The sequence below is a fragment of the Artemia sp. Qi Xiang Cuo genome, chromosome 9 (genome assembly GCF_049724085.1).
Source record: "Artemia sp. Qi Xiang Cuo chromosome 9, ASM4972408v1, whole genome shotgun sequence".
NCBI classification, from domain to species: domain Eukaryota; kingdom Metazoa; phylum Arthropoda; class Branchiopoda; order Anostraca; family Artemiidae; genus Artemia; species Artemia sp. Qi Xiang Cuo.
The window spans coordinates 56,852,497-57,117,559 of NC_142802.1; the positions used below are offsets into that span (position 1 = coordinate 56,852,497).

The 265,063-nt window shown below is 35.5% G+C and overlaps 4 protein-coding genes across 5 annotated transcripts in view; 3 read left to right on the top strand and 1 right to left on the bottom strand.

Annotated features, from left to right (window-relative positions):
• The window catches only part of su(r) (dihydropyrimidine dehydrogenase su(r)), a 73,167-nt gene extending 43,391 nt beyond the window's left edge, over window positions 1–29,776 (top strand). The window contains exons 7-14 of the mRNA XM_089094751.1: window positions 3,955–4,119; window positions 5,573–5,725; window positions 8,781–8,901; window positions 11,090–11,352; window positions 19,698–19,874; window positions 23,148–23,372; window positions 26,668–26,825; window positions 29,207–29,776. Coding sequence (XP_088950877.1) covers window positions 3,955–4,119; window positions 5,573–5,725; window positions 8,781–8,901; window positions 11,090–11,352; window positions 19,698–19,874; window positions 23,148–23,372; window positions 26,668–26,825; window positions 29,207–29,303 — 1,359 coding nt within the window. The 3' untranslated portion in view covers window positions 29,304–29,776. The remainder of the gene's footprint in view (window positions 1–3,954; window positions 4,120–5,572; window positions 5,726–8,780; window positions 8,902–11,089; window positions 11,353–19,697; window positions 19,875–23,147; window positions 23,373–26,667; window positions 26,826–29,206) is intronic.
• Window positions 29,777–39,768: 9,992 nt separating this feature from the next.
• Window positions 39,769–40,602, top strand: LOC148948853 (uncharacterized). Its single transcript, XM_089095037.1, has one exon. It carries the CDS (start codon window positions 39,769–39,771, stop codon window positions 40,600–40,602), a length of 834 nt encoding a protein of 277 aa, XP_088951163.1.
• A 3,616-nt stretch (window positions 40,603–44,218) lies between these two features.
• On the bottom strand, window positions 44,219–74,047 carry LOC148948854 (uncharacterized). The gene is made up of 3 exons (XM_089094109.1): window positions 73,953–74,047; window positions 49,385–49,484; window positions 44,219–44,885 (listed from the first exon to the last, which is right to left on the bottom strand). The coding sequence occupies exons 2-3, from the start codon at window positions 49,479–49,481 to the stop codon at window positions 44,548–44,550; spliced, it is 435 nt and encodes a 144-aa protein (XP_088950235.1). The 5' UTR covers window positions 49,482–49,484; window positions 73,953–74,047; the 3' UTR covers window positions 44,219–44,547.
• A 4,810-nt stretch (window positions 74,048–78,857) lies between these two features.
• LOC148948855 (putative E3 ubiquitin-protein ligase RNF144A-A) lies at window positions 78,858–233,163 on the top strand. 2 transcript variants are annotated; one of them, XM_089094753.1, is made up of 6 exons: window positions 78,858–78,971; window positions 87,493–88,104; window positions 162,511–162,676; window positions 187,546–187,796; window positions 210,107–210,196; window positions 231,522–233,163. In XM_089094753.1, exons 2-6 carry the CDS (start codon window positions 87,550–87,552, stop codon window positions 231,774–231,776), a joined length of 1,317 nt encoding a protein of 438 aa, XP_088950879.1. In that variant the 5' UTR covers window positions 78,858–78,971; window positions 87,493–87,549; the 3' UTR covers window positions 231,777–233,163. The 2 variants fall into 2 exon arrangements, with proteins under 2 accessions (XP_088950879.1, XP_088950880.1); XM_089094754.1 differs by lacking the exon at window positions 78,858–78,971 and adding an exon at window positions 82,289–82,356.
• Window positions 233,164–265,063: the final 31,900 nt, after the last annotated feature.

Below are 265,063 nucleotides of genomic sequence, written 5' to 3' on the forward strand. Positions count from 1 at the left end.
TCCATGGCTATTATGGACGGGATTTTGGCTGTGGAAATGGCATGGCGTTACCAATGCTGCGAAATACATTGTATCAGTTTTGGGGCTAAAACTGTGCCCCCAGAGATTGCTTTGTACCAGCTGAACAGAAGGTTAAAGATTTTCCATGGCAAGAAGAAAATTTTCGGTAAACTAAAACTTGAACAAATATTGGAGTCACAAAGGAGCAATAAAACCAAAATGTACCGGAAACTTTTCATTGCACCAGGAAATTTCCAAATGTACCGCATTGTATCAGGAGTTCGAAATTGTACCAAAGCGGTACAACTGTACTGCATTGTCAACGCTGCTATAGAGACTTTCAGACTCCTCCTGCTGAATAAGCTATTACTGACCAACCCATAATATACATAATAGATAATTTAACGACAAAACTTTTAATCATAGTTAACTATGGGCTGCCCAAAGGTAAAAATGCGTATATACATGAAACAGTATATACAGCTCAGTTAGACGAATTGAATGGTATATGCAAGAGTATCCAAATAAAACACCCTGCAAAGATTTTTCTGGCAAAAACACGTATCCGTAGCATTTTGGCCCATTTGCCAAAGGTTGAAAAATTTACATTTGGCAGTGTCAGCGAACTTTGGCATGTATTTTAATTGCATAATTGTAAAGAATACTATCTAATTCCAATCCTAACAAATTTTCACTTCAATCCTGGGTCTAGTGTGGTGAAATAGGTGGCAAAAGTGCCACACAACTTAAGAAACTTTGAAGACGATTTTCTCGGAATAATGAAAAGTATATATACGTGTTTTTACTTTTGGACGGCCAAGCTGAGACTAGGCAAAATTGAATTTATTCTTTAAACTTGATTGTTTACTTTCTATTTTACTAAAGCTGAAGTTGTGCTCCCTGTGTAGACTCAAAAGCAACAATACAGAGACAAAGTTCAAAGAAAAAAAAGAGAAGGAATAGGTATGGGAAGGAGAATACGGACAATGGAAGGAAAAGATTTCGTTCTGTGTTTAATAAAAGGATGTTTAAAAGTAAAGGGTATGTTTTTTTTAATAACCCGTGGTTAGTTTTCAAAAGAATCTTCAGCGTAAAAATTTGCAACTTATAAATATTTGCATATTTCTTCGAAATGAGCAGTCTAAAACATATAACCTTACTGACTTGTTCATAGCTAAGATGCATATATGATTTTACCTGTACTTGATGAAAAAAAAAAATCATTTTACTTTGGTGCTGATAACGGACGAATATATAAACATTACAGAACGGACGAATATATTTACAGAACGGACGAATATATAAACATTAGCATTGAAGTGAGCCTTTAAGAAAATTTCTACGAGTTCCAGTGTCTCGCTAGTGTCAGAAAGAAAATGAATGCACTTCAGTGAAACTTAGGTTCAAATATGATTTTCTTTATTATAAGATGGATAAATGTACAGAAAGTCCGCTAAAATTCAAATTTTCTTTTAACAATTTTTTTAATCAAAAATAATTTTCATTTTGACGTAAATAAATTTTTACATAAAAAAAAAATGTGAAAAAATACCGCCTCCCGCGAAAAAAAAAAATCCTGGATACGACCCTGTGGATGCGAAAGCGATTTGCGACCAATCTGTCCACTGCAGCTAGAATGTCTTATTGAAAGCCAGCAAATGTCAGTAAAATTGTTAAGCTCCTCTAAGGAATCTAACAGCCATTAGTAAATTTTACTACTAATTAGTAGATAAGGACAGCGTATAAACAGGAAGCTTTTAATAATTTAAATAAAATCCGTTTGACTGTAAAAAAACACATTTGTCAACTACAAGTTTTTATCAGGCTAAGACTTCAGAAAAAGACAATTTTTTGGGCAACGCTTTTGGATTTATTCTTGGGGGTTATCCAATCAATCTTGGGAGACGAAATCCCCTTCTTAGGGATTTCCCCAAGAGACTCTGCAATCACAGATCTATTTATGTATAAGCTACTCCGATCAAACACATAATTAGGCTGTTGAAAGGAGTCATGAGGTGACTGATGGAGTCATGACTCATTGATAGTCATGATTCATGATTTTGAAGTCATGATCATTGAAGTAATGATTCATGATTCATGAGGAGTCATGATTCATTTTTTTACCTACTGTAAGGAGTAGCAACACTGAAAGCATGAGAAATTACGAGCTTATATTTAAAACTTCTTTGACTAATCTACAATGCAAAATCAAGTTTTTCTTAGTCTTACCTAAATAATTTCAATCCAAAAAAAATTACACTTCCTCAAGCGCAGTATTTTCGAGCGAAGCACAAAGCAAACTGCACATCTCCACACAATGATTGCTTTCGTCGGGCGACACGAAATTTGCTTTTGGAATGAATTCTTTTCGTCGGGTGACAAAAAATTTGGATTCCAAATAAAAATTTTGGCTCTCATCAGAGCCATCTCTTACTATTTCGTCAAAGTAGAAGAATTTTGAACTATTCAGAAATAAGTGTTTTGGAACCGCATAACTTACGCCAGGCCTATACTATTCTTAGTGTTTCTAGCAGAATATCAGGAGTCTGAACCTCGATGTCAACATAATTTTGGGTGTTTTAAATATAGACAAAAGGTAGATGAACGTCCATTTGAACAACTTTTTGATGAGCGACCAATTTGATGCTTGGGTCCGTCTTTCTTCATTTCCTTCCTAATCTCTTTTTATGAATAGTGCATGTTAAAATCAAGCTTAGTCTAGTCTTAACAATCGATGTTTATGAAAGGTTTTTGTAATCAATGTTTTTTGTATACGATGTTAATCACGATTTCTGGTGATTACTTATTCGTTTTAACCCTATGATTGTTTAATAGATATTGTTTATTAGGCACTGTCACACTGTCTTCCAATATGCAGTACCATTATTAAAAATGTTTTCCGAGTAGCTTATACCTGACCCCCTCTAGCCTGACCCCCTCTTTTTAAATTGAAGGATTTGTCAGTTGAACATGTCTGTATTACATAACTATTTATCTGTGGTTTTTAATATTCTATGATGCCAGGCTTCTCGTAAACTTCTCATTCTCTGGAATGTGGTAAATTTTTAGCCAGATATAAACACCCAACAACATGAAGGATTTACCGTGTCTCCCAACAGTGACCAATTAAAAATCCATTTGGATTTCGTTCCTACAATCTCAGACTTAAGGTTTGAAGTTATTAAAATGTAAAACAAAAGAATTAACTTCCTCAAAAGCATTTGATGGCGCATAGGATGCTGAAAGGTTATTGTCGCTGCTTTAGTTACTGGGTCTTTTTATATGGACAGGTAGCAAACTTGTCACCCAGCCCTGTGGCAGTGGGAATCAACCCCGATCCCCATTTTGTCAAGCAGAGCATCGATCCACTATGCTACCACAGGTTAATCAAAATGCTGTCTTTTCATTTAAGTGTTAAGTTTGTCTTTAAGATTGTTCCTTGTTAGGAGACGGGGCTTACGAATGAAAAACCAATTCGAATTTTTTATTCAACTGCAATCGTGCTAAGATTGCATCTGCTCCCTTTTTTTCTTTTTGGCTTTTGTGCTTGTTTTCTCTTGTTTCTATTCTCTTTCTCTTATGTTATAATTCTTATTTTCTCTTTTTTTGTTTTATTCTTATCTGAAGGTGTTTGCGTTGCTTAGTATAACACACCAGTTGCTCAAAGTGTTAAGCCGACACATCGAACTCTGCTCTCCCTTGACTGGAGCCAAGGCCGTATCCAGGTGGGGGGCTAGGGGTTTTGACCCCCCCCCCCTTGAGATGTTTGTCCGGCTCGTAAAAACGTAACAAAAAACATATAACCAAATTTTCTATGCGTTTTTGAACTTATTTTTGTAACCCCCCCCCCTCTCACCGAAAATAAATCCTGGATACGGCCATGGCTGTAGCTGTTGTTTCGTTGTCATTATTCATATTAACAAATATTTACCTGACTGATTATGTGTTTTCTAGGATTTGGTGACAAACGTTTCGCCCCGTATCGTCCGTGGCTCGACAACCAGTCACAACTATGGACCTGGACAAGGAGCATTTCTGAATATTGAACTTATCTCGGAAAAAACAAAAGCTTATTGGCTAAAATCAGTAACTGAGCTGAAATCTGACTTCCCAAAGCATGTAAGGATTTTTGTTTATTCATTCTATTGCGAAGTTTGTACCACCAGCGATAGTAATTATAATATCGTATGAAATTATTACAGCTCCTCTTGAGAGAACGGTCCAATTAAAAGTTGATTTTCCTTGATAATTTAACATAAAAGACAATAAAATTTTTCTTATTGAATCAAATTTTTAATTTGCTTTTATTATTTAATTGTTTAGTTAATTCAATCTTATTAAATTATTTTAATTAGATTAGATTTCCTTTGATAAAGTTAACCTAAATCATTAACAAAATTTATTTAAAGTAATTGAACTATCTTAAAGACTAGTGTTTTGGCACTTTATGGCCTTCATTCTTGCCCCCCGGTTGAGGGGAATGCTCTTATTGAAGTATAGTAATCCGACTATTGGTCTAGTCTCTTTAACGAGATAAGACTTAGCTTGGAATAATACAATAATTCTGTTTACATTACTGTACTTCCCAACATAGTAATATACCCCGTAGTATACCGGAAGTGTAAACTAATTTGGTAATTTTGGTACCAGCAAGCCTTCTTGTCACTTCAACTCTGGCAAGTATCATATTGAGAGCTTCTCAAGAGGAAGGGGGACGTTTCAAAATAGCTTTGATGTGATCCAGGTGATTTGGTTAAAGGTACACAAAAGTTGACAGCCCTGCAATTCGATTTTGTAAATACGCCTAGTGCAGCTATATTAGTCTTAATAATGACGCAAAAAGAGAAATCGATATATATGGTGATGATTTTGTCTAACTCGAATATAAAAGCGACACTAGCTCAACTGAAACAAAGCAATTTCAATTAAAACAAACCAGTGTTATGTATATATTCCAGCTATATGTACACTTCTTGGGGTTAAACTTAATCATATGATTCCAGTAGGCCTACGTGACGTTGAAAATCTCTCTCAAAGGAAACCCTCATAAAGGTTATATTTCAAACCACGATTTTTTTCAAACTTTTCTTTATTAGTTTTAAAATTTAGAATATCACAAGAAGTTCCCGAAAAAATATGAAAAAAACGGGGGGTGGAAGAATTTAAATTACATGTTTGAAGTCAGTGCGAAAAGTTCTGTTAAAATCTAATATTTGGCGTATTCGACGGTACAAGGAACGGCATAGAATTGCATCAAAAACAATAATATTCCCCTTTGTCGGTCCGTCTTTCTCCAGATTACAACAGCTTGCGTGAGAAAAATCCCAAAAAACTTTTCTGTTGTTATCTCTCTCTTTTTTCTCTCTTTTTCTCCTTCTCTCACTTTTTCTATTGCCTATTTTTGGCGTTTTCAGTGCTGCCACTTTCAACTAGTGACTGCCTAAAGATGCCCAAAGGCCATCATGTTTGCTTCTTATAAGCTTAGAAGAGTCCTCTTCTTGTAAAATATGAGCCTTGATCCCTAGAGTTTGTAATTTTCTCATTCATGATAATTGTTTTTTCCTTTTGTTAGATCGTCATTGCAAGCATTATGTGTTCTTTTGATGAAAATGACTGGAAGACACTGGCAAAAGAAGCAGAAGATGCTGGGTCAGATGCACTAGAACTGAATCTGAGTTGTCCCCATGGAATGGGTGAAAAGGGAATGGGACTCGCTTGTGGACAGGTGACTCATATTGAATCTTCTTTTCTTTGGACGCTCTGAGAGTATCTGAGAGCATTTTTAAATGACACATTTTCAAAGTGTGAACAGGGTTGTATATTGAGCTTCAATCTTAAACTCTTAAAAAATGTAAGGAAACGCTGCGTCTGAGAACACTTGGCAACTATCATTTTTTTTCTTTTTTAAAGCTTAGGAAGAATACCACCTCAAAATTCTTAGATGCAAGTAATTCTACATGCAAAAGAACATCCTGGAATAGGATGAAAAGAGGTCGTAAGAAAAGATTAGATGAAATTTACTTTTCTGGAAGGATGTTACTAATAAATCAGTGAGCAAAATCGTAGTAACGTTTCATGACATAGTAACGTTTCATAACTACAGCAACTATTACTACTAATAACTCACTGCAGCACCAAGCTAACTGAAACCAACACAACTGTCCACGCTCCTTCTCCGTCCTAATCTATTCAAAACATCCCTCTTCGTAATAATTCAATATTTAATAGTGAAAACTGATATGGGTGGTGTGCCAAAAGGGAGTAAGCCACCTCTCCCCTTCCTACGTTGGTCAGAAGCTTCTCTGTAGAAAAAGCGGGTATAGACGTGCTTATTCTCCTGTTTGGAAAACAGGAAAATAATTATGCTAATAATAATGCTAAAAGGGATAATAATAATGCTAAATAATAATGGTAAAAGGGAGTAAACTACCTCTCCCCCTTTTAGATTGGTCAGAAGCTTCTCTGTAGAAAATGCGGGTATAAACGCGTTTATTTTCCTGTTTGGAAAACAGGAAAATAATAATGCTAAAAGGGATAATAATAACGCCAAATAATAATGGTAAAAGGGAGTAAACCCCCTCTCCCCCTCCTAGATTGGTCAGAAGCTTTTCTGTAGAAAATACGGGTATAAACGTGTTTATTTTCCTGTTTGGACTATCGTCCTCCAGAAAAAATCATCGGATACCCCCCCCCCTTATCATTTTTAGATTGAATTGCCTGTTTTTCACAGGTTAACTACAAAAAATAAAGCTATGTATATTTTATAGAAACCTGAAGGATGGTAGCAGTGTTCTCCTTTTTATATTTTTATAAGTTTACAGTTTTAGTTTAAATCAAGCTCAGTGTATGTTAAAATTGCGCTTTGAGTTGATATCTACTGTATCCTTGTCCTGACTATAAGTGAACAAGTCTTCCTAAAAGATATATTTTCTAACGAGAAACAAATATCCTTCAATAAATACAATGAACTAGTCTCCAAAAGGACCCCATGACCTGTAACGCCTCTCTATCTTTCTATATCTATCTATCTTTCCATCCTCTATATATATTTATATCTATCTATCTTTACATCCTCTATATATACCTATCTTATATATATCTTTCCATCCTCTATATATATCTATCTTTCCATCCTCAATCCTATAGTTTGATTATACCAAACTATTCATTAGCCCTATCTTATTTCAAATGTTATTTCTTTTGTAACCTATTCCGTGGTGGTTACTGTACAGTTTTCTACCGTAGTCTCAAACAAGACAAAGAAGAAATCGTGGATAACAGTGCTTGTAGAATATATTTTAACTTCTGAAGAAATAATTGGGGTAAACTTCAAAGCTAAAATCTACGTCTCGATAAATGTTAGGGTACACTATTGGAAGGTGAAGTCATTAAATGAAGTTCGACAGGATGTAATGACAGGTCCAAATAATAACGGTACCTGTATATACTTTACCTAGAACTTTCCGCATTGGTAATGTGTTCTACAAAAAACAAATGTATAATTGCTTAGAAGGTTTGCTTCAGAAATCACCACCTTATATATGGGGGTAATATTAGAAATTACTACCTTATATATATATGGTAATATATAGCCTAAAGAGTGAAGTGTCTGAATAGTGTGGGTTAGAGGAGGAGCTCTCGCAGCTGTGTTTGTCTCTTGTGGTTGTGTACTGCAATGGGTTGTCAGTAATAGTTGTAGACTATCATTATTTTTGCTGTCCTTGAAAAAAAACTCACAAAAAACGTAAATAGATAAGGTTTTAAAAAGCTTGAAAGAAAGTTAAATAAATTAGGAATAATATAAAGAATATTTGCTTTGAGACAATAAAATTAACTGTAGTTTATTCAAAGTGAAAATAGAAATAAAAAGATACATTTATTCTACTTGAGTTATGTGTAGATATTTCTACATTTTAGACTACCTTATTTATGGTTTACAATGCCTTAATAACTTTTCTTTTTAAACTACTCAGTTCTATAGATAAACTTATGCACGATTTTGTACAATTACCATCGTGTCTAAGACAAAAGTATGCATTTGACATTTTTTCGAAAGGGTTGTGTTTCTCTTTCGAGTCCTCTCAAAAACAACAAAAGAAAAAAGATTCTTCACAATAATTGATCACACACAGGCCCTCGAATCAAACATTCAGTTCCTGGGCCTTTTTTTACAGAAACGGGAGAAAGCCTGTCACCCAGCCTTATGTCAGCAGGATTTTCCCCCGGTCCCATTTGACCAAGTAGAGAATCAGTCCACCGTGCTTCCACGAGGTTTCCGAGTCCTGTAACGCGTGTTTATCTAATAGCATTTGATAAGACATATTTACTTCAAAGAAGGCAGGGTAGATCAACCAACTTTCGGTAATACGGTGTGTTGCGGTGCTTCCGTGTCATCTAACCAGTACTAATCAACCGATACAATTTAAAGAGAATAAGTACCTTATAGGAGGCAGTGTAGACCAGCTAACTTGCGGGAAAAGCAGTGAGCCCTCAGGGCCTCTAACTCAAGAATTACGGATTTTGTTTGCTGTATATGAAGATTAAGCCATGCTGTTCTATAATACACTATCGTTTCTACTAATATTTGCTGCTCCAACCCTAAAAGAAATTGTTTTCCCAAAAAGCAACAAAAGCTTTTTCCCGTGTAAAATTTAAAAATGCTATCTTTTTTAAGTAAAAAAGGAATAGTTACATTCTCGACTGAGTAAAATGCTAATTATATGGCTTTAACCAAAAACAAGCATTAAATAAAGAAGTTTTATTGATCCATATTTTTTTAGGATCCCTATTTGGTAGAGAATATTTGCAAGTGGGTTCGTTCAACAGTCAAGATACCTTTCTTCGCCAAACTGACTCCGAATGTTACGAACATTGTTGACATTGCAAAAGCAGCTTATCAAGGTTTGATAAATCGCATTTTTTTTATATTTATGCTTAAATCGTTTATAGTTTTCAAAAATGTAAAAAAAAGTATTTTATAAGATGTAAAAATTTTATAAAATGTAAAAAAAATTATTTATATTAGATGTAAAAAAATAATGTTTGCGCAGGTTCGTTCTTCTTTTGGTGCCCCCGATAATTGGCCTTATTTTGATAATCGGCCTAATTGGATAATTGGCCTGACTAACAGATGATCCCAAATGACATCTAACCACATGGGGACTTGCTTAAAAAAGTTTCTCAAGTGGACAAGGTGACAAAATATTCTGGTATATAGGTTATAGATTAAAGCTTTTGATTTAGCACGCGATGTAGATAAACAAAAATTTAAAGAGACAACAGATTGCTAAAGTCGAATCGAAGGCTCCCTATTGTCAAAATAAATTTTAAAAGTTCAAATAAAATAAATAAAGAAGAAAAGAATTACAATTTAGAGCAGAAAATGGACAACAGCCATGTTGCTTAGAAATAATCATAAAAATATATCGCTTAAATATAGTAATTCCCCCCTCCCTCTCCCTCATCTCCAAGTTTTACCAGCAAGGCATGTATTGTTCACCTTGTTTCAAGTAGAATCCTGTAAGGATTTTCAATCTGAATTACGAAGTTGGCTTTCTGCTCCTTTCATTCCCTCCCCCCATATCTCCTACCCATATATCTCCTACCCCATATATCTCCTACCATCAGCTTGTTAGAGGAAACTAAGACATCTTGCATTTAACCTGAACCCGAATCGTTCAAGGATATATCATCTGTTTTATTTTAGGATCAAAGGGGGTGTGTGGCCCCTCTGCAGCCCCCTCCTTCCTCACTACTACCGACTTCTTGGGAAAAGAACCGTCATGCGCCACCTCAAACTTTGGGACATAATTTTTTCAACCCGTATGTTGATAAGCACGAAGTGGCCACGTAGTGCCACTGATAAGCCAAAGTGGCCACCCCGACCGCTGACTTCTCAATCAAAAAGTGAACAGGTATTTGATCTTCTTATTGGCTTGAAACCTGTGGGGAAAATACCTTGAGCCAATGGGACATGAGATTGATGATTTTCATATATGCACACCTATTCTTCCACCTTCGAACGAAAAGGTTCATATTTGCTTGAAACTGAGGTGACAAATATATAGATCCAAGGGGACAGAGAGAATTAAATATTATGTGCATGCCACTTCCAAGTCCTACCTATCTTCTGTATTTTGGTCCACGAGCTAGCAAGCTTCAAGTTTGAAAAGTTGAAGATTACCTTAGCTATGACACTTCATAGCCTGCTTTGATGGCTTATACCGTTGATGTCGCCGGTATAACATTTGTTGCAGAGTTCCCTTAGGTTTTGGCACCCGTCTACTCTATGTCAAGCGAATCATAGCACTTTTGATGATTGGCCAATTCCCTGTCCAGCAACCAGAGAAGACTAGCACAACTATCTGGTGAACGGTCTCATACAGATCAGCCAAACATTTCCTAACTTTTGTCCACCTCTGCTATAGTTAATCAGCCGTTGGTTTTGGAGCTTCTTTGCCTCTCATATCGGTCTAAGCTGTTCCTTGGTTGCCTGTGGGCATCCTTATAATAGAATCTCCTTATGATTGTACGGTAAGATTGGAAGAGTAAAAGGATCTTAAATATTCTACCACCGCCCCACCCCCCAAAGCCAATAATTTTGGTTTTTGATTGACAAGTTTTTTAACGTTTTATTAATTTTGGTTACTATAGACCGTGGTTCGTTCTTTTCTAAGTTGCTGACAGAATCTTGCTTTTGCTGAGGACAGGGTAAAGAATTTAATACTACTTGAATTAAAAGAAAAACGAACAAAAATTAATTTTATAAACGTTTTCAAAAAAGATAGATTAGAAAAGTAAAGAGTAACGTCAAACGAACAGAAATAAAGTCATGCAATGATTCAAGCTTAAAATGATCAGACATTGCTATAACTGAATAAATGAAACCCAAACTAAATAGAAATTAAATGAACAATCGAGTCAAACTTAAAATTAGCAAAAATTTCCGCAAATAAGATTTGGGCTGTCTCCCCCTTAATCCCTCTGAAAGCTAAGTTTATTTGTGCCTTGCCAAAACAAAAAGAAATCGGAGAGTTTTTTTTTATTTACTAAATTAAAGTATTTTTATTCTTGATATTTTTTATCATAGGAGGGGCTGATGGTGTGACTGCCACAAATACCGTTTCCGGCCTGGTGACAGTCAAAGCAGATAGCACATCATGGCCCGCAGTGGGTAAAGACAAACGAACCACTTATGGTGGAGTATCTGGCAACGCCATTCGACCGATTGCTTTGCGTGCAGTTTCAGCTATTGCCAAGGCATTACCTGGTTTCCCAATTCTAGCAACAGGAGGTATTGATTCAGCAGATGCAGGATTACAGTTTCTTCAGTGTGGTGCGAGTGTATTACAGGTATTTACTTTTGTAAACAACTTTAATAAGCTGAGAGATGGCTGTAAACACTGTGAAAGAAAAGTAAAAACGCTACCCAGCGTAATACGAAATTCCAAAAACAGAAGGGTACTTGTGTGGTATGCCCCCTACCTAATATTCTTCTAATATGTTTCTCTGACGCTCAATCCTAATGAATGAATGAATGAATTTTATTAATAACCTGTCTTACAATAAACAGAAAAAGACAGAGCACAAACTAGAAAAGAAAGAAAAAGCAAAAACTGGCAAGAAAAACAAATACAAACAGAAAGAACTACATAATAACACAACTATTTGAGAAGGTGGGCCCACTCGTGATCCAGGAGCTCTAGTTTTTTCACGTAATTCTGAATTACCTCCTCCACGGCACTCAGAGGCTCGACAATTCCATATTTCACAGCAATATGGCAGTTTCTAACAAAAGGCGGCACTTGAAGAAGATATCGGGCATACTTGAAAAACACCGACCTTATGTCATTCTTGTTTCGTGCACTCAGGAGCTTCCGAAAAAGGAGACAGGTACAAGACATGAGGCAAAGCAACTGCATTATAAAGACGAGCCAAATATTTACGGCTTGAATTGCGACGGCTAGTGACAACACCCGCATAGGCAATGCGCACTTTTTTAGAAAGGTGTTCAATAAGCAAAGACTGCGTTTCTCGAAGATTACGACCAATCGGGAGGCCAAGGTACGTAATGTGACTAGACGGTGTTACGGTAATTCCACCAAGTCTGACTGTAGCATTATCTTCAGGGCAATTAAAGAACAAAACAGCAGACTTTTCTACATTAAACTGCAAACAAATATCAGCATAACTTTTCAAGACGCAAGAAATCATTTTCTAATGAAGAAAGGAACCAAGACAGATTTAAAAGATCATCTGCAAAACCCAGAAGTGACAAGTCAATATGCTTGCAAATCTAACTCGGAGAGATAACCTGTTGTGCATCATTAACACTGTAATTATACAAAGTAGGAGACGTTATAGCCCCTTGCTTAATTCCCTTGTGTACGGATATCTTCCCACTAAGTTCACCATCTTGCAAACGAACACGAAGCTTGAGGTTCCTATACATATCACGTAGTGACCTTACAATAGAAGAACGCACGCCTCACTTACACAGCTCAACGAAAATCTGGGCATGAATCCCAGAGTCAAAAGCTCTCCTGACATCATACGGACCTAAGATCAAAGTTTCTCGCGAGAGATGGGCATCAAGCAATATGTTAGCAAGAAGATAAAGTACATGGGTGCACCCAAGGCCTTTTCGAAAACCAAACTGGTGTGGAGGCATCTCACACTTATCATAAATCTCATCAAACAAAACAATCTCGAATAGTTTACAAAATACTGAAGATATCGTTACTGGCCGATACGGAGAAGGAAATATACAAAAGTAAGACACACATATAATACTTTAGAAATGAATTTGGGCTACATATTTGCACATTGTGGGGGGGGGGCTAAATTATGGCGGTTCTGCATGCCTAATGTATTAAGTATAGCTGTTCTCCATATCATGTAATAAGAATTGTTTTCTAATTTCACACCGTGCAAAAATTTTATCCCCCCCTCCGTCGCCCTGTTGTGCAAATATATAGCCCAAATTATATATTTTCCATCTATTGTGTCACTTCTCTATGTCTTGCTTTATGCTAAGATGAAAGAAACTAACGAAATAAACCGCTTCTATAATGCGTCAATGAATGAACAACTTGAGCGGTAGGGTGTTTATCACACAAGTAGGCTAACAACAGAAGGTCTCGAAATAATATAATACACTACGACTACTACTGCTACTAGCACTACTAACTCATTGTAGCACCAAGCCACCTAAGGTCAGCATAGCTGTCCATGCTTCTCCTCCACCCCAATCAATTCAAAGCTTTATTTTTTAGCCCCCCTTCCCATTAAGTACAAGTTTCCTGTGAATGCTTGACCATTGTCATTGCCGTAGCTTCCAATATTCTAATCTTAGTTCGCAGACCCATATCCTCATTCTTCAAAACTTCTTTCATCCGTGAAAAAACTCTGTTTGGTTTAAAATATTCTACTTTTTACACATTCACTACATCCACTATCTTCACTGATAATACTACCCAGGTAAGTAAAGGAATCCAACTGATCGATTTTCTCATTGCCCTAACCTTTTCGTTCTCAGTTATCCCTAGTCTTAGGCATTTTGACACTCATTTCAAGCCCTTTTTTGCAACCTGAACTCTCAAAACCTCCATAAAATCATTCATTTTATCTAAAGCACTCAAAACATCTGTATAATCTAATTTTAGGAGTTTCGCCCTTCTATTTGATGCCGTATTCTTTCATAGTCTTTGTCGTGCTCCTGGGGACAAAGGTCATCAACATAATCTATATAATCAGAAACAGGACACAACCCTGTTTAACTCTTAATTCCACTCCAAAGCGACTATTTGCCTTAATTTCTACCTTAACCGCCGCAATATTATTCTCATACGTAGCCATAATCATTTAAATGTACCTACATGGTATACCCTGCAAGAGTAGAATCTTCACTAAAGCTTTCCATCAGCTGGATCAAATGAGGTTTCATTGTCTATAAAGCTGAGGACTAAAGTGGTCTGATGATTCAAACACTTTTCAATTATAATCTGAGAGTTAAAAATTAGTGAATGTCTCCTCTCCCCTTCCTGAAAGCACACTGATCTTCTCTCAGAACTTTAGTTAAGTCTAAAAAATATCACCATACCAAGTAAATTGATTCGTACAGAAATCCAGCTAGAGCCTCTGTACTTATTTCATCCGCTCTTATCACCTTTCTTAAATAGGGCTTTAATTAAAGTATTTTTAAAATCACTTGGTACTTCCCTTTTTTTCAAAGACTGTGTGTATAATCTTCATTGTCTTAAATGTAACTTCGTAACCTCCAAAAACTCACTTACCATGCCCAGGGCAGATCGAGGATTATTTTTAGGGGGGGGGGGTGATGCTGAGGACTAAAGTGGGCTGATGATTCAAACACTTTTCAATTATAATCGGAGAGTTAAAAATTAGTGAATGTCTCCTCTCCCCTTCCTGAAAGCACACTGATCTTCTCTCAAAACTTTAGTTAAGTCTAAAAAATATCACCATACCAAGTAAATTGATTCGTACAGAAATCCAGCTAAAGCCTCTGTACTTATTTCATCCGCTCTTATCACCTTTCTTAAATAGGGTTTTAATTAAAGTCTTCTTAAAATCACTTGGTACTTCCCTTTTTTTCAAAGACTGTGTGTATAATCTTCATTGTCTTAAATGTAACTTCGTAACCTCCAAAAACTCACTTACCACGCCCAGGGCAGATCGAGTATTATTTTTAGGGGGGGGGGGGGTAAAATAGGTTGATCCGATAAGCTTGCGCTATGAGCAAGTTTAATTAACGCAAACTTGTGTTAATTAAGTAAATTACACTATTTTAGACTACGTTAGGGGGGGCCTCGCCCCCCTCTGGATCCGCCACTGTACCACGCTGTCAACCCCCTGAGATCATGTTATTTTAATCCTTTTAGCACTGTGTTAAATAAAAAAGAACAAGTTTTTTCAACTGAAAGTAAGGGGCAATATTAAGACTTAAAACGAACAGAAATTAGTACGTATATGAGGGGTTCACCCCCTTGCTAATACCTCGCACTTTACGTTAAAGTTTGAATTTTGTCCCAAATCTTTAAGAATGACTCCTGAATCACACAGGCCTTTTAATTAGAATAAATAGCTCTTTTAAAAGTACAAAAAAAAACTTTAGCGTACGAGGTACTAACGAGGGGGCGAACCCACTCATATACATAGTAATTCCTATTCGTTTTAAGTTTTAATGTTGCTCCTTACTTTCAGTTGAAAAAACTTGTTTTTTATTTATTAAATTTCTGATCATTTTTTAAACAACGCTGGGAAATCTAGCACCCCCTTCATGGAAATTCTCTTCTCCCATGACAAATTCCTCCATAGAAAGATCCTCCCACGTAACCTAATCCCCCAAGCCCCCGCTCCCACCAGGAAAAATCCCCCATGAAAACGTCTGTATACTTCCCAATAACATTAAGAATAAGTTTAAAGCAGGTTATGTTAAAATTGGTCCAAATCGCGGCCGACATTCTCGTAAGGCATTGGCTAAACTCTATTCTACGTATTGTAACCATTCCATTCTTTTTCTATCAGGTTTGCACACATTTTTTAATACTAATGATATTCAGGATATTAGAGCTTTGTATTTCCGTTATTGTAAACATTTTTTGTATTTGCCTCGTTGGTATAGAAACCGTAAGATTATTCGAATGTTTAATGCAACTGATATATTGACGTCATATAACAAGTTGGACTCCAAGTTAAAAGATGAGGCCTGCAAGCGGTTGGTTCCTTTTCATCCTCTTGTGCGATTGTTTTGATTTGTATTTGTAGTTTTTATATTGATATTGTTTTGCATGTGTTTTGTTTTTGTATGTCTTTACTTTTTATTTTCTTTTGTTACTCCACTTTTTTATAATTGTTAGTGGGCCAAAAATAAATTATTATTAATTATTATAACCAATACTATATGTAAACAATGCGCATCATAACTTGCAGCCCTTCCACTGGAGATCGTGGGGGATTAAGTCATCCTCAAAGACATAGTTATTAGATTTTTCGATTATGCTGAACAAAATGGCTATCTCAAAATTTTGATCCGGTGACTTTGAGAAAAAATGAGCGTTGGAGGAGGTCTAGTTGCCTGCAAATTTTTGAGTCACTTAAAAAGGGCACTAGAACTTTTAATTTCCGTTCGAGTGAGCCCTGATAATCTAGGAGACTCACTACTAAAATCAGCCTGTTTTTTTTAGTTTTTTTTTTTTTTTTTTTTTTTTTGCAGCAAAAGCGTAAATTTGTAAATATTAGCAAAGAAATTAAATTAAACAGCTGTAGCAAAGAAAGTTGAGATGAAATAAAAAACTGAACCTGGGAATTAAGAATTAGTAGATAAAGAAGCCGCTTCTTTTTAAATCGCTGAAGATAGACAGGAGGGGCAGTCTTTTGAATCTAAGGAGGAGGAAGCAGTGGCTGATTGTTGAAGCAAAAACAATTGTGTCGAGCAAACAAATACCTACTTCAGAACAAATACCTTCCTCAGAAGAGCCGTTTAATATCGGATTAGATTGTTAAGTTAATTAAACAGTTCGTGGTAACGAACTGTAAGTAAGGAGCGACCTGGCTTAATAGTAACCAAAACTCTAAAAAAAAGGAATTTTGATATCAATAGATACATTAAAAGAATCATATTTTTATGCTGATTTCAAATATATAAGTTTCATTAAGTTTAGTTTAGTACCCATCGCTAAAGTTTGACTCTTTCTCACAACTCTATTTTTTAGACAATAAAAAACTTTAGGTAAAGAGCGAGGCGTTGAGGGGGGGGGGCAGTCCCCATCAAATACAGAATAATTTATCTTCGTTTTAAGTTTTAATGTCGCTCCTTACTTTCAGTTAAAAAAAACTTTTTTTTTATTGAATTTTAGCTGAAGGTTCCAATGAAATTCAGTGTAGTGCAACCACTACAGGGTACACTCAGGGTACAACACTCAGGGTACAACATGATGTGCATGTCACATTTACCTCTGGCGTTGGGATGATAAGGTAGTTTTCAGTGATGTATGTGGTACAATTACTAAGTTTGATGTTTTAGGTCTCATCTTCCCAAAAGTTGGTCGCACCTGGGTTCAGAGGGGTGTGGCACATTTATTTACAAACATTCGCGAAAATGGATACAAAATCCTTTACCTCTCTGCACGGCCCATCTGCCAAGCTCAAATAACTCTCAGATGCTTGAAACAAGGGGATTTCACCGTTCCTGACGGACCTATACTGCTTAACCCTACTACTTTGACAAACGTTTTACATAGAGAGGTGATTGAAAGGAACCCGGAAGAATTTAAAATTGCTTGCGTAAAAGATATACAAAGCCTTTTTCCAAGTGATAGAAATCCTTTCTATGCCGGGTATGGAAATACTCAATTATATTTGGGCATATAATGCAATAGGTATCAAAGAGCAAAGAATATTGACGATAAACCCAAAAAAAGAGCTCAAGCGAAAGGTGGCCCATACCTTTTATTCTTCCCTTCAACCTACGTTAACCAGAGCACTCTGATAGACCTTATTTTCCCATCTGTTTGGCAGGCCAACTCATTTGACCATGCAAGTGCGGAATTTTTTCGGTTCAACTTTTGGAAGGAGCCTATCCCAGAATTAAATGAAGAAACTCTTGAAGCAGTCAGTGCTGGCAAGAAATAAGTTTATCTAGTACCGTTGACGTCATATTCTAAGTTACATTATGTTCTTTTCGTGATTTTATTCAAGCAAGGTTTTACTGTGTAATTATGTGCTTTAGATGGCTGGGTAAGCCTCTGACTGACAAAATTAAAGCAGCTTATGTTAATTTTCCGTATTGTTAATGAAAGACATTTTGTATTTATCTTTCCACGCTGTATCGGTTCGTTAAGTCTGAAAAGCTCTTCTTTCTAATGTGTTCTGATTAGAGTTCAGTTTCGACAATAATTGTCAATCTAGGGTGGGGGGTTGTTCGTTCGGGGATTTATCGTTCGGAGGGAGACTGTGCTTATCCAAAACCCTTGAAATTCTGATAAACCCAAAACATGTTACTTATACTGAAATTCAGTATAAGTAAAAATTTTTGGTTTATCAGAATTTCAAGGGTGGTAGGACACTTGGTAGGACAGCTAGTGGCTGGACAGGGATTAAAATTTGCAGTTGTAGCCCTAACTAGTGTCTACATCTCTCAGGGACACCGTGAAAATGTTTCAACCAGTATTCAGTTTCTTACAATGGACTTTCTGATTTGTCTAGACAACGCTAAGTGACGTTGCTGTTTTTTCGAAGCAGCCTTGAATTTTTTCTCCTATTAGTTTCCCATACCCTTTTGCTTGGGGTCTTAGACTTAGACTCTTCATACCCTTTAGACTTGGATGTGGACGTTGCTTTAAAGAACAATCATAGATTTTGCCAATTTCTATCGTTATCTATTGAAATAAAGTCACAAATAAATGTATATGAATGTTGTCAGTAACTATACAAGTCACATCAGAAAATGGCCTGTCTACAAGTCAGACCCCTTTGTAGGAATTTACGGATTCAAACGGAAAAAATAGGCAAATAAAAAGCCACAAAAAAGGTCCGGAGCTTTTGGGTCTTAACAGAGCCAAAAGTCTCACACACAAAAACGTCTTTTGGAAGAAGGAAAATCTTATTAAATTTTCGAATCAGATTTGCTCTGTTACGACGAAGGGGAGGAGCGCTTCAGCTCTTTTTTTTTAGTTTTATTCATTTATCTGCTCATTTCTGTATTCGACTTTCAATTTTTCGTGATTTTTGAGCTTGAAATCCATACCTAAACACGGATTCTGGCCAGTTGTATACGTAGGAATGTCAATATAGCTTGACTTTTGTTTGAACACTGCTATAAAGAGGAATTATTAAATTTTCCGATTTTTCCTTTTTTAAACTAATGCCCTATATCACAGAAAAACTTCTTGGTTGTGTTTTGTGTCTCTCAATTTTTGCCCGATATTCCAATTTGATTTAAGTTAAACATTGGTACAACGGGTGTCTCAGCAATTGAAATAAACCTCATCGGGATACAGGTTTGCACCTATCTCTATCATCTATCTCTTTGTACAGGTTTACAGCTGTCATAAAGGAAGAAAAACGAGCAAAAATACGAATAACTTTTATTCGTTAGTATCCATCGATGGCGGTTCAATTTTGAATTTCTTTTCAAATTGCGGATATTGGTGAAAGACTCACTTTTATTGTTGTTAGGTATTTGATTTTAATTCTTAAAATTTTTTGGCTTTTATTGATTTTTATTCATATTTTAATTTTTTGGTTTTTTTCATTGCTTTTTTTCACATTCACATTGACTTTCCGCGTTTTATTTGTTGGTTTGTTCTTCGGCACTTGCACTGATTATATTTTTTCGTTTCGCGTTGAAGAAGAGAGGCGTTTGTCCCCTCGAAATATTCCCTTTGTTGTGTTTTTTAGTATTTTCATTTGGCCTTTAAAAACCCCATTTTTGCTCGTTTTTCTTTACTTATGTTATGTCAAGCCAATGTGGTTTAAGAAATTATCTTTGCAGCTATCTCTATCATCTATCTCTTTTTCCACATTTCTATCAGTATCTCTATCTTCTATATCTTTTTATAGGTTTGCAGCTAACTCTATCATCTAATCTCTTTTTACAGGTTTGCAACTATCTCTCTCTATGATCTATTTCCTTTTACAGGTTTGCAGCTATCGCTATCATCTATCTCTTTTTACAGGTTTGCAGCTCAGTGCAGAATCAAGATTTCACCGTAATCAGTGACTATATTACCGGACTGAAAGCTCTGGTCTACCTCAAGTCCTTAGACTTACCGGAGTGGGATGGCCAATCACCTCCTACTCCAAGACATCAGAAAGGAAAGCCAGTACCGAAAATTTTCGATGTTATTGACAAGGTACGGAAGATATGCTAACAGACGTTGAAAGCTTAATTCAAAAGCGTGTATACTATTCATAGATGGCGTGGTGGGGTGGACATTTAGAAAAAAAAATCAGAATAGACTAGAAATATACCATTCAAGGTTTTAGCATCAATTTGTATAATACTATATAGGTGCTGGTAAATGTATGTGCAGCTATTTGAGCATATAAATAAATAGCCTATAAATTATCATTTTGAGATGGGAAGGAGGAGAAAAAAAGGACAAATATCAGTAATCAAATACAGTATTAAACGGTAGATTAAAAAAGATAAGTGTTTTTATTGAAAAGGGTAATATTGGGGATATTGGTAATATTGGGGAATAATGAAAAAATCAGAATAGACTAGAAATATACTATTCAAGGTTTTAGCCTCAATTTGTATAATACTATATAGGCGCTGGTAAATGTATGTGCAGATATTTGAGCATATAAATAAATAGCCTATAAGTTATCATTTTGAGGTGGGAAGGAGGAGGAAAAAAAGGACAAATATCAGTAATCAAATACAGTATTAAACGGTAGATTAATAAAGATAAGTGTTTTTCTTGAAAAGGGTAATATTGGGGATATTGGTAATATTGAGGAATAATAAAATAAATAACAACAATAAAAAAAATTAAATTTGACAATATGACTAACTAGCGTGAGTTGGTTTTTCATGGTGGAGGGGTTCAATCCCCTCCTCCTCTAAAGCGTACATTAATTATTACTTACTCTCTAAAGATGACTTCATTGCTATACCATTTACCCCAGACTTGCGACATGACATTTAAAAATGTTTGTAGGATATAATTAATCAATTCATAGGATTTTGCTAGTAATTTCAATTTGCTAATATTGTCAGGTTATAACAATACTGTTTGAAAACATTTTTATCCTCTGTCTTTGACTGTCAAAGTTTTTGAACAGTTTTGCCCTCGATAATTACCCAGCAAAAATCCTATGCCCTTTGTCCTTTCCATGAGCTGAAAATTAATTTGCCCTTTCCATGAGCTGAAAATTAATTTGCCCTTTCCATAAGCTTTTTAACCGCAACAAAGTTTTTTTTTACATTTTAACTGCTTTGAAAATAACTACAGTCGTGAATTGTAACCTTACTTGCACAAAAGGAGGGTGGAAAATCCACATTTACTTATATCAGTGAAATAAACCTATTTTTGGACTATTGGAGCCAGACATTTGAGCCTCAAAAAGGATTTTGACAAGTACACCAAGAAATAATTAGCCCATAAAACCACTGACGGATCCAGGGGGACTCCTCTCCCTCCCCTAAGATTGTTCTCGTGCCTTCATTCCGTGTTTTTTTTTCTGGTTTTCACTCTTTTTTAAAATAAATTTGACATTTTGGTCAATTATTGGTGTCCTTGTCACATTGCCCCCCCCCCCCCGCCCAAGACTTAGCTTTAGATCCTCCTTTGCCTAAAACTTCTTCTTAGCACCTTCCGAAATGCTGAGACTCTAGAGCCTTAAATTAGTATATCTTCTCCTATATTTCCCTACTAATTTCATGAAGAGAAATCAGTCGCAGTACTGTAGTTGATATCCCTTTTTTATAAAAATTAATGTCTAAAATAATTTTCACATGTATTATTATAGTCCCCTGACAACAGTCCTTTTCATTATGCTAGTAACGTCGACGCTTGGACCATTGAATGTAAGCAAAAGTGTCTTGTTTGACTAATGTCTTGTCTGAAAAATCAAGTTGAACCCTCCATTTATGTCCTCCTCCACAGGATTCTATTCAGAATAAGCAAGCTTTATATTCGTAGCCAAAAATCATACACATTCTTTAGTCGATTTTTACAGCTGATCAAGCCAGCTTTTTTTTATTTATTTTTTTAGATAGGTAGGTGATTTATTTTTTGCAGAACCACAAAGGGAAAATAGAATGAACTGATCTCATTATTTCAAGGTCTTGCTTGAGCTGACCTAAAGTTCCACGAAGTGGGCTTAAGGAATTTTTTCAAGAATAAATCCTCAAAATTTTACAAAAAAAAAACTAATTCCCTGTAAATTTTATATACACAAATCTTTTCAAGCGCTTTGTGTTTTTATTGCCGAATTTTCTTTATACATTTTTTAACTAATTGTGCGTTAAAAGAATAAAATGAGGTTATAATGAATTTTGCCAAAATTGTAACGGACGGGGTTAGAAACGTATAATGTAATAGCAGCTCTACTTTTCCCAAAAAATTGATTTCAGAAAATCAGTGTGCCAATCTTGAATTAGCTGTGATAGTTATATAGGTCTTATATGAAATTTTTCCCCAAACTGAGACTTACAGTCAACATAGGTACCTTTGCGCCATCCTCTGTGTTTAGTTGTGTTTTTTCCCATACATCCACTTCTGGTACAATAAAATTCCAATGTGCCTTAGCACCCCCCTCAAAATCAAAATTTCTTGTTTTCCAGTTCTGTCGATATAGAGGCAAAAGGCTGCCCAGTTTCCGCCATCTATTGCGCATATCAAAATACTTCTCATTCTGCCACGAGTTGTACCGTCACATAGTTTGTTTTTTCGCAAAATGTATTATATTCCCTTTGTGTCTGCAGAGATAGTTTTCAATTGGAACTTCTGATGTCAAAATTGTCTTTGTCGTGTCTTGAATGCTTTTAATTTAATACGCTGGATAGCTTCAAGCTATTACTTCTATTACCACTGCTAAAATCTCAGTGCAGCACCAAAGCGTCTGAGGCCAACACACCCGCGCCCCCTTCTTCTCTACACCAATCTATTTAAAGCTTCACACTTTACCCCCTTCCATAAAATTCCAATTTCCTTCAAATCATTTTTAATGACCTCTTGCCTCCCCATTTGGGACGACCTGCTTTTTTTTACCTCAGGGGGTGGCCAAAAAGGGCAATCTCCCTTGAATGTCACTGAAAATCCACTTTAAAAAAATAAAAGTAAAAAAAACATATTTTTCAGTTTTCCCAACCTCCTGTAGAATTTATGTCGCGTAACATAAAGCTTTTATAATTGCCGCCCCCAAAATTCTCTGGAATATTGTGGGCTTAATTGCACCTCTTCAGCTTTTATTATTCAGAACATTTTATGGCAGAAAAAACTATGGCTTATTGGTCAAATGTAATGATGCCGAGATAAGGAAAGGCAGAAACAGTGTTTCAAAAACAAAATGTGTGATGTCGCAAAAAGCTTGTTGTGTGTGTGAAACTTTCTTGGTTATTTGGTAGAACAATTCCCGAATTCTTTTAGCCCTCTTCTCTCAATTTTTTTTTCTAGCATTTGCCAAGTTTTGGACCCTACCAGCATGAACGGGAGAGACAAGTTGCAGAAGCCAAAACAAAGGAAGACATTCTAGAGGCCATAATTGAAAAAGCCAGACCTGGCCATACGACAAAGGGTCCCATACCAGCTATTAAAGATCTTATAGCTCAAGCAATTGATAAAATTGGACCATACAAGGATTTGAATAATAAGGAGCAAGTTGTCGCACTTATAGATGAGGTAAAATTAAACAAACAGATTTTTCAATGACAATACCAAAAAAAAAGAATTTTTCAATAAAAATTCCAAAAAATATATTCAAAGGGGCCTCCTTGTTCCTCCTCCCTTATGACGGCACTAAAGCAACCTTTTTAACTAATGAAATGGTTTGAGTAAAAAAATGAACGAAGCCAGTCATGAGGCAAGGCCGTATCCAAGATTTTTTTTTCGGAGGGGTTTTAACAAAAAAAAAAAATTCGGGGGGGGGGGCTACAGAAAAAACTCAAAAAACTCGTACAAAATTTGTTTATATCCATTTTTGTTACGTTTTTACAACTCGGACAAACATTTGGAGTGGGGGTTCTAACCCCCCTTACCCCCATTCTGGGTACGGCCTTGTATTGAGGTTATAATAGGTTAATGGTAATAGGTAATTGAATGTAGAGGAAATTTTAGTTCTGAAAGTAAATTTAATTGCTACAGTTAAAATGATTGTAACTTGTTAAGTCGCAATCCAAGTACTAATGAAAACCGTGTATGGCTAAAACACGTGTCTTGGAAATTTGTACGTTTGTCTAAAGGAGAAAGTACATATAGTCGTGACGAGTCTTGTATTTTCAAAGTTTTAAGAGAGTGTTAATATGCGATTTTTAAGCTTTTCAAAGTTTTTTTTAATGGTTTAATTAAGTAAAACAAAGATGAAAAATAACAGCGTCTAGCTATCAATTTTTCTTAAGTTGGGTTCCAGAAACCACCTATCATTAATCATATTTAATGATTGGTTTTTAACTTCGTCCTAAAATGGCTCGTAATAAGTAAAAGAGTTCTTAGTTCTTTCTGTACTTATTATGCAAGCAATCGATTTTTTTTTTATCTGGTGTCTTGGAGCGCAATTACTCATTATTTTTTTACATATATTTTAATTTTTTTTTATGTTATTTAATTATGATGTATATTATTTATGTTGTACATATTATATTGTGTATATAATTATTATTTACGTATTATTGGTATTTAATTATTTTAATAGTTAATTATTATTGATAATGATAATTTTCTTCTGGAGCGCCTTCTCTATTTTGAAACTTTTTAAATTCTTATTAATAATTAGTTAATAAGATCGTGTCACGTGATCTTCAGGAACCATTTTGTCTGAATCTTTGCTGGATAAAGCAGCTAAACCTCTAAAGATAAAGCAGCTGCACCTTTACAGATATTTAGAGTGAATCAAGTCCTATTTAGACGGATTATGAGAAGCACAATAGTTAAAGGCAGGTCTTAAATAAATAAAAAAATTGTAGGAGTAAAGTTTTCCTTGCATAGTTTCAGGTTTGTACATACGGTTTCCTTTAGAAACAAGTTCCATCAAATTGTCTTGTGGTGGTGTAGTGGGTTTTGATCTTCACTTGGTAAGTAATACAGATTCCAGAGCCTGAACTCAGCCATCCCACCACACTGGAGGACCGACGCAAGGGCCTTAGTAGTTAAGAAGCGCTGTTATTCCGATACCATATTGTGCTATATTATACTTTCCACCAAAATTCTGCATTTATACATAGTATAATACAATATTTTTTTTTCGTGTGTGTAGCCTTATCATGCCGTCGTTTGTTCCTGATCAAAACTTATTGCTTAGATATTCCACAATTTATTTTTTAAATTTCAATGATTTTTACTAAGATTAACTGTATATATTTATTAACCTTTGCTAAGCAGTGGCAATTGAGAAATTACTAAACTTAGAGATTTTGGTAAAATAAAATATTTTTACCCAGGCACGGACTTTTCAATTGATATGGGAGAGAGGGATGGTGGAATAACACAATATTTTTTCTGGTGCGACCGTTACCGCAAAGTGTACTGAAGAATGCGAGTTCATGCGACTGTACAGTAACGATTTTTTTACAGCACTCAATAATGTTTAGATACCACAGTAAAGTGTTTCAAACACTCATTCGTAATTGAGATTAAGAAAAAGCCACTCTGCAGCCATTGGTGGGGGTAGGGAGAGGGGTGTTAAATTCAGAAAAAAGTGGAAAATATTTTTTTGATTTTCGACATGACGATATGATAGCTTAATAACAAAATATGCCATGAATATTTGAAGCTTCGATTATATACATAAATTAAACCAATTACAATTATTTGTTAAACCAATAAGAGTTCAGTTCGAAATTAAGCTCTGAGTTTAAGGATATGATAGATGGGAGATGGCACGTCGGGCAATAGACATAAAAGAAAAAAACATAATATAAACTGTTTTGTGAGAACAAGTGGAAAATAATTTGGCATTCTGTCCCAAAATTATAATTTCCTTTCCTTCCTCCCTCCAAAAAGAATCCCTTAAATGTTATAACTCAACATCCAAGTCGTGAGATGAAACACGGTATACTTACCAACTACGTATGAAAATCCCAACCTTTTAATGAAATCCTGACTGCATGCAATATCTGTAATGAGCAGCGTTGCCAACACTTTGAAATAAACTGCACCAGTTTGAAATTGTATTGCAAGAGATTAATTTGTCCCATCTAAACAGCAGGTTAAATATTTGCGATAACAAGAATAAAATTTTCGATAAATTCAAACTTGAACAGATATCAGAGTAAAAAAAAAGAAAGAAAAACCAAAATTGACCGGAAAATTTGCATTCAACCAAAAATTTTTCAAATGTACTGCATTGTGCTAGGACCTCTAAAACGCGACACAATTAGTACAATTGCACCGTGTTGGCAACACTGGTAATGAGATACGACTGCGTGTCTTTGAGACAAAACTAAAACAAAAAAAAACGCTTGTTTTTCTTTGATCTTGACTTATCTGATCTTCGCTATCAGGGAAAACTTTTCTGCTATCTGCTCTATAGCGTCACGTCCTAGCTTTCAGATTAGCTATTCGCTGTGTGCAACTCACCGGCGCTCTAAAAGTGTAAAGTAAGATATGTTTTTTTTTTACCTATTGAAGAAATGGCCAGTAAAACTTCGACATATATAATATTTATATATTATATAATGCATGTCTTTGAGTGTTATTATAATATTTAGATATAGCTATAAATATAGATATTGAGCCTCAAATGTATACTGAGAAGATAGTTGTGTTGTACATACAAAATAGGGTGTAAAACTTGTGCCATTGTAAAACAAAAAGGTAAGGGATACGGCTTCACAGGCTTCACATACAGGGATACAGGCTTCACAGTACAAAGCGGTTGTGGTGATGATCCTTCAGACTAGAATTTCTAAAGCATCGTCGTTTGAGCTTTACAGGCAAAGGTTTTTTATAACTATTTGTAACTATGTAACTTCTTATTTAGGAAATGTGCATCAACTGTGGGAAGTGTTACATGACCTGTAATGATTCTGGCTACCAGGCAATCGTATTTGATCCCAAAACCCATCTTCCTAGAGTTACCAAGGACTGCACTGGGTGCACACTATGCGCCTCAGTCTGCCCAATCATTGACTGCATAAGGTATATTGTTATTTTTTTTTTTTTTTTTTTTTTTTTTTTTTTTTTTTTTTTTAATAACGATGCTTTTTTATTTTTGGTTTAAACCCATATTTTGGATTTTGCAAACTATGTATAGAGTATGTAGGGTATTTAGTAATTTTAGAGTATCAGATTACTAGAGAATATCGGAATTTTCATCGGAACTTTTCTTCGAATATCGGAACTTTCGTCTTGAAATCAGGATTTCCAGTATTATTTTTCAAAAATTTCCGAGAGATACGAAAATTTTTCTTAGATTGTCGAAGAGATAATATGAAGTTCTATTGCTATTCAAAGCTATATGATTTCTAAAAATTTCAGCTGGGAAGCTAGGGCATTTTAATTCGGTAAAGCGTAGGGGAATTAGCAGAATAAAATCTTCAAAATCGAAAAAGTCACTGAAGAAATTTTCTAGAAGATTTTGATCTCTTAGAAGATCAGGATCTCTATATCGATGTTGGAAAAAAAGTGTGCGTTGTCTAGAAGAAAAAGTTACTAAGATGTCCAGGAGATCGATGCGCAATGACAGCTTTAGAAATTGTTTCTTAATGCACTGTTCATTTTCGAGTGTAAAAGAGTAGGCCTTGTCGCCTTGTCGCCATGTCGCCTTGCTTACTTTTTATGGCATTAAAAACCTAAAATATAGTAAGCATAAAATTTAAGATTAAACAAAAAACAGAATTTCTATGTTTCGAAATCAGAATTTACGGTAGTGTTTCCCAAATATTTATAAGAGATACGGAAATTTTGCTCAGGTTTCCGAAAAGTTAGTATGAAGTTCCATTAGCACTGAGGGTTATTATAATTCTAAAAAGTTTAGCTTTGAAGCTAGGACATTTCAGTTTGACAAAATGTAGGGATTTCACAAAATCAAAACTCCAAAATAGAGAAAGTTGCGAAAGAATTTTAATAGTAGAAAACCAATGTCAACTCCTGTTCATGAAAGATCAGGATATGTCCATTCGCATTCGAAAAAAATCTATCTTGCCTAGAAAAAAAAGTTGTCTCTTGGAGGAGAAATACTTACAGAATTATTTCCAAGAAATCAAGAATAGTTACAGAATGTTGTTCTCTGATTCTCAGAGACACTATTTAATGTTATGGTGGAGTGCGACATTAAATTGTTGTGTTCAGTTTACTCTTTCCAGGTAGAATAGTTAGTTTTACATCGCGTGTCTTTTCGCTAAAATAAAATTTTGATTTTGTATCTCTTACCACTTTTGAGCTACTTGCCATAGACCACGAGAGAAAAGAACAGTTCCAAACATGGGCTTAGGCAGCATATTGTCTAGGGGGGGGGGGCAGTCGATTATGTGATGAAGGGGGAGATGAAGTTATGTCGGCATAGGCATGCGTAGCTTCGTGCCTAGGGGAGGGGGCAGCCACTTCTATGATGAAGGGCGGGGGGGGGGGAGCTGAAGTTATATTGGCAGTTCACACTACCTTACATTGCCAGCAAAGTCTATCATACTTATGAAATCCTAATTAGTAAGTAATCACCAAAAATTATAAATCATCAATATGCTTCATCATTAATCTCCTTGGATTACAGCTAAATCTTTCCAAGATATTATGGATGATTGCTTCTTGTTCGAATTGAGTAAATTTGTTTGAATAAAGTTTTGTTTATTTCCAGTTTTTTCAACCGTCTATCTTTTATCAACTGCTTTTCCAACCATCTGTTTTTTCAGCCATACTTAATGTAAATTTGAAAGTTTAGGGGGGCAGCTGCCCTCCCTGCCTCCCCTCCCTACGCCCATGTTTCCAAAGGCAGTAATTTTGCTCTACAACATAACGAAACTGATCAAGGTTACACTGAGTATTTGTAGGTATTTGTACTATAAAAGCTACTGCACTCCCAAGTGGTGTATACAAAGCTTCGTTTTAGGGATGAATGAGATCAAACATCTCAGGTGGGAAGAATTCAAACCTCAGCAGAAAGATAAAAATCCTCCTTTGCCTCCTCCGATGCTCAAACGAAGCTGCATGCTTGGGCCATTTTAAATCGACTGACCAGCACGAACAGATAAATTTGCCTCTACCACATGACGGCTGGTACAAACATGAAGCAAAAGTAAAGAAGATCTCATGTAAGCTATTAAACTGTCGGTTGATAAAGAACACCAAAGACTTGAACGTTCTTGGACGTTCCAGTTGAAGGACGGACCAGGACGGACCACCAGTTGAAGAACAAGGACTATGAATTAAAAACAAAATATTTAACAATACGCATTTCTTTAAACGATAAGATTTTTCAACCTGGTTTATTGAAATACAATACATCTTGCCCCTCAAATCACCTTAGATGTGTATTTCCTCTTCAAAACAAGTTTTCAACTACTAATGCAATAAATATATTTCAGGATGGTGCCAAGAGAAGACCCATACATACCGAAGAGAGGCATCCCTGTAGCAAATGGATATTCAGGAGAGAACTATACGCCTCATGCAGTTGTGTAACATGCATTGAGCTCACTTATTACTGTGCAAAGAAATCCCGAAAATGATAGTGTTGTATGAAGTTGAACAAAGCCGTATCCAGGATTTTTTCGGGAGGGGGGATAGGGGATACAAGACGACTTTTAGAAACGCATCAAAATTTGTTTATATGTATATTTTGTTACGTTTTTCAAGTTTGAAAAATATTTCTGGAGGGGAGGTAACCCCCCCCCCCCCCTTGGTCCGGCCTTGAGTTGAACGTATGGTTATGAAAATTTTAGCATAAAATTTAGATTAGCTTAGTGGGTATCGGAAGAAATAAATGTAAAATTGACCAAACTTGGCCTCCTTATCTACAGGGTCTCAAATACTATGAGATTCGTTGATTAAAGGTACATTTTATGATTACTGCCTCTTGTAATTTTAATGTAATTTTAAGTGTATGATGTAATAGACTGTTTTAGTCTAATAAAGTAATTTCAGTCATAGGTCAATTAATGATTGCACGTCGACTTGAAATAGGGCAGTGCGTCCTTTTCAGACAGGTAATTTTGGTTTCTTGATTCAACATATCCCTAAATGTAAAAAGGACATAACAGAACTGTGGCACAACATACGCCTCTTAAATTTTTCGATGAGCCAAAAGACCTTAATGTAAAGCTTTGACCTTTAATCTGTTTTTGACCTTTAATCTCTAAACAGACAGCATAAAGACTGGATATTTCGGTAACGAAACGTTCAGATGATGTACTACCCAAATATTAAAATACGCATTTACTTGTGGTCACCAGCGTATCTTCCTACCTTAATCCAGCTATCAAAATAAAAAAATTTCGTCAGCATACAGGTCAATATATTTTAGGCAGCCTTCTATATTTTAACTTTTTTCAACCAATAAAGTTCTATCCCACAAAATCTGTCCTGTTTAATAAATAAAAGTTGAGCGACCGCTTTGGTAGCTCCGTTTTTGCAAAATTTTTAGGGAAGTTCCCGAAAATTCAAGGATATTGGAGCCACTGAACGGATCACAACTGATGAGCCAAAAGTAATGAATGAGAGAGGCGATACCGAACTCTCAGCTATCATTCTTGGGAGATATCTGAAAGTTTTTAAGTGGCCACGGAATTCCTGTGTTGTTTTAAAATCACTTTCCTGTGAATAGGCTGCGCATTGGCAGAGTGAATCTGGCACTTTGATGATAAATCATATCAGTCCAGTTTTTATTAAAAAAAAAAGATCACTGTTATAAATTACTGCACCCCCTACATTGAGCGCCCCTAGGACTGGGCCTAGTGGACCTATTGGTTAATCCAGCCCTGTTCATATTCACTTAACCAGTGTTCACATATTCCTTGTTATTTCCTCAGTTCTTCAGCCTTGATCAACATACAGCTGATAAACCTGTCAACGACAGCATTTTCTTGTAATTCTACAACAATAACAATATATTTTTTTTCGTCAACATAAAGGTCAATATATTTTAGGCCGCCTTTTTCACCAGTATAAGTTCCATTGTGATAATAATTCTTGATATTTCATCTCGGATCATTCTCATGTCTTCTAGTTTTACAATCTTTACGGCAGCTTTTCTTCCGTTGTATTTCCTTTCACTTGGAAGGAGGACAAATCCATTTCGTCATTGTCCTAGCACTGTCTTGCTCAAGCAGTATTCATCATTAAACATCTCCACGCTAGTCTTTACACTCTTTACTAAGTTGCAGCTGCTCCTGGAAACATAGTTTACGTTGGATAGTTGTTGTCACGTCTCTTCCAACAGAATATATCTGTGCTTTATTTTCATTCATCATTATGGCTTAGACAATTTTACCATGCCTTGTTTTATCAGCAGTTTTGATTCACTCATCATCTTGTATAATTTTTCAAGGCGTTATATATACCAAAAACTTCTTTTCCAGCTATGCACCATGAATTATTTTTTTTTATACCCTTTGCACAAACTCCTTTAAATTATCTTGCATATCTAGCATAGACTATAACCTATGGTTGTGACGCCATTCATCACCTTGTATACGAAAATGTTCGTTTTTCGAAAGATTTATTTTAATCAATTCTTTTAATTACATAAGGCACTAGATGTAGCAAATTTCTTTAAAATGAGCCATTAAGCAGCTCTCTGTGATATTCCAGTGCCTCGCTAGCTGTGAAGACAAAAAAAAAAAAAAAAAAAAAAAAAAAAAAAAAAAAAAACAGAAAAAAGATGCTGTCGATCCAAAATTTCCAGGTTGTTCTTGTTCTTCAAGTCAATATGGTTTCCTTGGTTTTCATGCCAAGGGACTGTAAGTTTCCATCTTAGGGTTTGCTGACAAAGTGGTTCTAATGTTGTACTTTGTATTTCGATTTAACACCATTTTTAGAACATTTTAGGCACGTGTTCCTCTCTTACTAGGTTGCAGCTACCGCTGCAACCACGATAGTTTCACGTCATTTGTAGTTGTGTCTTAGCATTATTTTACTTTGTTTTAAGAACGATTGTAGTTTTACTCAGAATTTCTTGAATATAATTTTGGAAACTGCTCAAACATTTTGCTCTATTTGAGAATTTGAATTACAGTACTCAAAAAACAGATAACTATATCTCAATTACTGTTCTTAAGTAAAAAAAAAAAAATAAGGCATTTGAACAAGTTCATTAATCTTTACGAAAAAAAATATAAATGAAAGACTATGATATTTTTAAGGATTCTCTTCAAATTGTTCTCTGGCCACCAATTGGAAATAAATTCGCAGCAAAAGTTTGTGATTCAGACACACTACAACGTCTAGTAAGTGCTATCTACATAATAATCTACAGCATATCTACAGTATATAAACATTCTACAGTAATAAGCTATCTACAGTATATAAACATTCTCAAGATAATTTCTTCTGTCATTTAGAGACGCGCAACTCAAAGAAGGTTCGATAGAACATAACTATCATTAAGGAAACTTGAAACATCAACTGGAGATCATTACGTGATGAAACTACATCCCTTGCCACAGGCTGCGTTGATCCAGCAAACCTCTGCTCAAGAGGCACGCTCTCAATCACGGTACTGTGCCAGGGTTAGGAATAATTTGATTTTTCTACAAATCTGTTCACATACTTTTGATAAAGGGATCTTTGACACTTAAATGAAGTCCTTTTGAATAACATTACAGAAAGACTATGTTATTATTATATGTTATTGTACCAGTATTTAGTTCTATATGTAAATTTAACAAGACACATTTCTTCAAAGATAATTAGACACAGGAAAAAGCCTATTGCTCTTTCACAGTTGGACTAGTAAAAGACAAGCCACTGGAAATCAGGCAGTGAAGAGTCAAAATAGCGCCATGTCCCGGAGAAAAAAAATATCCAAAAGATACTTGTTACATCATCTGTTATGGTACGACCTCATTAAGTACTGACGATACTGATGGAATTATAAAAACCATCATGATATGGATTTTACTTTTTACGCAAATACTTTCTAGAGGAGTTTGGGTAAAAGCGATAATACTAAAATAACATATAATTACTAAATTTGTGTTTTTTTAATTTGTATTTTTAAAAGCATTGTATAAAGCCCTAATCTGAAAATTCTTTTGTATGCTCAAATTCTGTAGAAATTATAAATTACTGTCCCATATTTTTGTCCTTATCCAAAAGTTACCAAATAGAAGTCAAACTGTCACCTCAACATGCTGTCTCACGCTAACCTATCTTTTTCAAGCTTGAGAACTATATAAAAAAAAATTAACAGTTATGGTCTGCGGACCATTTGAAGTAAACAGGAAGTCTTGTTAAGGATTATTACCCCTAAAAAAATGATCTATTGTTATCCCTAATCACCAAAAGGATTATTTAACTAAGCTTTAACAGTGAGTTGCATAGTGAAATAAGCGCTCACAGAAAAATAACTTGTCAAGAAATATCAACTTTAGATGAAACACCCTACAAAGGTGTGTTCCGCTCGGCGGAACACACCTTTGTAGGTTAAAAGCTAATAACGCATATTATAGCGTTTTTAGCTTTTATAATAAAAAGCTAAAAACGCATATTGAAAAAAAACTGCTTAATGAGAAAAAATCGCCATATGACAGTGATTCAGGAATGGTAACTATTTTTTTCCTTCACCTTAAAAATAGAAGTTGATAACGAAAAGAAAACTAGGTGATTTTGAAAAAAAACTAAAAACCCTTGAAACTAATGTCTGACTGAAACGAAAACTTCACCATTGGAACCAACATGGTCAAAAACCAATTTCTTTGAGCTTTATTTTCGTTTTTCCCTTGTTGTGATGCTCGCTTTTGCTTGTTGTCTAACTGAAGATTTTTTTTGTGGTTCAATTTTTGTTTTTGATCCGTTGTGATTCTTGTTAGCAATTAAATAAAAAAAAACAAGTTTTTCAAACTGAAAGTAAGGAGCGACATTAAAACGAACAGAAATTATTCCGTATATGAAAGGGCTGTCCCCTCCTCAACGTCTCGCTCTTTACGCTAAAGTTTTTTATTGTTTTAAAAAATAAAGTTGTGAGACAAGTCAAACTTCAGCGTAAAGAGCGAGGCGTTGAGGGGGGGACAACCCCTTTCATATACGGAATAATTTCTTTTCGTCTTAAGTTTTAATGTCGCTCCTCACTTTCAGTTAAAAAAACTTATTATTTTTATTTAATTTCTGATCGTTTTTTAGTTAATGCAGCTTTTATTTTGGCTCACCGTCATTGAATAAGTAAACAAAATTGAAACCTATGTAATAGGGTTTTCTGATACGCTGAATCTGGCGGTGTGATTTTCATTAAAATACTAAACTTAATAAAATTTATATATTTAGAATCAGCATTATAAGCCCATTTTTCTTATACATTTATTGACATCAAAATTCCGTTTTTGAAAGTTTCGATTACTATTGAGCCGTATCGCTTGTTTTTTTTTTTTTTTTTTTTTTATTACGTATATGAGGGGGTTCTCCCCTTAGTCAATACCACGCTCTTTACGTTAAAAGTTAAAAAAAAATTAATTCTCAAACCCCGGAATCACAAAGACCGTTTAATTAGAATAGATAGCTCTGTTGAAAGGACTAAAAAAAACTGTAGCGTAAAGAGTGATGTATTGACTTGGGGGAGAACCCCCTCATAAACATTATGATTTCTTTTCGTTTTAAGTTCTAATGTTGCTTCCTACTTGCAGTTGAAAAAACATGTTTTTTTTTATTTAATTTCTCATCGTTTTTTAAATAATGCTTGGAAATCCGCCCCCCCCCCTCATAGAAGTTTCCCTTACCCCAAAGAAACATCCTCTACGGAAAGATTCTCCCGAGTTAATTTCCGTTCCAATGAGCCCTCCTACGATATTCTAGGACCACTGGGTCAATACGATTACCCCTGGGGAAAAGAAATTAAAAAAAAACAAATAAACATGCATCCGTGATCTTTCTTCTGGCAAAAAATGCAAAATTCCACATTTTTGAAGACAGGAGATTGAAACCTCTGCAATAGGGTTTTTTGATACGTTGAACATGATGGTGTGATTTTCATTAAGGTGCTGTGATTTCTAAGGAGTCTTTCCCCCTTTTTCAAAAATCAGCCAAATTTTCTCAGGCGCGTAACTTTTGATGGGTAAGATTAAACTTGATGACTTATATATTTGAAATCAGAATTAAAATCTAATTCTTTTGATGTATCTATTGGTATCAAAATTCCGTTTTTAGAGTGTCGGTGACCATTGCGCCGGGTCGCTCCTTACTTACAGTTCGTTACCACGAACTGTTTGATAGTCTTCTAACCGCATATTTGTTTGTTCTTCATTTCCGTTCATTATTACCTGAGATGCCCTTTGCTTTAGCTGTTTAGATTAGTCTTATCGCGTTTGATAGTCCAGGTAGTAGCACGCCTTCTAGTCGCATTTTTATGCGATTTATTATCGTTCTTCACTATCTAAGACATATTTACCATATCCTTTACTTTAACTGTTCGGATTGGTTTCGTCACGTTTGACGGTCCAGGTTTTTCTTTTTCGGCAATTATAAATTTGCGTTTTTCGAGTCCTTCTCTTAGTCTTGTCACGCTTAATAGTCCAGGTGGTTGGACAGAATTTCTTCATCTTCCAACGACTTATCATTTCGAAAATTGTAAATTTGCGTTTTTCAGGTCGATCGTGATACTTTTAATAGGCTTGGAAAGCAAAAAGCTGTAAAAGCACCATCAATTAAAAACTTCAAATTTTTTCATGTAATACTCATTCTAGTTTTAACTTTATGGGAGTGCCAAAGCAGTAACTGCAGTTTATGTATAACAAGGATTGCGTTTTTTTTGCTATTGTTTTTATTGCCATGATTGGTTGAATTCTCGATTTCGGTTGTTTTCTAACCAAGGATTTTCTTGTGAATTATTTTTATGATTTACTTTATATAATTTACTTTATTTTATAGAATTATTTTTGCGATGAATTATTTTTTATAGAATATATTCTTGTCGTGATGCTCGTCGCTACATGTCTTCTAAGCTGATATTTCTTTGCGTTTCATTTCGTTCGTCATTGCCTTGCCCTTATTTTCCATATCATTTGTTTCAGCTGTTCGGATTGGTCTCGTCAAGTTTGATGGTTAAGTTTGTTTATATTCAGCAATTATGAACTTGTATTTTTAGGGTTGTCCTCATAACGCAATTTACAAGAAAAATGTTTTTCCCAGATTAAGGCTTTAAAACTAATTTTATCAAACTTGTGACCTATCTTCATTGCTTTTAAGACCAGGAAATCTCAGGCTGCCAATGTTTTAAAAACAAAATACTGAGTCATTTTCGAGACATAAAACATAATGCATGCACAATCGCTCGTTTAAAGAGAGTAGATAGATTTATCTACTAATCCTCAATGCCGCACCAGTTTTATTTTCAGCGGCTAATACCTGGACCAAAGGGGAAAATTGAAATTTTCGGCGCGCCCCCGATTTTTCTCCAGCGGTGCAGCGCCAGTTGACACCAATTTTTCCTATTAGGAAGGAGTTTCAAACCTATTCAAAACACCACAAGTGACATATCGTTCAAATAAAAACAAAACTCATTAATGTGTAGGATCAAGATTCTTTTTTTTCAGAATCTTTAATCTCTTGCTTTTCAACAAACGGTAGCGTTCAGTAGCTCTGTGTCCGTGTTTCCATGATACTTGTCATTGTATTCAATGAAACCCATTTTCAGTAACCATGTTTGATGTGCAATGGGCAGGGGGGTCCTGAGAAGCAGTGAGCGACATCAGCACAGGTTGCTACGTCTTTTATGTATTGTCATTATCTCAAGTTAAATTGTTCTTCTTGTAATTAAATTATTACCAAAAATATAATGGCTTTGTATTAGCTTGTTGTGAGATCGAATGTTCTGCAAAAGAACCATATTTTATTTTATTTCGCTTTTTCTGATGCAAATTATTACTACTATTACTAACAACTCACTGCAGCACCAAACCGCTTGAGGCGTACGGCTATGCACGCTCCTCTTCCATCCCAATCTATTCAAAGCCTGCATATTTACACCCTTCCAAGAAGTTCCCATTTCTATTACATCTTTCCTGACGACATCCTCCCACCCCATTCAGGGATGACCTGCTTTTTGCATGGCCCTAGATGGTTGGCCGACAAGGACGGTCTTTGGTATTCTGTCGTCCTTTATCTGCAGAGCGTGCCCTACTTTAAACTTAAGATCAAAAGAAATAGAAATCTACAATAACTCAATTCAAGACGAAATCTTGGAGGAGGCCCAATATGATAAGGGCACCAATGATCAAAATATCGGGTGGAGGTCAATGTGACAAAGGTGCCTATTATTAAAATAATAATTAATATTAAATAATTATAAATTAAAATAACATAAATTAAAATAAATAACAGAGTCAAACTCAAAACGAGCAGAAATTAATATGAGTAGGGTTCTAAAACCCTATGCTTTCTAAAATCCAGAATATAATTTGTACTCTACTGAACAAAATTTAAATGAATTTACTGAAAAAAAATGAACAGTGTCAGTTTAATATACATATGCATAGCATATAATCTTAATTCTTTAAAATCTTAATTATTTTGATTCTTAAGTTATAAAAATGAAAACATTTAAAAGTATTTTTTTTTAGTAAAGTACACATACTCAAAAGGATAATTTCCGGACCTTTCAACTACGTTCAGCAAAATGGTTATATCATAATGTGGATGGGAAGTGTTTAGAGGAATGATAGGTATGGGGGGCATCCGCCCTCCGATCGCTTTAAACTATTAATAAGAGCACTAGCCCTCTCAATTCCCAATTGATTGAGTCCTTTGAAGTTTCTACGACAACGCTGGCAAAGACCTAATTTCCAAAACTTTCAACTACGTTGAACAAAATGTCTATCTCAAAATTTTGATTGGATATGTTTGGGGAAATGGTAAGCTTGAGAAATGGTACAAAATGGTAGGCGTTAGTTGCCCTCCAATCACTTTCGACTGTTAAATAGGGCACGAGCGCTTTCAATTTCTAATCGAAGGAGCCCTTTTCGAAGTTTATACGACAACGCTTTCTATAAAACTTTGTATGTCCCCAGGGCATAAGATATAAGATATCTTACAACCCCTGCGCTGAGGACTGTGGGGGGAGTGCAATCCTTAAAGACATAATTTCCGGACTTTTTAACTACGTTTAACAAAATGGCTATCTCAAAATTTTTATTGGATGATTTTGAGGAAATGGTGGGCGTGGGAGGGGTGCAGATTTTCCTCGAATCACTTTTGGCTATTAAAAAGGGCACTAGGCCTTCGAAGTTTTTGAAGTTTCTATTACAACGCTCTATAAAAAACCTTATATGCCCCCAGGGCAAAACTTACAATCCTTGCCCTGAGAGGTGTGTGGAGGGAGGGGGTTGATCATCCTCACAGACATAATATCCAGAACTTTCAACTACGTGGAAAAAAATGGATATCTCAAAATTTTGATAGGATGTGTTTGGGGAAGTAGTGGGCTTGAACGGGAGGTTAGTTGCCGTTCAATCAGGTTCGACTAGCCTTTTAAAAAGGGCACAAGCCCTTTCAATTTCCAATTGAATGAGCTCATTTCTGAATTTTCTACGACAACATTTTCTGTAAAAACCTCATATACCCTCAGGGCATAACTTACAACCTTAGCCCTGAGGACTCTTGGGGGAGTGTCATCCTCAAAGACTTAATTTCCAGAACTTTTATCTACGTTGAACAAGATGGCTATCTCAAAATTTTGATTGGATATATTTGGGGAAATGGTGAGCGTGAGAAAGGGGCTAGTTGCCCTCCAATCACTTTCGACTATTAACAAGGGCAATAACCCTTTCAAATTCCAATCGATTGAGCCCTGTTTGAAGTCTATGAAAACGCTTTCTATGAAAACCTTATATGCCCCAGGGCATAACTTACAATGCTTCCCCTGAGGGGTTTGTCATCCTCAGAATCATAATTTCCAGAACTTTCAACTACGTTGAACAAAATGGCTATCTCAAAATTTTAAGTGAATTTGTCTGAAGAAATGGTGGGCGTGAGAGGGGGGTTAGTTGCTCTCCATTCACTTTCGACTATAAAAAAGGGCACTAGCCCTTTCAATTTCCTATAAAATGAGCTCTTTTTCAAGTTTCTACGACAAAACTTTCTATAAAAACCTTATATGCCACCAGGGTATAACTTACAACCCTTGCGCAGAGGGCTCTGAGGGGGTTGTCATCCTAAGAGACCTAATTTCCAGAACTTTTAACTACGTTGAATAAAAATGAATATCTCGAAATTTTGATTGAATGTGTTTGGGGAAATAGTGGGCGTGAGAGGGGGGTTAGTTGCCCTTTAATTACTTTCGACAATTAAAAAGGCCTGCACCTCTTGAAACCTTCAAATCGACGATACCTTTTGACGTTTTACGATCATATTTTCTGTAAAAACCTCATATGGCCCCAGGGCAGACCTTATACAAATCGCTCCGACGATTGTGGGGGGGTTGTCATCCTCAAAGATATAATATCCAGAACTTTCAACTACGTTGAAAAAAATTTCAAAGTTCTGATTGCATGTGTTTGGGAAAATGGTGGGCGCGTGATAGGGGGGTTAGTTGCCCTCCAATTACTTTCAACTATTAAAAAGCCCACTAGCCATTTAAATTTCCAATCGAATGAGCCCTTTCTGAAATTTCTACGACAACGCTTTCTATAAAAACCATATATTCCCCCAGGGCATAACTACAGCCCTTGCCCTGAGGGCTGTGGAGAGGGGGGTGATCATCCTTAAAGAGCTAATTTCCAAAACTTTCAACTACGTTGAACAAAATGGCTATCTAAAAATTTTGATTGTATGTGTTTGGGGGAAAGGTGGGCGTGAGAGGGGGGTTGTTTCCCCTCCAATCACTGTGCGTCCCACCACTGAGTCAAATATTTTTTCTTTCGGACGCTGGATCAGCCAACATGATTTCTCAGAAATCATAAATGAGTAGAATCTTGACAAGAAGACTCAGCTTTTCGAATCCGTCATGTACGGAAAATACAAGGAGCACTTGCCAACAAAAACAGTCTATAGATCTTATACTAACAGACCGTGGATCACACCTGAGATTAAATCCCTTATCAAACAGTGGAGCCATTTGCATGATTCTCGATTGCGCAACAAAGTCGTTGTTCTTTGTCGCACAGCCAGAAGAACTTACGCATCTAACCATCTTGATCCTACCCTATTCAGTAACAGCAAAAAATTGCATGACTCAGTGAAAAGGTTAATTGGTAAAACCCGTGATCTTCACTTAAAAATCCTGAAAGAGGACGGCACTTACGTAACAGCTACTGAGGTTAATGTTTTTTTTGCTGGTATTTGCACCACTTGCCCGAGTTTCTCACAAGAGGAACTAGCTGCAGTCCTTGACACTAGTGCACCTTGTGAACTTTCACGGCCGTCATTTGAGCCCCATCAAGTGTGCACAGAACTACTAAAGCTCAAACCTCGTAGCTCCTCACATCCTGGAGAAATCCCAGTGCGTCTCCTTCGTGGATTTGCGCCTTTCCTTGCTACCCCTCTCGCTAGTATCATCAACTTTTGCATAACACTCGGCAAATTTCCCATCCCCTGGAAAAAATCCTACATCAAAGTGATCCCTACGAAATCCCCGCCAAAATCATGCGATGACTTAAGGCCTATCTTGCTGACTCCCTGCATGGCCAAGGTAACAGAGACCTTCGTTGCAAGACTGCTGATGAGCGATATAGAACGCGATATGCGTCTGTATGACGACATTCTATCGTGGCTCGAGAAAGGGAAAAGCTTCGTAGACTTGGCCCTCGCTAATTACAGGAAAAGCCTTCGACCTCATTAAACACATTATCGCTCTCAATAACCTAAGTGAAATGGGTGCCAAAAGTGACATGCTCCGTCTAATCGTAGATTTTCTTTCCCAGCGGGGACAGTGCGTTTTTGCTCTTAGTGAAGACGATTCAGATTATGCGTTTCTCCCAATCCCTTACGGTGCCCCTCGGGGCACTAAACTAGCCAGAATTATTTTCTTCGATGTGATAAACTTCATCCTGCGTACTTTCAACGACAGATATAAATTTGGTGATGATCTCTCATTCTTACTCAAATACTTACTACAAGACCAACCCTTGACACGTTTATTGATCCTAGTATACCCATGGTTTTTCAGAATGAATATGAGCAAGCTTGCCTTGCCCCCAATAAGTAGAAGTACAAGGTGTTGTTTTTCAACCCTCTTAAATCGGACTTTCAGGAGCCCACTACCTTGTTGAAAACAGTTGGCAGTGAGAAAATTATGGGGGTAATTTTCTCCGTTGATTGCAATTTCGACTACCACGTAAGTGACCTTGTGAAAAAGGGTATGCAGCTGATTACCATGAAGCGGTTCGTTTTCAGTGTGAATTCCATGAAGCTAACCTTCAAGACTTATATCCTACCCATCATTGAATATGCGTGCCCAGTGTGAGGCCCTGGTTTACAGTTGAGTGCTGGGATGGGTCGAGACATTGAAGCTATCCAAATCCGGACTTGTAATATTAGGCTGGGTCAGGAATTTACTGTTTACGATAGTGTACTTAAGGTTCTTGGCCCCCAGTCACTTTTTTGAAGCCGTCAAACTGATCTTGCCGGTTACCTCAACACAGCTCTATAGTAGCCAACACAGAACCCTCCTACCCCCGCTACGTCCCGTATCCGGAGACAAAACAAGCTCAACCCAGTGACATGCCGTACGACTTGCTACCAGCATTCCTTCGTCCCCTTTTTTACAGACATGGTCAACAAATCCTAAGAAAAGTAATATGGTTTTATTCATTTCTTGTTGTCGTATTTGTTATTTAACTTTGTCGTATTTGTAAAAACCCTCGGTATTAGTGCTTTTAGCGCTAAAAAGATCAAGTTTAATAAAATATGTCTATGTCTACAATTCCCTTCACAGGCAAAGCTCGGTCTCCTAGTGCTGCCTGATAAAACTGATAACAATAAAAAAGAGAAAGGGATGATGCCGCTTATATGTGCACACAAAATTTCTGAATTGTGAGAAAAATATACATACTTTGTTTAAATTCACTTTATTCTATTCTTAGCAGACACTTCGTACAGCATGCTGATGCAAAGATAAATGTCACACAAGTAGCCAAGGGGTTGTGTGAAATGCGACCAATCTCAGTCATAATTCTTAGCACGTTGATGTTAGTTCTTTTTTTGGAGATGGTTAAAGGAAATAGTTAGAAAAGCGAAAATACCAGTAAAGTCAGAATGGTATTATATACAGAGGAAGTTCAACAGTTATGGGTTAGTAAGTGAATCCAAAACGTAAGGAATAGGACGTTATCAGCGCTTATTAGGCATTTGAATGACAAATAAGAGAATCGGAATTTCAATTAAATACTGGAAATAAAAAAAACAATTAAATGATTCCTGGAGCGGATCCCCCTATACCAAATTCCATGACCAAACTGCAACCGATTACGAATATCATCATATAAAGTACTAAGTTTTATTTTCTTTTTCATTCAGAAAATGATATTCTCTGTATATCTACCTTCTTATTCTTCAATGATTCCATTTCTGTCCTATTTGCAGACCTAGAAGGTGTATTCATATCCAATTTTGAAAGTTTTAAAACAAGACAATCTAATCTTGCACTGATAGATCTTAGGAATTAAAAGCATCTTGAATATCAGGGGAAAAAATTGACCTGAGAAAATGTACCGAAACAGGAAGCATAGAACATTTTTCAATTTTGCTATTAACTAGGTTCACACTTTTACTTGATGATAAGGTTTCAAAGGCAGTATATTTGGAAAAATATTAATATGGAACGTATTATGAAGCGTAATCGACCCCTATATTTTTGTTTTCCTTATGTTAAAAACGAGCACGGATTAATTAAAAAAAAATATGTGCTCAAAATTGCTCAAGATGACAAATTAACCTGAACGGCTAAAAAATAGACGATGGAACAAGAAACAGCAAAATGTTGCACAATGATATGTTCGATTAGAACACAAAGCAAAAATACAATGGAATGAAGGAACGTCTTAATTTAGTGTATGAAGTCTGTGAATTTAGTCTGTGAAAGATAAACAGGAAGGAGGAATTCAATCCATGCCAGAAATACTTATTTCAATTGAAATTGCTGATTTTTCACTGTAGAGTGAACAAGTGTTATTTCAGCATCTGCAAAGATGCAGAGAAATGACAAAATGAATTCACGACCGAATTTCTTAGCCACCCTGGGACGGAATGACGTTATTTTGGCGTCTCTGAAGTATAAAAAGGAAAGAGGAATCGCATTCAAGCCAGAAAAAAAGTAATGTGAGAGACTCCATATTCATGTACATTCAAATAGCAAAATTAAATAATTTTTCCTCAGAGGTGGTCAAGCCGTTTTTAGTATCTATGAGGTATGCAAAACTACAAAAGATGACAAATGACTCCAAACAGACAAGAAAAAGGCATAGAAGAGGGAATTGGTTATTAGTATCTATGACACGTGCGAAATTACACAAGATGACACTGAACAACTAAAGAAAAAGGCAACACCGAAAATCAAATTGAATTGCAAACGAAAATGTGACTTAAAACTAAAGAATAACACAATAATTATGCTATTGCGTAATTTAGACATTTCAGAAATTAGATAAAATAAGGAACGTGTTATTCTAGCGTTTATAGAGGATAAATAAGAAGGAAAAATTGAATTCACGCCAGAATTCCTCAATTCAACTGAGGGTATATTTCAAAGAGCATAAGCATTGGAATATTCCTGGTTGTTACTGAATTATATAACAACGCAATTAAAGCAAAATAGTAACGACTGAAGAAAAAGTAGGATAGAAGTTTTATATATATATATATATATATATATATATATATATATATATATATATATATATATATATATATATATATATATATATATATATATATATATATATATATATATATATATATATATATATATATATATATATATATATATATATATATATATATATATATATATATATATATATATATATAATCATTATCAGTTAAGACTGAAGATGAAACGACCCATTTAGGTGCGTAGTATAAAAATTAAAAACAATGAAAACAATATGCTAATCTGACAGCAGCCCAATGCAAGAAAATTTGCAATCAAAAGGCTAATCAGTCTTTTTAATAATGACCATTGAAGTTGAAAGCGCTTTGGAAGAATACGTGAAAAAATACATAACTCAATATTCTCAAGTGTATTAATTGCATTATTCTATACGCAGAATTCTACTTGTTTTGTCCACCTCTCTTAAATAGCTCCCCATTAGAACCAGAAATCATCAATTGCTTTATAAACACCAAACATAGATGTTCAAATTGACTTGGCCTAATTTCTTAAATTCTGCAAAGCAGAACAGATATCAGTCAAAAAAATTAATCATCTTTAATCGCTAATTATAATAATTAATCATTAGTATATAATAAAATAATATAATTATAGAATCACAAATATAATAACAAAATCATAAGCTAATCATTAATAATAATCAAAAAATGAATAATTAATTCTAGTAATGACGTGAAAAGCAATCTGAACCCATATATCCATGCATCATGAGTTTACTGAAAATAATGTTTATTTTTTCCATGATTGTAGTTTGTCAGTTTCTTACTGAAGGCTACAACAATTCTAGCTAAAAAGTGGATGACTGACAGAATTATCTAGACTTCTAGACTGACAGACTTCTAGAATTATCATACAAACCACTTGCCAGATTAATAACATATTTTCAATCATCAAGTCTCATCTTAAATCATTTAACCTTCCATTATTTAACATTCTGTCACCATCAGGATTCTCTAAAACCAGCAAAGCCATCAACTGATGAGTGCACAATATATTCAATTTCTTCCTTATAACAGAGACTCTAAATTCTTGACACGTGCATCTACTAATGTCATCTGTCAAAAATACTGGCCCTCCTCTACAGTGAATTTGATAGCCATGAGAAACGCTGTAGTAGCTTTTACGCGAACCAGGTAAGAAGCTGAACTTTTTCGAGTCGAATAAGGCTAAAGCATCAAGAAGGGTAGCACCAAGGAGGGCGTGAAGTAGCAAAAGCTCTGGCTGCGATGGCGTTACTAAAATGAAAAAAAACTTGTTTAATTAAAGTGTCCTTAAAAAAATAAGGTGAGTAATCCACTTAAAGGGAAAAAAAGAGTGCTTGTTCTTTCTACAGAATGGGCCATTCAAGAGGCAAATAAATTAAAGAAACGGTATGTATTTTTTAGTCTGTATTTTAGATTGTTTAAACTTTTATATTTGAAAGAATAATCAATAAAAAACATTAACCATCAAAACACCACAAAAAATGGCAAGCAAATTTGATAAGCCCATGCTGAAATACACTTTAGTATATTTTCTACGCTCAACCACACAAACAAATACCAAGAAATTTTGCACATTTTTCCGCTAAATAACAGGCAAATCAAAATCAAATCATGCACTATATATTCTATTCGAACCCCCTTCGCTGGTAATCACTTAATTTTCAGCTTTTCTAAATTCTTTTACTAAACATTTTAGGGAAGTTGGGCATACGTCCGTATATATACATAAATATATATATACATATATTTATATATATAAATATATATTATATATTTACTCCAGCGGATAGTTTCTCCCCCCCCCCCCCTAATGGAAAGTTTCTCTAGCGGAAAAATTTCCCTATGGAAAATTCCCTCCGCAGGATATCTCCTCATGGAAAAATCCTCCAGAGAATTACAACCCCGCCGAAAATTTCCCCCAGACGATCCTGACGATCTTCAGAACACTTGTGTATATGTAAAATTGAGTCACCAAAGGGAAAGTAAGACAAATAAAACGAATTTCGTATATGAATTCTAGAAAATTGCCCCCGTGTAAAATTTCCCCTGAAAAGTTTATCCCCAGAAACTTCCCGTAGAAAATTCTCCTCATCTCCCCAAAGAATGTATGCATACTTCCCAATGACAAATACTACATATAAACATTTGGGCAATTTTCATAACTTACAGTCCTTTCCGCGGGGGCTGCGAAGAGTCATGCCATCCTCAAAGACATAGTTTTGGATCTTTCAACTATGCTGAACATCATGGCTATCTCAAAATTATGACCGGACGATTTTAGGGGGAAAAGAGTGAGGGGAGGGCTAGCTGCCCTCCAATCTTCTTAGTCATAAAAAAAAACACTGGAATTTCTCATTTCCGTTCAAATAAGTCGGGTCCCGATCTTCTAAAACTATTAGTTCGAAATGATCACATCCAGGGAAGAACAGAGAACAAAATAAAATAACACGCATCCACAATCTTTCTTCTGGCAAAAAAATAAAAATTCTACATTTTTGCAGAAGGGGGCTTGAAACCTAGTGTGTAGTAGTGTTCTCTGATATGCTGTTTCCAATAAGATTCATTGCCTTTGAAGATGTGTTCACCTTTTTCAAAAATCAGGCAAATTTTCTCAGACTCGTAGCTTTTGATGGATAACATTAAACTTAATGAGTCTTATATATTTGGAAAATTATATATTTGTAACTCTATTCTATAAACTGAATAGTTTACTATGGGTATGGGTATGACAAATGCTACAAAACTGTAAGGAAAACTGCATCTATACTGCAAGGCATCAAGGAACGTTCATACATCAATCTTAAGAAGATGAAAACAGATGCATCTTGTTTAATAGCCATACCTTTCTTAAATTCAAATACTCCATTTCAACACCCCTTACTGGGTCTAAACTGGTTCAGAAGATTAATCTTCTTAAAATTTATATAAGTCAAGAAACGAAATGGGAAAGGAATGACAAATGAAAACTAAGAGAAGAAAGAAAATAACAAAATAAAAATAAAATAAAAAAGGTGAAAAAACGAGGATTTTGTCAGCCAGTGGCGAAACATGAAGAAGAAGAAATAAGCAAATATTTCGACAAGGACCTCCACCAAGTCGTCCTCAGTGCTAAACAAAAAAAAAAAAGAAGAAAAGAAAAAGAAACCAACGAAAATCGAACCTTTCGAAGTTTACTTCATAACGACAGAACAAAAACTCAAAAATCCTCGTTTTTCACCTTTTTTTTATTTTATTTTCTTTTTTTTATTTTATTTTTCATTTTTTTATTTTCTTTCCTCTCTTAGTTTTCATTTGTCATATATAACCAGTGTGGTCTTAGAATGCATTTACGGGAAATGAATGTCAATAAAATCATAAAACTACACAACCATTATCAATCAATCAATCAATCAATCATTTATTATCCACAACTACAAGACAATAAGTAGTACAAGTGGAGTATAAACATAATAATAAAAAAAAAAGAACATCTACAAACACAAGCAATTAAATTAAATAAAGAAAAGAACTGTAAAAGACCGTGGTCAGGGCCAATATTACAAAATGCATCTGCAGAAAGCTTTTTGTGTAGGTCACCGAGCTTTTGAGTTACATCCGTAACATAGAAATTTTTAACTAGATACCGATTTCTAGTCCATGGAGGCAGAGAAAGAAGAAATTTGCAAAATTTGAAATATGTAACTTTAATCTTTTTTAAATCCTTTAGCTTAAGAACAGAATGGACACCCGAAAAATACTTTCTATGTGGAAAAATAGCATCTATCCATGGTGCCTGTCTCTGCATATCCTCTATTGTTATCTTTATTGTAAGTACCTCGGAGTGGAGTAATACTGTCTGGCTTGACCCCATGAATCAGCTGGGCAATCTTGATAAAACTTTGTACAGAGCCATCGTTGTAATTTTTACGTTTCCTAAAGCGCTCTACCCTTACCTCATGGAATATAATAACCTTGAGATAGTTTTTAACAACTGTCCTAGTTAATTTTGGAAAATGTCAGGCATACCTTAGCATCAAAACTTACTTCCTTCTACGTTGAAACTAAAAATGCTTGAGAGACAAGTGCAGGGACGTCAATAGTGGGCATAGGGGGAACTTGCCTCGCCCCTATAATTTTCGGTACTTTCATTTAAAAATGACCTTTTTTATATTGCCATCAGTAAATTTATGGTAATGCAACAAAATTACCCCTTAGATTTTGACAAATATATGTCCCACCCCCTCTCCCTAGATTCCCATGATGTGGCACCCCTTGGTGAGTGGTATTCCTATTGCCAAAGCTAATCCTATTAAAGGGATGAAAAAAACGGTTTCAAACAGCCCAGTTTTTTAGTTTACCCTTTATTTACTTAGAATTGATTTTGCGGATTAAAACAGCCCCATTTTTTAGTTTACCCTTTATATAATTAGAATTGATTTCGCATGATTTTATGTTCTTGATTTTAGTATAAAAACCAAACATACTTTTTTTATGTATGCTTTTCATACGACAGGTTCTTTGGCTGGTAAATATATATTTAGCAGTTAAATACGAAAAGTGTACCTGAACGGCTATACCCAATTAAAGTGTAATTGAATGCAACCCTTTCCAGTTAACGCCTTGAAAAATTGCAACAAGATTCCGGGGGGGGGGGGGCTTAGCGTCATGAAGTTTTTTTCAAGAAATAAGTCACCATTAAAAATTGTAAAATAATTAAAAGAACTAAGTTATTATGCAATTTGAAGTCACTAACTATTTTTCAGAAAAAATTAGTGCTCTCTTTTAACTATGCTTTTCAGAAAAATAAAGAAGAATCAATGTTTTACTATATGAATGATTTTATACACATATATTTTACTTCTTCTTGTCCTTTTCATTTTATTAAATGTGTCTTGTAAATTCAGTGTTTAATTATTGACCTTTTTTTATTTATCATTATTTTTTCGAACAAACTTCAATGAACATGTGTCATTTAAACTATTTAGACCAAACTAATTGATGTCACTGTCGGAAAATGAACAAGCTCAACATCTAAAGTTATGACCTCCAGCAATTACTGTGAAGACGACAAGAGTAAATGAATTATTTTAGAAAAAAATAGAAACTTGAAACTTGAGAACTAGCATCTTCATTAGGTGCAGGGAAATTGATTAAACCAGTCACTAAATGACCTTAGAGAAATTTGCTCAAAATCTCAGCTTCACCAAAACTAATCTCCCTTACAAGGACAAATATATTCCCAGTATACCACTGAGTTCTATTTATTAAAGACACTCCCTTTTCAAGGTTTATTTTTTAATAAGCACATAAAATAAAAACTTAATGTGCTGTAGTCCTTTAACCATTTGAATCACTATACTTGATGCATCGATTTACTTTGTTGAAGTTGAAACTTCACTTGAAGTAACCAAAACATGACTCCTGAGAGAATAATTTTCCAAAGCACAGGGTTAAAAATGGATGTATAATTTTATAACTTATTCAGAAATAATATGAAAAATCTGTATATTTTCCACACTGCTAAACATAGATCTATCGTACATAAACATAAACATGCCAGGAGACGGTTCTGAAATTGGCTTAAATTTCTTTGAAGATGACCAGATTCTAGTCAGAACATTGCGAATAATAATAACAGTATTGCATATCAGGTCACAAAACATGCCTGTTGCTATGAAATGAGACCTAAAATAATCCATTTTTTCCTCTATGGTACTACAAAGCATCAGTACTGCTCATGACATCATCCTAAATTGATACAAATAACTTACATTCATTCTGTAGAATTCTAGGGTAGTCCAACTTCCTTATAAGGTCTGTAACTGTACTAATTAATTCCGTATGGTTAATTCTTTGAGAAATGTTCATTGTCTGCAAGAAAGAAACTCTGATGAGACTAAGTCACTTAGCAGGGTTGTAATTTGCTATCGGCAGGGGGCAACTGCCCCCACTAGACCCCAGCCCCCCTCTAGACAAAATTTTGCCCCCCCTCCTTCCAGCAGAAATGTAGTTTATGCAGAAACAAAATCTTGTCAAAACTGACATAACCCAGCATAATTCAAGCATCCAGAGAAACATGTCAAATTTCTTTAGTCGGCCTATATCTTTGTACCATATGGCTTATTTTTTTCATTCTTCACAGTCATTTTCACTTGATTTGGGGAAATTGGCTCCAATTTTGCCAACTGATTTGGGGAAATTGGCTTCAATTGGCTCCAACTTAACAATACCTTCCAGCATGGGCGTAGGCAGCATTAGGCAGAATATTGTCTAGGGGGGGGGGCAGTCGATAGTGCGATGGAGTTTTATCAACTGCTTTTTCCAAACCATCTGCTTTTTCAGCCATAGCTAATGTAAATTTGAAGGTCTAGGGTGGGGGGGGGGGGAGCTGCCCCACCTACCCCCCCCTACGCCCATGCCTTCCAATACCTCAATTTGGGCAGCAAATCCCTTCTTTAAAGTTTCATGCTTCTTTCTGAAGTAGTGAAAAATGTTATGATAGACTACAAAGAGGAAACCATTTCTTTCTGGGACAACTGCAGTCAAACTCAGGTGCAGCCGCTTTTAGTTTGGTCAAAACAATTTTGCAATGGGATTGACAAACGATGCAACTCCATTTTGGGTAAAATTAGTTTTTGTTTGGCTAGCTTCAAACTTTATATGGATAAGTTATAATATAGACTAACCACTTTTTGCAGAGACCTAGGTAAGGCATTTACCTATCATAAGCACTTGAGAAACTACAGGATTGGCACACTAGCCAGGAGGAAATGCACACCCCATTTAAAATGGCCGAGTTGATTAGTATGACAAAGTTTGTGTGTTGGCTAGTATGGCATGTGTCATAGTACCCAACTGATAATATGGCATGTACAATTTTTTGATGTGTACAATTATAAAGTAATATAAATACTTAGAACAATAATATATCAATAATATAAATGTATACAATACAAAAATAAATAATATATTAAATATAAAGATAATGTACATACAAATAATATATAAATAAGTAATATAACTACTTGTTTATGGAGATACACTCTGGACTTAGCTTGAGAAAACTGAAAGCTTGTAGTTTGGCACAAGCCACTAGCTTCAACAGGGAGAATGTAAGCTTCTTCTATGATAATCTTGAAAGGGTTCTTACAAAGTAAAAGTTTAGACAAGAAAACATTTATAATGTTGATGAGACATGTATGACAACTATCCATTTCCCACCAAATGTAATTGCAGAGAAGGGAATGAAACAACCGGGTCAGGTTACATCAGGAGAGCATGGAATTCTTGTCACTTTGATGGGCTGTGTGAGCATGCTGGGAACAGCTTAAGGAGAACAAGTGTCTTCTGATTTTAGACAACCACAAATGTAACATTTCACTCAAAACTCTCAACCTGGCAAGCTAGCATGGAATCGTATTCCTCACTTTTCCATCACATTGCAGTCATGAGCTGCAACCATTGGATATATTTCTCTATGGTCATTGAAGAGCTACTTCAACAATGCTATGGACTCATTGATGATGCATCACCCTGGAAAACCCATGATGATATATATGATATTGCTGAACTTGTTGGTACAGCATTTCCGAAAGCTTTTACTATGAGCAACATTGTGAGAGGTTTTGCCAAGCCAGGTATATTCCCATTTGCCAGAAATGCAATTCCTGATCATTATTTTTTGTCATCCTATGTTACTGATCATCCAGATCCAGAAGAAAAATAATACTCCAGTACTGCAAGCGGACAGCAGCACAACTAAGGATGATGTTGTCAGTTTACCGGAACCCAATCCTGCATGTCAGATGCTGCTTTGCTGGAGAAGCTCCACCCAATTCAGAAGGTTTGTTCTTGACTGGCTAGTAAGAACATCAGTAGTGTTGGGCGATATTTGATATCGATATTGATATATCGATATACTGGATCAAAAATCGATATCGAATATCGAAACATATTATCAAAACCGATATTTTTTAAGGGTCTCTAACCCCCTATATTCCCCGCGGAAAATCCACCACATGAAAATTCTGCAAATTTTCAGCATACATCTTTGAGATTCTTTGCAGGTTTGAATTCTTTCATCTATAATTGATTTTATTTATCCTTATCTTACATCTTACCCTGGCATCTATTTCGCAAGAATTCATTTCCGGCTCCCGAGTAAGCATGGACACTGTTTCTGTTTTCTGTTTCTGTTCTGTTTTTTAAAGTACCTGTTTCTGTTCCGTTCATGCAAAAAAACAGAAACAGAACAGAAATAGATTACCTGTTTTTTATTTACCTGTTCTGTTCTGTTTTTATAGTAGCTTTTCGTTCTGTTTCTGTTTTTTTTCTATCTGTTTTTCTTCTGTTTTTTATTTTATTTATGTGACTCGGGAATGAGATATTTGAGATTGTCGACTTGAGAAAATGGCGCTTTAAATCATAATTTGAGATTGTGATGAAGTGTGGTTACACCTCATGCGATTTTTAGAATTGGAACGTAAGTAAAATGATGGAACTTAGTCTGTCAAACATATCAAATTGGGCTGCTACTGTTTCCGCTAGGCAGAATTAGGGACTGGGAATCAGATGGTAGTAGGTATTTGCTTAAATGTTAGTGGTAGACGGTCTAGGAGGGCCCCGCTCCACCCTCCAAGATTTTCTCTGGCGCCCTCATTCCTCTTTTTCACTCTTTTTTTAGAATAAATTTGTCAATCTGGTCAATTATTGGCACCTTTTTCACATTGGGTCCCCCCAAGATTTTGCTCATTGGCGCCCTTCCCAGAGATTTCGCTCTAGATCTGCCCCTGAATATTAGTACGGTAAAGGTGCAGTTTAATTCCATTAAAACAACGATTATTGCTTACAGTACATTATTCCGTCAATTGAGCAGGAAAGTTGGACAGGCACTCTCCAGGAGAAGCAGGATACAAACAAAGCTTTAGAATTTGTGTCATAGCTTGAAATTCACTGTTGTATATTATTTTTTTATTATTATTATTAACAAATGGGTCACAAAAAAAACATACAAATTTCCATATAATGCTAACAAAACAAAACTGCATATAATACCAACAATATCAAAATAGGTCCCAACGCATATTAGCGTGTTTGGGATATCCCAAAAAAATGAACACTTCAACTACTTATACACTGATACACTTCCTCGTGGGAAATAAAACTCTCTGACTCCTCCTCCCCTCCCCCACCCCTACTAAACAAATAATCAACATTCTAAGGATAATACATTTTTTTACAGGGAAGTTAAAGGAATCCAACATTCATACTCTATGATTCATCATGTTTCCTTTCATATACCGACAATCACATCAATCAACACACAAGAAATTTTTTCTCTTAACATTCACAAGCATATACTCACTCCCATATCAATCACCTAATCCGTGTCTACAATACTAGTTTAAAAAAAATACATCGCAAAGAAGCACAAAATTCCTCAAGAACCTTCTTACCTTTTACTTCCGCCGGAAGCCTGTTCCATACTTCAGGACCAATATACCTAATAAAAAATTTAGATCTGGTAGTAAATGGAACCGGCGTTCTAACTAATTCAACATATAGAGAGAGATAACCGGATTTCCAGAGTTCATATTATATCTTATTTGATCTTCATTTCAAGTAATATGGTACTTAAGCATTATTTCTTAAGCATATTGTATATTACTCACTATTGGTATTATAGCTGGCGATACCAAAATGCTACCTGATAAATCAATCTAATATAATTTTGTATATTGAAAGTTGCTGATGCCACAACTGGTGTAAGACTATAAGAAACTTTAAAGATTAGTTGTTGTTGTCAGGCTAGATACTCACTTTTGACTCCCAAATCAATATTCCTAGTTTTATTGATATATGTTAGATAGGCTGTGAAGTGATAATTTGTGTCCGTTTTAGTTTCAACTTCGCTCTTTACTTTCCTCGGAAAACTTTATTTTTAAAAAAATTAATATTTGATAAGCCAGATACGAAACAGCTTATTTAAAATACAACTGGGGGCTTGAAAGCACTAACCTGGGGAAGCATCCAGCATCACACAAATAATTCAGACATCCTTTCTCTTCCTTTTTCTGCAATTTCCGGAAGTGAAGATACTTTTGCTGAAGAATCTGATTAAACTGAGGCAGTGTCTACGGAAGAGGGCGGCGAAACTGATGGAGAAGAACAGTGGGGAGCTGGGAGTCTGTCAGAAAACGAGGTTGCAGCCCAGGCTATACGATGACCTGTTAGAATTGCTCAAACACTGATAAACTGCGAAAATTATATAGAAAACTAGAAGTTTCCACTGTCCAGCATGGTAACTTTAAAAGATGTTGCAAAGAGATGTGTCCTTCGTTCTCATACCCCTCTTGACGTAAAAGTGCGATGGAATAGCACATTGGAAATAATTGAGTCTACAATAAAACCTAGGGAGCCTTGAAATAGTTTGTACATCTGACAAATGCGACAATTCTATTAGGATTCTCTGGCTTATATCTAATAGCTGGACTGTACTATAAGCTGATATTACCATACTTTGATTACTTTCAACCAATTACAATACTACTGTAATGATAAGTGCCTCTTCATATCCAACTGGCAGTCGAGCACTAATAATCTTAGGTGGGCTTGAGCTCTTTTGTAATACTAGAGCCGGCAAAAGTCCCGTTTTGAACACCTCAAAGAATTCATAATCATGGAATTAAAAAAGGATTGTATGACAAGCCTTCATTTTGAAATTAATCTTTTCCAAAAGGCAGCTTATCTGGATCCTTCAACATTTGAAAGGTTTTCACTTGGGGATTGTTCTCTGGTTTCTCAATCTTTGACACCATTATTATAAGACACATTAAGTAAGGGTGCAGAGACTGCAAGAGAGGCCACTCCAACTTGCCTTTGTACGCCTGAAGTCCTTGAGGCTAGGGTAGAGTCCGATGAGGAAAGCTGATTCCAGCCGTTTCGGATACAATAGGTTTCAAAATTGTTAGACGTTCCTGCAGTGTTAGCAACTCTGTTGTAAATGCCTTAGAATCTTTTGAGGAGAAACTGCTAGTCTATCTTTTAGAGTGTTGTGGAGTTTTCTCATGAGAAATTTCATCTTCATTAATTCATCTAAATACAGCAGGGCAAATCTATATAAATCAGGGTGGGGGAGTAAATTTTTCTTATATTACAACTTTGCAATATTGGTAGATCCAGATTTCCTGGGGGGAGGGGGAGTGGGCTCGGCTAAGAAATAAAATTAGTATTCTTGGATTGTGTAATTACAGTTAGTTATGATTGAGGGGGTCACCAAGGCCATACCAAGGATTTTTTCGGGGGGGGGGGGTTACACAAAAAACTCAAACACGCATAAAAAATTTGTTTATATCCATTTTTGTTACGTTTTTACGAGTCAGAAAAACATTTCGGGGGGAGGGGTTCAAACGCCCCTAACCCCGCTGGGTACAGCCTTAGGTGTCGCTACCCCTTCTCCATTGGGAATGGACCATGAAAACGTGCCTACATGATCAAAAGCATGTCCGCTCGTATTCTTAAAACCAAAGGTTAAAATAGTATCAATTTCTATGATAGAGCAAGTGCATGCATTGGAGAAAGTATTTTCTGTCGCAAAGCAACGAATATTTCAAAATAAGTTGTCAAAAATTACAACTGTCCTATATTTGCATCCCTTTGAAAACCTATTTAAGAGAAGAGAATACTTAAAGAAAGTATTATATAGCAAAGAGTGTAAGTTTCTTCGAAATTCAGAATTTGAGAAATTTCATTTAATTACTTATTTACTTAAGAATGAATTTGGTCGAGGGCCTAGAACAATACTTTCTAGCGCAAAGCACCGTAAAATATGCGAATTACCCTTAAACCATTAGTTTTTCTTTTGAAAAACTTTCACACAAATTGGATAGGAAATAATTAATCTTAAAAGGCTGCTTTAAGCCGTGAGGTAACGAAAAGGTTTTTATTGGCAGTAAGAAATGTCATTTTTCCCGTGTACTTTTCTTCTTTCAGATTTTTGTTTAAGACGGCTTCCAAACATCAGGATCGGGGGAGAGGAAAGCATGGTCTGGTGGGGAAAGCAGTCCCCATCCAAATCAACTACATGCTCTGCTTAAATACTAATGACTTTGAGCTGATTGCGTTATTTCAGGCTGAAAATTAATTTCTTTTCGAAATGTCTCAAGTAAATAGTATACATTTCCGGAAAATTTGAGTAGATGCTTTATAAATATAAAAATGAATGTTTAGAATGAAAAAATGGAAGAAAATTACCATAAAAAAATGATGGTGGTATTTGTGTGCACGAGTAGTTTTTCACCCCTTTATTAGAAAAAACTGCTCTTTTTTGTGGAAAAAATTATGCAATAGTACTAGGTTTTTTCAAAAGTGTTACCAACAGACAAAAGCGCTACCCGTGACAAGTGGCATTCCTGACAAAAAGTCTGAAAGAGAGAATGAGAGACTAAAAGGTTATTTTTTTCATATTGGAGACCCATTCATTTTATGGACTCAAACCGAGGAATCTTTCCGGAGCTGCCAGAAACCACTCTAAAGCCTTACTGTGTACTACTACTAGTATGTCGAGTAATTGTGCACTTTTGATTGCAGAATATTTCGCACGAAAGCAGTATGTACGGACAATATCATGACAATGGAAAAGCATAATTTTTAAACGATAAGCTTTAAGGCTTGAACACCTGATGTTTTAGTTAGATTTACGATAATAAGTCAAAACTTATCATTTAGTATTTTTTCTTTAATGTTTAGGTGTTCGAAAAACAGATGTTTAAACAGCTATTTTTTCAACAAAACAGCTGTTTTCTGTTTTTACCAAAAAACAGAACAGAAACAGAAACAGGTCTTCTGTTATTTTGATGACCTGTTCTGTTTCATTCAAGCCCTCTTTATTTTTTACTGTTTCTTCAGAAAAACAGAACAGTACCCACACTTACTCCCGAGTCAGATACGTGTGAATTATTACCAACTGAGGATGAAAAGTTCACACATGTTTCGTGCTTTGTACATACTCTAAATTTGATTGTGGGGGTGCTATTAATGATACTGCTGAGTTTTTGCCTCTCGTCCAAAAGGCTAGAAATATTGTCAGCTTTTTCAGACGTAGTGTTGTAGCTACCGACAAGTAGTGCCAGGTTCAAATCTCTATTGACAATGTTTGCACCAAAAAACTAAAACCTGATGTGAGCACTAGATGGAATTCCCTTCTCACTATGTTAAGTACTCTACAAGATTTGAAAGAGTCAGTAACAAGCTCACTTGCGCTTCTCGGTAAAGTGGACCTCATACTCACTGATAGTGAGTGGGGTGATATTTCAAATGTGATTGCAGTGCTTACACCTTTTGAAGAGGCAACTATTGAGCTGTCTTCTAAAAGCTATCCCCCATCTCAAAAGTCCTGCTTTCGTCTAAAAATTCGAGACGCCACCTCGTTCAGGTAGATTTTGTAGATTCTCAGATGTGGATGATGAGCTTCGAAAGGCTTTGCTGAATAAAATGCATTGTAGGTTTATAAGTCTTGGTCAAGTCACACCCGTCGCAATTGCCACATATCTTGACCCACGTTTCAAGAATATTTATACTTCACCTGACAATCTTCCACAAGTTGAGAGCAAAATTGCAAACGAGATAGATTTGACCTTGCTGGCTGCTGAATCTCGATCAGAATATAGAAGTACCATCGCAGTCCCTGCAATGCAGTCATATCAAAATCAAGCCAGTTTGTGGGGTTCACACGATGAAGTCCTTATAGTCAATGCAGGACATGCTTCGACAGCAGCCGAATACATCATGGCTCTGCAAATTTTCAATAGGGAGCCAACAGTTTCAAGAGAAACTTGTCCACTCAAGTGGTGGAAGTCTTGTGCTATGGGGTCCCAAAAAAACCTGTACAAAGTTGCAATTAAGTTCATGTCTCTGCCTGATACCAGTGTCCCTTCTGAAAGAGTATTTTCCAATGCTGGTCAGATAATCACTGAACAGCGGAACCGACTCTCAGGGAAAAACACTGACATGCTGATGTTTCTGAATAGCCAATAGTTTATTTTTCTCTTTTCCTTAGCCTGAATAATTCCAAATCTGGGTTTTTATTATATTCCTTTATGTAATCGAAACTTATTTTTATTGTTTGAATTTTGAAAAAAAAGAGTTATAAAAAATACCCTTTATTTACCATTTGGGTCACTGAACTTTGGCAAATGCATGAGATAGCAAAAAACTGATCCGAAATATCAATATCGATATATCGAATATCGAAAGTAAAAATATCTATATATCGATTAATCAAAATATCGCCCAACACTAAACATCAGGGCTTGCAAAAGCCTGAAGAGTCAAGGTATTGACTGAGACCACAGAGAAATTTCAACTTGAAACAGAGCTTGAGACAGAGAGGGCTCATAGGCAGACAAAAAAAAAGGATCTAAATCTAAAAAGGGAGAGAAACAAGCTCCAGCAAAAAGATTCCCAGCTGCATCAAAAGTCCTCTTTGACAAGGATTCTTCATCATTTGACCAGAGACTGAGCTTCAGCTAGATGATGATTCTGAACTTTAAGGAGAGGATATCATAGAACCTTCAATGGAAATCAAAGAGAATTGCTACATTGTAGCAAAGGTGTCTTCATTAAAGGGAAAAAGCAATTAAGTATTTTATTGCCCGAGTACTCTGTCTGTTTCAGTGAAGTGAAGATGGTGTCAGTGGTGGTGATTTAAGTGTAGAAGTGAAGTTCTTAAAGGACAACTGTGGCAGATTTGTAACCAGCGGTGTCTGCATCATTCATCAAAAGAAAGAATGCTGAGCTATTTCTGCCTGACACATTCATCAATGGCAGAACCAGCCACCTAGCAGAACAGCTATCTTTTCCTGTTGATCAGAGTGTCTACAACTTAGGATAGTCCACTATTGATTCCATGCTTTTTTATTCGGTTTTTGAGTGTAAAAAAAGATTTGTCATACTAGACCCAGTATGTGTCATACTACCTCCACTGGCGGGTAACATGACACACTGACCATGTTCAGAATTAAGCCAACTACTGAAAAACTGTGAGCAAGAAAAATCTGAATGATTCTACACGGGATGCAGGGGATAAAGATTCACAGTATATGCTATCAAAACTTTGGCAACAGACATAAACATTTCATGGAAATAAAAAAAAAAAATGTGCCATACTACCCAACTTTCCCCTATCTAGGCTCTCTTCTGAAATAGTTTCAGTGAGTGGCCTCTAGTCTTCTGCTGGGTGTCTAGTTGAAGATAAGATGGAATATTGTCACTGGCTAATGATCTTGTCTGCCCTTTGTCTTCTATAAGCTAGCAAAGGTAGCTTAGTTCCTTTAGTCTTGTAGGATAGTCAAGACTTTTGCACCCTTCTATACATTTTTTGGTCTTCCTTTGAATGAACTCAAGGGCAGTTACATCATCCTTATTCATAGGGGAAGCAACAGTCATACCATATTCTATGACAGGTCAAACTAGGGCTTTATACAGCATTACCATGGTCTGCAGAACTCTGGAGGAGATTGTCCTTTTTATTAACCCTAGGCTTTGTGCTGATTTACCAACAATCATTCTGGTATAGGATGTGAACTTCAACTTGTTATCTATAATAAGCTCAAGATCTTTTTCTTCAGTAGCAGCAGAAACAGGTTGAGGTTGTGCATTATTTGAATCAATATTGTAAACATGGCCAGGGTTAATTTTCCAAAAGTGGATAGTTCTGCACTTTTTGATATTCAGTTCAAGGCACCAACTCTCTGCCTGTTTAGAAAAAGAATTGATATCAGCTTGTAAGGTAGTTTCTGCACTTACTGGGCCAATAATGTTAGAATTGTCATCATAAAGACATAGTTTATTTTATAACTAAATGTGGGGCATCATTAATATGGATATTAAACAATGTTAACCTAAGTATATTATTTTGTGGAACCCCACTTATGATTGTTGTAATTTCTGAAAAGAAAGATTGGCCTCCATTACCATAGACCTTGACCCCTACCTTCCTATTTGTAAAGAAGGCCATTATTCAGCTTGTTGCAAATGAATTAATACCAATAGTATGTAGCTTTATTTTCAGTCTTCTGTCACACATTTTATAAGTTCAATTATGTATCCATAGGCATCTAGGAAGTTTGTTTCAGTTGATTTTATTTGTCTAAAGCTGGGGTGATTTGGTTGAGCAGCTAATTAGAATCAAGGTGCTTAATTACAGCTGAATTCACAAGATTTCCCAATACTTTACCCATGGCTGATGTTACACTAATTGGTCTGTAGTTCTCAGCAACATCTCTTTTACCCCCCTTGGGAATAGGTGTAATATGTACTAGTCTCTAATCATCTGGTACTACTGAGCTGTTCAGTGAACTATAGAATAGTTAGTTAGTGGCTCAGCTAAAACTGAGCATGCTTCCTTCAAAAGTCTAGGGAAAATGCCACCATGACCTGCTTACTTATTATGATCCAGCCTTTTCAACTGTCTATACACTAACTTAGAATCAAGTCTGAGGGCTTGCATAGTGTTATCAATTAGGTAATTTGGCTATATATTCTGCATTTACTTTTCTTTTCAAATTTCTGAGGTGATTTCTAGCTTGTTTAAACTTAGCAAATGGGGAAGACTTACATACCCCTAAGTATTATAGTTTCTAATATTAACTATAACAACACATTTCTACCTAAATTCCATTGGGTTATTATATGTAAAGCCTAAATAGGCTTAACCTAAAAGGCTATCAAGTAAGTGATCAAATTGGACTAGGGTGTTCTTAATAATAAGATCTCATGAAGTCATAATATATTGCAACACTGGCAGCATTTATTTTGCCATGTGCACTAGTAGTCAGTAATGGTCCTCAAGGAAGTGTTCCTAGGGCAACCAAGTTCAGCATCTACATTTGTCACTATCCGACATCCCTAAGCAACTCTTTAATGCTACAATGATGATTGCAAGCTCGTGGAACCTGCTGGCAATGAAGAGGTAGCTAATACTCTGCTGATAAGCAACTCATTCTTTACTTGAGCCCTACAACACTTTAAAATGCAATTTTTTGCGCTTAGGACAATAAAGTCCTTATCATGGCTAGCATATCAGGAACAACCAGTTCAAGGCAGTTGGTGAAGATAATGAGTTGGGGTTATTATTACTAGAGAGCTTAAACAATATAAGATGGACATTAAACCCCTTGAATGTGTCCAGAAAAGTCCTACTAAGGTTGTCCTCTCCCTTCAAGAAGTACCATATGAAGACCATCTTAAATTCCTGGTTCTGCCAATTTACACATACAGGAGGAAAAGCAGTCATATCTTCAAGATTTGCCATATTACATTAAATTACCTTAAATCACACTGTCCAGCAAAATAAGGAAAAATCCTGTAGAGTTGCTGGTCAGTGACAATGGGGAGCCATTGGTTCTGTGGTGTCCCACTCTGTTTTCCATGGGTTGGAGGACCAATTCTTATCAACGGCAATCTTGAATGCATCAACAGAGGGATCAGTGACAGCTGCATTGGGAAGACTGTTCCAGGGGTCAACTACTCTATTGAAGACCATCTTAAGGATCTGAAGTTACAAATTCATGCATACAGGAAGGAAAGGGGTGATTTATTCACACCATAAAAACTAATTAGTACCAATGATATTGGCCCTGTCTTCACCTCTCCTTTTGTCAACCACACCCAAAAACCAAATTTTTTCTGGTATCTAAGGGGAAGCCAACTTCTTTGTTATCTGAATGTCCCATTTGGAAGAGCCTCTCAGCTCCAATTCTCCAGAATCCTCCAGAAGCTTATTCAAGGCAAGTGTCAACAAGGATTGGGAAAAAACTGAATGAACTCTGAATTTGGTTCTAATCCCAACATACTGAAGAATATTTACCATACTGAAGTATGTATACCATACTGAAGTACCAAACATACTGACAGTAAAGCAAACCAAAGGAGAAATAATAATTTAAATTTCAAGTAGTTTTCAGTGCTTGCCTGTGGATTAAATCAAAGTCTTTCAAGTGCAATTTAAAAGTTAACTTCTAAATTATAATATAATACTCCTTCTGAGGTTTTAGAAGTCCATTGTTAAGTAGACAAAAGGTTTTTTAAGGAAATGCATCCTTCTGTATATTGATGTTGCCAAAATTCCAAGAGAGTTTCTGTTTCAAAGCCTGGATCTGGTGTAGAAAGGAGAGATTTTTTGCCCAGGAATATACCTAGATACCTTGCAAAACCCATTTCTGGCTACTTTGTTGTTGATCTGAAAGTTGTAATTCCAGTTATTCTTGGATTAAGAGTTTCAATTAGTCAAGTTCCAAAATGCCAGGAGCTCATCAGAACTGTTGTCACTACTCAAAATGGTCCCAATGCAGTAGTTTGCAGCTCCATAAAGTCCTGAAATTAGGGGTTCAAAACCATAGCTAGAACACAGTCATGTCCTGTGTTCTACAGAGATTGTTCACAGCTGTTCACAGAGATTGGTGCAGAAGGTCATGGGTCTCAGTTTGGGATGTGCCCAACAAGCTGGTTACTGATGATGTCACTATCATCAGTAATCAGCATCTATAAGATTTGTCCTATTGCTGGCAAACACAATTTAAGGTAATTTTAAGGTAAAACATACTTTAGGTAATTCACTTGAATTAGAAATAATAATGAACCTAGTCTTGATCCATATTGCATACCTAAATTTACCACTATATTGCTGTGTAACATGCCTAAGTTTGTCACAGTATTGCTCATTGGATTGTATCCTATGAAAATCCACTCATTTCTAAGATAGGATAGATAGAACTATTCCAGAACCTCTCCTTGAGCTCGGATGTTCTAATTTACCTAGTACAGTCCTTGATCCACAACGTCAAATGAATTTAATATCAATCAAAACAGCGGCTGACACAAGTCCCAAGTTGAGTGCTTAGTTAACAAATAAACTCAATGATGTCTTCAGCTTGAATATACTTCTATATAGCTTGAATATAGAATATAGCTTGAACATATCTTCAGTTGAATATACTGGCAAGAAACCTAACTGTTGTTTATTGAGGAATCCCTTTATTTCAAGAGAAGAGTAAAGTTCATTCTTCATGGGTTTTTCAAAGGCTTTGAATAACACCAAAAAAATAGAAATGGGCCAAGAGTTAGGCAGATATGTTGCACACCTACAATCAAACAAATACAGTCAAATATATTCATGGGCATAGGCAGCATCTTGTGTAGAGGGGGCGGCCACTTCTGTGATGGAGGGGGGAGGGATCTTACTAATACTTCCCGAGGTCCTTTGAATATAGGTCTTTAGAAACTAGTCATTCTATATTTCACTAAAACTCGGCCTTTAACATTTCCCATGTTCTACTTTTCCTGCAACAGTATAACATAAGAGACCCAACTTATGTCCAACTTCCAATTTCCAGAAAAAATAAACACCACAAAAGCGATTTGACACAAATCACATTATGGTTAGATAACATCTTCTTCTAAGAAATCAGTTCAAAAGTTTATAGGTGTGCAAAATTAAATATCTAAATTGGTATAGGGGAGGCCGGCCTATGCTTAGCCAAAGCAAACAGTTTCAATATAAGAACTTATGGTGCTTCTGGTGGATTATAAAAGCTCTGAATGATGGCAGTGTATGTTTTTAAAATGCCTGACCTTAATTAATGCTTTTACCAAAAACATCAGATTGGATCAGGTTTTATGGTGATTAACTCTGGAATTTTGTTCAATTTTATCTGAGAGCCTACGCCTAATTACGAATACTAGAAAACTCGCGTTGTAAACTCACATTGTATTCTCTTATTATTTGCCTGTTTTTGGCAGCTTCCGAGACGTGCCATCTTCACCAGTTTGCTGTTAGTATTTTTTCATCCTGTGGGATAGTGAACTCCCATGTTCGGCCACAATACCCAGGGTAAATTTGGCATGTCTTACCAAGGTGTCCAAAAGTGGGCTATGCTTGTAAAAGCTGTGTAAACAGCATACTTAAAGGTTGAAGGCAAGCTTAGAACCCAATACTGTGTTATTTCTGGCGTTGTTTAATCCTGTAATTTTTTTCTATTAAGTTTCATTCAAGATAGGATGCATTAAAATAAAGCAGAGGAGAAAAGAAAGAGAGATGACTGTAATGCAGAAGTAAATAATATGGCAGTTTTTCCTACCTTATCCTACAAGAAATTGGTGTAATTAATTTGAAGTATGATTATCCCTAGAGAAACGTTGAAAGACTACATAAAAAAAAAAGTTGAGAAGCTGAATATCCCTCTAAAAAGTCTGCACCTGAATTTCTTTACACCCTGCTATAACACATGATAAGTATTTACAGAGGAACAAGAAAAAAGACTAAAAACTTACTTGAAAACTATAGCTGATATGCTTTCGACTGTATTCCCCTAAAAGCGTGTAAATTTGCATACACTTATGCCATTACTAAGAGCATAAAAGTACCGGATGTACAAGCCTATGATGGACAACTGCTTTCAACTGTCACAGTGTAGGAGCTTTCTTTAACAACCTGGATTGAGGCCTATATAAACACATGTTCAGAGCACAAGACATTTGAAGTTTTGACGAATCAGGTCTGAAAAAATCCACAAGCCTGGTAAAATCATTGCACAGCGTGGCCAGAAGTAAGTAGGGAAGGTCACGTCAGCAGAAAGAGGTCAGTTGACCACGATTTGTGCTGGTGTTAATGTGTTGGGAACACAGTCCCTCCTCTACTTATTTCCCCACAAAAACAGAGTCCGGAAATTTTACTTAGGGGAGCTTTACCAGGAACCATCACGATCAGCTCAGAAAATACTTCTGGCTGGATGACTGCCTCTCATTCTTTGATTTACTTGCAGCATTTTATCAATCAAGTCAAACCCAAAAACCCAACAGGAAAAAAATATGAAAAAGTCAGAAGTGCTCACTGACATCCCCATGAAAGAATGCATTACTGCTAGGATAATAGCTCTATCCGCCAAAAAGCCTAGTCCTGGGACGGAAGAAAGTCAAACAAGTGAAAAGACTAAAAAGGGAAAGGCGTGTCTCTCGCAACAAGAGTTACAGATAGAGTGACAATTCTGACGTAGGTGAACATGTATACAACAACTCTTCAGACCCCAGCATAGACACCGGAGACAAGCCCCCTACCAGCAACTTCTAATTTGACACTGAGAAAGTCAAGGCTGGTGATTACATTCTGATTGAGCTGAAGAGCAAGAAAAGGAATTCTGTTCACAACATTATCATTATCAAAAAGTAGCAACTGAAGAACTTAAGGTCCACTTTTGGAAGAAGACTGGAGCAAGAGACTTTGCGCTAACTGACGAGATGGATAGTGTCTTAAAGACAGAAGTTGAAATAAAACTGTCACCACTAAAGGTAGAACACCAAGATTAGCGGAGCGGCTTACTTTTGGTGTTGATCAGTCAATGTATAATTTGAAATTAATACTATTTAGTTTTTTTTAAACCTTAATGAAATTCATTTTGTAGTTTTTTTATGCTGACCATATTTGTTCTTAATTTTATAGCCGAAAAACAAGCTTTAATGTTCCCCTGGTCACTTTTCTTTTTCTTTTGTCCGGTGGCCAAACATAAGCCACAGACGGCCGAACCAGTGCCGGGGTGGCCCAGGTTTGGCACTCTTGACCACTTGGATAGAGAGGCATCCAGGTCGAAAAATGGATGAGCATTTCTAATTGTCTGTTTCAAGGATGGTATTGAATGAGTTACTTTTGCTTTGGGATGCTCAGCAACTTCTTATCGCTTGAATCAATTCATGGAGAATTAAACAAGTCAAAATCAGCCGATCGTGGACCAGTCTCCTATCTATATATCGGACCGAAAATCAATATTAAAGATCGAAACGTAAATGTTGATATCGCAAACGATATTTGGAAATGTCTGTTTATTTCCAGCTTTTTTAACCATCTACCAGGTAACATTCAACAAAAATTTCAACATACGAAAAATTCTCGCTAATATCTATCGTTAATTTGAAGTTCTAGGGGGGGGGCAGCTGCCCCCCTGCCCCTCCCCTTCCCTACGCCCATGTTGACAAGAATAACATTACTACCCTACAATGATAATCCTCTCTTCTGGAAAAGGAAGATCGAAGTGCGAGTCGTTTTATAAAAAAGGAAAAAAAAGGAGACTGTTAGGTATGAAGCCTTTTTGAATCACTACTTTTTGTGGAGACTTTACAAGAACTTACACTGGCTTCAGCACCAAGCTGCAACGAAATACGAAAATTTTGCTTATTTTTTGAAAATCATATAAATCGTCTGTAGAAATATAATTACTTCCAGAAGGCCAAGGAAATTGATGGGTGATAAACTCTTAGAATTATTTTTTAGTGTGAAGTTCATTTTCAAAATAGAAGAGCCCATGTTTGATTGCTTGCTCTGCATGGCTTTAAAATTATTCAAAACTTTAAACCCAAACATGGGCGTAGGCACCATCTTGTGTAGGGGGGGGGGGGGGGCGGCCACTTCTGTGATGGAGGGGGAGGGATCTTACTAATACTTCCAGAGGTCCTTTGAATATAGGTCTTTAGAAACTAGTCATTCTATTATTTCACTGAAACCCGGCCTTTAACATTTTCCATGTTCTACTTTTCCTGCAACAGTATAACATAAGAGACCCACTATCCTACTTCCAATTTCCAGAAAACATAAACACCACAAAAGCAATTTGACACAAATCACATTATGGTTAGATAACAGCTTCTTGTTTAAGAATTCAACTCAAAAGTTTACAGTTGGGCAAAATTAAATGTTAAAATTGGTATAGGGCCCAAATCTATCAAAAGCAAACAGTTTCAATACAAAAACCTATGGGGCTTCTGGAGGATTGTAAACGTTCTGACAGATTGCAGTGTATTTTTTTAAAAAGTCTGACCTTAATTAATTCTTTTACCAAAAACTTCAGACTAGATCAGGTTTTATGGTGATAGACTCTGCAATTTTGTTCAATTTTGTCTGAAAGCCTACGCGTAATTACGAATACTAGAAAACTCGCGTTGTAAACTCACATTGTATTCTCCTATTATTTGCCTGTTTTTGGCAGCTTCCGAGACGTGCCATCTTCACCAGTTTGCTGTTAGTATTTTTTCATCCTGTGGGATAGTGAACTCCCATGTTCGGCCACAATACCCAGGGTAAATTCGGCATGCCGTACCAAAATATCCAAAAGTGGGTTATGCTTGTAAAAGCTGTGTAAACAGCATATTTTAAGGTTGAAGGCAAGCTCAATACCCAAAACTGTGTTTTTTCTGGCGTTGTTTAATCCTGTCAGAACAGTAGGTGAACTGAAGTTCTTTTTTTCTGTTAAGTTTCATTCAAGATAAAAGGATTAAAAGTAAAACAGAAGAGAAAAGAAAGAAAGGTGGCTGTGATAAAGAAGAAAATAAAATAGCAGTTTTTTCTGTCTTATTCTACAAGAAGTCAGTTGGATTCTCTGGAAGTACCATGGGTGTTATAACTAGATTGTTATACCTACAATTTGAGAGAAACTTTCCAGGAACAGTTGAATACTAAATTTCAGAATTTAAAATTTGATAATGTGGAAGACGGTTGGAATAATTTTAGAAAAATAATTTGTGAAGTTGCTGAAGGTGTATTAGGGAAAAAAAGCTAGAACTGCAGCTAAGGATATTAGTGAAAAAGCTTTATGTTTAATAGAAAGGAGAAAGGACTTGTACAAGAATTATCTGAGTGATAGATCACATGAAAACAAAAGAAATGTAAAGAAAGAGGAGAAAGCATTGAAATATGAATTAAGGAGGCGTGAAGTGGAGGCTATGGATAAAATTGCTGAGGATCTGGAAGATGCAGCTAGACGGCATAATTGTAAAATATTGTACTGGCACGTTAAAAAATTGAGAGGTAGTAGTCAATCTGGACTTGTCCCAGTTAAAGATAGGAATTGGGTGGCAATTAGCGATAAGGAAAAAGCTAAAGCGAGATGGGCCGAACATTTTGAGAACTTGCTTAACCAAGATAGAGTTGCAGTAAAAAATATAGAGGAAAATGAAAAAGTTTGTGATACCTTGGATGTAACGGAAGATTTGTTTTGTGAGGAGAAATTAGCAACAGTACTAAAAGGATTAAAGAATAATAAGGCTGCAGGTGCTGATTGGGTGGTAAATGAGTTTCTTAAATATGGTGGCTCTGAGGTTAGAAATAAGTTATTGAAGATTAAGAATATGATTTTTGAAAAAGGGGAAGTACCTAACGATTTTAGGAAAACCTTAATTAAGCCACTTTATAAGAAAGGTGATAAAAGTGAGTGTGGTAATTATTGAGGCATTAGTCTGGTCTCTGTAGGTAGCAAATTGCTTAGTAATATGATACTTTTTAGACTGAGAGATGCCGTAGACAAAGTTTTAAGAGAAGAGGAGTGCAGTTTTAGAAAAGGTAGAGGATGGGTTGACCAAACTTTCACTTTTAGGTTAATAATTGAGAAGTGCCTAAGTTTTCAAACACCTTTGGTCCTCAGTTTTATAGATTATGAGCAAGCGTTAGATTCTGTTGATAGAGGAGATTTAGTAAAGGTTTTATCCTTGTATGGTATAACAGACAAATACATTAAAGTGATTAGTGCTATGTACGAGAATAACTCTGCTGCGGTTAAGGTAGGAAATAAGATTAGCTGTTTTTGTATTAAATCAGGAGTTAAGCCGGGTTGTGTTCTATCTCCCTTTATAGGGATCATTTTGATGGACTTTGTCTTAAGGAGCAAAGTAAAGGCAATGGGAGACCACGGAATCAAATGGGGAGGAAAAAGTCTCCTGGACTTAGATTATGCTGATGATTTAAGCATCCCAGAAGAAAGTGTGAGCAAAATGAATGAAGTTTTAGAGGTTTTGCGAGTTCAGGGTGCTAGTATCGGTTCGAAAATTAATGTTAGGAAGACTAAGTCACTCAGGCTAGGAATAAGTGAAGATGAAAAGGGGACGTTGGGTAATGAAAAGATTGATCAGGTAGGCAGCTTCACTTACCTTGGTAATATTATTAGTAAAGATGGTTGGAGCAGTGAAGATAACCCAAGGCACAGGGTGTTTTTTCACAGTTAAAAAAAGTCTGGAAGAATAGGAAGATAAGTCTGCAAACCAAGATTAGAATATTAAAAGCTACAGTGATGACAGTGGTCAAATATGGCTCTGAAGCATGGACGCTCCAAAAAGCGGATGAAGATTTGCTAGATGTTTTCCAAAGAAATTGCTTAAGGAGTGTTCTGGGTACCCAGCTGACTGACCGTATTTCAGACAATAGGCTATATAAAAAATGTGGTTCAATACTGCTTTCTAGGTCTATAATGAAAGAATGGTTGAGGTGGTTAGTGCATATTATGTGGATGAAGGATGACAGATTGCCAAAGATTGTTCTTTTTGGCCAACCATCTAGGGCTAAACGGAAAGCAGGTCGTCCCCTTCTGGGGTGGGAGGACGTCATAAAGAAAGATTTAAAGGAAATGGGAACTTCATGGGCGGGTGTAAAAAGGGAGGCTTTGAATAGATTGGGGTGGAGGAGGAGCATACGTAGCTGTGTTGGCCTCAGGCGGCTTGGTGCTGCGATGAGTTGAGTGGTTGTTGTTGTTGTCCCTGGAGGAACACTGCAAGACTACATAAAAAAAAAGTTGAGAAGCTGAATATCCCTCTAAAAAAATTGGACCTGAATTTCCTTACACCCTGTTACAACCCATGATCAATATTTACAGAGGAACAAGCAAAAAGACTAAAAACTTACTTGAAAACGATAGCTTATATGCTTTCGACTGTATTCCCCTAGAAGCGTGTAAGTTTGCATACACTTACGCCATTATTAAGAGCATAAGAGTACCAGATAACAGAACTGCAAAGGTAGTGAAAACAGTGGAGGAATTACAGGTAAATATTGGTACCGTGGTTTTATAGATTGACTTAAAACTCTATCAGTAAGAACGTCAATAAGTACAAGCCTATGATGGACAACTGCTTTCAACTGTCACAGAGTAGGAGCTTTCTTTAACAACCTGGATTGAGGCCTATATAAACACATGTTCAGACCACAAGACATTGGAAGTTTTGACAAATCAGACCTGAAAAAATCCACAAGCCTGGTAAAAGCATTGCACAGCGAGGCCAGAAGTAAGTAGGGAAGGTCACGTCAGCAGAAAGAGGTCAGTTGACCACGATTTGTGCTGGTGTTAATGTGTTTGAAACACAGTCCCTTTAATGCTTCTTTTTACACAAAAACAGTCCCTGGAAACTTTGCTTAAGGGCGTATTAGCAGGAACCATCATAATCAGCTCAGAAAGTTCTTCTGGCTGGATGACTGCCTCTTATTTTTTGCTTTACTTGCAGCATTTTATCAATCAAGTCAAACCCAAAAAATCAACAGGAAAAAAATATGAAAAACTCAAAAGCGCTCACTGACACCCCTATGAAAGAATGCATTACTGCTATGATAAAAGCTGTATCTGCCAAAAAGCCCTAGTCCTGGAACAGAAGAAAGTCAGACAAGTGAAAAGACTAAAAAGCAAAAGGCGTGTCTCTGGCAACAAGAGTTACAGTTAGAGTGACGATTCTGACATAGATGATCCTGTATACAGCAACTTTTTAGACCCCAGTATAGACACTGAAGACAAGCCCCCTACCAGCAACTTCTAATTTGACACTGAGAAAGTCAAGGCTGGTGATTACATTCTGATTGAGCTGAAGAGCAAGAAAGGGAATTCTGTTCACAATGTTATCATTATCAAAAGTAGCAACTGAAGGACTTAAGGTCCTCTTTTGGAAGAAGACTGGGGCAAGAGACTTTGCACTAACTGACGTGATGAATAGTGTCTTAAAGACAGAAGTTGAAATAAAACTGCCACCACTGAAAGGTAGAACACCAAGATTAGCGGAGCGGCTTACTTTTGGTGTTGATCAGTCAATGTATAATTTGAAATTAATACTCTTTATTTTTTTTAAACCTTAATGAAATTCATTTTGTAGTTTTTTATGCTGACCATATTCTTCCTTAATTTTATAGCCAAAAAACAAGCTTTAATGTTCCCCTGGTAACTTTTCTTTTTCTTTTGTCTGGTGGCCAAACATAAGGCAGAGACGACAGAACCAGTACTGGGATGGCCCAGGTTTGGCACTCTTGACCACTTGGATAGAGGCATCCAGGTGGAAAAATTAATGAATGAATTTTATTAATAACCTGTCTTACAATAAACAGAAAAAGACAGAGCACGAACTAGAAAAGAAAGAAAAAGCAAAAACTGGCAAGAAAAACAAATACAAACAGAAAGAACTACATAATAACACATCTATTTGAGAAGGTGGGCCCACTCGTGATCCAGAAGCTCTAGTTTTTTTACATAACTCTGAATTACCTCCTCCACGGCACTCAGAGGCTCAACAATTCCATATTTTGCAGCAATATGGTGGTTTCTAACAAAAGGCAGCACTTGAAGAAGATATTGGGCATACTTGAAAAATACCGACCTTATGTCTTTCTTGTTTCGTGCACTCAGGAGCTTCCAAAAAGGAGACAGGTACAAGACATGAGGCAAAGCTACTGCATTATAAAGACGAGCCAAATATTTACGGCTTGAATTGCAACGGCTAGTGACAACACCTGCATAGGCAATGTGCACTTTTTTAGAAAGGTGTTCAATAAGCAAAGACTGGGTCTCTCAAAGATTACAACCAATCAGGAGGCCAAGGTACGTAATGTAACTAGATGGTGTTATGGTAATTCCACCAAGCCTGACTGTAGCATTATCTTCAGGACAATTAAAAAACAAAACAGCAGACTTTTCTACATTAAACTGCAAACCTAATTGTATTTCTAATTGTCTTTTTCAAGGATGGTATTGAATTCAACCTTAGTTGCTAGAAAATGTAATTTAAGGTAAAAGACTTGGTTAGGGTGGATGGATGTTGTAAGGAAAGATTTAAGGGAAATGGAAACTTCCTGGGAGGTTATAAAGAGGGAGGCCTTGGATACATTGGGCTGGTGGAGGAGCATGCATAGCTGTGTTGGCCTTGGACAGCTTGGTGCTGTGGTGAGTTGTTAGTAGTAGTAGCAGTTAGGAATATCTTGCCTCATTAGGGGAGAGATCTGGGATGTATAAATGAAGGTGGAATTTCCATATTTGGGATTAATGTCAGTCTAAAAGGTGTCCTCTAAAGGAGGGTGGCATCTTTGTCTATCCAGCCCTACTAGGGAAAATGTTTGGGGGGGGGGTAACAATAATTTACTGACTGGCTTGTCATTTTACCAACTGGTTTGGGTGATATTGCTATTAAGATTAGACCCACTTTATTTTTATGGACTGAGACTAATCTTCTTTCATTGATTTTCTGTCATTTGTTTCAATCAGTCTATTTAACTAATAAAAAAAATTCCCAGTCCATAGAAGATCAGTCTCAGTTTGAAAAAAGTAGAATGAGTTTCATAGTAGAATGATATATTAAAAAGTCATCTGTATGACTTTATTTATGTTTGCTCTATAATAGCAGGAGACATATAAAGTCATCTGTATGACTTTAATCATTATACTTTATAGTAGAACGATATATTAAAAAGTCATATGTATGACTTAATTTACGCTGCTCTGTACATAAAATCCTGTAGGCCTAGGCTATAAAAAGCCATCTGTATGACTTTTTGTTGTTTTCTCTATGTACTAGCAGGAGGTATAAAAAGTCATCTGTATGACTTTATTGAAGTTTGCTTTATAAAAGAAAGGCATAAAAAGTCATATGTAGGAGTAGGACTTTATTCATTTTTTCTCTATAATAGCATGAGTTATAGAAATCCATCTGTATGACTTTATTTATGTTTGTTCTATAATAGCAGGATACATAAAAAGTCATCTGTATGACTTTATTCATAATGCTCTATGGTAGAATGATATATTAAAGTCATCTGTATGACTTTATTTATGTTTTCTCTATAATAGCAGAAGACATAAAAAGACATCAGTCAATATCTACCAAATCATATTATTGAGTTAGGAATAAAGTGAATACACCATTCAATGCCTTTTTTTATGCTGATTACGAATATAATAAGCATGTCTATTGGAAATGAATTTCAGCCCCCCCCCCTATATAGGCTATACCTAACCCAACTAACCTAACCTGAATTGGCATATATAGGGGGGGGGGCTGAAATACATTTCGATAGGAATGCTTAGCCTATTATATTTGTAATCGGTATAAAAAAAGGCATCGAGTGGTGTATTCACTTTAGTCCTAACTTAATAATATGGTTTGGTAGATATTGACCAAGCCATCTGTATGACTTTATTCATTATGCTTTATAGTAGAATGATATATTAAAAAGTCATCTGTATGACTCTATTTAGGCTGCTCTATATACGAAATCATGTAGGCCTAGGCTATAAAAATCCATCTGTATGACTTTTTGTTGTTTTCTCTATGTATCAGCGGGGTAGGCTGATATAATTTTTTCTGTATGACATTTTAGTGGATCATATATGAAATAAGAAAACCAAAAAGTTTTCTGTATAACTTTATTCATACTTCTCTATAATAATTTGATGTTTAAAAAGTCATACAGAAGACTATATCATTCTCCATGTTTAAAGGAAACACAATATTGTCTTTTGTTTAACTTTATAGTACTTTCTATATAAAGGTAAATGACAATATTTGATGCTTAGAGTATAAATAACCAATGAATTTAATAGTCAAACATTGCTCACCCTGAAAAAATGAAGCATTTCTAACAGCAATAGGCTATAGTCCAGCTCAGTTAGTAAAATGACTATAGTCCAGTAAATTTTATAGTCCCCCCTTCCCTTCCTCCACCATAAAATGTTTTCTACTGATGCCTCTGGGGGAATTAAGGGTAAAGTTCTATGAAATCATATTATTGAGTTAGGACAAAAGTGAATACACCATTTAATGCCTTTTTTTATGCTGATTAAAAATATAATAAACATTTCTATTGGAAATGAATTTCCGCCCCCCCCCCCCTATATATGCCAATTCCGGGTTAGGTTAGGTATAGCCTATATAGGGGGGGGGGGGCTGAAATTCATTTCGGATAGAAATGCTTTATATTTGTAGCCTAATCAGCATTAAAAAAGGCATCAAATGGTGTATTCACTTTATTCCTAACTCAATAATATGATTTCGTAGAACTTTACCAAATTAAGAGCTATATTTATTTTTGTATCTTATTTTTATCCAATTTCTTGTCTTAGGCTAGGTTATCATAATTTTTGAAGAATTGTACCTAAGCCTTGTAAGTTAGCAGTAAGAGAAAATTTCGTATTTAGCTATTTAATATCAGTAAATTTAAAACCTTTCATCAAGGCTTTTTTTACAAATAAAAAAAAAACATAGGCCTATGCTAAAATGACATACTTTTCACTTTCAATTATCACTTTCAGCATGTTGCTAATTCAAATGGGGTGCCTTAATTACAAGTTACACGTAACTTTTTCTTAGCGAAACGACAGATAAAGCGGAAAAATGGCCGAAAGCATGTGAAAATTCTAATTGTATTTTCACGATAGAGTTTATCAGTTAGAAAATCAGTTAGAAAATCAGAAAGAGTTTATCAGTTAGTTTATCAGTTAGGATCAGAAATAAAAATGATGATAATATATTTCACAATTTCGTCAACCTATCTCTTGTCCGCTAAAGTTTTATAGCTCTATGGTGAACTCATTTAAGACTGTACTTGTACTTTGAGCACACCTTCTTAAACCGATGGGGATAGAAATTGAAACTTTAGCGTAAAGAGCAAGGGGTTGAGAAAGGGACAGTTTTCCTTATATAAAAATAATTTATTGTTATCTTGAAGTTTAATTTTACTTTTTTACTTTCATTTAAAAATCTTTTTTGACACTTAATTCCAGTCTTTTATTAATATCACACTCGGAGTTACCCTAAATGTGAAGAAAGCTACCGTAACCTCAGACTTGACTGTTTAGACAAAACTTTTAACTTTTGCAGGATATGCTTCCAGAAAAGGGGTTATTGAGTCTGTTTGTTTCTTAGAATAAAATATAAAAATATCATTGTCAAAAATAAAAAATCCGTAAAACAGGAGATTCCTTCCCCCTTCATTCTTTCCCACTTCATCCTTCGTTTGCCCATGAATACATTCTTATATATATATACATATATATATATATATATATATATATATATATATATATATATATATATATATATATATATATATATATATATATATATATATATATATATATATATATATATATATATATATATATATATATATATATATATATATATATATATATATATATATATATATATATATATATATATATATATATATATATATATATATATATATATATATATATATATATATATATATATATATAATTCTTCAACAGTCCTCTCTGTTCAATAGTCCTTATAATTTTTTTTCCATAACATCCTGTCCTTGTTCAGGCCAAAATTAACCTTAGGCCCATTTTTTACATCTAAGTTTAATATTTTTGTAGCAACCTTCAAGAACGGAAAACATTTTTGTAAAAGTTTGTCTTTCAAAATATTAACTTTGAGGGGAAGGGGTTTTAAAAATTTAGGATGAATTATTGGGTCATCGTTTCCACAATTATCAAGTTGAATTCTCCTAAAAGAAAAAGAAACTCTGTGGATGCCTCTAACGGCACGGAGTGTGCTAAGGAGCATAGAGGCTGATGCCCCTATGCTCCATAGGGGCAATGACAAATCTTCCTGTTTGAATTTCAATAAAAGTGCTGCATTTATTCCCCAAAATCAAATGAGATTAAAGAATACTTGTGCACCCCCCCCCCCCTACAGAAAAAAACTACTAATACAGTCATCTGAAGGCTCGTGGTATGCCGCAAAATTTTGGAAAGTCCACAGGCCCAATCAAGAAGTTAACGAATGTGCAAAGAAGAAGCGGGAACGAGATTAAACTTCTGAAATAAAATTACCAAGTCATTATTCAATTATATTCATTTATCACATCATTCATTCCTTATTCATAATTATATCCAATTATCATTATTCAATTATAAAATAAAATACTTGTATTTTTGTAATACAAGATTATCAAAGGTGTTGTTCTGAATGTTTCTGTTACGTAGTAATTATCTCCTGTTTGTTAAACTTCCATTTAAAGGAATCAACCAGGGGATAATATCTCTCAGGAGATCATTCTGACTTGAGAATATGTGTCTTACAAAGCTTTTCTTCAATTAATAATTGCAGGGTGTCACGTCTTAGAGATTATCTGACTACACTATATTTTTACGTATTTGTGTAATTGGCAGGAGAAACGGTAGTGGCTGAAGGCATTGCTCAACGGAGGAAAGGCGGTGGATGCATTTGTAGAAAACAGCAGCAGGTATCAAATTAAATTTCGTACTTGGTTGTGGTAAAGGCACCCTAATCATTGGACAAATCGCCCTTGAAGCTCTATTTTGGACCCTATGGGGTGGTATCACAGAATAATATAAGCTTTTGTAGAAATGAGAACCCATATTTCGTCATGATTTGTATGATTTATGATGTATGATTTGAACTGAGGGGTAGTAAAATTGAATGGTACGAGGTTCTTAGACCAAAAAATCGCAACCTGCTTTCTCATGCAAAATGGTTAGATCTAATCGAGATGTTTGCTCCAAGAGAGGTTTGAGGAGAAATGAATATCTAAAAAGCAAAGTCTGTCAGCCCTGTTGTTCACTGGTAGACATAAAGTTGGAATGTTGACACGAGACGTTTGATCAGGTGATTAGCAGCTCCTTAGTCTTTGACGATTAGAACCCCTATGTATTAGATTTGACCACCCGGCCTTCAGAGTATTTCTTTTTCTCAAGAAGATCTGATTACAGAGATAGGGAGAATTAATAATTGCAGGGTGTCACGTCTTAGAGATTATCTGACTACACTATGTTTTTACGTATTTGTGTAATTGGCTGGAGAAACGGTAGTGGCTGAAGGCATTGCTCAACGGAGGAAAGGCGGTGGATGCATTTGTAGAAAACAGCAGAAGGTATCAAATTAAATTTCGTACATGGTTGTGGTAAAGGCAGCCTAATGATTGGACAAATCGCCCTTGAAGCTCTATTTTGGACCCTATGGGGTGGTATCACAGAATAATATAAGCTTTTGTAGAAATGAGAACCCATATTTCGTCATGATTTGTATGATTTATGACGCATGATTTGAACTGAGAGGTAGTCAAATTGGATGGTACGAGGTTCTTATACCAAAAAATTGCAACCTGCTTTCTCATGCAAAATGGTTAGATCTAATCGAGATGTTTGCTCCAAGAGAGGTTTGAGGAGAAATGAATATCTAAAAAGCAAAGTCTGTCAGCCCTGTTGTTCACTGGTAGACATAAAGTTGGAATGTTGACACGAGACCTTTGATCAGTTGATTAGCAGCTCCTTAGTCTTTGACGATTAGAACCCCTATGTATTAGATTTGACCACCCGGCCTTCAGAGTATTTCTTTTTCTCAAGAAGATCTGATTACAGAGATAGGGAGGCTTATGTAGGGTCTTCAGGTTTACAAACAGCTGCACGGACCGTGGTAATGACAGCAAATATATCTATGAGTTTGATGAAATTGATCGTTGACCCCCCACCAAAAAGGGTGTGAAACCTAGGATACTATCCAAGGAAAACTCAGCCTGTCCTAGACTATCACTGGAAGTAAACTCACCGATCATTACACAGAGAGTAAGATTACTTTAAAAAAAACCAAGAGCCTCAGGTTTCGTGTGCTTGGAGTTTTATTAACCCACCCTTATGCCAGAGTCTATCAAAATGTTCTTTGATGGCAAAAGAAAGCACCCTATTATCATAAAGTTGGGTCAGAAGTCGAATACACTCCTGATGTTTGATATTCCGGTAGTTAAGTGTTGAGCGTTTCCATTGGAACCCACATTGCTTATCCCTAAGAAGGTCGTTTAACTCCATTTGTGTGTAAATCATTTTAATTGATTTTCCCTCATGAATCCTGTCAGTGTAAGAGCGGAAGCCTACAGGCCTTTTTGAACAAAAATAGGTAGTGTCGCTACCTTGCTTGGGGACAGAGACGACGTGGGAGGGGCTCTTCACCCTTGGGAAGGAAGCCGAGGGAAAGCAGAGCGGCAAGAGTGATGGCAGAGGCAATGTATTTCGGCACAGCGGTGGTTAAAGACAACACATGCTATGCTATGCGGACTGAATGATTTGGTCACATTAATGTACTATGGAGCATGCTGTGCTTCTGAAGTAGAATAATTGTCGTATTAATGGTGGGGTCTGTGCGGTGAGGGAATTTAGGTACTACCCTGCCATGCTCATAAAGACTTAAAAACGCAGTCGAGGTTTTAGCAGGAGCTCGAGCCATTGCGTAAGAATCTGGCATCATAATCTCGTCATTTCGGAAGGAGGGAATGGATATCCCATTTGACGGTGGCATTGCCTCCTCAACAACTCTCCAACAACACTTTGCACATGCGTTTTGGAGTTTGGTTGCAATTCTCCTTGCAATTTAGCGGGGATAAAAGGCCTACACTCTCCTTTTTCGAAATACCTGATACAGCTGCTACGGACAGATACGTTACAAATAGGAGAATATTATAAAGGAGGGCAACCATCGTCTTATATATAGAAATTAATACCCGTTTTAAGCCTTAACCGCTTGTCATTTGGTTTTGTAAATAAAAATGAGTTAACAGTCTTTTGCAATTTAGAATCCACTCTTTTCAGTATACATATTTCTGAATACACTCTACGCCTGTAAATATCAGTTTTTTTGGTCATAAGAAAATTATAGAGGAAACAAAAAATGAAAATTGATGATGACTTTGGATAAAATCCTCATAAATCAAAAGATTTGGCCAGGCCTGGGTTCTAGTACTGTGTTAATGTTCTCAGCTCCTTGGTATAAGCCATATCTAATGAAGTACAATATAATCTAATTAAGGAAATTTAGGAGAAGGTTAGTTTTTTTCAAGTCAAGGGGAAGGGCATTATGCTTAAGAAAAAGTTTACATTTAGCTAAAATTCTACTAGGGCCCTTCAAAAGGTATAATCCATTTAGTTTTGACAAGTTTAGGGGGAATATTTGGTTTTATCTCCTAGGGTTATTGCCGTTTTCTCAAAAACTACAGAAAAGATGAAAATTGGCCGAACAGGTCTCGAGCAAAGGTTAATAAAATGAAGCCAAGATTTCATTATCATGCCATCTAGTTTGCCCAATATTAGGCGTCTATGAATAGAAACCGTTATAAATAGGTAATGTTTCGATTTTACTCTTGATTTATTAGTTTTGCCATCCTCTCTTAGTCTTCAACAAGAAGTCTGTTAATAAGTCATGGAAAATGATTAGAAATATGGAGTAATGTGATATTGTAGACACATTTGCTGTTTCTGGACCTAGGTACTTTTATAACTTTTAGAATTTGATATGGTTTTCAAATTATTGTCGTCAATTGATTCAGGCCTGAATATTTACAAATCTGCGTTCTTTTCTTGCAGCTCTTCAAGTCAAGTCGAATAGTGTGGCCAAAACAATAATAATAAAGAAACAAATTGTGATGAATTTGGAAAATTGGAGCACTACTTAAGTCAAACTTATAGGAGCTCCACCTCGTCCCTGCCCATGGGACAATTATGTGTATGTGTTTACTAAATATAGCAATAGGATATTCGTTTCCAGAAGAAATTACTGTTTTCAGGCCAGAATTTACCAATTGGCCGGCTAGGCCCGGGCCTAGGGGCACACAATACCAGGGGGCGCAATCAGTTATCACTGACTGATTTTTTTCTTAACAAAACTGGACTGATGTGATTTATCGCCAGAGTCAGATGCGCTCTGCCGCTACGCCGCTTATTCACAGAAAAGTGATTTCAAAACAACGCAGGAATTCCGTGGCCACATATAAGCTGTCAGATATCTCCCAAGAATGGCAGCTGGGAGTTCGGTATCACATTTCTCTTTCATTACTTTTGTCTCGTCAATTGCGTTCTGTTCAGTGCTTCCACTATCTCTGAATTTTCGGATATTTCCCCGAAAATCTCGCAAAAACGGAGCAGCAAAACCCTTGGGCCTAGAAGCATCAAAACTTTAAATCCGGTCCTGACTGTTCTGGAAGGAAAAGGAAACAATCTAGGAGCCTGAAAAACGCTTTCCACGCTAAGTGTAAAATGTGGGCTGTGGATCTGTTCATGAAAGTCCTATGTATGTAGCATGAAATAGGGCTAATAGTTTTGTGTTTGGATCAATTCGTTAGATAAAAGATGAATACATTTCATAATGTGCTTTTCCCTTCAAATTGGTGGTGCGGTTCTATTAGCTGCAACCCACGCGAGAAGTCAAGTTTGGTTAATTCTAATGAAATAATTCAAAATATGAAGAAAATATAATAGTTTAGAAAATTTTTTTGGCTATATATTTGCACATTAGGGGGGGGGGGTAAAACATAGCATATATTAAATACATAACCTAACTTAGGAACCTTTTCTCCCCCTAAACCCCAATGCTTTAATATTTTACAAATCACTGTTTGCAATCTCGGCATAGGATTTCTCCGTTGAAAGAACCAGTTTGACTAATTTCTTTAGCATCTTCCCTATACAGTATATCGCGTGGGATGCAGCCAATAGAACAGTACCAAATGGATTTAACGGAAAACACGCAATACAATTCAACGTGTGGAAAGTCCACTGTGTATATGTTACCGTGAATGTCCAAAACCTGGTTAATGTCGACATTCACCGATGAATGTCCGAAACTCCTTTTTCTCTGCTTGGATTCAATTAGCTTTACGAGTTAGCTTTTTCAGTCTTATTCAAGGTATGATGGTAAAAGTTAAAGTTAGGTTAGAGTATGTTAGTCTGAGTTAGGCTGGGTTAAATTTGATTATAAATATTAGAATTGGATTAAAAACCTTACTTAACTAACCTAACCTGTCATCATCAAACCTTGCATTAAATTGAAAAAGTTGACTAGCAACGCTCACTAAATCCAAGGAGAAAAAAAAAGTCGACATTCACTGGTGAATGTCGACATTCAAGGTAACATATACAATTCGATGTATATTTGACCGTTGGGGGGGGGTAAAGTTTATTGGCAAGCCTTAAGGAATAATATTAGAAAGCATTTTAGAATGTTTTACAGTCTTTTGAGGATTTTATATTGTTTCTTTCTGGGGGGTGGTAATGTAGCATTAATACACTCTTTCTAAATATAGTATTCGCTGTCACCGCAAATTCAATGTCGAGCTCTAAAAAGGGTTTCAAAGTGTATGATGAGAATGGTTCAAAACAAAGAACTACACCATAAGGAGACATGTACCTTCATTCCCAGTTTGAAGGAAACACTAACGACAGAGTAGTACCGTTCGATTCCCCTTTCATCCTTTCAACACTCCTTTACATTTAAAATGTAATGGTTGTTTTGCTAGTCCCGCTGATACATTTGTGTCTCACCCCACCCCCTTCTAATGGGGTCAAGTTACCAGGAATAACCTTTTGCTTTTAATGAAACTTCACTTATCTGTTGGTTTGTACTATTATTTTTTAATAATTGTGTATATAGCCAAGGGTGAATCTCCAGAATTTTATTGAGGGGGAGGGGGGGCAAGTGGAGTTCATATTCACATAGTCAAGGGACATGGACTGTTTAACACTTTTTCCAAATTATTCACCCCCCCCCAAACAACGCCCTTGTATATAGCCTAGCGCTATATCAGATCCTATTATCAGACCTTCGACGAGATTGTCACGATAGCGGCCATTGCATTTTGAAATTGTTGAATGAGAAATCAAATGGTTTTACCCTTTTGTTGTTATACTGTTTTCTTCAAACTGGGAAGGAAGGTGCATAATTACACCCCTGCCACCGTAATTGTACCACAGCCTTTAATGGGGTCAATTATAACCCTAAGCTAAACACACAAGTTTGCTTATTTTCGGGGTTATCGTTTTGTTATTTATGGGAGCATTATTTTGTGTGCTTATTTCTCAACAACAGTTGTTCTATAATGCCAAGTAATGGTAATTTGAAAAAAAACAGCAACTTTTCTATATATCCTAGAGCTCTATTTTGCCCCATTAGGGGATAGAGAGCGTGGGACAAAATTGAAACAACGTTAATTATTTTGTTCACTAAGAGCATTGAAGAGGGAATCAAATTGACTTTTTTTTTATCTAGCATCCTAGTTCTACAAGCGAAACAAATTTGAATAGGGTCACTTTAAGGGTTCCCTTAGGGGGATCAAAATGGAGTTTGAGAAATTTCTGTAGATTCGTATAGTACTTCCAATAAGGCATTTTTAGGCCTGAATATCTTAAAAAAAATTATGTCACTTCAATAAAATAACAAAAATTGATAAAAGTAGAAAATTTCTGAAGAATGTGTAAAAGACCCACCAGCTTTCAGACCCACCTTCCGGGAAAAACAAACGGTGCCCATGTAATCTCCCATGGGAGAACGATCTAGGTTTAAATAAAATTACACCTTATTCCTAAGTAATGAACATGCTCCGGGGTATGACCCTTCATTACCTGTTTTGAGTTCAATCTACCCGCCTCTTTTTTAGCCAATGAAGTCTGTTTTGATGCCGCTATGTCATCGATCCATTGTTTCCATTTTAACCATGCGACTTGCACGTGGACTCTAAAGTTACGTCACCGGTAGCATCCCTTGCGCGGTTTCGGTTCAATTTCTCCGCTATGAAAACAGTTGTGTTTTCATTTTGAAACTTTTTAGCTAAGTGAAAACTGGAGAATGTTATTTAATTATTGAGTTCGAAATACTTCAGGTTAGAGTTCCTTTAATCGTCTGCCTGAAATTGTTTCTGAGGAATTGAGGCTACCCATTCTATTGCGAGAAAAATGGTTGTACGTATGTCACAGAGGGGAGGGGTATGATGGAGGATAGCAATCAGATAGGCCTATTAAAAAAAAGAAATATACTATATGATCCTCTAGGGGAGGGAGCTAGGCTAGCGTGTAACTGCGATGACAGTAGGCCTAATTGTGTTAAGGAGTATTGAATGGTAGGGCAAATGGTAAATTTTTACCAAATAATATTATTGACTTACGATAAAGTGAACATACCACTCGATGCCTTTTTTATGCTCTTTCCAAATATAATAATCATTTTTGTCGGGAATGAATTTGGTAAAGTTCTACGAAATCATATTATTGAGTTAGGACTAAAGTGAATACACCATTCAATGCCTTTTTTATGCTGATTACTAATATAATAAGCATTTCTATCGGAAATGAATTTCAGCCCCCCCTCCTTATATATGCCAATTCAGGGTTAGGTTAGGCTAGGTTAGGTATATATAGGGAGGGGGGCTGAAATTCATTTCTGATAGAAATGCTTATTATATTTGTAATCAGCATAAAAAAAGGCATCGAATGGTGTATTCACTTTAGTCCTAACTCAATAATATGATTTCGTAGAACTTTACCATGAATTTTACCCCCACCCTATATACCAATTCAGGGTATATATTTGCACATTAGGGGGTGGGGGTAAAGTTTAAATATACCTCCCATTTACATCAGAAATAAAATTTGCTTTGCTAGGAAAAACTTATCTAGAATTAAGCGAAAATTTTACAAAAGACCGCTGGGTAGGCTCTTTAATTCATTGTTTGGTCAGTTAAGGTCAGGGTTGCCACCACAACAATACCAAAAGCGGTGGCAACCCTGGTTAAGGTATGTATTGTATTATGAGTTTAGTTTGTTTTTTTTTTTTTTTAGTTTTTAGCAAGTTAGTTTTTTGTTCGTTTATTTCGTGTTATAGCTGATTGAGAATAGTATTGTCCTTTTGTAGTTCTTGTCTTTTTTTTTCTTTTCTCTTTTTATTTACTCCCCTAGCGTGTGATTTTGTATATAGAGGGTACAAATAAATTATTATTACACCGGTTATAGAAACAAAAGTAATGCCTACTAAACTGTATTCGGATACTTATTATAACGCAAAAACATCAGAGGTATTACATATATGAAGTTTTGACAAAACTATCCCCAGAAAGCAGGGGCGTAGCTCCTGCATTTTTATTTGAGGACAAGGGGAGTCAGGGGGAGAGAAAAGGGGCATGGGCTACATAATAATTTTGGTACTTCTGCCTTATAGCCACCACACTCAATTCTGTCGAAGAGTGAATTTTGGTTAATGCTAATGAAACGAAACAAAATATGATTAAAATATAATACTTTATCCACAAAATTATGAAAACTACAACAATGAATTATGGAAGGGGGGCCGTCCAGACCGCATTATATTAAATACGTAACCTAACCTAACCAAAATACCAACTAAATATTTAATTAAAATATAGCTACTATGTAGTTTCCCACCAAGCCGAAGCTAATATTGTCTGGTATAAAAACCATGAAAACTGGTTATTGCCTCATGTTCACCATACAAGATCTTGAGTGTGGTGGCTATAAAACAAAAGTACGACAATTTTTTCTCCAAATTGTTTGGGGGGCCCTCCCCCCTCCAAAGACGACACCACTGCCAGAAAGCAAAAACGGAAAACAGCGTTGTATTTGGTTCCTTGATTCAAGAGTGGGGGGGGGAGGAGGTCAACTTTGGAAAAAAATCAGTTCCATACATTGAATAGCCGAACCTTTGGGCGTATTTTTCAATTGCTCACATTTTAGGGGAGCCTGCTTATGTAATAAAAAAGATTTTACCGCTCTAAGAGATAAAACTAATATTTTTGTTTATCAAACAATGAATTTTTTTTTTACTCCAACATGTTAACTCGGGTAAAGCAATCAAAAAACGGGTAAAGCAAACAAAATTTTTTGAATATTTTTTTTTTGGGGGGGGGGGGGAGGGAGGGGGGAACAATGTAGCTAATATACATAAATTAGAATTGCCATCCCGTATTTTCATCTAAATTCATTCAGGATAGATCTATCGACTTTCAATAAAATGTTGGGTACTGTTCTATTAGCTGGGAGCCACGCGAGAAGTGAAGTTTGGTTAATACTAATGAAATAAAACAAAATAGGATGAAAATATAATATTTTAGAGACAAATTTCGGCTATATATTTACGCATTAGGGGGGTGAGGGGTAAAGCATAGCATATATTAAATACATAACCTAACCTAGATACTTTATATACCTAGGTACCTTATTTTAATATTGTAAACGCAGATCAGTGTTTGCAAACCTCGGCATGGGAAATCACCGTTGAAAAAACAGTTTGACTAGTTTCTTTAGCATCTTTCCTGTAGCCTACAATATATCGCGTGGATCCCAGCTAATGGAACAGTACCAAATGTTATAGACATTTCGCATTTAGTAACATTACTTCGCATTATTCAATGTCTTAGAACCAAGTAACTTAACCCGTTTGGTCGCTACTAAAGTTCAAAATACAACACTTACTTTCCACATTGGATTAGCTATGATGCAATTAAGGTTTAGGACTTTAGGGCTATATGCCTGTAGTTAAGGCACAGAAACTAAATGGTAGGCAAAAAACTTATAGGCAGATGAGAATCTGAGAAAAAGGGTAAATTTTTCGCAGTGCATATTATTGACTTACGAATAAAGTAAACATACCACTCGATTCCTTTTTTATGCTCTTTCCAAATATAATAATCATTTGGTACTTTCCCATTATATGGGCCTTTCTAAAGTCTCTTGAATTAATCCATCAAAAACGGGTTTTTCGTGACTGGTTTCCCTGTAAAGGCCCATATAATGAGAAAGTACCAATCATTTTTGTCAGCAATTAATTTTACCCCCACCCATATATATATATATATATATATATATATATATATATATATATATATATATATATATATATATATATATACATATATATATACCAATTCAGGGTATATATTTGCACATTAGGGGGGGGGGGGTAAATTTTAGGTAAATTTTTCGTTGTTCATATTATTGACTTACGAATAAAGTAAACATACCACTCAATGCCTTTTTTTATGCTCTTTCCAAATATAATAATAATTTTTGTCGGAAATGAATTTTACCCCCGCCCCTATATATACCAATTCAGGGTATATATTTGCACATTAGTGGGGGGGGGGTTAATTTTAGTTTTTCCTTGAGAGTATTTACAATAAGTATCCTTGTGGCTTTAATAGAACAGCCAAACGGAAGACCAAGATACTTAAGGGGCGACCATACTTGAAGCGACCTTCCTATCTCTCCCATAGTAAGCGTTTTGAGTTTGACTGACATTAATAGTTGAGGCAGTTAGGCGGTCTCAGTCTTTTCTAATAGAATAGAATCAGGTGAACATTTTGATTTAGCAAAATGCTAAAGCCGACACCTATTTTTCCTGAAATCCGAAAAAAACTCAAAAACCTATTTCGGGTTTGCCTGCAAGATCGCTGCAGTCAATATTGTCGTAATTGGTACTTAAAAATGCAGCGAAAAATATTCTATTGAAGCAGTTGCAGCATATTTTTATAAAAAAAAACACTTGCTGACTGCAGTCCCTTCGAATACTTTACATACCAACGTTTCAAATTGCTTATCACCCGACAAAGAGCCTAAAATACTTTGAATCAAACGGATGTGGGCGCATAAATTATCCTGGGGGGGTTAACGCTTCCTTTTGTTCAAAAGCAGTCAGTTGGACTTTGATTTAGTGAAGCTTTAGCTCTTGAAATGATTTATTTGGTGTGTATAATTTGAAAGCGTTAGCTTGAGAGTTGGACATTCGACAAATTGTGCGAATAAGTTGGATGTACTGGGAAAATGTAACTAATATTGAAAGCGTAAGGAACCCCTGGAAGTCGCCCTTTTCGAGTTTGTTTACTCAAGTCTGTGTGAAATCTGATACCTTTGTCTTTGAGCCTTTTTGCCGACCAGGAAAAGGGCTTGAATCAGCCAAAATGGCTTTGGACTGGCGTCCCCCCTTAAGTAAACCAGAGGCAGAGATTTCGGCAGGGCTAACTTGTTTGGTTGTTTGGAACCGAAAACGAGGAATTCAGTTTTTGAGGGGGCAACTGAAAGACCAATCTAATTTAATCTAGAATAAATAGTATTCACAGCAGTCTATAGTGCCTGAAGAGGAAAGGTGACACAGTGGCGGATCTAGAGCAAAATCTTGGAGAGGCCCAATGTGACACGGGTGCCAATGAGCAAAGTCTTTGGGGGGGGGGGGGACAGTGTGACAAAGGTGCCAAAATTGACAAATTTATTCTAAAAAAAAAGAGTAAAAGAAAAGGAAAAAACAAGGAATGAGGGCCCCAGAAAAAATCTTGGGGGTCCTGGATCGGCTACTGAGGTAACATGCATCTACTTTGTACTTCAACAATAATTTTAATATAAATTGCTTGTCACCCATCTCAAGATAGTAAGTTGTTGAAGGTGCAACGTAGGTTGTTAAACTTGTTCACATTACAGATAAAAATAAGACATTACTAATAAAATTTAAAACAGAAATTGGCTTGTATTTTGTGTTCGAAACTATTGGAAGATTATAACGTGCTTGTCTAAATCCTTGAGCATTGCATGGGTAAGGAGAACGCACATTTTCTCCTGCCCTCCCCTAGACTAAATTTACATTGGTGCAAAATTGTGTTATATTAACAAAATCAGGCACTTCAATAATGACTTGCCTCCTCCCCCAAAAAACGTCCTGCTGTCTAACAGGAGCGGGCATTTCTGTTTTAAACATTTTTCTTACCTTTTATTTGCTGTCTTAGGATGTTGAAAAAAAAATCTTTAATGATTTGTTGCCATTTTCATCTTCTATTTTTTTTCACAATATCTTTTAAGGTTGTTAGGGAAACTTGAAAGATTCTTACAGCCTTTCTCTCTGCACAAAACCATATAGGATTTCTAGAAAAAGATATCAAGTTGAAAACAGCGACAAAATTCTTAAAGGGTTTTGTCAAGCTCCTATGCCTCATAACTTAGCATTACTTTTTAATTTTTAGGAAGGAAACGTGTCATATTAGACTACCTTTGCTTGACGAATCGAAAAGGAAAAAAGTATGACAGATATCGACGTTTTAGCTGTTGCTTCTCCAACGAGCTCGGAACGTCGAAATCGTTTCACTTCCACAACTAAGTGCTGCACAATATCAACAATTGGCAAGCGAGTTTCGGATTCCCAATGCTATATAAAGAAAAAACTTAATGTAAATTTTATCCGTCGTTTCATCTCCAACTTACGTCGAACCCCGTCTTCCCCAGTTCGTCACGTCGAGTCCACACAGACAATAGTCACGAACTTAGAAAGTAGTCGACCGAATTCTCCTGGCTCCTGGCTTTGGGGCTCAGATCCCATCACTGGCCTGAGGATTGTTGAGTCTTCTGCCACGATTGTCACAGAAGTTGATATCGAAGCATCAGATGAGATTATTGAAGTGACACAAAGTGAACATTCAAACGGAAATGACGTGGAAGAAACGGGGAAGTTTGCTGACGAGAATTTAAGTGATGGAAGTGCTCAAAAAAAGAATGTTGTATGCAAGCTTTGCTTGGATGATGTCTTAGCGGCAGATATGTTGGAATTAGAAACCTGCAAGTGTGTCTATTGCATCGAGGTAAGTTTGTACTGTTCTATCATGTCTTAAAAATTTTTTTGGCTGTTAAACACTTGGCAATATTGTATGTAAATGATATTTGCCACTGTTTCTATATGAAACAGTTGACACTTCTTTTAATTGAATTGAACGATTACCTCTGTTTAGTTACTACTATTTATTTGTGTAATTAATACCACCTAAAGCGTCAGTTTTACTAGTAAGTCAGTGGTGGGTTTTCGACTGTGGTCTCGCGAGAGGGTAATATGGCAACAAAATTATAGGAATGGTTTAGCGTATAAACACAAATTAATAAAAAAAAACAATGTTTTTCCAAGGGAAGTAAAGAGCGAAGTTGAAACTTAAAACGGACAAAAATTATTGCTTCACAGCTTATCTAATATATATATCAATGAAATTAGTACGAATAAACCAACGAATTATGGTTCTCCGTCTTTCTCGATTTATAGAAAACTATCGTTGTACTGAAAATACAAAAATATTGCATTCAAAGCTGGAACATTGAGTTGGAAGTCAAAAGCGATTCCGTAACCCGAAAACATCGAATTAATCTATAAAGCTTTTCATAGTCTTACACCAGTTGTGACATCAGTGACTTTCCATATACAATTAAAATTATCTTTAAAACATAAGCGTAGAATTAAATATTTTTTTAATAACCGCAAAGTCATTGAACAGCATACAGATTATTGGATTGATTTATCAGGTAGCATTTTGGAATAATAGTCAATAGTGCTATAATATCAATAGTGAATAATAAACAATCTGAATAATAAATGTAAGAAATATGCTTTAGTATTACTTGAAATGAAGATCAAATAAGACAATATGAATTCTGAAAATATGGTTATTTGTCTCTATACAATAGTGAATTTCAAGCTATGATACAAATTCTAAAGCTAGTCTATAGTCCTAATCCTAATGCTATCAAGATGGCTTTACTTCGAACTTGTCTATACAAAGTAATCATGACATATCCTTTTTAAAACCAAAACGACAGCCAGGCATTGAAATGAGCCATCGTGCAGAAGTGATACCAAATTAAACGAGAAAAAAAAAATAAAGCGACAATTCTAAAATGAATTGTTATTTATCTTAAAAGGGATTGATCCTAAAAGGGATTAAATAAAAAAACAAGTTTTTTTTTAACTGAAAGTAAGGAGCGACATTAAAACTTAAAACGAACAGAACTTATTCCGTATGTGAAAGAGGCTGTCCCCTCCTCAACGCCTCGCTCTTTACGCTAAAGTTTTTCATTGTTTAAAAAAAATAGAGTTGTGAGAAAGTCAAACTTTTGCGTAAAGAGCGAGGCGTTGAGGAGGGAACAGCCCCTTTCATATACGGAATAATTTATGTTCGTTTTAAGTTTTAATGTCGCTCCTTACTTTCAGTTGAAAAAACTTGTTTTTTTTATTTAATTTTTGAACGTTTTTGAAAAAATGCAGGTTTTGATCTTGGCTCACCGTACATGAATAATTAAAACAAAATTTGCAAATTAATTTACTTTTATCTGGTTAAATGGCTTTCTCAAAACTTGTTTAATTTTATTTACGAACGTTTTTATTAGTAATAAATTTACGTAACTTACGAATTAACTTACGTAACGAACTTCTATATTCATATATTTTTAATACGTATATTTGGGGGTTCGCGCCCTAGTTAATACCTTGCTCTTTAAGCGAAAGTTCGAATTTTGTTCCAATTCTTTAAAAATGACCACTTAATCACAAAGGCCGTTCATTAGAATAAATAGCTCTTATGAAAGTACTAAAAAATCTTTGGCTTAAAGAGAGAGGTATTTACTAGGGGGTGAACCCAATAATATATGTAATATTTTCTGTTCGTTTAAAGTTTTGATGTTGCTGCTGTTGCAGTTGAAAAATTTGTTTTTTATATTTAATTTCTGATCTTTTTTTAAATAATGCTGGGAAGTCCGGCGTCCCCTTCATAGCAATTTCCCTTCCCCCATGAAAACCCTTCATAGAAAGATCCTCCCACATAACCCCCGACCCCCCCCCCCCACTACCAGGAAAAATCTCCCCTGAAAACGTCTGTATACTTCCCAATAACTAATACTATATATTAACATTGGGTAAAGTTAATGACTTTCAGCCCTCCCTCCGGGAACTTTGGGGGATTAAGTCATCCTAAAAGACATACTTATAATATTTTCGAACATGCTGAACAAAATGGCTATCTCAAAATTTTGATCGGGTGACTTTGGAAATAAAATAAGCGTGGGAGGGGGCCTAGTTGCCCTACATTTTTTCGGTCACTTAAAAAGGGCACTAGAACTTTTAGTTTCCATTCCAATGAGCCCTCCCACGATATTCTAGGACCACTGGGTCTATACGATCACCCCTGGGAAAAAAACAAATAAACACGCACCCGTGATCTTTCTTCTGGCAGAATATGTAAAATTCAACATTTTTGTAGATAGGACCTTGAAACCTCTGTAGTAGGATTCTCTGATACGCGGAATATGATGATGTGATTTTCATCAAGGTTCTACAATATTTAGGTGGTCATTCCCCCTTTTTTCGGATATTAGCCACATATTTTTAGGCTTGTAACTTTTGATTGGTAAGACTATACTTGATAAGACTTATATATTTTAAATCAGCATTAACATTTAATTCATTTGGTTTTTCTATTTGTATCAAAATATTGTTTTCTAGAGCTTTGGTTACCATTGAGCCGGGTCGCTCCTTACTTACAGTTCGTTACCACGATCTGTTTGATTGATAATAGTTTTATTCTGTAAAAAGTGTCCTTAATTGGTTATATTTTATTGTACCAAAACTCCTATATTATTTTGTGTTTTCAGTAAACCACTAGTTTTCTATAATCCTAGAAACACAGGGAAACATAATTAGTTAGTTTTTGTTTGTACTAGTTTGATTGATATATATTAGATAGGCTGTGAAGCAATAATTTTTGTCCGTTTTAAGTTTCAACTTCGCTCTTTACTTCCCTTGGAAAAACTTTGTTTTTTAGATTAATCTTTGCTTGTTTTTTATTCAAATTTAATGTAGAAACAACCCTGACATGATCTTTTTTTATTTATACGGAATAATTTCTGTTCGTTTTAAGTTTTAATGTCATTCCCTAGTTTCAGTTGAAAACTTATGAAGCTGTTTAAGGGGGCATTTAGAAGCTTATATTTATGCCTAATCACTTTTTATAAATTTGACTTGATAGCACATTCGCATAAAGTGCACTTTCTGTTTTTCCACCCATTCTTTTCAATTGAAAAAAAGTGCCTTTTTCAATGAAAGAACCAAAAAAAGGTGTTTTTCAAAACCTAGGCAAGAGCAAAAGATAAGGGGGCAAGGAAGTCCATTCCCGTCAATTACCGCCATTAGAATTAGCACACAGGCTTCATGGCAGAGTTAAGTTTGAAGGTTTAATTCAAAAGTGTTGATTTAATGATATAGCATAATTTTCGGTAGATTTTTAGTTGAAAAAGTTTTTAGTTTAAGTTAATTTGTTTTCGCAATAATCTTTTACTTTTAAGATGAGTAGAAGATCTACTCATCATGAAACATACACAGGGGGTTTGAAAGGGGGAGTATATATGAGGGGTTCTTATAAACCTCCAGTTAAGGGCTTTGGACCATAATTGTTGCAATGGTACCGTCTTATGCTTCCAAACTCTTCCAATTAAGAAGTAGGACCAAAAGGGCCGTTTTTCGTGCTATATGGCTGCTATAGATGGTACAATTGATGAAAATCACGTAGATATGAGTAACAGCTCTAAAATAAGTCTAACTCGGGATATGGTTGGGAGAATGAGTGCATCACATTTGCAAAAATAGTGGATTATCTAAAATATAATGATAAGAATGGACAAACCATAATTGAAAAAAAAATCCAAGGAGGAATCAAACGCATGATAATCTAATTTGAAGTCCAGCGCTATACTAAGAGAACCACGCCTCTAATAATCTAATTTAATATATTGGTGTTTGTAGGACTTAAATTGCGTTGCTTATTAAGGGGGCTGGAGGAGGAACATGCGGGAGGTGTTCTTGCAAACCTCGAGTTAAGGGTTTTGGATCATAATTATTACAATTATACCGTTTTATACTTTCAAGGTTTTCCACTTAAGAAGTGGCACCAAAAGTGTTGTTTTAAGTGTTATATCTCACTTATGAATTCTAGAATTGATAAAATCCCGTAGATATGAGCAAACGTTTTCAAATAAGCCATTAAACACCACTCTAAGAAGTTCTGGTATCCACTAGCCCCAGCTTTTCCACTTCAGACATGGCACAAAAAGTGCCGTTTTTAGTACTGTAAACCTCTCTTTAGTTCTTTATTTGTATGCCTTTTATACTGGCAGATGTAATGGTTTACGTAAATTCCAAAGATAGACGATAAACCTTGGTACATGGTCTTTATTAAATAACGTGAGAATACACATAGAGAAAATAAGGTAGCACAAGAACAACTAGCTACGACGAAGGCGAAATATGGACTGCCTTTAGAAATGAACCAATAATATAACTTTCCTAGAACGGAAGTTCCAGGCCTGGGAACGACCCCTTTCCCACGACTAGCTTTAGTCCCAAGAGCTCCCCCTGGACTGTTCTCGTTGACATATACATGGCCAAATCTCTAAGAAACGAGACACCAGATAAAACCTTCTCGAATTTATGTTCCAAATACTTTACAGATTCTCCCCCCTGTTTTAAGTTAAATTTCCCAAATTTGGCTTATCCCCTTCTCATTAAACCCTCAAAATTTAATTGAATTCAAAACATTCCCTTCCCAAATTAGTCACGTCTCGCATACTAACATTCTACAGCATGAACTAGTAAATAATTACATAATACAAACACTACACACTACTTCCATAAGTAAAAACTTACATAGTATAAATGAACCACACTAACAACCGTAGTCGGAAACTGGATATTTTAACACTTCACTTTACTAACACTTCTGTATACTTTAAAATAGACTTGTTCCCCATACCCCTGAATTTGATGAGGACAAGGAAAGTTGGGATTATGTATAAAGTTTGAATTAGGGCAAAAGGAATGACCGGGAAAGGCTAATTAATCCTGAAAATACCAGCGACAAATAAAATGAAATTGCAGAAACTCTAAAAATCATACCATGCTGCAATGACGTTAAGATATTATTCCCAATAAAATCCTCGGGGTTTTATTGCTATGGAGCGCCTCGGATTTGACCTATTTGTTTTTGCTCTACTAACTTGTGGTTCGACAAATGGCAGTACTACTGTTGATATCTCTACATAACTATTAGCGATACGCATTAAAACCATTCCGTGAGGCATCAACCTCATCCCACTAGACCTGCAAACCATCCCCCTTTTCCTGGGTCGCCAAGCTGCCCTGTGAGGCCTCAGTACTATCTCGCAGTGCAACACAAAAAAACATCCCGTGAGGCATCAGGACCATCCCACGGGACCTCAAAACCAGCTCCCTTTTCCTGGGCAGCCAAACCGCCCTGCGAGGAATCAGTACCATCTCGCAGTGCAACAAAAAAAAACCCATCCCATGAGGCATCAGTACCATCCCACGGGACGTCAAAACCAGCTCCCTTTTCCTGGGTAGCCAAACCGCCCTGCGAGGAATCAGTACCATCTCGCAGTGCAACAAAAAAAACCCATCCCGTGAGGCATCAGTACCATCCCACGGGACCTCAAAACCAGCTCCCTTTCCATGGGTAGCCAAACTGCCCTGCGAGGAATCAGTACCATCTCGCAGTGCCTTCTCATTATCATTGAGTCCAAATTTCACCCTCGTTAGCGCAGAAAGAAATTCATCAGAAAAAGAAGACGTGTCTTCTTTCCCCACTATCTGTTCTATCTGTTCATATTGTATTGCAACCTTATACGCATCACCTAAACAAAAAAAAATCTGCACTATTCTCTAACAAATACCGTTTGTAGGACGGTCTATCCCCTCCTTGAATAAATTAAGAGCAAATCTTCCAAGAACTACACCATCATCCCTGGCTTCTAAGGACACCCTACATGAGCTTCCGAAGTTTTGCATGCTTCTTAGAATAGATATTCCCTTTCATCCTTAAATTGAGCCACGCCTACAAACTCTGCAACCATTTTGCCTACTATTTTGTCTGGGGTATATACTACAAGTAATCCACCTTTTAAACTTGACAAATTTATAATCGTGGGATCCAGATTCCCAAAAAAGGAGCGAAACAAACCATGGGCCAAAAATGACGCAAAGTTTTTGAATCAGACCAATTTAACAACAACTGAAATTTTTGTACCTTTGCAACAAACTCAATTTTTGTAACTTTGTAACAAATTTTGTAACAAATTTAATTATTTTTCCACTTTCTGACTTTGTGAGTGGCGTTATTACTAAAAAAAAAGGGTCAATTAGCGATCCTATTACTTGGGACTGTTGAGGCTGTTCTATTTGAGGATTAGTTGGGGTAGTGCTCAGGGGAGTTGGAGGGTTTGTTGGGACCCATGTCTTGATCTTTTGAAGATAATCATAAAGTTCATCTTGATCGAAATCAGGATCATTTGAGTCAAATAAAAGAGGTGGAACTATGCCATTTATCCTTCACTGTCTTATAAAATCAAAAGCAACCTTTTTGTTATATCCAATTTGCACAAGATCAAGTATAGGAATAAAAACTGACATATTGAGATCAAAATTTGAAAAAGCAATTACTCTAAAAATTTAAATGTTGGTTTTAAACACCATTCTTTAATTACGGACGCTAGATTTTGGGCAATTAACTTCACTTTTAACAACAAGGGTCTAATAAAATTTACTGGGTTGGTTAACCGTGTTAAATCACTTACGAAAGGTCGTCTGTCTTACATCCAATTGCAGTTGGTCTCAATTAAATCACTAGCGTCAAATGGAGTCACAATTGAGAATTAATTTTCAATTATCGAATTCACAATGTTAAATTTTGTTTGGAAACTGTCAAATGTAGATCACACGTCGACTGTATAAAATCAGGTAAAAAACACACCAAACGTAGAATGGCTAAGTGAAGGTAGAAATCAACCGGAGACTCTCAGTTGTATAAATTTGAATTAGTAGGTAGAAGCTATCGCGAGGAAATCCATATTAGGCATTGTGTAACAGCCTATTTCAAAATGTTCATTTAAAAGAAAGTGTTTTTCAAGAAGGCGCTTTGAATAGAAGAAAGTTCAATAGCTCGTAACGTTTCGATATCTTATTAATCAGTCTTTTGCAGTATTTGCAGCTCAATATCATAGCAATTTTGGTAGCTGGCGAAATAACTCTTCAATATGTTGCCAGTATTTAGCGTAAGATGTCTTAAGTACTTATAACGGTCACTTAAATGTCACTTGGAGGTTTTCCCCTAGTGATATATGCTCCACTAGTTTTAACCGCTTGCCACCACTCTGTAAACCTCTCTTTATTTCTTTATTTGTATGCCTTTTATATTGGCAGATGTAATGGTTTACGTAAATTCCAAAGATCGACGATAAACGTTGGTACATGGTCTTTATTAAATAACGCGAGAATACACATAGAGAAAATAAGGTAGCACAAGAACAAATAGCTACGACGAAGGCGAACGATGGACTCCCTTTAGAAATGAACCAAGAATATAACTTTCCTGGAACGGAAGTTCCAGGCCTGGGAGCGACCCCTTTCCCACGACTAGCTTTAGTCCCAAGAGCTCCCCCTGGACTGTTCTCGTTGACATATACATGGCCAAATCTCTAAGAAACGAGACACCAGAAAAAGCCTTCTCGAATTATGTTCCAAATACTTTACAGTACAATTTATAGGAAGAACGTAAATATGAGCAATAATTTATATATGAACTATCAAAAATCTATCTACGATGTTCTGGTTGCCCGCTAGCCCCACTCCTTGAGAAATGGCATAAAGTGCCCTTTTTTGTGTTATACGGCACTTGCAGATCATGGAATTTATAAAAATAAATCGTTTGTGTGAAATAAATAGATTTTGAATGCGCTCTTAAGAATCTCTCTATAATTCTCAATCAGCCCGTTAGGCTTGGAAAAAAGAAGAAAAAACGACCGTTTTCAAGTTTTTTAGATTTAGTAACTATGTACGTGATTCGCTCTTTATTAGGTTGCAGCTAATGCTTCAACCATGACAAAGAGTTCATTGCGAATTATCCGGAGAAACTAGTTCATATTGAAATCTGTGAAGTCTAATAGACGTTTAGCTGGGGCACATGTGAGTAGAAGGCTATCTTATACTCCCACGCGACACCCCTGCTGCCACCTACAACTTTTTTTGCACACCAAATATGGGCATAGAGGCCCTAGGGGAGATGGATTTCTGAGAAATTGATTGCGTAATCAAAGTGTGTCAATGACATGGAGCACCTGTGCTGTCAGTCATTAATCAAATTGTTTCCGGGCAAAGTTTAATAGTGTCTGACAGATGACGTCAAGTTAATTAATGTCTGTGATGTATTTCCAAAGAGAATGTTTCCGAGGCAAAGTTTAGATCATACATGACAGCTGATGTCATTATTGATTGGCATGAAAGGGGAATTAATTTGTTGTTTCTAAGGGGAATTATTGATTTACGAAAGGGGAATTAATTTGCTGTTTCTAAAGAGAATCGTTTCTGAGTGAATGTTTTGATCTTAGCGTGCAAAAACGTTTCTTTGTAATTTCAAATGTGAAAGCACAGGGATGCCAAAAACAAAAGGAACTCACTGAAATTACTTTTAGGGATTATTTGGGCGAAACCGTTTTAGCCATTATAGGGAATTATTTCGGCGAAACAGTTAGAGACATTTTAAAAGATGATTTAAAAGATGATTTTAGAAGAGGATTTGAGGGTGAAACTCTGTGGTCGTTATAATACACAAGCTCCATTTGAACAGTGTTGTGAGGTCCTCTAACACAACCCAAAGGGTTCCAATCCCCCCACCCCATCCCCGATGGAAACCCCCGATCTCCAAAGGTTCCACGGGCTCCCCAAGGGCCTCCGGCGCCCCAAAGGCCCCCGAGCCACCAGTTTAATACTTTTTTAAGGCTTTATTATATCTTTTCAGAACAAATTATTATTATAGGGAATTATTTCGGCGAAACAGTTAGAGACATTTTAAAAGATGATTTAAAAGATGATTTTAGAAGAGAATTTGAGGGTAAAACTCTGTGGTCCTTATAATACACAAGTTGTATTTTAACAGTGTCGTGAGGTCCTCTACCCCAACCCCAAAGGCTCCTCATACCCCACCCCAACCCCGAAGGAAGCGCCCGTTCCCTAAAGGTCCCCCCAAGCTCCCAAAGGACCACCCGGCCCTCATGGGTTCCACAGACCCTCAAAGGCTCTCCCCGAGCCCCGTCTTTCGTTGATGTGTGTTGTCTGAAACTTATGATTTGGGATATGTAAATTACTACTTCAGACATTTTTGAGCTGGATTTCTTAGTCTTTCGTTGGTGTGTGTTGCCTGAAACCAATGATGTGGGATGGGTGGATTGCAATTTTTTACTTTTCTGAGCTGGATTTCTGAGCCGTTCATAGGTACGTGCTGTCAGAAAATTATGATTTGGGATGCTTAGTTTGCAAGTTGGACTTTTCAGAGCTAGGATTCTTAGTCTCTCATAGGAGTTTGTTGTCTGAAACCTCTATTTTGGGATGAATAGTTTGATATTTCAGGCTTTTCTGAGCTAATGTTTCCTAGTATTTACTAGGTGAATGTTGTCTGAAACCTATGATTTGGGATATGTAAATTACTATTTCGGACTTTTCTGAGCTAGGTTTCTTAGCCTTTCGTAGGTGTGTGTTGTCTGAAACTTATGATTTGGGAGGTGTAGTTTGCTTTTTGGACTTTTCAGGGCTAGGATTCTTAGTCACTAATAGGTGTTTGTTGTCTGAAACTTCGAGTTTGGGATTTGTAGTTTGCTTTTTGGACTTTTCAGAGCTAAGGTTTCTTAGTATTTCGTAGATGAATGTTGTCTGAAACTTATGATTTGGGATATGTAAATTACTATTTCGGGTTTTTCTGAGTTGGATTTCTTAGTCTTTCATAGGTGTGTGTTGTCTGAAACCTATGATTTGGGCTGAGTGGTTTGCTTTCTGGGCTTGTCTGATCTTAATTTTTTGGAAATTAGTAGGGGTGTGGGGTATGAAAACTAGGATGGTTGTTTTGTAGAGAGGTATTTCAGTCCCGTATTAGAGATGATTCGCATCATTCCCTAGGCAGTATCAGATTGAAACTTATGAGTTGGTAGGGGGATTTTACTATTTCAGTATTATTCTAGATTGGGTTTCAAAATCTTTCATAGTTGGTTATTGTCTGAAACCAAGAGTTTGGGGTGAATAGTTTTCTATTTTTGACTTTTCTGAGCTAGGTCTCTTAGCCTTTCGTAGGTGTGTGTTGTCTGAAACCTATGATTTGGGAATATGTAGTTTGCTATTTTTGACTTTTCCGAGCTGGATTTATTAGCCTTTCATAGGTGTGTGTTGTCTGAAACCTATGATTGGAATGAGCGGTTTGCCGTTTTTGTTTTTTACGAGGTAGTTTTCTTATCCTTTAATACGTATGTGTTTTAAAAAAATAAATATTCGAGAGGTGTAGTCTGATATTTGGAATTTTAAAAGCTAGTATTCTTAGTATGTCGTTGTCGTTTGTTTTCTTAAAATTCCAGTTTGAGGCGTGCAGTATCGCTATTTAAGTCTTTTCTGAGCTAAGGTTTCATAGTCTTTCATAGGTGAATGTTGTCTGAAACCTATGATTTGGGATATGTAAATTACTATTTCGAGCTTTTCTCAAAAACTTACACACGCACAAAAAAACTTACACAAAAAAACTTACACACACACAAAAAACTACAAACGCAAATAAAAACTTACACACACACACACAAAAACTTACACACACAAAAACTTTTACAGACACAAAAACTTACACACACAAAAAAACTTACACACACAAAAAAATTACACACACACACAAAAAATTACACACACACTAAAAAACTTACACACACACACACACACACACAAAAACTTACACCCACACAAAAACTTACACACACACACAAAAACTTACACACACAAAAACTTACTAACACACAAAAAATTACACACACACAAAAACTTACACACACACACAAAAACTTACACACACACACAAAAACTTACACACACAAACAAAATTACACACACACAAAAACTTACACACACACACAAAAACTTACCCACACACAAAACTACACACACACGAAATTAATCACCCACCAACACTTACAAAAACACAAAAACTTACAAACACACAAAATATAAAAACACACACAAACATACAAACAAAAAAATCAATACACACACACAAAAACTTATAAACACAACAAAAACTTACACACACACACAAAAACTATAAAAAAAAAACACACTTACACACAAAAACTAACCCACACACACACACAAACAAACTTACACAAACACACACAAAAAAAGTTACAAACCCAAAAAAACTTACGCACACACAGCAAGTATGTTAAAGCTAGCCATTTTCTTGCGAGAACACAAAAATCAGAACACACACACACAAAAAAACTTACACACACACAAAAACTTACACACACAAAATACTTACACACACAAAATACTTACACACACAAAAAAATTTACACACACACAAAAACTTACACACACACAAAAACTTAAACACACACAAAAACTTACACACACATAAAAACTTACACACAAACACAAAAAAACATATACACAAAAAAAAACACGCACACACACACAAAATCAACCAAAAACTAACACATACACACACACAAAAATTTACACACACACACACACAATTAGACAAAAAATTACGATATTTATGCACAGTTTCAACTAACTACGGCTAAGTATGTTAAAAGGCGAAGTATTTTTCTTGCGAGAACACAAACCATCAACGTGAACTCCGATTAACCATCACCAAAGTGTCACAATGCCGTCAGTGTGTCAACACCCCTCGGAAAATAGGGGGGTAAAGGTCAACTGCGAAGATATTTTGCCTACAGAAAAAAAATTGCTCATTGTTCCTTTAGTAGCCACGCAATTACACTAAAAATTATGATATTTATGCACAGTTTCAACTAACTACGGCTAAGTATGTTAAAGGCGAGCCATTTTCTTGCGAGAACACAAAATCAGAATACACAAACACAAAAACTTAAAAACATACAAAATACCATACACACTCTAAAAAAAATACACACACACACAAATTATTACAAACACACAAAAATTTACAAACAAACAAATTCTTACACACACACACAAAAACTTGTCCGAACACCCAATCTAACCCAAACAAAAAAAAATGACAAGAACAAAAAATAAAACACAAACACAAAACTCAAACACAAAAAAAAAAAAACACGCACAAAAAATCTAACACACACAAAAAAATTTACGCACACACACACAATTAGACAAAAAATTACGATATTTATGCACAGTTTCAACTAACTACGGCTAAGTATCTTAAAAGGCGAGGTATTTTTCTTGCGAGAACACTAGGGGGTAATGGTCAACTGCGAAGATATTTAGCCTAAGAAACTAGAATATGACATTACAACCCTTCGCTAATAACTAGTGAAAACCAAGAACTCAAACGCACATGAACTGCTGTTCGCCATTTACTACATTGCAACTACTGTTGAAACATGATAACTTGATAATCATTTCTTATTTTAACAATTCCTTACATACTTCCTTCAAACATAATCAACTCAGTCCTGGAGAATTTTGATATTGAACAATAAATTAAACAAATGAAAGAATTAATTTTTTAGAGTTAAAAAGTGCGTAGAGAAAAAAAGCGAATATAATGGTCGTTTAAAATTCCCCCCCCCCCAAACTAAAAAATTTCTGGGGGAACGTATTTTCTATGTTTTATTCTAAGTGAACGATCTTACCTTTTCAGGAGTGAGGAGTCGTTCACATTAGATTGGGAATAAAAGTCAAACTTATGCGCAGAGAGCGAGAAGTTTTAGTGTTGCTTCTTACTTCCAAGTGAAAACTTATTTTTTAATTTGTTGTTATACCATTTTTTAAAATTATGCCATAAATATCCGTTTGAATAGACCCTCACTTATCAGTTTAACTCGATTCGAGTACTGATTTGATTCGAACAGCAAACATTCTTTTTAGTCTTTAGACTTTTCAAGCATAATTCACTTGATTATGATATGTAATTTGTAGGACCGGTGGTCTTTTTCTTAAAAAACTTTCTCGTACAGCTAACCGTTGATTTTGCAATTGGAATAAAAAGCAAATTCTGTGTGGACGTACTAGCTACCACAGACCCAGAAGGGCTGAATTCACATTTTAGAGACAAAAAGTGAACACAAAAAAAGCAATATAATAGCAATTTAAAATCCCCCCCCCCCAAACTCAAATTTCTGGGGGGGACACATTTTCATTGTATTTTCAAAATTTTCCTTTGGGAAACACACCGAAAAATCATATTAAGGGCTAAATCTGTGAGTTTTTCACTGACAATTCCATTTTAGCCAAGCCATTATATACAAGGGAACATAGTTCATTATATTTTACATATTTTTTATTGGAAAACACACCAAAAGCTAATATTATTTGAACTTACATCAAACATTGGAGGGTATACACTTGAAGAACTATCCATTATTTTTGTATATTGTTCTATATTTCAGCCTATACTGATTCCTAAAACTTCCAAACTCTGAAATGGACTGAATTAACGGTTATCTATTTGCGAGAAGCGTACTAGGTCACGCTCTTAGAACAATAATTACCCTTCTATCTATCACTTAACACTCGCGGGAATTACCACATCACTCACGGGGAACGGATTCAAAACAATACTTCCTACATCATATAGTCGAATTGCGAGAGACGAGGCATGTTCAATGCAGATTAAAACCAGAATAGAAGAGAAACACATAAAAATAAGAAAAAAAGGGAATTGCAACCATTCATAGGCCGAAGCGCTAGTGCTACTTAAGTAAAGAACAATGTGGGCAAACTATATTGTTTTATGGTTTTTTCTACATAGCCGGCCACTTCGTATAGAAGGAGTCGTCACAGAAACTTTGAAAAGGGGCTCATTTGATTGGAAATTAAAGCGACTAATGCCCAATTCACAGGAGGGAGCATGAAAACTATGGTTTTTAACTATAATATGCAAGACTAGAAAGAAAAGTTTTTAGGAGTTGCCCCCTCCCCTTCCGCCTCAACCCTTGCGTTTGAAATCAACACACCCCCTGCCCCCAAACTCAAATTTTCCAGTGGATTTTAAAATCCCCCCCCCCAAACACAAAATTTCTAGGAACGTATTTTCCTCATATTTAAATATTTTCGTTGGAAATCCTGCATGCCGAAGCGCTGGTGCTACCTAAATAAAGAACGATGTGGGCACAATATGTTGTTTTTGGTTTTTTCTTCATAGCCAGGGCACTTCGTATAGAAGGAATCGTCACAGAAACTTTGAAAAGGGCTCATTTGATTGGAAATCAAAGTGGATAGTGACCAATTCTACAGGAGGGAGCGTGAAAACTATGGTTTTTAACTATTATAAGCAAGACTAGAAAGAAAAGTACTCAGGAGCCGGGCAGCACCTCACGTCCACCCTCACATCTGAAATCCCCCCCCTAAAATTGAAAATTTAGTATAAACTAGCCTGACCACACAAGTACACAATATTGCATAGAAATACCTAAACCATAGGTTAGGATAGGTCAGGTTAGGTTTGAAGTTAGGTTTCTCCAGGAGGGGGCGTGAAAACTGTGGTTTTTAACTATGATATACAAGACTAGAAAGAAAAGTCTTTAGGAGTGGGGCTGCACACCGCCTCAACCCTCACTCTTGAAATCCTCCCCCTAAAGTTGAAGTTTAGTCTAAACTAGCATAACCACAAAATTACACAATATTGCATAGAAATACCAAAACCATAGGTTAGGCTAGGTCAGGTTAGGTTTGAAGTTAGGTTTCTCCACGTTTAAGTTAGGCTAGATTAGGTTAGCTTGTCAAGAGCGCTCATGATAAGCTAATCTAACCTAACTTAAACGTAGAGAAACCTAACTTCTAACCTAACCTGACCTAGCCTAACCAATGGTTTTGGTATTTCTCTGCACTATTGTGTATTTTTGTGGTTATGCTAGTTTAGACTAAACTTCAACTTTAGGGGGGGATTTCAAGAGTGAGGGTTGACGCGGTTGGCAGCTCAACTCCTAAAGACTTTTCTTTCTAGTCTTGCATATCATAGTTAAAAACCATAGTTTTCACGCCCCCTCCTGTAGAAACCTAACTTCTAACCTAACTTGACCTAGCCTAACCTATGGTTTTGGTATTTCTATGCAATATCGTGTAATTTTGTGGTTAAGCTAGCTTAGACTAAACTTCAACTTTAGGGGGGGGGGATTTCAAGAGCGAGGGTTGAGGCGGTGTGCAGCCCCACTCCTAAAGACTTTTCTTTCTAGTCTTTTATATCATAGTTAAAAACCATAGTTTTCACGCCCCCTCCTGTAGAAACCTAACTTCTAACCTAACTTGACCTAGCCTAACCTATGGTTTTGGTATTTATATGCAATATCGTGTAATTTTGTGGTTAAGCTAGTTTAGACTAAACTTCAACTTTAGGGGGGGGATTTCAAGAGCGAGGGTTGAGGCGGTGGGCAGCCCCACTCTTAAAGACTTTTCTTTCTAGTCTTGCATATCATAGTTAAAAAACCATAGTTTTCACGCCCTCTCCTGTGAATTGGTCTCTATCCACTTTAATTTCCAATCAAATGAGCCCTTTTCAAAGTTTCTGTGATGACTCCTTCTATACGATGTGCCCGGTTATGTAAAAAATACCAAAAACAACATATTGCGCCCACACCGTTCTTTACTTAGGTAGCACCAGCGTTTCGTCATGCAGGTTTTCCAATGAAAATATTTAAATATGATGAAAATACGTTCCTAGAAATTTTGTGTTTGGGGGGGGGGGAATTTAAAATCTTCGGTAAAATTTGAGTTTGGGGGCTGAGGGTGTGGTGATTTCAAAAGCAAGGGTTGAGGCGGAAGGGGAGGGGGCAACTCCTAAAGACTTCTTTCTAGTCTTGCATATCATAGTTAAAAACCATAGTTTTCATGCTCCCTCCTGTGAATTGGGCATTAGTCGCTTTAATTTCCAATCAAATGAGCCCCTTTTCAAAGTTTCTGTGACGAGTCCTTCTATACGAAGTGCCCTGGCTATGAAGAAAAAACCAAAAACAACATATTGTGCCCACATCGTTCTTTACTTAGGTAGCACTAGCGCTTCGGCATATGATTGGTTGCAATTCCCTTTTTTCTTATTTTTATGTGTTTCTGTTCTTTTCTGGTTTTAATCTGCATTGAACATGCCTCGTCTCTCGCAATTAGACTATATGATGTAAGAAGTATTGTTTTGAATCCGTTCCCCGTGAGTGATGTGGTAATTCCCGCGAGTGTTAAGTGATAGATAGAAAGGTAATTATTGTTCTAAGAGCTTGACCTAGTACAATTCTCACAAATAGATAACCGTTAGGTCTGTATATTTCAGGGTTTTGAAGTATTAGGAATCAGTATAAGCTGAAATATAGAACAATATACGAAAATGATCGATAGTTGTTCAAGTGTACACCATCCATCGTTTGATTTAAGTTCAAATAATATTAGCTTTTGGTGTGTTTTCTAGCAGAATATAATAACAATATGATTAACTATGCTCAAGGATATAGGATTGATATTATAAAAGGAATGTTCAATGAAAACTTACAAAGGTTTCCCTTAAGGTGGTTGTTTGGTGTTTTTCTAAAAGGACAATACTCAAAACTAGAATAAAATGTCCCCCCCCCAGAAATTTTTGACGGTGGGGGGGGGGGATTTTAAATTGATTTTATAATGCTTTTTTTTGTGTGCACGTTGTTTCTCTAAAATATGACTTAAGCCCTTCTGGGTCTGTGGTTTCTAGTACGTCCACACAGAATTTGCTTTTTATTCCAATTGCAACATCAACGGTTAGCTGTACGACAAAGTTTTTTAAGAAAAAGACCACCGGTCCTACAAATTACATACCGTAATCAAGTGAATTATGCTTGGAAAGCTTGAAGACTGAAAATACTGTTTGCTGTTCAAATTAACTAAGTAGTTAAATTGAATTAAAATGATGAGAGTCGGGCTACTCACACTGACGTTTATGTCATAATTTGAAAAAATTTTATGCCATCAAGTCAAAAGATTAGTCTTAACTGTAAATTAAGAGACAACGCTAAAACTTCTTAGTCTCTGCGCATAAGTATTACTTTTATTCCCAATCCAGTTTGAACGAGTCCTCACTCCTGAAAAGGTAAGATCTTTCACTTAGAATAAAACCTTGAAAATACGTTCCCCCATAAATTTTTGAGTTTGGGGGGGGGGGAGATTTTAAACGACCAGGATATGTTATTTTTTTCTCTACACACTTTTTACCTCTAAAAATTGAGTTTTTTCATTTGTTTAATTTAGTGTTCAATATCAAATCTATCCAGGAATGAGTTTATTATGTTTGAAGTATGTATGCAAGGGATTGTTAAAATTAGAAATGATAATCAAGTTATCATGTTACAACAGCAGTTGCAATGTAGTAAATAGCGAACAGTAGTTCATCTGCGTTTGAGTTCTTGGTTTTCACTAGTTATTAGCGAAGGGTTGTAATATCATATTCTAGTTTCTTAGGCTAAATATCTTCGCAGTTGACCATTACCCCCTAGTGTTCTCGCAAGAAAAATACCTCGCCTTTTGAGATACTTAGCCATAGTTAGTTGAAACTGTGCATAAATATCGTAATTTTTTTGTCTAATTGTGTGTGTGTGCGTAAATTTTTGTGTGTGTGTAATTTTTTGTGTGCGTGTAAGTTTTTGTTTGTGTGTAAGTTTTTGTGTGTGTAAGTTTTTTGTGTGTGTGTGTGTGTGTGGGTTTTTGTGTGTGTAAGTTTTTTGTGTGTGTTTAAGGTTTTTTATGTCTGGGTAATTTTTTTTGTGTGTGTGAATTTATGTGTGTGTGTAAATTTTTGTGTGTGTGTAAGTTTTTTTGTGTGTGTGTTCTGATTTTGTGTTCTCGCAAGAAAACGGCTAGCCTTTAATATACTTTACCATAGTTAATGGAAACTGGGAATAACTATCGTAACTTTTAGCCTAATTTTGTTATTATTAAAGAAAAAATGAGAAATTTTTTTCTGTAGGCTAAATATCTTTACATTTTAGCTTTACCCCCCTATTTTCCGAGGGGTGTTGACAAACTGACGGCATTGTGACACTTTGGTAATGGTTAATCGGAGTTCACGTTGACGGTTTGTGTTCTCGCAAGAAAAATACCTCGTCTTTTAAGATACTTAGCCGTAGTTAGTTGAAACTGTGCATAAATATCGTAATTTTTTGTCTAATTGTGTGTGTGTGTGTGTATGTTTTTGTGTGTGTGTAAGTTTTTGTGTGTGTGTAAGTTTTTGTGTGTGTGTGTGTGTGTGAGTTTTTGTGTGTGTGTAAGTTTTTGTGTGTGTGTATGATTTTGTGTGTGTGTAAGTTTTTGTGTGTGTGTAAGTTTTTGTGTGTGTGTAAGTTTTTGTGTGTGTGTAATTTTTTGTGTGTGTGTAAGATGTTGTGTGTGTGTGTTCTGATTTTTGTGTTTTCGCAAGAAAATAGCTAGCCTTTAACATACTTAGCCGTTGTGTGTGTAAGTTTTTTTGGGTGTGTAAATTTTTGTTTGTGTGTAAGTTTGTGTGTTTGTGTGTGTGTGTAAGTTTTGTGTGTGTGTGGGTAAGTTTTTTTGTGTGTGTAAGTTTTTGTGTGTGTGTGTATGTTTTTTTTTGTGTGTGTAAGTTTTTGTGTGTGTAATTTTTTTGTGCGTGTGTGTGAGTTTTTGTGTGTGTAAGTTTGTAAGTTTTTGTGTGTTTGTAAATTTTTGTGTGTTTGTATTTTTTTGTGTGTGTGTGTTATTTTGTGTGTGTTTGTATTTTTTTGCGTTTGTTTTAATTTTTATGTGTGTGTGTAAGTTTTTTTTTGTGTGTAAGTTTTTTGTGTGTGTGTATGTTCTTGTGTGTGTGTGTGTAAGTTTTTGTGTGTGTGTAAGTTTTTGTGTGTTTGTAAGTTTAATCTTAATTTTCTGTTTTAATTTAATTTAAGTTTAATCTTAATTTTCTGACAACACATACCTATGAAAGGCTAAGAATCTAGCTCAGAAAAGACAAAAATAGCAAACCACTCATTCCAATCATAGGTTTCAGTCAACACACACCTATGAAAGGCTAATAAATCCAGCTCAGAAAAGTCAAAAATAGCAAACTACATATTCCCAAATCATAGGTTTCAGTCAACACACACCTACGAAAGGCTAAGAAACCTATCTCAGAAAAGTCCAAAATAGCAAACTATTCACCCCAAACTATTGGTTTCAGACAATATTCACCTATGAAATACTAGGAAACCTTAGCTCAGAAAAGCCTGAAATAGCAAACTACACATCCCAAATCATAATTTTCTGACAACAAATGCATAGGAAAGGATGATAAAGCTAGCTCAGAAAAGTCAAAAATAGCAAACTACAGATCCCAAATCATAGGTTTCAGTCAACACACACCTATGAAAGACTAAGAAATCCAACTCAGAAAAGCCCTAGATAGCAATTTACATATGCCAAATCATAAGTTTCAGACAACATTCATCTACGAAATACTAAGAAACCTTAGCTCTGAAAAGTCCAAAAAGCAAACTACAAATCCCAAACTCGAAGTTTCAGACAACAAACACCTATGAGTGACTAAGAATCGTAGCCCTGAAAAGTCCAAAAAGCAAACTACACCTCCCAAATCATAAGTTTCAGACAACACACACCTACGAAAGGCTAAGAAATCTAGCTCAGAAAGTCAAAAATAGCAATCCACCCATCCCAAATCATAGGTTTCAGACAACACACACCAACGAAAGACTAAGAAATCTAGCTTAGAAAAGTCCGAAATAGTAATTTACACATCCCAAATCATAAGTTTCAGACAACACACATCAACAAAAGACTGGGCTTGGGGAGAGCCTTTGAGGGTCTGTGGGACCCTTGAGGGTCGGGTGGTCCTTTGGGAGCTTGGGGGGACCTTTGGGGTCCGGGCGCTTCCTTCGGGGTTGGGGTGGGGTATGAGGAGCCTTTGGGGTTTGGGTAGAGGACCTCACGACACTGTTAAAATACAACTTGTGTATTATAATAACCACAGAGTTTTACCCTCAAATTCTCTTCTAAAATCATCTTTTAAATCACCTTTTAAAATGTCTCTAACTGTTTTGCCGAAATAATTCCCTAAAATAATAGTTTGTTCTGAAAAGATATAATAAAGCCTTAAAACAGTATTAAAATGGAGGCTCAGGAGCCTTTGGGGCGCCGGGGACCCTTTGGGAGCCCGGGGGACCTTTGAGGACCGGTGGCTTCCTTCGGGGTTGGGGTGGGGGGATCGGAACCCTTTGGGGTTGTGTTAGGGGACCTCACAACACTGTTCAAATGGAACTTGTGTATTATAACGACCACAGAGTTTCAACCTCAAATCCTCTTCTAAAATCATCTTTTAAATCATCTTTTAAAATATCTCTAACTGTTTTACCGAAATAATTCCCTATAATGACTGAAACAGTTTCGCCCAAATAATCCCTAAACGTAATTTCATTGAGTTCCTGTTGTTTTTAGCATCCCTGTGCTTTCACATTTGAAATTACAAAGAAACCTTTTCGCGCGCTAAGATCAAAACATTCGCTCGGAAACGATTCTCTTTAGAAACAATAAATTAATTCCCCTTTGGTAAATCAATAATTCCCCTTAGAAACAACAAATTAATTCCCCTTTCATGCCAATCAATCATGACATCATCTGTCATGTATGATCTAAACTTTGCCTCGGAAACATTCTCTTTGGAAATACATCAGACATTAATTAACTTGACGTCATCTGTCAGACACTATTAAACTTTGCCCGGAAACAATTTGATTAATGACTGTCAGCACAGGAGTTCCATGTCATTGACACACTTTGATTACGCAATCAATTTCTCAGAAATCCATCTCCCCTAGGGACTCTATGCCCATATTTGGTGTGCAAAAAAAGTTGTAGGTGGCAGCAGGGGTGTCGCGTGGGAGTATAAGATAGCCTTCTACTCATGTGGCCGGTACAGCCAGAACTTGACGAGCGTAAACTGCCACTTGCAGGATCTGATACTAGTACTGGACCTTGGGGTCCCACAGAATGCCGCAAATGGGCTTCTTCTTTGTATCTGCTGAAATAATTTGTTTTTATAAGGGAGAACAAACCTGCACCTTTACCATAGGGCTCCTGCTCCTGCCGATCAGCGGCGGCGTCAGCGCGCTGACGCAAGTTTGGCGGCGCGCCGCCGGTTTTTTTCGGCGGCGCGCCGCCGATTTTCGGCGCGGCTTCGGGGTCTACATTAAACATCTATCTACGATGTTGTGGGAGCCTACTAATGTTTCAGTAGCTTACTGGTGAGCCAACTATCTATAAAACTTCCTCCGGGGGTCGGTAGGGGGAGGGTACAGGAAGGGTTCTTGGAAACCTCCAGGTAAGGGTTCTGGGATATAACTATTACAATGGTACCTGTTTTGTACTTCGGAGCTTTTCCACTTACGAAGCGGCACCAAAAGTATTGTTTTCAGTGCTATATCGCACTTACTACTGGTAGAATTTATAAAAAAAAGCACGTTTATATGAGCAATAGCTTTCAAATGAGCCATGAAACATAACTCTTATAGGTTTAGCTAGCCAATTAGCCTCAGCTTTTCTGCTTGAGACACGAAACAAAAAGTGCTGTTTCTAGTGCCATTTGGAAATTTTAGATGGTGGAATTCAGGCCTATAGAAAGAACGTAGATATGAGCAATATCTTTTATATGAGCTATAAAAAATCTATCTACGATGTTATGGTAGCCTGCTAGCGCCACCACTTGAGAAATGGCAGAAAGTGTCCTCCTAGTGACATGTGACGCTTGCAGATGGCGGAGTTTATAAAAAGCACGTAGGTGTAAGAAATAGCTTTTGAATGAGTTAATAAGCATCTCTCTATGATGTTCTGGTGACCCACTAGGCATGGATAAAAAAAAACCAGAAAAAAGAGAACAGATCAGTGCTACTGGTGCAAAAAACTGATTTTCCTTGTTGTTCAAGGAGGGGGACTGTAATTTCCATGTATAAGATTTTCGACAATTCTCATTCCAATGTTGAACTTTTCATTTTGATCTGACGCCTTTTTGGAGGGGTTTCAGGCTTTTTTTGAAATCACCATAAATTTCTTTTTGCAATGAACTTTTACTTTTAAGACAAACCGAAATAATAGTTAATAATAATAATAATAATTTATTTATAACCCACTGCACAAACAATGTGAAAAATAGTGGAGTAAAGAGAAAAAGGAAAGAAAAATAAACACACACATCACTTAAAGTAAGATAAACAAATAAAAAGAAAATTCAGCGAAACAAACAAATGAGACCATGGTGAGGGGACAGTTTTTCATAGGTATTTGCAGACAGTTTTATATGTAAATCATGAAGTTTTTCATTCATATCAGGTGTGTTATACTTTTTGATAATACGGCGATTACGAAGTTACAACGGAAGATGTGACAAAAAATTCCAATACCAATAATAGCCTTTCCTTAATTTAGATAGGTCATTCTTCCTAAGCAAAATGTAAATACCTGAAATAGCATGGTCACAGAAAACAGAATACAGGGTTGCTATTCGGCCGGTTTTTTTGGTGCCACTTTGAGTGGCAAAATAGTGTCAATTTTGTATAAAAAGTGTCATTTTCCAAAAATTTGCCACTCGCGACTCGTCGCGTTGCTTGCGCTTATATCAACAAGCTTTTTAAATTGAAAATATTCGCCAATCCGCTTGGGATCATTCCCGCGTGGTTTCCCGCATCTTTAACTTCTCCAACATGAAATGTCGGATCTAATGCCATCTATCAACTATAAAAAAGAAATTTTAATTTTTCTTAGTCAGTGCTGATTTCCGGCTTTGCGCAGCACTTCCACTCTTGTCAACTTTCCAGCCCTCCTCCTGAAAACCCGCTAAAACACAAATGGTGCTTACTGTATAAAATGGGAACTCGTCCCGAAGAGTACTTTCTACTCTTTTTTTTCAAAAACTAGTGGAAAAACAATAAGACAGCTATATAATGTAATATATTTATCACAACCTGACTAGAATAAGTTTCACGAGAACTCTCGCCACTCCCAGTAAATTTTTCTTTACGATGTATCCAGGGCAAGGGCGGATCCAGGATTTTTTTTCGGGGGGGGGGGGTTACTAATTTTTGACTTTTTCGGGGGTTGTTTACTAATTTTTGACTCAGTTTTCGACTAATTATACTGATTTTTACCTAGGTTTTACTAATTTTTGACTTATTTTCGACTCGATAAAAAATTTCGGGGGGGGGGGTCAAACTGGGTACCCCCCCTGGATACGGCCTTGCTCCAGGGACTAGGGCATAGGAAGAGTCAACAAGAATTTTAAGATTGTAATTTTGCTAATAATTGCATAGGATTGAAGATAATGGAAGTTTTGGTATTAATTTTGTTTTTAGTATGATGGTCATGTATGAATATTCATTTGTCCATGGCCAAGAGTTCAAAGAAAAATATGAACAGAAATGTTAGAGCGCATTTTTGCGTCACTGGCCCAGTCACTGAAGAGGTCACTAAATATTCTTGTTGGACAACAGTGAGCTCATTGGATATTTTTGCGTTACTGAGTCGTTGTGTGATGTCACCAATAAGCTTTTCAGTCACTCGGCCTCAAGAGCTCCTGTTACGAAAATTAATAAGAGACGCGTAAATTTAAGCAGTCATTGGCCTAGTGACTAGTTAACACAGTTACAGCTACTAACATAGTGGCGCAAAAATACACTCTTCGCTTTTCTTGCTCTTTTATTCTTTGAATTGTAGTCAAACCTCAACTAATAAAACATAAAAATTAAATTCGGACCCACTCAAGAATTGCAAACTGCTTGACTGACTTATCGTCTATGAGCCAACAAATTATTGCAACAACACAAAATAGTTGAACTAAACAACTGAAAACAATTGAAGGCTTCTCCACCACATTTTTTTTGTAAAATAGTGCTACTTAGCAAAAAAGTACCACTTTTGCTAAAAAAAAAATGTCCTAATAGTGTCAGGTGTCCCAAAAAGTGTCATTTTTAAAAAAAAAGTGTCAAAAGTGACACTAAAGTGTCACCGGTGGCAACCCTGACAGAATACAGCGACACTAAAGCTTTGCGATTGTATTTCGACCGATTTGCAACAATAGGCCCGTTTTTTAGCACTAAGATCTTACATCTAAGATCTTACATCTTTCTTCAAAGATTATCGTTTTTCAACTCATCTTTGTTCTAAGATCTTACAGCTCACAGATGTTAGCAAAAAGTGTGAAGACCGCCACTGTTTTACCATATAGAACAATGATGAGAGAACTTTGATGATCTAATCATCATTGTTCTCAGACCGCTGATCAGAGCAGACTGATGAAAGACGTTTACACAAAAAATGCCAAAGATGTAAGATCTATGTTCAAAGATTTCACTTTTAAGCGTTTTCTGACAAAAGATGTAAGACCTTAGCACATTGATGAGTGAAAAAACAGGCCTAATCTTGGAATAGCCACATCTAATCTTGGTACATGCGTCCCTAACACTTGACTGGCGAAAACAAAACATATTATTACACAGAGTAATACCAAGCCAACGTAGGCTATCAACTGAACATATAGAAGCATAATTTCAATTCAAAGGAGATTTCGTAGCATTACCGTTGAAACAAAGATACTCGCACTTTTCAAAATTTAAATGAAGTCCAATATCTAAAAAACCTTTTCTCACATTATCCACCATTTTAGACATAGCAAATTTGCTCCTACTAATAATTAGGAAGTCATCCGCGTGAGTAATATACGATACATCAGATAAACAAAGAAAGCAAGTATCAGCTATCTTAGAGAGCACTATAGCAGTACAAAGTTTAAAAACATTAGGGGATAACCCGCCTCCTTGGCGTACTCCACATCGAACACGAACATCCTCTTGGACATTAACCCTGTTCATGGACATTAACCCCGTTACCATTCGTTAATCAGTGTCAGATGGCAATTTTTTCACTAGGCAGTTTTTTTCAAAATGCTTTTTTTAACTTTTAGTTACTATGGGCTGTGGCTTGCTCTTTACTAGGTTGCAGCTACCGCTGCAACCATGATACCAAACAGTCGAGAAGTTTACTGAATGTACGATCTGATCAAAACGATTTCAGAGCCACAAGGATAAATGACGGGCGACAGAATGCATTGGACTTGTATAATTTAGGCTATATATTTGCACGTTAGGAGGGTGAAATAAGGCTAGGTTGAATTAGGCTTTTAACCCTTTTCTGAGATTTATTTTACCCCCCCTCCCGTAATGTGCTAATATTTAGCTCAGATTTTATTATTGTATAAACTAAAGTATTATATTTTTATCTTGTTATGGCATCTTTCATTATGATTAACCTAACAGCCCTTCTTGAGTTTGTTTGCATAATGCATAAATACCAGTAATTTTTCTTCCAAGAGGGTGCAGAGTAATGCTACCAATTTTATGTGTGTTTTTAAGTTAATCGGTGATGGTGGAATTTATAGGAAGGGCGTTGAAAGGGCGTAATTGACATGGGGCATGGGGGAGGCAACTGCCCCCTTCAGACCCAAGTTTCCCGCCCCCCGACCTAATTTTGCCCCCAGCTGAAATTTCGTTTCTACAAAAAAAAAAAAATCTTGTCAAAACTAAGATAAGCCTTCATAATTCAGGCATTCAGAGAAACAGGTCAGTTATCTTTAGTATATCTTTGCCTCTATGGTAATATATGACTCATTTTTTCATTTTCACTTGATTTGGAAAAATTGGATCCAACTCCCTCCGTCCCACCTCAGGATTTTGACGAAATTACGCCACCCACGTAGATATGAGCAATATCTTTTATATGAGCTATTAAACATCTGTCTAGACACATGCGATACCAATACGTCCAATAACAATACGCTCACGCCGATACGCGGGATATAATTACGCCCGATACCGATACAGTGTGCAGCCCTTTCTCCAGAGAGTATGGAGGGTCGTATCATCACCAAAACCAAAGATATTTGACCTTTGAACTATGTTGAACAAAATGGCTATCTCAAAATTGTGATTGGATGACTTTGGGGGGAGGGTACCTTCAGGGAGGGGGGGGGGCTAGTTGCCCTCCAATATTCTTGGTTACTTCAAAAGGACACAATCAAATTTAATTTCCGTTTGAATGAGCTATTATACATCTCTCTGTGATGTTCTGGTCAGTGGTCACCCCCTAGCCCTGCTAAAAAAACGGGAGACGCATCAGTGCTACAACAAGGAAAAGTCATTTTCTTTGTTGTTCAAGGAGGGGGACTGTATTTTCTCTGTAAAAGGGTTTTCGACCATGGTGATTCCAATCGTACACTTTTCATTTTGATCTGACGTCATTTTCGAGGGGCTTCAGGCTTTTTTCGAAATCATCATAAATTTCTTCTCGCAATAAACTTTTACTTTTGAGACGAACCAAAATAATACTCACCATTCCTCACAATCAGTGTCAGATGGCAATGTTTCCACTGGGCAGTTTTTTCATAAACATGATTTTTGATTCTGACTCCCAACAGACTAATGAGACTTACTAAGGGGGCGGGGAGGGGGATTATAGGGGAAGGGTACCTTGCAAATCTCCAGTTAAGGGTTTTGGAACATAAATATTACAGTGGTACTGTTTTGTAGTTGTAAGCTTTTGAACTTAATAAACGGAACAAAAGTTACCGTTTTTTGCTATTTGGCATTTATGAACGACAAAACTGATTTAAATCACGTAGATATGAGCAATAGCTTTCAAATCAGATACTAAACATCTCTCTAAGAAACTCTGGCAGTCCATAGCCGCTAGCTTTTCCACTTGGGACATGGCATCAATAGTGTCATTTTAGTGTCATTTGGCAGTTGCAGGTGGTAGAAGTTATAAATAAAACGTAGATATTAGAAATAGCTTTAATGTGAGCTATTAAACATCTGTCTACGATGTTTCTGTAGCCCGCTAGCCCCACCCCTTGAGAAATGGCACATAATGTGCCATTTTGTGCCATATGGCACTTGCAGATGGTGTAATTTATAAAAAGCAAGTAGATGTGAGAAACAGCTTTCTAATGAGCCATTAAGCATATCTCTATGATGTTCTGGTAAACCTGGAAAAAAAAGGAGAAAAAAGGGAGACAGATCAGCACTACCCATACAAAAAAGTAATTTTTCTTGCTTTTTTACGGCTAGGAACTGTGATATCCCAGAATAAAGTTTTTAGCTGTTTTGATTCCAATGCAACATTTTGCATTTTGATTTAAAGTGATTTTGGAGGGATTCTAGACTTTTTTCGAAATCACGATAAATTTCTTTTCACAATTAACTTATATTTTTAACGGAAACTGAAACGATAGTTACCATTCCTAAATCAGTGTCAGATGGAATTTTTTTTTCACAAGGCAGTTTTTTTTTCTAAACGCGTTTTTTAACTTTTGGTTACTATGGGCCGTGGTTCGCTCTTTACTAGGTTGCAGCTGCCGCTGTAACCATGATTAAAGGTTTTAACGGACTGTAAAGAGCGAGCGAATTGGCGGGTGGGAGCTGAACAGTGTAGCTGGCGGATGCATTTGTGGCTTTAGACCTCCCCTGCCCAGAATATAGTGAAAGCACACAAAATATAGCCCATACTTCGGTTTTATTAATGGCTTAACAGACTTTTGAGCCCCCCCCCCCCTCTGTAAACAGAATATTGGTTGTACCTTTGATTAAACTTGAACTGTTGCTCATTTTACAACCTTAATGTCAGTTCAATTGATACCGTGGTACTTGTAATATATCCCGACCACACTCCGTTTTCTCTATATCTATTTGCGCTCTCGGAGATAATCAGCTTACCCTGAGCGAGATAAAATACAATGCAAGTATACTATAATGAAAAATGCTTGCTGGGCGGCCTGCTTTCACTAATTCTCTGTTGTAGTTTCCATAATTTTGTTACTAAAGTATTATATTTTCATCAAAATTAATCTAACTTCACTTCTTGAGTGTGGTCGGGATATCATACAAGTACCGATACCGTTAAAGTAAGCATAAGGACAATATGTAAGCATGGGCGCATGTAAACAAAGCTATTATGATCAAACCAATGGGACTGAGTCTCGATTTCCCGAATCTAGTCTTTCCGAATCCCCAGTGATTAATAGAGCTTATTGCGATAAGCTTATTTTTTAATATTAATTTTGGGAGGGGGGCTAAAACCTTCACCCCCTGAATACGGCCGCGAAATATATATATTTAACTGTTTTATCTGAGAATGAGTTTGTTTTGGTATATTTCGTTATGATTAACCTAACTTCACTTCTTGAGTGACGGGCTACATAATACATCGGACTTATATAATTTAGGCTATAGCCTATATTTGCACATTAGGGGGGGCGGAGGTAACAGTTCTTACTTTATAATATGCAGAATATTTGTAGCTAACACATTTTGCATGCAGTCCCGCTATACTCCTTCCCCCCCCCCACTGTGCAAATATACAGCCAAAATTTGTTTCTAAAGTAGGCCTATTATATTTACATCATATTTTTGTATATTTCATTAGGATTAACTTAACTTAACTTCTCGAGAGTGTACTGAATAATACACAATTAGGCCTACCGCGTATTTCTAGACCACCATAAAATCGATTCCTATTCTCAACTTTGAAGAGATGACCTAGTATTTTCCACGATAGGCAGAGTATTTTCCACGGGACTAATTATTTTGAAAAATTAGGCTGACAATCCTGGCCCTAGGAATATGGGTACTGGTGCATTATGCGGGCACCGCTTTAGATAAATGATTGCAAAGCCGTGGTTTCTCAATGAGTTACAATATTTAAACGATTGTTCTTTGGGGTTTAGGGGGGGGGGATGTATCCCCCACTAATGTGCAAATATATAGCCCAAATTTGTTTTTAAATTATTATATACTTATCCTATATTATTTTATTCCATTAGCATTAATCAAACTTGACTTCTTCGCGGTGCCCGCATAATGCACCAGTACCGAAATATGTTGAGATGTATAAACTTGATTACTATTAGTAGTTCAGAATATTCAGATTTCACATTCCAAATTTCTGGAGATGCATTTCGCTGCATAAATGATTATGATAACGAAATAGATTCCTCTCCTTCTTGTGCAGACGATGCAGAGGGGGAGCCCAGGTTCAGAGATCACGTACACCAGTTAACGCGCGCCGAGCGTCACCAGAGTAGTAAGAGTACAATTCGTTAAAACCCTACCCGCACACCTACGCTTGAGGCATGGATATGTGTTTAATTTTTCAATGCATTGTATGGTTACCTGGGTCATTTGCATAGAGGTACCATTTCTATAGATGGTATAGTAATTTGAAATATCGTATGGACTTTGATTGATGGTATGTACTTTGCGTACGCGCCCGTACCAGACAGGTTGGTTATAATCTGTTCTGCTTCAAGTTTTTTCTGGCATAATTAACTGAATTTCTATTTAATTACAAACAAGTTTTTTTTTAGGGTACATCCGTGTTGGAAAAACAGGTGTGTATTTTTTATAATCTAATTATTTTTTTTATATATTCAATTTTCAAATTAGATTCCTCAACAGTTTTGAATAGTTTATTGAACATAACACAACTGACATTTTTGTAAGCATTTACATAGAAAATGGATAATTCAAAGCAATTTCTGGTGAGTAAAAATTTTCTCATTATTATAATAAAAAAAAGAAATTATCTTATCATTAAGTTAAGGAATAAATTATTTCCTTAAAATAGAAATACGGGTAATTTTATAATTATAACTCATTTTTTTTATTGATCATAAAAAAATAAAAAATTATCCTTTTTGCTTTAAATTACGGCGGCGTTTTTTTTTTTTTATTTGTTTTTAGGTATTTTTTTTAAAAAACATACAGGCCAGTATTCATTTACGGTGTTTTTTTTATAATTATAATTTAAAATTTTTAGGTTTGTTTTTGAAAAAAAAAAGTGCTTAGATATATTGAAAAAAAAAAAAAAAATGTTTTAAAGTAATTTAAATGCCTAAAAAAAAATTAATTATTTTCAAAACCCAAAATGAATTTTTTTTAAAGGAAGTGGACACATGAACTACCCCCCCTTCTGAAAAGAAGACAAGATATATAGAAGCTATTTTAGTGCAAGCTACAACAACTTCAGTTATCGAATTCGATGCTAGAACTACACAAGACCAGCCAGTGCATTCGAATCTTTCAATGAATGGGACCTCTTACCACAGTGTTAGCTCCATGCCAGCTAGAAGGAACTTGAAAAGGGAGTGGACTGCTTTATATGCCTCAGCTCGGCCTGAAGATTCAGCTAGTGAAGATTGTGAGCTTAACCCCCCTCAATTTTTGACATGGAGTTCAGATATAGAAGTCCAGTCATAATTTGTAATTATATACATAAGTTCTTTTTTTTATATCCCTATTTTCAAAAAATAATGTAAATTTTCTCAGGGGATGATATTCTTTTTATTAAAAATTAAATTTTGTTTTATAAAAAATATTTAATTTTCTTTAATTAAAAAATTTTTCTTTTTTTTTTAACTTATTTAGTTAAAAGAATTTATATAAAAAAAAAAAAAAAAAAAAAACCATACCTATAAAATTAATACACAGATTAAATAAATGTATATAATACAAAATTTAAATTTAGACAAAAAAAACTAACAATTTGAAAAAAAAAAACGAAAGTGAAAAAAAATGATACTATAAAGTTAAATCGCACTGTTAGACTGTTATTTTCGCCCTAATGCATTTGTATACATAAGCTACCTTATCCGATATAACATAGCTTTTCAATCCGGCATGAAGTCTGAGTAGGGTCTTATGCAAATTGGACTTTAAATAGAAAGATGTATATATTCAATAATCAATTTATACGGGGGCAATTGTTTTTTTGATAATTTACAAATACGTCTGAGAAGAAATTTTAATAGAAATTTTTTGGATTAAGTCTTGTGTTATAAATTACTTTAAAAAAGGTTTTTTTTAACATACATAATGGTATTTGTGTTTTATGTCCAATGTTGTGTAATGCCGATACCCCCCCCCCCCTAACTCGCTAGTAGATCGATACTCCTCACACGAATTACGCTACCGTGGCAAACGTTGCCTCCGTGTTATAGGGGGAGGGGAGGGAGGGTTCTAAAAAAGGAGACTAAGAAATTTGACGTGGTGAGCTGGAGGTAGACCCGTGTTCTTCTCTCTTACAATCAGTTATTCAACACAGGTCAACTTCAAACACATCAGGTGATAAAAGAGACATGAAAATAAGGATTATTGAGAAAGTAGCATCATCAACCACTGACATATGGGGTTTATACTTTTAAAAAATACAAAGTTCAATATTCGAACCTAGCTTCAGCAAGGGATTAGGTTAGTAGTTGTGACAAATTAGATATATTGGGCATGTGCCCCCCTAAAATTGAAAAAAATACCTTTTATTGTCATTTATAATAAATAAAAATTAAATATTAGAATATAGCGCATGAAGTATCTGCTGATATTAGTGAGGAGAATTTAGAGATAATGATCAAGTAAAAACATTGTATTAAAAAAGAACTTTTTTTTGGCTTTTATAAATATAAAAAAATAAAAAGTTCTTAATTATACGAGAGATTAAGACTGCGCGTAGTTGATTCGTGGCGACAATTTAGATATAAGGAGCAAGCGCCCCCCCCCTATTATATAATAATTAACTTTTTTAGTATTTTTAAATTTTAAAAAATACAAAGAAAATAATTATAACATAGAGTAAGCAGTTGCTTATTTTTTTTTTTATTGAACTTTATATAAACGGACAAAGTGCCCCCCCTAAAATTGAAAAAAAAAAAACCTTCTTTTGTAATTTTAAAAAAAAAAGAATAAAAAGTTAATTTTTAGAAGATATATTAATATTTAGCTTATGATATGATTGGGTAAACATTATATCTTATGATCACTTGCCCCCTATTTTTGAAAATATACCTTTTTGTGGGATTTTTAAAGAAGATATATTAATACTTATATTATAGATCCAGAGTGAGCGTATTTTAGTAGGTGTTACACATGAGATAGAAGTATAACGTGCAACCTATTTTTTACAAATTAGTTGTTGTGGAATTTATAAAATTAAAAAATACAAAGAAAATAATTCGAAGCTAGATCCATCAGGTGATTTTTATAGGAGAGTGGAAAAATGATATATATTTATCACTAGCCCCCCTATTTATTGAAAAAATACCTAATTTAATAATTTATACTAAAAAAATATAAATAGAAAAATATTTTTGAAAAAAAAAATACCTTGTGTTTTAAAGGCGAAATAAATAATTAAAAATTTTAACAATTATATTATATATACAGAAGTGGATGGTTATTGTAGATGTTACAAGTTTTATAGTTTTGGCTATTGTACAATAATTTCTAATAAATAACTTTTTGTGGCAGTTTTAATTAAACAAAATACATGTTTAGATTCTATCGAAAGCTGAAGCGTCTGAGAGTTGTGTTTACAAGTGAGATATCATGATAAAGTGCCACCTATATATTAAAAATACCAAATTGGTGACTGTAGAATGAATCGATTTAAAAAGATAAAGATTAGAATATAGCTCCAGCATGAGATTTTGATATTATATTTGAAACGATATATATAATGAGGACTTGCCCAAAATTTTTTTAAATTTTTAATTAGTTGGGAATTTATAAATTTAAAAAATAACGCTTATTCTATATCTAAATCATGAGATTATTAGATTAGTTGTTAACTGTTAGATCCAAGGATCAATTTCCATATATTTTCGAAAAATACCTTTTTGTGCCATTTATAATATACAAAAATAAAAATTTCAATATTAGAATCTATCTTCAGCAGGAGCTTTAAAAAAAAAATATATTTTTTAACATGTTCAGTTGACATTATGAAAGACATAAGGCAATGTAACTTTTTTTTTCTTCTTCTTTTAATTGTTAAGGTTGTGATGCTGTTTGTAGTGTGACAATAAATATGATAAATTGACAAAAGTTTATTAACTTTAAAAAAATTTACATAAAAAATAAAACTTTTTTTTTTCTACATATTAAAAATATAGTACCACCACCAGCGAAAGAAGGGTGTGATGGGGCACCTACATTCACATAATCAAGTCTCACTCCGCCCACGGAGTTCAGTGATGAGCCTATATTGCTCTGCGAGACTATGTAGTGGGACCGAGGCTTCCTTAATGATGTTTTTGGGGAAATGCTCAGCCTGGATTACTTAAGCTTTGACATTGCCATGTCTGAGGATCGGGTGTGGACAGATAGTTTCATATGCGTATATTTAGATGATGTTACAAGTAAATCTGAACCAGGTCCTCATAGCGAAATTTCGTCAGAAGACAGTACAGGCTGGCTCAACCAATTGTCCTCAAACACATTGGAAAATGTGCTAGGGGATCTCATGTCACATCCCCCCAATGTGATTGAACAGATTGGGAGTGGTGTTATTGACAATTCTCTGTCACCCACCACCATTCCACTTAATGCTATAGATAGAAGTAGTAATACAACAGCAACAGTATCCCCTCTTCCGGATTTTTTCTCCCCAACTCTGCCTTGCATCACACATTGGTCTACAGCGCCAAATTCGGTGACCCTTTCAACTCTCTAGGGTCGGGGGATATAATAACAGATCCCCTGGCCATTACACAATCATATACTGAAAAGAATCGAGCCAGTCTTGAAGAAAACAGAGGGGGTTGGGGAGTGGAGGTTAGTTTAAAAGCATCAAGAGAACTAAAAATATTTTTTTTAAATGAAATTGTGGTTAATATTTATTATAAATAATTGCAAACAGATTTGTGGGAATTACACACGCTTGTATCAAATTTTGGGAAGGTTTTTCTAATTGGGGCCAATATTCTTAGCAGTCAGGGGTCCCAGTATCACACGGGGGTTCGTGTAGCTGTTGTTTTTGGTATAGAAATTTTACGTTTTAACATCTGTCGGTTAAATAGTATTTTATTGTAAGAAGTGGGCATGGGGGAGGGAGGGCAATTGAATTAAAATGTCATTCAGATTTAGAGGGGCGTAGGGGATACAACGAATCTATTTTAATACGAGGCTGCAGTGTTTCAAGTATACGTTTTTGATTGCGGCATACAGACCACTTAAAAAAGATGCATCTAATAAAAAGTTGGATAAAATGGCAGTTAATGGTAGGGAGGGTTCAAAGTTCCCCAAAGTGAATTTTAGTTGTTTAAATGGTCAATATCCCGTGAAACTAAAAGGAATAGATATTTTTGAGAGGGCTAATTCACATTTAAAGATTAGTGTCACGGTGCTACAGTATGATACAGAAATTGAAGAAGGTCACCATTCCGATAAGAAGGGTATAATATTTCCAGTGCGGGCTCCTTTAATTGAATCAATAGAACATTGGGTGTGGCTTATATACACACCACCCATAGACTCCGATTAATTTGGTAATTTAAATCAGATTACGGATATTAGTAGGTTTCTTAGTAAGGGTAAAAAGGGGCGTAGGGGGGTATGCGACGAGTGTCCGATATATTTCTCGAGATTTTGCTATGATTTAAAGTTAGAGAATGACATGCAACACTGTAAACGTCATGCATATCAGGCTGTGGAGATGGTAAGTGGATATAGAGTGATTTTACGTTTCGAAAATTTTAAAAACACGCTCCTGCAGAGCAATAAGATCGCTTTGGACTGCGAGGCTAAGCTGACAGACGTGTGCGATCCGTCAAATTCAAAATTTAAAATGTTGTTAATAAAAGTGATATTTCAAGTGCACATTATTCCAATAAATGTTGTATTTTTTATAAATAAATAAACAGAAAAAAAAGTGAATTTATTTAAGTGTTTTTTTTTTCTATTGGTTTTGTAAATGTTTTATTTTTTTTTATAAATAAATTTAAAAAAAGTGTATTTTTTTTTTCATGTTTAATGTGCCTTTTTCAATGTAGTTTTTTATTTTTTTTTTTTAAAGTATTGTCACCTTTTTTTATGTATATAATAAAAGAAAATGTTATTCTTTATTCTTCTTCTTCTCGTTATTATTATTATTATTATCATTCTTGAGAGGAGTAGTAGTAGTAATAGTGAAATTATTTATTCATTAGAAAGACCTAGTCTAAGAGTAGTTGTCCTGGTGAACTGTTGAGGGGAACATGTATCAATTCAAAACACCAGTCTGATTGTTTCTGTGTCGAACGTTAAGATTGGGCAAAACAATACTAATAAATGAAATAATTAAAATTGTGATAAAATTTGAGCGGTAAAGCTGAGAAAAATCTACTATTGCTATAGTATATGGCAGGAGTCATATGATAAGATAAAAGCACTTGCGACCACGACAGGGTTGATGCCGATACAATTCATACAGGGACTTGATGTTTTCAGCATTATTAAACAAAACTACTGGTTGATCATTGACGATCTGGCTGAATCTATTGAACAATGGTCCCAGGACCTGCTACAACTGTTCACTGTTTGCTCTCATCACGAAGAGATTTCCTTTATTTTGGCTCCGAACAATCTCTTCCATTACAGCAAATGTATGGGAACATTTGTATTGAACTGTACCTATTATGTCATCTACAGAGTTGTTAGTCATTCTATCTAACTAATCACTCTAAATAAAAACCACAATCCGGGAGCCTCCAAATTTCTGCTCTCATAATACAATAATGCACCCAATACAACCAACGGTTACATCCTATTTGATCTTAATCAAAATACCCACGATGATATACGTGTCGTCACATATATTTTTGACACTGGAATTACATTATATACCCCCGTTACGAATTTAAAGACCTATGAGGTGATATTATGACACTAAAGAGACTACATTAAAATAGACATTTTTTTTCAGTTATAAGTAATTCCTGACCTTTACTTAGGAAATCAATACTCAACCATGGTGTTGAAAACGACTTAATTAATATATCATAATAAATTTTTTTAAATTCGTTCTTGTTTATTTTTAATTTTAATTAATTATTTAATAAAAAGGAAAAGTAAAATTGGTCATGTGTTATTAATGGGGAATATAAAAATACATGACTTAATTTCAAGATTACACTACTTCTTCAGGAGGATGTTATATTTTTCAAAATACGACTGCAAATAAGTGCATTAATTTTCAACAGTTTTCTATAAAAGAGAGAGAGAGAATGTCAAAACACTAAAAATTGACTCCAATATAAATCGCTCTCTCACCCGTAGAGCACAGTGAGAGCACTCTGGGTATAGTTATTGACACGGAAAATATTGAGTATGATAAAAAACTACTATTAATTCAAGATGTACTTCGCCGAGTGGACAAACATAGGTCATATTGGTCAAAGCCCACTGCTGCTGATCCCAAGACAGAATCATCTCATCAGCATTCTGCTGGTGGAACAAATTTTACTAAGGTATAAGGGTTGTCGTGTTTTAGTAAATTGGTAAATAAAAGGCCCCAATATTAGCTTGACAACATAACATGACTTATGGCCTCTCTCTTGGACCGTGATCATAGTCAAGTTGAGAGTAATGGGTCGAGGATTATAATTCAGGGCAAGAGCTATAATCCACTTGATTTAATATGTGATATGGTTGCAACTCTTAGAGTAATATTATAATTTGATTGTAATATATAAAACTTTATAAATAAATTAAAAGACAAAAAAAGTATTATTTTAAATAGAAAAATTATAAAAAAAATAAATGAATCGTCATACTTGTCATCATCATCATCATCAACACACAAATTGACACACTTAAAAAATGAACTTGAATAAGAATATTTTAAATCAATTTTGGAAAAGAATATAACACCACTGATAGCTAGACAAAGGAGACGAAGTATCAGGTCATCATCACCACCACCACCACCACCAACGGCCCGTAGACGCCCGGGTAGCGGTCATTACAAAACGTGTTTAAGTTCAAACTTGTTGAAGTTTTGAAATGCGTTTATTAAAATATTGGTGAGGTGGGGAGTTTTAGTTCCCCCACAACTCTTTACAAAGTCACTTGTGTTCCCACTAAAAATGTACCAGACCATCTACAAAATGGATCAAGTTACACTCTGCATAGAAATCATAGACTTCGAGCCACTCAATCTCAAAACACTAAAGCCTTTGACCCAGTGCATATAATGCAAGCAGACCTCCTGACTCTAGATGAAGGTCAAAGGTATCACAATACACCATAAAATTAAATTCTACTTGCAATCACTGTGTATAATCGTTATGCATATTCACGTCTATTGCGAACAACGAGAGTTATTGAAGTTGCTCAGGACATGGAAAGTATTATAAAACATGATTCGTATAAAAAAATTCAAACTGATCGTGGTAGTGACATTGTTAATACACATGTTGCAAAGGTACTTGACAAATATAGTAAACTGCTGTATCAGCCTCACAGTCCTATACAGGCTGCATTGGCCGAACGATTGATAAGAACTGTTTGACTTTTAATTTCAAGATCTTTTACATTAAAAAATACATCGTGTTTTATTCAAGATCTTAGTACAATCATGCTGACTTATAATCAACGAGCTCATCAATCATTGTCAAACTCTTGAACCAAGTACGATCATCATCAGGATGATGATACAATTAACACATGTCTTAAAAAGTATTCCAACGAATCGTCGGGTGTCAAGAAAAAGAAAAAAAAATTATATGTTGGTGATACGGTCAGAATTAATATAAATAGTAATGATTTTGAAAATGGGACTTACTTGTAGCCCACTGAACTTTTTAAGGTGTCAAAAATCCTATACACTACACCAATAACTTATCGTTTGCGTGGTACAAAAGATGAAGAGATTCTCGGCGGATTTCATGACTATGAATTACAAAAAGTTAAAACTGTCATTGAAATCTATCAAATTGGAAATATATTAAAGAGACGTACTTGCGAGTTTAGGAAACTGTTACTTGTTCGATGGCTAGGATACAACTCTGATTTTGATTCTTGGATTTGTGTTGAAGATATTGACAATGTCCACTGATTTCTATGTAACATTCATTTCCAAGGTTTCCGATCCTCTTTACAATGACTTGAATGGTACAAATGATTTTTGGAAAAAACTATACCCCTCCATCAAATTTGACGGTGTAGATTAAGTGGCTATTGTCGACTTCATTCTCAAAAATACATATGACCTCCTGAGAAGGGATCTTAAATATGAAATATAAATACGAGAGTTTGAATTTGGCGATGAAGGTGCAATGGCAACTTTTGACTCTACTCAAGATAATAGTGTTAAAATACTATACAGGTACTACAAAACCATTAATTAAGTGTGTATATATATAAACAAAAAAAAAATTGATATTCTAAAAAAGTTCTGTTTCACCGTCAATTACTAGACGTACCAAATGATACTTTATATGAAAACTAAATATGATACTGAAAGAATGGGAATCAATGAAACTGTACGTGATGTTATTGGTTTAAAGAAAAGTATTATTAATACAGAAAATGTCAGTGGTAGTGAGAAGTTTATATCTGCAGACTCTGCACCCACCGTCTACATGGACACTTGAATATTTCTCTACGCTTCATGTGTGGACACATCTCGGGTTTTTAATTCAAATGGCCCCCTCCTACGAATTCTTGAACTAAAAACCAATCAAGAACATGTTCAACACTACATTATAAAGCAGCTTAAGTATAGATCCGTAAACGCCTACTCTCTGTAGCTCGGTCAGTTAAAACTAAAAAATGAATTAGGTGATAAAATAGCAATTTCAAAAGGCATGGCAATGATTAGATGTAATTTTTGACCCATTGTCTACGACAAGGACGGTGAAATAACCTAGAAAATGAACAATAGAAGAATTTCATTTGTCTGTCCCGATAGTGACTGTTATGTTGGTGTTTTGAGTCCAAATCAAATAGGCAATGGATTGGACTATTACAAGGGGCGTACTAAAATGTCTGGCTATGGTCTTGGTAGCTGGTTTGCTAGGCTATTTCGTTCTGCACGAGCCCTTGCCAGAAAATATCTTGGATCCGCTGCATCAAATTTTGCTGCCTCCACACTACAGGACTGGGGGTCGCGAAAGAATTTCAAGAAGAATGTTCAGGAAAATATTAGATCTTCCGCCAGATTCGTTGGTGAAGACTTAAATTATAGACCACATGGGTCGTTACTGTAGAGGCTACGTTCATGTCATTCACTCATCAGTCTCCAGCCAATCAGTAATCAAAGGACATCAACAAGGAAGTTGATGACTAGAACAACGAATAACAATAAGAAACATAAGAAGAATACAAACAACAAGATTGGGAGATAAAAGAAAGATTTATTCTCTTAATATAGCTCACCTACCATGACATAACTCACAACAATCAATTACTTCCTAAATGATTCTATTCTGTGATTAAAATGAGGATTTATGCTACAAATATGGCGATTATTACAACATTAACACTGCACCACCCCTCTCTTACATTTGACAATTTCAAATATTTTACAATGAAGATTAGTTCATTGATTTGTAATCAAAATTCATTGATTGAAATGTTGTGGTGAAAAAAAAGACAGATAATACAACTCTAAATGCCGGCAAGGGTCTCTCCTATGAAAACTGTATTCTACACAACCTCTTCAAACAACTTAATGTATTTACTAATGGAACATTGGTGAGCACGAGAAATAATTTATCCAAATATGCAAGCTACATTCAATTTATGATTATGACACCAACGGCATACAAGGAGATGAGAGGACACTTGCTGTGTTATGAATATCAAACATGCGTTGATACTGACGGAGAGTTGACTACTGCAGTGACCCAGGAGTATAATCTTGTTGTAAAATTAAATCACGATATATTCAATGTATCACACTGGCTACCCCCCCAATTTCAATCTTGATATAAAGTTGTTGAGCGCACCATCGAATTTCATTTTGAGAAAAACACTTCTTGCTACACCTGATGCAAATTTCATTATCACATTAGCAATTCTTCACGTTCAAAAATCACAGTTTATGAGTTCGTGTATATTGGCTGGGGAAAAGCTAAGAGCTAATGGCACCAACATTAAACTTCTTGTCCCCCATACAATCATAACTCACCATCACATTTTCACCAGCTCTTTTATCTATAGCGATAAATCGCTTATAAGTCGCGAAATTACTTCAGAATAGGGCGTAGCCTTTGTCAAGAGTGGGAGTGCAGTTGGATCCGGGACTGACTCCCCCCATGATTTAAATTTGTTCTGTCTATCTATCCATTTGGGCAAAGTGAATGGTATTCCACTGTACAATCTATCATTTGACATAAAATCGTATTGAACTCTGTACGAGTTGAACATGCAATCCCTAGATGATAACTCTCAACTATTTGAGAATGGAATAACCGATTCAATGTTTTCAAAAAATCATGGAGTTATTTATTTGAATTTTTCAAGGACACAGGATATGATCATATTACGAACCCGGAACGTATATTTAGAGTGTGTATTTGCCGATGCTCTGACCGAGAGTATTACGCTCATATCACTGAGTCACTTTGAAACCTATTCGGAAATTATGCCCGACGGTATTGTTCTACTAGACCTAGCACCATGAACACAAACCACATAATCAATATATTTAGTAGGGATCCAGACTTGTCACACTACAAGTCCTATTGACCACCTTCTGACTTGATTGAAAAAAGTCCAAGTGTTAACAAGATACTAATCAGTGTTAATAGAAGCCCATCGACTTTGACGATCGGCCATTGTCTAATCATCTTTCGAAGTTCGACGGATACTGAAGTTTTTTACCCTCTTGGCCTATCATATAAATTCTACGTTCCATACATCAGCAACTTTATTTAAAGCAGTGGAGAAACCGTTATTCAAAATCAACAAAGAGTACAGGATTTAGCGACTAAGACATGTGGCTTTCATGCACTACTCTTTTTCATGTTCAAATGTCGTGGCTACACCTACAAGTAGTTTCTCAATATCTATATTGACTTACCTCAACTTAACGAATTTCTTGTTTATAATATATTTAAATTTTTTTTTAATATTTTTTTTAGTTCCATAATAATAAATTTTTCTAATTTTTTTTTTTAATTTTTTTATTAATAAAAAAAATTATATACATTATAAAAAACGACTTTTCTACTCTTTAGATTTCATCAACTACTAGGTCTTTTTCGACAACAACTAGTGCAGGTAGATTATATGAATTCACAGTGTACTGATCCTGATGTAGTGCAATGTCAGGGTCACATTTTCTACAGTAGATCATGACTTCACTCTTGTCATATCTCTTTGTATAGTCAATGATACTATTCACATTAATTCTAAAGAATTTACATGTTTAAATGTGCCTATTTGGAACAACTTCACAAACAGTGTCCTTCATTGTCGAATCACATTCCGTCACAGCCAAATAAAAATCAGTGGGCTTATAATCATAACACAAGGATACTTCACAACGATGACGTATAACCCAGAATCTTTTGTTGTTCCAACAGTTGAATCGTTGACCCGGTTCCTCCTCCCAGAAAAATCTAAAACCATAACGAGACCAATTTCGTAGCAATAAACTAAAATCCCGCTGAGGATTCTTTCCAATCATACCGGTATATGTACTCTCCCATTGCTTGCACTTATCATACTGACACTTTGATCATAGGTGACATCTAGGATGAGAGTCACACACATCTTCAATACAGGAATTACATCCTTTAATTTTTATAGTATATCCTCTATGTAATTTACGCGGGTTGCATAATCTACACTTTTCATCACACTCCTCACTCATTGTGAAAGTCTCACATGATGACCAGCTGCCCTGTGTATACATACATAAAAGACATATATGGAACATTTTGTCAGTTGTTATCGCTCTCACTGCCACAATGAAACTGCGCTAGCAACAAAAAAAAAAAGTCTTAGAGAGAGAGAGAAGTAAATCATCCTTGAGCACCATCTTTCTTATGAAAAAAAGTCCTAAATTTCTAAACTAATGTTTAAAAGCATATTCACAATATCATTTTTTCGTGTCATGATCAATATATCAATAAATTGTGTAAATACATTTGGACCACGTTGTATAAGCTTCATACAATAGTCTAATGATGGGGAATCAGTTTTAATTATATCGACAAGCATTCCTAGAGAAAATATCCTCATTTGAATAGACAACTCGATAAAATCATTATAAAGAATTAAATGTTTTTCGATAAGAAATAGATTCATCATGATTCGCTCTGTCTCGAATCTACCAATTTTTTTTTTAGTCCAAACTCTCACACAACCAACGACACACTAAACATAATCTCTTTTTTTCTACTATATTAAATATACGCCTGTATAATATATAAAGAAAAAAAAAATACCATTTATTTATAAAAAGTTTTATTTAAAATAATTACAATAATAACATTCACTGATGCATTTTGTTCTCATCCATATATTTAGATAGAACATCTAATGCTTAGCGAAGTTTATTTATATGGAGAATAGTCACTTTTCCAGCAAAACATAGTTGCTCCTCCTGCTTAAATTTGCTTAATGATATCACGTATCTCGCATACATAATGTCCCATTCAAGAAATAGTCTAGACCCAGCGGTTATTTACACAGCTACAGAAGGTACTCGTATATATTTGCTGTTGCTGCTGTCTGTTCCATCGTTAATCTCCTATAGTGTAAAGGCACCACTCATTTTTTTATCACTCATATACTCTCAAATAAACTATTCTCTCTCTGAGCTCAAGTCTCCTACTAATATGAACTACAATAAAAATTACTCCTTAGATACAACTACAACTACTAATAATGTAGTTAGTGGGACCATCGCTCTCTCTCTCTGTTTATCATACAAAAATTGGTTTCATAATATAAAACATGTCTATCAAGACAATGTAGAGCTCTGTGTAATAGGCAAATGACCCTGGTAACCCTACAAGGCATTGAAAACCTACACACATACCCGTGCCTCAAGCGTGAGTTTGCGGGTAAGGTTTAAACGAATTGTACTCTTACTACTCACCAGGTACCGAACGTGGCTGAACTCTGCGACACACCTGGCTTTCTGAGATGTACATCGTGTGGCAGAAAATGGGAGCCCCCCCCTGGACGTTGCTGAAAACCCGTCAATTTTTTTGCTTGTATGCTGATGGACATTAAGATCAAATTAAAAGGATTGTGTACAAGAGATAATTTAAAAGTAGTCTTAGCATTAGAATTTCATTAGTTGATAGCCCCCTCCCCCAATTTGTCGTCACAGAGGGTTTTTATACCAAGTAACTACTTAATCAGTTATATATCTTTGTCTAGGTCTAAATCAAAATTTTAATTACAGTCAAACATTTTATTTATCAAGCAGAAAAGCTGAACGCTACCAATGAATTTACAATTATTGGCGCATAGAGCTTAAAAACAAAAATTAAGAATTTACTATATAAGGTATTGAGGATGGGCAATTTATTGTATATTTAATATTTAACGGAGCCTCATCCCAGCTCTGTAGAGGAAGTGAAAAGAGATCCCTAAGCTCCAGTCATGAGCGTATCTAACAAAGCGTAGGAATCAACCTAGATTGTTGAGTATTGGATGTCAGCCAAGCCTTATGGGAAGTAAGAGTTTTTGTCCGAGTTGAGTCTTTTGAATACCCGGTCTCAATCTAACCTCTTCTGGGGGGGGGCTTATTGGGCTACGTCGGAAACCGAGGAAATATGATTAAAAGCAAATTAATTTCCGAGCTGTGCCTTTTCTGGGTTTTAACTCTTATACCTTACTACTTAATCAAGAGCCAAACTTTTTTACGGGCGGACAATTAGGCACTTTTACGTTAAACGCGCTCTTTTATATGTCAAACTGGAGACGCGACAGAAAACCCGTTTTGTATGGGTTAATTCAAGACACTGCTATACAGTAATAAATGCTTAGCGTGGTTTTCAATGCGTTGACGATATTTAAACTGCTGTCTTTTGGAGTTTAGGGGGAGAAAAGGGTACCTTGGTCGGGTTAGGTTACTTATTTAATTTATACTATGCTTCACCCCCCCCCCCCCCAATGCGCAAATATATAGCCAAAATTTGTTTCTAAACTATTATATATTCATCCCATATTATTTTGTTTCATTAGCATTAACCAAACTAGCACTATATAAAAGAGTGCGTTTAACATAAAAGTACCGGCAATTACCGCAAAAAGTTTAACCCGAGTTAAGAAAGTGACCTGCAAGAAAATTTAACTAATCACATCGAGAAATTAACCTCAAAACTAAAACTAGACGAATAGAGCAATCTAAGATGGATAATCAATTTTAATAAAATCTTCAAATAAATAATATCACAAACAGTAATCTAATTTCAAATGTCTTCCTCACCAAATACATTTTCATCTGCATTTTCTAATTCCTGTTCGTTTGATTCTTGCAACTGCTTTTGCAAATTGTTATGTTCTTTATCCTGGTCTTTTTTGTTTGCTGGTGAATGACTCAGCTGCACCTGTTGCTGAAAAGGGATTTGTTGGTCGTGTTGCTGTTCGTGCAACATTGGATGCTCATATTGCTGCTGATACTGCATTGGTTGTTGATATTGGATTGGTTGATTATATTGCTGTTGGTACTGCATTGGGTATTGCTGCGGATACTGCATTGACTGTTGATACGGGATTGGTTGATAGTGTTGCGGTTGGTACTGCATTGAATGTTCATATTGCTGCATTGGCTGCTGGTAGCTCACTGATTTATACTGTTGCTGTATTGGTTGATATACCTGCATTGGGATTTGAGGGTATTGCGGCACTGGTTGATACTGTTGTTGCAGGCTTTGCGCATTTGAAGCAATATTATTTTCAGTTTTCACTGCTACTGAGGGCTGCGGAACGAAAAAAAATAGTGGCTGCGCTGCATCTGCAACGGGGGCTAATCCAGTTCTCTTGTGATAGCCAACAATAATTTTCTTTGGCAAAAGTTGCCTTGGTTCTCGAAGGGCATGTTCAGGAACAGTACTGTTAACGCTTTCACTTTCGCCATTCACAATGCTTAAGACGAATATATACACTGCGTATTTAAACATAATTTTTTGCTTTGCACAATCCCACAGACAAAATAGAACTGATATTCTCTAATGATAAAATTTAAGAAGTAAATGTTAATATAGTTTAAAATTAAGTATCTTAATTAGTCTATTAACATTTTTAATGACTTGAACTCTTGGGCAATAATTAGCATAAAATGAAGTATGTCGAAAAATGAATTATTTATTTTCTGTTAACCTTCTTGAAGAACCATTGAATTTTGAATGGTTCTATATAACTTAGATAAAAATTTACAACTTAAGTACTAAAAGTAACAAAAATCGTTCAAAAGCCTAAGTTTTAATACTAATTGATAAAAATTTGATATTAAAAATATGAATAAATAACGAACAGCTTTTTCAACTGATAAAAATACTAAACTGATGATGTTTTATTGGGGCCTCATCCTATGTAACACACAATTGTAGGAAGCTGGGAGAGGGCTTTCAGTTGTAAATTGAAAGTTCTACTGTCCTTTGTAAGGACCACTGTATATAAATACTATATCTATCTATCTAATATAGATATAATATATCTATCTACTGTGGTAAGGACTAACAACGATCAGTGGACAGCCAACCCTCCTCCGTGAGCGTGGTAATGGTTCCTCAGCAGCCCTACATAGCATCATATCACCTTTCAAAATAGTTATTTCGCTTAGAATGGTTGAAACAAATGAAATAATTCATGTATTACTGCAATATTCTAGAGACAAGAGCCCCGATCATACAAATATCCCATTGAAAACAAATGCTTGATCGACATTTTTGAGCAGATTAATATAAAAACCGAAGTCTTTCTTAAGGAACAAACAAAGTTAAAAATTCAAACGAAAAAATATTATTATTTCGTAGATCACGCAAGATATATCTAAAATCTGGTTGAAATAAACTGATATTTTCGAATATGTGTAGAATTTTCAAAATTAGTGCTTCACTGGAAACACAGAATCGACCACAACAAAAAACAAGATGTTCTCTTATAAGCGTAAAATTTCAAATAAGTAGCCTATAGAAAATGAGTTGGACAAACATTTTGGGGGAGGGGTTGAAAACCTCCCTGGTTACGGCCTTGTCCTTACTAGTCTTTCACTGGCCATGATTCGACTATGACCAGTGAAAACACCAGCTTTTAGTATATGATTATAATTCTTTAAGCAACCTCAAGCAAGCTCACTCACATTTCAGTGAAGCGCTAGTTATTAGAATTCTACAGACATCGAAAAATATCACAAGTCAGTTTATTTGAGCTTGTTTTGTAACACATTAAAAATACGTTTACATGCATTTTTGTGACATTTCTACGACTTGGACAATTTTTTTTTTTTGGGGGGGGGGAGGGGGTTTAAACCCAACAGATACGGCCTTGACCCAGCGCACCAATAATTTTTATTCGTTTTAGTAAGAAATTTTTTGTTTTTATATCAATAATACGTAAGAAACGGTTTATTTCAAAGCCAGCAGTATATAAAAGAAAATAAAACTTCTATTTTCGAGCCTTTAAACCCTTTAAATCAAATTGCCGCGATTTATCTAGGAGACGTTGATTTAAGGATCCCCAGTAACAGCTCATCATTTCCACTATTAAACAAATCTCCTCTTAGATTTTCCGAGTCATTGCACCTAAAAAGAAAATGTCCCAGTCCATCCCCAAAGATACTACATAGTGAGCAAATTTGTAATCTACTTGGATAATTTCTTAGACCACACTGCTTTTCCATTTACGAAAAATTCAGCAAGAAAAACGGGTTTTAATTTTTATAAAGCAGTGAATACAATAAAATAAACACTTATTTAAAGAAAAATACTCCGAATATTTCGGCCCCACGTCCGGGAGCCTTTCTCAACGGAAAAAAAGAAAAAAATGAAACAAAAAATGTTCTTTTTAAAAACCTTAACTCACATCAAAATAAAAACCTACTAAACACATAAAGAGAAAAAAAAACAACAAAAGAAAAAATATAAATAAATAGGAAACAAAACTCACATATTAAATAAACGCTTCGATTCACTGGCGTATAAGCAAAATCGAATGTCTATATTGATTCAAACACGCCTCCTCACAGTATATAAATGAAAATCTATCAAAAAATGAAGAATATATATATTCTTCGTTTTTTGATAGATTTATTTTATTGTATTCACTGCTTTATGAAAATTAAAACCCGTTTTTCTTGCCTAATTTATCGTAATCTACTTGGAAAATTAGGATCCCGCTAATTTGTTAGAAGCGGTAGACAATTAGCTTGCATCTGAATCCAAATTCTAGTTTATTTAATTGTTAGATTTAACCTGAAATAATTCTTCACCAAACCTCTCTTTAACATCTTTTAACAACATCTTTTACCATCTTTTTAAACCTCTCTTTTAACAACAAACCTCCCTCACCAAACCTCTCTGTAGAAAAATAAACTAGTGGAAGCACCCAATGATGAACCACTTAGTCTTCTAGTCTGTCATGTTCTCTAAGAAAAACATCCCCACTTTCTTTGGGGCATTGGCCATTATGCCATATATGCGAGAAACCAATTTCATCTAGCAGTTATTTAAACTCTAAATCAATTGATTGTTCCAGATTCAGTGATTTTATCAATTATAGCTTTTTCGTTTCGTTTGTAAATTTTTGTAGTACCGTAAACATTAAGTAATGCATTTTTGAAGCAAGACTGTATTGTTTTGTTTTTCTAGCTTATGCAAAAGCCTGTATGCGCGAATAACTTCATTTACATCTACTCAATTCTGACAATGTTTCATAAATACTCATGAAAGGAAGAAAAGCTTAAAATAGCCTGCACTTTACTCTCTTCATTACTTACAATTGAGTAAATAATAGCTAAAGTCTAGTCTATATATATATATATATATATATATATATATATATATATATATATATATATATATATATATATATATATGCATATATATATATAATATCCGTGGTCTACCAAATTATATCTTATTTAATTATTTTTTTTTATAGAAAATATGTTCGTCTTGTAAAGTCAACTACCATTTACACTGAAACAGTGACGTACAAAAGGAGTCATCAAGGGCCTATTCGGTGTTTTCTCGATGGGGGGGGGGGGACTTCACAAAATTTATCAAAAACTTTGTCATATGCATTTTTTGTTACTTTTTTACGAGTCGGACAAAGATTTTTCTTGGAGATGGGGCGGTCAAACCCGGTACCCCCCAGGATATGGCCTTGCAAAGAGGGAATCTGGGCTCGCTCCCCTAAATCCAAAACCTTATCAGATTTCTGGCCACTTCAAATTATCTAGTAGAATTAGCTTTTCATTACTACCCCCCCCCCCTCCCAGAAAAAAATACTACACATGTGCCTACACTTAGATATGCTTTTGTTTTATTAGTAGCCAAGTTCAAAATTTCTTCTGTCTGGTAGTACAAGCACCAAAAAGCAGAATAAATAGCTCTTTGAAGTAAAAGACTTCGTAATTGCGACGAAATGAGATTCCTCGGAATGACACTTGATCTTTCTAAGTACGACCAGTGCCCCGCTTGCACTGGAGGGAAAAAAGAGGACACGTCAGTGCTACCTATACAAAAAGTAATTTTCCATGTGGTTCAAGCCAGGGGACTGCAAGTTTACTCTACAAGGATTTTGATATGGCAATTCGAGTGGTGTACTTTCGTTTTGATCCAAGGTTATTTTTAAGGGGTTTCAAGGGGACAGCCCCTTTCATATACGGAATAATTTCTGTTCGTTTTAAGTTTTAATGTCGCTCCTTGCTTTCAGTTAAAAAACTTGTTTTTTTTAGTCAATTTCTGAACGTTTTGAATTAATGCAGCTTTGATTTTGACTCACCGAACATGAATAATTAAAACGAAATTCACATATTAATTTTCCCTTTTTTTGGCTAAATGGCTTTCTCGAAATTTTGTTCTGACGTAACTTACGAATTAACTTACGAAAGGAATTTCTATATTCCTATGTTTTTATTACGTATATTGGGGGGTTTTCCCCCTAGTCAATACCTCGCTCTTTACGCTAAAGTTCAAATTTTGTTCGAATCACAAACCCCTGAATCACAAAGGCCGGTTAATTAGAATAGATAGCTCTTATGAAAGTTCTAAAAAAACTTTAGCGTGAAGAGCGAGGTGTTGACTAGGGGGCGAACTTCCTCATATACGTAATAATTTCTGCTCGTTTTAAGTTTTAGTTTTGCTCCTTACTTTCAGTTAAAAAAAACTTGTTTTTTATTTAATTACTGATCGTTTTTTAAATAATGTTAGGAAATCTGGTGCCCCCTCCATAAAAAGGCCTCTTCCCCCACGAGAATATCCTCAGGGAGAACATCCTTTCCGATTTTCCCGACGCCAACCCCGACTCCCCACTAGAAAAAAAATCCTACATAAAAAGCCGGTTCCCAATAACCAATACTATATGTAAACAATGGGCAAACTTTATAACTTACAGCCCTTCCACTGGAAACAGTGGGGAATTAAGTCATTCTCAAAGACATATTAATTAAATTTTTGACTATGCTGAACAAAATGGCTATCTAAAAATTTTGATTTGGTGACCTCGGGAAAAAAATGAGCGTCAGAGGGTGCCTAGTTGCCCTCCAATTTTTGGTCGCTTAAAAAGGACACTAGAACTTTTAATTTCCGTTCGAATGAGCCCTCTCACGATATTCTAGGACTACTGGATCGATACGATCACCCCTGAAAAAAAAAACAAAAAAACACGCATTTCGAAAATAAGGGATTCGAAAACACGCATTTCGAAAATAAGGAAAAAATGCATTTCGTATTTCGAAATAATTTTTTTCGAAAATAAGGCAAATTTTCTCAGGCGCGTAACTTTTGATGGGTAAGACTAAACTTGATGAAACTTATATATTTGAAATCAGCATAAAAATCTGATTCTTCTGATGTATCTATTGGTCCTTTTTTAGAGTTTCGGTTACTATTGTGCCGGGTCGCTCCTTACTTACAGTTCGTTACCACGAACTGTTTGATACCAAGGTCAATTTGCCAACGTTACTAAGTTAACAAACAAGTGAGATACATCTGCTGGGCTTGCGAAGATAGTAGGCCTTTCTTCCCTTCTCAGTTTTTTTTTATCTCATTTGGAACTGCTACTACTTGCATAATTAATTTGTCGTCTTATTTTCCCGCTCCCGAGGTCAAAGGCCCGAATTATCACGTGTGCATGTATGCCCAAGCATGTTTTAATTTTTAGTCCAGATAATGAAATAAAATCTGATTAAAAGTGTAATATTTTCTCTTTTCAATAGACCGTGCATCTTTAAAGGGCCCGTGCCCCCTCTCCTCTTACTTAAAAAATGTTACGATTTTCCCAATAATTTGCAGTATTTTTCATTTAATAAGCCCGTCTTTCCTCTTTTTCAATACCCACCCTCCCCCAAATTTCTTTCGTGTTTGTTTAGCTAAACTTGCCGTGAATTGTATATTTGCGTCTAGATTCAAGACCATGTCTAAGCAAATTTTTGTCAGACCATCCCAGGGGCGGATCCAGGATTTTTTTTGGGGGGGGGGCAAAACAGGTTGATCCGAAAAAAATTGGGGGCAAACAGGTTGATCCGAAAAATTAGGGGGCGCAAAATAGGTTGATCCGATAAACTTGCGTTAGGAACGAGTTTAATTAACGCAAACTTGAGTTAATTAAGTAAATTACACTACTTTAGACTACGCTAGGGGGGCGCACGCCCCTCCCTTGCCTGGATCTGCCACTGGACCATCCTACTTATCGTCTTAAAAGACTTTTCCCGGAGTAGTTTGAAAAACCAGGATCACGTTTTTCAGTTCTTCCGCACTCCTGTGAAATTTATGACGAATAGCATGGTACGTTTTGAAATATTTTAGCTTTTTGCCCGCACTGGTAATTAGGAGCGGAGGCAAGGATTCATTTCAAGGGAAGCCAATTTCGTCAAAAGTGCAAAAGCATAAGACGAGTAATACCAAATCACGTCTAATTATGGACAATCATGAGATATCGGGGGAGGGGATTGTCTACCTACTTGTTGTATAGATTGTTAGAGTCTTTAAATCTATATGTTTTACCTCCCTCTAATAGGTTAATTTAGAAGTGTAGGCTGTATAGCAGAGATTCAAACAAGTATGCTTTGCGAATCACACTCGTAGGCCTATGTCTCTATTCTCTATAAAAAGTAACGTATCCGTAATTGTAATTTCCACTTGTCCTAGATTATATCCAGCATTATTGCCAAGTCATGTTAGCCTATTGATTTCTTTCTGCTTCATTGTTAATTTTGTAATCGATTCTCTTTGCGATCATGGATGTAATTATTTCCACGATTATCAAGGATCTATTTGAGCAGCCAATTCTAGTCTTCATTTAGGTTATAATCTGTGGTACAAAATCAGGAAAGCATGCATGATTTTTTTTTTTGGGGGGGGGGGTATAATTAAAATAAAACGATAAAAAGTTGAAATAGGGATAAACCCTTTTAATAGACAGTGCAAATTCACAAGCAATACTAGATATTTCGGTCACATTTGCAGTGACCGTCACCAAAGTATTTTTGCTCGTGATGGTCACTGCATATGTGACCGAAATATCCAGTATTTTTTTTGTGAATTGTCACTGTCTATTAAAAGGATTTATCTCTATTTGAACTTTTATTTTTCGTCATGGAAAGGCAGTGGGGTCTTCGAAACTATGTAAATAAAACATTCTATTTGATAATTTGAATAAAGAGGGCCAAGAAATTTGGGGAAGTTAAGGACTTGGAGGGAGGCATAGAGGCATCCATCCTGCGCAAGTCCATGGCAAAAAACAAAAAACAAAAAAAAATAAAATCGAGCAATTGTTAACAGGAATGATATAATACGAACGTAATACTTTTCTTTCAAATACCTTCCCTATCATTGCCACAGTCAACAGACGCAGGAAATTATTTCATGCCGGGGCAGTGTTTTGAGTGATACAGAAATCTGTTGTCATCTAAATCACAGAACTTTGGTATCACACAAATCAAATATGTTGGCAATCAGAAATTTACTGTTCAGTCAATCGTTCGAACCAGCCAATGTCATATTCTATTCCTAATTTCAAAGATGCTTTGAATTTGTATTTAAAATCAAGGCTGTGGAGTCGGAGTTACAGTATATTTTGGCTGCATGGAGTCGGGATATTGAAAATGTCTGGAGTTGGAGTCGGAGTCGGTTATAACTTATAAAATTTAGTTAAACGAAGGATACTTGTGTTTTATTCAGAACACACTCGATGAGTGAAATTAGGTCAATATTAACCAAATACACCAAAATATGATGAAAATATAATACTTTAAGCTTATATAATAACATAATTTGGGCTATATATTTGCACATTAGGTGGCGTGGGGGTAAAGTAACCTAACCTTACCCCATCCCTCCCTAATGTGCAAATATATAACGCCAATTATTCAAGTCCAGTGCATTCTGTCACCCGTTTTTTGTCTTTGTGGCTGTGAAAGCTGTATTAATATAATAGATCGTACATTCAGCAAGCTTCTCGAATCTGTTCTGAATAATACAGTCGGAGTTTTAGTAAATTTTTGCTGAATGGGGTCGGAGTTGGAGTAGGTATATTGAAAATATCGGGATTGAAGTTGAAGTCGATTATGACTTAAAACCGACTCCACAGTCCTGTTTAGACTGTATCTGGATTTGGATACAAATTAAATCTTTATTTCGAATGGATGTGTGTTCATGATTCATAACACTAGCATTACCTCAACCTTGGTAGACGGTAGTAGTAAATCTTGTGACAAAGAAAAAGAAGCTTTACTAACTTGAATACTTGTTTTTACCAGCTTTGCTTTGGTTTAAAAAATCACGAGGTTGTTCTATTTCTGTAAAACTTTCATACTGCGATATGTATCATGTTATATCAAAAGGTTTTAATAGCAAGGGTGCAAAATGTGTCTGGATTGGCATTTTTTGCACGTAATTTATATTTAAAAATTGTATTTATAAAAACAATTGATACTGTTGCGCTTAATCGTACACACGGAAGAAGTCAAGTTTGGTTAATGCTAATAAAAAAAATAAAAAAGGATGAATATATAATAGTTTAGAAACAAATTTGGGCTATATATTTGCACATTAGGGGGGTGGGGGTGTAGCATAGCAACCTAACCTAACCTAGGTACCTCCTCCCCCCCCTAACCCCCCCCCCCAAACAACAGTAAATATTGTAAATTCAATGAGAAACCACGCTCTTCGATCAATTTAGATAACAATTACCCGCTGTACGGGCCTCCATCACTGCATTCCTTCGACAGTCTGTAGCCGCTGTGTACCATTAAGCGCAACTGTACCAAAAAATTACCCCTAAAGAAGAAATACAAGTAAAATCGGTAATTTCTTAAACCACATTGGCCTGACATCACATAAAGAAAGAAAAACGAGCAAAAATGGGGTTTTTATAGACCAAATGAAAATACTGAAAAAAACAAAGCGAATATTTTGAGAGGACAAACGCCTCTTTTCTTCAGTGCGAAACGAAACGATGTATCCAAGGAAAGTGCCGAAGAGAAAAAAAAACAAAAACAAAACAACAAAAAATAAACGCGGAAAGTCAATGTGAAAAGAACCAAAAAACCAATACATTCAACCAATGTTGTAAAAAAGCGGTTGTTCGCTAGTATCCGTCGATGGCAGTTCATATTTTTTTTGGATTTTGTGCAAATCGCGGATATCGACGAATAACTCGTTTTTATGGTTGTTAGGTATTTGGTTTTAATTCTTTTAATTTTTGGCTTTTATTGAATTTTATTCATCTTTTAAGTTTTTGGTTTTTTCTTTGGTTTTTCTGGCTCTTTTCACATTGACTTTCCGCGTTTTTTTTTTTTTTTTTTCTCTCTCTTCGGCACTTTCCTTGGATACATCGTTTCGTTTCGCGCTGAAGCAGAGAGGCGTTTGTCCTCTAGAAATATTAGCTTTTTTATTTCAGTATTTTAATTTGGCCTATAAAAACCCCATTTTTGCTGGTTTTTTTTCTTTATGTAAAATCGGTACTGGTGCATTATATGGTCACTTCTAAAAAGTCAAGTTTGGTTAATGCTAATGAAATAAAATAAAATAGGATGAATATATAATAGTTTATAAACAAATTTAGGCTATATAATTGCACATTAGGGGGTGGGGTGTGGGGTGAAGCTTAGCATATATTAAATACGTAATCTAACCTAACCTAGGTACCCTTCACCCCCCCCCCCCCCTAAACCCCCAAAAACAACAGTTTAAATATCTTAAACGCATTGAAAACCACGCTTTGCATTGCATTACTCTATAGCGGTAATGCAATGTCTGACCCGTCTGGCGGGTTTCGTCTGTCATTGGTATATAGAAGTGACCATCTAATGCACTAGTACCGTAAAACCTAATTATTCAGACTTAGAATAAAGCATGTAGTGGAAGTAATTGTTGCTCATTGCTTATTGAAAAAAGTAATACATTCTAAGACCACACTGGCTCTACATGACCTATGAAACAAAGAAGAGAATATATAAAAAATGAAAAGCAGAGAAAAACGAGGGTAGTGTCAACCAGTGGAACAACCTGAAGAGAAAATAAGCAAATATTTTGACAAGGGCCTCCGCCAAGTCGTCCTCAGTGCCAAAACAAAAGCAAGAAATCTAACCTTTTGAAGTAGACTAAACAAGAGGCAATAGACTACACTATTGTGCAGTCTACTTCAAAAAGTTAGATTGTTTTTGTTTGTGTTTTTTTTTTTTTTTGTACTGAGGACTTGACGACTTGGCGGAGGTCCTTGTTCAAATATTTGCTTGTTTTCTCTTCAGGTTGTTCCGCCGGCTGACACTACCCTCGTTTTTCTTTGCCTTTTGATTTTTTTTCATTGAATATAATTTCTCGTCTTTGTTTCATTATTGAGAAAATAATAGCTCTGGGCCTTATCCTCAAATACACAATTTGTATGTTCTTGAGAAGGGAGCAAAACAAAACTAGAAAAAGGGATCAGATTGGTGAAAATCACGAAGAAAGGTTCAGATTATCGAAAGTCGTATTTTAACGTCGAATAACACTCGAATCCCTCCTCGAAAGTCGAATAACACTCGAATCCCTCCTTTTGTTTTTTTGTATTTTCCACCACAGAGCATTGTTTCGACTAATTTATGATAGAACATTGGAAAGCTAAGCCTTAAGGTTCCTTCACATTAAAAACGTAAGACTTTACGTTACGTTTAGTCCTAAGGTTGTTACGTTTCATGTTACGGGTCTTACGTTTATGTTCCTTCACATCAAAAATGTTCTCTTTAAATTGCACCATTAGTTTTCAGTGCTACCTATGCAAAAAAGTGTTTTTCATTGTCGTTCAACGATGGGGTTGTAATTTCCCTATTCTAGGTTTTTGACCATAAAAAAAATACAAATGAATGTGCATTGTCAGTTTAATATACGTATACTGATAATTAGTTATCAAAATGTTAATATTATTTGATTTATAAAAGTTATAAAAGTAAAAACATTTATATTTTTTCTGTAAAGTGCAAATTTTGTTCTGGCATTGGGAAGGCATAGGGGTTTTGCGCCCAACCTATGTTAATTTCTGCTTGTTTTGAGTTTGACTCGGTTAATTATTGTAATTTCTGTTCGTTTTGGGTTTCATTTATTTATTGATGTTGATTTGTGGTAGTTTCACGCTTGGTAGATTATTTAATTTTAGTTTTGCTCATTTTTTGTTTAATGGAGTTCTTTACTTTTCTTTGAAAATCTTATTTTGTGGAAAAAGTTTTTCTAATTAATTCACAAAAAAATACCAGGTATATCGGTCACATATACAGTGACCGTCATCAGTAGTAAAACAGTTTTACTACTGATGACGGTCACTGTATATGTGACCGAAATATCTGGTATTTTTTGTGAATTTCTACGCACTGTCTTTTAAAAAGGATTTTATCCCTGTTTTGAACTTTTATTTTATCGTCATGGAAAGGCAGTGTGGTCTCCAAAACTATCTACATGTTCTTGGTATACACTGCTCTGACGTCTACCAATGAAATAATGACTACATAAGACAATTTAGACCGCAGTTCATATATAATCCAGTATGATCATTCTCTTTTTCACCCATTATAAAAACCCGGACCGGGGTGCGAGTGCTCCGGAGAACGTTTTTGCAGATATAAACATAGGCGAAGTCAGATTAGCGGGAATGCTGGTTAGTGTGTATACGTCTTTTTCCAACAAAGTCCATTGAAACAATCGGAAATAGACTAACCTGCATTCCCGCGAATGCAGAAATAAGTGGGAGGAGCTTTTTGTTCGCAACGAGAACGAAGACCAGAAATGATCTGCGATAAGCTTACTGGTGTATTCTGTCTACTGTGATTTAGACTAAGCATATGTCGTGTTTATTTAGGGTAGACTTGGATGCATTTTGTTCAGTTGTAAACAATGAAGAGACTATTTAAAGCTATTTTTCTTCATGAGTATTTATGAACCGTTTCCAGAATTAAGTAGATGTAAATGACCTGCTTCACGCATTTTAGCTATTAAATAAGCTAGTAACACAAAATACAGCAGTCTGGTTTTATGAATGAATTATTTAATGTATACGGTACTCAATGTGTATCATAACACTTTACGAACAAAGCGGACAAAAACTATTTAAAGAAATCACTTTTATTTCCTGTAATAAGATCACTCAGTCTAGTAAGTTATTAAACTGAGTAAGTTACTGATAGTAACATTCAATATCTTAGTTTGGTACTGTTCTATTAGGTAGTACCCACGCGGTATATATAGGGAAATGCTAAAGGAAACCAGTCAAACGGATATCTGTCATTAGATAAATGGATCGCAAAGCGTGGTTTGTCACTGCGTTTACAATATTTAAACTATTGTTTTTCGGGGCTTAGGGGGAAAAAAGGTACCTAGGTTTGGTTACGTATTCAATATATGCTATGCTTTACCCCCCCCCCCCTAATATGCAAATATATAGCCCAAATTTGTTTCTAAACTATTTTATTTTCAACCTATTTTGTTTTATTCCATTAGGATTAACCAAATTTGACTTCTCGCATGGGTACCAGCTAATAGAAGAGTACCTTTATTTTTCTTCAGTTCTACTTACACAAAGGCAGAAGGTTTTTTTAGGTGGATTGGATCTCTTATGAAATAACTTGGACCCTCTTAAAAACTGAATTCTCGATAGGCTGAGGGGTGCATATTGTCTATTATTGTTGTACACCGGTTCGAGCCTCCGGACCTACCCCCCAATCCTCCAACTCTGTTTCAGATTTTAAACCTGTTCTGCCGGCCCTTCCCTTTTGTTTTACACATCAGAGTCAATCCAAAAGTAGAGATTTATAAAAAAGGGATTCTTAAATGTTTTGTTAATGTTTTTTGCCAGGGGGTAACCAGAAGCCTTTTCAACGCCAAGCCTTTGCAAGCCCTACCTGGCAATTAGACGAAAATGTCAGGAAATCCATTTTAATTATAACTTATGAAAGGTTTAAAGATGTCGGGGAGACATTATCTATGTACCCTAAGCACAAGTGCCCTTAATTATTTCAATACCCTGTTTAAAACAGATTGTGTAGATTTACTAGGGACATGGTCTGGTATACCTTGTTGAAGTCCAGGGGCGAATCTACAGTATTTTCATTGGGGGGGGGGACAAGAGGGGTCCATATCTGGATATTCAAGGAGCATGGGCTATATAATAATTTTTTCTCCACATTATTGGAGGGGCAACTGCCTCCCCCCCTCCCATACGACCCCCCTGTTGAAGTCACGACCCTGTAAAGATTTTATCTGAATAATTGAGCCTCCTTGAGCCCAAGCCTACTCCACAGTATGTAACCAAATTTTGGCGTGGTTTCTTATTTTTAACCTGAATTATATCTAACTATTTTTGAGCCTACTTATTTCAAGATTGAATATTGGAATTTGAAGACACAAATGAAAAACACAGTAAGTGCATATCGACTTATCGTAACGTTTTCGACTCATGGTTATTCAGGGATTACTTAGTGAGCAAAGTATAAACACATACTGAAAAAACTCTCCAAAAGTGACCCCGCGTACCTCAGCGCCTCTAGAGGGGAAATGTTGTACTACTTAATCACTCCAAGCCAATAAATTAAATTTAATACAGCTTTTACGGAACAAGTATAATCACCTACGGGACTTAGGCTATTATCCCCCAGGTTCGCATAGGTATGGAATCGTCTCCGGAGACGCGGACAAAGGGTCACTTTTTTTGTGTGGAGAGGATAGGTTTTGTCAGTAGTTGTTCAGTATGTGTTTATACTTTGTTAGTGAGTAAGCCTGATCGATTAAATATTAATCTCATTTCACAGAAAAATGTGTATTTTTCCGTTAGAGTTAATATTTAGAGGTTCATGGGCTTGTTAATTCAGCTGTTCATCGGAAATTCAAATATAGTCCAAAATGTTGATTTTAATCTAATATTTTAATTCTTAAATTGGAAAACTGAAAAAGCGGAACGCTATTATTTAATTTACAATTATTGATGTATACAATTTAACAGCGAAAAAATCAGGGGTGGGCTTTTGGGATCGATAGCCCACTGCCCACATCATATCTTGGTTAGGCTGCACATCTGAAGCTAGTATTACTTGTACTTACAACAGGGCTAGGCCTTTTCCGCCTCTTCTAGCACCTGAAATTCAGATGTTTTGGGGGAATTTGTTTAACCGTAAGCTCCTCAGACTCAGGGTGGCTGAGCTCGCAGAGGTACACCACGGACCCCCAACACAAGCCATAAGATTGGCAACACCATTATTCGAACCCCTGCCTAAACGATATAGGATTGTAACTTCAGGGTACCATTCACTCGGCTAGGATGGCTTGTATTGGAATCAAAATACATAAAATGTAGGTATCATCAATAAGTTCGAATTCCACCAAGTTGGAAATAAGGAAAATATGAGCTTGGCGATTACACATCTGATGCTAGACACCACCTAAGTCTGAAATCAGAATACGGTAATTAGCGTACAAATGTTGCAAAGGGTTCTGAAGATTTATCCAACTTGGTATTTTAGGGCTTTTGAGGTTATTGGTTGTAAATACTAGGCTCATCAATAAGAAGTCCAAAATCAAAGCGCGTAAAGCACATTGTTCAATTTCCAACTAAGTATGTAAATAAGGGTTCATGTAGTCAGAAGTGACAAGACAGGTTGCAATTGCAATGTTCAAAGTTTAGACAAGGCTAAGGATCGCCTGCTGGTCCTAAGAAAGTTTTATATTTTATTTTGTGCCATAAAGGACCATTTTTTAACCATTCTATAGTCATGCTACAGTTGCAATGTTTACGTATGTATTACCAAGATATCTCCATTTTTCTCCTTTTTCAAGGCTAAGGTGCGATACAGATTGCAAGTTAGTCCTAGGAAAAATTTTAGGGACCGCTCACTTCTCGTCACCCGATGTATATCTTGGACAGCCATGTGCCATACAGTCCCGCCACGCTTGGCACACGCCACATGGTGTGCATGATTTCTGAGAGCGAGCCACCCCTAGTAAATTTTTTATATCTTATTTTTTACAGCAAAGGACCATTTTTTATCAATTTTAAAAAGAAGTTTAAACTACTACATAGCTTGTTACTGAAGAAAAACAAAACTTTTATGATATTCGTATTTAAAGAGTTTTTTTTCACTGTTATCTCTAGTTCCATATTTGACCAGCAAGAGAGACTGCTATTTTGGAAAAAATTTTGTCTTGTTTGTTTATATATTTTTGTCTATTTTTTCGTTCTTTTCTAATTTTTCTGTTTTTTTAAACTTTTCTTATTCTTTCTCCTGATAGTTTATGATAGGTTATAGTTTATTGTTATGCTGCTTAATATTTCTAAAAAAAGTAAATTACACGATAAAAAGTTTGGTTTCTTGACTAAAGTAAAGAGTGACATCCAAACTTCAACTTGCAAGAATATCCCAAGGTCAAAATTAGGTCTTGATCCTTAAAGTTTTCTTGTATCTTGTAGTCACAGTTTATATACAGTAAGCTTATTGCAGATCATTTGTGGTCTTCGGTCTCGGTGTGAACAAAAAGCTCCTCCCACTTATTTCTGCCTTAGCGGATTAGTCTGTTATCGTCAATCACTGAGAAATGGTTACCAAGTGCATTATTCGTAATTGCGAAAGCAGAAAAAAACTTGGTGAGCCAGCCAACTGGTTTGCAAGTGTCCCATCTCACAGGTATGAATTAATTTATATACAAATTATGACTTAATCTATTATTTACGTGGACTCAACTGATCGGCCTATGTAGGATTTTATAAAAAAGGGGGCGGGAGGGTTGATGAAACTTGTGAAAATAAGGAATTTTTTCTTCTTCTAATAACTGGTGGAGTAGGTGTGATGGTTTCAGGGGCGGATCCAGGATTTTTTTTGGGGGGGGGGCGCAAAATAGGTTGATCTGACAAACTTACGTTAGGAGCAAGTTTAAATAATGCAAACTTGCGTTAAATAGGTAAATTACACTACTTTAGACTACTTTACGGGGGTAACCCTCACCCCCCCCCCCCCTCTGGATCCGCAACTGGATAGTTTATCATTTTTTTCACGTCGTGATATTTATTTTCTCAGATAATATTCTCAGATCATAATCAAATGTCATCGCTTTATGGCATTGTTCAAATAAAACTTATTTTTAACTTGATTATCGTCGTAAATTCATTCTTTGTCTTTCTTTCCATTCTTAAACCAATGATATATTTATCTTTTGCATTATTACAGCCCACTATATATACATTTATATAAATTTATATGAAGTGTTACAGCCATACCAATTATTCTCCTTTCCTTTTTTATGCTTTAATAATAATTTCTGGTCGTTTTGAGTTTGAATTATTGTAGGCTTCTATTTCTACTGATCTTAAGTTTAATATGAACTTAAAACTTTCTTTAAAAAAACTTTCTTTTTCGTAAAGTTTTCGTAGTATATATATATATATATATATATATATATATATATATATATATATATATATATATATATATATATATATATATATATATATAATATATATATATATATATATATATATATATATATATATATATATATATATATTTATATTTATATCGGCGCGTACAAACAGCTCCTCTCATTTGATCTGCCATCAGCGGTCCAATTACCCTGGAACACGTATTTTGGCAGAAACTTTCTCAAAATGCCTTTGAAACCAACTTGAGACTTCGAAACCTATTTTTAATTCCTAAAAACATCTAATAATAACATTACACTACTAACTACCGGTTTTCATATATGTATTGGAATAAATTAATTTAAAATTAGTTTCTTCAAAATTAGTGTTCCAATGTTGAAGCCAAGTTTTGCGTCCAAGACAAATCTGACTTGTCTACCCGTGAAAAGATCTGATATCGCCTATGTTTATATCTGCAAAAACGTTCTCCGGAGTACTCGAACCCCGGTCCGGGTTTTTATAATGGGTGAGATAGAGAATGATCATACTGCTAATTATATGTAGAATGATCATACTGCTAATTATATAAACTGTGCTTGTAGTAGAGTGAGTGCTTTAATGAAAGAAGACGTTAAGGAAACGTTATTTAATGACAGAAGACGTTATGCAATCAGTATCAGACTTCAAAACAACAGTATTTACGTTAGAATATGTCTTGCGTCATTTTAGTAAATATATCCTCGTTAGCATTCTATACAAATAATTTTAGCATGCAAGGAATAAAACTTATTGTGGAGCGAACGACCATGGATAATTTCAAAATTTCAAGTTTGAATCTCGCTCAATTACTTCATTCTGGAGTTTTTTTTCGTGTTGGCCTAAGCAAATTTAAACAAATGACTACAAGCAGGGCCGGGCCGTACCGAGGATTGTTTGGGGGGGGGGGCAAAAGGATTTTTTCTGTTTTTGAATACCAAAAAGACTTGAAAAGCACATCAAACATTTGTTTATATTTTTATTACGTTTTTACGAGTCAAACAAATATTTTTTTTTGTGGGGGGGGGTCTAACCCCCTAACCCCCCTGGATACGGCCTTGACTACAAGAGAGATAGATAATTATCGTCGAAAAGCCACAGGGCCATGGCAACACACAAAATACTACTTAAACAACAATGCATTGAAGAAAAATTTACGCATACAACACATGGGCTTTTCATTATTCTGGGACTCTGGGGCCAAACCCATACCGATATGTTGAAAAGCCACAGGGCCATGGCAACACACAAAATACTACTTAAACAACAATGCATTGAAGAAAAATTTACGCATACAACACATGGGCTTTTCATTATTCTGGGACTCTGAGGCCAAACCCATACCGATATGTTGGATTGAAGGATACCGGTGGGGTCCCATTGAAAACAAGAACTTTATTCAAACGAATAAAAAATAACTTACATAAAGTATATTTTAAGCCTTCACCCCTCAAGAAATATATTTTTTCTGCTATTCATGAACCTGATATAAGGCTGTAACCAGAGGGGGGGGGGGTGTCGGGTTTGAATCCCTCTATAAAAAAAATTGTACGACTCTTAAAAAATGCACATAAACAAATTTTTAGTGTTGCGTTACAAAGGATTTTGTATCTCCCCCCGAAAAAACCTGGATACGGCCTTGGCCTGATATTAAGGTTCCCTTATTTTCACCGAAGTCTCGTTCCAGATCTCCAAAAAATGTGCATCGTGCGAGAGTTCTTTGGCTTTCCGTCATCCTGGGACCGTGGGGCCACATCCATACCAAAATTCTGGTTTCAGGGTAGGGGACTTCCCGTGAAAACATTCATGAGATTGTAAATAATTCGCAATTGTTTATTCCTGAAATAATAGGAACTGATCAGATTCAAAATAACAAGTTTCAACTGGCCTAAGCCCGTCCTCTGCAGAAACAAAAACCTGATACCCATGATTGCACAATTTCATTCTTTTATGGTCTTTGCCAATTTTAAACAGCTTTTCAGAATCCGTTTGGAATTCAGTTGCTTTTCTTGGCAAAAAAAGCGGTTACTACTTGTGTTTTGTTGTGTTTTTTTTTTTTTACAGTTCTTTTCATGTATTAAATAAAAAAAACAAGTTTTTTAAACTGAAAGTAAGGAGCGACATTAAAACTTAAAACGAACAGAAATTATTCCGTATATGAAAGGGACTGTCCCCTCCTCAACGCTTCGCTCTATACGCTAAAGTTTTTTATTGTTTTAAAAAGTAAAGTTATGAGACAAAGTCAAACTTTAGCGTAAAGAGTTGAGGAGGGGACGGCCCCTTTCATATACGGAATAATTTCTGTTCGTTTTAAGTTTTAATGTCGTTCCTTACTTTCAGTTTAAAAAACTTGTCTTTTTTATTTAATTTCTGATCGTTCTTTAACTAATGCAACTTTTATTTTGACTCACCGTCATTGAATAAGTAAACAAAATTTGCATAAAAATTTTAATTTTCTTTTGCTAAATGGATGTTTCTAAATTTGGGTATAACGTTACTTACAAATTAACTTACGTAACTAACTTCTATATTCGTATATTTTTCTTCTGGTTAAAAATACAAAGTTGCAGATTTTTGCAGATATGAGCTTGAAACCAATGTAATAGGGTTTTCTGATACGCTGAATCTGAGGATGTGATTTTCATTAAAATTCTTTCACTTGTAGGGTATGTTTCCCCCTCTTTAAAAAATCAGGTAAATTTTCTCAGGCTCGTAGCCTTTGATGAGTAATACTAAACTTAATAAAATTTATATATTTAGAATCAGCATTATAAACCCATTCTTTTGATACATTTATTGACATCAAAATTTCGTTTTTAAAAGTTTCGATCACTATTGAGCCGTATCGCTTGTTTTTTTTATTACGTATATGTTATTACATATATGAGGGGGTTATCCCCTTAGTCAATACCTCGCTCTTTACGTTAAAAGTTAAAAACAAATTTAATTCACAAACCCCTGAATCACAAAGGTCGTTTGGTTAGAATAGATAGCTCTTTTTAAAGCACTAAAAAAACTGTATCGCAAAGAGCGGGGTATTGCCTAGGGGGTGCACCCCCTCATATACGTAATAATTTCTTTTTGTTTTAAGTTCTAATGTTGCTTCTTATTTTCAGTTGAAAAAAACTTATTTTTTTTAAATTTAATTTCTGTTCGTTTTTTAAATAATGCTTGGAAATCCGGCGCCCCCTTCATAGAAATATCCCCTACGCCAAAGAAACTACCTCCACGGAAAAGCTCTCCCGAGTAACCCCCTCCTCCAGCCCCATCCTCTAGAAAAAAATCCCTCCTGAAAAATGTCTGTATACTTCCTAATAACCAATACTATATGTTAACATTGGGTAAAGTTCATAACTTTCAGCCCTCCCCCCGGGGACTTCGGTGGATTAATTCATCCTAAAAGAAATATTTAGCATATCTTTGACCATGCTGAACAAAATGACTATCTCAAAATTTTGATCGGTTGACTTTGGGAAAAAAAATGAGCGTGGGAGGGGGCCTAGTTGCCCTCCATTTTTTTGGTCACTTAAAAAGGGCACTAGAACTTTTAATTTCCGTTCCAATGACCCCTCCTACGGTATTCTAGGACCACTAAGTCGATACGATCACCCCTGGGAAAAAAAACAACAACAAAAAAACAAATAAACACGCATCCGGGATCTTTCTTCTGGCAAAAAATGCAAAATTCCACATTTTGTAGATAGGAGCTTGAAACCTCTGTAGTAGGGTTCTCTGATACGCTGAATATGATGGTGCGATTTTCATTAAGGTTCTATAACTTTTAGGGGGTCTTTTCCCCTATTTTTGAAAATCAGCCAAATTTTCTCATGCGCTTAACTTTTGATGGGTATCACTAAACTTGATGAAAGTTATATATTTGAAATCAGCATTGGAATCTGATTCTTTTGATGTATCTATTGGTATCAAAAACCCGTTTTCTAGAGTTTCGGTTACCATTGAGCTGGGTCGCTCCTTACTTACAGTTCGTTACCACGAACTGTTTGATTGACTAACTCTTTAAAACTCACTGCCAAAAATAATTTCGCTTTTGAAACAGTCTTGTATTGATTAATTTGTTTCAACCAATTGTTCTCTAAATTTTTTATTCTCTATGAACGTTAACGTTGAACGTTTGAATGCTGCGTAACTAGGGCTTATTGAATTGGAAAAAATTGATTTCCGAATGTACAGCCATAGAGAGTTTACTTTTATAATTTGTCGCTAAATTTAACGTTACTTGCTTAAAGTTTTTAAAGTAAAGTTTTCGTGCATTTTTAACCAGTTAAAAATTTTGTAGTTTGAGAAAATTTGCAATTTTCGAAAGGTCAAAAATCAAGCAATTTTAATAAAAATCACATCATTGGATCACTCAGTATATCAGAGAACCCTACTGTAGAGGTTTCAAGCTCCTATCAACAAAAATGTGGAATATTGTAAATTTTGCCAGAAGGACAATCACCGATGCGTTTTTATTTGTGTGTTTCCCAGGGATGATCATATCGAACCAATGATCCAAGAATATCTAGAGAGGGCTCATTCGAACGGAAATCAAAAGCCTCAATGTCCTTTTCGAGTGACCAAAAAGATTAGAGCGCAACTAACCCCCATTCTTCGCCCCTTTTCCCCCAAAGACATCAAATCAAAATTTTGAGATGTCAGTTTGATTGAGCATAGTTGAAAAGTACAATAGCAATGCTTCTGGGGATGATAGCCCTCTGGGGTAAGGGCTGTAAGTTATGTAATTCGCCCGTTGCTAACAGATACCATTTGGCGATGGGATGGGAAGTAAACGGAAATTTTTGGGAAAGGAATTTTCTGGGGGGGGGGCAAGGGGGGAAGTTTCTTGGAGAACAAAGGGTGCAGGGGAGTTTCCCAGGGGGAACTCTATACGGGGAGATTTCCTGGTATTTGAAAAATGATTAGAAAAAAACCCAACAACTTTCGTACATGAAAGTAGGGGGAACATTAAAACTTAAAACGAACAGAAATTATTCAGTACGTGGGAGGGGGGTTCCTTCCTCAACCTTCGCTTTTTACGCTAAAGTTTGAGTTTTGTCGCAATTGTTTAAGAACGACTGCTCAAACACAAGGGCCGTTGAATTTGAATGCGAAGTAATTTTAAAGAGCTTTAATGTGAAGGTTCATTTGACTGTTTTGACTCATTTGATACATTATTTTATTAATTTTGTGCATATTATTTATTAATTTAGGTTCAGTACTTATCCCTAAAGCACCAAGCTTTCGGCTTGGTGCTGCAGTGAGTTGTTAGTAGTAGTAGGGGTTGTAGCACTTCATGCCTATAGATATGTAAATAGTAAAGAATAACACTGAAACACGAAAAGAACGAATCATGGGGGGCACTGTCCCCGTCATATACGAAAATTTCTGTTTGTTTTATTTAAGTTTTAGGGTTGTTATTAACTTTCATTTGATGAAACTTACTTTAAATCTAATATTTACCTCGACTACTATTTGCTTACTGGTTAGCAAAAGTCAAGAGTTATTTTGACTTTTGGAGGATATCAAAGGATTTTCTTCGCGTCTGAAATAAAAGAAAGTACTTCTAGTTCATATCCATTTAATTCTTAGTAAGAGTCCTATTGGCAAATCTTAGGGCAAGGGAATTTCCCTTGCCGCTTTATGTAGAACTTAAATAAAAAAATATTTTTTTTTAACTGAAAGTAAGGAGTGACATTAAAACTTAAAACGAACAGAAATTATTCCGTATATGAAAGGGGCTGTCCCCTCCTCAACGCCTCGCTCTTTACGCTAAAGTTTTTTTTTATAGTTTTAAAAATATAGAGTTTATGAGAAAGAGTCAAACTTTAGCGTAAAGAGCAAGGCGTTATCGTAGAAACTTGAAAAAGGGCTCATTTGATTGGAAATTCAAAGGTTGAGTGCCCTTTTTAATAGTCGAAAGTGATTTGAGGGCAACTAGCCCCCCTCTCTTGCCCACCTTTTCCCCAAACACATCCAATCAAAATTTTTAGATAGCCATTTTGTTCAGCGTTGTGGATTTCCAGATAGAAATTAAGGATGAAATATAAATGATGAAATATAAATTAAGGATGGAATACAAATGAATGTGCATTGTCAGTTTAATATACATATACTGATGTTTAGTAATCAAAATGTTAAATTATTTGATTTATTAAAGATATAAAAGTAAAAACATTCATATTTTTTTCAGTAAAGTGCAAATTTTGTTCTGGCCTTGGGAAGGCATAGGGGTTTCGATCCCAACTTATGTAAATTTCTGCTCTTTTTGAGTTTGTCTCGGTTATTTATTGTAATTTCTGTTTGTTTTGGGTTTCATTTATTTATTGATGCTGATTTGTGGGAGTTTCACGCTTGGTAGATTATTTGATTTTATTTTTGCTAATTTTTGTTTAATGGAGTTCTTTACTTTTCTTTGAAAAACTTATTCTGTGGAAAAAGTTTTTTTTAATTAATTAGAATAAGTAGCTCTTATGAAAGTACTAAAAAAACTTTAGCGTAAAGAGTACTGAAAAAAACTTTAGCGTAAAAAAACTAGGGGCGAAGCCAATCATATACGTAATAGTTTCTGTTCGTTTTAAGTTTTGATGTTGAAAAGTTTTCAGTTGCAAACTTGTTTTTTTTTATGTATTTAATTTCTGATCGTTTTTTAAATAATGCCGGGAAATCCGGCACCCTTTTCATAGCAATGTCCCTTCCCCCATGAAAACTTCCTCCATGGAAAGATCCTCCCACGCAACCCTCGACCCCGCACTACCAGAAAAGTGCAAATTTTGTTCTGGCCTTGGGAAGGCATAGGGGTTTTGATCCCAACTTATGTAAATTTCTGCTCTTTTTGAGTTTGTCTCGGTTATTTATTGTAATTTCTGTTTGTTTTGGGTTTCGTTTATTTATCAATGCTGATTTGTGCTAGTTTCACGCTTGGTAGATTATTTGATTTTGTTTTTGCTCATTTTTGTTTAATGGAGTTCTTTACTTTTCTTTGAAAAAATTATTTTGTGGAAAAAGTTTTTTTTTAATTAATTAGAATAAGTAGCTCTTATTAAAGTACTAAAAAAACTTTAGCGTAAAGAGTACTGAAAAAAACTTTAGCGTAAAAAAACTAGGGGCGAACCCAATCATATAAGTAATACTTTCTGTTCGTTTTAAATTTTGATGTTGAAAAGTTTTCAGTTGAAAACTTGTTTTTTTTTTAATCTAATTTCTGATCGCTTTTTAAATAATGATGGGAAATCCGGCGCCTTCTTCATAGCAATGTCTCTTCCCCATGAAAACTTCCTCCCTGGAAAGATCCTCCCACGCAACCCTCGACCCCGCACTACCAGAAAAGTGCAAATTTTGTTCTGGCCTTGGGAAGGCCTTGGGGTTTTGATCCCAACTTATGTAAATTTCTGCTCGTTTTGAGTTTGACTCGGTTATTTATTGTAATTTCTGTTAGTTTTGGGTTTCATTTATTTATTGATGCTGATTTGTGGTAGTTTTACGCTTGGTAGATTATTTGATTTTGTTTTTACTCATTTTTGTTTAATGGAGCTCTTTACTTTTCTTTGAAAAACTTATTTTGTGGAAAAAGTTTTTTTAATTAATTTGAATAAATAGCTCTTATGAAAGTACTAAAAAAACTTTAGCGTAAAGAGTACTAAAAAAACTTTAGCGTAAAAAAAACTAGGGGCGAAGCCAGCTGAAACTTTTTGTGGAAAAAGTTTTTTTAATTAATTTGAATAAATAGCTCTTATGAAAGTACTAAAAAAACTTTAGCGTAAAGAGTACTAAAAAAAACTTTAGCGTAAAAAAAACTAGGGGCGAACCCAATCATATACGTAATAGTTTCTGTTCGTTTTAAGTTTTGATGTTGAAAAGTTTTCAGTTGCAAACTTGTTTTTTTTTATGTATTTAATTTCTGATCGTTTTTTAAATAATGCTGGAAAATCCGGCACCCTTTTCATAGCAATGTCCCTTCCCCCATGAAAACTTCCTCCATGGAAAGATCCTCCCACGCAACTCTCGACCCCGCACTACCAGAAAAGTGCAAATTTTGTTCTGGCCTTGGGAAGGCCTTGGGGTTTTGATCCCAACTTATGTTAATTTCTGCTCGTTTTGAGTTTGACTCGGTTATTTATTGTAATTTCTGTTAGTTTTGGGTTTCATTTATTTATTGATGCTGATTTGTGGTAGTTTCACGCTTGGTAGATTATTTGATTTTGTTTTTACTCATTTTTGTTTAAACTCATTTGTTTATCACTATTTCTAGTGATTTTTTGTATTACCTAAACAAATCACTAAATTTGCACATAAATCACTTATTCAACCAGAAAATAACTGTAATCTAGTGATTTTTTCCACCGAGTGGCAACCCTGGTTCTAGTCCCGGTGATGACCTATTTTGCCATTACACATTGGTGTCGTTTTCTCATTGATTTACCGGTATTTTAATTATCGTGTCGATGAGACTTCGTGCCGTTTTTTTTGTCCAAAAGTACATTATATGCGCATTATTAGACGAAAAAAAAGAGACAACAATGAAAATGACAGAAAAAAAACGATTTTCATCGTGCGTATATAATTCTAAAGATTTTTATACGCACGTAAGCAGGGTTGCCTAAGAAATCAGACAACAAACCATAAAACCTTGCCACAGATTTCACTTTGATACAACTTTTAATGTCAAACTACCTGGTAAATGGGATAGTAATGTAATAATTGCGATGTTTTTCTTTTTTCTCATTGAAAATCTGAACGTGACCAATGTCGTGTATCAGTTTTTCTAGATAAAATCGTGCCAAAAATACTCTTTGGTCTTGAAGAAACTCACAATATTAAACCTTATGAAATTAAATAATCTTTAAACTTTCTTTCTTAAAAATTACTCAAAATGTCTTGTATTGATAAATGAGTCTACCTAGCCTCCTAGCACTAGCTAAATTTGGATATGATATAAGAATTCGCCATTTTTCACGCTATGTGGCGCAGCATTTTGACATAGTCAGAATGGGTTTATTATGACAACCCTATATTATGGGTTTATAAAAAGCAAAAAGAATAATATAATTCCAATGATCCACCAGAGGCGGTTTTAAGGGGAGACAGAGGGGGTACATGTCCTGGGTGAAGAAATTTTAGGGGCACAAAATTTTAAATAAATTATCTAACAATTATAATCATTTTGTAATATTATTTTTTAATAAAATAAAGTAGAGGGTACAGTTGAAAATTTTGTTAAAATCTGGCCTGAAAATTTTTGGGACATCAAGAGGGGGGAGCGCTAATCAATATTTTGGCCCGGGCACAAGAGAGGCCAGAAACACTAGGCTACTGTGATCCCCATTCTACGACGCATTTAGTTGGCTGCTAGCATTAGGGAAAATGGTAAGTAAAAATGGAACCAAAAAATTGCCATTCCTTGCGTCTCAAAACAGCGTTTGGCACTCGTATGACATAACCCCGACATAATATTCTTCATCTAAGTAGGACCTCTTTCTCTGACGATCAATCCTAACGAAATATACCTAAGTATAATAAACATATAATACTTCAGAAACAAATTTGGGCTATATATTTGCACATTAGGGGGGTGGGGGTAAAGTCTAGCGGGTCTGCATGCCTAATGTGTTAGATACAGTTATTCTACATATTATGTAGTAAGAATTGTTTTCTAACTTCACACTGTCCAAATACTTTACTTCCACCCCTAATGTGCAAATACATAGCCCAAGTTACATATTTTCCCTCCATTCTATCACTTTTCTTTGTCTTGTCTCACGCTAAGCTGAAAGAAACTAACGAAAAAAATCGGTTCTACAATGCGTCAATGAATGAACAACTTGAGTGGTCGGGGGTATCATACAAGTATCAAGCGTATTAGGCCAATGTATTCAAACTTCGTATGAAAGTGGCTTAAAATGGATTGAATGAATGTTCAGATTATTACGACTTAACCTCCGACCACCCTTTATTAGGGAAGGTATTACTATTCCGGGGGATATAGGATAATATGGGGTGCTACCATTTCGAACAACCGTCACAAGCACCAAACGTAATAGCATCCAAACAAATTTATAATTTTATATAATAGTAATAAGTATATAATAGTTTAGAAACACATTTCGGCTATATATTTGCACATCAAAGGGGTGGGGGTAAAGCATAGCATATACTAAGTACGTAATCTAACCTAGGTACCTTTTCCCCCTAAACCCCAAAAAACTAAAGTTTTAAAATTTTGGATGTTGTGACGGTTGGTGGTTCTGACGGATTTTTTTGTCGATGTTATGACGCCTTCCCGGATAATATGTGCTAAAGAGCGAAAGCGATACTGGTGCATTATATATAGCACAGCGCTATAGACTGTACAAGGAAACCAGACATGGAAACCCGTCAAACGGGTATTTGCTAGTTAATTGACTGCAAAGCGTGATTTCTCATTGCGTTCACAATATTTAAACTGTTGTTTTTTGGGGTTTTGGGGGGAGGTACCTAGGTTAGGTTACGTATTTAATGTATGCTATAACCCCCCCCCCCCCCTAATGCGCAAATATATAGCCAAAATTTGTTTCTAAACTATTATATATTCATCCTATTTTATTTTATTTCATTAGAATTAACCAAACTTGACTTCTATCGTGTGTTATATATAATGCACCAGTACCGCGAAAGCTCCTCAGCACTATCGTGTCAAAAATAGCTATTTGGGAAATCTGCTTTATTTTGGTAAACAAATGCACTAAACGAGCTGTTTCTCCAAGCACCCTTCTGCGAATATTTAATTTTGATTTAAAGAGTAGGGATAGAGGTGGCGGTAGCCCTTCTCATGTGGGGGACCTAGGGCATAGTTTTGTTGTTTAGGCCACGGAAGGGTGGTCAAAAAATCCTTTTTTTATATAATGCATCAAGAATTGAAGAGCTTATTGATTCGTACTTGCTTTAATCGACTAAACTTTCTGGTCAAGTGTGTTAATGGGCACCAGGGCCGTATCCAGTATTTTTGTTTGGAGGCGGGGGGAGGTAGACAGAAAAACACATCAAAAAAATTTTTATATGCATTTTCAAGGGGTTTTAAAGTCTACTTCGAAATGTTCGGAGATTTCTTCGTCTGAATATGAAATAAAATAAAGTTGGTTTTAAATAAGTAGTAATCATCTCCAAACCAGTGTCAATTGGAATTGTTTTTTTTTAGACATTATCTTCAAAAACGCATTTTTATTTTTACGTTGCTGTTTGCCGCAACTTGCTTTTCATAATGTTGCTACGTCCACTGTAACCATAATACTGACTTCTAGTCTAGCAGTCTAGCTATCTCTGACCTAATCTCTTATTTTATCTGTATATTTTCTTTGCAATGCGAAGGAAGTATAGATACAAATGTAATTGTTGAATTTTAAAATAATGTCAAACTTTGTTTATCTTAAAGATACGCAGTTTGACTGTTACGAAATGTTTTAAGTAATATCATGGAATCATCACATTTTTTTGTAATAGCAAAATGATAAACATATTCAAACTGGTCTAATTAGCTTTAAATAAATCATCAAGTAATTTTGGCAGCACGTCTGCAAGCCAGAAAAGGGTGATAATCATGCCATGCCTTGTGTTCAAAGTTTTCCACTGAAGAGAGCTCAGAAATATTAAAAAAATACAATATTTGTGATACATCCATTTTTGACTAGTTTTCTCGTTAAAAAATGTTGTAGAATAATTATACCGATCAGTTCTTGCCTTTTATCAAACTTTTTCATAAAAGTCGAGGCACCAGTTGGGAGGTGGGGCAACTGGCCCTTAAATTTTATTGCCTTACTCGCCCCTAGATTGTTTTTAATGTTTTTTTATATCGTCGTTTAACCCCTCTTATATTTTCATGCATTGGTACCCCTGCATAAAGGACTGATGGAACGAGAGGTCACCCACTCTGCCATCAGAGCACCATTTGTTACGCCACACGTACTATACTTCTCCTATGTGGGATGCATACCGCCTTATCCGAATTCACTCACATCTCGTTTATCGATTTCCTTGCTGGCGAATAAAACCATTTGCTTTTCTTTGTCAAAATCAGGAGAAAACGGTGAAGATATTCAGGTCAAGACTGGTGGGCTGAAACAGTAGGGCCGTTCTTTTACTCATCTTTGTGCTAAGATCTTACATCTTTTGACAAAGAACGCGTAAAAGTGAAATATTAGCACTAAGATCTTACATCTTATATCGTTCATTTGCAAATGTCTTTCATAATTCTGCTCTGATCAGCGGTCTAAGAACAAAGATGAGTATATCATCAACGTTCTCTTATCATTTTTCTATGTGGCAGAAAGATGGCGTCTTTCACACTTTCTGCTAACATCAGTGAGCTGTAAGATCTTAGAACAAAGATGAGTTAAAAGAACGGAAATCTTTGCAGAAAGATGTGAGATTTTATATGTAAGATCTTAGTGCAAAAGAACGGGCCTAGTATTGCATAGATATGAAACAGTATATGTGCGAGTGGGAACCAGTACCAGATAGTGAAACTTTTAAGTTGGATGTTTCTATTCTTTATATCAGAATCGTCATTGGCTACGATTTTTTCTGAAGTTGCTTTAATTATTGTCCTAAATAGTAAGCGGTTGTCTTCCTTAAATTTCGTCCTTATTTTCGTCCTTATTTTCGTTGGCCTTAAAAAACTCAAACAAAAACTTAAAAAAAACAGCCCTGGCATGGATATCCATGAACATGGATAGGCCTATAATAAAATACGAAAGCTAGAGCTATCCTTGTATTTCCTCTTAAAACGTTTATAATAAAAGCCCCTGCTCATTTTAGCCTTGCTTAATGTAAGCCACGAACTAAAATGGTATTGTTTGATATTGTAATAATAATGTAAATATGAATAAAAATATTATATTTTGCTTAAATTTATGTAAGTTATTTACATTAAGATGTTTACATACCAATGTTATACAGGACCCAATTTACTTTTCCTGTCACTCCTTAATTTTAACACTTCAAATAGCTTTTTTAATTGTATCTTCCCGCCATAAATATGACTCGGCAATGTTTAAATGTTTGTTGGAGGGGGGGGTGACAAGTTGAAATTCCTCCCCGGGTGTCACAAGACCTTCTACACCACTGGTGTGTTGGAGTATTACTTTCTTAACCCATCCCCAATTTTGGCCATATTCGAGTTGAGCGTAGTATATTACGTAATATTTATTCTCACGTTCTAATGTTTGGTTCTAATCACCTTTTTCTGAGGTTCCACCTCTCATTTTCAACGTTTTTTCCTTAGAATTAGTCTAATAAACCTTTCATTTCAGTGTTTATCTCAGTATGTCAGCCACTCTGTTGGTTCAGGCTATTGCGAAATATCTTGTCCTGACGGCGATTGTCCTGCTGAATCTGGAGCACTTACTGACAAAGAAATCGATTCTCTCATCAATAAAGAAAAAGTCGAATTGCTTGCTAAGCTCAGAGTTAATTTAGGTAAGTTGGTTCATATCTCCACATTCCACTCACTCCTGCACTTGAACATGTCCTTGCCATGATCCATGTTCCTGGAAATTATGTGGTCAACCGCAGAGTTTCAAAGCTATTTCGTAGGCAGGTGATATTTCATTAGAAAAATGTCAGTGTAGTTGATATTGGGACACAGACCGGGATTAAATTCAATTTTGCACTGAGATACGTTTGCCAGTGATATATATTGTCAAACAGTTCGTGGTAACGAACTGTAAGTAAGGAGCGACCCGGCTCAATAGTAACCGAAACTCTAAAAAACGGAATATTGATACAAATATATACATCAAAAGAATGAAATTTTTAGGCTGATTTCAAATATATAAGTTTCATGAAGTTTAGTCTTACCCATCCAAACTTACACGCCTGAGAAAATTTGCTTTGTTTTCGGAAAAAGGGGGAAACAACCCCTAAAAGTCATAGAACTTTAATGAAAATCACACCATCAGATTCAGCGTATCAGAGAACCCTACAACCCTACTGTAGAAGTTTCAAACTCCTATCTGTAAAAATGTGGAATTTTGTATTTTTTGTCAGAAGAAAGATCACGGATGCGTGTTTATTTGTTTTTTTTTTGTTGTTTTTTTCCAGGGGTGATCGTTTCGATCCAGTAGTCCTAGAATATCGTGATATGGCTCATTTGAACGAAAACTAAAAGTGCTAGTGCCCTTCTTAACTGATCATAAAAATTGGAGAGCAACTTGGCCCCCTCCCACGCTCATTTTTTTCCCGATGTCACCCAATTAAAATTTTGAGATAGCCATTTTGTTCAACATAGTCGAAAATCTAATAAATATGTCTTTGAGGATGACTTAATGCCCCATAGTTCCCAGGGGAAGGGCTGTAAGTTATAAACTTTGCCCATTTTTTACATATAGTATTGGTTTTGGTTTATTGGAAAGCCATTTAGCACAAGAAAAGTAAAATCAATATGCAAATTCTGTTTTAATTATTCAATGACGGTGAGCCAAAATAAAAGCTACATTAACTAAAAAACGATCAGAAATTAAATATAAAAAAACAAGTTTTTTTAACTGAAAGTAAGGAGCGACATTAAAACTTAAAACGAACAAAAATTATTCCGTATATGAAAGGGGCTGTCCCCTCCTCAACGCCTCGCTCTACGGTACAGTTTTTTATTGTTTTAAAAATAAAGTTGTGAGAAAGAGTCAAACTTTAGCGTAAAGAGTGAGGCTTGGAGGAGGGGAAAGCACCTTTCATATACGGAATAATTTCTGTTCGTTTTAAGTTTTAATGTCGCTCCTTACTTTCAGTTAAAAAAACTTGTTTTTTATTTATTTAATCAATGACAGAAGCGGATTGTTTGGGGTACCCGTCTGACCGAGTGTATTTGAAACAGTCGGATCTGTTACGCTAAATGTTGTTCTATCAAGCTTTCTAGGGCTATAATGAGACAAAGGTTGAAATGGCTAAGACAAGGTTCTGGGGATGAAGGATGACAGATTGCCTAAAATCGTCCTTTTCGGCCAACCATCTAGGGCCAGACGAAAAGCAGGTCGTTCCCTAATGGGGGGAAAGGAGGGTGTAACGAGGGAGGCATGGGGTAGATCGGGATCGAGAGGAGCGTGCGTAGCTGTGTTTGCCTCAGGTGGCTTGATGCTGCAGTCAGTTTTTAGTAGTAGTAGTAGTAATGACAAGAAATGCAGACTATGTAAAAGGTTTAAATCTGTCATCCAGCCGTATTTGGCGGTGGTTGGGGAGAGGGGTCAGTTATTTACCCCCTCCCCAAAAAATATACAACAATCTGCTTGCTTTTGGCGTTCTGAAAACTTTTGTCTCCGCTAGAATTGATTAGCCTACCGTAAATTTATCTCCTTCAAATGTAATTTCCTGTTTTGACTATCCCCCTGCGAAATGTGTTCGTGCCTTTGTCTGTTTAGAATTCGCCTTTTGAAAGAAAACCCGTAAAAGCAAGTACTTTTTAGTTTCTGATCTGGAAAAACACGTCCTGTGGTTTTGAAACAGCTGGCAAGAAAAAAGTTAAAGTCCATGATTGGAAACGTTTTGACGCACTTATGTAGATGATTTTGGCTTGTCATTTAACCGCAAGCCGTTGGTTTATAACCAAATCCTTTGCCATTTAAATCGTCATACGACTTCCAATTATTAATCCGGTTTGAGGTATACTATTTTAAGTAATGCATACGTGAGTGCTTCGCATCTTTTTCTGGTACTGTTCCAGTATTTTCTAGCCAATCATGATGGTATCTCTTGGAACTATGTATGGGCAATCTTTATTTGTGCGTAGTATAAAATCAACCTTTTGTTTGCGGAAAATCGTGTTCAAATTTTAGAGTGACTGCGACTTTTCAAGTTGCAACATTCCAAATATATACTTGTAGCTTTTCGATGCATAATGAGACTCGTTAAATTAAATTAGTGGTTGCCGTATTGATCAAGCACCGGGGACCAGATCTCCAAATAATTTTGAAGATAGAGTTTTTCCGTGTGAATATGCTTTTTTCAAAGCACTTAATTCCCGAAAAATTCTTAGGCCCCCTCCCCCAAGGTTTTGGGTATGTCCACTAATATATATATATATATATATATATATATATATATATATATATATATATATATATATATATATATATATATATATATATATATATATATATATATATATATATATATATACAGACCCCGTTGCCGCACCTGTGCATGCATCGAATGCCGCCGACGAGAGGCCCGGTCGATCACCAGCGAAGTGTCGTACTTTCACCGGCGCGCCGCCGGCCGCCTGCGGCGGCTTTCTGCTAATTGAATTAATTTGAACCAATTCTTTATAGTATCAACCGCAATGTTGGAGCTTTTCTTTTCTTGCGTGGTTAAGGATTTCGGTTTTCATGCTTAGGAATCAAGTTCGGTTTTCAAAGATAAAAAAAAAAAAACAAGTGCGTAGACAAATATTTAGCAAGAATTTCTTGTGCTTTCAGGGAGACTTTTTAGTTAGCAATAGTTCTTGTAGCGCATCCATTGAATAGACAGTTGTCTTTCGAACAGACACCCGAATAAATTCTAGGTAGAGAAACTTGAGATTTAAGGACCTCTATTTCAAGACACCTTGGTATAGCAAAGTATCAATATTTTTTGAGTCCTTGCCATAGGCAGGTGTTTTTAAATATTGAGGCTTGGATTCTGTGACATAGCAGCGTTACTTGAAATGGGAGGTTCTGAAAATTCCAAGTTCCTAACCGTTAAATTCTGAATTTAACATCGGGGACAAGTGATGTGTTTCCTTATTTGTCATAAAACCACTGGAGGTGTAATAACCAGGAGCAGACTAGGAGGTGTCTAATTACTGGAGGGGGGCCTATTTTAGACATCGACAGAAACTAATGGGAAGGAAATTGCAAATGCAGGTATCCCTAAGCACCATCTCAATAGTTAAATCTATTATACCGCCTGGAAAATTAATTTTTCTCTACTTACTCTGTCTAAATTTTCTTTATAAGTATTTCATCACCTTCAATGTTCAACCAACTTACAATAGTAACCATTTTAAATACACAAACAGTTAATACTAGAGGCCTGATTATAATTGCAAATTTTTAGCTTGATTCTAATCTTGGAAAATAGGCTACTGCCCAATCTTGGACAAAGGATCTTAAAATTGAAATATCTCAATCATTTGACAGATTCAATCACTGACATGTGTTGTGAAAAAGAGTAATCATAATTAAACAGGCTTGGATATGATCTTGCTCGTAGTAGATATGATCTGGCTGTTCCAGCCACTTTCACACATTACCTCTCCCACCCCTCATAGTCGTCACACTGACCTCTGTAGTAGGTTCTACCTTCTCCCTAATGGCCCTTGTAGATGACTTTTACAAAGTTGTCAACTGCAACAGAAATCAAAACTAAGTTCACATTCCTTTTCACTATCTTACCCAAGAGTACTGTCTAACTTTTTATCAACAGTACCAGTCTGAACCTTTTCAGCTTCATTTTTATCCTCAATGCTGTATTCTCATCAAATCTCTTCGCAGCCTGCTTCTTTGTTTTGCTTGCTTTTATTGCTTCATTTTTTCTTTTCCACCTCTTCTTTGCCTTCCTTGTAGCAAAGGCAGCTTCAATCTTGACTTTCACTGATGTATTAGTGAGCACTGTTGTTCTGCCCTTCTTTCTTCCTTGAAGTATTTTGTTTTGTTGGTGGTACTGGGACGTGGTTGTACTTGTTCAGTTGTGACTATCCTATTACACAATGGCTGCAAAATCACTGGGCTTACTGAAAGTATTAGGTGAAAGGATGGCAGTGCATGTAGGGATGGGGCTGGAGTTAGAACCTCTGATGAGCTTGGCAATTTGCCACCAGATCTTCATTATCAAAACAATCTGGATTGAAAGGAGATATACCTTCCAAATTCCTTCTGGATGTTTGATGGTGTGAAAGCTAAGGGGAAAGATTTTCCTGCCAACCCAGCTGCGATGTAAATGGTGAGAGTTCTTATCGATAGTGACGGTTGCTCGATGAAAAAAATACTACTAATTTTGATAATTCATTCTGTTAGGAATACATAGCTATTAGATATTTCAACTATTATGCAAGGGTTCTCAAATGCCACAGCCATTTCTTTTTTACCAGATTTCTACTTCTCTTTATTAATAACGAAGATTACCAGCGTCCAGCCAGCGATTCTAGCCAAGTTTCTGACTCGTGAATAGGCCCAAATCTGTTGTAAATTAAAAGCTGGGATTTGAGAAAGACTGATCAAAACATAAAATTTTTACGGCCAACAATGATTTTGGTGGCGGCGCGCCGCCGACATCTCATCAGTGGTGGCGCAAATAAAATTTCGTCGGCGCGTCGCCGCTGCTATTTTTGTTCCCGCTGCCGCCGGTATTCCCTTATCGGCGCGGCGCCAGGGTCTATATGTATATACAAGGCCGTATCCAGGGGGTTTGACCCCCCCCTCCAACTGTTTGTCCGACTCGTAAAAACGCAACAAAATTGAACAAAAACAACATTTTTGAATTTTTTTTAAAAAACCCCTTGAAAAAAAACTTTTGTAACCCCACCGCCTTCGAAAAAAAAATTCTGGATATGACTTTTGGTTTTCTTCTTTATGGTTTTGGAATTGTTGTAATCCCTTGTCAAAATATATACAAATATTTTTGCAATTACCAGTGTTTTCCTCTAAGCAATTTAATGTTTCTCCGTACATGAAAATCTTCAATTTTTCCAAGTGTGACAAGTGTGACAACGTCATTGCAATACTGATATCATCAGTAATCAATGTTGTTATCGAATATGAACCGTTTAAAATTGTTGAATATCTACCCCTGCTTCCTCGGTGCTTCAACTGTCAGGTTTGTGGGCATATATCTGGTGCCTGTAAAGCTACCGTTTGCTGCTCCCACTGTGGACAAAAGGGGTATTCGAGTAACCGCAACTCCCCTTGCCAGAACAGTGTCATGTGTGCTCTGTGCTCCCAAAATGATCATCCTTGGCACATTTACGAATGGCCTGCAGCACAGAAGCTTTTGCGTCCCTAAAAACGAATACAGGACTCAGGATAACGTCGTGGAATAAACGGAGGTGTTATTCTGAAGCTCCCATTGATACAAACACTATGTAAAGTGAATGACGTGGCATGTCTGCAACAGCATTTGCTAACTCCGGACAGTCTTAAGCTACTAAACATTGACACTTCTACTAGTATTTACTCTAATGCTGGCAAACACTTTGATGTGGATCGACCTAGCGGAGGCGCTGCCATCCTTGTGCGAAATGAACTATTGCCAGATCGATTCCGGGGAGTTCAAAATGCAAAATTACGTTGTTACCTTAGTTTACCCTCTCACTGATTATCGCAATTCTAGTTCCGATGTCCTGTTTTATAAAGCGTCCCGAGCTCTTAGCAATCACTAGCCCCTAGATGATATCCAAAGAAGAGCTGAGTCGTTTTGAAAGCTTCTAATTTTTTATTCTACTCTCCGGAATGTATTTCTATACATTCCGGTATTTCCATATATATTTGAATTTATTTTCATTTTGTCTTGTTATGTTTGTTTCCTACTCTGTCAGTTGTGTGCTTTTGTACATTATGATGGGCAATAAAAATTATTTTTATATATATATATATATATATATATATATATATATATATATATATATATATATATATATATATATATATATATATATATATATATATATATATATAGTTTGCCTGTTTATGGACATCTGATATATGTTTAAAATATTCGAATGTCGAATTTTGAGTTCCGCTAAATTTCTTCAACTGATTATACTCTTCAGTTTCTTTTATTTGTTATGTACCCTGACACTATCGTTACAATTATTGCAATATTGCCTCCCTTCGTAAAAAAATTGGAGATAGCTGCTGGGGTTTGAGTAAATATTGGTTTTAAGTTTGATCTAAACTTATATTGGTACTTGTCAATTAGCTGGAACCCACGTGATATAATATATAGGAAAATGCTTAAGAAACTAGTCAAACGGGTTTCTTTCAATAGAGAATTGGATTGCAAACCGTGGTGTCACTGCGTTTACAATATTTAAACTTTTGTTTTTTGGGGTTTAGGGGAAAAAAGATACCTAGGTTAGGTATTTAATATATGCTATGCTTTACCTTTAGTGTGCAAATATATAGTTGATTTTTTTTAACTATTATATTTTCATCCTATTTTGTTTTATTTCATTAGCGTTAGCCAAACTTCACTTCTCGCGTGGGTTCCAGCTAATTGACAAGTACCCTTATATTTTAATCCGTTGGAGCCGTGTCTAATCTTTCTTGGGAGAGGTGGAAGGAGGTTCAGTTTTAAGACAAATGTCTGTCATAATTTGGTCAGGTACATACACATGAAGTCTTTCAAGGGGGGGGGGGTATATTTTGGGGGTACAAAATTTGACAAAAAAAAAAGTAAAAGCAAGGACAACGGGCAAGGAAAAAAGTAAAAGCAATAACAATTCCTAAGCCCCCTCCCCTTATGTACGTACATTCTTTTAAGGCTTTAAGCTAGGGTTTTTGATTTCCTCAGAATTCCGACTAAATATATGAAAAGTAAGTGTCCATCATATTAATCAATTACAATGAATAGCGATTAGTGTGAATGTACTTCACTATTTTTGCCATTCCAAAATTTCTCTCTGGAAAATTCTTAAGAAATCAAAAGCCCTAATCCTACCCGTTAAAAAACTACGGTTTGATTTTTTAACGAAGAATTCTAACAATAGATAATTATAGCTTGCATCATATATCATGATTTGGTTCCGCGAATATAGTTCTATAACACACTGCGCTTAAGCTATAAATCTGATGTTTACAACCCTTAATTCGCAATTACCATAACTTAAATGCTAAATTTTGCACGGGTAATTGCCCCCTCAATGACTTCCTGTACCCTTTGTTGTTCTGAAATTTTGCCAACATGATTTACAAATCCTTTGTCTTGTAGTTCACTACTTCTTTAAATTCAGCATGGTTGTAAGTGAATAGATGCCGCTCCCTTCTATTAGTAACTTTTGCAAAATAATGACCATGCTGTTATTTGTGCATAAACATTAGTTATTTGTGCATAAACGTTATTTGTGCATAAACATTTTAGCATAAACATTATAATATTTATTATATGAAATACAGGGAAGTAGCTCAGCATTTTTATTTGGGGGGGGGGGAGCAAGAGGGGTCCATATCCGGATAGTTACGGGGCATGAGCTACATAATAGACATTATCTCCAAATTATGGCCTCCCCCCCCGAAACGACGCCCCTGATAAAATATATATTAAATATTTAATATTTATGCAATGATTCTTTGCTAAAAAATTATGCGTTTAATAAAGTGACTAAAAAAATGTTATTTTGATTTCGGAAAAGGTATGAAATTCATGTACTCGTACGTAATTTTTCTGTCTATGTAATTAATTTTTAAAAAATGGGCTCTTCCTTTAATTTCATGTCTTTCAAATGGTGCAGGGAGAGGGGTGCTCTTCCTATAAATTCATGCCTTTCAAATGGTATAGGGGGGGGGGGTCTCGATTGGTCAAAACTATTGACAAACTTCTTTATGATTTCAATAAAAATGGATATGTATGTTTTGAACAGCAGACTAGGCATTAGTATCGTTCATGGGGGGGGGGGCAGAGGGTAAATTCTAGATGATTGGTGACGTCCTTCATATACTATTGGCTGGCAAGTTCATTTACTGATGATCCGCTCTCCTTTTCTCATTTGCCCTTTGTGAAGGTGTAATTTCTTTCAGTCCTGATTAAATAAAAAAAATAAGTTTTTTTTTAACTGAAAGTAAGAAGCAACATTAAAACTTAAAACGAACAGAAATTATTCCGTATATGAAAGGGGCTGTCCCCTCCCCAACGCCTTGCTCTTTACGCTAAAGTTTTTTTTTATTGTTTTAAAGAAATAGAGTTGTGAGAAAGAGTCAAACTTTAGCTTAAAGAGCAAGGCGTTGAGGAGGGGACAGCCCCTTTCATATACGGAATAATTTCTGTTCGTTTTAAGTTTTAATATTGATCCTTACTTTCAGTTAAAAAACTTGTTTTTTTATTTAATTTTTGAAAGTTTTTGAATTAATGCAGGTTTTGATTTTGGCTCACTGTACATGAATAATTAGAACAAAATTTGCATACTAATTTCACTTTAATTTGGTTAAATGGCTTTCTCGAAACTTGTTTCATTTTATTTACGAACGTTTTTATTAGTAATAGATATACGTAACTTACGAATTAACTTACGTAACGAACTTCTATATTCATATATTTTTAATATATATATTAGAGGGTTCGCCCCTAGTCAATACCTCACTCTTTACGCTAAAGTTCGAATTTTTTTCCAATTCTTTAAAAATGACGCCTTAATCACAAAGGCCGTTAATTAGAATAAATAGCTCTTATGAAAATACTAAAAAATCTTTGGCTTAAAGAGCGAGGTATTGACTAGGAGGCGAACCAAATCATGTATGTAATAATTTTTGTTCGTTTTGAAGTTTTGATGTTGCTCCTTACTTTCAGTTGAAAAACTTGTTTTTTTTTTATTTAATTTCTGATCGTTTTTTAATTAATGCTGGGAAATCCGGCGCCCCCTTTATAGAAATATTTCTTCCCCCATGAAAACTTCCTCCATGGAAATATCCTCCCACATAACCCCTTACCCCCTCCCCCCTGCTACCTGAAAAAATCCACCCTGAAAACGTCTGTATACTTCCGAATAACCAATACTATATGTAAACATTGGGTAAAGTTCATAACTTTCAGCCCTCCCCCCGGGGACTTCGGGGAATTAAGTCATCCTAAAAGGCATATTTATTATATTTTCGACCATGCTGAACAAAATGGCTATCTCACAATTTTGATCGGGTGACTTTGGGAAAAAAGTGAGCGTGGGAGGGGGCCTTGTTGCCCTCCAGTTTTTTGGTCACTTAAAAAGGACACTAGAACTTTTAATTTCCGTTCGAATGAGCCCTCCCATGATATTCTAGGACCACTAGGTCGATACGATCACCCATGGGAAAAAAGAACAAAAACAAACAAACAAATAAACACGCATCCGTGATCTTTCTTCTGGCAAAAAATACAAAATTCCACATTTTTGCAGATAGGAGCCTGAACCTCTACTGTAGGGTTCTCTGATACGCTGAATCTGATGGTGTGATTTTTATTTAGGTTCTATAACTTTTAGGGGATGTTCTCCCCTTTTTCGAAAATCAGGCAACTTTTCTCAGGCGCATAACTTTTGATGGGTAAGACTAAACTTCATGAAACTTATATATTTGAAATCAGCATTAAAATTTGATTCGTTTGACGTATCTATGGTATCAAAATTCTGTTTTTTAGAGTTTCCGTTGCTATTGAGCCGGGTCGCTTCTTACTTACAGTTCGTTACCACGAACTGTTTGATTACTTCGGCTAATGATAATATATAAACTTTCACCATGATTTGTCAAAAGTAAAGTTAGAAAATAAGTTGTTTGAAAATTAATTTTTCGTACCCGCTGTTTTCTGTGAAATATAATATCGATGACACAAAGAAAATGCTATGTGAAGCATATCATTTGTGAAAAACAGTATTCGAAAATGAAATTTACTTTGCAGAATTGGGTAGCAGCCGGTGAAGTACTATTTTTTCTTTATATCAACGAATGTTCATTTCTTAGATCTTGTGCCCACAATCAAATCTGAAAATGAGCCACCTATTTGCCTGCTGTGAAGGGTTTTGATATCACATGTGAATTTTTCTCAGGACGGTATTGGTATAGATCCTCGAAGGATCTCAGAATAGGCGGCCAACAAAAATGCGATTAGACCCTACACATTCACTCTATAACTCTTTAGTTGCAAGTTCTTTGCGAATGATTCTTACTTCATCCATTCGCCTTTTACTATAATCAAACCAAACCATGGAACCGTGGCTGATTGTACCAAGAGCATCAAAATAATAACACCCCCCCCCCCTGGAAATTCAAACCTTGAAGCTGCAATTCTCAAAGACTTTTCTTTTGGTTGATTACAATTTTTGATCACAGTGGTTGCAATTACAATTAACACAACAATTAACAGTTAACAATAACAATTAACATTTGCAATTACAATTTTGTGTTGGAGTATTTTTTTTTTACTGGGTTTTTACCCAATGTCCTTTTTTGTAATTTGACTTCCGATGGAAGTGAAAATTCTTGAAGGTGGATCATCCATTCCACCTTCTACTAAAATCAGCCCATGGAACCGTGGCTTAAAGTATCTAGGGCATAAAAATAAACATACCTGGGCTCACCTTGGGGCTATTCACACCAAAAAGACGTAATTTTTTAATCTTTTTCTTCTGGTTAAGATTTGGAAGTTTTTAGGGCTGTGCCTAATTTTCATTGGTGTTGGAACGTTCAGCAGTGAAAATAAATAAGCAAAATTAATTCTTTAAAATTAGACAACGCTTTCCCTTTGTAAAAACTCCAACATTAACATTCTGGATTCTTAAGGGCAACTACATCTTTAAAGGGCTAATTTTATAATGTAAGCTGCTCTTAAAATATTGCTTTGTCAGCTTTTTGACAATCTAAATACTCAAAGTTCGTTTTGATTTAGTTATAAGCCAATATACTCATTGAAAGCTTCACCTTAATACCCTTGTCTGTTGTAGTAGCGATAAGTGTAGTATAGTTGAATCGTTGTTAGCAGTGTGCACATAGTACCTTTGGATTTATCAAACATCCCAATCAGCACACGCTAAAAAATTCCAATACCATCAGCTGTTGTTGATGCATTGCTGATACATCCTCTTGACAATCTAGGTGAGAAGAGTGTGTTTCAATTTAGTTCAATACAGTTGCAATATTCCCGATAGATTTTGCTTTAATAGCCTTAACTATACTAGCAGTAGTAGTAGTACTTGTAATAATAGTATTGCTCACCTTCTTAAGCTGTTTGATGCCATATGTTTTTGGCGAATTTTTCACTGGATTTTCACCCAAGTTTCTGTTTTTTTTTAATTTGATGTCGACTAGAGTGAGAAGAGTGTGTTTCAATTTAGTTCAATACAGTTGCAATATTCCCGATAGATTTTGCTTTAATAGCCTTAACTATACTAGCAGTAGTAGTAGTACTTGTAATAATAGTATTGCTCACCTTCTTAAGCTGTTTGATGCCATATGTTTTTGGCGAATTTTTCACTGGATTTTCACCCAAGTTTCTGTTTTTTTTTTAAATTTGATGTCGACTAAATGAAAACTCATTAACTACATATGGAGGACTGTTTTATTGAAAATTGAAATTTCGATTTTTCTTATTTTTTAAGACGTATATGGTTGTTTAAGTTTTCACCAAACCAGTTCGGAAAATCCGATTGCATTTCACTGTCCTTGCTACTTCAAGTTCTGGTTTATTTGCTGCGACTTAAGTTAACCCGTTACCTTAGCTTCTTTTTGTGCAATGACGTTCCACAGAATGTTGTTTTCCATCAGGTATCGAAAATTTTTTCCTGATGTCTGAGATGTATTCCATCTTGTGACTGGCTATGCCATAATGTTGATATTTATCGTGGCTTCTTTTGAGATCTGTAATATGCATGGAGATTGCATTTCACTGTCCTTGCTACTTCAAGTTCTCGTTTGATTTGCTGCGACTTAAGTTAACCCGTTACCTTAGCTTCTTTTTGTGCAACGACGTTCCACAGAATGTTGTTTTCCATCAGGTATCGAAAATTTTTTCCTGATGTCTGAGATGTATTCCATCTTGTGACTGGCTGTGCCATAATGTTACCGTAGCTTCTTTTTGTGCAACGACGTTCCACAGAATGTTGTTTTCCATCAGGTATCGAAAAGTTTTTCCTTAAGTCTGAAATGTATTCCATCTTGTGACTGGCTGTGCCATAATGTCGATATTTATCGTGGCTTCTTTTGTGATCTGTAATATGCATGTGTAAACCTCTGTTTAGTTCTTTATTTGTATGGCCTTTTTATATTGGCATATGTAACGGTTTACGTAATTTCGAAGATAGTCAGTAAACGTTGGTACATGCTCTTTATTTAATAATGCGAGAATACACACAGAGAAAATAAGGTAGCACAAGAACAACTAACTACGACGAAGGCGAAAGATGGACTGACTTTAGAAGTGTACCAAGAGTATAACTTTCCTGGAACGGAAGTTCCAGCTATTGGTTGTTGGACCATGCCTGGGAACGAGCCCTTTCCGACGACTAGCCTTAGTCCCGAGAGCCCCCCCCCCGGGACCACTCTCGTTGTCACATAACTGGCCCAATCTCTGAGAAATGAGACCCGGAAAAGCCTTCTCGAATTTATGTTCCAAATACTTTACAAAATCTTCCCCCTGTTTTAAGTTAAATTTCTCAAATTCGGCTTATCCCCTTATTATTAAAACCTCAAACTTTAATAGAATTCAAAACGTTCAATATCCTTCTCGAATTATTCACTCCTCACCTACTAACCTTATTTAGCATAAAATAGTAACAATTACATAATATAAACACTACACAATACTTACATAAGTAAACACTTACATAGTATAAACGAACCACACAGAAGTCGGAAACTGGATATTTTGACACTTCATTTTTCACTGTATACTTTAAAATAGACTTGTTCCCCATACCCCGGAATTTGATGAGGACAAGGAAAGTTGGGATTATGTGTAAACTTCGGATTAGGGCAAAAGGAATGATCGAGAAAGGCTAATTAATCCTGAAAATACCAGCGACAAATAAATGAAATTGCATAAACTTATAAATAATGGAATAGATATGTCAACCGTTGCAGTTTGATTGGCTTACCATGCTGCAATGACGTTAATATATTATTCCCAATAAAATTCTCGGGGTTTATTGCTACGGAACGCCTCGGTTTTGACCTATTTGGGTTTGTTGTACTAACTTGTGGTTCGACAAATGGCAGTACTACTGTTGATATCTCTACATGACTATTAGCGCTACGCATTAAAACCATCCCGCGAGGCATCAAATCATCCCACGGGTCCTCAAAACCAGCTCCCTTTCCATGGGTAGCCAAACCGCCCTGCGAGGCATCAAATCATCTCGCAGTACATTGAAACCATCCCGCGAGGCATCAACCTCATCTTGCGGGACATTGAAACCAGCTCCCTTTCCCTGGGTAGCCAAACCGCCCTGCGAGGCATCAATACCATCTCGCAGCGCATCAAAAACATCCCGCGAGGCATCAACCTCATCTCGCGGGACATTAAAACCAGCTCCCTTTCCCTGGGTGGCCAAACCGCCCTGCGAGGGATCAATACCATCTCGCAGTGCAACAAAACCATCCCGCGAGGCATCTAACCTCATCTCGCGGGACATTAAAACCAGCTCCTTTTTCCTGGGTAGCCAAACCGCCCTGCGAGGCATCAATACCATCTCGCAGTGCAACAAAACCATCCCGCGAGGCATCAACCTCATCTCGCGGGACATTAAAACCCTCTCCCTTTTTCTGGGTAGCCAAACTGCCCTGCGGGGCATCAATACCATCTCGCAGTGTAACAAAACCATCCTGTGAGGCATCAACCTCATCTCGCGGGACATTAAAACCTTCATCATTGAGTCCAAATTTCACCCTCGTCAGAGCAGAAAGAAATTCATCGGAAAAAAAGACGTCTCTCCTTCCCTCACTATCTATTCTATCTGTTCATATTATTTGCAACCTTGTACGCATCACCTAAACAAAAAAAATTCTGCACTATGCTCTAACAAATACCGTTTGTAGGACAGTCTGATCCCCTCCTTGAATAAATTAAGAGCAAATCTTCCAAGGACTACACCATCATCACTGGCTTCTAAGGACACCCTACATGACCTTTCTAATTTTTACATCCTTCTATAGAATAGATATACCGTTTCATCCTTAAATTGAACCAAGCCTACAAACTCTGCAACCATTTTGCATACTGTTTTGCCTGGGGCATATGCTACAATTAATCCACGTTTTAAACTTGACAAATTTATAATCGAGGGAGCCAGATCCTCAAAAAAAGGGGCGAAACAAACCATGGTCCGAAACTGACACGGTCTGTAAAGCTCTTGAATCAGACCAATTTAACAACAACTGAAATTTTTGTAACTGCGAAACAAACTCAATTATTTTTTTGCTTTCTGCCTTTGTGAGTGACGTTATTACTGAAAGAGGGTCAATTAGCGATCCTATTACTTGGGACTGTTGAGGCTGTTCGCTTGGAGGAGTAATTGGGGTTGTGCTCAGGGGAGTTGGAGGGTTTGTTGGGACCCATGTCTTGGTCCTTTGAAGGTAATCATAAAGTTCATCTTGATCGAAATCAGGATCATTTGAGTCAAATAAAAGGTGGAAATATGCCATTTATCCTCCACTGTTTTACAAAATCAAAAGCAACCTTTTTGTCGTATCCAATTTCCGCACGATCAAGTATAGAAATAAAAACTGCCATATTGAGATCAAAATTTGAAAAAGCAATTACTCTAAAAATTTAAATATTGGTTTTAAACACCGTTCTTTAATTACGGACGCTGGATCTTCGGCAATAAATTCACTTCTAACAGCAAAGGTCTAATAAAATTTACTGGGTTGTTTAACCGTGCTAAATCACTTACGAAAGGTAGTCTGTCTCAAATCCACTTGCAGTTGGTCTCAATTAAATCACTAGCGTCAAATGGAGTCACAATTGAGAATTAATGTTTGATTATCGAATTCAAAATGTCAAACTTTGGTTGGAAACTGTCAAATGTAGATCACACGTCGACTGTATGGAATCAGGTAAAAAAAAAAATTACCAAACGTAGAATTGCTAAGTGAGGGTAGAAATCAACCGGAGACCCTCAGTTGTAGAAATTTGAATTAGTAGGTAGGAGCTATCGCGAGGAAATCCATATTAGGCATTGTGTAACAGCCTATTTCAAAATGTTCATTTAAAGAAAGTTATTCTCAAGAAGGCGTTTTGAATAGAAGAAAGTTCAATAGCTCGTAACATTTCGATGTCTTATTAACCCTTTCATGCCTGTGTTCACCATACGGATACCCCTCGCCCCCTATTTTTTTTCTCTCGACTCGACAAAGTTAGAACCGTGATTTCTTTTCCATTAGATAGAGCTTGCTTTGCTCTATCGCGTTTGAATTTATTATCCCTCAAAGCTTTATCCGAGCGGTCGAACGAGCGTCCAAGTTTAGACAAAACATAAAATGTCGAAAAAGAGGAAAGGTGCAGATTTTGACCTCGATGACCTGGACGTTTCTGGTAAGTTCAGAGCCTAATTATGATAATATTTTGTAGCTAAGAATGCGGTGTTTTGAACGAGATATCACTAGTATAAGTCTGAACCGTAGTTTAGCCCCAAACAGGGTTGTTAACGATTGGTCACGAAATGGTGACATCAGACATCCATTGTCAAACCACACCTGGGCAGGTTTGTTCAGAAAAAGAGGCAGCAAGTCCTTTTTATGATCAGGAATAGGCAAATTTTCTTTCTGTTCCTCCTTTTTACTGGTAACAAGGGTACAAAAGCTATTTTGTGTTATGCCTCAAGCAAGTGTAGAGGCCAATGGCCTATTTTATTGCATTATATTATTATTATTAAGTGATGCAATTACCTTGAATTTCATTTCAGCTGGCCCAAGCACGAGCTCTGACTCCATGAGAGGTCATGGTCCTAAGCCCTTGGAAGAGAGACTGATCAAGGAAAGAAGTAGAAGAGCTACCAAGAAAATGACTGCAGAAGAAGCAGCAAGGCTTTTATTCATACCTGATTGTGATTCAGATCTCGATATCTCGTCCGACGACGACGACCCAAACTGGGCACCAGACAATCCAGATCAAGAATTTCAACCTCTACGTTCTCTCAGCTGTTATGGCAATGAAGACAGAAGTGATGAAGAGGATATTGACCACACAGACGACATCCCTTTATCAATGCTTGGCAGGTTCGAGTTAGACAATGACGATGACACGGATCAATTCGATTTGCCTCTCCCGGGTTTGAATGACACAGCAGCGTCAAACAGTTCTTCAAGCACATCATCAGCACCAGTGGAACTTCTTCTTCAATGCAGTCAGCAACAGTTATTGCACCTGCTGAACCCTTTGTCTTTACACAAATATGTAAATTTGGATATTCCCCGGTGGCTGATACCATGAGCAGAGATAGGTTCATCAGCTTGAGATCTTTCTTCCACGTTTGCGATGACACCTTGATGATACCGAAAGGGGAGGCTGGTCATGATAAACTGTTCAAGATCAGAAGACTGTACGACGCATTCAGTGAGAATCTGAAAAAATAGACCCTGAAGAGATCCAAAGTATTGACGAACAGATGATCCCGTTCAAAGGAAGAATTGGATTTCGACAGTACTTGAAGGACAAGCCCCACTCGTGGGGTGTAAAGGTTTTCAGGAGAGCCGGCATCAGCGGAATAGTGTGTGACATAGAGATATATACAGGGAAAGGATCTGTTGAAATTTCTGAACTTGGCCAAGGTACTGACGTTGTCCTTCGGCTTGTAGAAAATCTGCCAAGGTTCATGAACTTCAAGCTGTTCTTTGATAACTTCTATACTGTCATCGATCTCATTCACAAGCTTCGGGTTGAATATGGCATCGAGTCATGTGGTACGTTACGCAGCAACAGAATGAGGGGCGCCGTTCTAGATACCGACGCCAACATGAAGAAGAATGGACGAGGGTCAGTGGACTTCCGTTTTGAAAGACATCCAGAAGTGTCGGTAATAAAATGGTATGACAACAAACCAGTCCATTTGGCTTCGTCATACTGTGCAGTCACCCCAATTGATAAGTGTCAGAAATGGGATGGCACAACACGGAAATACGTCGAAGTTGATCGCCCCTGAATCGTCCGTGACTACAACAAATCAATGGGGGGCGTAGATCTTGCTGACATGTTCCTGGAGCTTTACAGGACTAACATTCGCTCGAAGAAATGGTATATGAGGATCGTGTACTACTTCTTTGACATGGCTGTGAACAACGCCTGGCTGATACACCGCCGACAGTGTAAGCAGACCAATGTTCAGCATATGTCTTTACTTTACTTCAAAATGGACATTGCTCGTGGGTTGGTTCATACTGGCATATCTCAAAGTTCTCGAGTTGGAAGACCATCCTTATTAGTGACGAAGCGCAATACGTCTACCTCGCGAGACGGGATGCCTTCGGAATCAATGAGGTTTGACCAGACCTCGCATTTTCCGGATACGACTGAAAAAGGAAGGTGTCGCTATGAGAAGTGCGTTAGGGGTGCAACCAGTCGAATCATGTGTTCGATGTGCAAAATTCGACTGTGTTTGAACTCAGATCACAACTGTTTCACAAATTTTCACCTAAAATAGTATCTGTATACACCTGACGTGATCATATGGTGACCATTCACAGTTTGGATTTGGAATGAAATAAATTTTTTTTTAAAATAAATATGTTCTAGTTGAACCTCCAGGATCACTCTCTGCTATTTTCAGAATTTTTACGCAACTCCTTCTTGGCTCAGGTCTGAAAGGGTTAATCAGCCTTTTGCAGTATTAGCGGCTCAATATCACAAGCAATTTTGGTAGCGGGCGAAATAGCACTTCAATATGTTGCCAGTATTTAACGTAAAATGTCGTAAGTACTTATAACGGTTACTCAAATGTCACTTGGAGGTTTTCCACTAGTGATATATGCTCCACTAGTTTTAACCGCTTGCCACCACTCTGTAAACCTCTGTTTAATTCTTTATTTGTATGGCCTTTTTATATTGGCGTATGTAACGGTTTAGGTAATTTCGAAGATAGTCAGTAAACGTTGGTACATGTTCTTTATTTAATAATGTGAGAATACACACAGAGAAAATAAGGTAGCACAAGAACAACTAACTACGACGAAGGCGAAAAATGGACTGACTTTAGAAGTGTACCAAGAGTATAACTTTCCTGGAACGGAAGTTCCAGCTATTGGTTGTTGGACCATACCTGGGAACGAGCCCTTTCCCACGACTAGCCTTAGTCCCGAGAGCCCCCCCTGGACCACTCTCGTTGACACATAAATGGCCAAAGCTCTGAGAAATGAGACATCCGGGAAAGCCTTCTCGAATTTATGTTCCAAATACTTTACACATGGAGATTGCATTTCACTGTCCTTGCTACTTCAAGTTCTGGTTTGATTTGCTGCGACTTAAGTTAATCCGTTACCTTAGCTTCTTTTTGTGCAACGACGTTCCACAGAATGTTGTTTTCCATCAGGTATCGGAGAGTTTTTCCTCATGTCTAAGATGTATTCCATCTTGTGACTAGCTGTGCCATAATGTCGATATTTATCGTGGCTTCTTTTGTGATCTGTAATATGCATGGAAAATAATAGAAACTGCTGTGAATGAATGGATGATACCTAAAACGAGCATAAATTAAAATCAATAATAATATCAAGCATAAAAAGAATATCAACTACTAAGAATAAATAAATGAAACTTAGAAAAACCAAATAGTAAATTCATCAATCAAGTAGTAAAGTATCACAAATAAGAAATAAGAATCCCCCCTCCCATTAGACTTCTAAACGCTAGAGCGTCCTTGTGCATTAGGGAAAACAATTTGCATTGTGAAAAATGTTCTTTTGGTTCTCATAACATCAAAAGCAACACAACAACACAAGTAAATGGGGGTTGCAAGGAAGGGGTCTGACCGCCCTCCAACGACTTATGGAATTCGAAAAGAGTACTAAACTTACAATTTCTGACCGACCGACTCTCCTCCCAAGTTTTAAACCCACGTCTTTCCATTCAAAGTTTCCTGGGAAAAAAATGCGTGGGTGATACATGATTCTTTACTAATTCAACGATAGTGCTTTGACTCTGATAGTTTCAGAGGTGTAATGTTTCTGGTCATTGATACTACAGAAGAGTAATGCTTGTCATCTTTTAGTTGAAATTTTCAGTAACATCTCAGTTATACGGATGTTTATTCACGGTTTATTGGCTGTAATGGCGGTGTTATTGACTCCGGTAAATACATGTTGTTAAGAAGTATTACTTTTATAATTAATAAAACACTGTTTAATTTAATTGTATTTCCTAAGTCGTAAAGGCAACTATTTATGAGGTTGCTAAATACCATGTGTTCAATGTCGCCTCTTGAATCACAAATATGCAATATATAATGGAGAGTTGGAGACATATGTTTACCAGACTGAGACTGGTACGCCCCTGGCCATTAACAGAGGTTAATATACGTACGGGGGGAGGGAGTCTTTGGTCTCAAATTGCCCAAATTCAACATTTCCCTGGATTTCTTGGCACTTTTTATTCGACTTATCAAATAATTTTTTTTTTTACTGCCCCCACCCCCTCCGAATCAAAGTTTGTTACTCGTGCCTAAAGACCGTGTTTTGTTCTTGCCTCTTGCTTCTCATAAGACTTTTTTTTTCTTCTCTCCAATTGTTACTAGCGCCTTTCGAATAATTCGAATTTCGTTAAGTAAAGAAATTTCCTAAATTAGATATATCTTTCGTTTCGGCGGTCACTAATTTTGGTACTTGTGTAGAATCCAGTAGTCATGCGATAAGTGAAGTTTTTTTAATGCTAATGAAATAAAACAAAATAGAATGAAAATATAATAGTTCAGAAACAAATTTGGGCTATATATTTGTACTTTAGGGGGGGGGGGTGAGGTAAAGCATTGCATATGTTAAATACGTAACCTAACAACCTAGCCCAACCTAGGTACCTTTTATTCCCCCTAAAACCAAACAAAACTAAAGTTTAAATATAGTTCCCGGAATGAGAAACCCTTTTTTATACAGTGTCTAGGCATTGCACGGTAAAATGCCTATCTGATATTCAATACAATTCTCACGTGACTACTGGATTCTACACAAGTAGGCTACCCTAATTTCTTTGCTTTAGTGTTTCCTTTGTTTTATTTTTTTTAATCTTGCTGTTTGTAATACAGGGCCTTAAATGGTTACATGAACACTAATAATGGGAAAATTTACGGTTAAGGTTAAGTTCTGATGGTTCACGACTGTTATTGAAAATCAAAGTAATCTAATGAAATCAGAGGCAATGCTCTAGCGCCCCCTATAGCAAAGAGCCGTATACCTTCAATGTATTGGTTTTTGTTTTTCTTTTCTTGCCTTTTTTCTGGTATTTTGTATGGAATTGGTGGTCGTAGCTTCGGAAGAGGCTCGTTTGATTAGAAATTGAAATATCTAGTGCTTTTTTTAAGAGTCAAAACTAATTGGAGAGGAACCAGTCTCCCAAAAAATGTAAGATCTTTGTTCAAAAATTTCACTTTTAAGCGTTTTCTGACAAATTCAGTTTTAAGCTTCACTTTTAAGCGTTTTCTGACAAAATTCAGAATTCGAAGTAATTATTTAATGAAGAGAGTAATCTTAAAAAAAGATTTTTTTCATCCAGTGACGGGAAAATTCAACTAATTGGAGAGGAACCAGTCTCCCAAAAAATGTAAGATCTTTGTTCAAAAATTTCACTTTTAAGCGTTTTCTGACAAATTCAGTTTTAAGCTTCACTTTTAAGCGTTTTCTGACAAAATTCAGAATTCGAAGTAATTATTTAATGAAGAGAGTAATCTTAAAAAAAGATTTTTTTCATCCAGTGACGGGAAAATTCAACTAATTGGAGAGGAACCAGTCTCCCAAAAAATTTAAGATCTTGGTTCAAAAAAAAATTGTAACCCAAAAAATTGTAACCAATTTTTGCTCCTCTTCCCCCCTCGTAACCAAAGACACCTGATTAAGAGTTTGAGGAAGCCATTTCCTTCAAAATAGGCTAAAGATCTAATAAATATATCTGTGGAGATGTCGTGACCCCAGAGCCCCTAGAGCAAGGGCCGTAAATAGCAGAAATTGCCAATTGTTTCCATTAAGGTTATCTGATGGTAAAGGCGGAGCTTGTTTGGTGCTGTTGTGCAATTGGCCCAAATTTCCAGGGATTGGTCTCTAGACTCTAGACCAAAGGACCAAACATTTCGTCGTGGGAGGAGGAGGGACTGGGGCGTGGAAATGGGCTAAAAAATGTATGTCCCTTAACAGTTTTAAACTTGCAGCCGTAAGTCCTTTAGCCAAGGTTAATCCCTATGCAGAAAGTGAATTTGAAACCAATTTTGGCTGTAGTGTTATGTTGTCCGAAAACTGGCCTTTTTTGGCCTGGTTAGGTTTGTAACTTATAGGGCAAGCAAACACCCGAAGGCGGATAAGTAATCGAAATATCTAGTATTTTTTGTGAAATTTATCACTGTCTATTAAAAGGATTTATCCCTAATTGAACTTTTGGTACTAGTGCATTATATCTAAACCAGCGCTATAGACTGTACAAGGAAAAACTAGATAAACGAGAATTTGCTAGATAAATTGATCGCAAAGCGTGGTTTCTCATTGTGTTTACAATATGTAAACTTTTGTTTCCTGGGGTTTAAGGGGGAGGGGGGAAGTACCTAGGTTATGTTAGGTTACGTATTTAATGTATGCTAAGCTATACCTCCCACCCCCCTAATGTGCAAATATATAGCCCAAATTTGTTTCTAAACTATTATATATTCATATTATTTTATTTTGTTTCATTAGCATTAACCAAACTTGACTTCTTTCGCGTATAGAGGTGGGTTAGATATAATGCACAAGTGCCGACCTTTTTTATAGCGGATGTAGAACAAAATCTTGGGGGGAGGATGATGAAACAAGGATGCCAATAATTGACCAAATTGACAGGCTTATATTTAAAAAAAAGAAAAACTTCATTCCAACCGTTCCATCCCCTGGATCTGCCCCTGCAAACAGGGGCAGGTATAAGTTATTGAAAATAAAAATATTCGGTGCTGGTGCATTATGAGGGCACCGCTATATATTGTACAAGGAAACCAGTCAGGAAACCCGTCAAACGGTCTATTTACAAGAGACCGCTATAGATAAATGATTGCAAATCCGTGGTTTCTCAATGAGTTATAATATTTAAACGATTGTTTTTTGGGGTTTAAGGGGGGAAAATATATCTAGGTTAGGTCACGTATTTAATATATGGAATGCTTTACCCCCCCCCCCCACCTAGGGTGCAAATATATAGCCCAAATTTGTTTATAAACTATTATATATTCATCATATTTTATTTTATTTCATCAGCATTAACCAAACTTGACTTCTTTAGCGGTGCCCGTATAATGCATGAGTACCAAATATTTTAAACAATTCTTGTTTTCGAACGTGACTATACTTAAACTGGGCCAACAAATTTTATTCATCAGATTGGCTTAGATTTAAAGGACATAAGGAGACAGATTAAAGGACATTAGATTTAAAGGAGACCTTAATAAAGACAAAAACTGTGGACGCAAATTGTTATATTAGGCCTGTTTTTTCACTCATCAATGTGCTAAGATCTTACATCTTTTGTCAGAAAACGCTTAAAAGTGAAATCTTTGAACAAAGATCTTACATTGTTGGTCATTTTTGTCCAACCGTCTTTCATCATTCCGTTCTGATCAGCGGTCTGAGAACAATGATGAGTAGATCATCAAAGATCTCTCATCATTGTTCTATATGGCAAAACAGCGGCGGTCTTCACACTTTTTGCTAACATCAGTGAGCTGTAGGATCTTAGAACAAAGATGAGTTAAAAAACGATAATTTTTGCATGAAAGATGTAAGATCTTAGTGCTAAAAAACGGGCCTATTGATTTCTGACGCCCAAAGTAATCCCATATTTGTTTTATATTTGATTGACTGGCAAGTTCCTGGACATATAATGATATCCATCCCTGGAAGTTTTAGCTGTTTTTGATTTATTAATCTTTATTATTATAAACGGAAAACGTTTAAGATACATTTTGTTTTCAGTAAAGTACAAACGATGCGTAAGCCTTTAGAAGGCTTGAGGGCTTTAGCCCCCCTATCGTGCGTGGTACTTTCTTTTCGTTTTAAGTCTAACTTATAAATGTTAGTCTCTGCTCGTTTTAGGATTCATTTATCCATCTGTACTAGTATTTGTTATCTTTTTGTTTCGTGTCATTTTTTATTTTAGTTTTTGTTCGTTTTAGGTTTCATTTATTCTCTTTATTTTAATTTTGAATTAGTATATTAATTTATTTCTGCAAGTGCTTAGTTTTAATGCAGCTCTACTTTTTTTGGAAAACATTTTTTTGACAGATACTTAATAGTGGAAGACATTTCAATGTAAAAGTTTGCTAATGCCAAAAAAAGTTTACAATGTTGGAATTGTATTTTAGTGTGGTATTAAATATTGATGAAAAAAAAGTAGTATTTAAAATGTAGAAAAGAAATTACTATTTTTTTCTCAAGTAAGAACGGTTCAGGATCTGATGCTTGAATTCTGGTTCGGGCGCTAACGTTTCCTTTTCTTAACCGTTGCTTAACTTATTTTCTTTAAATTATTTTTCAGTCCTACGTGTTGTGATACACGGTCTTGTGTATATGTAATATGTATGGTTTAGCAACTAATTAGAGTGTATAACACCAATAGTATGCTTATTAAGTATTCTAATCAGGCCCATATCAGGATTTTTTTAGGGGGGGGGGGAAGAGGGTGCAGATTAGCAGTTGTACTAACTGCTTTGATTGAAATCTTTGCGGACACAGGATGTGCATTATATGTTTTTTATGCACATTGATTACACAGCGTTTTGCTTAACATTAATAAGAGATTATACGTTTTCTTTGTTTTAAACTAGCCTTTCGTTTGCTTTTCGAACTGTTGAGACATTTAAGAACCCTGACAATTTTTAGCAAAATTAATTCAGAAGCACCCTGTGGTACTGCGAAAATATACTGCTGGGCCCTTTGTCTTTGAGGTTATCAGCCGACGCTGATATTCGCAAAATAAGATTTAAGGTATCAAAACTTCTGTATTTTCGGCAGTGCTGCGATATCGAACCATGAAAATAAATAAGCCAAGCCAATTAGTTAAACTTTAAAACGCTTTTCGTCGATGAAAATTCGACTGTTTAACAGTCTGTTCATTTCCAAAGACAAGTACACCTTAAAAAGGGAGCTCCACCTTCTTAATATGTCCAGTACCATTGGTTTGAGGTTAGTCTGCTACTACCAAAAACTGCGTAACTGCACACGGGGGTTCCCTCTTTTTCCTATTTTTAAGATATGTATGGTTGTATTTTGTATAACTTACCACTTAACCTGTTCGAACAATCGTAATTTATTTTAATTGACCTTGGTACTTGATTTGCGTAAAGAATCTCAGTATTGAAGCATACACATATCACAGTTGTATTCTGGCGGTTGACAAAATAAACAAGTAATAAAACCAATAACTATAATAAAACCATTATAATAACAATATCTATAGTAAATCCAATAACAAGGAAATCACGACTTTTTTAGAAGTTGAGCGAGATCCGTCCAGAATCTGGTGCCCAAATGTTGGCTGCGAAACCATCTGCGAAATACTACAAGATGCTTCCCCTCTTCGTCCAGTTGATAAGTGGAACAATCCGATTATGCATATTCAATGCAAGACTTGTGCACATGACTTCTGCAGCAGCTGCAAAGAATCGTGGCATGAAAACAGTGAATGTGAAGAAGACCCTTTGAACGAGAGGCAAGGGCTGGTCAAAAGATGTCCCTTTTGTAAGGTAAAGCTCTTCTTTCATATGCAAAGTTATCATCATCACTGTCTTTGGGAAAGAATGACTCATTCTCTTAAATACTTGACATAAGCTGCAGATGAACAAGGGAACATTTAGTTGTGGTTCTCTTGTGTGGATCAGAATGTAGTCCTAAGACGTATTCGCCTCATAAGCAAGTAATTCTTCGAGCCTTTTTTGAACTGCCTCTACCCTGTCATATATATATATATATATATATATATATATATATATATATATATATATATATATATATATATATATATATATATATATATATATATATATATATATATATATATATATATATATATATATATATATATATATATATATATATATATATATATATATATATATATATATATATATATATTCTCCAAACAGTGGGATTTAAAGTCGAGTCAAATTATTTATTTTAAACAATATACATTTTCATAATTATGGCCCAAACATGGTATTTTTTTTCTCTCTTCCAAGACCACACGGCCTTTTCTATGACGAAACAAATAAGAGTTCCGAATAAAGACACGTCCTTTTATTAGACAATGAAAGAGAAATATATACAAAGGCTCTAGACTGTGTCATCAAAATATCGAGAGCCTTTGTATATATTTTTGTTTCACTGTCTAATAAAAGGACCTGTCTTTATTTGGAACTCTTATTCGTTTCGTATCTTTTAATAAATATTATGTAATAAAACTTTAGTCAGTAATGAGTTTATAATGACAGTCCAATACTATAATAATAAATATATTGTCAGCGTAAGAAAATTTTGTCAACGAGCACAAAATGATCAAAACACACAAGCTACGAATTATTAAGATCACGAGGAAAAGTCGACGCAAAACTCGGAGAATAATACTGTGAACTGGAGTAAACTGGTTTCAGTTTTGGAACTTTCACAGCCACTTATCCGGGGAATCGGGATCTAAGGGGACTCATCTTCGAGTAGTTTAAGGCTAGAGATTAAGAATGGAAGGTATAAAGTATTATTTATTATTTTATATGGTAATCCCATTTTAGACCATTTGAAATTGTAACACTTAATAATTTCATAGTACTGACCAACATATCAGGGAGATGGGCGAGTGACAGAAGGGAAAGTTTTAAGAAAGTTCAATGTTAAAACTGCTGACTGCGTCATATTGTTTTATGATTGATTTGACTGTCATATTGTCAGTTTTTTTTGTTTTTTTTTAATGTTTCTATGACTATAATTGAAAAGCGGCTTTGATTCACTGTTACCGATACGTAGCTGTTTTTTAATTCACTCCGTGGTGATCTGACGAACTCCAAATTTTGCACACAAGCTCAAATATGATTTTTCGCTAAAATTTCGCTAAAACAGCGAAACTTGCTGAAGGACGAATCTGACAATTATTTTTTTTTAAATTGCGTTTGGTTTGTTTCATTTCTATGCTAAGCTTTGCCTGCGGACAAAATAGCTACAGTACCAGTCCAACCGGAATGTTCGTTCAATTCTCCTTTCTCAGCAGCGTTGACAACGCGGTATAGTTGTACCGTTTTTGGCACAATTTAGAGGTCCTGGTACAGTGTGGGTACATTTGATTTTTTGTTTTGTTTTGGTACAATCCTAATTTTAACGTTCACATCTCGTTAACGACGTTATTGGCGAAGTTGGTTTCGAAGATATGTGCGAAATCATCGAGAAGCAGAGATTATCATTGATAGTTGATGAAAGTACAGACTTAGAGTTACAAAAAGAGCCTGGTTATAGTTGTTTGCCATCTTGATCTGAATGGTGTTGATCGAGAAGACATTTTTCCTATAAGAGACCCCTTGTTGTGATTTATTGAAGTTCAGCAATGTACAGCCGAAAATATTCACCGGGCCATAGCTAAACTACTTTTTAAGAAATTGGAGCTTCAAAGGCAAACCTAATAGGATTTGCCGCAGGATATGCGTCGGTTATGATGGGGGGGGGGAGCAAGGTGGTGTTTAGGCGAAGCTGTCAGAAGACATCTCAAGTTTATTTGTACTCGGTTGTTCTATTCACATGCCAGTCTATTCACATACGTGCTAGTGCTGCCGGCAAGCAATTGCCAAAGAAATTGAAGATTTTTGTCAGGATGTATATGGCTATATTTGTCACAGCCCACAACGGGCCTATGAGATTTTATAATTGCAAAAGTAAATGGAATTGAAAGAAAATCGAATTTTGAGACATATAGCAAATTAATGGTTGTCTAGACTAGCCGTTGTAGCTCGATATTTGGAGCAGTGGGATTGCTTGACTTTATTCTTCCGTGCAAAGTCTTAAAGAAGCCAACAAGCCGGGGAAGGCCACTGCCACACTAAAAAATCTGCTGTCAGCGGTTTTCAAGGCTTACTTTGCCTTCCTGGCGTATATTTTGAAGTATATCGAAGACCTAAACAAGCAATTTCAGGCAGAAGACGCCCAGATTCATCTTGTCTACAATTGTTTTTCTGAGGTGTACAAGACAATATCATCACACTTTTTGTTGCCTAGTTATACCGAAGAAAGTGATTCGTGCCTGATAAACCCACATGACACCAACTACAACGTTGATGTCAAGGATTCGGATTGTGGGATCCAAGTGGTAGTGATTTTTACTAAAGAAAAGGTATCTCTATCGGCTGCAGTTAAATTAACAAAAGAGCGTAGGTTTTCGATCGTGCTCTTGGCTGAAATGAGAGCATTTTTTCAACTCCAGTTATTCATCAGTAAGAAAATTCGATAGGCTTCATCCACGCTATGCTATGGGAGTAGAGTAAAATCAGCCAAGCCTGGCACCGCTACTGGCTCAATTTCCGAATTTACTGAGTGACAATGATCTGGAAGATATCATCCAAGAGTGTAAGAGATTATTCTTTTGCTCTGAGCTTGACACTTCGATTGACTCAGATCCAGTCGTGTTTTGCACTCGGGTTTACAGGCAAAAAGATGTTAATGGGTCAAAGCGTTTTTCTCTGCTATTGACGTTTCACTTTAAGCCTACTTGTTCTCCCACACGCTTCCACTGCTGCTGAGCGAATTTTTTCTGCTGTCAATCTTAACAAAACCAGCAGTAGAAATCGTCTCGGTTTCACCAGCACGAACGGGCTTGTCAGTGCAAAACGGACTGTCTCAAAGAATTGGAAACCACCCTTGAAAACGGTTCTGCCTCCAAAATGGAAAAGCCGTGAAAGGAGATATGAAAAAGTTGGGCTACAAGAAGAAACAACCGAAAAAATGACCAACTAGCACAGACACTGGTCTTTTTCTCTTCTTTTTTTGAATGTAGAGTTTTTGTATACTTTTGTATGGTTTAGACTAATATCTTGTACAATATATTCTAAATGTTTTTGTTAAATTGATGTAATTTTGGTGTATAAAATTTACCAAGAAATTATATAGAATGACCAGTGAATTATGTGGTCAATGCGTAACTTGCCAGTGGGTAGCCTGGTCCGTGGACCCACGGGAATCTGTTGTGTTAGCCACTTACATGGCGTGACTGCTGATATGTTTCGTTTTTAGCTTCTGGTGCTCGTTACTTATCCTAAAGGTGGATTATATTTTGTTGACATTATAGTATTGGATTTCTTCCTTTATCCATTATTCACCTTAACGCCCAAAATTTTGAAAGAAAGGATTAACCCCAACAATCAGATTCAAGAACGCTTTCAGAAAATTTTACTGAAGCCTTCTTCTTAAATGCTTTTAGCGGTTTGGGTCTGCTATTTTCTTAAGCCGAGAAAGCCTATAGAAGCATTCTTCATATTTCAAGCTATGAGGTTGCTACTGCCTTGGGTTTATTTTTCCTGCTGTTGCCCTAGAAGTTTTTCTCAGTTTTCATTGAAATCAATGAAACATAATTACCGGCGAGCGTCGCAAAGTGACGCCAGCGGCGAATTTTTAACCTGCTAACTTTGGTCGGAAAAATGGTACAACTTATCTCAAAGCGTTGGCAACACTGTTTCTCAGTCGTTTCTGGATTTTCAACTTCTGTGGATGACAATTTTAATGTTATGGACAAAATATTCGTTTTTTGTCGCATATTCTCTGGCTGAGATTATTAATGCGCATTCTACGTGGGAAAGCTATTTGGGGAAGGATGGAGAAACATGGCTATTATAAGGGTCATACCCCTTAAAAGACGTGGCAAAATTTAGATATTAGCCAATTATAAAATAAGTCTCATCATCAAACTCATCATCAACGTCATCAACGATTTTGCGTCTATTTGGAAAGAAAACGTCGAGGTTGTTGGTCTTTACATATGGGACGCTTTAAAGAAATCGGTTTGAAGTAATTCTTGACAGTAAAAAAATTGCGATTATTTATGATTTTCAGAGAAATTTGAGCTTTACTCCTATATTATTGTAGATTTAAAAATATCAAATGCCCATTTTCTTACAAATTTACTACTTTTTTAGTGAAGCTACCAGACGCTACACTTTAAGTAGCCCAAATAGTTTTAATGCCAATGAAAGTTGAATGAAGAATGGAAATGTATGTTGGGACATTTTAACTGCTTGAATTTTGATTAGAAAGATAAGGTGTAACTATTCTAATTAAATTCGAGTCAACTAAAAAGTATATCTACTTGTGCATTGTGGTAGATAAATCATACTACTACTACTACTAACAACTCACCGCAGCACCAATCCGCCTGAGGTACTGCACAGCTACGCACGCTCATCCTCCATCCTAATCTATTCGAAGCCTTCCTCTTTACACCCTCCCAGGAAGATCCCATTTCCCTTAAAATCTTTTACGACATGCTCCCACCCCAACCGCGGACGACCTGCTTTCCGTTTAGCCCAAGACGGTTGGCCGAAAAGGACAATCTTCGGTAATCTGTCATCGTTCATCCGCAGAACGTGCCCTAATTATCTCAACATTTCTCTCGTTTAAGCTCTAGAAAGTGGGATTGAACCACACTTTTCGTACAGCCTACTGTTTGAAATAAGGTCAGTCAGTCGGGTACCCAAAACAATCTGTAGGCAATTTCTCTGGAAAACCTCTAGCGAATCTTCATCCAGTTTTCGGAGCGCCCATCCTTCAGAACTATATTTGACCACTGCCATCACTGTAGCTTCCAGTATTCTAATCTTGGTTCACAGACTTATCTTCCTATTCTTTCAAACTTTTTTCGACTATGAAAATAGACCCTGAGCATTAGCTGTTCTACATTTAACATCTTCACTGCTCTCACCGTCTTTACTAATAATACTACCAAGGTAAGTGAAGCTGTCCACTTCATCATTCTTTTCGTCACCCAACGTCACCTTTTCATCTTCACTTATTCTTAGCCTTAGTGACTAGTCTTCTTAACATTAGTTTTCAAACCTGTTCTAGCATCCTGAACTGGCAAAACTTCTAAAAGCTCATTCATTTTGCTCACACTTTCATCTAGAATGCACAAATCATCAGCATAATCTAAGTCCAGGAAAGTTTTTCCTCCCCATTTGATTCCGTGTTCTCCCATTATCTTTCTTGTGCTCCTTAAGACAAAATCCATCAAAATGATCCATATAAAGGGGGATAGAACACAACCCTACTTAACTCCTGATTTAATACGGAAACAGCTGTTAATCTTATTTCCTACCTTAACCACAGCGGTGTTATTTTCGTACATAGCCCTAATCACTTTAATGTAATGTCTGGTATACCATACAAGGATAAAGACCTTCGCCAGAGCTCTTCTATCAACATAATCGAAGGCTTGCTCATAATCTATAAAACTGAGGCCTTAAAGGTGATTGATAACTCAGATACTTCTCAGTTATTCACCTAAGAGTGGAAATTTGGTTGACACATCTTCCACTTTTCCTAAAACCGCACTGTTCTTCTCTTAAAACTTTGCTTACAGCATCTCTAAGTCTAAATAACACCATATTACTAAGTAATTTGCTACCTACAGAGGCCAGGCTAATGCCTTTTTTTAAAACTGCTTTGAAATTTGGTTGAAATTTGGGTAAAACTTGTCGAAAAAAGGACAAGTTCCCCAGTTTTAAGCAAGTTTGTGTCCTCCAAGAAAGAGTCAAATTAACGGTACTTGTATGACATACCCCCTACCACTCAAGTTGTTCAAGTATTGACGCACTGTAAACCGGTTTCTTTCGCTAGTTTCTTTCAACTTAGCGTGAGAAAAGACAAAAAGAAGTGACAGAATACATGGAAAATATATAATTTTGGCTATATATTTCCACATCAGGGGGATAGGGGTAATGTATTTGGACCGTGTGAAGTCAGAAAATAATTCTCACTTCATAATATCAGAATAATCGTAGCTAACACATTTTGCAGTACAATCCCTTTATATGGGCCTCTCTAAAAAGTCAAGTTTGGTTGATGCTAATGAAATAAAATAGGATGACTATATAATAGTTTAGAAACAAATTTGGGCTATATATTTGCACATTAGGAAGGAGGGGGCAAAGCATTGCATATATTAAATACGTAACCTAACCTAGGTACCTTTTCCCCCATCTAAACTCCAAAAAACAATACTTTAAATATCATAAAACCACGCTATACAGTGTATTTCTCTACAGCAGTGTCTTGAATCATCTTGTAAAAACGGGTTTTTCAACGTATCTCTCCCGTTTGACTGTAGCATCTCTTGGACTTCTTTAGAGAGGCCCATATAAAGGGATTGTACCCATTTTGCATGCAGACCCGCTGTACTTTATCCCCCCTCCCTAATGTGCAAATATACAGCCCAAATTTGTTTCTAAAGTATTATATTTTTATCATACTTAGGTAATATTTTCTTAGGATTAATCTAACTTCCCTTCTTAAGTGGTAGGGGTTATATCTACAAGTATCAAACCAACATCATAATTCTGGCTCTTTGATTGGACAGATGAATGAATTAAATGATATGAGTATCTAGTCCTTTTAATTCATGTTACAGCTGCAGGGTTATCGTAAATTCGCTTGTCTCATAGGGAGTATATGCCTTTAGGTATATGTTGATCTTATACGTAGACGCCATCTTTTTAGTTTTGTCTTAATGCGTAGGAAATTATAGTTTCTAGGTCCTTTTACTTGCTTAAGATGCTTGTCACTTAGTTTCCTGTTCTGTTCCTGTATTCTGTTTTCCTCTTCTGTATTCTATTTCGCCTATTACATTTTCTTTTGCTTATGTGTTTATTCTGTTTTTTTTTTCGAGATAAAAGCTCTCGTTTCACTTACGTCAGATCCAAAAAATATATACAATATCATAAACTAGAATAGTTCCCTACGATGTTTAGGTTACGTACTCTGCTTCGTCGTAGTAATATCTCCTTGTACAAAGTTGTTTTAAACTTTAGATAAACTGTAAGCCGAAATTAAAAATGTGTCAAAACATGCAATTCATCGCTATCCCTTTATTTTGACAAGGTTGATAAAGCTGTCAGTAGCAAGATGCTTATAGTGTTGCCTAAGAAAGTACATTGACCTTGCAGCTTTGGAAAACAATTCATTTTAGTTTGGCATGTCAAGAATGACCCTTAAGGCTTTTCTATCGATCTTCTAAAGCCGTTAATTCCATGCAATACTGAATGAGACGAATTGAGTTTTGTAATTAGTGCTCGGAAAATCACCCATATGTTGGTATTAGTTTTTTTATTGCGACATTGTTGACGCACACGTTTACAAGAGTGCAATGAAAAATAGAAAGAAGAATCGGAAAATGGATAAGTTTTAGCCGACCGTTCAAATGATCAGACGTGGTCGGCAAAGACTGTGGTTAGAGTAAATTGCAATGCAGCCAGGGACATACGAGGGTGGAGGGCGCAAAGGCTGGCCCTCCCTTCCCCCATAACATTCTTAGTAATCCTTGATTTCCGGGCAATTCTTATTCAAATAATAATTTTTTTTTTAAGTTTTGGTTAGCCAGTCTGCTTGTATCTTACATCCCTTGGCCAAATACAAATTTTTAAGAATATCTGTGCACTCTATCTTACTCGAGGGGTTGCTCCCTCCCAAAATGTGTGTACATGTGTTCCCAGGTGTGCCCAGCCGGTGCCCAGGGAGGGTGTACAGTGGGTTCCAGAGAGAGAGAGAGCAACCCTTCGATCTTACTGCTCAGGCCGTTTTTTTTTTTTTTTTTTTTTGAAACTAAAATTCATTCTGTTCTGACCAGTTGTATAACTACTGTGACAAGAGTATATTCGAAACTCTATGTTAGACATCCTATTTGTCGGGCAAATTTAAATTTAAACGCTTCTGACTGATATCAGCAGCGAACTGAGCTCTAAAATCTTGGCACTTAAATTATGAAAAGACAAAAATCTCAGCAGAACAATGTAAGATCAGAGAGGTAGGATTTTAGCACATTGACTAGCCAAAAAATGAGCTAATGATAGACATAGGACGTCATTATTTCTCCGCATCTAATGGCGAAAGTTCAAGTAGCAAGTTTTGCACAGAAGAAGATAAATTTGTTGAGGCCAAAAGGACCAATTGGCATTGCTACGTGAATTCGGGCTAGTACGTTCACATGCAGGTCCAGCCAGACATGCACAAGAGTTCCATTCTGAAGGGCGCAGATGATAAATATAGTTATTAAAGAAGATTCATCAACAGAATTGGAAATCTTAGACCCTGGTTTCTAGACAATATTATTAGTGTTATGATGGACAGACTCATTCAAGTAAGTTAAGCCTCAGGGCACAAAGGTATGTATTCTAGACTCTAGAACTGGGTGCTTACCTGCAAGGTTTTGCAACCGAGCACCGAATTGTACGTTTGAACGGAAATTGTCTAGATATTGATGTATGGACGGACATGTGTTTTGACGTCACAGTAGAAGTAACGTAACGTACATACTTCTACTGTGCTTGACATGCAAGTGTTGCCACAGACGCGAAAGCCGTTAAGTTCTGACAGAATATGGTAACCCTTGCGATGCGAAAAATGAAAGCATAATGATATGGTCTTTCTAGAAAATTTTCCCCATAAGTGGAGTCCTGAATAGTTATCCAGTAGACATATGCCACTATTGCATTGTCACTAGAGTATAAACTGTGCTGAATGATTTTTTTAAACGCAATATGTCGGCCAGATAATATCTCAATCTAGATCACAAACAAACCACATGGACATTTTTCACCGAGGGCGTAATTATTTTGTGCCTTTTGTGGGGTGACGTTTAAATACTTCTTTAGTTATTATTGCTGATATTAACAGACATAACTTCAGTAACCTGATTTACAAGCTTAAACAACTCGGTTTGTTATTGCTATTGTTTATACTATCTGTCATTAAAGAAAACAATTTATAAAAAATCCTTAGCTTATTCGTTTTCTGTTTTTGCTCCAGCAGTATGTGTCCTTTAAAATAAAATAAAAAGACTAATAAATAAATGTGTAAAGCCGTTCTGACTTCTTTGACGTCATTATTCAGTATATTCATCCGTTCTTCGCCAATAATAACCTGAATTCTTCTTGAAAGGTTTCCGGGAAGAAGTGGAAAGGACTTGTTTCTTCATGTTTGGCTTCATTTTCTAGAAATACTATTATAACTTACTGCGAACTTCTAATGACTCGTAGCGAATAAAATTAATCTATTTTTTTTCTTCTGAGGAATTCTGATTTAGTTTATGCACTGGAATAGCATATAAAGTTGGAAGTGTTATGTCAGATATTGCAATAACGCATCCATACCTTGCTCGGGAGGAATATATTTGGCATATAGATTTTTTTTAAAGAAGATAATCTAAAGTTATAATGTGACTCATGATTTTCAAAATCCGTGTACACCAGGTGGCAAAGTTTGTTGCAGATGGCACGCAGAGGCGGGGCAGAAGAATACCATGTGAAGTGGAACAACTGGCCCTCCGACTTGTACCTAGGTTTTGAAGCGGCAGCCACTCGGTCAAAAAACATTCGTTTTGTCTCGCTGCCACTACTACTAGCAACTCACTGCAGCACCTAGCTGCCTGAGGGCAACACAGCTACGGACGCTCCTTCTCAATCTGTTCTAAGCTTCCCTCTTAATCCCCTCCCAAGAACTTCTAATTGTTTCTAAATTCTTTCTCATGACCTCGTCCCATTCCATTCGGGGATTACCTGCTTTTCCCTTCGGCCTAGATGGATTGCCATAAAGGACGATCTATAGCAGCCCGTCATCCTTCATCTGTAAAACGTGTCCTAACCATCATTTCTCTTACAGCTGATTGTTTGAGATACGGCCCGTCTAATGAGTATCCAAAACTACTCGTAGAGCAAGATTTCATTCATAATTATGAATGAAAGAGTCATTGAGTGGTTGAAAGCATCGAATAACAACTTGTAAAAATGAAAAAAAGTGTTGTCAGTACTGCACATTTTCACGGATTTTAGCAGGACTTTAGCAGATTGACTAGCCAAAAATGAACTAATGATAGACACAAGATGTCATTTATTTCTCCGCACCTAACGGCGGAAGTTCAAGTAGTAAGTTTTGCACAGAAGAAGTTAAATTTGTTGAGGCCAAAAGGACCAATTGACATTGCTAAATGAATTCGGGCTGGTATGTTCACATGCAGGTCCAGCCAGACATGCACGAGAGTTCCATTCTGAAGGGTGCAGACGATAAATATAGTGATAAAGGGCTTTGCAACCGAGCACCGAATTTTACCTGTGAACGGAAATTGTCTACATATTAATGTATGGACGGACATGTGTTTTGACGTCACGGTAGAAGAAACGTAACGTACATACTTCTACTGTGCTTGACATGCAAGTGTTGCCACAGACGTGAAAGCTGTTAAGTTCTGACAGCATGCGGTAACCCTTGTGATGCAAAAACGAAAAGAGCCATGTTCCTACGTGACGTTGGTATGTCTGGCTGAAAGCGTAATGATCTGGTCTTTCTAGAAAATTTTCCCCGTAAGTGGAGTCCTGAATAGTTATCCAGTAGACATATGCCACTATTGCATTGTCACTAGAGTATAAACTGTGCTGAATGATTTTTTTAAACGCAATGTGAAAATATCTCAATCTAGATCACAAACAAACCACATGGACATTTTTCACCGAGGGCGTAATTATTTTTTGCCTTTTGTGGGGTGACGTTTAAATACTTCTTATTGCTTATATTAACAGGCATAACTTCAGGAAACTGATTTACAAGCTCGAGCAGCTCGGTTTGTTATTGCTATTGTTTATATTATCTGTCTACAAAGAAAACAAAAATCAAATAAAAATCCTAAACTTATTCATTTTCTGTTTCTGTTCCAGCAGGGTGTGTTCTTTAAAATAGTTTCAATTTCTATAACAACATGACCCCTCACAAAAAAAAGAAGATAAAAAAAATAATAAATAAATGTGTAAAGCTGTTCTGGCTTCTTGACGTCATCGTTCAGTATATTCACGCGTTCTTCGCCAATAATAACCTGAATTCTTCTTGAAAGGTTTCCGGGAAGAAGTGGAAAGGACTTGTTTCTTCATGTTTGGCTTCATTTTCTAGAAATACTATTATAACTTACTGCGAGCTTCTAATGAGTCGTAGCAAATAAAATTAATCTATTTTTTTCTTCTGAGGAATTCTGATTTAGTGTATGCTCTGGAATAGCATATAAATTTGGGAGTGTTATGTCAGGTATTGCAATAACGGACCCATACCTTGTTCGGGAGGAAAACTTTTGGCATATAGATCTTTTTTGAAAGAAAATATTCCAAAGTTATAAAGTAACTCATGATTTTGAAAATCCGTGTGCATTTATTTGGGATTTATATCGGGATTTATTCCAATTTATTGTCATAAATAAAACTTTTAAAAACCCAAAATAGTGTTTAGGTTAGCTCAAATTCGGTAGCGTTCCACCTGGACACGGCTTTGACCGGCTCAGTCTACCTTGCAAACACTCGACGTCTTCTTTTTTTCAATTTGGCATTCAGCTTAATGGGATAGAAATAACTGAAATTCTTCACTAGCTTCATCGTTTTGATTTTAGTATCATTGTGAATTTAAATTAACATTTCTCTTCCGTTATGTTTCAGAATTCTCGTCGAGTTTGAGTTATTGCCAGATAAACTTTGTATTTGTTACTAGTTTGATTGAACGATTGTTTGTTAACTTCCTTCACAATTATTGCCTGATGGGTTACATACTAGGCTACATAGATTTTTGCCCACATCGGAGATTAAAGATTTGTTCCCCCCCCCCTTCCCGAAAGTTTTTGCCCTGGTATAATTTCATGTGTATTATGTATATGTGCGATCATTTCGATCGAGGGTTGCCTACTTTCCGCCACCCGGTGCACATCTCGAAGCACCACGTATGCCGCACAGTTCCCGCAATGTTTGGCATAGTTCCGTCGCGCTTGGCTTCTGCTGCCCGGTATAAGTGATTTCTAAAAGTTTATGCTTCTCGATTTCGGCTTCGGTGTACATCTATGGCAGATGATGCGGAACCCCTTGTTCTTGTCAAGATATGTTATTGATGGACATTGCTAAATAACTCAGAGGATGCTTTTTGAAAGGAAACTGTGTCAGTGTAACTTGTTTGCTTTGAACTTCTTTCATGCTTGTAGTTGTAGTGTTCATATTAGAAAGACGATAAATCAAACGTATGTCTCAGGGCATGTCATTTAATTCTGAAATGTGTTTCTCAAAGCATTCCAGAGTTTCATTCTATATTTTCTGAGATGAGACAGAATTTCCATAGATACAATATGAGCTTCTCAAGTATGTGGTGTAAATCACGCGGTACTTGTTAATAATACGGAACACACCCAAGAAATGAAGGTACTTGTACACACTCTGATACCCACCGCTATAACTGTATCAAGGAAACCAGACACGAAATCCGCCAAACGGGTATTTGCAATAAAGAAATGGAATGCAAAGCGTGGTTTTTATTGCTTTTACAATATTAAACTTTTTTTTTTTGGGTTTTTTTTTTTGGGGGGGGAGGTACATATGTTAGGCCAGGTTACGTATTTAATATATGCTACGCCTCCCCCCCCCCTAATGCGCAAATATATAGCTCACATTTGTTTCTAAACTATTATATATTCATCTTTTGTTTATTATTTGCATTAACCAAACTTGACTTCTTTTCTGGGTACCATATTATGCACAAGTACGGAAGTGAGGTTGGGTTTTCCGTTAGATCTAACCTAAATATATGCCCCAAATTATACAAGTCTAGTGCATCACTTGTCTCTGTGGCTATGCAACCGGTTTTCTGACATCTAACCTAAGCGTAATTCCTTAGTGTGTTCCGTATGATTAACAAGTACCAATCACGCCATCAGCATTCATCCTTTTTATATCTGATAAAAAAAAATCATCAATGGCAAAATTCTCGGGCTATTTGTGCCGAATATCTAGTTGGTGCCAGACTTATCGCCAGACCCTCTGATTAAATACGCCTATAGGCTGGGGTTGCCACCACAGTCAGTTTCTAAAGTGCTACAATTACCCAAATTTGCGTGCTGCACAGCGACTTTTGGTGCCGCGACGCGCATGGTCCGTTTATGTGTAGCCTACTTAGATTAGTTTTCTGGTCAATTTTTTAATCTCTTTTAATATAAATGAAATTATAAAAAAAGACTTAAAAAAATATATTTTACAAATTGGCTAAAAAATAATTTTTTCGGTTCTAAAGAAACTTTTGATATACATACTTTAAACATAATTTAAACACGGTGCGTATTTTCACTCAACTACATATTGATATCTAACTATTCGCAGTTCTATATTTAAGTAAGATGCGCACCAGGTTTAAATTATGTTTAAAGTATGTATATACATATAGTGCCAAAAACTGTTTGCTGAGCTGCTTTCAAAGGCTGGATCAGCTGGGCAATTTATGATCAGTCATACTTTGATATCTCTGATCTACATTATTCTGCTGATCCTCCCTTTGAGAACAGATTAGTGAACGTTTTTTGGCAATTTCTTCAGCAGCGCGAAAATATCGAGGTAGAGAACAAATCACTAAAACTTGTGATGAATGTGCTATGCGTATGATGTGCTACTCTTTAAGTAGCAACCTGTTTGCAAACAGCTTTTCTATTTGGTGACTTGCAAACTTAGATTTATGCAAAATAATAAATTAGTCTGTTGCTTTTGCTACATTTATTAAAAGGTATTTTTCTTTAAGAATATATAGAAACCGGTTTTTCCTGAAAGAAATCAAAAGGAACTGACGAACAAAATACGACCATATCTGTCTTTAAGAGAAGGAATATTTTCTAGTTTTTTTGTCCTAATTTTCTATATGACTCCCATTAATGCATAGAGCATACCATAATTACAAAATATTGTCCAATCTTTCTGATAAGAATTGAACCTATTTCATTTCCGATAGAATTTTGTTTTCCATGCTGAACGGAAACATACATCTAATCTAAATTTGTATTATTGTTGTCAGGGGCGAATCTCCAGCATTTTTTTTTTGTGGGGGGGGGGGGGCAAGGCGGTCCATATCCGGATAGTCAAGGGGCATGGGATATATAATACTTTTTTCTCCACATTATTAGGTGGCAGTCATTGTCCGCTCGTAACTTGTTCTATTTTCACTGGCTTTTTACTCTCTCCGTAACCAGGGTGGCGAACGTATTCCACACGTCTGGTAAATGGTCATTCTAAAAACATACCCCCCCCCCCCTAGTATTGCTATTTTGAACTAGATCGCTCGCTCACATTCCATGCGTATGCAAATGTATGGGGGTATTAGATACTGCACCAGAAGTCCTAAATTACCAGAAAAGTCGTGAAATTGTCTTTGATTGCGTTAAGCATTTGAGACTGATGGACAATTTACGTCACCCTGATAACTAAAAATGTGTCGACCCACCCATTCAGGATCTGTAACGTCAGCATTCAAATGTAATATTTATATTTTGTCAAGTGAATATAATGCGCTAATTGGGAGGGGGCTGCTTGCCCCCTAAATTCCTTACTACATTTCGAAAAAAATACCTCTTCTTGGTATTTTAATTAAAAAAAATCCCTGCTATAAGCCTAGGATTGGGGCTATTGAGAAAGAAACGTTAAGAAAACAATTCTTGCTTCGTACAATGCAGACAAATTTTAATTAACAAATTTTGAAAGCGATTCTACCATACCTAACCCCCCTCCCATAATGAGCAAATATATAGTCCAAATAATATATTTCCCATGCATCGCTCTTGTTTCAACCCGAGCACCTGTAAATTGGATCAACGCCAAGGAAAATCAAGAAAAGGAAAAACATATGGTAAATATACAATTTGGGATATATATTTGCATATTAGGGGGTGGGGATAAAGCATAGTAGAATCGCTTTCAAATTTTTTAAGAACAATTGGTCTGTGTATCATGAGGCAAAAATTAATTGTTTTCTTATCATGTTTTCTTCTCAACAGCCCCAACTCTAGGCATATACCAAATTTCTTTTTTGGCATTTTCATTAAAAAAGAAAATCCAAAAAACAAAATTACCTTCTCCCATAGATTTTTGAAAATGCAGTTTAGTGGATTGATGCTTCTGAATGAATACATATGTTGATTTATAATCCTCCTTTCCTCCATTCTTCATTGATGATTTCAAACTTGCTTTGTGCGGGAAGGAGGGTTATTGTTATTAGCCGTTTTGCTGATATTCACTTGCTTTGTCATCTTCTTTTTTTATTATTCATTATATTAAATGTTTCATTTTCTTGGTTTATTCTTTTTAATTTTTGAACCTTTTTCTCATCAATTTCTCTCGCCTTCTCAATTGTCAAGCATTCACTCTGTCCCATCTTTTTTTCTGTGTAGTGCTGCGAACTTTAGCTTATATATCAATTAAATTTAAAAAAAATAGTTTTTCAACTGAAAGTAAGGAGCAGCATTAAAAATTAAAACGAACAGAAATTATTATTTATGTAAGGGTGGTTCGCCCCCTCGTCATTTTGTTCCAATTCTTTAAGAATGACCCCTGAATCACAATGGCCGTTAAAGTAGAACAGATAGCTCCTTTGAAAGTACTAAAAAACTTTAGCGTAAAGAGCGTCAAGCGGGGTGAACCCCCTCATATACGCAATAATTTCTGTTCGTTTTAAGTTTTAATGTTGCTTCTTACTTTCAGTTGAAAAAAAATTAATTTAATTTCTGATCGTTTTTTAAATAATGCTGGGAAATCCGTCACCACCTTCATAGAAATGTACCTTCCCCCATGAAAACATCCTCGATGTAAAGATCCCAACACGTAGCCCCCCACCCACCAGAACAAATCCCCCCGGAAAATGTCTGTAGGCTATACTTCCCAATAACCAATACTATTGTAAATAATGGGCAACGTTCATAACTTGCAGCCCTTCCCCCTGTGGTTTTTGGGGGTTAAGCATCCTCAAAGACATACTTATTAGATTTTCGACTATGTTGAACAAAATGGCTATCTCACAATTTTGATCGGGCGACTTTGAGAAAAAATGAGCTGGAGGGGTCTAGTTGCCCTCCAATTTTTGTTTACTTAAAAATGGCACTAGAACTTTTAATTTCCGTTCGAATGAGGCCTGATCATCTAGGAGACTCACTACTAGTTAGCCTTTTTTTTTTTTTTTTTTTTTCTTAAAAAATTTTTTTAATTAATGCTGGGTTTTAAGAAAGGCTAAGCCCAAGGCTATGTTTAATCACTAGGAAACTGAGTGGACTTGTAAAAAGCGTAACTCGATTTTTTTTTCTTTTTACAATCTCAAAATTTCGTAAAAAAAGCCAAAGTTCTGTTTAGTCACCAAGAAACAGAGTTCTCCCTAGTCTGTGCTTAGTCAATAAAAAACTGATTTGAATTGTAAAAAATGTTGTAGTTCGAGAACTTTTCTATTCTTTCTACTGTCTCTAAATTTCGTAAGAAAAAGAGCAAAAAAAATCATGTCTACTTTTAAAATGTACTTAAGGAATAATGGAATTGAATTGCTAAAATACGTCACAAAAATTAAAAATAGAATTAAAGAATTAGTTTGCATGGGAGTATAGAACAGTAAATTCACTTTTTAACTCGTTTTCTTAACAACTTAAATTGTTTTGTTGTATGTTTGTCACATAAATTTGTAAGTCATTACAAAAAACTATGTGTATAAACTATATGTTACGATAGAGAATTCCAATAATAATTTATATTTGTTTTGTTACTGTGTTTGTCATATAAATTTGTGAGCAATATTTCGTCCACTTCCGAATGTTTGATTTTTTCCAAATTTTGTCTGTGAAGAGACAAATTTTTGTCTATATGCTGAAGACAAAAGTTGTTTAGTCTTAAAAAAAAACTAAAAAGTAAAAAATAATGAATGTAAAGAAATTTTTACTGAAAAAAGTTGTTTTTAGAGGAGACTAAAAAAGTCAAAAGTCAATTGCCAAGTCTTTATTCTGAACACAAATGTTGTTTTGGGTGATGACTAAAAAGTCGAAAATAATGAACATGAAAAACATTTTTTAGTCTTGGAAAAGAATTTTTAGTCCTGGAACGTTTTTTGCCTTAGAAAAGGCTAAAAAGTTAAAAATAACGAATCTGGAAAAAGATTACTGAAAAGAAGTTAATTTTAGAGAAGACTAAAACTTTTTTTAGTCTTAGAAAAAACTAAAAAGTAAAAAATAATGAATATAAAAAAAAATTTTACTGGAAAAATTTGTTTTTAGAGAAGATCAAAAAAGTCAAAAGTCACTTGTCAAGTCTTTATTCTGAACACAAATGTTGTTTTGGTTGATGACTAAAAAGTCGAAAATAATGAACGTAAAAAACAGTTTTTAGTCTTGGAAAAGAATTTTTAGTCCTGGAACGTTTTTTGCCTTAGACAAGGCTAAAAAGTTAAAAATAACGAATCTGGAAAAAGATTACTGAAAAGAAGTTAATTTTAGAGAAGACTAAATCTATTTTTAGTCTTAGAAAAAACTAAAAAGTAAAAAATAATGAATATAAAAAAAAATATTACTGGAAAAATTTGTTTTTAGAGAAGATCAAAAAAGTCAAAAGTCACTTGTCAAGTCTTTATTCTGAACACAAATGTTGTTTTGGGTGATGACTAAAAAGTCGAAAATAATCAACGTAAAAAACAGTTTTTAGTCTTGGAAAAGAATTTTTAGTCCTGGAACGTTTTTTGCCTTAGAAAAGGCTAAAAAGTTAAAAATATCGAATCTGGAAAAAGATTACTGAAAAGAAGTTAATTTTAGAGAAGACTAAAACTTTTTTTAGTCTTAGAAAAAAACTAAAAAGTAAAAAATAATGAATATAAAAAAAAATTTTACTGGAAAAATTTGTTTTTAGAGAAGATCAAAAAAGTCAAAAGTCACTTGTCAAGTCTTTATTCTGAAAACAAATGTTGTTTTGGTTGATGACTAAAAAGTCTAAAATAATGAACGTAAAAAACAGTTTTTATTCTTTGAAAAGAATTTTTAGTCCTGGAACGTTTTTTGCCTTAGAAAAGGCTAAAAAGTTAAAAATAACGAATCTGGAAAAAGATTACTGAAAAGAAGTTAATTTTAGAGGACTAAAACTTTTTTTAGTCTTAGAAAAAACTAAAAAGTAAAAAATAATGAATATAAAAAAAAAATTTACTGGAAAAATTTGTTTTTAGAGAAGATCAAAAAAGTCAAAAGTCACTTGTCAAGTCTTTATTCTGAACACAAATGTTGTTTTGGTTGATGACTAAAAAGTCGAAAATAATGAACGTAAAAAACAGTTTTTAGTCTTGGAAAAGAATTTTTAGTCCTGGAACGTTTTTTGCCTTAGAAAAGGCTAAAAAGTTAAAAATAACGAATCTGGAAAAAGATTACTGAAAAGAAGTTAATTTTAGAGGACTAAAACTTTTTTTAGTCTTAGAAAAAACTAAAAAGTAAAAAATAATGAATATAAAAAAAAAATTTTACTGGAAAAATTTGTTTTTAGAGAAGATCAAAAAACTCAAAAGTCACTTGTCAAGTCTTTATTCTGAACACATATGTTGTTTTGGTTTATTAATAAAAATTCTAAAATAATCAACATGAAAAACATTTTTTAGTATTTTAAAAGAATTTTTAGTCCTGTAACTTTTTTTGCATTATAAAAGTCTAAAAAGTTAAATATAACGAATATGGAAAAATATTAATGAAAAGAAGTTAATTTTAGAGGACTAAAACTTTTTTTAGTCTTAGAAAAAACTAAAAAGTAAAAAATAATGAATATAAAAAAAAATTTTACTGGAAAAATTTGTTTTTAGAGAAGATCAAAAAAGTCAAAAGTCACTTGTCAAGTCTTTATTCTGAACACAAATGTTGTTTTGGGTGATGACTAAAAAGTCGAAAATAATCAACGTAAAAAACAGTTTTTAGTCTTGGAAAAGAATTTTTAGTCCTGGAACGTTTTTTGCCTTAGAAAAGGCTAAAAAGTTAAAAATATCGAATCTGGAAAAAGATTACTGAAAAGAAGTTAATTTTAGAGGACTAAAACTTTTTTTAGTCTTAGAAAAAACTAAAAAGTAAAAAATAATGAATATAAAAAAAAATTTTACTGGAAAAATTTGTATTTAGAGAAGCTCAAAACAGTCAAAAGTCACTTGTCAAGTCTTTATTCTGAACACAAATGTTGTTTTGGTTGATGACTAAAAAGTCGAAAATAATGAACGTAAAAAACATTTTTTAGTCTTGGAAAAGAATTTTTAGTCCTGGAACGTTTTTTGCATTAGAAAAGGCTAAAAAGTTAAAAATAACGAATCTGGAAAAAGATTACTGAAAAGAAGTTAATTTTAGAGGACTAAAACTTTTTTTAGTCTTAGAAAAAACTAAAAAGTAAAAAATAATGAATATAAAAAAAAAATTTACTGGAAAAATTTGTTTTTAGAGAAGATCAAAAAAGTCAAAAGTCACTTGTCAAGTCTTTATTCTGAACACAAATGTTGTTTTGGGTGATGACTAAAAAGTCGAAAATAATCAACGTAAAAAACATTTTTTAGTATTGTAAAATAATTTTTAGTCCTGGAACGTTTTTTGCCTTAGAAAAGGCTAAAAAGTTAAAAATAACGAATCTGGAAAAAGATTACTGAAAAGAAGTTAATTTTAGAGGACTAAAACTTTTTTTAGTCTTAGAAAAAACTAAAAAGTAAAAAATAATGAATATAAAAAAAAATTTTACTGGAAAAATTTGTTTTTAGAGAAGATCAAAAAAGTAAAAAGTCACTTGTCAAGTCTTTATTCTGAACACAAATGTTGTTTTGGGTGATGACTAAAAAGTCGAAAATAATGAACGTAAAAAACATTTTTTAGTTTTAGAAAAGAACTTTTAGTCCGGGAAATTATTTTGTCTTAGAAAAGACTAAAAAGGTAAAAGTAATGAATATGAACAAAAATTACTGAAAAAAAGTTATTTTTAGAGAAGGCTAAAAGTTTTTTTAGTCTAAGAAAAGACTAAAAAGTCAAAAATAATAAATAAAAAAATTAATGAAAAAAAGTTGTTTTTAGAGAAGACTAAAAAATTACAAAACAAAAATTCTAGAGAATCTATGAATATATGCGAAAACGAGGAACTTAAAACGGATTGGGCTTTAATGAACTCTATCGTTTTAGCTCGTTTTCTCTGCTCACCGATTTGTCTGACTAGTGCATTTATAACTTAGTTAATTTGATATCTATGTTATGTAAAGCTCAATCCGTTGTGTCCGTCGTTTTCACTTATAATCATAGATTCTTTGGAAAACGTTTTTTTACACTTTTTTTCCTTTCTGAAAACGAGTTTAATATTTATTTTTCTTTTTGGGCTAGTGATCGTGGAAAAGTGTAGAAATTCTTATTTTAATCTTTTTTTTTAACTTTTTTTAATCTTTTTTTTGTAACGTCATTCTTTACCAGCTTTGTAGTTTTTACTTGATTCACTTTGATACTGAGCTGTTCTTTAAAATTCAAATTAATGAACCAATTACTAAGTTACCTGTTATAATTAACCACTTCTGTGTTTGTCAAGTGTTGCTGAACAGAAACTAATTATAACAACAACATTGAAACTAATTAACATTAAATAAATTGTTTATTAATATTGAAAATCTACTATTTTTTCAGGAGCATCATTTTCTTTACATACAAAATTTACAAAAATAAATGCCAAGGAACCTTTCGGTTCGTTAGACCAACTCCAATTTCCAACACATAATTCTATAATAATGATCTGGATTTGAAAGCCTTTTAAAGCCATATACAAAAAAAGATACTAAAGAAAAATTACACTTTATTTGACATCCTTCCCATCAATACAAAATTTCCTACTGCCACAATATAACAGGGAGTCCAGACCTCATTAACTCACGAAGCAGCCTATCTTCCCCATCCTAGATAATTGATCCCCTTAAATGAGAATGCTGCTTACACCGGAGGACGAAATGGCCCAGTCCATAATCATTCTCCCTCATCTCAAGCAACTACACCCGGCCTCCGAACCTTCCTTCATTTTCCTTACAACCTTACCATAAATTGGAAGACAATTAGCTCGAATCTGAATCCTCAGATATTTAATAGGCAATCTCAGCTTAAAATAATATAATAAACAAATACAAACTATACAAATAAACAAATACAAACTATACAAATAAACAAAAACAAAACAATGTGACCCGTAGACGGGCTAAAAACACATCAATACAAATTATTATTTTTAATTATAATTATATGTGGCACTACTAAAACAAAAAATAATAGAATCAAGCAAAATCATAATTCTTCTTACAAAAATTCCTCAAATATCCCCGGAAAATACTTCGGTCATGCTCACGCACTACCACTATTGGTAAATGACTCCGAGAACTTGGCAAGACGTGCCTATTAATTAAAATAATTAAACTGATTGTTTTAGAGGTATCCATTGAGCTGCTATTTATTCAATAATAAAAATCAAAAAGGGCAAACTAATTATAATTAACCCAGTTCTGTATTTTGTCAAGTGTTGTTGAATAGAAACGAATTGTATCTACATAATTGAAACTAATTAGTATTAAAATAAATTATTAATTAATATTGCAAATCTATTATTAATTAAAACAATTAAACTGATTGATTTACAGATACCCATTGAGCTGCCATTTATTTAATAATAAAAATTTAAAATTGGAAACTAATTATAATTAACCCAGTTCTGTATTTTGTCTAGTGTTGTTGAATTGAAACGAATTATATCTACATAATTGAAACTAACTAGCATTAAAATAAATATTTAGTTAATATTGCAAATCTGTATAATAATTAAAATAATAAAAATTTAAAATGACAGACTAATTGTAATTAACACAGTTCTGTATTTTGTAGAGTGCTATTGAATAGAAACGAATTATATCTACATAATTGAAACTAACTAGTATTAAAATAAATTATTAATTAATAATTGCAAATCTATTATTGATTAAAATAATTAAACTGATTGCTTTACAGGTACCCATTGAGCGAGATTCAGGATGTGCTCAAATGATGTGCCGTCGATGTAAACATGTCTTCTGCTGGTACTGCCTTGTTTCCCTAGACGTAAGTTCTATTTTCAGTATTCTTATTATTGGCTTTCACAACTAACAACTTCAGGCTTTAATATTTCCTGTGAAGGGAAGGGAATATTTCCTGTGAAGGATTTAATATTTCCTGTGAAGGATTTAATATTTCCTGTGAAGGGAAGCATGAAAACTGAGACCCAATTGTATTAAAACAAAAATTGGTACTTGTCGGTTATCGGAAACATTCAAGAATTACGCTTAGGTTACATCTCAGAAAACCGGTTTCATAGCTACAAAAACAGGTGATGGATGATACAATGCATTTAACTTAGACAGAATGGAAGTTCAATGAGAATGCATTGGATAATTTGTATAATTTAGGCTGTATATTTGCACATTACGGGGGGGGGTAGGTTGGGTTAGGTTACCCATAATTTTGTTTCTAAAGTATTATTTTATCTTCTTGTTTTGTTATATTTCATTAGGATTAACCACTTCACCTCTTGGGTGTGTCCAATAAGCGACAAGCAGGGTTGTATCCAGGATTTTTTTCGGGGTGTCTTATACAAGTTTTTTTCTTTTTTTTTGGGGGGGGGGTAGGTTGGGTTAGGTTACCCATAATTTTGTTTCTAAAGTATTATTTTATCATCTTGTTTTGTTATATTTCATTAGGATTAACCACTTCACCTCTTGGGTGTGTTTCCAATAAGCGACAAGCAGGGTTGTATCCAGGATTTTTTTTCGGGGTGTCTTATACAAGTTTTTTTTTTTTTGGGGGGGGGGTACACAAAAAAACTCAAAAACGCATAACAAAAATTTATATCCATTTTTGTTACATTTTTACGAGCCAGACAAATATTTCGGGGGGAGTTCAAGCCCCCCCCCTGGATGCGGCCTTGCATACTAGTACCAAAATGTTTTATTCTATTATTCGATAAGGAAAAAAACCTTCCTTTTCTTTTGTAAATAAGCAAACAGGAATTTTCATTACCAAGGAAAGATAGATTTGTACTTCTTATCTTTAATCATAAATCTCTTTGCTATAATTTTATCCACGAATTGTTTTGAATGTGATTTCCTCTCTTAAGTTTCTAGTATGTCCGCTGGCATTACATACTACTATTAAAGTAATTGAATTATTGTCTACTGGCGACAGGATCATGATAGTGTTAAAATAATCTTAGTAAAACGGTACATTTGTAGATCAGCTCAATTTTTAATTTATTTCTGTATCACCAGCGGCAACCGGCAGTTTTTCCACTGAGAAACAGCGAGTTTATTTGTAAAATTAAATAAAAAAAACAAGTTTTTTAAACTGAAAGTAAGGAGCGACATTAAAACTTAAAACGAACAGAAATTATTCCGTATATGACAGGGGCTGTCCCCTCTTTAACGCCTCGCTCTTTACGCTAAGGTTTTTTATTTTTTTAAAAAATAAAGTTGTGAGACAGAGTCAAACTTTTGCGTAAAGAGCGAGGCGTTGAGGAAGGGACAGCCCCTTTCATATACGGAATAATTTCTGTTCGTTTTAAGTTTTAATGTCGCTCATTACTTTCAGTTTAAAAAACTTGTTGTTTTATTTAATTTCTGATCGTTTTTTAGTTAATGCAGCTTTTATTTTGGCTCGCCGTCATTGAATAAGTAAACAAAATTTTCATAAAAATTTTACTTTTCTTTTGCTAAATGGCTGTCTCTAAATTTGGTTCTGACGTAATTTACAAATTAACTTACGTAACGAACTTCTATATTCGTAGATTTTTCTTCTGGCAATAAATACAAAGTTGCAGATTTTTGCAGATACGAGCTTGAAACCTATGTTATAGGGTTTTCTGATACGCTGAATCTGACGGTGTAATTTTCATTAAAATTCTTTCACTTGTAGGGGATGTTTCCCCCTCTTTAAAAAATCAGGTGAGTTTCCTGAGGCTCGTAGCCTTTGATGAGTAATACTAAACTTAATGAAATTTATATATTTTGAATCAGCATTATAAGACCATTCTTTTGATACATTTATTGACATCAAAGATCCGTTTTTAAAAGTTTTGCCTACTATTGAGCCGTATCGCTTGTTTTTTTTTTATTGTTTTTTTTATTAATTGTATGTTATTAAGTATATGATGGGGTTCTGCCCTTAGTAAAAACCACGCTCTTTACGTTAAAAGTTAAAAAAATTTAAATTCACAAACCCCTGAATCACAAAGGCCGTTTAATTAGAATAGATAACTCTTTTGAAAGCACTAAAAAAAAACTGTAGCGTAAAGAGCGAAGTATTGACTTGGGGGAGAGCCCCCTCATATACGTAATGATTTCTGTTCATTTTAAGTTCTAATGTTGCTTCTTACTTTCAGTTGAAAGTACTTGTTTTTTTTAATTTAATTTCTGATCGTTTTTTAAATAATGCTTGGAAATCCGGCACCCCCTTCATAGAAATGTCCCTTACCCCAAAGAAACATCCTCCACGGAAAGATTTTCCAGAGTAACCCCCTCCTCCAGCCCTACTTCCCCCCCCACCAGAAAAAATTCTTCCTGAAAATGTCTGTATACTTCCCAATAACCCATCCAATATGTAAGCAATGGGCAAAGTTCATAACTTGCAGCCCTTCCCCTGGGAACTGTGGGGGATTAAGTCATCGTAAAAGACATATTTATTAGATTTTCGACTATGCTAAACACAATGGCTATCTCAAAATTTTAATTGGGGGACTTTGAGAAAAAAAATGAGCGTGGGAGGGGGCCTAGTTGCCCTCCATTTTTTTTGTCACTTAAAAACGGCACTAGAACTTTTAATTTCCGTTCCAATGAGCCCTCTTACAATATTCTAGGACCACTGGGTCAATACGATTACCCCTGGAAAAAAAAAAAAAAAAAAAACACGAACCCGTGATCTTTCTTCTGGCAAAAAATGCAAAATTCCACATTTTTGTAGATAGGAGCTTGAAACCTCTGCAGTAGGATTATCGGATACGCTGAATATGATGGTGTGAATTTCATTAAGGTTTTATAACTTTTAGGGGGTCTTTCCCCCTTTTTTCGAAAATCAGCCAAATTTTCTCAGGCGCGTAACTTTTGATGGGTAAGATTAAACTTGATGAAACTTATATATTTGAAATCAGAATTAAAATCTGATTCTTTTGATGTATCTATTGATATTAAAATTCCGTTTTTTAGAGTTTTGGTTACTATTGTGCCGAGTCGTTCCTTACCTACAGTTTGTTACCACGAACTGTTTGATAGTTCGAATTTTTTTTTCCAGTTCTTTAAAAATGACCTCTTAATCACAATCAGTTGATCAGTTGAAAAACTTGTTTTTTTTTATTTAATTCCTGATCTTTTTCTTTAATAATGCTGGGAAATCCGGCGCCCCCTTCATAGCAATCTCCCTTCCCCCATGAAAACTTCCTTCATGGAAAGATCCTTCCATATAGCCCCCGACCCTCTCCTTCCCCCACCTACCAGAAAAAATCTCCTCTGAAAAAGTCTGTATACTTCCCAATAACCAATACTATATGTTAACATTGAGTAAAGTTCATAACTTTCAGCCCTCCCCTGGGAACTTTGGGGGATCAAGTCATCCTAAAAGACACTTTTATCATATTTTCGACCATGCTGAACAAAATGGCTATCTCAAAATTTTGATCGGGTGACTTTGGGAAAAAAATGAGCGTGGGAGGGGGCCTAGTTGCCCTCCATTTTTTTTGGTCACTTAAAAAGGGCACTAGAACTTTTAATTTCCGTTCCAATGAGCCCTCCCAAGATATTCTAGGACCACTGGGTTGATACGATTACCCCTGGGGAAAAAAAAAACAAAAAAAAAACAAACAAATAAACACGCATCCATGATCTTTCTTCTGCCAAAAAATGGAAAATTCCACATTTTTGTAGATAGGAGCTTGAAACCTCTACATTATGGTTCTCTGATACGCTGAATATGATGGTGTGATTTTCATTAAGGTTCTATAACTTTTAGGGGGTCTTTCTCCCTTTTTTCGAAAATCAGCCAAATTTTCTCAGGCACGTAACTTTTGATGGGTAAGATTAAACTTAATGAAACTTATATATTTGAAATCAGAATTAAAATCTGATTCTTTTGATGTATCTATTGGTATCAAAATCCCGTTTTTTAGAGTTTCGGTTACCATTGAGCCGGGTCGCTCCTTACTTACAGTTCGTTACCACGAACTGTTTGATTTATTGTGATTAAAAAATTTCGTTGTGTTGATTGGCTCAAAATTCCCTACATAAGAACCAATCCGGTTTTTCCTTCTTTTTACTGGCACAAAATTTGACAGAGCAACAATGGATTAAAAAGCCGGGGTTATTTGGCTTGAAAATGCTTAAGGAAAAATGTAATTATTCCCTGTAAAATAGAAGCTTCGAAATAAGCGATTTCTTAGGCTATACTGTTTTTAAGCTATTCCTCAATTTGATACTGTTTAGACCTTTTCATCTATGAAATGTATATTAGGTATACAAAATCAAATTGTGGATACACCGATATGACTATTCCAGTTTTATTTTTCATAGTTTTTAGAGGAACACTAGATACTTTGCGACTGAACTAGATACAGAGCGACTATACTTTGAAATTCGTTCAAATACAAAAGGGGACACTTAATAGTTTTGTAAAGATTGTTGTCACAGTTTCACAGGCGGCATCAACCGATTTGAGAAGGAATCATCTGCAGTTAATGTTTTGGGCTCATTGCCGGAAATTTCAGCAACTCCAATGTGAAATGAGAGTGGGTTTGAGTTCCTTGATCACCGATCTTTTTAGTTTACTGGTAAACCTGGTATGGAAGCAAGTCTTTTAAGCTTTTGAATGAAAAGTAAATTAGCTTAAATCAGTTGAATCTCCAAAAAGACAAAAGGCATAAGCGACTGCGTCAAGACCGTATATGTGGGGAGGGGGGCTACAGAGTTTGAACCCCCATTCCTCCTTTTTTGTCCGATTTGCCCTAAATTTTTGCCCGATTCGTAAAAATGTAAACAAAAACATATAAACATAATTTTTATTTGTTTTTAGTTTACAAAAAAAAAATCCTGGATCTTCCTTTAGACTATGTATATTAAAAAATTAATCTTCATTTGTCAATCATTCCATTGAACAAGGAATTGTTTTAGTAATCAATTGTTTTAGTAATCAGATCATGAAAAGTTCTTCAAGGAATTTAGTGCAAGACTTGAAGACCAAGAAGAGCAAATATGGCAAGCAGCTGTGGACAAATCTCCGAGTCTTACTTTGTATTAAATAAAAAAAACAAGTTTTTTAAACTGAAAGTAAGTAGCGACATTAAAACTTAAAACGAACAGAAATTATTCCGTATATGAAAGGGGCTGTCCCCTCCTCAACGCCTCGGTGTTTAAGCTAAAGTTTTTTATTGTTTTAAGAAATAAAGTTGGGAGACCGAGTTAAACTTCAGCGTATACAGCGAAGCGTTGAGGAGGGTACAGCCCCTTTCATATACGGAATAATTTCTGTTCGTTCTAAGTTTTAATGTTACTTCTTACTTTCAGTTTAAAAAACTTGTTTTTCTTTTATTTAATTTCTGATCGTTTTTTAGTTAATGCAGCTTTTATTTGCATAAAAAGTTTACTTTTCTTTTGCTAAATGGATGTCTTTACAAATTAACTTACGTAACTAACTTCTATATTCGTATATTTTTCTTCTGGCAAAAAATACAAAGTTGCAGATTTTTGCAGATATGAGCTTGAAACCTATGTAATAGGGTTTTCTGATACGCTGAATTCTGACGGTGTGATTTTCATTAAAATTCTTTCACTTGTAGGGGATGTTTCCCCCTCTTTAAAAAATCGAGTAAATTTTCTCAGGCCTGTAGCCTTTGATGAGTAATACTAAACTTAATAAAATTTATATATTTAGGATCAGCATTATAAACACATTCTTTTGATACATTTATTGACATCAAAATTCCGTTTTTAAAAGTTTCGATTACTATTGAGCCGTATCGCTTGTTTTTTTATTGTTTTTTTATTACGTATATGTTATTACGTATATGAAGGGGTTCTCCCTTAGTCAATACCACGCTCTTTACGTTAAAAGTTAAAACAAATTTTGATTCACAAACCCCTGAATCGCAAAGGCCGTTTAATTAGAATAGATAGCTCTTTTGAAAGCACTAAAAAAACTGTAGCGTAAAGAGCGAGGTATTGACTTGGGGGAGAACCCCTCACATACGTTATAATTTCTGTTCGTTTTAAGTTCTAATATTCCTTCTTACATTTCAGTTGAAAAAACTTGTTTTTTTTATTTAATTTCTGATCGTCTAATGATCGATTTAATTTCTAATGCTTGGAAATCCGGCGCCCCCTTCATAGAAATGTCTCCAAAGTACCCCAAAGAAACCCAAATGTACCCCAAAGAACCAAATGTAACCCAAAACCAAATGTACCCCAAAGAAACATCCTCCACGGAAATATTCTCCAGAGTAACCCCCTCCTCTAGCCCCCCCCCCAGAAAAAATCCTTCCTGAAAATGGTTGTATACTTCCCAATAACCAATAAATAATGCTGGCAAGTCCGGCGCCCCCTTCATGGCAATTTCCCTTCCCCCATGAAAACTTCCATCATGAACAGATCCTCCACCATACCCACCGACCCCCCCTTACCACCCCCTACCACAAAAAAAAACTCCAGAAAACATCTGTATACTTCCCAATAAACAAAACTATATGTTAACATTGGGTAAAGTTCATAACTTTTAGCCCACCCTCTGGGAACTTCGGGGGATTAAGTCATCCTAAAAGACATATTTATCATATTTTTAACCATGGTGAACAAAATGGCTATTTCAAAATTTTTCTTAGGTGACTTTTAGGAAAAAATAAGCGTTGGAGGGGGCCTATTTGCCTTCCATTTTTTTTGATCACTTTTAAACGGAACTAGAACTGTAAATTTCCGTTCTAATAAGCCCTCCCACGATATTCTAGGATCACTGGGTCGATACGATCACCCCTGGGAAAAAAAAAAAAAATAAATAAACACGCATCCGTGATCATTCTTCTGGCAAAAAATGTAAAATTCCACTTTTTTGTAGATAGGAGTTTGAAACCTCTACAGTAGGGTTCTCTGATACGCTGAATATGATGGTGTGATTTAATTAAGGTTCTATAACTTTTTGGGGGTCTTTCCCCCTTTTTTTGAAAATCAGCCAAATTTTCTCAGGCGCGTAACTTTTGATGGGTAGCACTAAACTTGATGAAAGTTATATATTTGAAATCAACATTGAAATCTGATTCTTTTGATATATTTATTGGTATCAAAAACCCGTTTTCTAGAGTTTCGGTTACCATTGAGCCGGGTCGCTCCTTACTTACAGTTCGTTACTACGAACTGTTTGATAGAGAAGTAAAAGAAAATTTTGGTCAGGAGTTTTATTTCAAGCTGGGATTGCCCATTAAATATCTGAGGATTTGGATTCAGATTCGAGCAAATTGTCTTCCAATTTATGCTAAGGTTGTAAGGAAAACGAGGGAAGGGCCGGAGGCCGGGTGCAGTTGTTTGAGATGTGGGGAAAATGATTATGGATTGGGCCATTTCCTCCTCCGGTGTAAGCAACTCTCTCATTTAAGGGAATTAATTATCCAGGATAGGAGTGATAGGCTGCTCTGTGAGATAATGAGGTCAAGGACTTCCCATTATATTGTGGCATTAGTAAATTTTGTAGTGATGGGAAGGATGTCAAATGAAGTGTAATTTTTCTTTAGTATTTGTCTTTGTGTTTGTGGTTTTAAATGGCTTTTAAATAGAGATTATTATTATTATAGTTTTCAGCATATAAAATGTATTGAATACTATCAAAGGCCAACGTGAATCAGTATCAAAGTGAAAATTTAAGTGTCGCTTGCACCAAAACTCTAGCAATTTTTTTCTTTGACATTTTATCTCAACATATGCCATGCATTTTCATGTCAAACTCCAAACTGACGCTAAGGAAGGATATCTGGTGATGTAATTGGATCCAGGAAAGTCAAAAAATGTTTCGTTATGGCGGATTCTAGTTTTTATCTTGTTTCCCTTTTTTTTGTACTTGTGGTCTATGTTGGTCCGAAGATGAATTTATTACTTTTTTCAAAAGGCACCATGAGTGGATCCAGAATTTTTTTTTGGAGGGGGGGAGGGCTTACACAAACAGCTTTAGAACGCATCAAAAATTTGTTTATATGTATTTTCGTCCAGTTTTTACGGGTGGGGCAGCGATTTCCAGGGGGGGGGGCAGTTCAAACCCTGTATCTCCTCCCCCTTGAATACGGCCTTGAAAAGCATCCTAGGAATATTTGTGCATAGTTTCTGTTAACTAGTTTATGTTCTGCAGACTAGCATGACACGAAGCATCTTTCCTTGAGACCATTTGAGCTGCTGCTATCCAAAAGGGTCACACATTATAAATTATAAGCTTATATATTACCCATTAAATACATTATAAACTGCATGTTATTCATTATTAATTTATATGTATCACATTGTAAATTATATAAGTTGTACATTAAATATTGTGAGTTTAAAAGGAGATAAAAAAACCTCAAAGTGAAGTTTTGGATTTTTGGTTGTTCTTGTCGAACGCTTGTTTGAACAAGAAAGGTTTTGTATAGACATCGAGATAAGAAAATGATCTTATATCAAAAGATCAAAATTCAACTCTTGACGTTTTAGAAAAGGATTTTGACGTATTTAAAAAAAAGTGTGGCAAAACCTACCATCGCTGTTCCTAGCTTTGGTGCTACTCCAACCATGACAATCATTAACATGATGACAACTTTGCTACTTCTTCTCCTACTGGAACTTCTATTAACTCCTCCTCCTACTTCTCCTCTTACTGGAACTTCTACTAACTCCTCCTCTTACTGGAACTTTTACTAACATGATTACTGTTTTTACGACAATTACTACTCCTACCACGACATCTGCTGCTCCTTTGAACATAATAAAATTGTGTCAATTAAAAAACCAACCGAACCTAGATTTTCATAACAACCTTTTTCAAAGAATTGTTGTGATATCGAAACTTGAAAGGACAGCAATTAGTTACTAATATGAGACGTCAAACTCATACCTCATATGTCATACGTCAAAACTGACGTCAGACGTCAAAATAGGAATTACTGTGAATGAAGAAATCGCACCGTAAGCTGTTAAAAATTACAATGAGTTCAAAAATAGAAATTCATAATAATCTTGAGACCCAAATAAGATATAGGAAGGCGGATCGGATCAATCTATCGAGTGTATTTTATTCAATATAGTGGATTGTAAGTACTTGTTTGAAAAAAGCTACATAACCCCTTTAAAATTACTGTCGCTCATTTATGTCCTTTTTAATCTTAATTGTTTCTCTGTATGTTTGCTTCATATTCCTGCACTCGTTGTTATAGTATCTGTATCTTTCCAACTGACATTATGGAAAGGATATTCATTCATTATGGCTGGCTAGTCCAGCATGGGCACCAATTCGGGGCGGAAGGGGGATTGTCCTCCCTAGATTAAAAAAATCAAACAAAGTACTCCCTTTCCTCTACATTTTGAACATTGTCTCTTGTTTGCATTATTATAAATAAATACAAAAGAGTATTCCAAAGCACACATAACTATATCAGAGATAGAAAAAATAATCATCTCTCCCAATCCCCCTCCCCCCCCCCAAAAAAAAAATAACAGAAAAAACTTAAATTACTCTCTTAACTTTACAAGTTCATTAAAATATTTAGAAACCTGAAAGGTTGTCCTTTCTGGAGTTCCCTGCAGGATCCCCGGGAAATCCAAGGTTTCACCCTAAAAACAAATACTTCTTATATTAGAAAGCTGCTGACACCCTGCTAGAATATGTTCCACATCGCCCACTCCTAGATTGCTTGTGAGGCAAGAATAATCTGCGCCTGAGACCATGCCCTTTTCCATCAAACAAATTGTTTCAATTTTTTGAGAATTGAGTTTAATCGAGTGTTAAGGTCTTTTTTTTTTTTTTTTTTTTTTTTTTTTTTTTTTTTTTTTTTTTTTTTTTTTTTTAATGATATTTGTAAAAGGTTGAGAATTAGAGGATTGCAGCCATCTTTAATCAGGCTTTTTGAGCCTTCCCCGGCTGGTTGCTTGCATATAGTTTATTTTGTAATTAGTAGTAAATAAAGCAAGTCAAGTTTTAGGGGTAGACAATTTGCTCGAATGCGAAACTATAGTATTTATAAAATAATACTTGGGACTTACCTCGTAGTCTAGAACTTACCTACACGATAGGAACTTATTCCCCCCCCCCTCATGGAATTTCCGCTTGTGCCTCTTGGCTATTTGTTTTGATGCTTTAGAATCTACTTCTTAGACATTTACCTTGTCATTGTATAATAAAGCTTTTGTGTTTATATGCTGCTAATAAACTCTATTATCCCCCCCCCCTCTCTCTTATTTGCGCAGAAGAGAAGGTGGTGTGAAACTTAAAATAACGCACAAAAATAGACGAATTACATGAAAAATATAAGAAATTATTGAAATAGCTGTGAAAATCTCGTGATTTGGGGTGTGACACGGGCCAAAAGACATACTCCTACTCCGTTGTAAATGCATGCACATTACTAAAGTTAAAATAGGATTATGAAATACTCCGATAGTAGCCGAATTAGCGCACACCGTACACATGTCGAGGCAAAACCAAAAGAAAGAATTTCAGTGATCAGTCGGGTTTTTTCCCAAGAAACGCATAAGCCCGGCTTCGACTAGTTTAAAATTTATTTAATAGATTATTAATTTATTTGATTACAAGTCCAAGGACGCTGGTGGCATCTAGTTTTCGTAAAACTCGAGGCTGATCAGCGTAAATATTAAGAAAGAAAAGAAGTAACGCTACCCACCAAAGATATTCTCATATTACACTGTTGCAAAAGAAAATTTCCAGAATTAATGTCCTCTAGATCTTTCGAAGATATTTTGATAATCAGTTTTAAACTGTTTTTTGCTCGTTTTGTGAATTATTTTGAGTTTTCAGCTATTTCTAATGATCAACAGCAAGTTAGAAAAATTATACTTTCTGTTGGCCTACAAAAGGCTTTCGACCTGGTTAACCATAATATCTTGAAAGAAGGATGCTTGACGGAGGATGTAAATAACACCCTCCGTCAAGCAAACTTGTCACTTTCTCTTCTGAAACTTCTGAATAAATTTAGTTTATTGAGTTATAAACTAACCCCCCCCATCTCAGTTACTAAAGGTATATATTTCTTTTGTACGTCCTTTGGTCGAGTATGCTTGTCCTGTCTGGCATCTGGGCCTCTCAATTGAAGCTTCCAAAAAATCAATCATATTCAAAAAAAGCCCTGAGGATTATTTATAAAGAAGGCAAGGTCCCATATTCCTACCTGTTTAAAACTTCAAAACTTGATACCCTCGAGTCCAGAAGAAAAAATTTGTGTCTCCGTTTCGGGAAGTCAGCACAAATAAACCCCCGTACCGTACTATAGATTCCCAACCCATCCCCATCCTTTCTCCCATACCCTTTTCTACCTTACGTTATAAAAAAAAACTTTTATTCCCTTTTTATCTTTATCTTCCTGTAGCGCCATCTTTTCATTGTTAATTTCAGATTGCAGCATATGCATGGAACCCTGAAGCATTGTGTAATATCACTAAACAGAATTTTAGATAAGAATAATATGGCATTGGATTTTTACTATCCCTACCGGCGGTGCTGATCTCCATTTCATATACACTTCCTCTAGGAAGTGCAATGGGGGCCAAGGACCATCCAGCCTATGCTTTGGCACACCCTTCCTGTTAACCTTCCCCACATTTCTCCAGGTAACCATTTACAATTGGGTCGACTCTGGCTGAGCCAAACTACTGACCCCTGTTAAAAAACCAAATAACTAGCGACTTTTTCCAATTTTTGAGATATCCATTTTGTTCAACGTAGTCGAAAATTCTGGAAATTAGGTTTTCTAGGATGATAACCCTATCAGAGCCCTCAGTGCAAGGGTTCACCCAAAACGAACAGAAATTACAATAAATAACCGAGTCAAACTCAAATCGAGCAAAATTTAACATAAATTGGGCTCAAAACACCTATGCCTTCCCAAGGCCAGAACACAATTTGCACTTTATTGAAAAAAATACAAATGAATGTGCATTGTCAGTTAAATATACATATACTGATATTTAGTAATCAAAATGTTAATATTATTTGATTTATCAAAGTTATAAAAGTAAAAACATTTATATTTTTTTCAGTAAAGTGCAAATTATGTTCTGGCCTTGGGAAGGCATAGGGATTTTGAGCCCAATTTATGTTAATTTTTGCTCGATTTGAGTTTGACTCGGTTATTTATTGTAACTTCTGTTCGTTTTGGGTTTCATTTATTTATCGATGCTGATTTGTGGTAGTTTCACGCTTGGTAGATTATTTGATTTTATTTTTGCTCATTTTTGTTTAATGGAGTTCTTTACTTTTCTTTGAAAAACTTATTTTGTGGAAAAAGTTCTTTTAATTGATTAACAGACAAGATTTATTTTAAAGCCCCTTTGAAAACTTAATGGTTATGATAATACTTAAATTTCTTGGAAATCAAAAGTTACTTTTTTAATTACTTAGAAGTAACTTCCAAGTTTCACTTAAAAATAGCCTAAAAGTACAATAAAAAAAGATATTAGATAGTTAGAAATAGGGCTGTCACGCATGCCCCCCCCACCAATGCTTTGGTCACTCGATAAAAAAAAAATAAGTAGGTAAAATCGTTAAGCGAAGCGCCAGGATTTTCCCAACACCGCTTAAATTCTTTGTTCGATTAAATAAAGACTACGAAAATACTGGCATGTCACATGTTAGCATAATGTCCGAAACGGACATTGTGCTAATTATTGACTAAAAACAATCGGTAAAAATGACCAGCCAGTCAGTGAAATCCTTTTGCGGCCCCCCCCCCCCCCCGAACATTTTGGTTAGTAACGACCCTGGTTAGAAAAATGGAAATATCTCTTACGTAACTGTTACAGCTATTTGATTTTACTATTGTATCGTAAAGGGAAACACTATTGGTTAAGGTTAGCCAGAGAACTCCCCACACATGTAACTCCCGCCCAACACAAATCCTTATCCCACACCCCTGGCCAGTTAAAATGATTTAAAAATTATAATTCAAATGTCCAAATTGACGGTTTTTGAGGTTTGTGAGGCTAAACTTAAATATGAGCAAATGGCCAACACACCCAACAAATCATAACAACACAGCATGTTGCCAAAATAAATCACATATCTCTTTTAAATTGCTATCATGATCAAATGTTTTCTACCTTGTTGATTATAAGGCTCTGTGAATAGGCAGTTACAGTTGCCTCTTAACACAAAGCATGAGAACACTGCACATAAGCACAGAACACTGAAAATTAGTATGAACTCTATTTCTGAACAGATGAAGATACAATTTTCTAATTCATGAAAGTAACGTGATTAATAACATTTATTCAACAACAGGAACTGCCTGGAATAACTGACATAGCAATTTGGTTTCTATTGTTATTTAAGTAGACAACTTTAAGCAGACAAATAACAAGACCCTTAACTCAGGGTAAATTTTATTTCAAGAAATTACGTTGTCAAATAGCCTTCATAGACAAGGCATTAATTGGGCACACCAAATTGGCAAATTGGTAATGAGTGATGCAATGAGTCAACACGCAATTTCCAAAATGTAACTGCCAGGTTTTTGGGGTTGACAAGTTTTCTAAGCAACAACAAGAATCACCCAAGTCAGCTTTTTATATGGCGAGAGTCTGCATTTGTTAATATCAAATAGCTTTCTGCTTGCCAAAGCAACCTTTGCAAAAATGCAATAGAAGAAAATCTTTCTTCTGGCATAAAATACAAAAATCCACATTTTTGCAGATCGGAGCTTGAAACCTCTATAGTAGGGTTTTCTGATACGCTAAGTCTGATAGTGTGACTTTCATTAAAGTTCTATGACTTTTAGGTGTTGTTTCCCCTTTTTTTGAAAATAAGGCAAATTTTCTCAGGCGCGTAACTGTTGATGGGTAGGACTAAACTTGATGAAACTTATATATTTGAAATCAGCATTAAAATCTGATACTTTTGATGTATCTATTGGTATCAAAATTCTGTTTTTTAGAGTTTCGGTTACTTTTGGGCCGGGTCGCTCCTTACTTACAGTTCGTTACCACGAACTGTTTGAAAAAGTAGGTGTGCCTCCAATATTGGGCAACATTCCCATATACTCCACACCCACATAAACGATGCGATTTTATAAAATGCGGGTAATTTTGAAGGAAAAAATGTGCAGGAAAATAGATCCCTATGCTATGGAATATTTTGACTGATGCGGGAAAACAAATTTAAAAAAAATTTAAATTTCAAAATTAAATTTTTCAACATTTTTTGAAAAATGGATATTTACTTTTAATATAATGGATGACGACACGAAGTTTTGCATAGTAAGAAGCTTGACAAGAAGTTACATTGCTACAAAAAAGCGTAAATCCCAATAGTTGAATTTCCAATTATGCTTCTTTTTTTCCAGTATTTAAAGTTAGTTTTTCACCAAAATTTCGACGTCTTCCTTGCAAAGAGAAGCAGTATGTGAGAATATGGGTTAACTCCTCAACATTGCCCAACGACCTAAAAAAGAATTTAGTTTCATCTTTCGCACTATGAGCACCATAACCACCCAACGATGGTGATCCGCTAAGCTGTGAAATTTCTAAATTATTTTTCAGTTGTTTTGTCAGATGATTTTTTACAAATCATTGATTTTTTAGCAAATTCAAGATTTTTCTTGGACGGTAATCAAACTACCGCGGTACAAGGCCCTGCATAATTTTAAATTGACCATCTAAAATTACCTGGGTTGTCGCATCCAATAAGATGACTGCTATTTTATTCCAAATATGGGATTAGATGCACAAAATAAAATTTATTTATTCTTGTAGTTAATATTGGACTTCACATGTAGCTCTTAATTATCTCATTCTCTTTGATTTCCCACTATCACGCCTATCTACTCACCCCAATAAAGAAACTTGATGCACTATCTCAGAATATCTCAATCTGTTCGCCACGATCTCTCCCCCCCCCCCCCCCTGTAAATTTTATGTTGATTATCTGACTCGATCTCGCGTCATAGTCGAAACTGTTTGTTGAGAAGCGATCTACTCCCTTGGCGTAAAATGTGGATTGTAGTACCCCCTTATGCCTCTATAGTTTAGGAAAGACTGTGCATAATCAACTGTATGCTATATAAAATCAAGTGTTTAGTTTTATGCTGCATAGGACCACGGACAGTCAAATAAGGCCATAAAAAAGCATAATAATTTCTAAGAATAAAAACTATAAAAAAAACGGAAATGTAATGTCATGATAACAAACATGTAACGGCCGAAGACCATCATAAGGGAGGGCCAAATGCCCGTGCTGCTGAGAGCTGGATGCCCGCTCTCTCAACTTGTAAAAACAATCAATCAATCAATCAATTTATTCAATCAATAAACTGAACAAAATACACTTCAATATAAACTCCCCCGTAAGGCTCTATGGCCAGGAAAAAAACAGGGGAGAAACAAAAATGAAACAAATACATAAAAAACAAAAACATTTTCAACATCATACATTCAAACCTTTAAGAGACTCAACAGAAAAAAAAAATAATATACAAATAAATAAATAAATAAGAAAAAAAAATCATAAAATACAATGATCCACATAAAAAAAAGAAACAAAGGACCACCCTATGATCAATCAATCAATCAATTTAATCAACCAATAAATTACGACAAAAACACTTCAATATAGAACCCCCCATAAGGTTCTATGGCCAGGAAAAAAATAGGGGAAAAACAGAAATGGCATAAATACTATATATATATATATATATATATATATATATAAAAAAAAGTATTTTCAATATAATGCATTGCATTTCAACCTTTCAAAGACTCAACAAACACACGCACACACAGAAAACAAAAAAAAAGAAGAGAAAAAAACAATAATTAAAAAACCCAAACAAAAAGCAATTTTATGAGACCCCCCCGCCTAAAAAAAAAGGGATGTAGGACATTCCAATAAATTAAACTAAATTCCAAATATATATTTGAAACCAAACCACAAAAAAAATTAAACAAACTCAGTACCCCTCACAACAAATGTTTCCAACCAAGGCTAGTGTCAACCCCCCCCACCCCCCAAATAATAATAATAAAATTAACAAAAATAAATTTAAACATGAAAAATCAAGACATTAAAAAATTCTCAAGATTCTTTTGAAAGTACCAAACGAGTGACATTCTTGAGATGACTCGGGTAGGCTATTCCATACAATATGACAAGCAGTTAATGGATTAAAGTCAGACCTCACCGATGGAGTAAATAAAATATTAATATTCCTTGAATTGCGAAGATGATGCGAAGACCTATCAGTGACAAAAGAAGGAGTAGTTTGAAGGGCTGTGGGAACATCACCGTGAATTTGATGAAAAGTGAAAGACGCGCACGAAAGAATGTAGAGAGACTGCAAATCAAGTAAGGCTAATTGGGTTAGTTGTAGAACAATTTGTTTCCTGTATAAGCCTTCTTCCCTTATCATATAACTTAGAAAGAGGTTTCAAAAAAGAAGAGAAAGTTGACATCCATATTGTAGGGCAATAAGAGACGTAGGACTGAACTAAGCAATGGAACAGAATTTTTAAAACTGACCCAGGAAAAATGTGTTTTACCTTCCTCAAAATTCCAAGACTCCTTGAGATCTTCATTTTAATTAGTCCAATATGATGCTTGAATGAAAGGTTTTCATCGAGAAGAATACCGAGAAATCGGACATATCGTTCCTTAGGTCTACTGAGAGAGCCCCTTGAAAACTGGATATTAGATAACTCTGGGTACGCCAGATAAATACGGTAAAAAATAAAAAAACTTGACTTAGCAACATTTTGGGCATGGCAATTTGCATCAAACCAAAGAACGACTCTCTCAAAAAGGTCAACTAATTTGGGAAGCATCTCAGACTCAGTTCCTACTACAGTAGCAATGGTACTGTCATCAGTGAAAGCAACGAGTGTCCACATCCTGCGAAAACGATGGATTTTTTTTAGCATTGAAAGATTCAGGATGACATAGGCGACAGCAAACTGTAGGTTTTTGATTCATAACTGCAACTATAAGGTCATTAACATAAATCAAAAACAGAAACGGTCCAAGAACAGAACCTTGAGGAACACCAAACTCAACTTCAGACGAAAAGTGGGAAAGGGAATCTACGGAGATAGTTCTACCTGACAAATAGGAATCAAACCAAGCATGAGCATGTCCTCTTACACCATTGTGTGATAGCTTATACAGCAGAATCTCATGAGTTAAAGAGTCAAAAGCCTTACGGACATCTAGGAATATAGCTGTAGGAATCAAACCAGAGTCAAGCGCGGCGTGGAGAAAATTTAAAAGAGCTACACACGCATGCTCCGTAGAATGTTTAGCTCGGAAGCCAAACTGAAAATCATGAAAAAATCTTTTAGCCTCTAGAAAAGCAAGTAGACGGGAAAGCATGGTCTTTTCAAAAATTTTGCTAAAAACAGACAGCAAAGATACAGGACGATAATTGGCTGGGTCACTTCTTGGTCCACTTTTATATAAAACAATTACTCTAGCTCGCTTAAGAGAACTGGGGGAAATCCCATTTTCAAAAGAAAAATTTATAAGCTTTTTCAATGGAGAAATAACTGAAGGAAGAATGAACTTAGCTACCATTGTTGGAATACAGTCAGGGCCAGACGACGAAGAGCCCTTCAAGCTATTTACAATCCTGGCTACTTCAAAATCAGAAGCCGGATATAACACCATTGATTTGAGACAAGGCGGACCAAGATAAGATTTGTAATCTGGTTGTGACTTTGAACACCTGACTGAAAAAACAGTGGTTTTCCCAATAGTGGCAAAATGTGACGTAAATGCCACTTGAACAAATGGAATTCCCTCAACAATCACATCACCAACTAAGAGACTTGGAGGGATAGAAGAAGCTGGAAAAGAACGTTTGAGGACAGAATTGATCGTTTGCCAAGTTTTTCGAATATCCTTCCCACAATCCGAGAATTTTTTGGAGTAATAAAGGAATTTGGCCTTCCGTTATACAGAATTGAAAACATTCCTGTAGAGTTTGAATTGCTGAAGACTTGCAGCATTCAAAGATGGCTTTGCTGACTTAAAAGCTTTCCAGAGATTATTTTTTCTTCTCCAACTCTTTAGAAGACCAGGGGTCATCCATGGGTTAAGAGGAATAGATCTTTTTGACCGTGAAGTAGAGGGGGACAGAGCACATATGTCAAAAATAGACTCCTTTACTGACTCATAAAAGGAATCAAACTTTGAACGAAAATCTTTATCATCACCAAAAACATTCCATGTCTTCTCAGCTAAATGTGATCTAAGGCGGATCAATTCATTCAAACCAAACCTAAAAGAAGCTGAAGCCGACACTGGAGTGTCCACATTGAATGTTTTTTCAATAATAAAACTGGGAATTAAAGAAAAATAGTCTGAAATATCACTCACAACAACAGAATTCTAAACCAAATTAAGAGACAGAAAAATTTCATCAATTAAAGAAGCTGACGTATTGGACACGTGTTGGAATACAGGTTGTTGGTAGAATCCCAGCAGTGAGCATATCTGAGAGGAAATCCATCGTAGTAGAGGAAGCCATGTCAATATGATCTAAATTAAAGTATCCTATTATTACAATTTGACATGGATGTGTGCCTATTAAATCCGAGATCTCAGTAAAGACCTGAAGAAAAGAGGGAGGGATCCACTGGGAAACCTATAAAAATTACAAATTATCAAAACTTTACTTTTCTATTTAATTCAATAAACTAGGATTCAAAAGCCCCTTCGTCATTCCTGGACAGATCTTTTCGAACAGTATAGGGAAAAGTATCAGAAATACAGATTACTAGTCCACCCTTCGCCATCCTTCTGCGATTTGGTCACTCCAATTTGTAACCGGGTATATCTAAAAGGATTTCATTGCTAGAATTAAGAAAAGTCTCACATAATCCGATAACATCGGGTCGCCCATCAAAAACTATCTGCCTCAACTGATCAATCGATGAGCATAGACCCTGAGTATTAAGTTGAAGGACCGAAAAATGATCATCTCGTCTAGTAGCCCACTTTAAATCAGAAACATACTTACTATTAATTGATTGGGAAGTATTTAGGGAATTTCTTTTAACTTGACCAATAGAATTATTAATAATACTCAAAACATCTAAGGGGTTTCTTTCTAATTGAAGTAAACGCCCATCAAGGGAGTAAAAATCCCCAGAGCCTGATTTAAAAAATTTCATATAACTTACGGAGAATATTTATCAAATCTGCATTACAACACACACAGAATAGAATAAATAAATAAATAACTAAGAGGATATAAATAAAAACAAAAAATAAAAATTAATAAATAAATAAAATCACTACAATCATACCAATGCGACAGTACTGCAAGATACTAAACATATATAAAAAAAAAAAACACACACACACAAAACAACTTATTTTTAAACACACTCGGCTAGAGTATGAATTTTTCTAGTGAAACTTTTACCGTTAGGCCTTGCCAAAATTTGCCCACGATCAGTCCAAACATTTCTATGTCCAAATTTGTCCTTAGCGGCACATAGGATCTCACGTGGCCTCTTTGTCAATGCTTCCGATAAGAAAATTCATTTGAAGCTAACCTGGCTTTTTCTTTGAAGACTTTCTTCACTATATCACTATTCACAAATTTAACTAAAACAGGAGGGGCTTTGTCATTTAGGGAGGCATCAGTTAAAGTAGGAGATATTTTGAATCTGTAGATATTCCTAATTTAGATAACATTAATTTCAGTCGGGTTCATTTTGGTTACGAAAACTTGCAAGATTGTTACTTGGAGGTCAGATCCCGACTGCTGCTTAACACCATGCAAAATTAGCGAAACAAGTAGCACTTCTTGTTCAAATGCATCTAGTTTCATCTCAATTTTCATGATTTTCTTTTCTTGATTTATAATTTGGTTGCGAAGAGTTTTCAGCGACTGTTCAATTTTTTCAAAATTTGGTTGATAATCAAAAGTAATCGCATCATAAATTTGACCAATAATGTCGTGGGATGACTGGCGGAAGAAATCAGCCTCCGAAAACTTTTCATCAAGCTTCCTAGTTACATTTTGTATGAATTCTCGCTTAGTTTTTTCCAGTTTAAGTTCTGTAGAAGTGATTTTATCCATCAGCGGAGCATAATCACCTGTATTAGATTCTTTAATCGTTAATGCATTATATTCCTTGGAAAGCGATTTATAAATATCGGGCGAATTTTTCAATTCCTCAAATGCAACCTTTACACCTGGAGTATGTTTTGTTGAAGTTCGGCTAACGCTTGGATTATATTCTGACAAGTTGGCTTCAACAAGTCTGTATTCATCATGTGTCCCATAGCAAAATACCTTGGAAAGCTATCCTTGGACACTTTTAGTATCTTTACTGGCCAATGAGGATAATTTTTGAAGTTAGCTAACGCGATATCAAACTCTTTAAATGATGGCATTTCCTATTAAGGAGAGGACAAAAGTAAAAGCAACTTCTCTTTATTCAAGTTAAGAGCCTTAATGAAAATATTAGTTGAAATAATGTTCCAAAGATTCAATAATATATATCCAAAATATTTTATCTAATCCACTAATATCAGTCTATTCCAATACCAATTAGTTTGTCACCAAAGGTGAACACAGATCAATTCGCTCACAGTATGATTTTCTTTGTATTCACTATTTCAGGTCCTATTCATTTTCGTTCATTTTTTTCTTGAGGAGGGGGGGTAAAAAACTTCATTTGACAAAAAATAATAAGGAGTCCAATGTTTCGGTTTGTGCCAATTTTTCTAGTTTGTAATTTGATTGAGGATGGCATTTAAGATATCTTCACAAAATATTTGTTACTTATCAGACCCCTAATTAAAGTAGGTTTTTAGTTCATATATTAATTTAGCAAATAGACAACAAACATGCCCAGTATCCTGTATTTGAGGAATGGTTCTGGACATTTTCCTTTCAGGTGTTATCAGCTTATAAATTTAACGGAAGGTCTTATAATAGAGATTTTTAAATATACTCATTGAAAAAAAAGTGGCAATATACAGTTTTATTTTAAAAGGCTTAGAGGTCTGTAAATAGGAAGTTTTTTTGTAATTATACCGGTGTCTTGCTTTTATAAATGGCTTTTTTTTGCTTTGAAATACACTAGTAAGAGTTCTGCCGAGAATAATACAAACTTTTAGTTTTGACAATTTTGTTAATAATTTTATTCCCTGCATTTATTTATTTTTTTTCCAGGAAGATTTTATGCTTCGTCACTATGATAAAGGACCATGTCGTGATAAACTGGGTCATACTAAACTGTCGCTGCTATGGCATAGATTGCAAGTCGTTGCTGTGTTCTTAGGTTGTGGCATCTTTTTTATCATCGTGTCTCCCATTGTTGTTCTAGTCGCTCCTTGTGTTTGTCTGTCTCGTCGACGGAAGAAGAAGAATAAATCCGGAGATAGTGATGAAAATGAAGAAGCAAAGCGATCGCGATACTTTTTTTGAACTGCCACTTTTAACGAATTTGTTTTGTCCCATTTGTACTTGGTTGTAAATCCGGCTCGAAGGGAATTTAAAATTGGGTATTTAAATGAGAAGAAATTTTTTTTACTTTTTTCGTATATCCGGAAAAAAATCTGCTTGTCAGGAATGCTATTCAGAGGAGAGATAGACAGCTCCCAAGCGTCTCAATGTAATAAACAGCGCGATTTATTGATCTTGAAAATATTGTAAAGTTAAGGATTTCCACAAAGAAATATTGTATTTAAAGCATAGAAAAATTCTTTAAGCTTTTCCTTTTACCACAAACAAAAAACTAAAATAATACCTCTGTCTTTGGAATCAGTCACATAAAAAATTTTGAGTAAAAATTATAAGTCAAGACAAGAGCAGAAAAAAGGAAACTAAAGCAGCTCATTTCATAACTAAGTTTTTTTTAAATTTTTCAGTGTTGCAGTTATCACGAAACAAAGAAATATACAAGGACGGAATATTGAAATTTTGGATTTTTAATTATTATTCTAAATGAAACAATGTATAAACTCGGGCACAAGGCCGTATCCAAGGGGTTTGAATCCCTCCCCCTTCCGAAATGTTGGTCTGACTCGTAAAAACGTATCCAAAATGAAAAGAAAACCAATTTTTGAAGCGTTTTTAAATTTTTTTGTAAAATGGTATTTTTTGTAAAAAAGAAAACTATCGAAGAAAAACTAAAATTTGGATAAAATAATAAATAATTGGATAAATGAGTAAATAATAATTTGACGTCCTTTGAATGAGATTTTCAAAGCCAAAAAATTGCCAAAGCAGGGGAAAAATCGTCAAATAAAATGTAACCAAATCACAAACTTAAAATGACTTTTCTTTTGTATCTAGAGTGCTAATTTCTGATCAAAAGTTCTATTCAAAAGATCAGAAACGAAGGATCGATAGTCAGTCAGCATTGGCAAAAGCGTAATTGGAGGTGTTCTATTCAAGAGAGATGTTCTAAAGTTCTATTCAAAAGGTGAGAAATGAAGGATCGATAGTTAGTCAGCACTGACAAAAGCGTAATTGGAGGTGTTCTATTCAAGGGGGCGTGTTCTAAAGTTCTAATCAAAAGGTTAGAAACGAAGGATCGATAGTCAGTCAGCATTGACAGAAGCGTAATTGGAGGTGTTCTATTCAAAGGAGGTGTTCTAAAGTTCTATTCAAAAGGTGAGAGACAAAGGGTCGATAGTCAGTCAGCATTGACAGAAGCGTAATTGGAGGTGTTCTATTCAAAGGAGGTGTTCTAAAGTTCTATTCAAAAGGTGAGAGACAAAGGGTCGATAGTCAGTCAGCATTGACGGAAGCGTAATTGGAGGTGTTCTATTCAAAGGAGGTGTTCTAAAGTTCTATTCAAAAGGTGAGAGACAAAGGATCGATAGTCAGTCAGCATTGACGGAAGCGTAATAGGAGGTGTTCTAAAGTTCTATTCAAAAGGTGAGAGACGAAGGATCGATAGTCAGTCTGTATTGACGGAAGCGTAATTGGAAGTGGTCTATTCAAAGGAGGTGTTCTAAAGTCTTATTCAAAGGGTCAGAAACGAAGGATTGATAGTCAGTCAGCATTGACAAAAGCGTAATTGGAGGTGTTCTATTCAAAGGAGGTGTTCTATTGGAGGTGTTCTAAAGTTCTATTCAAAAGGTGAGAAGCACAGGATCGATAGTTAGTCAGCATTGACGGAAGCGTAATTGGAGGTGTTCTATTCAAAGGAGGTGTTGTAAAGTTCTATTCAAAAGGTGAGAGACAAAGGATCGATAGTCAGTCAGCATTGACGGAAGCCTAATTGGAAGTGTTCTATTCAAAGGAGGTGTTCTAAAGTCTTATTCAAAGGGTCAGAAACGAAGGATTGATAGTCAGTCAGCATTGACAAAAGCGTAATTGGAGGTGTTCTATTCAAAGGAAGTGCTAAGTTCCATTCAAAAGGTCAGAAACGAAGGATCGATAGTCAGTCAGCAATGACAAAAGCGTAATTGAAGGTGTCGGTTGAAAAGCTTCGAACTCGCATCAGACCAGCTGAGAAAAAAATTGATTCGGAGCCCTGGGTTTTTTTTATATGTTTTTGACCAAGTGATTAATCTGACATTATATATGATGTCTGGGCCATGTGTAAAATTACCAAAATAATCTGACAATGTAATAATTGGGTATAGTCAACCTGGAAATTCTTAAATGAATGTTTCTGTAAATATTCTATATTTTGTTTTGCGATTACTTATTTATTCTAAAATCAAGAACATAAGCTCATTAAAAAGACTAATTAATTTTAATTTTAGATTTTTTAATTTTAGATTTTTTAATATAGACTAGAAAAAGCCAATCCGGTGAGTCCTTGTATAACGTTTTCTGAATCCTTCTTACGACACCATATCTATATTAAAATCGAGAAACAGATTTCGACAAAGTAGATATAATTTGAGGCATATGTATCTCCCCACAAATCTTTTACATATTGTGATTTCTTCTTAGTTTCTATAATATTTTTGTCAAAAAATTAATTTTTTTTTTTTTTTTAATGATGTTGATTTTCCTTTTTTTTTTACTGAATTGAAGCTGAATCAGGCTGAAGAATAAGTGTTGTTTGTTGCATAATCCTGAGAAATTTAGGAAGTAAAAAAGTTAGAAAAAGTTAGTTAGAAAAAAGCACGAGATCAATCACACTCTTTGACGCTATAATCTAAAACGGCTCGTGTAATTTTATAATCCTGTTTTGTTATATACTAATATAAGGAGGCCTTTTATACCTCTCTTGGGAGGTGACTTGTGCAGCCCACCACAGGAATCTGACCAGACATTTTTTCTGTTAACGTGGCTAAGGAGGTATTCCTTAACTCTCTGGGGAGATGACTATTTCAGCCCTCCATGCAAACCTAACTTCAGATACTTTTTTTGTAACGCGGCTGGGTAATGTTTGAAAATCTGAGTTTATTTGAAATTCTAAATTTTTCGTATTTATCGTCGCTATTGTAGTGCATAATGTGTGAAGTTTTAACTGTGCGTCTTTCTAACCCTTTTTTTGGCGTCTTTCTTCTCGGCTGTTTTTATGATAATCGGCCTTTGTGTTTAGGTCACTTTTGTGAACTCGGAAAAGTTCGTTTCTACTGTTTTTCCATTTTAATTGTTTATCCAAACTTTCTTTTCCTCTTTTAACTAAATTTCTATCTGAGAATATATATATATATATATATATATATATATATATATATATATATATATATATATATATATATATATATATATATATATATATATATATATATATATATATATATATATATATATATATATATATATATATATATATATATATATATATATATATATATATATATATATATATATATATATATATATATATATATATATATATATATTTATGCACATATATTTACTGTCATTTTCTTTGAAGGTTATTCTTTGAGTCGAAAACTTTCGAAAAGGCAAAATGTCAAATTGGTAAATCCCTGAAATAATTCTTTGCATTTTTTGGTTAACCAAATTTTTTTTTTTTTAAATATTTTCATATGTATATGAAACTCGGAATGAACTCGGAAAAATTCGTTATTCTTTGAATCGAAAAAAATTGAATTATAAAAATGTAGTCAACACTTGTTTCTAATTATTATTTCATTGTTTGTCTTTTTATTGAAAGATTTTGATTGTCTACCATGCAAGATTAATCGTATTTGTATCTGTTTGTGTGCAATTGAGTGTACATACATTTCGTTTCAATAAGAATAAAAAGATTTTAAAGGTATTTCTAATGCTTTAAAACAATTGCTTTGGGCTTGACTAACCAGAAATGAAGCAAAAAGTAAAGAAAAAAGCTAAAATAAAAGTAAAGAAAATGATGGAATCGGAAAAACACTTCCAATTCCATCACTTGAGGTTCTTGAGGATTTATTTCCTGATTTTATTCACTGCTCTCCTAATGATGATCCTATTTTGTATTATTAACTACTTTGATAATTTCAAAGGAAGAACACGGTATCAGTTGTCCGGGACACTAATCTTGCTCGGACTTGAATTTCCCGAAAATTTTCCTGAAACAATAACAAGCTAAATCACAAGAAAATAACAATAAACAAAACAATAAAATAGCAAGTTAAACCACAAGCTAAATAGCAATAACGTAAAAACCTTCTGAAAAACGACTAGAATAGGTTTTTCTTCACTGTAAAAACCTTCTTCCATCCAGCTCGATTATCCCACTTTACAAGTCCTGTATCAGACCCACAGCTGAATATGGACACCCGCTATATGCTGGTGCCCCGAAAACGGTGTTAGCACCACTCCAAAAGATTCAGAATAGGGCAAACAGGGCTAGCTGTGCCTCTGCACATGACTCGCTCCAGCCTCTAAAAGAAAGGTTGGATGTAGTGTCGATGCCTGTTTTCTACAAGTACATGAATTCGCCTCTCTCAAACGAGCTCTCTCGTTTTGTTCCTCCCTTTATCCAACCGAAAAGACAGACGCAAAGGCACACAGCTCGGTCCAATTATCTAAAGAAGGACACGCCAAGAACCGAGTACTTGAGGAAGAAATTCATCCGGCGTTGCACTTCTTCCTGGGGAAGCTATTCCAGCAAATCCTTCTGTTGACTCCTTCAAAAGAAGGTTCAACATACATTTGAAACCTCGAGGTATATTTTCACACAGATATTTGAACATTGACATTTTCAATAGACATTTGAAATCCCAGGTAAGACATCATCGCATATGAGTTTGCATCCCTTTATTTCTTTGTGCGATTTTTTTTTACCTTTTCATAATGCGTTGCTGATACGATAGGGACTCGTATTTTTTTTGTCGTCTTTGGCTGTTGACCTAACCCTAAATCTGCGGCTTAAATCAGGATTTATGAGTAGACTATAATGTGGCAGTGCAATTTCATATCTTCAAAATCTATTTTTAATTTCTTGTAATGCTTTTTCATGTAATTCTATTTGCAGAATAAGTTAATGCTGACTATATAATTTTATACAGATTGAACTTGTTTTTTTTTACAATCTATTTTGGATTTCCTTTATTTGGTGACAAAGCGCTCTAAGGAATTTTTTTGTATCAATTCCGTCACCGGCTTTGTTCTAATACCTGACCCATTCTTTTTCATGGGTAATTTAAGGGTTGCTGATACAGTGCATATCCGTTCTTAAAATTTAGCCCTGCCTTTTTTTAAGTTTTACAAGGGAATGCTATTGTCTGGGGAAACTTCCGAATTCAGAGTTCTTTATTTACAATTTTGGCTGTTAAATGTTATGCTATTTGATTTATTGCATATCTCCTCTGATGTATGGGATAAACAAACCATAACACATGGAATTTCTGGGTTTTCTTTCCAGACCGTGATTTGTATGCTCAACAGAGCAATGATCGGTTATTACCTTAAAAGCGCCAAATCCAACTTACCTAGTATTGTATAGTAAGTATGACGGCACTAGACTTTTAAGGTTCGAACCAGCAGTGCTGATCTACGTTTCATAGTCCTTATGCCAGGATGTGCATGGGGGGGGGTGGGTGGCCAGCCATGCTGTGCTTTCGCACACCCTTGTATATTATATACTGTGACGACGGACCAGGCCTGATCCGATGACAACACAGCTTGCTCCTTTTGGCGGGTGCCTACATTACCATTGATCATTGTAGAATTGCGTCTAATGGTTATATTATATTATATATATATATATATATATATATATATATATATATATATATATATATATATATATATATATATATATATATATTTTTATATATATATATATATATATATATATATATATATATATATATATATATATATATATATATATATATATATATATATATATATATATATATATATATATATATATATATATATATATATATATATATATATATATATATATATATATATATATATATATATATATATATATATATATATATATATATATATATATATATATATATATATATATATAACTTAACTAAGGGATGGCTAAAACATTATTAAGATTTATTTAAATAGAAGTACGAAACACTTAATTGTAAATCATTAATAAGTAAATATAAACTGTATATATGTTACCGTGAATGTCCGAAATATTGTTAATGTCGACATTCACCGGTGAATGTTCGAAATTCCTTTTTCTCTGCTGGGATTCAATCAGCTTTAGCAGAGAACCCTACCGTAGAGGTTTCAAGCTCCAATCTTCCAAATGTGTAATTTTGCTTTTTTTTTTTTTTTTTTTAGAATAAACATCGTCGATGCATCTTTATTTGTTTTGTTGTTTCCCAAGGGAGATTGTATCAAACTGAAGGTCCAAGATAATTGGGTGGGAGCTCATTCAAACGTAAATTTAAAGCTCTTTTTTAAGTGACCATAAAGATTGGACCAGGGAAAAATATTGTTTTCTTGCTATTTTAGGGCACAAAACTACAATTTTACCACGAAGAGAATGAATTTGCAATCAATTTAAACTTCTGAAAAGCTAATTGATTTAAACGTACGAATAAGTATATTTTAGGCTTTCCAGTTGTAAAAGAAGTAATGCCACACAAAGGCAGCACTTCTCTATACAGCTAAAATATTACATTCCGATTGCTACCAGCACATAGGTGGAAAAGGCAAGGCAGGTCATCATCAGCCCCGCCAAGAAATTTCTTTGGGGTGGCAAATACTGCAAGGAACTTAATTTTCAGCAATTTTAAATGGGTTATTTTCTTTTTCTATTTATACGAATTATTTCAGTGTATTTAAACAAATGTATGTAATGTATTTATTGATAAGAAAATCCTATTGCAGAGGTTGTGATGGCTTCAGTTTATGTAGAAGATCAAAAGTCCCACAGAATTTCCATCCATTAAAACAATAATACTCCTTTTCATCCCACCGAAATTGTTTTTCAAGTATAGTCAAATTTTATCCAAAATTTAAATTGGAAATTTAAGCGTAGGACGGTACTAATGCACATACAATTATTGATTTACACATTTTAAAAGCAATTAACCAGGGATTTAAGGGACAGGAACCTTTAGTTATGTCTTGTTTAGGCCTGGGAATGACTTGGAAAACAATCAGAAATTAAATAAAAAAAGGCTGATTTTCGAAAAAAGGGGGAAAGACCCCCTAAAAGTTATAGAACCTTAATGAAAATCACACCATCATATTCAGCGTATCAGAGAACCCTACTGTAGAGGTTTCAAGCTCCTATCTACAAAAATGTGGAATTTTCCATTTTTTGCCAGAAGAAAGATCACGGATGCGTGTTTATTTGTTTGTTTGTTTGTTTGTTTGTTTTTTGTTTTTTTGTTTTTTCCCAGGGGTGATCGTATTGACCCAGTGGTCCTAACATATCTTGGGAGGGCTCATTGGAACGGAAATTAAAAGTTCTAGTGCCATTTTTAAGTGACCAAAAAAAATATAGGGCAACTAGACCCCCTCCTACGCTCATTGTTTTCCCAAAGTCACCTGATCAAAATTTTGAGATAGCCATTTTGTTCAACATGGTCGAAAATATGATAAAAATGTCTTTTAGGATGACTTGATCCCCCAAAGTCCCCAGGGGGAGGGCTGAAAGCTATGAACTTTACTCAATGTTAACATAGTGTTTTGTTTAGTGGGAATTATACAGACTGTTTCAGTGTCGATTTTTTCGGGTAGGTGGGGGGAAGGAGAGGGTCGGGGGCTATATGGATGGCTCTTTCCAGGCAGGAAGTTTTCAGGGGGGAAGGGACATTGCTATGAAGGGGGCGCCTGATTTCCCAGCATTATTAAAGAAAAAGATCAGGAATTAAATAAAAAGAACAAGTTTTTCAACTGATCAACTGATTGTGATTAAGAGGTTATTTTTAAAGAACTGGAAAAAAAATCGAACTATAGTTTAAAGAGCAGGGTATTGACTAGGGGGCGAACCCTCTAATATACGTGTTAAAAATTAATGAATATAGAAGTTCGTTACGTAAGTTAATTCTAAGTTACGTATATTTATTACTAATAAAAACGTTCGTAAATAAAATTAAACAAGTTTCGAGAAAGCCATTTAACCAAATATAATATGCAAATTTTGTTTTAATTATTCATGTACGGTGAGCCAAAATCAAAACCTGCATTAATTCAAAAACGTTCAAAAATTAAATAAAAAAAACAAGTTTTTCTAACTGAAAGTAAAGAACGACGTTAAAACTTAAAACGAACAGAAATTATTCCGTATATGAAAGGGGCTGTCCCCTCCTCAACGCCTCGCTCTTTACGCTAAAGTTTGACTTTCTAACAACTCTATTTTTTTAAACAATAAAAAAACTTTAGCGTAAAGAGCGAGGCGTTGAGGAGGGGACAGCCCCCTTCATATACGGAATAATTTCTGTTCGTTTTAAGTTTTAACGTCGTTCCTTACTTTCAGTTAGAAAAACTTGTTTTTTTTATTTAATTACTAAAAGCAAGGAGCAGATTTGAAACCTATTTGAACCGATTATTCTTTATATTAATTAAAAAAACCTTTTCTACAAAATTAGTTTTTCAAAGAAAAGTAAAGAACTCCATTAAACAAAAAAAGAGCAGAAATAAAATCAAATAATCTACCAAGCGTGAAACTACCACAAATCAGCATCGATACATAAATGAAACCCAAAACGAACAGAGAGTAGAATAAATAACCGAGTCAAAATCAAAACGAGCAGAAATTAACATAAGTTGGGCGCCAAACCCCTATGCCTTCACTAGGCCGGAACAAAATTTGCACTTTAATGAAAAAATATAAATGTTTTTACTTTTTTAACTAATAAATCAAATAATATTAACATTTTGATTACTAAATATCAGTATATGTATATTAAACTGACAATGCACATTCATTTGTATTTTTTCAGTAAAGAGCAAATGTTTTCTATCTGGAAATCAACTACGCTGAACAAAATGGCTATCTCAAAATTTTGATTGGATGTGTTTGGGGAAATGATGGACGTGGGGGGGGGGGACTAGTTCCCCTCCAATCACTTTCGAATATTAAAAAGGGCACTAGCTCTTTGAATTTCCAATCGAATGAGTATGTTTTGAAGTTTCTACGACAACGCCTTCTATAAAAACCTTATATGTCCCCAGGGCATAACTTAAAAGCCTTGCCCTGAGGGTTTTGGGGGAGTGTCCTCCTCAAAAACATATTTTCTGTCTGGAAATCAACTACGCTGAACAAAATGGCTATCTCAAAATTTTGGTTGGATACGTTTGGGGGAATGATGGGCGTGGGGGGGGGGGCTAGCTGCCCTCGATTCACTTTTGACTTTTAAAAAGGGTACTAGCCCTTTGAATTTCCAATCGAATGAGCCTGTTTTGAAGTTTCTACGACAACCCCTACATTAAAAACCTTATATGCCCCCAGGGCGTAATATAAAACCCTGGTCTTGAGGGTCGTGGGGGAGTACTCTCCTCAAAAACATATTTGCTATCGCGATCTCAGATCCACTGAACAAAATGGATGTCGCAAAATTTTGATTGGATGTGTTAGGGAGACTGATGGGTATCTAGTTGCCCTCCAATCACTTTTAACTATTAAAAAGGGCACTAGCCACTCCAATCGAATGAGCCCTTTTCGAAGTATCTACGACACCTCCTTCGATACGAAGTGCCCGGGTATGAAGAAAAAAAACACATTGTGCCCACATCATTCTTTACTTAGGCAGCGCTAGCGCGCTGCCTATGATTATACTGAACTAACTATATTCCGATTATTTTTATCAAGTATTCAAGGCATAGATTAGATAGATTATTTCAAAGCTCTAAATTTATAGAGGTCAGACTTACGGCCACACTTCAGTAATAGAGCTCTTCAAAAATTGTATTTGCAATCTACTCAGTGTTTCCACTTGTCTTTTCAAACAATCTGTAGAATCTTGACAGTTTTCGGGAGAAAATTGGGAGATGGCTCTCAGGATTCGGGAGAAAATCGGGAGATGGATCTCAGGATTTGGTGGAACTTTCAGTTTTTTGTATTGAGTTTTTGGAGGTGTTCGAGCGATTTGAGTATAAAGTACCACATTCTAAATATTTGGAGTGCAGATTTACTGGAGCCAGCTGCAATTCCGGAAAGAAAATTCGGCAATCAACGTTGTCAAACATGACAAAAGGAAGCAGCTAGAAGCTTGAAATCTATTTAATTTTGGAACTAAGTGCAGGTATATTTCATTCAGACTCTAAAGCTGTTAAATTAAGACATTTTTCTTCATCGACCCTTACTTTTTCTGGCCCTTTCAGATTCCACACGACAGCCCACTAAGTTCAGGACTGGGACAGAAAATCCTGACGAATTACGGACACTAGGCCTTTGACCATTGAGTCTGAGTTAAGTGGATAATTTTTTTTACCACCATTCCCAGAGGTATTCACAAATGATAAAGAGAAAACGCAAAGTCGTAGCTTATTAGTATTGATATAACTGAAAAAAAAAGTATAAGAAATTGCAAAACCTTCAGATACATATACCACATTACATTCATAATATGTGTCTATCGCATGGCTTTTTAGCTGTGCTGGTAACTCAGCTGTGCTGGGATACGCTACTACTCCTTTTAGCCTCTTTCTGAGGGGCTGGTGAACCGTCAGTGTGTCTGCTGTAACTCCGTCTCGTTTCATTTCAAGTTTCGTCTGAATTGTGGACGCCAAAGTTACTGTTACCAAATGATTCCTTCTGGCAGTCTTTATTTTTCGAGTAATCTGCACAGTCTTTCTGAAGCTGCATTCTAAAATGGCAATGAAAACAAGTATTGTACAAATTTTGCTAATTTTGGTTTCCACGGTGGTCCCTCGCACTCAAAGCTGATTTCCAGTAATCCACGACTGTCAGAGTCACTGTTTTATCATCATTGGCACCATCGGAATGTTCCCGCCATTCTTTGTCAATCGCACTTTTCGACTTTTTGTACTCGTTTTCATCCTTTCTTCGCAATTTTATGTTTTATATACACTGACAGGCCCTAGCGGACTATATTCGTCACTTTCTGCTTACCCAGTCTTTCTTTATCAGGAACATTCTTATGCGGCATATTTTTTCAGAAATGGGACCAACTTGTCAACCAGCAAAAATCGTAAATTGTTTTCAAAATGCTGCAATTTTCGTCTCTGTTTCTTGTGTTGGATCATTTGAAGCAAACCCCTTCGGTTTTACATAGCAACTGCAGACAAATTCTAATTTTTGTCATATTTCTTTAAATTTGTAGTAATTCTTGATCCTTTTGAGCCTAATGAATCAGCTGGACCCACATAGTGTTAGTTCCCATTTTCTTGATGCAAGCCAACAACTGTGATTAGTTTATGAATTGAAAATAATTAGTTAATTACAAACCTTGAAGGTGTTTAAATGATCAAAAACAGAAAACCAATGCACCACTGTGGAATGGATAATGGGCAATGTTCATACCTATGCCAATAAATTCAAGTCGTAGTGCCTCAATTGCCTGGGACGTTAGGAAAAGTCCCTAAAAGACCACAGGCAACGGACAGGTAAAAAAAGAAGAAAAGAATGACCAAAACGTAAAATGCTCCGGGGATTAAGTTTTCTGGAGATTTTGGGGAGATTCGGTATCTTCTTTTTTGTCGGGAGATTGATTAGAAATTCGGTAGATCCCCCGAAAAATCGGGAGAAGTGGAAACACTGAATCTACTAAGAGCAACTTTCTTCAATAAAAATTTGAAATGTCTAAATTTATATATTTCCTTTCAAAATCTCTTTAGCTATTCAAAAAACCCTAAATAAAACATTGTTTTGAATTTCAATAATTAAATATTCTATATATGAAATTTTGTTAGTTCATAAAATCTTTATTACAAGCGATAACATACTTTAAAACCAATAATGCTTTTTAAATTAATAGTAAAAACAATTTGTCAAAACATTAACTATAAATTGATCCTTTTTCAGGAGACGACCAGTTAACAAGTAATAGCCGTTCCAGGGGTTACTAAATTGCTAACTAGTCTCGTGCAAAAGGATCAATTTATACTTAAAGTTTTGACAAGTTGTTTTTATTATTATAATAAAAAAGCATTATTGGTTTTAAAGCATGTTATCGTATGTAATAAAGATTTCATGAATTAACAAAATTTCATATATAGAATATTTAATAATTGAAATTCAAAACGATTTTTTATTTAGGATTTTTTGAATAGCTAAAGAGATTTTGAAAAGAAATAAATAAATCCATATTGACCTGTCAAATTGTATAATAATTAGAGCTTAAATCTCTAATTTTTGAAATATCATCGAAGTGCTGGAATACTCTGTTGGTAGGATGGGCTATTTCCCGGCAATTAGGATCAGGGTTGCCAACTTCTTTGTCAACAGGGTTACCACCACCACCGCTGGTGATTTTCTTTTTTAATCTGGCGATGTTCATTAAATTTGGTGATTTTTTGCAAAATTGGTTGGTATTCCATGCATGATTGGTTTCGCTGTCTTACTGAGGTGAAATAATCAGTGACTTTCACATTTTATGTCTTGATTTTATTCGTTATTTCTAAAGAGTGGCGTTATTTTGGGCTTCTGTGTATCCTTTTAGCTTGGCAATCGGCTTCCCCATAGTTACAAATTTTAATTTATAAATACATACACGCAGGGGCGTCTCGAAGCTCGTTTTATTCGGGGGGTGATCTTCATAAATTTTACCAAATTGCTACCTGATTTATGCCGAATTTTCTGCAGAAATCAAGAATTTTGCTAAATTTCGGCCGATTTTGCAAAATCTTAATGAATGCTAAAAAAGTTAAGGGCTGGTGGTGCGCCACTCCCTCCCCCCTGCTGGGACGCTCCTGCATACATGTGTGTCCCATGTGTGATAAAAACGGATTTAGGCTCAGAAACGAAAAAAAAATTAGATAAAGAAAGCATAGTCCCACATGAACATAGATTGCCAAATGAACATAGTCCCACATGAACTCAAGAAACCAGGGGGCTCAGTCTCAAGGGGCTCTCGTCGAAGGAACCAGGAAAATAAGATTTATCACCGCTTGTCTGATGTTTCAGCTTAGATTTGACCCATGACAATTTTCCGGAAGTAAAATAAATATCTAAGAAATTGACACCATTTGAGTCGTCTTTTTCAGAGCTAAAGTTTACCACTAAGGATACCAACTATGGCAGGTGGATTAAATACGCTCATAAGCAAATGAAATTCGATTTGAGGACCAAAGAGGATTATTGGGATTATTCTTTTCAATGGAAACCTAGAAAAAAGAAAAAGAAAAGATTTTTCAAAGTAAAGACAAAGAAAAGTATAATAGTAGTTAAATAAATAAAAAGGCTCTTTATGTTCAGTAACAGGATCTTAGGTGAAAATTTCAGTCTTTGGCTGGACTTCCGGTCTAAGGTACACATTCTCTTCCTTCTTGAACGGTTGACGGCATTTGAAAATCATAAGGTCTTAGCTTAGGGTGCCCCACGCGTCTTTTTGGTGGAAAGCTTATCATTATTGACCACCGATTTTTGGCGTTTTTTGCTGATTATTGTGAAATACTGGTGGTTTCTGGCTATTTTCTTGGTGAAAAACTGATGATTTTTATTTGGTTGTGGCGGCAACCCTGTTTGTCAATGAATATGCCCCTTGAGCATCCGAAAGTATGCTATTTTCAGCCAAATGATGTGATGTCCATATTCAGTCTATAATATGTCCATCTTGAAATCTCAGAAACTAGTTTTATTACGACTTGTAAACCTCTTTCAAAGTGGTCAATTAACATAAAATGTAACGAAAAAAAAAAATTCACTTACTACATCCATAAAGAATGAACTAGTATAAAAGTACAAAACTCATAAAAACATTTTAACAGTAAAAAAAAAAACTACTTTTGAGAGCTTATATTCCCCCATGGAGAATTTCTCCCGTGTAAAATTCACCCAAGGAGGATTTCTCCTGCTGAGCCCCCCTCTCCCTTACGGAAAATTCCACCAAATAATACCAACTCCGCTGAAAATATACTCGGACAATCCCCTCGGAACATCTTCACATGTAAAACTGAGTCGCCAAAGAGAAAAAAGACAACTAAAAAGAATTTTGCATAGGAATTCTAACAAATTCTCCCTAGGTGAAATTTCTTTTGGAAAGTTTACTTCAGGAAACTTCCCTACCCACGGAAAATTTTTCCGAGGAAAGAACCCCTAAAAAAAATATCCCCCCCCCCGAAAAATGTCTGTATACTTACCAATAACAAATACAATGTATAAATAATGGGTAAAATTCCTGAATTTCCTCCCTTTGCTCAAGGATTGTGGGGGTCATGTTATCCCCAGATGTATTTTTATTCGGTCGTTAAATATGTTGGACAAAATGATTTTGGAGAAAAGAGGAAGGTGGGAGACGGGCAAGTGGTTCCCCAATCTTTTGGGTAACGTAAAAAGAGCACTAGAGCTTTTAATATCCGTTCGAATTAGCTCTCTCTTAATCTCCCTGAACATTGGTTCGATACAATCACCCCTGAGGGAAAAAGTAATAAACACGCATCTGTGATGTTTCTTATGGCATTCCCCATTGTTGCAGATATGAGCTTGAAACCTCTACAATAGGGCTCTCTGATATGCTGAATCTAATAATATGATGTTCATTAAGGTTGCTTGACTTTTTTTTGGGGGGGGGGGGGTCCACCCATTTTTTCAAAATCACACAAACTTTCTCACGCTCGTAGCTTTCGATTTGTAAGATTAATCTTAATGAATTTTAAGTATTTTGAATCAGCTTAAAATTCCAATCCTTTTAATATATCTATTGTTATCAAAATTCCGATTTTACTTTTTGTTACTATGGGACAGAGTCGCTTGTTACATACAGTTCGTCAACACAAACGGTTGGTTTTCAGGCCATGTATTGTTTTAAGAAGCGTTTTCTCTCTCCGTGGGTGTTTGAATCGTACCGATGGTTTTTATTCCATGACCATCTGTATGTAGTTGGAGCGGGGAGGGGTCAATCAAGGTAAACCTTGATTTTTAGCTTAATTTTTCAGTGACAAAAGAGATTAGACCATGATAATTTCTTAAACCACATTGGCCTGACATCACATAAAGAAAGAAAAACGAGCAAAAGTGGGTTTTTTATTGGCAAAATTAATATAATTAAAAAACAAAGCTAATTTTTCGAGAGGACAAACGTCTCTCTTCTTCAGTGCGAAACGAAACGATGTATCAATAAAATCCAAAAATTAAAAGAATTAAAACCAGCGACCTAACAACCATAAAAGCGAGTTATTCGCCAATATCTGCTATTTGCACAAAATCCAAAAAAATATGAACTGCCATCGACGGATACTAGCGAGCAACTGACAAATGAAAGGAATCAATTCATTCACTCGACAAAACAAAACGAACCAGCAATTAAATACGTTGGAAAACTATGTCGTTTGATTTCGGATTTTAATTAAGGCATTTCTTGCAGACACCCGTTGAGACCTAAGGGGTTGTTCACGGGTTTGATTAGATGACTGGGACAGTAGTTCAAAGTTTATTTCAGGGATTACTAACGTATTGGCTTCTCTTTTGAGAAAACCGAAATATGACTCGTTTATTCTTAAATCACCGGAATCTCTGTTTAAAGCTAGACCTAAATGATGGTATTTATAAATTTCAACAGCTTCTTTATAGTGCTGGGCTATACGTTTGTCATTCGAAATAAAGCTAGCTTGATTAAACAAAATAGTATGGTCTTGTTTTTCAAAAATGTGTTCTGCAAGGGCAGAGTCAAAATTTTCTGTTTTTTTTCCGCTTTTTAAGTGTATTGTTAATTGAACTAGAGTGCTGTGTTAATCTATCCGTTAGTCGCTGATTAGTTCTTCAGATATACCAAAGACCAAACGAACAAGGACTTCTGTAGACACAGGAGTTTTCACCTATAGGGATAAGGTCTTTACCTTGATAAATTTGGAACCTGATAGTTTTACTGGGTCTATAATAAGTGTAAATGTTATTTTTCCTTAGATTTTTTGAAATGTGGTCTGAAATCCCTTTAATGTATGGGAGACCAAGATAAACTGAATTTTCCCTTTGATTTGTGTTTTTTGTGGAACTATCTGATAATCTTTTAATGCGTTTTGTAATTACAGAATTTATTAAACTAATTGGATAACCATTCCCAAATAAAATATCTCTAAGGGGGTTGATTTCCAAATCCATGAAACGTGTTGAACAAACTTTCAATGCTCTATCAACTAGAGAGAAGTGACAAGTGACAAATGCTCTATTCACAGCAGGAGAATGATTTGATGAATAACTTAAGTAACGGTAATTATATGTGGGTTTTCTATAGACACTAAACTCAAATCATGAATCATTTAGTTGCAACAGAACATCTAAGAAAGGAAGACGCCTCTCTATCTCTGATTCCTGAGTAAATTTCAGTTTTGGATCCAAGGAGTTGAGCTAGTGAAGAAAAGAACCCAGAGACTCGTCACCATGCTCCCATAAATAAAAAATGTCATCTTTAAAACGAACCCAAAATTCAGGTTTACAAGAACTTTGCAAAATAGCCCTTTCTTCAAGGTCTTCCATGAAAATATCAGGCTTTTTCGGAGAAAGGGGGGCACCCATGGAGAGCCCATATTTCTGCCTATAAGAAATACCTCTAGGATGGAAATAAAAAGAAGGTCTGTTACAAAGGGATGTAAGCAAAAGAAGTGTCTTATTCGAAAGAGTAGAATTTGTCGATATTGATCGGTTAGAATTACATTTTTGCTCCAAACACAGTTCGGCGTTTTGAGGATCACAATTGCTATACATTGAATCTACATCAAAACTGCCAATTCTTGTATTTGGTTTAACCGAAACTTGCTTTACCTTGGAAACAAAATCAGCGGAATTTTTAATATAGGATTTTTGAGCCTGAATTAGTGGGCGAAATATCACTGATAAGAATTTTCCTATTTTTGCTGTAGGAGAATTAAAAGAAGAAACAATGGGTCGAAGTGTATTACCGGGCTTATGAACTTTAGGAAGACCATAAAAGCGAGGGGACGTACATCCGTGTGGGTAAAACCTTTTGTACGACGGATCTGTAATTTCATCTGTTCATTTTAGATAAGACAGTTCTTTATAGACTTCTTGTACAAATTTTTCTGTAGGATCGGTAGCTAATTGTTCATATATGTTAGAATCATTTAAAATGTCTCTGATTTTTTTGTCGTAATCATCTTAATCTAATACAACAACAGTATTGCCTTTATCGGCTTTCGTAATAATCCTTGAATGATTTTTTTTTAAAGCTTGTAAGACCAAGTGTTCATTTTTACTAAATATTTTTAAATTTCGATTATTAATAGAAGGCGAATCCAACAAAGTTTCAACAAATTATGCTCTATCATCTTCAATCTCTCCAATATCAGCACGAGAGTCATGAAAAGCACCCTCTGTGTTCGCGATAATTTCACTATAAGGTATTTTCGAAGGGGTTATCGAAAATTTCAATCCTTTCGATAGAACCTGATTTTGCTCTGTTGTAAGGGGCGTGGAGCTGAGATTTATCACAGCAGGACCAGGAAACGCATTTGGGACAAAAGGTGGATTATTAGAGAGTTTTTCCAACTTTAAACGGTGTAATTTCTCAGAAAGTCTGTCTTGAGATCCCAAAATCATGCTGAAAAGAATTTTCAGCAATAGCCTTAATTTGATGAAAATCAGCATAAGAAAGCGTATATAATATTTCTCGCTCAAGCCTGAAAATATCCTGATTTAACCGGTAGCGCTTGCTTTTGCAGTCACTAATAACATGATTTAAAATACCAAACCCTATACGTTCAGTAAATTGCCGTTCGTTACGTGTGTTTAAGTGAACTGAAGATCGCATTGACTTGGGTAAAATACAGTTCATTTTACAATTATGAAGAGAATACTGTTGATGAATCAAATTAGCTTTTTTTCTCACAAGAGATATGAATGTAGTGACAACATTGGTAGAATGCTCCCCATAAGCATGACGAAGATAGTTTCTTAAACCACATTGGCCTGACATCACATAAAGAAAGAAAAACGAGCAAAAGTGGGGTTTTTATAGGCCATTTGACGATACTGAAAAAACAAAGCGAATATTTCGAGAGGACAAACGCCTCTCTTCTTCAACGCGAAACGAAACGATGTATCAATAAAAGACAAAAATTAAAAGAATTAAAACCAACTACCTAACAACCATAAAAGCGAGTTATTCGCCAATATCCACGATTTGCACAAAATCCAAAAAAATATGAACTGCCATCGACGGATACTAGCGAACAACTGACAAATGAAAGGAATCAATTCATTCATTCGAAAAAACAAAACGAACCAGCAATTAAATAAGTTGGACATTTTTTATTTATGGGAGCATGGTGACGAGTCTCTGGGTTCTTTTCTTCACTTGCTCAACTCCTTGGATCCAAAACTGAAATTTACTCAGGAATCAGAGATAGAGAGGCGTCTTCCTTTCTTAGATGTTCTGGTGCACCGAAATGATTCGTGATTCGAGTTTAGTGTATATAGAAAACCCACACATAATGACCGTTACTTAAGTTATTCCTCCAATAATTCTCCTGCTGTGAAAAGAGGAGTTGTCACTTCTCTAGTTGATAGAGCTTTGAAAGTTTGTTCAACACGTTTCTTGGATTTAGAACTCAACCACCTTAGAGATATTTTATTTGGGAATGGTTATCCAATTAGTTTAATAAATTCTGTAATTACAAAACGCATTAAAAGATTATCAGATAGTTCCACAGAAAACACAAATAAAAGGGAAAATTCAGTTTATCTTGGTCTCCCATACATTAAAGGGATTTCAGACCACATTTCAAAAAATCTAAGGAAAAATAACATTTACACTTATTATAGACCCAGTAAAACTATCAGGTCCCAAATTTATCAAGGTAAAGACCCTATCCCTATAGATGAAAACTCCGGTGTCTACAGAATTCCTTGTTCGTTTGGTCTTCGGTATATCTGAAGAACAAATCAGCGACTAACAGATAGATTAACCCAGCATTCTAGTTCAATTAATAATACACTTAAAAAGCGGAAAAAACCAGACAATTTTGACTCTGCCCTTGCAGAGCACATTTTTGAAAAACCAGACCATCCTATTGTGTTTAATCAAGCTAGTCTTATTTCGCATGATAAAGGTATTGTCCAGCACTATAGGGAATCTGTTGAAATGTATATATATCAACATTTAGGTCTAGCTTTAAACAGAGATTCCGGTGATTTAAGAATAAACGAGTCATATTTCGGTTTTCTCAAAAGAGAAGCCGATACGTTAGTAATCCCTTAAATAAACCTTTAACCACTTTCCCAGTCATATAATCAAACATGTGAACACCCCCTTCGGTCTCAACGTGTGTCTGCAAGAAATGCCTTAATTAAAATCCGAAATCAAACGACATAGTTTTCCAACTTATTTAATTGCTGGTTCGTTTTGTTTTTTCGAGTGAATGAATTGATTCCTTTCATTTGTCAGTTGCTCGCTAGTATCCGTCGATGGCAGTTCATGTTTTTTTTTGGATTTTGTGCAAATCGCGGATATTGGCGAATAACTCGCTTCTATGGTTGTTAGGTAGTTGGTTTTAATTCTTTTAACTTTTGGCTTTTATTGATACATCGTTTCGTTTCGCGCTGAAGAAGAGAGGCGTTTGTCCTCTCGAAATATTCGCTTTATTTTTTCAGTATCGTCATTTGGCCTATAAAAACCCCACTTTTGCTCGTTTTTCTTTCTTTATGAGATTAGACCATAATAAAGAGTTGCCACTTAAATACTGATTTGGAGAAAGATTTAAGCTTAAAAGGGCCCACAAATTTCTCCTCTCCCCCTAAAAAAAAACTTTCGGAACTCCAAGAACACTTTTTCATAGAAATATTTTGCAGCATAAACAACGTTTGGGGAACAAGAAAAAAGGACTACTGGGATTTAAAACGTAACGAAGCTTACTAATTAATATTTGAATGAACACAGAAAGTTTAGTTGCCTGCTATTTTAATGGTAATTTTAAACATAAAAATGAAAAAAGCTGACAGAAACCAAGACCAAAATAGTGACGCCAACTTGAGTGAAGTTGTAATGCGCCGTCCTCGCATTTTATAAATATAACTAAATTTTTTTAGTTCCTTATAGACTAGTTAAACCATTCCAGGAGTTGGCCGAACGGGTAAAAAAGCATAGGAAGTATTTTCAGAGGAGGAGCAAATAACAGGTAGGACAATGTCGTTAAGGTTTGTTATTCCATGCAGCTAAGTAAACATAAAAACTTCGAGCTTGGAGAGAATTCTAAGAAGGATTCTGATATCAACAAAATCCTTTCCCAATACAAGAATGCCAGAAACTATGTCATCTAGTATTTAATCCTCCTCTCAAGCTGCAGATAATACAGTAACAAAGGAAAGAAAACCCCTGCCAGGCTAAGATATCAGGACTTTGTAATATAAAACCTAATGATAACTCTCTTTTAGATACATTCTAATAATAAAAATATAAAAAGTTGAAAAAACTCCTCCCCCCCCTTGTCAGATTTACCAAGCAACATAACACTTATTAGATTACTTTAAAAAATTAACATTTTTAAACGTGTTCGTCCCACGAACGATATATACTTCTTTAACTGTTTCTTCAATAGTTATTAGCAATTGACTATTTAGAAATCTATCCAATAGCCAAATGAGGCTCATAATAATTGCTGGATGCTTTACAAAATCCATATTTTCCAGCCTGTAGCCCTGCGATTTGAGAGCATTATGTGCTTTTATAGGCCTTTATCCAGTAGCCATTATCTAGCTGGCTATGCATTAGCCGATTAGGCATTATTGGTTATTTATCCAATAGCCGAATTAGGCCCATGATATTATTAAATTACATAAGATGTACGTTTCTAACATGCGTGTTTCGAAAGTGGAATGTACTTTCCGAAGTGAATTTAATTTAAAAAAGGGCGGAAGTCTGTCTTTTGAATAGCTGATTCCAAATGGCTGTTTGTTTGGCAATTTGCCACCATTGGCCAAGTGAAATATACCAAATAGCCAAATTAGGGTCATAATAATTGCTATATATTTTACAAATCCCTGTTTTCCAGCACGTAGCCCTGCAATTTGAAAGCGTAATGTGCTTTTATAAGCTTTTATGTAGTAGCCATTATGTAACTGGCTATGCATTAGGCGATTTAGACTTATCGGGTATATTTATTAAAATACACAAAAAAATACATTTCTAACATGCTTGGTTCTAAAGTATGATAACATAGGGGGAAGTCAGAGGGTGGGGGTTTTCAGAAGTGGAATGTTAGTTTAAAAGAGGTGGGCAGTGTTTTCGAAGACTGTGTTTTATTTTTGGGTCGGGATTGACTGAAATTTGGTTGTATGCCATGAAACATGTTTCTATCATCATTTGTTATTTCGGGAAGTTTGCGACTTTTCTCCTGAAAACACAAAAATATAAATACGACAAAACGGGTCTATGGCCAGTAAATGAAAACGAAGAAAAAACAAAAATAATATTTCGCCCGTATCTAGCAAGGCATCTTCAGCGTAGAGGAAAAAAAATTAACTAAGACTTAAAAATATACATAAAACCAAAATAGACTCACCTAAAAATATAACATACAATTGCTGAACATTTACAACTTAAAGCTACCTTCGTGAAACCACCACACAAAAGTAACTGGATTAAACATTTTAAAAAACGTATGAACAAGGAATAAGTTATCACGACATAATTTTATGCAAAGCTTTAGATGCTGCTATTCGCTTAGGTTTATTATATGAACTAACCCCTGGGAAAATTTTGCAATTTTTTATCTTATTTTTAATTATGGGTTCATTTTTCAAAATAGTATTATAAATAGGAACAATATTTATATTCCCAGCATCTCTATTAATTGATAAACCTGCAAAAATATGTTTTTTTTTATTTCTAATGTTTCAAGAGCCCATTGCGTGAAACCTTTATCATCGGAAATGGCTGTTGCCTCCTCCAACTGCATAAAATGGTCCGAATTAAAAATATACGTTCTGCTAAGGCTGAAGTGAAACTTTCTGGGTTTTTTTTTTAATTTTACATCATTATCTATTGAATACCGGTGCTCAATAAATCGTTCCACAGATTGCTGGTGTGTTCGACCGATGTAAAATTTTCCGGAAGAGCAAGGAATGATATAAACTCCACTTGACAAAATATTACGTGTTATTTCATTTCCAGAATTTAGAAAATTACTCAATGGTCTGATCGATTTAAAACAAGTTGAAATATTATGTTTTAGTAAAGTTCGTTTGATTTTCTCCCCAAGAATTGGTTTGTAAGGTAATGAGACGTATCCATTGGAAATTGTAGAGTCCAAAGGCTGAGAACCTTCGTTTTTATTACATTTTTCATGCTTAATCTGCCTTTTCTTTATTATTTCATTTACAAATTTTACAGGATACCCTTTGCAAAATAAAATATCTCTCAAATACAATAGTTCGCTATCAATATACTCCGGGGAAAAATTTTAAAAAACACTATGAACCAATGATATGACTGTTCTCTTTTTGTTTTACTGAAATTGGGTGACATGAACGAAAATTTAAATACCTGTCATTATGAGTTGGTTTCCTATAAATGGAAAAAAGGAAACCATTATCACTCTTTATTAATAAAATATCTAAAAAGGGTAGCCTTTCTTGATTTTCAAGCTTTAGTGTAAATTTAATATTTTTGTCAAACCTGTTTAAGTGGTCAAGAGACAAATTTAAGGAATCCAATTCATGCTCCCAAAAGCATTAGACACCGTCCATAAACCTACCCCAGAAACAAGGAGACAGACAAAACACTGAGTTGCGGAAATTTCTATCAAATCCAAAAATAAATTAGCCAGGATTGGACTTAAAGGAGCGCCCATAGCTAAACCGAAGACCTGTTGATAAAATTTTTCTCTAAAACCAAAGTAAAAGGAATACTTGTTTAACAGCGAGACCAATTTCATAATAGGCCCGTTTTTTAGCACTAAGATCTTACATCTAAGATCTTACATCTTTCTGCAAAGATTATCGTTTTTTAACTCATCTTTCTTCTAAGATCTTACAGCTCACTGATGTTAGCAAAAAGTGTGAAGACCGCCACTGTTTTGCCATTTAGAACAATGATGAAAGAACTTTGATGATCTACTCATCATTGTTCTCAGACTGCTGATCAGAGCAGAATGATGAAAGACGTTTGCACAAAAACGACCAAAGATGTAAGATCTTTGTTCAAAGATTTCACTTTTAAGCGTTTTCTGACAAAAGATGTAAGATCTTAGCACATTGATGAGTGAAAAAACAGGCCTAATGACTTCATGCTTAATGCTATAACACGCAATATTTTGTCAAGTAGATTTTAAAGCATCCCTTGCTCTTGCGGGAAATTTTACATCGGTCGAACACACCAGCAATCTGTGGAACGATTTATTGAGCACCGGAATTCAATAGATAATGCTCTAAAATTTACAAAACCTCCAGAAAGTTTCACTTCACCCTTAGCAGAACATATATTTTTTAATTCGGACCATTTTGTGCAGTTCGAGGGGGCAACAAGTAGAGGGCCAGGTAATACCACGATCAGTACAATGTCATTGACCTCCAATGAGGTAGAATACAGGGGGGACAGGATAACAGCCAATCAGAGGCCTACAATCCCGATATACACAAGACCACATCCTCTTTCTAGGCCAATCATAGGAGCCAGAAATACTAACGGGAAGTGACGCAGTGAATATAAGGAAGGAATTTTGGTATAGTTGTTATTAGTGTGGGAATAGAATTCAAGGAGTGAGAACACTTTGACTATATTTATTCATTAAGATTTATTTGTAATAATGAGTGGAATGTTCACACTATTAGAAGTTGATAGTGGAGTTGGTAGCAGCAGCAATGATACAAGAGCAGCAAACATTGCGGTAGAAATCCCGAGAGGATCACGGCTTTGTTTTGAATGGGATAAAACATATGCAATATATGTTCTACCTTTGAGTAAATTTAAAATGGAGGATCAATTATGCTTCACTGGAAAAGTTGATAGAGCACATTCGGATTTACTTTAAAGTGCTTTAAATGCAATAACGGAGCACATTGAAGACAATAAGCTTTATCGGTAATTCCATATGTGAGTAGAAAGGCCTTATTGACTCCGGTACGTACAAAATTTGGTTATCAAAAGAATGTATCTCGTGCCAGTCCACGAATAACCACGTGGTTTATGGTTTTTCTCACTGAGAATGAAAAAACAGGATTTTTCTCATTTGAAAAAACAGGAATTTTCTCACATTGATGGATGTTTCTTGGATGTTTATGAGTATTGGTCAATTTATTTGATGTTTTTCATGGATGTCAACATCAATTTATGTCTGTTTTTATGGTTTTTGTCAGTGAGAATGGGAAAACAGGATTTTTCTCACTTTGATGGATGTTTTCTGGATTGTTGAGTCTAACGGGGACAGAGTCAATGACACTTCTTTCAAGATCTTGTTTCGTTGTTGTTGTTGTTTGGCCAAGTGCACGCTAGGGGCGAATGTTAAGATCCAGGAATAGGAAACAGGATCACGTCTTTCCTTCTAAGCCAATCAGCGAGTCGGTTACATCTCCGTCTAGACCAATCAGAGGCTCGCTTACATATTAGCGGCGGAGGATTGCAGAGAATATAAGGAAAGGGTTTTTGCTAAAGTTTTTATTAGTATGTGAATAGAATTCAAAGTGAGAAGAACAGTTTTGACTTTACTCATTTGGATATATATTTGTGTGTGTTGATGGCGAGTGGAATGTTTACCCTATTAGAAGTTGATAGTGGTGTTGAAGGTATTAATACAAGAGTAACAAAAATTGCGGTGGAACTCACGAAAGGATCACAGCTTTTTCTGGAGTGGGATGCAGTATATGCAAGATATGTGATATCCTTGAGCAAATTTAAAATGGAGGATCAATTATGTTTCGCCGCTAAAGTTGATATAGCACATGCGAATAGACTTCAATGTGCTTTAAGTGCATTAGTGAAACATATCGAAGACAATAACCTATATCGCTAATTGTAAATGCGTAGTATTATTGTTGTTGTTGTAATTATTCAATAAAATTGTTTCGAAATCAGAAATACTCTCTTTCTTTTCTTGTTAAGTTGGGTTAGGGCTAACAAATCAGGCTCAGTCTAGAGTCAGCAGTTATAGGGAAAGGACTAAAAAATTAATAAATTTGAGAAAAAGAGAATTAGATCAAATCTAGTGTTTTTGGAAAAACATTTGATTTTGGATGACAATTTTCTTGAGTTATCTCTTCAACGCAGAGTATTCTCTCGGAGAACACTTGACAATATAATGAGGAGTGATTGACCCCCATTGAACTATTGTATGAAAATTTTAAGATGTAATTCAAATGCTTATACTCAATTTATTGATATATTAATTGGAACAAAGCAGAATCAAATCGTGGATATACTTTTGAAAACATTGCCAATGGATTCAGCGTAGATGGCTCCACCATTCGAAAGAGGTAACGTCACAGTTACTCCTCTCCCAATTCCCCTCACTGAATTTATCGAGCGAGGACGATCAGTTTCGTTTTAGCTGTGAGAGAGTTGACATCGGAAACCAAAAAATGTTCTATACATGTCCATTGTGCATGTACACTCTTGGCAGTTGGACTCAATGTGAGAATTGTACAATTATTGATGAATATAGTGAAAAGTGTAAATTATGTAATCCATGTAAATTACATAGAGGCTATGCAGTAAAAATTAAAGAATGTAATTCATGTCTTGAAGAGATTTGTGACTCACCCTAGGGGGCACCTGAGCTCCAATTGTCACTATGATAAATGTGATCAGTGGGAGAATACTTACCCCGCTCTGATTGGAAAGAATCTCAAACGTGATTTTAGTTTATTTCTACGAGATTGGTATCGTCATGGATTTAAATTATTCTGGGAAGAGGAATCAGGTCTACGATTCAACTGTTGGGGTAACAAGACAATTTGGTTTCTACGTCATCGTTATGACGACACTGCCTATTGTGACTATAAACCAAGTGATTTTTATTTGGCAGTTACCGAATGTGATTCACCATTTGAAAACATTGTATGTGATATTGCTTCAAATAGACAGATTGAAACTCGTGAATTTCATAATATGAATGCAAATAGTATTATTGACTATACAAAGAGATATGACAAGAGTGAAGTTACATTGTACTGTAGAAAATGTGACCCTGACTTTGCAGTCAATTAAGATCAATATACAGTGAATCCAAATGATTTACCAGCATTAGTGGTTCACGACAGTTGCCTATACACCAAAGACGAAGAAATCTAAAGTGAAGATTTAAAGACATTTTTGTGTATATATATGTATTTTATTAATAAACAAATTCACAAACATTTTTTAAGTACTTTACTCTTAGGGCACTGAAATCAATACTGTATAGGTCTGAGAGGATATTTTCCACTAGAAAATCGTTCAGACGAGGATTGTCACTATAAATGTGGAGAAACTGCTTGTAAGTATAGCCGCGACATCGGAGCACAAAATATAGTAGTGCATGGAAGCCACAGCTTTTGGTCGTTAGATCCTGCAACCCTCTTCCGATTTTGAATAATAGTTTTCCCACTGCTCTCAATATAGTTGCTGATGTGGGGTGTGTAGAATGTATAGGGTAGGCCAAGAGGATAAAAAAATTCAATTGTCTTCAGTGTTTGAAAGATGCACAGCCAATGACCCGTCAGCACAGTCGACGGACTGCTATTAACAATAATCAAGGTATTGTTGACACTTTGAATTTTTCCAAGAAAGTCCGAGGGCAGACAATAGGATTTGTACTGGGACATGTAGGGATCCATATTAAATACATTAATTATTTGACTGGTGTTCATGGTGCCAAGTCTAGTAGAACACTGCCTTCGGGAGTAATTTCCCAATAGGTTTCATATTGATTTAGTGAGATTAGTGCAATACTCTCAGCCAATGGGTCGGCAAATGTACACTAACCGCACACTCCCCGTACGTACTATACTCATATCCTGTATGCCAGACAAATCCAGTACAATGATACCATGTGTTTTAGCAAACATATCTTTGGTTATACCATGTTCGAATAGTTACGAATCGTGATCTAGGGTTTGCATGGTCAACTCATACAACGTTCAATAGAATCTATCAAAGAATTAAGTATTTAGAAGAAAACCATTTATTTTACAGGCACGACACAAAATCCTAAACATCTCGAATTTATGTGGGCATCCAGTCCACGATCCTATTATACTGGCACTATTGAAAAATGCTAAAGCAAGCCTTTACGAGCTTTTATACGGGATATACGATGAGTCAGGGAATTTACGTGAGTTCCCTCTAATATTATGTTGATTGCTGATTTTATGGGGAACAATTATTTTAATATTACTTCTACTGGCTCTCAGTTTTTCCACTGCCAAAGCAACAGAACTCATAACCAGTTGTTTGCGTACATGAAGTATTGCAGAGGTGAGGGAGAGACTTACATCAGGATTGGCAGGAAGTTCCTTTCGTAAAATGAAATTGGATGGAGCAAGCGTCAATTTTATATCCACTTTAACATTGGGCGGCAGCCATTGGGGTATATTAAATATTTCATGATATATTTTTCCAACTAGATGTAATTCACTAGTTGTAGCATTTTTAAGTGCATCTGTACTATCAGTATTAGTAATATATTCACATCCATTGGAGGTGCCTCTCAATTCCTTGTATGACTTGGGTGTCATCATCATGAATTGCATATAGCTAGTATAATTTGAGAGATTGTTACTTGTGCTCACCAGCGTGCCATTGACGTAGACACTGATTTGACGAAATAAATTGTGTAGTATACAATTTTCATAGGATTCTCCATCGGCTCGAATTGGTATTATATTATCAGATTTCCGGACTTTCATTTGCAAATCTATAAATGTTGAAGACATGTCCATAAGGTAGTCTTCATTGGAATAAATTTGAAAGTGGATATTATCGGAAAGGAGTTGTTGAGGATAAAATTGTTAATAGTATCCATGCTTGACACTCACATCAACATTTTCAGAATTGAATAGATTCAATGAGGCGGTGATTGAAGGTTTAGAATCCTTATGCGGTAGGTAGGACATCTTAGGAGAAGAAATCCAGTTTCGATCTAACAATTTTCTTCCTGGGGCTTCTTCTTCTTCTGTTTACAGTACGTGTCGGCTTTTTCCTTCTTTTCTTTGACAAGAGGGATGATGTCTTTCGTTTCCTACCTGAGTGGAGACTGATGAGTGATGCATTGTTTCTTGACCTTTTTAAACCTTTACCATTTTGTTTTAATCTCTCGCCAAGGGTTCGCGCACTGGACCTAAGATTTTCCTTAGCACTTTTTTTAAAATTCTTGCCAGAGCCCCAATCGTATAGTGTAGAGGATGCATCATCTGTTGCAGCCGGTACAAGAAATTTTCTAGCCAGTGGTAGTGAAGAGCGAAACAGCTTAGCAAACCAACTGCCAAGACCATAGCCAAACATTGACGAGCTTCCTTTGTAATAGTCTTATCCATGGCTCAGTTGTCTTGGAGCAACATTTTTAATATAGCAGTAAATATCAGGACAGGTTATTATCACTTTTTTATTAGACATCTTGCTGTTGAACGATGGGACGAAAATGGTATATAATCACAGCCAAACTCTTCGAAATTGCAGTGGGATCATCCAATTCAGTTCTTAGTGTTAACTGACAGAGTTCCAAATAGGAAGTGTTTATGGGAATATATTGAAGATGCTTTATATTGTAATGGTGAACATGTTCTTGATTGGTTTTTCGTTCAAGAACTCGTAGTAGTGGAACATTTGAATTACCATCCCCAGATGTTTCCACAAATGAAGCGTAGAGAAATATACAAGTGTCAGTGGAGAAGGCAGGCGGATAGTCAGCAAAAATGAAATTAGTGTTTCTGGCACTTTTACCATGGATTATATTGAGCTTAAAGCCAAGAACATCCTTTAGATTATCATTGAGAATCACCTTTTCATTGTCAATATGTGAACTAATGTAGATCTTGCCCTCCTCTTTTGAATAGTTGAAATGAAAAGCTCCTCTTTTAAGTTTGGAAATTATCTTATTAATAGTACGATATAAATCATTACCACAAGTGAGTTCCTCGTAGGGCAATACAACATATTTATAATCAAATGAATTAATCTTTTCATTTAGTTCTCGATTGTTAATGAGTAGCCAATCTTCATGTTAATCGCTAATGATTGGCTAATCATTAGGTCTAATTTTTATTTTATATTCACAAATCTTTCTCGGGATATCGTAGGTATTTTGAGAATACAGTCGACAAGAGCCACTTCATACTTTCCATTGTCATCAAATTTGATGGTGGGGGAGAGTTTCATCCAAAAATCACTTGTTCTATTCAGATCATTGTAAAGAGGATCCGAAACATTGGACATGAAAGTCACATAGAAATCATTGGGCATTGTTAATATCTTCAGCACTGACCCATGAATCAAAATATGAGTTGTATCCTACCCAGCAAACAAATAACTGTCTCTTGCCCATTTGAGTGCGTCTATTTAATATCTTTTCGGTTTGATACCTTTCACTAGTGTTTCTCTCTTTTTGTAGTTCTTTTTAATTATAACCACCTGTAATGTCATCATCCTTTGTGTGTCGCATTTTTTAGTTCGTCGGCTTGGTGTCTAGGATTTTGGACCCTTTAAAAAGTTCGGTGCTCCATAAATAATTTCCTTTTTCAAAAATATTGGTGGTTCTATTAATTTGAACTGTATCACCAACATTGAATTTCTTCTTCACATTTTTTTTCTTTTTCACCATTGGAATATTGCTTTAGAAAAGCATCAAATGTATTTTCACTGTAATGAACTCTTCGAGAACTTGAGTTGGGTAGAGATTGATGAGGTCAATGATTGTGTATCCGCTTAGTTTTATCTAAGTCACTAAAGATAGCAGGTATATTTTTCAGGGTACAAAATGTTGAAATTAACTGATGAATCGTTCTTATTAATCGTTCAGCCAATGCAGCCTTAATCTAGTATTGAGTATGATAAAGTGATGTATTATATTTCAATAGAACCTTTTGCACATGGAGATTAACAAATTCACTACCACGATCCGATTGAATTTTTCTATAGCAATCCTGTTCAAGAATACTTTCAAAGGCCTGAGCAACTTCAACTCCTCTCTTTGACCGTAATGGAATGGCATAGGCATAACGACTAAAGACACTGATTACCATCAAAATATATTTGTAGGGTGCATTGTGACGTCGTTGAACTGCGTCTAAAGTTAAAAGATCTGTTTGCATTATATGCAGAGGGAAAAAGGCTTTAGTTTGTCGATATTGTTTGCCACGAAGCCTGCGATTCCGACGCAGTGTGTAACTCAGCTCATTCTGTAGATACTTTTTTGAGTTTTTAAATATGGTGTTAGAGGCAACTTAGAAAGGATTTTGGGGGAACTTAAACTTCCTGCTTGACCATTATTTTCATAGACACCTTTCAGAACTTCATGCATTTTGATCGCAAACACGCAGTGTAATGTCCATTCCCCTTCTGTGCACTAAAGGGTGAATCAGTTTGTCTTTGCTTTTGACTAGCAGCTACAGGTGTTATAAAATAGTGGTGCTGCTGCTGCTGCTGATAGTATTTTCAAATATTAAATCTTCTTCTTCTTTTTTAAATGGTGTTGGTGTTGTTGGAGGAGTAAATTCTCTTAGTTTTTTTAGAATTCGCGTATTGTCAATAAGACTTTTGGGGAAGTTAGATACACTTAGAAAGATTATTGTCAAATGATAAAAGTCTTGTATGATTAGTCAACATATCACAAATTAAATCAACTAGAATGTAACTTTTTCCCTGAATCTTAATTAGTTTCCCATTCCTGTTGACTTTAACTTGATGATCATCACCACCAGCTTCCAGCATGAGATAGGATAATAATCTTTTACTCTGTTCTCGTTGGGTCAGTAGGCAATAGATTCCCGATTTTCATTACAGTTGAATTCAATTCCTTCTCCTTTGATTGCACTGCTGCTGCTGCAGAATCTTGAGATGTTTCCTGTTTAGAAGGATCGGTGACGGTAACAGCGGCGGTGGGTCTCTCACGATAAGGTTTACATTTGTCCACACGTCACAATGCATCTTGAAGTAAAAGCAGTTTTTTGTCATCGGCAATATTCTCATCATTAATGAATTTGCTTAGATTGTCTTCAAAATGTTCGACGGGCGAGAGGATAAGTTCAAATGGTGTCAATTTATAGGGTTTAGCCATTCTCTCTCTAGAGAAAACTGTTTACAAGTCCTGCAATTATTGGCATTAAAAGTGTGAAAAAGCTACCGCCCGCTTGAAGGAGACGTTTTCTTTTAAAAATTGTTTCCTTGTTTTTACAAGCGAAGGCGCGTACAGTGGAACGATGTTGCTTTGTCTGTTGTCTAACACCTTCTGACAGTTGAACATTGCCCTCAGTTAAATTTAAACAAAGTTCAGATATTAGATTAATGAAATCATTGTCAACACTATGTTTGAGTATGACCTTTTTGAGTGGAGGTTTTGAAGTGCTTAAAATGGAAAATAAATTCCGTTGTTCGTGTAGTTTCTTCAGTGTCATAATGGCAACTAATAGCCTTTTCTACTGTTCACCGGATGATATACTGTAATTTCATTGTCGAAAATGTCGGTGACTACACGTAGAACCTCGGGCGTGCTCTGATTAAGATCCAGCAAAATGTAACCGTAGGGCTTATTAGTCGCCTGAGTGTACGCTGCCAACAGAAATTTAGGGGCGCCGGGGTATATCTGTTTATTGAGAGTTATTAGCGAGCTAGAATCACGAACAACTCGATAGATAATATAGATAGTTCAATTCAAAGCAAGGGTTCGCATACATTTGCTCTGATGAAACAGATTTTACAGAACTACGGTTATAGAAATTTATTCATGGTGGGTGCGAACAATCAACAGTTTTAGCCTTTCCTTTAGTTGTAGTGAATTGTTCAATTGATTCAGCCAAATCATCAATAATCAGCCACTAGTTTGGTTCAATTCTATTAATAACATCAAGCCCCCGTATGAATTTTATTGGATTGGACGTGGCAATAGCTTTTATATGATCATAGGACCCTTGCCAAATACTATAGCAATAGTAGATTTTTTTCGGCTTTTCCAAAAACATTTTCTGACAATTTTGAATTATTTTAGCTAAAAGTGTTGTTTTCTCCGACATTGAGGGACCACACAGAAACGATCTAAAGGGTGTTTTAAATTGATACATGCTGCTGCTGCTGTTGTTGACAAAACAGTTGGACTACAACTAACTGTAAATCATACGTGTCCAATGAATAAGTAGTAGTAGTAATAATTTTCCCATAGATCTATCTACGTTAACAAGAACAACAACAAAAACAATATTTCATGGTCATTTATTTTCAACATGAAAATTTTATTTGTTCAACATGAACAAAAACAACAACATAAGAATAACACTTTATGTTCAACAAGAACCTGACAAAAACATTATTTCATGGTCATATATTTGCAACATGAAAACTCTATTTGTTCAACATGAGCAATAACAACAACAACATAAGAATAACACTTTATGTACAACAAGAACTTGACAAAAAAACAATGTTTCATGGTCATTTATTCAACATGAAAACTCTATTTGTTCAACATGAACATGAACAACAACATAAAAATGACACTTTATGTACAACATAAATAAAAAAACACTTTTTTGTCCATCAACAATAACACTATCTGTACAACACTTATTGTCTTTAAAAAAACACTTTTTTTTGTACAGCAAGAACACTTTATGTACATTAGCATAGTAGCACACAGTAGCAAACTTTTCTATACAACAACAACAACAACACTTGAAAACAACAGAAAACACTTGGAACATGAACACTTAAGAAAAAAATTCTAGATAGCACAGTTGAACATTATGAATTTAAAAGTGCGCCCCCCGGGGCCACAGGGGACCCCGGGAGCCGCGGTGGAAAAAACTGTATACAATAGTCGTCGTAACTGCTGCTGATACTGCTGCAGGTTAGGTTTGGTTAGATTGGGTCAGTGGTTAATTTATGAAAGGGTTAGAGCATTTAATTTATGAAAGGTTGTTGGTGGTGGTGGTTAGTGGTTGGGTTAGTTGGTTAGTTGGTTAGGTTAATTTATCCAGACCAAGTTGATTGCGATAGTCTATGCATTCAACTCGGTCTGAAATACGGTTGTGTCCATGAGGCAGCACACTCAAACCATTCTCGAGAACATAGACTTTGTTAGATATACATGACATTGCATTTTTTTCT

What these genes read in the sequence shown, in the direction of transcription:
- LOC148948853 (XM_089095037.1), top strand. Translation starts at nt 39,769, where the DNA reads ATGTACGGAAAATACAAGGAGCACTTGCCAACAAAAACAGTCTATAGA.
- LOC148948854 (XM_089094109.1), bottom strand. Translation starts at nt 49,481, where the DNA reads ATGAACATTTCTCAAAGAATTAACCATACGGAATTAATTAGTACAGTT. An exon ending in TAGAATTCTACAGAATGAAT is followed by an intron (nt 44,886 to 49,384) that starts GTAAGTTATTTG and finishes TTTTCATTTTAG; the next exon opens with TAACGCCATCGCAGCCAGAG.
- LOC148948855 (XM_089094753.1), top strand. Translation starts at nt 87,550, where the DNA reads ATGACAGATATCGACGTTTTAGCTGTTGCTTCTCCAACGAGCTCGGAA. An exon ending in TAAGCTCAGAGTTAATTTAG is followed by an intron (nt 162,677 to 187,545) that starts GTAAGTTGGTTC and finishes CGACTTTTTTAG; the next exon opens with AAGTTGAGCGAGATCCGTCC. An exon ending in ACTGCCTTGTTTCCCTAGAC is followed by an intron (nt 210,197 to 231,521) that starts GTAAGTTCTATT and finishes TTTTTTTTCCAG; the next exon opens with GAAGATTTTATGCTTCGTCA.